The following is a 245,737-nucleotide window of genomic DNA, read 5'->3' on the forward strand; positions in this document are numbered from 1 at the left end:
TTAGCGCAAAGTTTTTCCACAGGGCTTAGTCCTTAACAGCTTGAATACATCATTATTCCTGTTTATCCAATGGGGGAAAAAGCAGCTGGGTGATTAAGATCAAGATGCGCCTTAAGAAAGAAGTGTTTTTTTTTGTTTTTTTCCTTAATCCAACTACCAGAATTCAAATGAGCTTTGCCCCTTTCAGAGCAAATACCTCAGAAGGCTGGCTATACCCCCACTCAAACAGTGCTACACCCACATTGCTCAAAACAATTCAGAATTCTTTTTTTTTTGAGAACTGCCTTTAGAGCCTATTGTACAACTTTTTTTTTTTTAAAGATTTTATTTATTTATTTGACAGAGAGACACAGCGAAAAAGGGAACACAAGCAGAGGGAGTGGGAGAGGGAGAAGCAGGCTTCCTGCAGAGCAGGGAGCCCGATGCGGGGCTCGATCCCAGGACCCTGGGATCATGACCTGAGCCGAAGGCAGACGCTTAACGACTGAGCCACTCAGGCGCCCCAAAGATTTTATTTGTCATTGGGGGGGGGGGAGAGAGAGAGAGCACAAGCAGAGGGAGAAGCAGATTCCCCACCAAGCAGGGAGCCCGATGCGGGGCTTGATCCCAGGATCCTGTGATCATGATCTGAGTTGAAGGCAGACACTTAACCTCTGAGCCACCCAGGCGTCCTACTGTACAACTTCTTAACGTTCTTATTAGTGGCAAATCTTTCCTTCTTTAGTGTGGACTTTGTTTTGTTTTACTTAATATTCAAAACTGACTCTGATTCAACTTAGTAAATAAGGCAAAAAAAATAATCTGAGCAATATTATTTTTCAATCACAAATGACCTGTGAATATAGGGACGCCTGGGTGGCACAGTCGGTTAAGTCTCTGGCTCTTGGTTTCAGCTCAAGTCGTGATCTCAGGGTGGTGAGACAGAGTCAGGCTCCACACTCTGCGAGAGTCTACTTAAGACTCCCTCTCCCTCTGCCTCTGTGTCTATAAAAATAAATAAATCTTAAAAAAAAAATGACATGTGAGGGATGCCTGGGTGGCTCAGTCAGTTAAGCATCTGCCTTCGGCTCAGGTCATGATCCCCAGGTCCTGCGATCAAGTCCAGCACTGGGCTCCCTGCTCAGAGGGGAGCCTGCTTCTCCCTCTGCCTGCTGCTCCCCCTGCTTGTGTGCTCTCTCTCTCTCTGACAAATAAATAAAATGTTTAAAAAATAAATAAAATTTAAAATGATGTGAAAATGAAGTATTACACTACTTTTGCCTGTGCCTCTGCCAACAATTTCAAAAGAAAAGTTTCAAATTATACGAAGGATATTGTTTTGAATAACAAAACTTTTTTTGTCTTATTACATATACCAGGTATGATTATAAGTAAACTTAAAAATCTTCTTTCAAGGATGCCTGGGTGGCTCAGTCAGTTAAGCATCTGCCTTTGGCTCAGGTCATGATCCCAGGGTCCTGGGATCAGGTCCCACATCAGCCTCCCTGCTCAGCAGGGAGTCTACTTCTCCCTCTGTCCCCCCCCACCCACTGCCACTTGTGATAGTTCTCTCTCTCACACAAAAATGAATAAATAAAATCTTTTAAAAAAATCTTCCATCAAAAACTAATGATGTACTACTATATGTTAGCTAACTGAGAATTAAAAAAAACAAAAACAAAAACTTATTTCTACAGGCACCTGGGTGGCTCAGTTAGGCATCTGACTTCAACCTGGGTTATGGCCTCAGGGTCCTGGGATTGAGCCCTGCTGTCTGGCTTCCCACTCAAGACAAGACGTCTGCTTCTCCCTCTTCCTCTCCCTCTGTCCCTCCCCCTGCTCATGCTCTCTCCCTCTCTTAAATAAATAAATGAAATCTTTAAAAAAAAAATCTTTCTTCTAAGTTAAATTATTGTTTCTACAGAAGATTATTACATATTGCCCCAAGTGCTATAACTTTGCCAGTTCTTAGTATTATCTTACAAATGGGACCACGGTTATCTTCAACAAGATAGTAATCGTTCAATACTTACAATCCGAATTACTATGTATGTTACTAGGTGAGCCACATAATCCAAATTATTTCATAGGATTTATCCCTCAAATTAAACATCAGCTGCCCATGCAGCAAATACAACAAAACAGATAAATATTGCATTATGAAATTTGGAAATCCAGACAAAGAATAGATTAAAACTATGGCACTGATCTAAAGATGCTATAATAGGGCGTCTGGGTGGCTCAGTTGGTTAAGCGACTGCCTTCGGCTCAGGTCATGATCCTGGAGTCCCGGGATCGAGTCCCGCATTGGGCTCCCTGCTCAGCAGGGAGTCTGCTTCTCCCTCTGACCCTCTTCCCTCTCGTGCTCTGTATCTCTCATTCTCTCTCTCTCAAATAAATAAAAATCTTTAAAAAAATAAAAATAAAAAATAAAGATGCTGTAATAGAGGCAAGGAATACCACTTAACAGACTCAGCTGAAAGAACAACAAAAAAGGTGTTAACTTTAAACTACTCAAGTTTCCTATGATGCTTAAATTTACTTGGAAAAATATTAAGGATTATTTTAAAAGCATAAACCAATATTGCATTAAGAAATTTATGCCCCCCCAAAAAAAGAAATTTATGCCCCCCCATCATCCTCCCATTGTCATTTCTTTTTTTTTTTTTTTAAAGATTTTATTTATTTATTTGATGGAGAGAGACACAGCGAGAGAGGGAACACGAGCAGGGGGAGTGGGAGAGGGAGAAGCAGGCTTTCCACTGAGCAGGGAGCCCGACAAGGGGCTCGATCCCAGGACGACCTGAGCTGAAGGCAGACACTTAACGACTGAGCCACCCAGGCGCACCCCATTGTCATTTCTATGAGATGTATTCATTTCTAATTCCAAAACTAGTTTTCTTAGACTTCTATTTCTCAACACTAGCACCAACCCACTCCCTGCTTGAAGTACTGAGAAAATGTGCTATTAAACCTATTTGCCAATTAAAAAAAAAAATCTTTCTGCAATAGGATTTATCATTCTCTAATTCAAGTAGTCCAAAAACAAACAAAAAATCCATTTTTCCAGTGAATTTAAGATATAAACTGAAGTCATCATAACAATCTCGACCCATAATTTGGAGGAATAGATAACTACCCTTGTGACCTTTAAACTTAAGTAAAATTTTATTTTTTTCAATTTTATTTGTCAGAGAGAGAGAGAGAGAGAGAGAGAGTGCATGAACAGGGGAGAGGGGCAGAGAGAGGGAGAAGCAGGCTCCCGCCTGAGCAGAGCCCAACATGGGCTCAATCCCAGGACCCTGGGATCATGACCTGAGCTGAAAGCAGACGCTTAACTGAGCCACCCAGGTGCCCCAAAAGTATTAGATCTTTTAAATATAACCTTTCAAGCAAGGTGTTCTGTAGTCCTAAGCCCTGAATTTCTAACTCTTCCTCACTATTATTTCCCCATAACTAGATTAGCAGAGGTGGCCCAATTTGTTAGATGGCCTCCTTTATTTCACTTGTCTCCAACAAGACAGGTTCTTCTGGAACCTTAAACTAGGATCAGTAATGCTAAGTTGCAAAGATGAAGTAGAAGGTTTAATCATGATAGGTCGTAGTTATGTTGACAAATGCTCAAACTTTAAAGCTTTGGGGCGTGCGCTCTAGCACGTTCGCGTGCTCTCTCTCTCTCTCTCTCTCTCTCTCAAATTGATAAAATCTTTAAAAAAAACTTTAAAGCTTTGATTTAAATTACCATTTACAACTGCGTACATAACATCTCACATTTCTGTAAAGTTTGCACAAAGATTTTAAAGAAGATCATTCATAAAAGCTCTATGGTTACCAATGTCCTATACTTTCCCTTATTATAGCTATTCTTCATACAGTGCTTTGCCTACAATGAGTACTCCATAAATACTACTAACACAAATCTCTGTAAAACAGGAATCAACATGCTACAAACAAAGTATTAGCTAGGGTTCAAATCTTTCATTCAAAAAGAAACTATTTTATCAAATTTAAGACACCGATGCTGGCATTCAAAAAAATTTCATTAGAAGATTTCAATGGAAGGTTCTCTCACAACTAGGTCTCAAGTGCCACCTGGTTGATGGCAATTTTAAAACATATCCCAGGGGCGCCTGGGTGGCTCAGTTGGTTGGGCGACTGCCTTCGGCTCAGGTCATGATCCTGGATCGAGTCCCACATCAGGCTCCCTGCTCGGCAGGGTCTGCTTCTCCCTCTGACCCTCCCCCCTCTCATGTGCGCGCTCTTTCTCTCTCTCTCTCTCTCTCTCTCTCATTCTGTCTCAAATAAATAAAATCTTAAAAAAAAAATCCCAATTTCCAACAAGTTAAAAACTTAAAAAAAAAAAGCATTTGGAATCAACTTAATAGGGTAAAAGAATATTCCATAGGGGCACCTGGGTGGCTCAGTCATTAAGCATCTGCCTTCAGCTCAGGTCATGATCTCAGGGTCCTGGGATCGAGCCCCCAACGGGCTCCCTGCTCTGCAGGGAGCCTGCTTCTCCCTCTCCCACTCCCCCTGCTTGTGTTCCCTCTCTCGCTGTCTTTCTCTGTCAAATAAAGTCTTAAAAAAAAAAAAAAGAATATTCTATAAAGACTGAGGTGCTATACTTTTGCCATGGGAGGGCGCAGTGGGGAACACGAAAACTGCATTTACAGTAGTGCCCCAAACCACTGGACATCAACTATGTTTCCATCAACTATGTTTCCATTTACATGTTCACTCAGCACTCAAGACAAGCTCAGCTTCCAGAAAAGGTTACAGCTAAAAGCTCTAAGAGGTATTCTCAAAGCGACTGAGGAAAAATTAAGAAATAAGATAGCTTTAATTGACAGAAAGAATCATTATATAATTGTTTAAAAAAAAGCACTACTTTCATAATTTTAAAGTTAAGTTGCCTATCCAAATCCTTTAAAACAGGAATTCTTTCTTTTTTTTAAAGATTTTATTTATTTATTTGAGAGAGAGAATGAGAGAGAGAGCACGAGAGGGAAGAGGGTCAGAGGGAGAAGCAGACTCCCCGCTGAGCAGGGAGCCTGATGTGGGACTCGATCCCGGGACTCCAGGATCATGACCTGTGCCAAAGGCAGTCGCTTAACCAACTGAGCCACCCAGGTGCCCTAAAACAGGAATTCTTAACCTGTCAGTTAACCCTCTGAAAATGTATACAAACTAGTTTATATGTGCCAATGTTTTCCCAAAGAAAATTGTTTCTCAAAAGGATCCATATAACAACAAGACTAAGAATCACTTTCTTAAAAACAATTGTTTCAACTATATCTTAAGAATCAGAGTCACAGGGGCACCTGGGTGGCTCAGTCATTAAGTGTCTGCCTTCAGCTCAGGTCATGGTCTCAGGGTCCTGGGATCGAGCCCCACATCGGGCTCCCTGCTCTGCGGGAGGCCTGCTTCTCCCTCTCCCACTCCCCTTGCTTGTGTTCCTGCTCTCGCTATCTCTCTCTCTCTGTCAAATAAATAAAATCTTTAAAAAAAAAAAAAAAAAAGAATCAGAGTCACAAAATGGAGTATGCTATTGCCAGGCCCAAAGGTTAAGTTTGGTAGGGTTTTGGTTGTTTTTGGGGGGTGGACCGGGGGGGGGGGCCAGAAAATAGATTCATTTATTCTAGAACAAATGAAAGTAATACATATTCATTATTTTTTAAAACTATTCAAGAGTTTCTATTTTTTTAAGAGTTTCTTTAATATAAATCAAACTGTTAAGTCTGATAAGCTTCAATTAAGGAAAACTTTTAGTATATAACAAATACTTTTCTAAATTAGAAGTCTGAAGTTTTCTAAAAATGGAAAAACCTTATTTCACTCTCACCAGATTACTGAATAAAATCAAAACTACGAAAAGTTACCTGTAATATTTTAAGTTTTCTGTATCATTTGAACTGTTATGTTATGAACATCATGCAACACTTTTTTTTTTTAAGTAATCTCTCCACCCCACATGGGCCTCGAACTCACAACCCAGAGATCAAGCGTCACATGCTCTACCAACTACTGTGACAGCCAGGCACCCCTAGACACACTTTCTGATCTCTAGACTCACTGTTACCATGCTTTCAGATAAATAATGCAGGTGCTCCAAGTAGTTCTATACCAAAGCACCATACTGAATTATGATCACTAGCAGGAGTTGTTTGAAAAGATACTGCTTTTTAAATGAATGGGGTGAACTTAAGTCATCATTAACTGCTCACTTGATCAACAATTTATTCATCCAATATCATAAAATTCCAACTTGCTCCACAGTAGCAAAATTAAGTTCAGAGGTGTTCTCTTTTCCAAGCCATCTCCTACTTTGTGTTTTGTAATGATTGCTCCCTAGAGGAAAAAGTAGAAGCAGCAAAGACGTTCACTCGCTAAGTCTAAGAGATCAAGAAACTGGACAAAAAGATGGTATAATATCCAGAAAAACAGGCACAAGAAACTACCTTTACCCATCATACATGCCACCCCGAAACCCGACAGCTAAGAAACACACAACTCAAGATATTTTTTTTGAGATATTTAAAAAACAAAAGATGAATCGAAAAAAATTTGTGAAATACAAGTCTCACCAGTCTCTACCACAACAGATGCCATAGTCAGACTGGAGCCAATTATTTCATGGTGAAAAAGATCAATAAAAAGCCTATTAATATGTAAAAGTAAAGGAGTCACACTATGAAAAATGTAAAGAATGATTGGCTGTCCCACTGCCTTCAGAAACTATTATGTAAAATAGAGAAAAGAATTTAACTTGAAAATAAATTATACTAAATGTTCAAGAACTATCATTTGATATGGGAGAATAGTGGTTGAAAAAGGTCTGTGCCAACTTTTAACTGCAGCTGTAGTGGAACACACTAAAAGCCTTGTTTTATGACAAAAGCAGTGAAATAAAAAACAATGGCTTTAGACTTATCACCAGTGTTAACTGCTCATGACCATAAATTTGCTTTTTTCCAACAAAAGACTTTTGGGATAAAAGGCCATATGATAAGGAATAAAACAAGACTGACAGAATTCTCAAATACTAAAACATAAAACCTAAGAATTTTCATACATTTTTAAATGTCATAATTAAAGGTAGAAATATTGGGGTGCCTGGGCGGCTTAGTTGGTTACGCATCTGCCTTTGGCTCGGGTCATGATCTCAGGGTCCTGGCATTGAGCCCTGCGTTGGTCTCCCTGCTCAGCAGGGCGTCTGCTTCTCCCTCTCTCTTCCCCTCCCCACCGCTCGTGCTCGTGCTCATGCGCTCTCTCTCAAATAAAATCTTTAAAAGATAAAATAAAGGTAAAAAGATTAAGAAATCTAACATATACAATGAAATTCAACCATTCTTTCTTAGTAGGACTGAAATTACAAAGCATTTAACTGAAATCAATGTTTGCCACTGTAGAGAATCCTCTTCCCATACTACCTGTTTCAAACTGAGAGGATTCTCCAGTCCTTTTCCTGCTACTTAAGCAAAAATACTACAATTTGCAACCCATTATTTCCTTTCACATAACTTTTTTTAAAACACTGAAGTGGAGATTATTCTAATTAGTACCCATTCACCTTGACTCTCAATTGTCCCAAACAATGACATTTTATGGAAATTAAACTTTAAGTCACTAAAGTTAGCTGGTAGACACAGCAATACTTTCTCCAATTTGTCACTAACAACTTGTACGTTAACATCTGCATCTAAAAGGTGCAGTGTATGGTGACCACGAGAGATTAAGCATATAGTTGGTAAGAGAACTGCTCTTACACAGTATTCTAAAAATGTGCTTTTATTAGGCATTCACTGACTATCACAGGAATAAATATTAAACATCCCCCGTCAATTCTTCACATTTTCTACAAAGTTGACCCAATTTCAAAGCTGACACTGACGGTTCTACCTTTAGAAAGATAGAAAAACAAAACTGGGTAGTCCTAAAAATGTACATCATAACTACATGACTAAGATACTCATTTAAAACTTATGCCAAGATAGCCCCTCCCTTCAAAACAAACTAAGATTGACTCACTGCTCTATTTTACTTACTTTTGGAAATAAAATTAAATGGATTCCCTAGCACTAATTTCCTGTCTCTGCCTCCACCATTTAAAACACTGCACCTTCAATCTATGATTCGTCCTTACAAAAATAGTAAAATAAAAACAAAAACAAACTCTCAATATCGCCAAGTTATCTTAAAATTTAAAAAAAGAAATGGAGTAAAAAAAAAAAAAGAAAACCACTGGATTCAAGAATGATAATAACCACTGTTCAAAACCCTCTCACCTCAGATGATACTTTTCATCTGTAAGACCACCCCATTTGCTAGAGCTAACCTGAGTAAAACGTTTCACTTCTGTCTCCCTGAAGTGGGAAACTATCAATCTCCCTAAATAACATGTTCCACTGTCTGCAGATATTTCTACATGTAGGGGGGGGAAAAGCCAGCAAAGTTGGTGGCAGGGTGAGGACAAAGGGCATTTTGAAATACCACTGAAGTAAACAGAGAATGAGAACAGAAAGGGGGCTAAATTAGCGTTCCCTCAAGTGGAGAAAGGCAAGGAAACGCAGGCACCCTTGTTTACCACTCCTAGGGTCCTATTCATTACCGCCCGCTGGAATGCGAAGTTGGAACCACCACCACGCAAGAAGCCCATCAAATCCTCAAAGTGTCAGGTCACTAGGCAGCCTCTGGAATGACAGGCTAATACCCTTCCCCCACCCTCAGCCCCCAAAAAAGAAAGATCCAATCCACTAAGTGCAGGTCACTCTGCCCTCTGGGGCAGTTCCAGCCGGCGCGGGGATGGTTCTGATGGGAAGATGAGAAAGGAAAGACCACCTTTCTTCCCACACACCCTCAGCTGGGGGAAACAAAACAAAGACAGCCCTCCTCCGCCGGTAGCCACTACCGTAGCCAGAGAGACTTTCCTATTTCCCGGTGCAGTCTGGCCTCCAGCCCCCGCCCCCATGACAAAGAAAAGGCACTTGGTGAGCAAGGCCTTCCTGCTTCCACGGATGGGGGGAGGGGGCTGCCGAGGTGAGGAGCCCCCTCTACACACTCGCGCTCACACTCTTGGCCCCGCAAGCGGCGGGGAGCGGAGGCCTCCGCCTGGGGAAGCCTGGTCTGGGAGGGGGTAGGGGTACCTTGAAGTAGCCGCCTTCGTAGAGGGTGTTGGGGGGTCCGAAGATGGCAACCTCCCAGTTGTAGAGGTCGGACTCATCCACCAGGGTGATCCGGAAGCCCTCCACCGGCTCCTCCTGCAGGGATTTCAGCTCGAGCATCAGGGCTTTCTGCGAGCTGGTCATCTGCTGCTGGGCCATCGCGGCGGCGGCGGCGGCGCCGGGCCGGAGCCCCAGTCCTCTCGCACCGGCCGGGCCGGACGAGGCCCCTCCCCTCCGCTCGCCCTCCGCCGGGCCGCACCGGGCCTCTGTCTTTACACACCCGGCGGGCCGGACCAGGCCCCAGACGGCCCGTGGGCCAGCCCGGGTCCTCCTTCACACACGACGCGGGCCGGGCCGGGCCCTTTTCCTCACACTCGGGCCAGGTGGGGGGAGGGGCTGAGGGAGTTAGGGGAATTCGCTCCCGGTCCCGGGCCTCCCCCCCCCGGAGGGGGCCTCAACTTGACGGGGGGGGGGGGGGGGGGGGGGGGGAGGGGGGGGGGGGGCCGAAGGGCGCGCGGGGGGGGGGGGGGGGGGGCGCGCGGCGCGCGGGGGTCTCGCGGCGGTGGCGGTGGCGGTGGCGGCGGCGGCGGCTGCGCGGGGGGAGGGGCGACGACGGAGGAGGAGGAGAAGAGCGAGAGCGCCTCGCGCCGCGGGAGCGACGGAGCCAAGAAGAAGAAGGGAGGGAGAGAGGGAGGAGGGGCGCGCGCCGGGAGGGAGGGCGGCTCTCGGAGGCGGGCGGCCAGACGCGCGTGCGCACGCCCCTCCCTCCCCCGCCCTCCTCTCCTTCCCCCGCCCTCCTCCTCTCACTTCCCCGCCTCCTTTCCGCCACCCGGCGCGGTGGCGGCGCTTTGTGACGCCGACGCGTGTCCCCCGCCCTTAAAGGGCCAAGCTGCTGTGGGGGCCGAGGGCAGCCACAGGGGGTGCCCTTGGCCCCAAAATGACGGTTGTGCGGCTGAACGTCGCGGTTGCTTGGGAGCTCCCGGGAAGGGACCGCTGGTCCTAGAGCTGTCAGCGCCTTCCCTTCCTCTCCCTATGTGTGGGTGTCCACAGGCTTCCACAGCCATCCTCCGTCGAACCCTGGTCCTCTGCAGACCCCTCCCCGTGACACAAAGTCCGCCGTCCCTGCACTCAGTAGGTGCTTGACAAGAATATGCTGAGTTTATGAGTCTTATCGTGGGAACAAGTGTCCCGACATTCCTCGTGCAGGGCCCTCAAGCCTGTGTGTTCTTGGCAGTGTGTCACCCACAGGGGTGGGGTGGGGTGGGGTGGGGGAGATGATTCCTATCCGAGAAATGGGGAAGGCAGATGGGCCATCTTCTACTTCTCTTCTTAACTACAAAGAGGAAGTTGTGGGAAATAAAGAGGGAAGTAGTAACGCAGACTAAACCTGGGTTCCTGGCCCTTCCCTGTGATTTGGGGCAAGTGCTCTGGCTATCCCTCAGTTATTTGTAAAATGAAGTACTATCGGGGCACCTGGCTGGCTCAGTCCGTGAGCATGCGACCCTTGATCTCGGGGTTGTGAGTTCAAGCCCTACCCTGTGTGTAGAGATTACTTAAAAATAAAATCTTAAAAAAAAAAAAAAATACTATGGTTGAACTTTGACCCCCTATAGATCCTTTCAGCTTGAAGGTCCGACCTGGAACTGAGGGACTTTTAAGATAATCATAACTGAAGTGAGATGCGGAGACAGTCTTTTTTTTTTTTTTTTTTAAGATTTTATTTATTTATTTGACAGAGAGAGACAGTGAGAGCAGGAACACAAGCAGGGGGAGTGGGAGAGGGAGAAGCAAGCTTCCCGCTGAGCGGGGAGCTCGATGTTGGGCTCGATCCCAGAACCCTGGGATCATGACCTGAGCCGAAGGCAGACGCTTAACGACTGAGCCACCCAGGCGCCCGCGGAGACAGTCTTAAATCCTCATGATTTAGAATAACCCATTCTCTTGGAAAGGCATGTCCTGTGGCAACTGCTGAAACGTTTCCTAGAAAAGTGAGGATACTATCAGAGTTCCACACATTTAGAATTTTGAGATCAAAAAGATCCTAAGTTCCAACCCTGGCTCCACCATTTACATTATCCATTCCTTATTCATCAGCTTCTGTAATAAAGGGTTAATTACACCTAACTTAAACTATTGTAAATATTAAATGAGATCATCTATATACAGCATTTGACACAATGACTAGCACATGGTAAATGATCCATAAATAGGAACTTTAAAGAAAAAAAATTGAAGGCATAGCTGTGTTCTGGCTACCACCCCCTCAACCATTCTGACTTCCCTTCCTCTACCATTCAATTTAGGGACAAGAAGATTGCTGACCTGGAAACGTGGGAGATGATGTTGACACCTTTAATAACAAGGATGTGAGTAGACAAATAGGCAGAAAGTTCATCTTCAAAGCATTTCACCCTCATTAACTCATCACAGTCCCACCCTGCCCCAGAAGATGGTAGATCCCTAGCCTAACCCACTGTAACATACACCTGACAACCAGACCAGAAGCTGCTCACTGAGTTTAAATAAACTCATAAAGTCATAGTAAATATCTGCAATGACCATGGCCCTAAGGTAGATGGCTAACAAACATATATCTGTCTAGAGGGCTCATAGCCTAATGTGATAATGAGGTGTGTACTAAGGTTCTCCATTCTCAGGTCAGAGGAAGTCTAGAATTTGTCTCATGCCTTTTTATCCTAGCAGGTAAGACATGGTTTATTAGCAGGTTGCAACTGTGTCTTATTCAGGCCTGGATCTGCAGCAACCAGCACATTGTTTGACACAAAGTAGACACTAAGTAATTATTCTCATGGGCTTACAGCCAAGAGCAGGAAAACAATCAGTAACAGCAACAAATTGAACCCCACCCTCCACCCCCATGTCTAATAGGACCTCTCAGACACACAGTAGGTGCTCAAGATTATAAATTCCATAAGGATGACAGGTCTTGTTTATACAAGCTTCTGGTTTATATACAAGCTACTACGATGTTTGGCACGTTGTAGGTACTCAAAATATACTTGTCAAAAGAATGAATGGCAGAAACGGCTTCCTACAGCTTTCCCATAGTGTGGGAAAGGTAAAATGACAGGTAAAATGACTTGACTGATTGGTGCCCTCTGGTGGTAAAGGGAACAGGCCACTTACCCTCAGTCTGTACCGCATCACCTGGTACTCTTCAACCAGGGCTCTTTTTTTTTTAAGATTTTTATTTGAGAGAGAGAGAGAGAGGGAGCACACAGCAGGGGGAGGGGCAGAGGGAGAGGGAGAAGCAGTCTCCCCTCTGAGCAAGGAAGCCCGACGTAGGGCTCGATCCCAAAACCCTGAAGCAGACGTTTAACCAACTGAGCCACCCAGGCGCCCCTCAACCAGGGCTCTTCTGAAGAATTGATTCTTTCTTCCAAAGAGAAAAGATATGGAAATCTTGAAAGATAAATGAGAGGGCGCCTGGGTGGCTCAGTCGTTAAGCGTCTGCCTTCGGCTCAGGTCGTGATCCCAGGGTCCTGGGATTGAGCCCCACATCGGGCTCCCTGCTCTGTGGGGAAGCCTGCTTCTCCCTCTCCTACTCCCCCTGCTCGTGTTCCCTCTCTCGCTATCTCTCTCTCTGTCAAATAAATAAAATCTTTTTGTTTTTTTAAAGAAAGATAAATGAGAAATAGGAGTGTTTGTTTTAGAGAGGTTAATTCTGACCTTCTAGAATGACTCCTTTTAGGGGACAAACTTTTTTTTTCATTCTGTGTATGTTAACACATGTAAGTCAACTAGTGCTCTTAAGGAGCCACAATCTTTCTTTAATAGTAATAGCTAACATTTGTTGTGCATCAGTATGTGACAGGCCCTTTACAAGCAGTATCCTGTTTAATTGTCAAAAAATGCATGACATCCATACTAGAGTATCTGTTTTCCTGAGTATAAGATTTATTTTTGTTTGTTTGTTTATTTATTTATTTGAGAGAGAAACAGCATGAGAGGGGAGGGGGTGAAAGGGAGAAGCAGGCTCCCCACTCAGCCAGGAGCCCAATGTGGGACTCGATCCCGGGACTCCCAGATCATGACCTGAGCCAAAGGCAGTAGCTTAACCAACTGAGCCACCCAGGCGCCCTGAGTACTATAAGATTTAGAAAGGTTAAGAAAGTTACCAAGGTGGGCGCCTGGGTGGCGCAGTCGTTAAGCGTCTGCCTTCGGCTCAGGTCGTGATCCCAGGGTCCTGGGATAGAGCCCCACATCGGGCTCCCTGCTCAGCGGGAAGCCTGCTTCTCCTACTCCCACTCCCCCTGCTTGTGTTCCTGCTCTCGCTGTCTCTCTCTGTCAAATAAATAAAAAAAAATCTTTTTTTTTTTTTAAAGATTTTATTTATTTATTTGAGAGAGGGAGAATGAGAGATAGAGAGCACGAGAGGGAAGAGGGTCAGAGGGAGAAGCAGACTCCCTGCCGAGCAGGGAGCCTGATGTGGGACTCGATCCCGGGACTCCAGGATCATGACCTGAGCCGAAGGCAGTCGCTTAACCAACTGAGCCACCCAGGTGCCCCTAAAAAAAAATCTTAAAAAAAAAAAAAAAGAAAGAAAGTTACCAAGGTCACCCAGTGGGTAAATGTTAGAACCTGGAGTTGAATCTTGGGCATCCCACTTAAGCATGACTGCTCTTAATCGAAGTACTGTAATATTCCTAATCTAACATGCCCATAGCAATCCATGCATATCATATCATCTCCAATGCTATACTGCAATTATTTGTTTACATCTTTCTCCCAGACTCTGAGGTACTCTTAAGAAAGAGCCATTCATTCATTCAACAAATATTTATTGAGTGCCTGCTATGTGACAGGCCCTATGCTAAATGCCAAGGATACAGTAGTGAATGAGATGGAAATGATTTAGTCATGCCCTCGTGGAGCTTACATTCTAGTGGCTGAGACTGAATCACACAAAAACAAGTAACTACTAGATAAATAATATCATTGCAAGTTTTGGTGAATACTAGGGGAGGTGATTAAAGTAGGGCCTAAAACTGAAAATGTTGGAGTGGATGCAATTTTTTTAAAAAGATTTTATTTTACTTATTTATTGGGGGGGCATAGGGAGACAGCAGGCTCCATGCCCAGCATGGAGCCCATCACAGGGCTCGATCTCACAACCCTGAGATCATGACCTGAGCCAAAATCAAGAGTTGGATATTTAACCAACTGAGCTACCCAGGTGTCCATTAAGATTTTATTTTTAGGGTGCCTGGATGGCTCAGTTGGTTAAGCGACTGCCTTCACCTCAGGTCACAATCCTGGAGTCCCGGGATCGAGTCCCACATCGAGTCCCACATCGGGCTCCCTGCTCAGCAGGGAGTCTGCTTCTCCCTCTGACCCTCCTCCCTCTCGTGCTCTCTATCTCTCATTCTCTCTCTCTCAAATAAATAAAATCTAAAAAAAAAAAAATTTTATTTTTAAGTAATCACTACAGCCAATGTCAGCTCAAACTCACAACCCCCAAGATCAAGAGTCCCCAGCTCTACCAACTGAGCAACCAGATGAGCCAGGGGTGAATGCAAATTTTAAATGGAGACAAGACAAAGGCAGAATAAACCTCTTTGAGGTTGCATTTAAAGAAATGGGGGGGGGAGCACCTGGGTGGCTCAGTCGTTAAGCGGCTGCCTTCGCCTCAGGTCATGATCCCAGGGTCCTGGGATTGAGCCCCACATTGGGCTCTCTGCTCAGTGGGAAGCCTGGTTCTCCCTCTCCCACTCCTCCTGCTTGTGTTCCCTCTCTCTCTGTCTCTCTGTCAAAATAAATAAATAAAATCTTTAAAAAAAAAAGAATGAATACAGGGGCCAATGGCCTCCATGTGCCCACCCTCTGCCCCAGATGGTGGATTATACAGAAATTATGCGGCTGTGGGGAGGGGGGCGCAGGGGGGTCCACGCTTCCCTTCCCCCAGGCCCACCTGTCATGGAGAACACGGAGTCCTAGTGTATTTTTCTTTGTGTGTTTGTTTAAGAAAAAGTCTCAAATCAATAGAGTGAGTTTGTTTGGTTGGTTTTGTATTTTTCTTTTTTTAAATGAATCAATAGCAACATCCAATTCTCCAAGGGCTCCCTCCTCTTGCACCTGAGGTGGTGGCAAGCAGGATCCTGGGGCTGAGACTGCAGCTCAGGGCAAAGCAGGGCCAGATATGGGTTTCCAGCCTTGCTTGGCCTCAGGGCCAGCAACCGGATCCTGGGGCAACCCATCTGGTCTCTTGAATAAAGGTCAAAGCTGGATTAAAAAAAAAAATTGAATAGAGGGACTAACCTGTAAAATGTGAAGGCAAGAACATAATTCCAGGTTTCTGGCTTGTGATCATCATGTCTTATTTATCTATCCTTGACACTGAACACAGTGCTTGCCATTTCTTAAGTGTCATCCAGTGTGGAACGAGTGGTTGACTTATCTCTCAGCTCTCTGATTTTCCTCAGTGCTTAATCAGACTTCAACAGAGCTGCTTCTTCTCAGTCAATGCAAACTCAAATTATGCTTCAAGACTTAGCACAGACCCATCTCTTTTACAGTGTGCCAGGAAACCTTCCTTAACAATCAAAACATTCTTGGGCGCCTGGGTGGCTCAGTTGGTTAAGCAACTGCCTTCGGCTCAGGTCATGATCCTGGAGTCCCGGGATCGAGTCCCACATCAGGCTCCCTGCTCGGCGAGGAGCCTGCTTCTCCCTCTGGCCCTCACCCCTCTCACGTACTCTCTCTCTCATTCTCACTCTCTCAAATAAATAAATAAATCTTTAAAAAAAAAAAAACAATCAAAACATTCTTTAGCCATAAAGAAGGAAATCCTGCCGTTTGTGACAACATTGATGAACACTGAGAGAATTATGCTAAGTGAAATAAGTCAGATAAAGACAAATGCTGTATGATCTCATTTATATGTGAAATCTAAAAAAGCCAAACTTGTAGAAACAGAGTAGACTGTGGCCGCCAGGAGCTAAAGGTAGGAGAAATGGGGAGATTTTGGTTACAGGATATAAACTTCCAGTTGTAAGAGGAATAAGTTCTGGGGATCCAATGTACAGCATGGTGACTATAGTTAACAATACTGTGTTGTGTACTTGAAAATTGCTAAAAGAATAGACCTTAAATGTTCTTACCATAACAACAACAACAAATAGTAATTATGTGAGGTGAAAGATGTGTTAAATGTTAACTAACCTGGGCAACCCTGTCGGGGACCCCTTTCATTCTTGAGAGCTTTTTCTGTATCTTCACTTTAAATAAACTTCTCGCTTACTCAAAAAAAAAAATGTGTTAACTAACCTTACTGTGGTAATCATTTTGCAACATATACATATAACAAATTATCACATTGTATACCTTAAAGTTAAGGTTATCCAACAATTATATCTCAATTAAGCTGGGAGGGGGTGGGGTGGGGTGGGGGGAATCAAAACACTGAGCAAAAAGAGCAGCAAGTTCAAAGGCCCAGAACAAAAAAGCAGGATAAGTAAGGGAACTCCAAGTAGTTCAATATGGCTGGGTCATAAAATTTGACAGAAACAATGGTAAGAGACAAGACTGGAAGGTTTGCAGTAGCTACATTCATTCATTCAGTAAACATTTATTGAGTATTTACAGTGTGCTAGGCATTGGCTATGTAGACCTGGTCCTTGTTCTCATGAATTTATAGTCAAGGACAAATAGACAATTGATAAACAATCAAAACCTATTTTAAAAAAAGAAAATAAATGGGATCATTGGATAAGGAAAAACATATTTCAGATTAGATGGTCAGGGAAAGCCTAACTAAATAGGCAATACTTATCCTGAGAACTGAAGGATGAAAAAGAGAAAAAGTCAAGGAAAAGCATTCCAAGGAGAGCAAACAGCTTGGCTCAAGTTTCTGAGATGGGAAAGAACTTGCTATAACCAGGGAATTGAGAGAAGGCTTATTTTGCTGAAGCTAAGTGAACAAGGTGTGGAGTATATCAAGAAAATGGATGGGGCGCCTGGGCGTCTCTGTCAGTTGAGGGTCTGACTCTTGATTTTTGCTCAGGTCATGATCTCAGGGTCCTGGGATCGAGCCCTGAGCCCCAATAGGGCTCCCTGCTCAAGATGGGAGTCTGCTTGTCTCCCTATCCCTCTGCCCCTCCCCCTGCTCTGTCTCTCTCTCTCAAATAAATAAATAAATCTTAAAAAGAAAAAGAAAAAGGATGTCATAGCCAGTAAAGGACCATACTGATTGAGGCTTTATAAAAACTCATATCTCATCCTAAGTATAATTGGGAGCCACTGCTGATGTTTTGTTTTGTTTTTTAAGATTTTATTTATTTATTTGACAGAGAGAGACAGCGAGAGAGAGAGAGCACAAGCAGGGGGAGTGGCAGGCAGAGGGAGAGGGAGAAGCAGGCCTCCTGCTGAGCAAGGAGCCTGATGCTGGGCTCTATCCCAGGACCCTGGGATCACGACCTGAGCTGAAGGCAGACGCTTAACAACTGAGCCACCCAGGTGCCCCCGTTTTTTGTTTTTTGTTTTTTGTTTTAAGCAGGCTCCATGCTGGGCATGGAGCCCAACACCAGTGATGAAGGATAGCTGGAAGGCAGGCAGGCGGGGACCTAAGAGGAAACCACCCATAAAAGGATTTTACACCCACTCTGGAAGGAGATCTCCAACCTTTCCCATAGGACAAAAACCTGATTGGATGACAGGCGCAGGGAGGGTTAATCAGATTAAAACAGCCCGCCAACAAGCCCATAAAAACCCCTAGACTTAGAAATTCCGGTGGCAACCTCTTGGGGTACCTTCCCTCCTTGGGAGCTTTGTACTGTCACTTTGCTATCACTCAATAAACCTTGCTCTGCTGCCCACCACTCTGTCTGGCTTATCTCTTCATTCTTCGAAGAGGCATGACCAAAAACCGAGGGCACCGGTGGAGAAAAAAATCCTGCAACATGAGGATTGAATTCAGGACCCTGAGATCAAGACCCAAGCTGAGACTGAGTCAGACTTTTAACCAACTGAAGCGACCCAGGTGCCGGGGGCACTGATGAATTTTTTAAAAGGAGAGTGACATGATAGAATGATAGTTTTGGAACACTCATTCTGGCAACCACATGGAAAGGGATTGAAGAAGACCACTGAAAAATTCCTTTACAAGCTATTGCATGAATTAATAAATTAATCTGTGCTATTAGAAGTCAGGATAGGAGTTACTGTTGGGACATAATGACTAGATGGCAGAATGAGGGGAAATTCTATATCTTTATTTATTTATTTATTTTTTAAAGATTTTATTTACTTACTCATGAGAGATAGAGAGAGAGGCAGAGGGAGAAGCAGGCTCCCAAGGAGCAGGGAGCCCGATGCAGGACTCCATCCCAGGATGCCGGGATCATGACCTGAGCCGAAGGCAGACGCTTAACCATCTGAGCCACCCAGGCACCCGAGGGGAAATTCTAAAGGTTCAGGAAATGTTGTTTCTTTTCTGGGAGCTGGTTACATGGGTATGTTTGGTATATGAATATTCAAGCCGTACCCTTATGTAATTTTCTATATGTATATATGTAATTATATTTATATGTAATCATATATTGTATAATTATATGCATAGATGTAATTCTATATGTATGTGTGTCTATGTAATTTTTACATATGTATATTGTATATACACTTGTAACTACATATATGCATATATACGCGTACTGTACGAAAAAGCTATTGAATGAAACTGTCCTATACTCTTCAAAAATGTCATGAGGAAAAAAAAATGTCATGAGGGGCTTCTGGGTGGTTCAGTCTTTAAGCGTCTGCCTTCGGCTCAGGTCATGATTCGGGATCGAGCCCCGCATCGGGCTCCCTGCTCGGCGGGAAGCCTGCTTCCCCCTCTCCCACTCCCCCTGCTTGTGTTCCTGCTCTCGCTATCTCTCTGTGAAATAAATCAATAAGATCTTTAAAAAAAAAAGTTGTCATGAAAGACCAAAAAAGGAGAGCTCACAAGTGTTCTTAGATTAAGAGAGAGAAGAGAAACATGACAACCAAACTGATGCATGATGTTGCATCAGGAAATAAAATGCTACTATGTAAAGGGTATTTTTCGGATAATCAGCAAAATTTGAATAGTATTTTTTTTAAAGATTTTATTTATTTATTTGAGAGAGAGAATGAGAGATAGAGAGCACGAGAGGGAAGAGGGTCAGAGGGAGAAGCAGACTCCCTGCTGAGCAGGGAGCCCGATGTGGGACTCGATCCCGGGACTCCAGGATCATGACCTGAGCCGAAGGCAGTCGCTTAACCAACTGAGCCACCCAGGCGTCCCAAAATTTGAATAGTATTGAATCAAGCTTAAATTTCCTGAATTTTATAATTGGACTATGATTCGTCCTTGTTCTTATTACATATATGCGAAAGTATTCAGGGATGTGTGCAACTAATTCTCCCGTGGTTTTGCAAAACAGTATGTAAATGCATAAAGACAGATTTGACAAAAGCAAACTTTTTTTTTAACTTAAGAATTTTATTTGAGAGAGAGAACGCGCGCAATGGAGAGCGCACAAGCAGTCGGAGGGGCAGAGGGAGAGGGAAAAGCAGACTCCCTGCCGAGCAGGGAACCCCATGTGGGACTTGATTCCAGGACACTGAGATCATGACCTGAGGGGAAGGCAGATGCTTAACCAACTGAGCCAGGCGCCCAAGACAAACACTAAGTTATGATGGATAGGTGAAGGCGTTCACTCTATTATTACTACAATATTTTAGTAGATTTGGAAAATTTTAATAAACTGGAACCAGTTATAATTTAGGCAGAAGATGATGTGACTTGGACTAAATTTGGCACTAAAGACAGAGAAGAATGAATAAATTTAAGACATATTTTGAAGGTAGAACTGACAGAACTGTTTATTTGATAAAACGTAGTAGATGAAAAAAAGGATAGGAATCACTGGTGTAAATAGTCTCCAGTGCCAAAACTAGCTCCGCCCTTCTCCTTTCGACGCAAGCTGCGGAAGTGAGGAAAAGAAAGCGCCCGCTAAGCTGCAGACAGGCTTCCGGTGTGGCGTCGCAAAGAGACCGTAAATGGGAGAACCCAGGTTGGCCCCTCCCCCATGATGGGCGGTCCTGGGGAGTGACAGATGCCAATGGCCAGCGATTCTTCGGGCACTCACCCAATGGTTCTGGAACTGGGCGGAGTCCTGCTGCACGAGGCTCGTCCCCACGCGGTGCGGGGAGTTTACCGCAAACCTTTGGCAGTTCTGTTGCCAGGCTTCGGTTATTCTGCGGAGGGCTTCAGCACTTCTGCCGACGTGGGAAGAAGTTGTGCCGAGTACTTGGGCTTTGAATCCGAAGTGCTGGAGCAAGAACTGGCCCCGAGTTATGGGGCCGGCGCCTGCGGGAGCAGAGAATCGCGGAGCTGCTGGGGAGCCAGAGGTGGGTGAGCTGTCTGGGAGGAAAGAGGGCTTTCCACGTGCGAGAGGTGGCAGAGACTGGCAGCTCGCCGGCGAGGGGCGCGAAGGCGGTCCCTTCGGGAAGAGCCTTATTCTACCACGTTTCCAGTCTAGGGCACTGAGACACTCAGGGGAGATGGAACCTGGCGTTATTTGGATAGAAGCAGTAAAGCTTATTGAGCTTACTCCTTCGAGAGCTGTGCACCTGGAAGTTGAGGAGACCTAACCAGGTCATTTTCCTAACCAGGTCTTCCTCGTTGTCATTGTGCGAGATCTAACTTCTTGTGCCCAGTTCTGTCCTCGCCGCTGTAACAGAGGGCACATGGTGGTGCTTCTGGAACCCCTCAGTAGGGCTCTCACCCTGTAGGACCGTGGAGTGGGGGCGGGGCCCAGGGCTGTAGGGGAGAAGGTTTGGGATCCTGCAGACCAGGGTGTGAAGCCTGCTTACAGAATAGGTATTTTAACTGTGGAATCTTGAGCTCAGAGGCTCCCTCCAAGTGTACATTTTCTGCCCAGATTACTGAGGATTGGATGATTTACTGAGTATATTTTACAGAGGCAGTAGTACATATGTATATTGAGGTCCTAGTTCTTTCCAACACTGACCACTTGTACTGATGTAGTCTATAGTCGGGGCTTCCTGACAGGGGTAGAGCCTGGCAGGATTAGGATAGGGCAAGAGTGGAGGTGGCATTTGCAGATTCCCAGGACTAACCCAGAAAAAGAGGAAGCTCCCTGGTGCATATACCGGAAATACAAGGAGCTCAAGCATTGCTTAGGTCAGGGCTCAGTGAACAACTAACCCTACCCCCAACTCCAGGCAGGGCTCCATGCTAGTGCTGTCACATAGACAAGGAGCCCTCAACTCAAGGAGTTTTCAGCCTAGAGCTCAGGAATGTTCTTCTAAGTAATGATAATCCTGAGTTTTACAGTCTGACTCCCATTCAAAAGAGTGAAAAGGAGCCTTGAAGCTTTTGCCCATATCCTATCATGGTGGCACTTCAGACAGTGGATGCTAGACATCTGTGACCTCACAGTGGCTGCTCTCCTCACTGGCCACAGGTGATGGAACCAGCTCTGGAAGGCACAGGCAAGGAGGGAAAGAAGGAGTCCTCAAAGAAGCATGCCTTGGCTGGGTCTCCAGTGGAGGGCCTCCTGCAGCCAGTGAAGCTTAGCCGGGCAGAACTGTATAAGGAGCCTACCAATGAGGAGCTGACTCGCCTTCGGGAGACTGAGAGTCTCTTCCACTCCAGCTTGCTTCGTTTACAGGTACTATTGGGTGGCTGGGGCTTCGGTTAGAGGGGTGGGCCCGGGACCCTGAGGCTGAAGGACTCTCCCCTGTCTTTTCTTTCAGGTAGAGGAACTACTAAAGGAAGTGAGGCTACCAGAGAAGAAGAAGGAGCGGATCGACACTTTCCTACGGGAGGTCAACCACCGGGTCCTGAAGGTGCCCTCAACTCCTAGGACAGAGGTAAGGCAGGTAGTGTGAAGAAATGGAAAGCCCCGGAGAGGTCCTCAGTTTGGGCATCTGAAACAGGGCCTGCTCTTCTCCAGAGGGGGTGGGGTGCTAAGGAGCTCATTTTCACTGCCAGGAGGCTCAACTGCAAGTATAGTCAACCATGTGTTCGTTTGTTCAGCAAACACTTATGTTCCTTGCAGTAGTTGTTGTATTCTTAGGATATGTCAGTGAACAAAGCAGTCTATTTTCTAGTGCTGGGCTTATGGATAGTAGAAAATAACCGTGGCAGGTAAACTGTGTGGCAGTGTCAGAAAGTGGTAAGCACTATGGGCAAAAGAGAAAGGGCAAGGCAAAGGGATTGTGGGGATATCAGAGGATGGGAGTGGTTTGCAATTTTAAATAGCGTGGTTGAGGTAGGCCTCATTGAAGTGACATTAGGGTGAAGATTTGAAGGACATGAGTCAGCCATATAGATATCTAAGGGAGGAAGAGCATGCCAGGAAGGGGAACTAGCCAGCACTAAAGGCTCAAAGGAATAAGTCTGGTATGTTCCTTGGATTGAATGAGGAGAAAATAGGAGATGCGTTCAGAAAGGCAAAAAGGCAATGGAGGAAGGAGGCATTCCATGCAGGGCCTTGTACAATGAAACAAGGACTTTGGCTGTTGCTCGGTATGAAATGAGAAACCACTGATGGGACATTTTTTGGTGAAGCAGTGATGTGATCTAACTTCATTTTAAAAACGTTCACTCAGGGGCGCCTGGGTGGCTCAGATGGTTAAGCATCTGCCTTCGGCTCAGGTCATGATCCCAGGGTCCTGGCATTGAGCCCCACATCGGTCTCCTGGCTTGGTGGGGAGCCTGCTTCTCCTTCTCCCTCTGCCTCTCTCCCTGCTCATGCTCTCTCTCTCTGTATCTCTGTGTCTCAAATGAATAAATAAAATCTTAAAAAAAACAAAACAAAACGTTCACTCAGCTCTAGCTGCCATCTTGCGTCCCCGCGTGTGTGCACCTAATCTCACCTGGTCCACCCGAGACCCCCTGAGCATCAGCCCTATTCCCCCTCTCGGTCCCATTTCCACTCCAACAAGATGAAAGAAACTATCATGAACCAGGAGAAACTCGCCAAGCTGCAAGCACAAGTGTGCATTGGTGGGAAAGGAACTGCTCGCCGAAAGAAGAAGGTGGTTCATAGAACGGCTACAGCAGATGATAAGAAACTTCAGTTCTCCTTAAAGAAGTTAGGGGTAAACAATATCTGTGGTATTGAAGAAGTGAATATGTTCACAAACCAAGGACCAGTGATCCACTTTAACAACCCCAAAGTTCAGGCATCACTGGCAGCAAACACTTCAGCCATTCCAGGCCACGCTGAGACAAAGCGGCTGACAGAAATGCCACCCAGTATCTTAAACCAACTTGGTGCCGACAGTCTGACTAGTTGAAGAAGACTGGCTGAAGCTCTGCCCAAACAATGTGTGGATGGAAAAGCACCACCTGCTACCGGAGAGGAGGAGGAGGATGAAGTTCCAGATCTTGTGGAGAATTCTGATGAAGCTTCCAAGAATGAAGCAAACTGAACTGAGTCAACTTCTGAAGAAGATAAAACTTGAAGAAGTTACTGGGAGCTGCTATTTTATATTATGACTGCTTTTTAAAATTTTGTTCATGGATCTGATAAAATCTGCATCTCTAATATTTTTAAGCCCAAGCCCCTCGGACACTGCGGCTCTTTTCAGTTTTTTCTTATACACAATTCATTCTTTGCAGCTAATTAAGCTGAAGAAGCCTGGGAATAAAGTTTGAAACGAAGGTCTCCGGTGGAGGGCTTTGCCTAGGGGGGAAAAAAACCCCAAAAAACAAAACGTTCACTCAGACTGTTGTGTTGAAAGTAGAATGGAGGGGCACCTGGGTGGCTCAGTTGGTGAAGCGTCTGCCTCCGGCTCAGTCATAATCCCAGGGTCCTGGGATCGAGCCCCGCATCGGGCTCCTTGTTCAGTGAGGAGCCTGCTTCTCTCTCTGCCTGCCACTCCCCCTGCTTGTGCTCATGCTCTCTCTCTGACAAATAAATAAATAAAATCTTCAAAAAAAAAAAAAAGAGTAGAATGGAGGGAGATAAAGGTAAAATCAGGGAGACTAGTTAGAAACCTATTATGTGGTGATCCTCTGGAAAGTGGTGGCATCTCAGACTAGGATGGAGAAGTAGAGAAGTGGTCAGTGTCTGGATGCTCTTGAAGGTGAAATGGGTGTTCTTAACGGAGATGAGTCGAGGTGATTTGAAGGTTTTGGGCTTGAGCAACTAGTATGAAGTTGCCTTAATGAGGAAGACATGTTTACAGAAAGAGCAGGAGTTTGTTTTCAAATGTGTTGATGTGTTTAATTTGAGACGTCTACTAGACATCAAGGAGGACACGTCAGGACGGCAATCAAATTACTGTGTATCACCGTCTCTGTCCCCACAGCTGACTGACCAGACCTGGCTCCCAGCTGGGGTTCGAGTACCCCTCCACCAAGTGCCCTATACCGTGAAGGGCTGTTTCCGCTTCCTGCCACCAGCCCAGGTCATTGTTGTGGGCAGCTACCTTCTGGGTACCTGCGTCCGGCCGGACATCAACGTGGACATGGCAGTGACCATGCCCAGGGTGAGGTCCAGTATTTGGGGGATGAGGGTCCTGTTCCTTCATCACCTACAAATTCCTGGGTCCCTCTTTCCTTCCCACCTGTCACTTGCCAGAGGGTTGAAATCTGAACTGGAAATCAAAAGAGCAGGGGCACCTGGGTGGCTCAGTTGGTGAAGCGTCTGCCTTCGGCTCAGTCATAATCCCAGGGTCTTGGGATCGAGCCCCACGTTGGGCTCCTGGCTTAGTGGGGAGCCTGCTTCTCCCTCTCCCCCCGTTTGTGCGCTCTCTCTCGCTCTCTCCAATAAATAAATAAATAAATAAATAAATAAAATCTTTAACAACAACAACAAACAAACAAAGAAACAAAATTTGCTCTTCTGCTGTCTTCTTGAGGGCAGCTTAAATGTGCCCTTGGGTCAGCTGCTGCCATTCGGAACTTTGCCTTCCTCATCTGAGAACTAAGTATATTGTTGCTAGTCCTGGTTCAGACACTCTGGCCAGTTGCAAAGATCCCTGAGGTTTCTAAACTGTGACGCACGTTGGCTTCATCCTGGCCACCAAGCTCTCTAACAAGCACTTATGTGCCTGGTCGTCTCTCCCTTCTGACCCTCACCAGGAGATCCTACAGGACAAGGATGGGTTGAACCAGCGCTACTTCCGCAAGCGTGCTCTCTACCTGGCCCACTTGGCTCACCACCTGGGCCAAGACCCCTTCTTCGGCAGTGTTCGTTTCTCTTACACCAGGGGCTGCCACCTGAAACCGTCACTGCTGCTTCGGCCACATGGTGAGAGGCACACACTGGGCTGAAGGCACAGTCTGGGGTGACAGATCTAGTGGGGGAGGTGTGGGGACCTTAAGTCCAAGGTGAGCGGTTTGGGCTTCAAGTTTGAGGGGGAAGGTGTAAGGACCTCAGATTCTAAGGTGGGAGGGCGTGGGCCCTCACGGAGGAGGAGAGTGGTCCAGGGGCCCACCTGGCAGAATCTTGGCACTCCCTGTCTCCCCCCAGGGAAGGATGAGCGCCTGGTCACCGTACGTCTGCATCCGTGCCCTCCACCTGACTTCTTCCGCCCGTGCCGCCTGTTGCCATCTAAGAACAACGTGCGCTCTGCCTGGTACCGAGGGCAGAGTCCCCCAGGGGATGGTAAGCATGCAGTGGTATCCAGGTAGAGCTGAAGGGAAGGATGTTGTGGGGATTTCTCCTCCCATGGCTTCCCCTCTCCCACAGGTAGCCCAGAGCCTCCCACCCCCCACTATAACACATGGGTCCTGCAGGACATGACCCTTGAGTCCCATGTGCAGCTGCTGTCCACTGTGCTGGGTTCAGCCTTGGGGCTGAAGGATGGTGTGGCACTTCTGAAGGTCTGGCTGCGGCAGCGGGAACTGGACAAGGTGAGCTGGGAGTGGCCCAGCTTCCCTGCCTCATTGAGTGGCGGGCTGGGCCTGAGCTTGGGCCTCTCTCTCCATCTCTTTTTCAGGGCCTGGGAGGGTTCAGTGGGTTCCTTGTCTCCATGCTGGTTGCTTTCCTTGTGTCTACACGCAAGATCCACACCACTATGAGCGGCTACCAGGTCCTGAGGAGTGTCTTGCAGTTTCTGGGTAAGGTGGCTAGACCCAGAAAGGCCAAGGGTTCCACTCTTCCTGTGAATCCTCTCATCCTATCAGGGATCATTCAGTTTCTTGCCATCAGACAATTGAGCAAACTGAATTCTAGAGGCAGGTAGTTGCAGCCACCTGACCAGAGGGAGAGTGTCATTAGGGCTGGGTCCCCTGGGACAGGATACCTTCTGACACACCCACCTTCTCTGGCTCACTTCAGCCACCACAGATTTGACAGTCAACGGGATCAGCTTATGTCTCAGCTCAGATCCCTCCTTGGTGAGTGGGGCAGGGCTGGGTCTGGGCAAGGAGGCTTGAAGGTAAGGCCCCAACCCTGACTGGCTTCTCTCTGTGCCTCCAAGCCGGCCCTGGCTGACTTCCACCAGGCCTTCCCTGTTGTCTTCCTGGACTCCTCAGGCTATCTCAACCTCTGTGCTGATGTTACTGCCTCTACTTACCACCAGGTACCAATTGTCCCCCACTCCTGGGTACCTCTGATGTCCCAGTCCAGATTCTGTCCCTTCTGCCAGTCCCAGAGCCCCAGCAACTCCTCTCCAAAGAGCTTAGGTCAGGCATGTCTCTTGGTCTGAGCCCTCAGGTCAATGAAGGGAGGGGTATAGTGGTCATAAGTCTCACATGTGAGTTCCCTGTTTATCTTGTGGCCGTAGGTACAGCATGAGGCACGGCTGTCTATGGCATTGCTGGACGGTAGAGCTGATGACGGATTCCAGCTTCTGTTGATGACTCCCAAACCCATGATCCGGGCTTTTGACCACGTCTTGCAGTAAGTTTAGGGCCGGCAGGCTATGTCAGTGGGTCCTTTTCCCTGGGGCTACAGTGATGGGGCAGAGGTGCTCAGGTCGGTGTTCAGATCTTCCTCATTTTGGGGTGGGGGGTGGGCTTTGGGTCAGCAGCACCTCGTTCTGTCTCTTTGTCCCTCTATGCCCCTCTAGTCTCCATCCACTGAGTCGCCTACAGGCAGCATGTCACCGGCTAAAGCTGTGGCCAGAGCTGCAGGATCTTGGTGGGGACTATGTTTCAGCTGCTTTGGGCCCCCTGACCTCCCTCTTGGAGCAGGGTCTGGGGTCCCGCCTGCACCTGCTGGCCCACTCTCGGCCCCCGGTGTCAGAGGTGAGGTGCTGTGGGGTGGGGAGTTTGTGGGCTTAAGGGGGACTAGATCCAGGGTCCCAGGGGATACAAAAGACACACCATTCCTCTAGTTAGATCTTTCTTTTTTAAAAATTTTTTTATAGGGCGCCTGGGTGGCTCAGTTGGTTGGGCGACTGCCTTCGGCTCGGGTCGTGGTCCTGGGGTCCTGGGATCGACTCCCGCATCGGGCTCCCGGCTCAGTGGGAAGCCTGCTTCTCCCTCTGACCTTCTCCCCTCTCATGCTGTTTCTCTCTCACTTGTTCTCTAATAAATAAATAAAATCTTTAAAAAAAAAGGTTTTTATAAAAAAAATTTTTTTTATAGAGATTTTATTCATTAGGGGCACCTGGGTGGCTCAGTCGTTAAGCATCTGCCTTCGGCTCAGGTCATGATCCCAGAGTCCTGGGATCGAGCCCTGCATTGGGCTCCCTGCTCCGCGGGAAGCCTGCTTCTCCCTCACCCACTTCCCCTGCTTGTGTTCCTGCTCTTGCCATCTCTGTCTCTGTCAAATAAATAAATAAAATCTTAAAAAGAAAAAAAAAAGATTTTACCCATTAGAGAGAGAGAGTGTGCGCGTGCGAGTAGCGGGAGGGGCAGAGGCAGAGGGAGAAGCAGGCTCCTCACTGAGCAAGGAGCCTGATGTGGGGCTCGATCCCAGGACCCCGGGATCACGACCCAAGCCAAAGGCAGACACTTAACCAACTGAGACACCCAGGTGCCCCTAGATCTTTCTACCTAGTTGGAAAGTGGGTTTCTAGACGAAGCTGGGGCATTCTTGGGTTGAGTTCAGCCTTTTTAAACCCTGTAGTGGGACATCAGCCAAGATCCACCGAAGCACAGAGACTCTGGGACCCTGACCCTGGGATTGCTCCTCCGGCCTGAGGGGCTGACCAGTGTCCTCGAGCTAGGTCCAGAGGCCAACCAGCCTGAGGTGAGGAGCCCTGGAGTCTGGGGGATGATTTGGCCCTGTCTTGGGAAGTCCAGGCTGTGTACTGGCAGAAGTGGTGTGGATTATCCTCATGCCACTTGGATTGGAGCCTGTGAGGGATTTTTGACAGAGCCTATCTTTGTTGATTTCTCCTACCACCCATTGCCTTTCTTTAGGCTGCTGACTTCCGCCAGTTCTGGGGATCTCGCTCAGAGCTTCGGCGTTTCCAGGATGGAGCCATTCGGGAAGCTGTGGTCTGGGAGGCAGCCTCCATGGCCCAGAAGCGTCTTATTCCCCACCAGGTGGTCACTCACCTTTTGGCACTGTGAGTGTTAGCATCTGGTTGCTAGGAAGCAGCCATGGACTTGGGGAGCCTTTTAGGAGGGTCTGGCCCGGGCTTTGGGCTGAGCAGCTAATGTCCAGTAGCTTACTCCAGTAGGCTCAATGCCCACGCTGACTCTGTGCTGTGCCCCTTTCCCAGCCATGCCAACATCCCAGATACCTGTGTCCACTATGTGGGGGGCCTTCTGGACGCTTTGATCCAAAGCCCAAAAGAGGTAAGGGTCGTGCGTTAAGGCTGGGGTCAAGGCCAGGGGTTGCAGAGTAGCCTGGGTGGTGGAATTAGGTAGCGGGTGGAGGGCACGTGCAACCTCAGCCAGACTGCACTTCCCATAGCGTCCAGCAGAGGGGGTGCTGGCTCCACGGCAGCCTGAGCTGCGGCAAAATCCCAGGCGGTGGTGGTGGTGGGGGGGGGGGGGGGGGGGGGGGGCGGGCGGGTTCTGTAGGGTCCTGGTCTCCTGACTGTGTTCTCCTTCTCAGACCTCCAGCACAGGTGAGGAGGCCTTGGCAGCAGCCGTGCGTTGCTATGATGACCTCAGCCGCCTGCTGTGGGGGCTGGAAGGTCTCCCCCTGACTGTCTCTGCCGTGCAGGGAGCTCACCCGGTGCTGCGCTACACTGAGGTGAGGTGCAAGGGGACAGGGAGCCCTTTCTGCTTGGTGACCCCTCGCCTCCTCCCCGCTCACCCAGTATTCCCCGTTCCAATTCCTGTGTTCACTCATCTCCCAGTCCGAGGCCCCTTCCTCAGCCCTGATTCTTCCATAGGTGTTCCCACCTACCCCAGTCCGGCCAGCCTACTCCTTCTACGAGCAGCTTCGAGAGCGGGCCTCGCTGTTACCGCGGCCCGACAAGCCTTGTCCAGCCTATGTGGAGCCCATGACCGGTGAGGAGCCTCTTTCTTGGGAGGGATGAGAGGAACCTTTCCCACTCCAGCCTACAGTCTTGAGACCTCTTACTTTTCTTCCTAGTGGTATGTCACCTGGAGGGCAGTGGTCAGTGGCCACAGGACGCTGAGGCCATACGGCGGGTCCGAGCTGCCTTTCAGCTGCGCCTGGCAGAGCTGCTGACACAACAGCATGGGCTGCAGTGTCGAGCCACGGCCACGCACACGGACGTCCTCAAGGTTAGGCTGGTGCAGGGTCGGGGTTCCCCAGGGAGGGAGGAGCCAGGGTGTGAGTGTGCTCCAGGCTGACCCGTATCTCCCACCTCACACCCTCTTTCAACAGGATGGGTTCGTGTTCCGGGTTTGTGTGGCCTGTCAGCGGGAGCCCCAGATCCTGAGGGAAATGCGGAGCCCCGAGGGGATGATCTCCTTGAGGGACACACCTGCCTCCCTCCACCTGGAGAGGGACACGAGGCACTTGCCCCTGCTCACCAGCGCCTTGCACGGGTATGGCCACCTGTCTCTCTGGGAGGCCAGATGGTGTAATAGGGATATGAGTTATGGAGTCAGACAAATTTTAGAACCCTCGCCCTGCCGCTTCACTGGCTATGTTCTGGGCAGGACCTTATTTCTCATCTGTAAAATGGGAATTTTATAGGACCAACCTGTTGGCATTAGTCAGGGGTATGTGAGATCGTGTATAGAATGTGTTAGCACAGAGGGTAACTTTGGGTAAAGACTGGGTCGATGGTGGTGGTTGAGCCGAAATACTGTTCTTGGGCCCTTAGGGCCTGAGGCTCATTACCACTACGCCCTTCCCCGTCCACAGGCTCCAGCAACAGCACCCGGCCTTCTCAGGTGTGGCACGGCTGGCCAAGCGATGGGTGCGTGCCCAGCTTCTGGGTGAGGGGTTCACCGATGAGAGCCTGGACCTGGTGGTTGCTGCTCTTTTCCTGCACCCTGAGCCCTTCACCCCTCCCAGGTGATTCCCTCCATCTTTTCCCTTCAGGGCCAGCTTTCATCCCTTAGGCTGTACCTTCAGTTCAAATGGGAGAGGGTAGCTGAAACAGGTGACGGAAGGGGTTCTGAGACAATCCCTGCCAAGGGGTCTAGGGTGTCTAGACCATGGGGTAAGCCCGGGGATGTGTGGTTGGGCCCAGACTCTTTGCTCACTCTTTCTTCTCAGCTCCCCACAGGTGGGCTTCCTTCGGTTCCTTTTTTTGGTGTCAACCTTTGATTGGAAGAACAACCCCCTTATTGTCAACCTCAACAACGAGCTCACTGGTAAGGGGGGTAGGACTGGGGTCCGACTCCCGCAGGAACGACTGTTTGTGGAGTGCAGAGTGGGGCACATGGGGTTTTCCCTGTCAGTCGCAAGGTGTTTGTGTGTGTGCACCTTCCCCGTCACAGATATTTGTGCCTGACCCTGACGGCCTTGGGGTGGGGAATTACTGGGAGGAAGGGGCCCAGCTGAAGGCTGAAGGGAGTTCTGAGGCTGTAGAGCTCTGGTTTGCTCACATGACGATCAGAAACAGGATGGACTAGGGGTGGTAAGCAGGCCACCTGGTGGGGGCTGTGAAGGGGAGAGGAGAATAGAAGGGGGACCCTGAACACCAGGTGAGAAGTCTTGTGGGGAGCAGGGAAGGGCCCAGATTAGAGTAGATGCCCAGACCTCTTGGGGAGTGGGGGTGATGATTTCCACTTGTAACGTGAGGAGCTCCTGGTCCCAGCAGAGAGGAGGGTGTCAGCTTCCTAATTCCCCAGGTGTGTGGGAGCATAGGGTGGGAGGGGGTCAGGGGCAGGCCTCAGCTTGTACAAGCCCGGAAACTAGACTGGGGTGCCAGGCAGTGGAAAATTCTGCCTCTGGCCTGAGCTTGGGAGTTTAGTGCCCCACCCAGTGGAGGCAAACAGGGTATCCTTTTCATTGCCTTTGTCTCTTGGGGGAGGGCCATCGGAAAAATCCCTGTGATGGGCCACCAGAAGACCTGGGGCAGTAGAGCATGTCCGGGGAAAGGAGCAGGCTGACCCAGGACCCCCTCTTGTTCACAGTGGAGGAGCAGGGGGAGATCCGCAGTGGCTTCCTGGCAACTCGGACACAACTCCCAATCATGGTCATCGTTACCCCCCAGGATCGTAAAAACTCTGTATGGACACAGGATGGACCCTCGCCCCAGGTGCAATCCCATCCCTAGCTCCAAATTTGTGTTTTTATTCCCCCAGGGAAAAAGTAGGCCCAGCCTGACCTAAGAGAGACCCATGGTTAGGTCTGATCTACTTGATGTGTGTGTACTCCTCTAGGTACTACAGCAGCTTGTGGTCCTGGCAGCTGAGGCCTTGCCTGTCCTAGAGAAGCAGCTGATGGATCCCCGGGGACCTGGGGACATCAGGGTAAGCCCCTGACCAAGAGTGGCTCTGGGGTTCTGGGGATTCCGCCTTTGAACACTGGAAGTCTGGAGCTGTCGGGGCTCTCACAGGACGCTCTGTCCCCTTGTTTGGCGAGTCTGAATCCAGAGAGGGCTTTGGAGCTGCCCATGGTGCCTGACAGTGGGGGAGCCTGCAGGAGAACCAGGGCCCTGGCTCTCTCCAGGCCTCACGCTCCTAGCCTGTGTTTCTCCTGATAGCGTGAAGCCGACCCCAGCTGGGGCTTGGTGTTCCCACTTTCAGATGAGCATTTGGGCCCCTAAGTGGGGCCGGGGGTGGGGGAGGTCAGACGAAAGGGAAGGAGGAAAGCGAGGTGGGCATGTAGAAGGCTTTGTGGTCCAGTCCCCAACTCCCAGTGGGCTCTGCTGACCCCGCCCTCACCCTTCCTCAGACAGTGTTCCGGCCGCCCTTGGATATGTATGATGTGCTGATCCGCCTGTCTCCCCGCCACATCCCCCGGCACCGCCAAGCTGTGGACTCCCCAGCTGCCTCCTTCTGCCGTGGCCTGCTCAGCGAGCCAGGGCCCTCTTCCCTGATGCCTGTGCTGGGCTATGACCCTCCTCAGCTCTATCTGGCACAGCTCAGGGTAGGCCCTAAAGGGCTGACTACACCTGGGGCAGGGACTTCCAGGTGAACCTGGGGCCATGGAGGTGACTCTCAGGTGTCTGCCTGTAGTCTTATCTGTGTCCTGCCCTTCCCTAGGAGGCCTTTGGGGACCTGGCCCTTTTCTTCTATGACCAGCATGGTGGAGAGGTGATCGGTGTTCTCTGGAAGCCCAGCAGCTTCCAGCCCCAGCCCTTTAAGGTGCGCTGGCTGGTGTGTTCAAGTGTGTACACGTGGTTCCATGTGGGCATGCCTGTCTGTACGTGGCGTGCTCCGTGAGTGACTGTGGGTCAGGTGTGAAGCATGTGTCCTGCGTATCTGTCTCCTCTGCTGCTGCTCCCTTCCACCCCCTGCATGTTGTCTCTGGTGTGCCTTTGTGACACCTCAATTCATGTTTCTCTGCTTCCCCTAGGCCTCCAACACAAAGGGGCGCATGGTGATGTCTCAAGGTGGGAAGCTGGTGATGGTGCCCAATGTGGAAGCGATCCTGGAGGACTTGGCCGTCCTGGGCGAAGGCCTGGTGCAGGCCGTGGAGGCCCGAAGTGAGAGGTGGACCGTGTGATCTCCGGCCCTAGGAGCAAGCTGTAGGTGACAGCAGGACTTCAGACCTCTGGAGTAAGATGTCAGTGGCATGACCTTCACCCTTGCTACGTACAGATCCTTCGTGGAGTAACTGCTGGCCTGAACACGCTGAAATGTTCCCCCAAAGAAGCCCTGCCCCAGTTTTCTGTCTGACACCTCAGCACTGGGGCGGGGGCCTGGTATCCTACAGAGTCCCCTGGGCCTGTCTGAACTCCCCGAAGAGGAGGGTGAGCCAGCTCAGAGAGGGAACTAAATGAACCCAGGAGATCCATCCACCTGACAGCCCTGGGCCGGGCTTCTTTTTGTCTTCCGAGGATGTTTCCGAAGCTTGGAGAGGAGGACAGGTGCCCAGGGCTGAGGCTCTGTCTCCTTTCCATTGCCAGGATACGTGCCTAGACCTTGGTATGCCCTTCAGTGCAGGGTCAGGCCTTTAAATAGGGGGCCCAGAGAAGGTGAGGTACTTGCTGAGGGTCCCAGAATTCCAGCCTTAAGCGGGGTGCTGTTGCTTTCCAGGGTGGGACGTGGAAAAGCACAGAGGACAGGAGGGCCTGGCTGGGTGAAGGGGCGAGGGGAACAGCAGCTCCTCTAGTCCAGGAGAGCTGCAGGGAGTACTGAGTGCTGCCCTGGCCGCTCAGTGTCTCAGTCCCTCCGGCTCCGTGCCCCTGCCCGTTCGTGTCACGAACTGCCCCCCTGCGTCCCTGCAGCAGGCGTGCAGAGGGGAGCAGGACCTCAGGCCCGCTCTCCAGGAGCTCTCTGTGCCAGGGCAGGGTGGGAGGGTGCTGCCTCCTTTCACCTGGTCCACACCCCACTTTGACAGCCTCTCCCTCCCCTGTCTCCCCTAATCTTGATGTTTTTCCAGACTCGGCTCAAACAGTGTCTCCTCCTCCAACCCTTCCCCCACCCCCAGCCTCAGGTGCTCTTTCTCGCTGAAGCATCGAGCGATTATTGTCTGTTGAGTTTACTTTGTAGTCGCATACAGTGGTGTGAACCCTTCTGTTGTCTGAAACTTGGATTTAAAATTAAATCACCTAATTTCCCCATGTTCTTGGCTTCTCTGCCTTTTCCACCTGGTGTTAACCACGTCTCCTACACGTAAGCTCTTTGGGGACAGGTGACATGTTTGAACATAGATTTCTTGGCGCCTCTGTGGCACCGAGGACAGTTCTGTGCTCACGGAGGCTACAGGTGTGTACAGCAGGGCCGATGGGAGAAGCAGGGCCACAGAAGACCTTAGGGAAAAGGGAGAGTCATGATTTGTACTCTGCCTAGACTGGGCGGGGTGGGGATGGTGAGAGCTGCAGGGGGCGTCCGTGGAGCGCTTGGTAAATGTGGGGCGCTCTCAGGCGTTTTCCGTGTCTTCTGTGCGGGAGCGTGCTCACACGGTAATACCAGCCCCGTGAAGGATGCACTTTGACTTCTCATCTTCTGAATGAGGGAGCAGGTTCAGCAGCAGGCAGGAGCTCGGCGGCCCGGCTGTCAGGCTTCCTCCTCAAGACGATAAGCCACATGTGGGGACCCTGATCTCCTCTTGTCCCAATTCTGTGAGTCTTTGTGAACCTGTGCCGGTCCCTACCTGTCACTGTCATGGGATTAGAAATGGGCATAGAGAATACACTGATGGGCTGCCTGAGCTGGGGGCTGCATCTCCCCGTGCCCTTGATTCACGGACTCCAAACGGAAGCCCGCAAGGCTTTATCGTCAGGGAAAGAAATGCAGTTCCAGCCCTCACGGACCTTGGGTCTGTGGTTGTCCCTGGCTGCTCCTCACTTACTTTCCTCCACAGCCCGTCCCTAGGCTCTGAGGAGGGATGGTGCTGGCCTGTTTCAGACTGTCCTGCTTCATCCATGGGTCAGCTTCAGTCCTTGGCTTCTGGCCTTTGCACAAAGCCAGTTCTAGGTGATCCCAGTATGGGAAGGAACAGAATCTGCCCCCAGGTAAAACTGCAGCAGGTGGCTCCGAGAGGGGCAGACAGTGGTCCCCACTCAGGAGATGAGCCCTGGCCCTGCTACGTCCCCATGCGTCCCCGGGCAGGTCACTTCCCCTCACTGGGCTCAGCCCTCCCACCTTGAAAATGGGCATGGTAATGGCTTTGTCAGGTGCACAATGTGGCAAGGGAGGAGGGCAGAGGACTCAGACCCAAGAAGCTGCGCCATCCTTTCTGCACTCCCTGCTTCGCTTAGGGGACGGGGTGTGGAGAGCGCTGGAAGCCCAGGCTCCCAGTCTCAATCCCTCACATTGCAGCTCCAATCTGTTTTCCTCAGATCTTCTCTGGGAAGTAGATGAGGAGGCTGGTGTGGTCCAAGATGACCTTGGAAGTAGGTGAGGAGGGTGGCCTGAGGAGCTGGACCTTCATTGGAAGGGAAGAAGAGAAAACTAGAAGGAACTGTGTGAGCAAGGGTGTAGGTTACACAGCCCGGTGGGTGTATCCGCCTTTGTGGGCTTCCGCATTTAACTTCGCAGGTGGATGTGGATGGGGTCGGAGTCTGTGTGTGATGTATGGAGTGACGTGTCTGCTCTGTGTTGGGGGGCGTGGACATGTCTGTATGCATTCGTCTGTGTGCACATTTCTGCCTCTAGTTCCGAGTTGCTGTAAAAGGGGAAATCTTTCTTTTTGAAGAGCAAGTCAGGAGAAGAAGCTCTCAGATAAAAGGCAAAAGCTCGATTTTTTTCCTGTGGATTTAAAGGCTTTAAACAAAGCCTTTTCCTTGGGGCTTTGGTTTCCCCAGTTCTGTCAGACCTTCTAAGCCTCTCTACATAGTTACATTTAGTGAATTCTCAAAGGGTCCTCTCTTCTGCCTGTGGCATCACCACCTCCTCTAAACCAGAATCCTTTTGGGGTGTTTGGGTGGCACAGTCAGTTGGTCATCCGACTTGGTTTCAGCTCAGGTCTTGATCTCAGGGTCGTGGGATCGAGCCCCGGGTCAGGCTTCACACTGAGCTCAGAGTCTGCTTGAGACTCTCCCTCTCCCTCTGCCCCTCCCACTCATGCTCTCTCTCCCTAAAATAAATAAATCTTTAAGTATAAAACCAGAATCCTTTTAGCTGAAGGCCCTATTTTCTTCGGCCCAGTACCTTACTTTGGAGAAGAAGAGCAAGACCTCAAAGCCTGGGGGTCCTTGCAGCAGGTTACATTTGGTGAGGTCCTGAGGGCTGCTCAGATTTGGGCTAGTCTGAGTGCCCCCACCCCAGTAAATAAACATGTAACCCCCCAACATCACAAAGTACTTGCTTTGTGAGTCATAGATTAATCCAGGTGAGAGATGAAGGGGAGGGGAAGCCTGGGGTACGTGAGTCACCCCTACCCTACTCAGCCTGCTTGCCCTTCCCTCTGCTGCAAAGAGAGAGGTGGGGTTGTGGTGGGGGAATGGGACTCTTAGACTGCCCGCGGCACTAATGGGGACCAGGGTGTTCCAAACCCAGAGGGAGACTCATTTCCCTTTCCCACTTCAGCTTTTGAGAGCAGGATGGGGAGGATAGTTTTTCTGGTTTGCACGAGGCCTAGAGAGGTGCAGGAACTTGTCCAGGGTCACACAGGGGGCTAGGGGTGGAGACCCAGAGAATCTGGGCATCCTGGCTCCAGGCCTTACTGCTGAGCCTGGGCTTTCCTGGAGCCAAGGGCTGGGGTGAGGAGGAATAAAGGAATGGAGAGCTGAGTTCCAGATCTGGGCAATGGGGCGGAGAGGAGTGCAAAGCCTGGCCCCGTCCCCCGCTCCGGGCCACCTGCCAGCCTTGCTGCTCTCTGCCCACCCAGGGTGCTTGAACGAAGCTGTTATCAGCAAGACCTAGAGGAGCAGAGCCAAGGATAGGGGAGGGGTGGGAGTGCGCACACTCTGGTCCACCTTAGCTCAAGCCTGAGTCTCCTCTGTCCCCCTAGCCAACAGAATCACCGAACTTGCCAAGAGACTAGAACTTAATTATTCCAACCACTTAAAAAAGGACAATTCTGTGATGGAGGTCTAATTACCGCTACAATGGCAATCATATTATACAGCACAGAGAGATACGGCATCTTGGCCTTTCTCTTATGTGCCCCCCCAGAATCCCCACCCCCGTCCCCCAATCCATGGGGTCTCCCTGGAGTCCGGTTCCCACTGACCCCAGGTCTACGATCCTCAGGAAGTCCTACCTGAAGTCTGACCGCAGGGCCTCCTGGTGTAGCCTGGCCTGTCCGGCGGACCCTTTCCCCCGCGACGCCTCTTCCCTGGGGCAGGCGGCTGGTGGCCGCCCCGTGATCGGCCCCCGGACTGAGCTGGGATGAGGGGAGAGAATACTGGGCCTCACACATGCCCGCGGCCTTTCTGGAACACCAGATGCAGAGCCTCCTTCCACCACCTGTCTCCCATCGGGCCCCTTTCAGACCGCAGGCCTCTCAGAGAGCAGTTGTCCCGGGCCCCATCTCAGGTTCGAGTTCCTGTCTTCCCAATTCTTGCCTCCAATTTTAGCTTCTTGCCAACCTGCCCTGTTCACTCTGGCCCCTAAATCCCCAATTCACACCCTCCTCGCTCCCTATAGGTATCGCCCTGCATCTGGCCTCTTTCCCTCCTCCGCGGCTTCCTTCCAGGCCTCCTGGCCTCAGCCTCTCCCCTCCAACACATCCTCCACTTCGCAGCTGGCGGGATCCTTCCAATGCCTTCCATTAAGTGACAAACGGAGACTGTACCACTTCCCTGCTTGAAACCCTCAGGTCTCCCATTAGCTTCTGTTCTTAGCAGTGGAACATTTGTCAATTATCGTCCTGTTTAGAATCCTGATATAACATGGTTAAGATACTGTGGTTGAAGCAGGAGGTGGGGCCAGGGCTCTGCCTCCTTGGCGTCCCTCTCCCCGTTTCCAGCTGCCGCAGTCGTTTCGAGAGCTTCCTCAGAGCCCTGGGGATTAAAGAAGCACGGCTTCAATATCTCTGGATCCTCGATAAGGTCCAGGCCCTTAGTATGGAAGCCAAGGCCCTTCCTGTGCCACCAGTGTCCCTCCCTGGCTTCACTACAGGTGCTCTCATCATGGCCTGGCCCAGCAGGCTCTCACCCGGAAGACCCTCCCTAAAATCCCAAGCAAATGTTTCCTCCTCCAGGAAGCCCTCTGGTTGCCTCAGCTCCCCAAGAGCTCCATGCTCCTTTCGTGGCTGCAGGAGCCAGGCAAATGCCAGGCCCTAATTCGGCACCCCCCCCGGAAGCCCGTGAGCTTTCCTTTCTCCTCAGCCTCTGGTCCTGAACCCCCAACCTCTGAGGCAATCACCCTGGTTCCAGAAGCTTTCCTGCTAGTGAAGAAGGAGATAGGAAAACAGAAAACCCAGGGTCTACAAGGATCTGATCCCTGAGGTGTGAACCTGAGCCTTCCAGGCACCCTAGGCCTGGTTGCAGGGATAGCCTGGTCTGTGTCAGCTCCATGTCACTAACTCCCCTCCCCCTAGGCTGGCACGGGGCAGGCCCAAACGGCCGGCCGGTTAGTCTCCAGCCTCCTGAACTGATCCTCATTCTCTATCTCTGGCTTTTGTAAACACTGGACCCAGACCCACAGCCAGGCCCAGGCAGGGACACACCCAGATATGCACACAGAACCCCTTGGACACACGAAGGCACACACAGGCCCTGATGGATACCCACATGCATGCATGGACCCCATGGTTGTCCACGTGTCCATGCAGACCTCCATGGATATACACACAGCCAAGAACACACATGGATGCGTGTGCATATTCACATAGGAGGACATGTGGCTCTGATTAAGGCGGCAGCTTCTAGAATGAGCCTTTCTTTCTATGTTGACTATGTAATATGGTTTTTAAAGCCTGAAGCACCCACAATTTTGTTTGGTTCTTACAGTGGCTCTGCACTGGGGGATGGGAGGACTTCATCTGAAACTTCCAGGTGACTGATGAAGAAACTGACACTGAGGGCTGGGAGAAGAGAGCTGTCTAGGTCACCTGACTGGTGAGTGGCCAAGCCAGACTTGGAGCTGAGATTCTGGGTCTCGGGGAGGCCTCTGCCCCATCAGCCTAGACTTTGTGACTCTGGGCCCTTCCTCAGCAAGGAGTGTAGGCCACTGCCTCATCCATTTGCCTCCTCTAGGACTCTCTGCTATACCCAAAGGGTGCCAAGGGCACCTCAGGGACACCAGAAGGTGAACCCAGAATCCCCAGGATATGGGTCTAAAGGTAGATTTTTCTCAGGGTCCAGCTGGACATCTGGCTGGAGGTGCCAAGGGGGTAGTTTGTGTTCATGGGCTCTCTGCCATCTTGTCTGGAGACAGGGGGTGACTGTTGGTGCAGTAGGAGGAGAGGCTCGTCCGCCCCCCAGTCTGGGGACGCTCATAATAGGATGATTCATCTCTGCTCTCCACTCCCAGTTCAAGTCCAGAGCCAGCCCCCAACTCTTGAGGCCTAGGAGCAGGAACAATGTCCAGCAGTGGCCTAAGAGTGAGACACATTCTAGAAAGGGAGCTCAGGTGTGGAGAGACTTAGTGGGTTCCTGTGCCCCGGCTCCCTGCTCCTCCTGTGCCTCGGACCTGAGGCTCCCTGGCCTCTCTGCCCTTCTCTACCTCTCCTCCTCATCCCCATGGGGCTTGAGCCTCCCAGCTCGATAGTGGCTGAGACCTTAGCAGGTGACTTCTTTCCAAACCTCAGTTTTGTCATCTAGGAAAGGGAGGCGATACAGTCACCTTTGGGGGTTGTTTTGCAAATAGGAGGAAGTTCTTTCTAAACTTGAAAATGTCTGTATGTCTGCTTTGGTCTGCCACTCCCCCCATCCCACTCCAGTGCTCTGGAGGAGATTAGGGGGGTTGAAGAAGCCGGGTGGACGGTAGCATGATTTGTTCTCTTATGTCTACACTCGTCTCTACCCCATTTGCTGACAGCAAGAACCATGTATCTTCTGATGGTTCAGGCTGCTCCTATTGAAGCAAAAAGAGTTTGGGGGTCAGACAATGAAGGATGTGCCACCACCTCTCTGCCCCCTTACAGGGCCCCAGCCAGCCCCTCTGGTCCAGCAGGCTGGGACCTGCATCTTTAGCCCTTCCCTTGCCTGGGAACCCACTCCCCCAGCTCTGACCCCAAGGAGTCACAGCCGCCCATGGGGTGGATGGGCTGTCAAGGCCCCTTCCTGGGCTCAGCCCTCCCGCCCAGGTGAGACATAAACCTTGCTCAAGATGCCCTGGGAGGAGGTGGTGCCTCCTCATCTGCATCCTCCCGGAGCTCCCAGGTGGGCTGGCTTCTAGCCTGCACTTGGTACTGGTTTTCCTTCCCAAAGCACAGGAGGGAGCCCAGAGGGCTATAGGTAAGCTATGTGACTCAGAGCCGGGCCCTACCAAGCTTCTCTGTGAAGCCATGCTTCTTCCTACCTTTTGCCCCAGAGGGCGCCATTGACATTGAACTACAATAAGAAAAGTTGTACGGTGAGGTCCTGCTTCAGACCCCAAACTCAGGCCAGCCTGGCACTTCTGGACAAAATCCCCAGGCCCTGACCCCTCTTAATCCCACATGAGGGCTGGCAGGAATAAGGGACCATTGGAAGGCATTGCATTCTTCTCCCTCTTCCAGACCCACTCAAAAGCACCAAGCCCTGACCCAAACCCATCCCAATGTGCATGTGTATGTACATGTATGAACATGTGTGTGCACACAAGTTATAGATAGGCATGAGTTTGGTGGGAGTATTTGGTGCAGCACATGTGAACACCTATAAGCTGAGTGCAAACGTGGGTGTTTAGGGGCCTTGTGTGTGTCTGCTGGTGGCAAAGCTGCTGCTGTCTTTCTCCTGTGCTCTGGTTTCCAGGCCAGGCCAGGCCAGGCCAGGATGGGCCTCGGTGAGGAGGGGGTGCTGTGGGCTGGGGTTCCTTACTTTCTTCCAGGGTTGAGGAGCCCCTTGCCAGTCCCTGTGCAGCCCCAGCTGAGGCATCCAAGGGCTAAGAAGCACATCATGTGACGGGGAGGAGAAAGGGCAGCACGGTAGAGGGTGTGTCCCCATTTCCACAGTCTGCGCTCTGGCATCAGGAGTCTAGGGTTGTGTCTTGAGTCACAGACTGGCAGTGGGGCTGTGGGTCGACACTTGGTGATGGCCCCCTGATTCACCATGGGCCTCCCAGCCCGTGGCGGCCCAGGGAGTGGGGGCGCTTCTCCCTGGGCAAAGAGCCATGGGAGATCTCTTGTGTGGGTTACATATATGTTTGAGCCCATGGCCAGGCTCTCATGTGAATGGGATCCCATGAGCATGTGAACAGAGCTCAGTGTTTATAGGTGAGTGTACCTGCCAATCTCGGGTGTGTGTGTGTGTGTGCGCGCGCGCATGTGCGAGTGCGTAAATTTACCCAAAACGTGTTGCTAAACCCCATCTCTCTGGGTATGAGTCATCTCTGGAGCCCTCATTTCTGCCAGCCACTCCTCAAGGGCTAAGCCCCCAGGGCCCTTAGACCACCTGGATGAAGTACCTCTGGAAAATGTGGTCTCCTCTGGCAGTGCTGCCATCTTGACTGGGGTGAGGTCAGATTTGCTCCCAGTCCTCTGGAATTAGGGCGCAGGCCACCACACCTTAGTTTCCCAATTATTAAATGCAATATGGGGAGCAACGTTGCCTCACACGCCCCCTCAGATGGGGCCGACAACCCTCACAGTTTAGCCAACTTAACCTCTTAAAGGGTCAAACTCTCCCCTGGCTGGGGATCAGTGAGAGTGGGGGAAGAGAGGGTTAAAAACAGCTGGGACTCACCCTGCTGGCAAGCATGTGGCATGTGGCATGTCCAGACAACTGCAGCTCGGCCTCTGGAGCCATGTGCAAAACACACGCAGGTACACGTGTGGCAAACTGAGTTAAGGCAGCCAGGTTCAACAGACATATGCACAGCCCCGAGAAATGTCCAAGTGCGATCTGGTACACAGGGCAGACGTCATGTGAGGACCCAGCTGTGGACAGAGCTGGTCAGGACATGCAACATGGGACATGTACTCAGCACAAGGAACACGGCCCATGAACGCTCAGCCTATGTTCTGTGAGCCCACCCAGGTCCGGACTATGAGAGGGTCTCTTCTCCCTCGGGGCCCACCGCCTCCTCCCTCCAGCCCCCTGACGGAGGACCTGCTGGGTCCAGCCATCCTGTAGAGCTGGGTGGGGCCCGTCCTTTCCTCTCTGACCTGCCTCTCTCACCCGCACCGTCGTGTGGACGACCGGGGAGGTCTCTGGTGGCGGCTTCATTCTCCCCAGCCACGGTCCCGCACCTGCCTGTACCCCACGCAATCCCCTCTCAGACCCGCGCGATCCCCTCGGCCCCCAACACGCCTCCTCCTCTAAGTGCCCTCCCGGAGCGAACGTCACCCCTAAAGCTCCTCACACACACATACCCGCCGCCCCCTCCCTTCCCACTCAGCTTCCCCCAGCCCAGCGTCCCCACCGGCCTCCCCAAGCAAAGCGGTGGGGGCGGCCGCCCACACGTCGGGCGGGGCGGCGGGGCGGGCGGGGCGCGTGCCTCCGGCTCCTATAAAGGGCGCCACCCGGCGTTCGGGGCCACCGCTGCCGCCCCGCCGCGCTCGCCGCCGCAGCCAGCCCACCTCGGACGCGCCGCCGCTCCCGCCATGGGTCGACAGAAGGAGCTGGTGTCCCGCTGCGGCGAGATGCTCCACATCCGCCACCGGCTGCTTCGCCAGGCTCTGGCTGAGTGCCTGGGGACCCTCATCCTCGTGGTGAGTGGAGGGACCCGGAGAAGCCCTTCTCTCTCCAGGCCCCCCGCGCTCCGCGGCCTCTCTGTTCACACTGGAGGGGCTCTTTTTCAAGGCTGGTGCGCCCCCTCTCCCTGCTCTGCTCCACACCTTGACCCTTTCCAGGGTGGTCTTTCCCCTAGCTCTAACCCCATCCCTGACAGCTCTGACTCTTGCCAGAATGGCAGCCCTTACTCCACTGACAGCTCTGATGGGTCACCCTCTCACCAGGGCCGCAGCCCACAGGCAGGGGGCAGTGGTCACCCCTGCGGTCTGAGACCTCCAGGGTCTTCTCCTGGCTCTCAGCTCCCCAGGTGCCCCGAGTCCCCGCTCTGGGAGGCAGTGGAGCCTTTGGCAAATGGGCCCCTATTAGATTATTTGGGTCCTGGATATCTGGCCCCTAATGAATAATTAAGCTTCAGAAAGTCCAAAAGTTCCCCTGACGTGAGGACAGTTTGCCACGGGTGGGGGCAGAGGGCGGAGGCCACACAGGTGCAAACAGCAAAGTTGGAAGAAAGGAAGATCCTGAGGAAAAGGAGGCTGTGGAAGGCAGCTGGGCCCCGGGGCACAGAGGACGTGGTGTCACTAAGTCCCTCCTCTTGTGCTGAGCGGCCCCCAGACCCTGTCAGTCACCCAGACAGACGCTATCATCCTCTGCCCAAGCCCTCTGAGTTACTCCCCAGCCTTTAACTCAACCTCTGAGTTAGTTTGTGGGTTCTCAGAGTAGGCCACTTTCACTACCTGGGTCACTCCCCAGTCCATTTACTCCCTGGTTGCGACAGTTTTGTCCCTAGGTTGTTTCTGGGTGACTTTGTTTGCATTTCTTGGGTTTGACAACCACTTTCAGTCTCCATTTCCTGTCCTACCTCTTCTCTAATTTTCAGCCCCTCATGTGGTCACAGCTGTTTTCTTCTGGGTTACTTCTGGGTTCAGTTGCTTCCTTGTGGTGAATGGGTTATTCCGTTCCTGCACCAGCCCTAACTGTAGGTAACGCAGACCAGCCAGGCCCCTGCGGACTAGGAAACTTAACTAGAGGCAAGGAGGTAGAGCTGGGGTGGCCCAAATGGGTGGTGGTGGTAGAGCAGGCTCCGTGGCGAGAGAAGGTCTTAGACTCACCTTTGGCTTCCAGGAACAGCAGCGGAGAAGCCAGATGGGGCACTTTATCCACAGCCCCTCGCAAGACTAGTGGCCCTACTCATCTTCCATGCCAAGAAGGGAAGAGGGGGGAAGAGAGGGGCAGGTGCTTTTCACCCTCCTGTCCCAGAGCCTTGCGTCCCTCACTCCCTATCTTGAGTGATGGTCCATGCCCCTGTCCGCGAGCAGCCAGAACAGGGGACGTTGTCTTCCACATTCATAGAAGGGCCTCCCTGGGGCGCCTGGGTGGCTCAGTCGTTAAGCGTCTGCCTTCGGCTCTGGTCATGATCTCAGGGTCCTGGGATCGAGCCCCACATGGGGCTCCCTGCTCAGCAGGAAGCCTGCTTCTCCCTCCCCCACTCTCCCTGCTTGTGTTCCCTCGCTCGCTGTCTCTCTCTCTGTCAAAAAAAAAAAAAAAAAAATCTTAAAAAAAAAACAAAACAGAAGGGCCTCCCTAACCCCTCTCCCATCTCAGTCAGCCTCTCCCACAAAGGAGCAGCCAGGCCTTGCACTGAGCCCCAGGATCATTTGGCTTATCCTCAACCACAAAAGGAGGGTGTTAACTTCTGTGAAGGCCTTCAGGCTCAGGTCAGCGTAAGGCCTCTGGTGTCAGTGAAAAGCAGACTCTCCAGGGCGGCCTGGAGAAGAGGGGCTAGGCCTGGAAGAGCCCCGAGTGGTGGGTGAAGGCTTGCCTGCATACCTCTGTGCCCTGGGGACCCAGAGCCTGTGGTGGCAGGATCACAGCTGGCCTTGGAGGGAGGGTGGCCCCTTTCTCTGGGGTGCCTAGCAAGGCGGGGAGTGGGGGAGAAGGGGGGGAAGGAAGAAGAAGATTAGCCCCAAGGTGGTGGAACTGGCTCTGACAGCTTCTCCCTCCAAGGTCTCCTGGGATGAAGCCAGGTTTGGGCCTCAGGTAGGAAAAGAGCTGGGGCCACGGCCTGCCAAGCCGGGCAGAGTGCCCCGGACCCCCATGGGCCCTCCCACCCCCCCACCCCCCGCATACTCACAGTCTCTGATCTTTGCTCTCACCTGCCTACACACCACCTTTGCCCTGCCATCACTGCCGCTGGCTTCCCCACTGTCTCTTAGTCCTTCTGAGGGATGATAATCAAAATGCGTAACGACCCAGTACAAGAGGACACTGACCCATCCAAATGGACAAGGGCCCTTAGCACCAGTTTTGGGAGCTGCCCGCTGCCTAGGCCTAACACTTTTAGTGATGGGGAGGTAGAAGAGGAAACCCAGGGCAGGGCCTGGAGTGAGCAGCTTTAGGGAACACTCCGGAGGCTCAGGGCAATAGTTCTTTGTGTAGGGTACAGAAGCATTTTTACATTTAAATAAGAGGAACGGGATTTCTATACTTGCAGCACATCAGGGACCTTAGTCTTCTTGAATCCCCCCCTCACCGGCAGAAACCTCAGAACCAGTCTCCCCACTTCCAGTGCCCTGCTGCGGTTAGTGAGAGGGGCCACTGACATCATTGTCTTTAGGACCTCCACATCTGAGTAGGGAACCTGGACCCCTGAGGGCCGGGAGGGCAGGGTGGATGGAGAGAGGAGGCTCTGGGACAGGAACAGGGGCAGGGGCAGGGGCTCTGACGTTCCAGATTCAGAAGTGGACTCCGCCTTACTTCTGACCTCCTCCCTGTTTCTCTGTGCCCTGCGCCACCCCCCCCCCCCACCCCACCCCCCTTCGCCAAAGCTCTTCTTTGGGACAAGGAAGGAGGCAAGTACGGGCGGGCGATGAGTGAGAGCCTTCCCACTTTGTGGGCCGGGACTGGAGGGCTGCTGGAGAAGGTGTGCTAGGGTGAAAGCTGCTCCCCTATACCGCACTCCTACTGAGATTCCGGAAAAATCAGAGAAGACGGTCCAGCCATCTTTTGGGCTGCCAGTTGTAGACTCTGCTTCCAGTCCCTTCCATAGGGCCCTGTTAAATTAAAGTTTGGGTGTTGTGGGTGAGAGGGCATGTCTGCTTATTCTGCGGGCTACAGTTGCCACAGGAGGGGTGTGGGTTGGATTTCCCTGGGAAGGGCTTCCCTGTCCTCCGGATGACGGCAAGTGGAGGTTGCTGGATTCACCCCTTCCCTCTGGAGTCACAGAGTTGCTGGGCCTCACTCTCCCTGCCTGGTTCTCTTTCTTGATACAGATGTTTGGCTGTGGCTCTGTGGCCCAGGTGGTGCTCAGCCGGGGCACCCACGGTGGTTTCCTCACCATCAACCTAGCCTTCGGCTTCGCTGTCACCCTGGGCATCCTTGTGGCTGGCCAGGTCTCTGGTAAGGCCTTGCTCTGCCCTCAGTCATTACCCTCAAATGGCATTCCCGCAAGGCGCGCGCCCAACTGATGGGGTGGCAGGGGACATTCCCAAGGGCAAGGCATAGCCGTGGCCTCAGCTTTTTTGAGCTTTGGAAGAGAAGAACGGAGAAGGAACTTGATACTTTGAACCTTTGACTCTCACCTTGGAATCCGATTATCAGAGGTGGCCTGTTACATAGTCCAACCCACCGTCTGGTACAAGAAAACCCTTCTCTGCACCCGTGCTTTCGAGGGCCAGAGAGGGGGAATATGGAGGTTAGGGATCCTGGCCTCCCCACTGTGGCAAGCTACAGTGACTAATAGGTCCCATCCCCCCTCTGCCCAGGGGCCCACCTGAACCCTGCTGTGACCTTTGCCATGTGTTTCTTGGCGCGCGAGCCCTGGATCAAGCTGCCCATCTACACCTTGGCGCAGACGCTGGGAGCCTTCTTGGGTGCTGGGATTGTTTTTGGGCTGTATTATGGTAAGCATTCCCCACCCTGCCATCCTCCACTACCTCCCTCCCTCTGCTTGGGACCTGTTGGCACCAGGCCTTTTGATGACAGACAGCTGGGGCCTGCCCAAGCCCCGGGCTCATGACTCACTCATTCACTCACGGGCCCAAGGTGGGCACAAGGGGAAAGAAACAAGTTGGGCAACAATAGAGTCTCAGGCTGTCCACCCCCCCGCCCCCCACCCCCGCCTGTCCACAGGCTCCTGAGGAGTACAGTGAGGTACTCACCTGTGATCCCCCAGGAGGGTGGGCCCAGCCTGAGACTGGAGAGCGGGTCGGCTTCTGCCCTCACCCCCTCTGGGTCTGATCTGTCACCAGATGCAATCTGGGACTTTGCCAAGAATGAGCTCATAGTCTCGGGCCCCAATGGCACAGCAGGCATCTTTGCCACCTACCCCTCTGGACACTTGGACATGGTCAATGGATTCTTCGACCAGGTACGGGCCAGGGAACCGTGAGGAGCACGGGGAGGAGGAGCAAGCTGCTCAGCTGCTTGTGGGTGGCTGGGGGACAGGGCTCCTTGTCTATAGCAGGGTTTCTCAGTGTGTGGGGACACCTACATCAGAATCATGGTGGCAGGCATCGGCATATTTAGCCAGGTCCCCAGGGGATCCTTTTGGCACGCTCACATTCTAGCACCACTGCTGGAAAGAGCTGGACTCCGGAAGCGGTAAGACTGTAGGAGCCCGAGGACAGAGGAGGGACCAGAGGCTGGGGTAGGAGCAGCTCCTCACCCTGGCCTCCGCACTCCCCAGTTCATTGGCACTGCCTCCCTCATCGTGTGTGTGCTGGCCATTGTTGACCCCTACAACAACCCCGTCCCCCGCGGCCTGGAGGCCTTCACCGTGGGCCTGGTGGTCCTGGTTATCGGCACCTCCATGGGTTTCAACTCTGGCTATGCTGTCAATCCCGCCCGGGACTTCGGTCCCCGCCTTTTCACCGCCGTTGCTGGCTGGGGCTCTGAAGTCTTCACGTGAGTGCAGCCCCCCTCTTCCCCCGGCCTGCCCTAGCCTGACACCCCTCTGCTGCCCACCTGCCCCCGACCGCCTGTCTGTCTGTCTGTCTGTCCCCAGGACCGGCCGCCACTGGTGGTGGGTGCCCATCGTGTCTCCACTCCTGGGCTCCATTGCGGGTGTCTTCGTGTACCAGCTCATGATCGGCTGCCACCTGGAGCAGCCTCCACCCTCCACTGAGCAGGAGAATGTGAAGCTGGCCCATGTGAAGCACAAGGAGCAGATCTGAGTGGGCAGGGGCTACCTCCCCGCCCCCTCCCTTGAGCATCCCCAGACTGTGCAGGGGCTGCTGCCTAGAAGCCTTCATGGGTCCCTCCCAGACTGAGAAGCTCCTTGTCAACTCCCACTCCAGTGGACAACCCCCTTGGGGATTCTCCCCAGGATGCTCACCAAATAGGCCCTTAGGACACTGTCTTTAAGCTGTGGTGGGATAGGGAGTAGGCCCAACATACCCTTTGTTTCCCAAAAGGAGAATGGGCAGTGGGCGTGTGAGCATGTGTGCATGTATGTGCGCGTGTGTGTGCTTTCCAAGATACTCAGGGCAAGGGACCAAGTGGAAAGGATTCTAGCTGTTGGGGGGAGACCAGAGGAAGGCAAAGATCCATCTGTGGTGTGTCCCATCTGTGAGTGAAGAAAGTGTGAAGAGTCTGCATGTTTCAGGGGGCTCCATACGGAGAAGGGTCCAGATATATGTGTTTCTGAGTATTCTAAGCAGGGAGCTTCTCTAGGCTTTGGGGGAGGTAGGGTGGGGACATGGGGGGGGGGCTGGGAGGAGGAGGCCACAGCCCAGGTATGGAGCTCTGGTTGTATATAAGTAAGAACAGGACGTAGTTCTGTGATAATGTAGGCATGAGGGGTGGTGGGGTGAAGTCCAGGTCATAAGTTTCATGCTTGCCTTTTTTTTTTTTTTTTTTTTTTTTTTTTTTAATACAGCAGATGTTACAGTTTTAGGGATGGGGGTTGGGAGACTCTTCTTAAAATAGGGTCTTCACTCCTTTAATACTCCACTCAAAAAATGTACTCTTTTGCCTTTTATAAAAAAACAATAATAATAATAATAATAAAATGTGTGCCTAAAACTGCCAGTTTGCTCTGCTGTTGTTCTGGGGCTAGCTAAGGAGCTTCATGGTGTCCAGCCACAAATACCAGCAAGGGTGCCCCGCTGCTGTCTCACCCGGCCCGGGTACCCTAGGGCTAGTAGTTGGGCGCTGCCGGCGGTGGGGGGGGGCGGGCAGAGGTCAGTCCCACAGACAGGTCAGAGAGCCTTTTCACCATCCTCTCAGCTTGAACTCAAGTGGCCCCACACTTTCCCCCAAGCTTCCATCCTCTTGCACAATGAATGGCATCTCCTTCCTGACCCCTGCACCTACCCATCATCCCAGGAAGGCGGGCTTGAACCTGGCCTAGGGAAAAACGTTTTCTCGGGCAGAGGTGGCCAAAAGGGAGGACTAGTATTCACGAAGCAGACCAATCAGACGAGGGGCCTGTATAGTCTTCTATAGCTTGCCGCTGTTTAGGGTCTATCACCTCCACCCAGACCTTGGCCACAGCCCCCTTAGCAGCCTCCCTGGCTCCGGGCTTACCCCAGCAGCAATCAGAGGGATCTTTCTGACACCACTGTTGAAAGTGGGCTTCTTTCCATGGCTCTACCCACTATCCAGACACAACCCCAAATCCTTTACACTCGGCGCCCCCAGGACCTGGCCCGTGATCCCTACCTACCCCTCACAATCGTCCATTGCCGCCCGCCTCCTCGGTGCCCTTGTTTCTTCCTCCCTTTGAACCTTTGCTAGCGCTCGCTCCCTGAAATCCGCCTGGTCTGCTCTACTGTCTCCTCCTCTAGAAAGTCATCCTTGCTCCAACCCCACCCTTCCACCATTTTCTAGTCAGTCGTCTGAACTCAGGGAGCATGGCTACGTTCATCCTCGCCTCCCCCTCTGCTCAGTTCTTCAGTCTGATGCCTCTGCTGCCCGCGGGGCTGGGGTGGGACCACTGACCCGACTGCCCCCAGGGAGGCGAGGGGCTCGGCGCCCCTGAGCCCAGGAAGCTCTGTCAGGAAATCATGGGCCCCTTCTCACCTTCTCCTTCCCTACCTCCTTACCAGATCCTCTTCAAGTTTCACTGGGAATAAAAGGGAAGGCGGGCCCCAAGCTTAGCCCTCCTGCAGAGTTAACCCCGTGGCAGCCAGAGGATCCCTGGGTCTGGAGGGAGAAATGTGGCTTGTAGAGATTAAGCTGGTGCTCCCCAGCCACTTCACAGATGAGGGGGCCTGGCTCAAAGAGGGTGGGTGGCAAATGCAGGGCCACACAGCCAGGACTCTGGTGGAGGTGGTGATGGGAGAAGGCCAGGTGAGAGACCATCTCAGGTCTCCAACCCCTCCTTGTCCCCAGCTCCCAAGAGGTGTGTCCGGAATGTTGGAGAGACCTGAGCCAGAGGGAGTGTCCCCTTCCCAGGCCCCGAGGGGAGGAAGGGCCACCCTTGGGAGGAGAATGTGGTTTCAGAATTTCATTCCAGCCACACCAGTCCTGCCTCTGGGGCCCGTACCCTGCCATGCTGCCCACCTCCCCAACTCACGTCCAGGCTCTGCCTCTCATTAGTAGTTCTAGCTGATAACAAGTTCTAGAAAGAAATGTCTTATCTCCTTTAGGAAAGTATCGTGGTCCACTTTCCAGGCTGGGCTTGGAGGGAGAACGGCCCTGTGCGAGGGTAGATAGATCCCACAGCTCGGCTCTGTCCTCCCCGTCGAGTCCTCTGCACAGGTCACTTTGGAGTCACACCGTGTTTCTTTAAAAGTTCTAACTTGTTTGGCTTGAAATCAGCCTCCCTGAAACCTGAGCTCAGTTCCTGTTTCCTGGTGTGCCTGCCTCTGTGTGTGCACACACGTGCAAGTGTACATTTCTCGGTGTTTCTGGTTGGGGCTGGCTTTTAGTAGGTCTTATTATGTCTCTGTGGCTCTGTGACTCTGGCCAACCACATCTCTGCCCCTTTCTGTGTTTCTGTCACTGCCTGGCTCTTTGTGTCTGGATCTTTCTCTGTGTGCCTCTAAGTTGACATCCGGTGTACCCTAGCCCATCTCTGCGTGTACCTAGGAGTGACTCTCCTGCCAGCCCAGTCCGGCTCGTCTTACCCCAGGGCATGCCTCCTCCTTAATTCCTGGTAATGAGCTCCCTCCTTCTTGCTAACTCTTTCCCCTTGATTTTGTTTGTCTGAAAAACTGGGTGGGGCTCCCCCTAGGCTTGGGGAAGCATGGGTGGGGTAGAGTTGGGTAGGGTGGGAAGGGGAGAGGAGGGACGACTCCACCCCAGAGACCCCAGAGGCCAGAGGTGCCCCTGATCTCCCAAGGAAGGGTCTGTGGGGGTGCTAGCCTAGGCAAGGCTCTGCAAAGCCTCACTGGGAGGAGGGAGCCTGTTCTGGGGTGGGTCCCCGAGTTGTGGGCCAGGGAATGCTGGCCGTGCAAAGGGAGGAGAGCTGAGGCACTGGGGCCCTCAGTGAGACTGAAGGGGGCTCACTGAAGAACACCTCTGAGTCCTAAGTGGGCAGCAGCTGGGGGTGGTCTCCTCAGGGACTCAGCGTCTCCCTGCCTGAGGCCTCAGCCTTTTGTGCCAGGTTTATCTGAGGTAAAGGAGAGAGGCAATGGGAACAGAGGCTCTTTCTGGTCTCTTGGCTCCTTGGCTGTCCCAGAGTGGCATGAAGGGGAAACTGAGACCCAGAGTCTCACTTGGGATCACAGAGCAGTGCAGCATAGCCTGCACTAGAATCCAGCCTCCTGTCCCCTACCTGGCTCCCCATACCCCTTTCCCAGACAGCACTTTGCAACAGCTCAGGGAGCAAGGCTCTGGGTCCAGATCATCAGCCCTTCTGAGCTGTGGGACCTTAGGCATGTGGAGGTCTCCATCTCCCCCAGATCCCATCTCTGGCCTGCTGTGTGCCTCAGGAGGCTAATATCTATGGGGTGCACCCCTGGGGCCCTCTTGCCCCTAGCTTACCTTTGGCTTTGGCAAGAAGGAGGCACAGGTAGGAAGCCAGAGGGCAGGGAGGGTGGAGTGGGGGTGTGGGGAAAGGTCAGGGCCTTCACGTCTTTTCCTGGGCTTTCACTGCATCCCAGTGCCACTGGTCTCTTTGGCTGCCTGCTCTTCGTCCTCAGGCCTGAGGACTACCCCTTGTTGGTTCCTGTGACCCTGACCCTGCCTCTGTACATCATCCCATTCACAAGCTCATGTCAGTGGAGCCCTCTGAGGACGTATTGTTCCTGCTGGATCCCTGATAGAGTCCACCCCTCTGCTCTTCATCTGTACAATGGGGCTAGTAACAGTACCTCACTGGGTTGCACAAGGTGAGGATTAGGTGAGTTAGTATATGTACACAATAATGCCAGATGCAGTAGTAAATGCTGCAGAATATAGAATAATAGTATTATTACTATTATTTTGTCACGCATCCTTGTGCAGAGAAGGAAAGCGTGACACCAAGCCAGGCTTGCAGTGAAATGCCTGACTCTCCAAGGCCATCTCTTCCAGCTCCAGGCTGTTTGCCGCTTCTGTGGGGCCTTAGTCAGCCAGCGGGTCTAGCCCCAGTCCCTCCAATTCACTTGGACCCAACTTGCCCTGAGAAGACTGGGGTGAGGGGAGATGGAAGCCAGAGCCCCCTTCCCACCCTGGCTCTTCTCCAGAAAACTCAGGCTCCTGAGAAAGGGAAAGGTGGCTTGGGTTCAGAGTGGTTGTAGCAATGAATTAAGGGTTCACAGGGTGGTATATTTGGGATCAGGGGAGAGAATAAATCCCAGGGAGGTTGAATCCCAGGGAGAAGCAAAATCCCAATCTGTGTTTCCTAGCCTTGTCTCACAGCCTTATCAGGAAGTCCTTCCTCAGGTCTCACTGCTGGCTTGCTTCAGCTCGTCAAGAATGAGGCAGACCAGGACAATTAGCATGATCCTGGGGGCCTTTTCTAGCTCTTACTAGCACACTGGGAGTTCCAGCAGCTTTTAGAGCAGGGAAAAGATCCTTGCATATGGTCAAAGCACATGAGGCCCAGGGGGTGAGGGCCGGGGGGCACTCATGGGGAGGGCACTGGCCAAGGTTGCTGGTGGGATGAGGTTATGAGCAGGCTGTAAAGTGACTCACCTGATCCCTCTTGGGGTCCCTTCCCTTGACCACCTTGGTCATGCCTTCAGGCCAGAGTGAGGTACGGTGTGGTGTAGAGAAGGGGTAAGGGTTACCTTTCCCATCCCTAGAGCTCTCTGGGGACAAAGCCTTAAACCAGATTTAATCACCTTGACCAGCTTCTCCAGTCTCTGGCTCTGGTGTATTCCCACCATCCTCTAGCCTCTGCGTTTTTCTGGAAGGCTGCAACTAGGGATGGGCCTTTGCCAAGCTTCCTCACTGCTCTCAGAGCCAAGTAGGCCTGGCTGGGAGAGGCTGGGTGAGGGGAGAGAGAACTCTGGGAGCCCCGATAATCATCTGGACACGGTCCACCTCTTGTCTCCATGGAGACGCCCCCCATAGCCAAGGAGGCGCCTGGAACGTCCTGCCCACCACCCTCATCCTTTGCCTCTCTGCTCAGGGTCACTGCCAGGGCCTGGCCGGAAATGGGCCGAGGGAGGGGAGGAGGTGGCCTGGCCAAAGCCAGGAGGCAGGCTGCTGGTCAGAGGGAGCTCTTTCCTGGTAGAGGTGGCCTTTAGCTGGAGGATCCTTAGTTCCACGTCAGGGGTGCGAAGGGGAGAGTGACCACCACCTGTGGATAAAATCTTCCCTTTATTGGGAGTAAGGGTTTAAGCCCAAGCCACTTTGGGCCCTTAGACATGCATATGTGCCCGCATACACATGAAGGTGCATCTGCTGTGACCAGGGAACATGGGGTGCGTGTGTTTATGCTCACACAAACACATTTACACCCTCACTCACTCTTGGACACCCCCCCCACTCCACGCTCAACCTGTCTATACCCATGCATGCACACTCATACTCTGATATTGATTCACACTCACCCATGCACTCAGATGCTCAGACACACTTAGAACCACTTATGGGCACTCATGTATGCACATAATCATATGGACACACACATTTATACTCCATGTCCTTACACTTACACACACTCATAGTCATGCATGCTCACTCACCCTTAAACACACACTTACCCAACACTCACACTCAAATACACTCCTACTCGTGGGTCCTCAAAAGCCACATATCTGTGGACGAGGGCAGGAAAGGCAAAGGGTGCATCTAGCAGGCTGGAAGTGTTGGAGGGGGGGCGGTGCAGAGACAGGGGATGAAGAGATGGGGGTCACAGGATGTGGGGTTGGTCTGGATGTGGAGTTCAGAAGCCTTTAGGTTTTGGGGTCACAACCCAGATTTTCAGAGCCAAGGGTCAGGAGGCAGGAGATTTAAAGAATGTGACTGAGAGTCCCAGTGTCTGGGCAGGGCGCACAGTAGCTGTTGACAAAAACACTTGCTGAATAAGAGAACAGCAGGATTGACCCAAACTCCCCATTTCTAACTAGTAGTGCTGCCTGTCTGTCTCACAGAAGTTTAGAATCCCAGGCAACCAGACTCCCAACCCCAGCATCAAGAGTCACATGCTCTACTGATTGAGCCGCCAGGCACCCCTTAAGGCATAGCTTCTAAACCCAGAGACACCTAACTGCAAAGAGAAACGACAGCCGACCCATCTGCCTGGGGATGAACAGAAAGTGACTAAGCTCTGGGCTGTCCCAGAGATTTGAGCCTATCCAGGAGAGAGGGGGCCCCGTAGGAGTCTCTGGAGTTATGCAGGATCAGGGAGACCAGGAGAAACTCTGCCGAAGGCTCCCAGAACCATCTCATGTGTAATGTACTATCTCTGGGCTTTCTGCCAGAGGTCTTGGGTTTAGTTCAATCATTTGTTTGGTTATTATTTCATCAAATAATCGTTGAGGATCTTTTTTGTGCCAGATTGTGGTAGGTAACAGGAGTACTATAATGAGCAAGATGCATATAATACCAGGTAGGAGGTGTCCGGATGCAAAAAAAAAAGTGGAATTCTGACTCAAAGTGGCTTAGGCAACGATGGTAATGCATTGGCTTACATAAACTGAAAAGTCAGAGGAACACTTCAGGTGAGGCTTAATCTAGCGCTCAGGTCCTTTCTCTTTCTTCCATGGTGTCAGCCTCATTGGAAGCCCTCCAGCAGGGAAGAGGGAACATCGGCATTGGCTTCTCCACGGCGGCACCTTTGTCCTGGCACCTCATCCTATTCAGCACCCTAGCCTCTGGCCACATCCCTGGCTTTCTTTCCCTTCTCATCTCCCCTCCTCGCTTTCTTCCCCTTGGTGTACTCTAAATTTTGTTTTGTTTTGCTCAAGTATTCAACTGAGGAAATGTCTAAAGGGTCACCAGCACAGGTCCTGAGATTTCTTTTAATGGGACCCACTCTCCCCAGGGTTTGAAAAGCAGTTTGCTGCCCCTTCCCCCCCCCCACCCCACCCCAGCACAAGGGAATAGCCCTCTCTCCATGATGACTGCCATTTCCATGTCTATTCCCCAGAGCAAGCATCATGGAGACAGGGAGCCTAGGGTCTGGTTGTAAAAGCTGGCCCCTGGTATGCGGCAGGGGGCTCAATAAATATTTGTGGGATGAATGCATGGGATTATTTAGACACCTCTGCCCCCCTTGAAGCCTACCTTCCTTTCTCTCTCTTTCCAGGGAATGGTTAGGACCAAGAATTAAAAGACCCAGAAACTTTTAATGGGGTCAGCTGTGGAAGATGCTGGTGGAGCACACACACAGAAGTTGTGTTCCCCAAGGAGAGGAAGGTTAGGAGTTCTCCGTGGACCTCAGATTGGTGTGGATGTGAACCCAGGAGGGTGGAGGCAGAGATGACTCGAAGGTTCCATCCCTGGGTCCTTTGATGGGCCTGGACATAGCCGGGAAGGGCACCCAGCCAGCCCCTCTGGCACTGGCTCTGCCTGCAGATCTTATCTGGGGCCAGGCTGCTGTGTGGTACTGAGTCATTGGACCTGCGGCCTAGGAAACAGTTCTGATGTTGACATGGGCCCAGAGGAGGGAGTGGAGTGGGTGTCTCTAGTTTGCCACCAGCATAGACATCATCACTACTCACCCTTCCTGTCATCCCTGGGTCACCTTCATGGTCCCCACTCATCTCTGACCTCGTCACTCACTTGTCACCCTCACTGTCATCCCTGCGTCACAGCCACTGGCCCTTCCTTAACCATGCTGCCACTTAACCCAGTTCCCACCACGGTGTTGCCTTCTTCAGCATGCCACCATCCCCGCCCCAACCCCGTCCGTGCTCAAGCCTGTTGCTGTCTGAACCAACCCAGTCTTCTTTATCAGTCGCCTCTACCCCAACCCCGTCACTGGCTAGTTCCACATTCATCTCACCTGTCACCTTGAGGTCACCACCTGTTCCTGTCATCCTTGTCACCACACTCCTCACCACCCGTCCCAGTGCGCATCACCTGTCAGGGCTCTGGACTGTCATCAGTCCCCCTTGTCCCCTCTGTGGGTTCCCCAGCACGGCCCATCTCTGCCTCCCCCCTGTCGCTATCATCAGCATCCTCCTTCTCTCTTTTAGGTCCCCAGAAGTGGTTCCCCTCTGGTGTAGACATCCTCAACGTGCGCGCCTCGGAGCCTTCGCCCCGGCCTTTCCGGCCTCCGGCCTCCTCCAGGCTTCCCGACCTGGGATTGCCACGCTGCTTCCCGCGTGCTGCGCCCTGGCACTCGGCTTTCACCCCGGGAGAGGCCGGACCCCGGGGTCTGGCACTTACTACCCCCAGGGGACTGGAAGAGTACTGTCAGAGGCTTGCCAGGCTTGCCAACCTATGCACTCTTCTCTCCCCGCACCCATGACATCTGGCTATGCTTCCACCCAGCCTGGACCTAAAATCTCCATTTATTAAATTGATTATTATTTCCCTTTTTAGAATTCCCCGATGCCCCCTCAGACTATTATCTATCCCCTTATGATACACTCTCATGGCCCCCCAGGACCTCGACACGTCACACTTATGATCAACTGCTTTTTTGTATAATCACGTGTGTAAGGCCATCTTGGCCACCAGACAGGACACGCTGGGAAGGCAGGGACGGGGTCTGTGTAGGCTGCTGCCAGTCCCCAGAGCCTGGCACAGTGCCTGGCTTCTCGTAGGGGCTCAGTGGATATCTGCTGAGTGAATAAATACTATTTATTGAGTACTTAACAGGGCCAGACACTGTGGTAAGAGCTGTACACATATTAACGTTCATTCTCTGTCATGTTTTGGTCTCCCTTTTCACTTTATTTACTTTTGGGCACTTCAAGGGCTTTTAGCTGATTTGGCACAAGCTCTTTTGACAAAGTTCAAGCAGAGAAGCACATTTCCAGTTACTCATCAGAAAGTGAGGACACTTAGAGAAAGTCAGTTACTCACAGAACAAGGAAAAAACACTTCCTTGTAATTAGGGCAAAGAGAATTGCAGCTTGTAATGTTGCCTCTCGATTTCATTTTTCTGCTCTCTGAGGGAGGTAGAAGCTGGGGGCTAAGGTGAGGGGGCCGGGGGGGACCTGAAGAAGATCCTTTCTCATCTCTGGAAAACAAGAACTAGATCCTCACCTTATACCATAAAACTGATGTGTGTGTGTGTTTTTTAAGATTTATTTATTTGAGAGAGAGAGAGAGAGAGAGAGAGAGAGAGAGCAGGGGAGGGGCAGAGGAAGAGTTAAGCAGACTCCGCCCTGGGCATGGAGCCCAACATGGGGCTCAGTCACAAGACCCTGAGACCATGACCTGAGCCGAAACCAAGAGTTGGTTGCTCAGCCAACTGCGCCAGCCAGGTGCCCCCAAACTGATGGTTTTAAGAGATAAATACTAAGGGGTTAAAACAAAGCTGGATGTTTCCTATATCCTTTGTCCCATATATTTCATCCCTGGGAAAATAATTGGAGATGGAGACAAAGCCTTTGCCCAAAGATCTTCATTGCAATCCTATTTATACCACTGAAACATTGAAATACTAACATATATTTATGAATGAAAAAGAAATACAAAATTTAAAAGTTGAAAAGACAGATGAAATAAAGTATGGTTTGACTCTTAGTTATTGAAATCATGGTCCTGAAGAGTTCACTGTTCTATAATCATGGCATTCAGTGAAAAGGGCATCATACGGACAGGCTTACGTGGAACTGTTTTCAATTATGTCAACAGAGTACTCAGAAAGATCAAAGCGTGAAAAGGAGCAAAAGCATTAATAGGTGTTGTGTGGTTTCTGAATTGTGAGCAATTTCTTTTTATTTCCTGTAGTTTTCACCTATCTTTGATGGTCATTATCACCTTGATAATACAACCTATGCACTTGTAAAAATAACAAGGGACGCCTGGATGGCTCAGTCGGTTGAGCGGCTGCCTTTGGCTCAGGTCATGATCCCAGGGTGCTGGGATTGAGCCCCACATCGGGCTCCCTGCTCGGCGGGGAGTCTGCTTCTCCCTGTCCCTCGGTTCCCCCCCCACCCCCGCACAGTGTGCGTGTGTGTGCACTCTCTCTCTCTCTCTCTCTGTTTCTCAAATAAATAAAATCTTTAAAAACAACAACAGCAAAGAGGCAAGAATAGTGTTTTATATGAAAGTGTCAGTACTTTATAGCCCTGTTTTACTTTTCGATCCTAGGGGTCCAGGCTTCTTGTCTATTTCTCAGTAGCAGGCCTGAATGAGTGAATGACTGGTAAAGTGTGATGGAGTTAATGAAATGTAATTTTTTTGGCCACATCTCTCACTAATTTCTTTTTTTTAAAGATTTCATTTTTAAGTAATCTCTACACCCACCATGAGGCTGGAACTCACAACCCCGAGATCAAGAGTGGCATGCTCCACCAAATGAGCCAGTCGGGGCCCGTTCACTAATTTTCATTTTAATTCTTCGGAGTAACCCCTTCTTACAGAAAGAGTGTTTGGGGGGCGGCCTTGATCTGCAGAACCAAAAACCCTCACTCACGTGAGGACACATTGAAGAAGCAATGTGAATTTGAGCAATTCTTATCAGAAATACGAAAACAAGACCTGATTATGCACTAAACCCGCTCCTCCCCCTCTGACTCCCACAGTCCTTCACTCCCCAGCATGCTTGCGGACAGCCCGAACCCTTTCCCATCCGCGATGCTACTCTCCTTGTGCCAGGCACGGCTTCCTGCCTTCATCAGGCAGCTGCCTCCTGACCAAGTTTCTCTGTTCCACTCTTGATCTTTCCACCCAAAGTCATGCCTTCTCAGCTACGGCACAACGAGCTTTCTAATACTCTGGTCTACCCTGCCATTCCCTGTTTACAGGCCTTCAGTGGCTCCCCATCACTCTCAGAAGCAAGTAAATACAAGACGGTTCACGATCTGGCTCAGGCCAACTGCTGTCCTCACCATGCTCCCGCCCTATCCGGCCACACAGAATTTCGCTGTTGGCATTACTCAGGCTCCTTCTGGGCCTTTGCATGAGTTGTCTCTTCTTCTGGGGAAAACGCTCCTTTCTGTGCCACACTTCCTTGCCTAGCTAACTCCTCACCTCTCAGCTGTTGAAGTAGATGTCCCTTCCTCCACGAAGCCTTCCCTGATGCCACCCTGAACTAGGTTCGGTCCTCCTCTCAGCTCCCACAGGCTTCTGTGCTTACTACCTCTGATATCTGCATTGTACCTTATTTTACTCACCATCTTGCCTACGTGCCTTGTAAGCCCTCCAGCTCTGGGACTGCGACGAGCTCTCCATTGCACATCAGGCACCTCACCCTTGGTGGGGCTTCCATGGCTGCTGTTGATGAAGGAATGAATAACAAATAAATCAAGTACTCTTGAAAGAATTGGTTAATATTTCTTTTTTTTTTAAAGATTTTATTTATTTATTCATGAGAGACAGAGGGGGAGAGAGAGAGAGAGAGAGAGAAGCAGAGGGAGAAGCAGGCTCCCAAGGAGCAGGGAGCCCGATGCGGGACTTGATCCCAGGACCCTGGGATCATGACCTGAGCCGAAGGCAGACGCTTAACCATCTTAGCCACCCAGGCGCCCAAGAATTTGTTAATATTTCTAATAGGCATAGAAGTAGACATCAGAAAAAGATGTCCTAAAAGGACCCATAAATTCTCCAAAGGAGGTGAAATTGTCTTGTGATCAAAGAAATAATGTGGATTTGATAGGCCAGAATTTGGGGGTGAATTTGTAGTTAGGAACAGTGGGAGGGGGGCAGTGGGAGTGGTTCCCCCCCATCTGGGAGAAATATTTTATTACTGACATAGTTTAGAACTACTATCGATGGTAATGAAAAGAAGCAGGATGACTTTTACTCAGTTTTACTGTTTTTAAATTCTCTGCTGCAACTACACCCTCTCTGCTTGTCCCCAGGTAGTGCTGCTTCCATCCCGTCCCCGTTTAGTACGCCCCTGGTAAGAGACCCTGATTACGGGGCGCCTGGGTGGCTCAGTCTTTAAGCATCTGCCTTCGGCTCAGGTCATGATCCCGGGGTCCTGTGATTGAGCACCGCATCGGGGTCCTGGGATCGAGCCCCGCATCGGGCTCCCTGCTCCGCGGGAAGCCTGCTTCTCCCTCTCCCACTCCCCCTGCTTATATTCCCTCTCTCGCTGTCTCTCTCTGTGTCAAATAAATAAAATCTTAAAAAAGAAAGAAAGAGGGATGCCTGGGTGGCTCAGTTGGTTAAGCGTCTGCCTTCAGCTCAGGTCATGATCCCAGGGTCCTGGGATCGAGTCCCACATCGGGCTCCTTGCTCAGCAGGGAGCCTGCTTCTCCCTCTGCCTGCTGCTTCCCCTGCTATGCTTTCTCTCTCTCTCTCTGACAAATAAATAAATTAAAAAAGAAAGAAAGAAAGAAAGAAAGAAAAGAAAGAAACCCTGATTACGGAGTGACCTGTTTTCCTCCCTTTAGCACAGAGCCTGGAGTGATTTCACAGGTGTCCAGCCTCTCAAAACTCTGCTGGGCAAGGTTGTCCTCGACCTGAGTTGGGACCCTTCTGTGACTCCTCTGCCACCTAGCTTCCTCAGAGGAACCCTGTGAGTCTGCGGCAAGGAGGCGAGGATGGGGGACTATGCATGGGGTCCAGCCCTGGATCGAGCCCTAGCTCTCTGCCACTAGCACCCCTGAGGCCTTGGGCTGGCTCTCAGGGCCCACCTCTCGGGTCCTTCCCACGGCTTCACTTTGCTCATAAAACTGGGGCGTTTAGTGACCTGGGCCCTGGGGTCCTTCATGGAGCTTCCTAAGCTGAGAAAGGGGTGTCAGCCATGGGCATGATGGGAAGTTGCTCCCTCAGGCTCCCTCTTTCTGTTCCTCTCTCTGACCTGAGTGAGACATTCTACCACTGGGGACTCACTGGTTTGGGTGTGTCAGCCAGCAGGACGGCGGGCGAGTCTGGACAGGTGGACAGTAGAGCCTGGGCTCCAGGATGGGGTGTGTGCATGTGTTGTGGAGAGGGGGGTAGATGAGGTGTATCCCAGGCCAAGGTCAAGGATGGGAGAGGTGGCTCCAGCAGGCCGGCTGCCCTTTCTTGGTGACGGCCTTCAGGAACTGCAGAGACAGCAGCTGGGTTGGGGTAGGCCCTGGCTCTACCATGGGGCTCCGGGGTGGAGAAGAGTCCTTTAGTGAGGTCACTTCTAGGGTGGGAGCCAAGGGCCCTTTCTGGGAAGGAAAGGTGATGTCATGAAAGCAGCAGGGATTCAGGTTAGACTGTAGGAGGGGCAGGTGATGGTGGATCAAGGAGCATGAGGTGCCTCTTTAATTAAGCTGCTTCCCAGAAGGGAAGGGAAGAGCTGTAGTACCTAGCCCCTCCATGGGAGAGAAGACTGTCTTGTTAGGAGGCAGGGGAGGGGGACGGGATGAGCAGGGTAACATAGCCTGTAGCCCTTAGGCAGGGTTTGGGGAATTCATAGCTGAAGAGGAAGCCCTGGGACGTCTAGGGCTTGGGTCAGACACCTGCCAGCCCTGGATCTCAGTTGTTCCTCAGTGAAACGGGGAGAGTTTTCTTGGGCCTTGCCTACCAGAGACACAGTGTCCCCTTACGTGGTCATCGAAGACCAGGGAGTCTCTGTCACAAGTTACTTCTAAAGTCCTGGGAGCTGAGAGAAAACTCAGCCGAAATTTGGGCTGAGTGGGGAAGAGATGGGGGAGCCTGGACGTTTTGGGGGCAGAGTAGTGCTTTTGCATGCAAGCAGCCTGATCAGGCATCCTCACCTGAAAGCTCCCACGACAACTGGGGAACATTCTGACCCTCCCTTCCCAGACATTCTGAGCCCCTGGATGAAGCCCCTCTCATCAGACCCCCACTTCCCTAATCCTGTCTCTTTCCCCCAGTGTCCCTCTGCAAGGCTCCTCAACCCCTCCTTGTTTCATCCCATGAATATTCATTAGTGCCTTCTATCTGCCAGGCATTTTCTAAGCCCTAGGGATTCAGAGGTGAACAGGAGTGTTGATCCTTGTGCTCATCCCCTCCTCCCCCACCCAGAGGGAAAACAAGCCAGAAAGTAAGTGAGGTAGCTTAGCCTTCACTGGCTATGAAAGAGAGAGGTACCCATGGCGATGGGAACCCAGAGGAAGCCCTACATCCAGCCCAGGAAAGGTCAGGGCAGAGGTAGGGGACCAAGTCTAGAAGGGCCAGTTGGCCTTTGCCGGGGAGGCTGTGGGGGATGGTAGAGGCAGAGGTTCTGGAGCCATCCCAATAGGCTCACAAGAGCCAACTGGTACGTTTTCAGGAATTTTCACAAACTGCTTACTAAACACAGCTATTATTAAAAAATTAAATTATAGAAATTATTTATTTTTAAGATTTTATTATTTTTTAAAGATATTTATTTGAGAGAGAGAGAGTGCATGAGCATGAGCAGGGAGTGGGCAGAGGGAGAGGGAGAGGGAGGATCTCAAGGAGACGCCCTGCTGAGCATGGAGCCCAACATGGAGGGGGGAGCTCGATACCAGGACCCTGGGATCATAACCTGTGCCAAAATCAAGAGTCAGATGCTTGGGGCGCCTGGGTGGCTCGGTCGTTAAGTGTCTGCCTTCGGCTCAGGTCATGGTCCCAGGGTCCTGGGATCGAGCCCCGCATCAGGCTCCCTGCTCTGCGGGAAGCCTGCTTCTCCCTCTCCTACTCCCCCTGCTTGTGTTCCCTCTCTCACTGTGTCTCTCTCTGTCAAATCAATAAATAAATCTTAAAAAAACAAAAAAGAGTCAGATGCTTAACCAACTGAGCCACCCAGGTGCCCCTTAAGATTTTATTTTTAAGTAATCTGTACACCCAATGTGGGGCTGGAACTCACAAGACGGAGATCAAGAGTTGCATGCTCTTATGACTGAGCCAGCCAGGAGCCCCTCATTATGTAATTACTTAAAACAAAGGTAATAAACACAACACTTTCTAATTGTTATTGCATTTTACTATTGTGTATGCTCTTGAAGTCACTTACAACAATTGTATCTTTTTAAAACTGTATTTACTTGTTTATTTAAAGGATTTTATTTATTTATTTGAGAGAGAGACAGAGAGAGCTCAAGCAGGGTGAGGGGCCGAGGGAGAGGGACAAGCAGACTCCAAGCTGAGCACAGAGCCCTTATGTGGGACTCGGTTCCAGGACTCTGAGATCGCGACCTGAGCCAAAGTCAGACACAACCAACTGAGCCACCCAGGCGCCCCTTTACCTATTTATTTTTAAGTAATCTTTACACTCAACGTGGGGCTCGAATTCATGACCCTGAGATCAAGAGTCAAATGTTCCACTGACTGAGGCAGTCAGACGCCCCTATTTACATGAATCGCATCTTTAAGGTGGAGAAACTGTATAACGGTGTTCTACTACTCACGTCTTCCCAGCTTCTTGTTCAGTGATGTCATGTAGGTAGATGAGGTACTGAGGCACAGAGAGACTAAATAACCAGCAAGCAGCAGAGCTGGGATTTGAACCCAGGAGTCTTCAGAGGCTATACCTCAACGATTAGAAATCACATTTTCAGACTAGGAAGATCATGAGACCTAGAGTGATGTTTTTTATCTTAATGCACACACAAAGTTGACCATATATTTATAGACATGCCTGGAATATAGTAGGAGCTTGAGGACAGTCTTCAGACCCAGCAGGACTTGAGTTGGTGGTAACAGATTATGAGGAGCCAGGGTAGTTGGGCTTTACCGGCTTCCTCCATTTGTTGGGGGATACATTCACCTGGGCTGCCCTGGCCTCCCAGTTCTCTGTTTGTGGACTGTGCCTCCATCCTCAGGGAGCTCACATTCTCAGGCACAGACCCCGGAGCAGGAATACATAGGTGGGGGGCGCCTGGGTGGCTCAGATGGTTAAGCATCCGCCTTCGGCTCAGGTCATGATCTCAGGGTCCTGGGATCGAGTGCCGCATCGGGCTCCCAGCTCAGCAAGGAGCCTGTTTCTCCCTCTCCCTCTGCCTCTCCCTCTTCCCCTCCCTCTGCTTGTGCTCTATCTCTCTCTCTCAAATAAATAAAATCTTAAAAAAAAAAAAAGGAATATACAGGTGGGAGAGGGCCATGAGACTGCCCAGGCCCAGACTGGGGCTCTTGGCTCAAGTGTATGCAAAGCTAAGAGGAGCGAGAGGTGTGAATGATCACTGACAGGGAGGGTTTCCATGGAGGGGCGTAGATAGAAGGCTTGGTTTGGACAGGGGAGAGGAGAGACAGTAGGTCCTGCTACCATCTTGGTTTTCCCCACAGGTCATCTGTATGGCAGAAGTTCGGTGGTAGCCTTTGAGGCACAGTGACAGACAGCTCAGCTGCAGATACATATATAAAAAATTATATATATTATCTGGATACATAAAATTGAAATTTGAAAGGAATAGAGGTGTCTTTCTGTGGAAGTGGAGGACTGGGGGTTGCTGGAGGCTGGTGGCAGGGCGGACCCCACGCAGGGTGTTGGTCCCCTGAGGCCACATCTGTCAGTTTGGGGCTTCCCATCCTGCTGGCTCAGCAGGTCCCACAGGTTGGCAGGTGACTCATCCCTCACCCTCACATGACCCAGGTCCAGGAAGGGGCAGGGGGTGTATAGAATGGAGCACCTGTGTGCTCATGTGTGTAGGGAATATGTTATGTGACATGCTTGAGTCGGAGATGTGCGCCCATGTCTGATTACATACACAGGCTGGTAAGTCCCTGGGCACACAGCCACGGGAGCTGGGCAAAGATGTGGGCCATAGGTGTGGAGGGTGGGCGCAGTATAAGGCAGGGGTGATGTGAGTCCACAGCTCTCCCCAGAACACATGTGCATGAGTGCAGGTGTCTCACTGAAAGACAAACGCAGCTTCAGAGCCTGGTGAGCCACCAAAGGAGGCCAGGGTGAGTGGCGGGTGAGAAGGTTCTCCGATGACAGCTGATCCTCGCCAAGGAGGGCTTGGCTGGACCAGCTGGCAGGGCTGGGCATTCTAAGCCCATGGTGACAGAAGTGGTTTTCCCTAAGCTTATCCCTTAAGCCCCTGGCTGCAGGCCAGGGTAGCTCCCCCATCCTAACCCCGAGAGGACATGCACACCCCACATGCCACACAGGTAGGTCAGGAGCAGCGAGTGTCTCCCATCCTCTCTGCAGGCAGGAAGGACAGAGGGTCTGAGTGGCGTCTGCTCTGTTGGGATATGAGGAAAGCATGTCAGCGCCGGGTTGCCCATGTCCCTGGTTTGGGTGGCACTGTGTGTGCTGGCATGCAGTGTGCATGCATATCCACGTCTGGGTGTGCTGGCCCCTGCCCTAGCGCCTGGGGCCTGGGGCCGCCTTCCCATCATGCTCCACGATCTGAGAGATGCTTCAAGTGGGACAAAGAGCCTGGGCTAGCCACTGGGAAGTCGGGGTTCTTCTCCAAGCTTTCTCGTAGTGCCTTTGGGGAGGTCCTTTTGCCCTCTCTGGGGCTCAACTTTCTCATCGTAAGGGCAGTAATCCCTGCAGGGCCACCCCTCGAGGCAGTTGGGTGACAGATTCTCACGGAGGGGTTGGAAAAGTTTGAAAGGTTTGGTCCTGGGGCTTCACAAGGGAAAGGGTGGCATTCCCTGTGTGGTTCAGCTATAGGACTAGGGGGTGAAGCCAGGTAACAACCTCTAGGGGACCTGCACTTTGCCCTACAAGGGGTGGTCAAACCTCCTGGGGAAGTGAGGTGTTTGGAGTTCTGGGGCTGAGCTTCAAAACCAATTAACGCTACAGGCTAGGACCTGCCCTTGGTGAGGCTGGGAAAGTCTATCTACCCATCCCTGCACCTCCCAGCCCTGCTTGCCTGCTGGAGGGGAACAGCAGTGCCCCTAGACCAGCTCACAGCTCACTCTCTCTTGTCGTCCAGCTCCTCTCACCCTCACCTTCGTCCCCACCCCCAGCTTGCTGTCTGTCAGGTTCACACTTCCCGGAGTTCAGAGTTTTCATCCTAGGGCTGTAGGCTTAGCCAGAGCAAACAGACACACTAAAGTCAACAACACAAGAAAGGGAGCTGCACAGGTGATGTGGGAAAGAAAACTTGGAGGGCACATGAAGGTGTGCAGGCTGGGCAGGACGGAGCGACGTGTCTCCATTCAGACAAGCACCCTGGGGCTAAGGCTGGTCCTGCCAATCTCTTGTGGGGTGTCTGAGGAGGGGTGCCTCCAGCGGATTCAGGTCAAAGAAGTGAGGTTAGGTCATCAGCAGGGGGTGCTCGTGCCCAGACTAATGAGGGCGTAAAAAGGATGTGGTGGCTAGGGACTGGGGGTGCTTTTCTGACCCCCACACCCCCCCCCCCCCCGCCCCGGACTCCACAGTTGCTGCTACTGATTCGCAAAGCAAGTGGGAGGCTACTTGGAGGCCAGGGTTGTGGATGGAAGCAGGCAGGGAGGGAGTAAACAGTCTGGAACAGGAGCAGGATTGGAGTTCGGGCTCTGTGCCATGCCCCAGCTGTTCACCTCAGGGCTCAGGATCTTGGAGACGTGAATTCCTGGGATTCCCAAAACATGCTCCCTTGCCCCACCCACAGGCATAGTCATCTTCTCTGACAACCTATTTCTCTCCACTCAGGGCGGGTGGAGCTCAGTTCTCTTAACATACGTTTGTTGTGCACCTGCTATGCACAATATGCTGTCCAGGCTGGGGCATCCCCAGCAGGCTGCCTGCCACGGGCCCTGTCATGCCTGGATCCCCCAGATGCCTGGTAAGCTGACTGCTTGTTGATGGAGGTAGTGATTACCGGGAGCCTGGGGCAGCCCCGCCCCCGCACCCGAGAGGGCAACCAGGGAGTCAAGTCCAGATTGCTGAGCCGCCAGGATGCAATGGGAAGGGCCGAGAGACCAGACACACCTGGCTGGAGCAGCCTGGAATCTGGGCGGAAGTCCATGGGCTGTGGTCTTGCTGTCTGTGGAAGGAGCATCGTATACTCTGCGCTCAGCCCTTCCCCCTTGGCCTTGGCGTCAGGCAAGAATTGGTCAGGGCCCACAGGTGGGGTGCAGGGTCCCTTACCTCAAACAGGCACCCTCTCCACCTCTCCACAGAGTGGTTATTCTCCACCAGGCACTTGCCACGCCGCTTACCAACTCAATGCATTCTCCCAACAATCCTCACCCTCCGAGGTGAGGATTAGTGTATCTCCATCCTACAGATGAAGACACCCAATTAAATATCTTGCTCAAAGTCAGCCAGCGCCAATTAAGAAACTGAACTGGTTTCAGGCTCAGGTCTGCCCGGCTATAAAGCCTGAGCCCTGAGCCATAGCTGGATGGGGGAGCCGTCCCCACCCCAATAGCCAAACCCCAAGCCAGCCCCAGACTCAGGCTCCAGGCCAGGAAGTCCCCGGGTTTTCCTCTGCTCCTTTCTGCCACCATCTGTCTTTCGCTCTTCTCAGAAAGCTTCCCTGACCCTGACTTCCCTCTTTGCTTTAATTAAGCTGGTCCCTGACACCCCACCATTATTAGACCCCCTTCTTTTCTACTGTGGAAGGATCTTGAAATTGATTTAGGCAGAAATCAGAGGATGAAACCAGAAGGGGAATGGCTGATGGGGAACTTGACAAGGGAGGGATCAGGCTGCCACCCTCTGGACCCACTGATTGGTCAGCATCACTAAAACAATTGGACATTATCACTGGATAGGACACAAAAGGAAGCACAAGCCCCGCCCTTGACCCTAAATAAAATCACACCATTAGTGCTAACTTCCTGTATATTCTACGAAATGCAGGGGATGGAGGAAAAGTTAAATGACACCACAAAGAAGCAGACAGACAAATCCCGAGCATGGACTTCCCACAGAACCACATTTACTCAACAAGTCAGTGACACGAACAAATCAGAGACAGACAGGGGAGCAGCTGTTTAAAAGAGCCCTTAACCCAATGTCATGTGTGACCTTGTTTGGATCCTGACTCTAACCAACCAACCAACACATTAATGCAAAGAGACACTTTGAAATAATTGTGGGGACTCAGTAATTCCACGGACTTGTTCATTTTGTTAGGTATAGCATCGTGATTACTGAAGAAAATTTGTTCATGTATTTTAGAGATGAATATTGAAGAATGTACAAGTGAAATGACATCATGGCTGGAGTTTGTTTTAAAATACTTCACAAAAGGGGCGCCTGGGTGGCTCAGTTGGTTAAACCGTTGCCTTCAGCTCAGGTCATGATCCCAGGGTCCTGGGATCGAACCCCACATCGGGGGCTCCCTGCTCATGCAGGAAGCCTGCTTCTCCCTCTGCCTGCCGCTCCCCCTGCTTGTGCTCTCTCCCTCTCTCTCTCTCTTGCTATCTCTCTCTGTGTGTCAAATAAATAAATAAAATCTTTAAAAAAAATAAAATACTTCACAAAAAAAGAGACTGATGAAACTAGAGTCGACAGACTTGGGAGAAGTTTCGACAAGGCTGGATTGAAGCAGGTGAAGGTAGATGTGTTCATTAGATGAACGCGAGCGAGAACAAGAGAAGGATGCTGGCTCACTTGTTCCGGAGCAGTGGGGTGACACGTAGGCAGGCGACAGGCCTGGGGAGACGGCAGCATTTGTGTGGTGGGAGCGGACACTGGGGACGCGCAGGGCTGACTTCTCCATTGGACGCGGAAGGTTGCTGTGCCTGCCAAGATGGTCTATTTAAGGGCCCACAAAAAGATGTTTTGTTTTAAAATTAAAACATGAACTTAGTTGAAGACAATGTTTTAATACACAACATTGATATATTTGTCTTTAGACCAACGTGCTTGTAAAATATAATTTTTATTTAATTTTTTTTTATGGGGAAAGGGGCCCGCAAAGGCAAAAGTGGCAACGGCCCTGAAGGTCAGAATGTGGCCACAGGGTGGGAAAGAGGCTGCCCGGAGATGGAGCCTGAGGGAGGCGAGAAGCCTCTAGGTCTGCACGGTGGGGAGAACTCACCATCCTGGGAGGTCCTCCTCTTCCTGGCCGTCGGCCTCCTCCCTCTCTGCTCTGTCCCCGCGTCTCCCGAACAGGTGCATCAGGGCATCCTCAACCTGGGCTAGGCACCAGGGCACCTGGGTTTGAATCACTCCGCACCCTGGGCTGTGCCCAGAGCAGAAGACACTGTCTCTGCCTGTCCAGCCCCGTCCGGCCCAGCCTGCACCCCAGGGACCAGGGTAGGCTTGGGAAGAACCTCCACCGACACCAGGAGACGCCTAGGAACCGGGCAAACCCCACCCTGCCTGTGGTCTCCGTGTTTCACTGAGCCTTCCTGGGTGAGGCTCAATGCCTATGGGGGCCTGTGCCCCAGGCCCTGCTCGCACAGACTTATGCACAGGCTCTTTGTGCCATCACTGTGTTCCTCGAAAGCTGTAAATCAAATCCCCCCTTCCAACAGGCTAGCACAGTCATTTTCAAAACTACTTTCCTGCTGGAGGGGGGGCACCCTGGGAGCATTTCCTTAGGGTCTCTAACCTTGTTTGTCCTCAGTGGGACGTCTGTGTGTGGAGAGGCCTCAGGATTTGGGTGAAGATGAGGGAGGCAGGAGGTTTCTCAGGGAGCAGCTGGCTTTACCCTTCTGGAGGCAGGCAGGGAGGCTGCCCCCCCTGGGGAGCTCCTAGTGTGATTTGGGAGACAGGGAAGTCATCTCACACTGGAGCTGCCTGGCCTCTGGGCCTGCCTCCTTTCTCAGGCAGAGCAGGAGAGTGGAGAGAGTGTAGCTTTCTCTGGGGGAGCTGAGATGGGCTCCCTGCCCACCCCGAGCCCCCTGTTCCAGGCCCACAGCCCCTGACCAGATCAGATAGGGCACGTTCCTGCAGTGAGCTGCCTGCTGACTGGGACCGGGCTGACGCAGGCAGGAAAATATTAACCCAGTGGAATGGGCACATGTAAATGTGTGCATGCCTCTGTGTGTGTTTGTCTGTGTGTGTACGTGTGCACCCACAAAGAGGTTTTCACATGCAAGACCAGACACAGATACGTAGGTGCACATACACACCTGCCCATTCACACATATACATGCTCACATACAGACATACACAAAGACACAAATGCTTCTCACACACGCAAATTCCCTCAGTATCATCTTCCAAATTCTGTCAATGAGATTGCCTCCTCTAAGAAGCCCTCCCTGATAGCTCTAGCTCATACCGGAAAGTGGCAGGCCTGCACTCTATGCCTGGTTTCCGATGCCCAATCAGGCAACATGACATAGGCTTTAGAGTGGAACAGGCTTGGTTTTGGATTCTGGTTCCTTAAATCACAGGATGTTTGTTTTTGGGCCAGTGGCGGTGCCTCCTGGCCCTGGCTTCCCTAGTCTCTGTCCTCTCTGTCCTGGACGCCCAGGTGGGCTCTGAGAAGGATGAGAGGCTGGGCTGTGGGAAGGTGAGTCTGGTCATTGGAGAAAGTCAAGGTTATACATTGTCCTGGGTCCTGCCTGTGCCCCTGCCCCTCCCCAGCCTAGCCCCCAGTTCTCCTAGGTGGGGGGCTCTGGCCTCCTGAGGCAGGGGACAGAGCCCCGATCTGGATGTTCTAGGTCTGGGTGATCTTGAGCAAGTTGTTACCTTGCTCTGAATCTCAGTTTCCCTATCTCAAGAGTTTGAAAGGTGACACTTACCTGGGTGAGACTTAAGGGTCCATTCTTTTTTGAGCAGGAGAATCTTTATGACTGCAGGTGATTTCAGAGAGACCAGGGTCCCTTGAAGAACCTGCATTGTGTTCCCACGCCCATCCCTGCCCCTTTAGCCAGAGCATTTCCTTTTTTACTGATTGATACATGGGCTCCTGAGTTACACACCGGATTCGGTGGCTCAAAAGAGTCTGAAAAACCCCAAGTATAAAACAATTTGATTGAAAGTAGTTTTGTGATAAGTTTATCAAATGGAATGTTGGTTGAAGCAAATAATTAGCTGAAATGATTAGTTTTTTACACATCAACACTTTGGGGCATATTTCGCGGGGGGAGTTCAGAGAAGTTTTAGCATTTCTTGGCAGTTTTCTTTCTTTATTCTGATTTTTAAAAATTTCTATTTGCATTTTCATTCCTAATTGGATTTCGGCCTCTTGTGTCTGCCTCATGCTGTTCCTAATAGAGAAGAATTGGAAACATTTAAAAGAGGAGACAGTTGTATGCTGTATAGTCACATACAAGTTGGGGATATAGACCTATTGGCATGGAAGGATATTCTCAATAATGTTTGAGGGAAAAAAGTACTTGACAAAATAAGTTTCATTCTACTTATTATTGACCAAGTAAGGAGGGGATGTGATATGTGTATACATAAAAAAAAGGATTAGAAGGAAATCTACCAAAATGTTAGTAACAGTTGTCACAGAGGGAAAATGGGTCTTTTAAGTTTCCTTTGGCTTGTTTGTATTTTAGGTCAAAACAGAATACAAGAAAAGGATCTGAGTTTTTTTAATTTGTTTTCTATTAAAAAATTTCCACTCCAATGATAGACAATTATATCTGCTTGACTTGCTTGGCTATGTGTTCATAAATATTTAAATTTTCAGTTAGGTTGAACATTAATGTCCCCAATTACCAATTCACATTGTAAGGTTTTTAGTGTTGTAAGAAATGGGAAGTGGAGAGGCACCTGGCTGGCTCAGTTGGTAGAGCACGAGACTCTTGATTCTAGGGTTGTAAGTTCGAGCCGCATGTTAGGCTTAGAGCTTACTTAAAAAAAAAAAGAAAGAAATAGAAGGTTGAGAGCACTGGGTTGTTTCCAAATTTTCACTAGCAAAAATAATGTATTTCAGGGGCGCCTGGGTGGCTCAGATGGTTGAGCCTCTGCCTTCGGCTCAGGTCGTGATCCCAGGGTCCTGGGATCGAGTCCCACATCCAGCTCCCTGCTCAGCGGAGAGCCTGCTTCTCCCTCTGCCTCTGCACCTCCCCCTGCTCATGCTCTCTCTCTCTCTGTATCTCTCTGTCTCAAATGAATAAAAAAAAAAATCTAAAAAAAATAATGTATTGCCGACAAAATTAGAATAAGAAAACGAAATTTCTGCAAGAGGGACTAAACGCTGAGAGATACATCAAAGTTTGCAAAACTTGCCCTATAGCACATTAATATTACCACTTTGTTTTCAACCAATTTCTCATTTTCCCAAAATTAGTTTTTGACTTACTGGGCCACTGTGCCTTCATACACCTTTTCGTGGGCCTCGTCTGGATGCCAAAAGTGGTTGGTTGGAAGGATCACATATTCTCAAACCCCATTTCACAAGTGAGGAAACAGAGGCCCAGGGGCAGGATGGAGCCCCTTCTCCAGCCTTCTGCAAGCCACTCCCAGAATGTGTTAGGTTTTCTCACAATCCCACTGGGCTTCCAATGCCTTCAAATAACCACCCCCTCCCCCACCCTCCCTCGCTCACTTTGGAGGACTCCTCTCTGTCATCTCTTCCAGATGATTCTTGCCCCCTCCAGGCTGGCTTAGCTGCTGCCTATATTCCATCCACCTTCTCTCGGCGTATCCTAAGTCACCTGCTGTTTATCCATCTCTCCCAAGAGACAGACAGGACTGTGTCTTCTCTACATCTGGGTCTCTAGCACCTCGCCCAGTAAATGAGCCCGGGGCTTGATCCCTGACTCTAGCCAACATGGATCCCAAATTCTTCCCTCACCAACTTGGTCCCAGCCCAATCCAAGTCTGCCCAAACTCTGACCTCCTCCAAGACCCCATCTTCACTTTTGACTCTTACATCACCCTGACCCTGACAGTACACACCGGAAAAGAATAAAGGCAGGTGTCTCCCATGTCCAGGGGTATATTTCTCCCTTCCTGAAAGAAGCACTAATTATCCTGAGCCCACCTGAATCTGCAGAGTGGAGTGAGGGGCAGAGCCTCAGCCACGGCGGGCAGCAGTGGAAGAGTTTGCCCCTTAAGGACAGCTTCTGAGCGGGAAGCCCTCTGATTGCAGCCTACCCCTGCCTCTCCCTGCTGAGTGACCTGCAGGGCAATTTGGGGTAGGGACCTGGACAATGCACGTTCAGACTTGGCTTGGTCTATTGGCACCCTCTAGAGGACAGTTCTATTAACAGGAGCTAGCTTCGGGCCACCAAATCCTATATGGTTTCCCGCCCAACCGAGGGGCTGCCTGGCCTCAGATGCTCCCAGGACTTACTGCCCACCGCCCACCACTCTGCATGGCAGGTCTCCTCATAGTCTGCAGACAGGCAACCACTCCCTGTGTCTCAGCACCGAGTCACCTGCTCAAACACCACATTGCCCCATCCTTGGAGGCTCAGTAACACCCTGGCTCCAGAAGTCCTCTCAGATGGCAGCTGATCCCTTAGCTCACTGCGGACCCCACCTTAGTCACTAAGTTTCTGCAGCCCTGGCCTGGTGCCCCACACTCTGCTCCAGCTTTGGCTCCTTCACAGAGGTCTTGCTTACTGTTCCCAAGGGAGGCATTTTCCTGATGATGGGGCATAGGTTTCCCCTTCCCCTGCTCAGATGGTAGCTCCCAGAGGAGGAGGCCCAGGCTTCTTCTCTCCACCATAGACTAGGGACTCCAGAGGACCAGGCTTGGACTTCTATCTCCCCTCTCAGACTGGGGTTTCCCTGCCAACATGGCTTATGTGTCCTCCTTCCCCCGAGACTGGGAGGGGCCTGAGTTTCCCTTTCCTCCTCCAGAGTGGGGGTTTCCTGAGGACTGAACCGGGGTCTTCTCCCCAACCCCTTCACTGGCTGTTGATCTCCAGATCTTTCCATCTCCAGTTCCCATTCTGCACAGCTCTTCCCACAGCCAGGGCCTCAGGAGCCCTCTGGGGCCCTGGGAGGGCTTCCTCTGGCTTTGGGCATACCTGGCCTGGAGGACAGGCCCTTCCTCTGGGACCCACCCTGAGCTCTACCTCTGACCTCACAAGGGCTGCCTCAGAACCTGGTCTCCGTGGCGCCACTGGTTGGAGAAGGGATGCTATTTTAGGCAGTGTGTCTGGACTTGGCCCAAGCGGCACGGGCCAAACCCCTGCCCCACTGACCTCTCCCCTGGAGGAGCAGAGCAAAGCAGCGTGTGGGGCCACCCCAAGGGGGGGTCGAGAGGCGGGCTTTAGACTGGGGGCACAGGGACAGTGGAGTCCCAGCCGGGGGTGCCACCAGAGCCCGGGACAGTCATGGAGGAACAAGATCAAGAGCTGCTATAACTGAGAAGCCCCCAAGGTGGACGCTGAGGAACATAAGGCACTTCAGTAGAGTGAGTTGGGCTCCAGGCAGGGCTGGGACAGGGGGCCTCCCCTGTGACCCAGGCCTCAGCGTGCTACTTCCTGGGGACCATATGGGGGCGTGGAGAGATGACGATGGGACTAGCTGGGGAAGGAACCCCGGATGGGAGCTGAAAGCCAGGATGTTTGTTCTGGTTTAGTCCTGAGTTGCTGTGTGACACAGGCATGTCCCACACTCTCTCTGGGCTTTAGTTCCCTCACCTGTAATTTGACTACTGGGAGGAAGAGCAGTGCCACCGAGGCTGGGAGAGTGTGTTGGGCTGGCCTGTCAGGAGAGTGCTGGCCAGGGGATGAGGAGAGCACGCAGACCAGACCCTGGACCAAAGCAGAAGGCACGCAGATCAGAGAGATGGGTTGATTGCTGGCTTAGCTGGAATGATTTCTCCCCTGGGAGTTCCCTCCTGAGAAGCTGGGGCTGGGGGCTGCAGGGTACCGCAGTCAGGGCTAGGGATGTGAACTTGTGCTGCAGCTACAGGGAATCTGGCTAAAGAACCAGGGGGACTTACAGGTTGGGGAAACTCAAGGGTTACCTCTGTGTGGTCATTTGTGTGGACAATGGGAATACGCTGGGGAATTTTCAGGAAAGGTAAGAGGGTAGACTTTGTTCTGAGGTGGAACTATGGACTAAATGAATTCTCAGGACCTCACTGTGTGTGTGTGTGTGTGTGTGTGTGTGTGTGTGTGTGCGCGCATGCATGCAAGGAAAAGGCCCTGGAAAATCAGAATTTAAGTCAGGAGCAAGAGGGCTTGAGGTTAGACTAAAGGCAGTAATACCCACATATGTGAGGGTGGAGCCACTGAGGGGAGGCTGTGGGCATCTCTACTGTCCAAAGCTGGGCTGCAACCTGGGGAAGTCAGGAGGACCTGTGAAGGGCCTGGTCCAGGGGTCCTGAGGCCAGCAACGGTAGAGGGGGTGGGTCGCCAGGGCCTTTCCCCATTGGCTGAAACACATCCACACCACTCCTTGCCAGCTTGGCTGGGTTGAGAGAACGCAACCGCAACCGGCAGGACCTGTCCCTGTGGCTTCTCCCCTGGGAGGCTGAGGTGTGATGAGAATGTGGGGCCAAGTTCTGTCCCCCCCAGCCCTAATGACCTCTCTTTGGCTCTGCAGCATCTAAAAATCTCAAAGACAGAACATGGTTCAATCAGATAAGAAGAGGCGGTAAGTACCCTACCCATTCTCTTCCAGCCTCCCATCCCCCACCCCTAGCATACCCCTGTGCCCTTCCTGCCCTACTCTCAGCCTCTCCCTCATGGCAGCTGACCCTCCCCAACCCCCCTCCTTCCCATCCCCCACTGGGTCAGGGAGGCCCAGAACAAGGGCCTCTCCTACCTGGGCCCTGCGCTGGGCCCTGGGGTGATGGGCGACTCAGACCTGGGTGAGGGCCAAGGGGTTGGTGAGTGGGTTCCAGCTGCCTTTATGTAGGTGGTCACGCTCAACTGAACTGAACTCACTGCCTCTCACCCTCATGGGCTCAGGTCTCTTTGGGGTACAATAAAAGCCAAAGTCCTTGCAACAGCCCAGGCCCTGCCTATCTGGTCCCGGTTTCCTCTCTGACCTTCCCCCATGCCATCCCTGCTCTCTCCCACTCCAGTCACACTGACCTCCTTTCCTTTCCCTCAGACACGCTCAGAATCCTTCAGTGATTTTCCCTCTGCCAGAAATGCTTTCCCCTCACCTCCTCATGTCTGTCACCTTCTCAATGAGGCTTACCCCAACTGCTTTACTTAAAATCATACCGCACACCCTTTTCCTTGCTCTGATTTTCCCCATAGGCCTGCCTTTCTTTCTTCCTTCCTTCCTTCCTTTCTTTCTTTCTTTTTTCTTTTTAAGATTTAAAAAAAATTTATTTATGAGAGAGAGAGACAGAGAGAGAGCGAGAGAGTGCGAGTGGGGTGGGGGCAGGGGCAGAGGGAGAGGGAGAGGCAGACTCCCAGCTGAGTGCGGAGACTGACGTAGGACTCCACCCCAGGACCCTGGGATCACAACCTGAGCCGAAGGCAGACGCTTAACCGACTGAGCCACCCAGGTGGCCCAGGCGCCACCCCCATAGTACCTTCTAACATGAAAATGTACTTGCTTATTGCATTTCTTCGCTGCCTGCCTGTGAGCTCCACGTGAGCAGAGATTTTTGTTCACTCCTGGATAGACAGAATGAATGGCTCCCCGTTGTGCTGGACTCTCCTGGGGCTTTAGACACTGTTTCCAAAGACCCACTGGTGTCCCACAAGCAACAAAGTTCCAGTTGAAAACAGCCTCCACACCCGAAGCCCGCTCTTCCTCCTGTGGCCTCAGCTCAGGTCAGGATCCCTTTCTCCATTGCTCAAGCCAGAAGCCGAGACTCTGTCCTTGACACTTCTGTCTTCCCGTGCCTCATATCTAGTCACATCTAAAATATCTAGACTGTGCTCACTCCCACCATTCTTTCCACCACAACTCTCCTCCCTCACAGGCACGTTAGGCCACCACCTGCCCACTCTTCAGAAGTCTCTGCAAGCCTCACCTCCCACCCCTGGCTTCTCACCTTCTGATGGCGCTGCCGTTATCCATCAGACCCACTAGATGGAGCGATCCAAGGGTGGAGATTTGGTTTGTACACTGTACCGCTGGAGCTTGGCTGGTTTACAGGTGGTTGGTTGATTAGATCATTAAATGAGCTGGTGAATAGGAGATTCCGTTAGTTGGCCAAGTTGCTAGATTATTAGTTAGTTGAAGGGTTGGTTGGTGAGTTGTTAGCTACATAGCTCCTTGGTTAGCAGATATTACTTAGATAATTATCTGGTTGGCCGTTAGCTTCTTGGCTTGTAGGCCAGTTTTCTCATTCTACACCCTTTCCTTGAGCTATCTCATCTCTGCCCAAGGATCAAATGACCACCTATGACCTCCAGATGTGTATCTCTAAACAAGACATGACCAGCTGCCTCCGGATTACTGGCCATCTCCACCTAGATGTCCAGGAGGCTCGTCAAACTCCACGCAGCCCGAGGGCCTCCTCATGCTCCTGCCTAAGCCTGCAGCTTCTCTCCTGTGCTCACTTGTCATTCTGCTGCTCTGCCCGAACCTGAGGTCATCACTGACCCTTCCCTCTCCATTTTCCTCTTCAATCAAACACTAAGTGTGTCATTTTCACTGTCTTCTAGCCATCTCCACAGCACCTTGTTGGGTCAGGCTGCCGTCACTGCTCAGGCTGTCTGTGGCAGAAGCTTCCTGATTGCTCGTCACACCCTCACTCCTGCTCCCTCATCCCAGCTTCCATAGAGGAGGCAGTGCCCCTGCTTAAATCCTCCACTGAACCCTGGCCCTCTAGGTCAAGTTCAGACTCTCTAACATGGGCCCTAAGGTCTTCTACCATCTGGCCCTGTGCCCCTCTCTGCCCACCTCATGCTACTTTCTCTCCTCTCTCTGGCCAGCCCATCCCTGGGGAGTTCGTCCTTACAAATCACATGCTGTCTTAGCGGCAAGCCTCTGCCATGCCATTCCAATGCCCTGAACTTTCCCCTGCCTCCCCTGATGCTCCTTCATCTGGCCAGCCTTCCATTCTCAACCTGTTTCCTCTCCTGTGGGAGACCCTCCCGCCCCCTCCTCTAGGTCGTTTGTTTCTTCTCTGCAATCTAGTGATGCCCACCTTTCACCTGTGGCAACACTCCTCACACTTTATAGCAATTACTTCATTGTTTTTCTGCCTGGGAGCAGGGATCATGACAGTGTTCTTTACTACAGTGCTTGATCATAGTGGGCATTTGATAAATCTCTGGGTCAGTGGCTGGTTGGTGGTTATTTGTTGCTTAATGTGTCTTGCTTGCTGTGTTGAGGAGGAAGACGCCACGGTTGGAAAGTTCTCTTGGTGTCATTGGCTTCCTGCTCTGTCCATCTCTCCACTACCTCTGTGGTACTTTCCCAGGACCCTCTTGGGTACCTGCCTGCCTCGGGCTACTCACAGGCACTTCTTCAGGGCTGAGAGACTGGTTATAGGGGCAAGGAGACACTCCCCCCTCCACAATGCTTCATGGGAGCCAGAGTTGGATGGAAGTCAACAAATTGTCCCGGCAACTCTATATCCCTCTCCAGATGCTCAGCCCTTGCTTTGTTTCCCTGGGGTAAGGACAGAGCAAGGACCAGGGTGGGTGAGATTAAACACAGGTCTCAGCCAGAAAAGTAGAAGATGTTTTATCCATGCCTGATTTACGTTTCTTACTCCCTCTACTTATTCTGTGCTGCTGTGAGGCCGGGGAAATTTCAGGAAGCCTCGGGGGGGTGGGGGGTGATATTGCTATCCCAGGCAGGATGAGGTAGTTGAGGGGCTGGGGTCAGCTTCAGGCATTCAGCAGGGGGAGGGTCACCAGTCTGAACAAGCACTAAGGCCACACTTAAAGGGCTCTGTAGCCTTCTTCCTCCTCTTTAGCCTCCAGACTCCATCTCCTTCCCCAAACCCGAGCTCTCTACCCTGCCCCCAACAGATGATGGGAACCCGTAACTCATTTTTTTGTCTATCTATCCATCCAAACATGCATTTATTAAACAGATATTTGTCCAGCATATACCATGTGCGAGGCCCTGTAAGAGGTTTTGGGGATCTAGTGGAGAGTATGACAGATGGAATTTTTTAATTCCCCAGTTTTCATTCAATGGACAAGATCTACTGCACACCTACTCTGTGTTTGGCCCTGTGCTGAGCACACAACAGAGGGGAAGATCCAGTCCCTCTTCTCCTCCCTCCTCTCTCTCATTTGTTCATTCATTCGTTCACCACAGAAGTCTGTGTCCACCTGGTTGCGAGCCCGCTGCACGTTGCAGATGCTTTCCCCTCTGGCAGAACGTGATGGAAGTTTCAGGCCTCAGTCTTGACAGAGCCCTGAGCAGACTCTGCCACACCCTGTGTTGTTTGCAGAGTGCCTCCTATTAACAAGTCGTGCCTGATGCCTGGCCTGTGTTCCTGAAGCTTGGGCTCCTACAGATAGGCAGGCAGGCAGGAAGGCAGGCAGATGGACAGCTGAGCTCTACTCTTCTGCCTGCTCTCTCCCATCTGCTTCTCCTCTGAGACTCAATGGCCCCACAGATGGCACTTTTCGGCTCCCCACAGCCTTCTCTGCAAAATGACCTCGTTAGTGCACGCTTCCCACTGGGCCAGTCCCCTCCAGGAAGAAGGGACCTAGCCTGGCCATCTAGCACCAGTCCCTCTCCACACCCCTGTGGCTCTCAGTCGTCTCAGATCCCAGCTGTACCAGCTGCCCTGGGCAAGAGGAGGTGTGTGTGGGTAACCTCTGAGTTACCCATTAACTGAGACATGAGTTAAAGGGCCGATGGCAGCAAGTACAGTCGAGTCTCTTTCCTGCCCACGGGCTCGGGTTGCTGCTCCAGGTCCACCCGCAGCTCCAAGATGGTCTCATCACCCGTGGTCATGACAAGGATGCAAGCAATCATGCAGAAGGAGATGGTGCGAGAGTTCCTGGCCGAGTTCATGAGCACGTACGTCATGATGGTGAGTGGGGAGGAGGCACAGGGTGGGTGGGCTCTGAGGGAGGGACAGGCACCCCAGGACCTCAGGAGGGTGGGGCTCAGTGAAGGCAATCCATGACCCCCTCCCCACCACTGACCCCTGGGTCACATTATCCATTCTCCAGCCTTGGAGTGGGAATCCTGAAGGAGAAGCATAAGAAAGTAAAGAGAGAGCTTTCTCTTTCTCATCATCTTTTAGGGAAAGAAAGAGATCATAATGTGTGGGGGCAGAACAAAACCATGGCCTGGGGCACAGGTGTCGGGGGCATGCCTGGAAGTGGGGAGAAGGGAAACTAAGGGTACAGGGATTAGAGAGAAGTGTCATTGAGCGTCATGCTTTGAGAATCCTGAGGGCCATGAGGAGACGCTGAAGGTTTTCAAGCTGGGGAGTGATGTGTTCAGATTTGGATTTTAGAAGGCGGTTTGGGGTGCAGTGTGAGCACCCCAGCAGAACTGGCAGAACTGGTGGGAGGGGAAGCAGTTAAGAGGCTGTTGACCTAGGATAGAGGGAGGGTGGTGACTGGTCCAGAGATGGGGAAGAAAGCACACATTTGAGGGACTTGTGGAGGAACCTAGACTTTGCAAGTAGTGGATGAGGGGTAAGTGCCGAGGAGGAGGCCATTCTGGAGCCCGGGGCCCACTTCCGGGTCAGAGGCTAGGTCAGTTTGGGTGTGCTCAGGTGAGGTGCCAGTGGAGACATCTGGGGGCTTGGATATAGGGGTCTGGAGCTCAAGAGAGGGACTTGGGCTGGAAGTAAGGAGTTAGAGCTCATCAGAATATGGATGGTGGTTATAAAATTGTCCCGTGAGAGTGTACAGAAAGAGAAAAAAAAAAAGTTGAGGACAGAACCCTGAAGAGAAGCATGCAAAGAAGCCTGAGGAGGAGAGGCCAGAAAGGTGGGAGGAGAGGGGGAGACCTGTTATAGAAGGGAGGGTCCACAAGGAGGGGCTGGTCAGCAGTGGGAAGCTGCAGACAGGCCAGAGAAAGTGACTCCTGGCAAGGGTCTGTAGGGATTGGCAACATGGAGGCCACTGGAGACCTCGACAAGGGCTCTTTTACTGGCTGTTGGGACAGAAACCATACTGCAGGTGGGATGTGAGGTTTCTTAGAAACTCCCCCTCTCTCCGCATGCAGGGCATATGTGCTGGTCTCTTGTCATGATAAGTGCTCTCCACTGCCCTCCCCTCCCTGCTTCCTGCCCCCTCCCCTTTCCCCATTACCTGCCCTCCTGTTTTGACTCCTGAGCTGTGAGGACAGCAACTGGATGATGTCCAGCCTTAACCCAGGGTGAAGTCATTCATTTATGACAAGACATTCCAGCCTCGTGAGGGCTGTTAAACCTTGGAACCACAGAGGTAGGAGGTGCCTCCTCAGAGAGCTCTTAGGAGAAGCTGGCACCACCCACATGCACTATGCCCTCCCATGTCCCTGTTTCTCTTCCTTTTATTGAGATTATTATTGAGCGCCTACTGCATGCCAGCCATGATGATGCCAAACCCCTTACGTATAGTATCTTCTCAAATGCTCTTCACAGATGGGCAACCTGAGCCTGCATGAGACTAAGTTACTTGTCCAAGGTCACATTTTAAGTTCAGATTAAATCCAGTCCAACCTAATATCATAGTCTTGACCCTTAGTCTCTATACTCTCTGTCCCTTCGCTTAGCTATGGCAGAATTTACAACACTCTGGCTTGTTAATTCTCCCCCAGCTGAGGTAAGGCCCTCACTTTCAGGCCTTTGGTAGTCTCTGGGCCTCAATTTCCCCAGAGGCAAGGAGACAGAGCTCTTCTACAGAGGAGCTCTTCTACAGAGGAGCTCTTCTACAGAGCTCCTCTTCTGTAGAAGAGGAGCAGAAATATTTGCCAGGCAGATATGCTGTGAGGATGGAAGGGAAATCACACTTATAAAAGAACTCTGTGAGGTTTAAGCTCATCTAGGACATTGTGTTGTTATTTTCAGTTTGGGGCCTGTGCCAAGAAGTGGGGGCTTTTTCAGTTATAGGAAGCTCAGTGAGTCATCGCGGCGAAGGTTTTGCCAGAAAAACTAGTGTGACCTTGGGCCCCATTTACTGCAGCCAGGATGAGGGAAGTGGACTGTTCTACTCTGCAGCCTCCCAGGGTGCTGTGCTCAGGACTGGCCTCATGCTTATGGGGACCCAAATGGGTTGGGCCACATTGACTGGGCATGGAGAGGAGGGGCTGGGCCCATAGGGGCCTGGAAAAGCAGCTGTCGACAGGAGCCATAAAGGGAGGAGTTGCAAACTTACATGCTATGGGGGCCAGAGAGTGGACTTAGAGTGGTGGGGACTGTGGCTAAGGGCAGAGTGCCGGCCTGTGCAAAGGCCCCTCTGTCACCACCCCAGTGGACGGCTGCCACGCAGGGCGGAATGCTGGCCAGCGTTGCCCAAGCTTCTGATTTTTTCCAGAGGCTGAAACTTCTGGTCGTCAAAACCAAGTTACCCAAACAAAACCTGTGTTCTGGAGAGACTGGCCCATGGGCTGCCAGTTGGCAACCTTGACACAGGAGATCACGTGGGGTTTAGTCACCCATTCATTATTTTTAGCAAATGGTTTTCAGCTCGTACTTGGAAATGTGAACCCTCGGTCTTCAGACCCTCCATGCGTGCTCCAGCCCCTGCACCTCCTGCCCCATCCCCACGCCTGTGAGCCTGTCCTGGCCTCACTCCCCACCCCCGTGTCCCCTCTGTTCCTGTCCTCTCCTGCCTCACCCTACCCTTGGCCCTAAGCCTGACGGTCTCTGGGCTCCCCTGCACCTGTCTTGGAGCTCTTGGGGGACTACATGGTCCTGCTCAGCTGTCCCTTCCCTCCCCTATCCAGGCGATTCCACTTGTGCTCAGACTTTCCCAAAGCTGCTCTGTACTCGGCTCCCCCTTCTTCTTCTTCTTTTTTTTTTTTTAAATCAGAATGGCTTGATTTCTAGCTTGACAGAGAAAACCATCGGGCGGGCTTCCCCTGTCTGGCTCCTCACCCACCTGGCCCTGCAGCCCCAGACTCCACTTACCTGTGCATCCATGTGCCCCCCTCCCTGCTAGGGCAGGGCCCCTCCTCCATGGAGGACCCTCCACTCCTGCACCAGTCCCACCCTCCAGTCTACTCAGGTACTTAGTTCCATCCTGAGGGAGAGCCTCTCCTTCTCCCAGTCTTACCACACTGAAGTCTCTCTACTTAAACTGGCACAACACAAAACATTCCTCCCTTCCCCCTGTGAGCCCCTTCAGTGATCACGCTCTCCCTCCCTCCCTTCTCAGATAGGTTCTCAAAGAGCTGTCTGCACTGGTGTCCTTTAACTCTTCCTCATCACCTACTTACCTCTCAATTTCTGGGACCTGGTTTCTGTCCCCATGGCCTGATGATGCAGTGCTCACCACATTACTAAAGACTGCTGGATTGTCACATCCAAAGGGATGCTTTTCAGGCCTTTATGCCCTTGACCTGGAGGCGGCACGTGACCGTGGGGACCACACTCTCCTGGGAAACTCTGCTGCTCTCTGGTGTCCAGGGCACATTCTCCCTTTGCTTCTCTCCCATTGCAACACCTGCTCCAGCCGGGAGTTCTAATGCCAGCCCACCCGGGGGCAGCCCGCAGCTGACTCCTCTCACTTTCATCCTCCCCAGCGGCTTCAGCTCTAGCTCCCATGTCCACCATTCTCCGGGCTTTCTTTTTCGAAAACACTAGAACAGAGCTGTATGAGGGAAATACAGTAGGAGCCACATTTGCAATTTTTAAAAAATTTTCTAGTAGCCACATTAAAGAGGTAAAAAGCAACAGGTGAAATTAATTTGAATAATTATTGCATCCACGTAGCCAAAATATTGCCAGTTCAACACATCATCAATATAAAATTATTAATATGATATTCTACATTCTCTTTCTCCTACTAAGTCTTTGAAATCTGGTATGTACTTGACACTTAGAGCACGTCTCAATTTGGACTGGCCACATTTCAAGTACTTAATAGCTGCATGTAGCTAGTGGCCATCATATTGGAGGATGAATCTAGACTTCCATTTCCAGCAGCCTCGATATCTATAGGTCCCTCGGAGACAGCGTATTAAAGCACATGGAATTTTCAAAGGAGGTGCCCTCTGAGTATGGTTTTAAAGTAGAGTATTGATTTTTCAGAATCTGGGATCGGGTACTCCGGACAGAGGGAACAGCACACGCAAAACCACAGAAACATTAGAAAACAAGGCAGGCAGGGAGCAGTGTGGCTGTTTGGTGCTGAGGCTGTTTGGCACAGCTGACTGCCTAGATTCAAATCCTGGCTCCCTCTGTGCAGGCTGTGTGCTTTGGACAAGCCGCTCAACTTCTCTAGGACCTGGTTAACAATCTGTCAAATGGGGAGAATAAGAGCACCTAACACAAAGGTTGGTGTGGCATAAGTGTTAAAGGAGGTGATAGATATAACTTGCTTACAAGTGCCTGACACACAATAAGTGATCAATAAGTGGTTATTATGGTTTAGTAGTAATACTATTGCTGAACATAGAGAACACTGAGTAGATATGAAACTGAGAGGCAGAAGGGATAAAATTATACAGGGTCTTAAATGGTGGCCTACTGAGTTTGGACTTTATCCTAGAAATGGAGGGGAGCCAGTAAATGTTTGAACAAGGGCAGACATGATCAAATTTTTCTGTCAGAAAGGTCACTCTGGCTGCAAGGAGGAGGCTGGGTGAGATTTGGATAGAGTGCAGGCAACGCTGACTGCGTGTGGGGGATGAGGGAGGGGAAGCTCTCACGTGTGACATCTAGGTTTCTGGCCTGGCCGGCTGGGGTGGAGAAAATAAGATGAGGATCACATTTTCTGAGAGATGGTGAGCTTTCAGCACAGAACCTCTGAAGAGCCCACAGATGCCTTTGAAAAACCTGGACTCCCAGTAGGTATTTGAAGATAGGGATTTTGCTCTTAGGTGGAGGTTTGGGGCATTTTAGTGCATCAGGCATATCTGAAGCCATAGATCTGGTGAGAAGGCCCAGGAGGAGTGCCTGGGGAGAGATGTGACAGGGGCAAAGATGGAGCCCTGGGGTCGTCCGTATTCATGAGGCAGATGAAGGGAGAATGTGGGAAGGAACTGTAGAGAGGGAGGCTGTGGAGGTAAGAGGAAACCAGGAGAGACAGAGATGTCATGGAGGCCAAAAAGGAGGGACTTTCCAGAAGCACAGAGTGGTTAAGAAGGTCAAATTTAGCAAAGTCAAGTAAGACAACGGCTAAAGGGATCTGGAGGAAATCAGGAGGCTGGAGCCCTCGGGGAGAGCTTTGGTGTCCGTGACACGTGGAAGCAGGAGCCAGACTGAAGAGGGAGAGCTAGGGAAGGGATCAAGGAGCCAGCCAGTGTGTTCTTTCCTAGAGCCTGGCCCACACAGGGAGGGGGTGTCCAGGGGTTCACAGCAGGAAGAAAGGGACCTGAGTCCGTGGGAGCTGTCAAGGGGAGGGTGGAAGATACAGGCAAGAGGGAAGTGTCTGCAGAGGGATGGAGAGGCTGGGCACGGGAGCCAGAGCTGAAGGGGAAGGCAGGTATGGATTCTGGTGGGAGCTGCAGGAGATTGAGTGAGGGCCTAGCTTCAGGCCTCTAATCTCCCTGTGAAGGGGGTCAGCGGGGGGTATCTTCTGAGGTGATCCAGCAGTTACGGATGGGCAAGAGCCAGAAGTTCAGAAATGACACCTGAGGGCAATGGAACCGTTGCTGAAGGCAAGCGGAGTAGAACCTCACTGGGCTTCCGGGGCCGCTGTGTGTGTAGGGGGTGGGGTTCTGACAGAGTCCAGGCCAGTTTGGAGATCCCTTGAAGAAACTTCCTGCAGGTTGGGTTGAAGTGTAAGATACTCTGAGGGGTTCAGTCCACATCAACCATGCCCTCCTTGAAGCCCTGCTCCCTTCCCTGAATGTCAGGTGGGCTTGGGGTCTGGGGGCCTGGATGTGTCCTTAAGAGCCCCTGACATTGCCACTTCCCTCCCAGCTCCTTGTACAGCCCCACCCAGCTCTCGCTGGTCACATCATAAAGGGAAGTCAGAGAGGAAAGTTTCTGGAGGAAGAGGGCATGGCAGAGGGTCTCCAATGGCAATGCACAGTGGGGCCTGGGGCATAGGGGCGAGGAGCCCAATCTGAGCCCGAGCCCTCCTGTGAGGTTGGGGCTTCTGTGCAGGTGGTCCCCTCAGAGGCCCTCCCTTGCAGGTGTTTGGCCTTGGCTCCGTGGCCCATATGGTTCTAGGAGGTAAATTTGGGAGCTTCCTCGGTGTCAACTTGGGTTTCGGCTTCGGAGTCACCATGGGAGTGCACATGGCTGGGAACATCTCTGGTGAGTGAGCCCGGGGCCCCATCTGATCAGCAAGGACAGGTGTCTCCTTGCGGGCTCTTCCTGCCTACCTCCAGCCAGCCCCTTCTCCAAGTCCACCTGAACCCGAACCTCACTGGCCATGGGGGGAGGGAGAACACCCTGCACCCCTTTCTTCAGACCCTCTCTGCCCAGAATCTTCCCAAGCCCCCCTGGACCCCCTCTTTTTACTAGCTGGGTCATCTTAGGCAAGTTATTTAACTTCTCTGTCTCTCACTTTCCTTAATGGTGAAATGGAGATGGTGGTCCTTGCCTCGTGGGGTCCTTGTGAGGATTAAATGAGTCCATTCCATAAATACTAGCTGTTATTTTTGCTCTATTATTATTTTTAAAGATTTTACTTATTTATTTGACAGAGAGAGACAGCGAGAGAGGGAACACAAGCAGGGGGAGTGGGAGAGGGAGAAGAAGGCTTCCCGCCGAGCAGGGAGCCCGATGCAGGGCTCGATCCCAGGACCCTGAGATCAGGACCTGAGCCGAAAGCAGATGCTTAACAACTGAGCCACCCAGGCGCCCCGCTCTCATATTGTTTGTTATTATTGTTTGTCTCTGCTCTCACACCTCTGACACTTCTGCCCCTCCCCGCAGGGGCCCACATGAATGCGGCCTTGACCTTCACCAACTGTGCACTAGGCCGCATGTCCTGGAAGAAGTTTCCCGTGTACATCCTGGGTCAGTTTCTGGGTTCCTTCCTGGCTGCTGCCACCATCTACTGCCTCTTCTACTGTGAGTGTCCTGCCCTGGGATGTCCATCTCTGGCCTCAGCCTTGTCCTCTGAAAAACGGGCAGATCCAAGCCCAGTGTTCTGGTCTGTGAAAGCATCTGGGAGAGAAAGCCTTGGAGGTGCTCCCCACCCATGGATCCTACAGCCTTAACCCTGGGACTCCAGTGGGGTTTAGCTGGTGGCAGCTTCACAATCAGTCTGTGTCTCCACAGCAGCCATTATTGAATTTTCGGGTGGACGTCTGACAGTGACTGGTCCCATAGCCACCGCTAGCATTTTTGCCACCTACCTTCCTGACCACTCAACGTTGTGGAGGGGCTTCCTGGATGAGGTCAGTGGTCCAGTGTGGGTTCCCCTCCTTGAGCCCTCCCCACCTAGCAGGCAGCCCTCCCATTAGAAAGGACAAGAACTCTGGATGGGGTCTCTGCTGGTGGGTTGGGGCTGGGGGCACTGCTGAAGCTCGGTGGTTTAGCTAGGGGCCCAGGGGGCTGCCACGGTGTCTGCTCCCCAGGTGCTAGTGACAGGAATGCTCCAGCTATGTCTCTTCGCCATCACGGACAAGGAGAACAACCCAGCACTGCAAGGGACACAGGCCCTGGTGATTGGCATCCTCGTTGTTGTCATTGGAGTGTCCCTGGGCATGAACACAGGATATGCCATGAACCCATCCCGGGACCTGCCTCCCCGCTTCTTCACTTACATTGCTGGCTGGGGTATACAGGTCTTCAGGTACTGCCCTGCCCAGCCCATTCCTGCAAGTTTTCTATGGTGCCCTGCATGCAGAGGGGCGGGGGGTGATGTGAGGAGCAGCACAGGAGAGTCCTGCCCAGCTCCCAGGTGGCCTGGGGAGACAGGTGTGGGACCCCCCCTTTGCCCCAGATCAGCACCGATGCAGATCCTGTTCTTGGAGTGAATGTCAATCCTGCCCCAGACCAGCCCTGTCCCTGAATCAGGCTGAAGCTGATCTGGCAGGCTCAGGGGCAACTCTTAGGCTAGAATGGGGGTCACTCCTCTACTCTCAGGCCCTACTCTCTGTCTCAGCCTGAGTGGATGCGGGTACTGTGCTGGGCATCAGCCCCATCAGCAGGCCTCTGCCTCTTGCCTGCAGGGCCCGGGACTGGTGGTGGGTGCCAGTGGTGGCGCCACTCCTAGGTGCCTACTTAGGTGGCATCATCTACTTGGTCTTCATTGGCTCCACCATCGCACGGAGGCCCCAGATATTGGAGGACTCCATGGTGTATGAAGACCGCAGAATACCCGTGTTGCCCAAGACCATGCCAAACCCACCCATGACCTCTCCCCTCACCCCTGTCTCTGTGTCTCCCATCAACAGACCTTCAGTCCGAACTGTCCCACCCTTAAGTGACCCCATCCACCTAGAGCGCTTCTAAGAAAGATTATTTGTGACCCTATCCCCCCACTCTAATAAAGAAAGCCTTGTCCAACACAGCGGCACCCCCACTTCCTGGGTGCCTCCTGTGGTTGGGCTTCCCTACTGAATTCTTCCAGGAACTCCAGGGTTATGCAGTAGCCCAAGGCTGGAGCACAGAGCTAAGAGGTCTCTGACTCCTTCCAGCCTTGGGAACTGGGGTGCCCCTGGGGAGAATGGAGGAAGAGCTGATCTACGGCCTCAGTAGGAACAGGAGATTAAAGGATGCCAGACACAGAATGGTGGACTTTCAGGCATAGGGTAGGGAAGGGATGGTTTTGGGGAAAGGACAGTAGCTAGCTGGGGGTAAGCTCTGGGGATACGTTGAGCTGCCCTGGGATGGGACTCTAGACTCTCCCTTAGTTCTGGCTACTCCTTGGACTGGACAAAGCAAGGCCCAAGCATGTAGATCAGAGTTTCTCAACCTTTTTTTTCATTATTGCTTCCCTCAGAAGCCTTTTAGACATTTTCTTTCTTAATCACATGGTATTTTAATACCACAGATGTACTATATGTCTGTTTCAGTATTGTGTATATAGATTTGTGCCTTATACAAAATAGAGTAAGATTTTTTCATCTTCCACTTCCATGAATCAGCGTTCTTACCTTTGGAGGCAAAATCACTCCTCCACCTTGAAAATGCCTGATGTAGACTGACAGTAGGTAAAGGGTTGGATTCCTCTTTCTTCTACTGGTGTCAGAGCTCTTCCACACTAAGGAATTCCAGAGTCAGAAGGAAGATGCAGAGAAGGAAATTCTTCCAAAAGGTACAGAGACAGGAAATGGCTTTATGGGGTTCAGGAGGACAGGCACAGAGGTTGGGTGGAGGTGGGGCAACCAGCATCCCCACCCACTCTGGGATCAAGCGGGAATTACCCTGCTTTCTGGGACTCAGAGGCAGCATCACCCATGGTTTCTGTCATTGTGCATTCAGCCTTTCAACAATTATTGAGAACCTCCTGTGTGCAGGCCCTGCCTGGGCACTGAAGATGTTGAAGTGGATGAGGCTGGGCCTCTGCCTTCGAGGAGCACAGTCTAATGAGGATGGATAGTCATGAGGAAGGAGCTAAGTGACCGAGAGGGGGCTGTGGGGCTCAGAGGGGGCTCACTGCCCAGCCGCAGGGCAGAGGACAGGGATGGCTTCCTCCCCAGAGGGAGGAGGCAGAGCAGAGTGCAGGACAAGGGTTGTCCTTTCTGGGGTTGGTTGCTGCACTTTGCAGTTTGAGGAGATTGAGGTGAGGAGGCTGGGCTTTCTTCTAGAGATGGGGACATGGTGAGATGAGATTTAGCAAAGGCCGCCTGATCTGCCGTGTGCAAGCTGCTGGGAAAGGGGGAGATTGGAGCCTGCGAGGGAGTATGGCGAGAGGCAATAATCCAGGAGGAGCAGCAGATGGGAGAAAGGGGATTCACTACATATGGAGGAGGTAAAGCCCACAGGACTTGGCTCAAATTGGGAGGAGTGGGTAAGGACGCGGCAGGGGTCCAGCTGATTTAAGTTTTTGGCTTGGACCTGGGGCATTGATGTGCCCCCTGAGAGTGTGCATGGGAGACAAACTGGTTTGGAGAGGAAGATAAGTTCTATCGTGGGCATGTTGAGTTTGAGTTGCCTATGGGACTTGGGGGCAAGAGATGTGTACCTTGAGCAAGTTATTCAACCTCTCTGGGCTTCCATTTTCTCATTTGTAAAATGGGTCTCATATTATCCACCATTTGTGTCGCTGTGAATATTCAATGAAATAAAACATGTACAATGCTGAGAATAGTGCTTGGCACAGAGTAAGGAAGTGCAGAATAAACAATTACGCCTTTTATATGGTCTGGAGATCAGAAGAGAGTTGAAGACAGAGATTGGGGAAGTCATGGTTGTGTGGATATCACGGGGGCTGTGGGATAGTGACAGGAGGGTCAGTGACCAGTGTTCTGGGCGCACGGCTGGGAGGCGGCTGGGAGGGGTGGAGTGGGCACCTGCTGAGGAGGGGTACAAGGGTGGGTGATCACGGGGCCCTGGAAACAAAGGCAAATGTCCACGAGGTGAGGAGCAGATAATTACCTTGCCCTACAGTCACAGACAACAGGACATGATACATGTCAGTGAAAACTGAGGCACAACAGCTTCCTGTAACAACATGGAAAACGTTTGGAGGCATAAAAAGCAATGCAGTAGCCTATTCAGTATGACACCAGTGGTGGTATTGAAAAACAAGCAAAAAGGAATATATTCTTTGGGCATACATATGTGATAAAACTATTTTTTTTGAAGATTTTATTTATTTTTGCAAGGGAGAGTGAGCACGAGTGAGGGGAGGGGCAGAGGGAGAAGCAGGCTCCCCGCTGAGCAGGGAGCCTGACATGGGGCTCCATCCCAGGACTCTGGGATCATGACCTGAGCTGAAGGCAGATACTTAACCGACTGATCCACCCAGGCGTCCCCAGATAAAACTACTTAAAAAAAAAAAGAAGGGATGGGGGTGCCTGGCTGGCTCAGTTGGTGGAGTCTGTGACTCTTCCTTCATCTTGGAGTTGTGAGTTTGAGCCCCTCATTGGGTTAAATAAAATCTTAAAAAATAAAATAAAAATAAAATAAAATCTTAAAAAAAAAAAAAGGAAAGACAAATAGGAAGCATGTGGGACTGTAAAGACCAAAGACCTCACTAAGAAGGTGACTTTGCACAAAGACTTGAAGGGGGAGAGGGAGTGAGCCATGTGGACACCAGATAGGAGCATGCCAGGCTGAGGGAAGCCACTGAAAGGCCCTCAGGTGGGAGTGTGGAGGGCGACTGCTGGAATGGAAAATGGGTAGGAAGAGTGGAAGAAGAAAAGGTCAGACAAGTAGGTTAAGGTGAACTGAGGCCAGGCCCAGGGAAGAGGTAAGCCCAAGGCCTGGGGCAGAGGTAAGGGAGGCCTCTGGAAGAGAGAGGCAGACGAGATCGGGCACGTTCAGGGTGGGATGGCTGTAGGTCTCATTGCAGGCAGGCAGGCAGGAAGGGAGGAAGGAAGGGAGGAAGGAATTAGGATGAGGTGGGGTGGGCGTCAGTGCCTTGTGGGTCCCTGGCTCTTAGCTCTGCTGTCACACACACACACACACACACACACACACACCTCTCCTGTAAACACACACACACACCTCTCCTGTAAAGACACACACACCTCTCCTGTACACACACACACACACACACACTCCTGTAAACACACACACACGCACCTCTCCTGTACACACACACACACACGCACCTCTCCTGTAAACACACACAATCTCTCCTGTAAACACACACACACACGCACGCACGCCCTGGCTCTTAGCTCTGCTGTCTCACACACACAACACACAACCTCTCCTGTAAACACACACACACAACCTCTCCTGTAAACACACACACACCTCTCCTGTAAACACACACACACACACACGCACGCCCTGGCTCTTAGCTCTGCTGTCTCTCACACACACACACACACACACACACACACACACACACACACACGCGCCCTGGCTGGATCCAGGAGACGCATCTGTTTAGCTCTGGGAGCCAGGCTGGGCTATGAGTCAAGGAAGTCCTGTTCTGCTCCCATTCTCCCAGGCCCTGGCCCAACACAGACTGGCTATGTGACCTGGACAGAACCCATCCCCTCTCTGAGTCTCATTTTCCCTATCTGTGCATTGAGGCTTGGATTTGTTGGTGTCTGGGGGGAGCCCCCCAGCTCTGACTTCTTCCAGTACTTTGCAGTCTCATGTCATGACCTCACTTCCCTTCCCCCACCCCAACTGAGGCTGTGGTTGAAACAGGGACAGGGTAGGGCAGGAACAACTCCCAGCCCCAGGCCAGGCCACTCCAGGACTTTGCAGATGAAGGTTTGGTCCTCAGCGTGGTGGTCCTGGCTTTGGGAGAGCCCCTCACTCCCTGTCCTTGCCCGTTCTCCCCACTCAGGGCTTCTGAGGACAAGGTACCCACAGGCAGCACGCCAGTCGGGCTAGCATGTCTCCTCCCTCAGATGGGGTCCTGCAGCCCAGAAAGAGAAGGGAGCAGCCATCTCGGGCCAGGCTGGGGTGCTGATGCCCCCAGTGGGAGGAGCCTGTGGCCCCTCAGAGCTGAGCAGCCTGACCCGTGGCTATGTACCTACCTCTGTGCTGACCCTGAAGTGGGAAGAGCTATGACCCAGCTCTCCTGGGTGCAGCAGGGCCAGACTGTGGCCCCTGAGAGCACAAAGAGGGCAGCCAGGCCGGATGCAAATCCTGGCTCTACCACTCACTAGCCGGCTGACTTTCGGTCAGACAGGATAATAATAGTCCCACCTGACCAGGCTGCTGGGATGAGAAAATGAGTCTGCCTGACATGTGGGCCGTGTGTTCTCTGTTGCCATGCTACACCCTCCTGTGGTCCTCACATCATCAGGCCCATCTTACATCCGAGGAAGCTGAGGCCTGGGGAGATTGGCTTGGTAAGGCGTAGACAGTAGGGATTCCAGTCCTTACCATACGGCCTTGCCTAGTTTTTTTGTTTGGTCTCTAAATTGTGAAACACATCCTATAAATATGCATATATAACATACAGGTACAGTTAAAATAATTACTCAAAAAACAAAGACCCCTAATGAACAAATAACCCCAAATCCTCAAGTGCCCTCCACTGAGCTTTGGCATGTTACTGAACCTCTCTGGGCCTCAACTTCCTCATCTGTAAAATGGGGATAATGAAGCTCAGAGGTGAGGTGCTTCAGGTTTCAATTTTGCCCCTGGCACTTTGCTGTGATGAAGCAGGGTGAGGAATAGTTTGCCAGATGTCATGGTCTCCCCTTACGTCTGTGCTCAGCGGTCAAGGGGGTGGGTGGGTGCTGGAGGGTGTGTGCAGGGGCTTCTGGAGCGGATGCTTATGCTCTTGGCCCAGTTGGGGGTCTTAATAAGGGCGGTTGGAGCTTCATAGGCTGGGTCAGGGGCAAAGAGAGAAGACACACAGCTCAGAACCAGGTACACCCAAGCACACAGATGAGGTCTTAAATCTAGGACTGATTCCTTGAGTCCTCCAGGGACCCAAAAAATCCCCATCGGCTGATAAGGAGGATTCCTCAGATGGGGGTCACAAAAGGCCCTTGGCACAGCCAGCCAGGTCCAGCAAGAATGTGCTGCTGTCCTCCCCACTGCCCCAGAACCCCCACTCTATTCTAGCCTCTTGCCCCAGGTCAAGGACATTAGGGAGAAGATGAACTTCTAAGGGAGAATCAGTGCTGGGGTAGGGGAGACTGGAAAGTAGTGTATATACCAGGAAGGAGTTTGGAGGTTGGACATTGCTGAACTGGAGGTGTTTGTGGGGCATCCAGGGATAAACACCAGCTGGGCTAGAGATAGAGCTTTTAAGTCCAGAGAGGCACATGAAGGCTTGCAGATGGATGAGGTGGCCCAGAGAGAGATGATGGAGTCCTGGGGAGTACCCATGTTTAAGAGATGGCTAAAGGGGAGGAGGCAGCCAAGGCCCATGATCTCCTCTGGCCCCAGGAACCCTGACTTGTACTATGGGGCCAGCCCCTTCTCTCAGAAGGTTCAGAATGGTCAGGCAAGCAAAAGAAGCCCAGACTCCTAGGCAACCAGGAGGAAAACTCCAGAGACCCCCACCACAAAGGACTTCCCTGTAGCACTGGGTCCTCCAACTTCAACCCCCAGCTCTGGCTCCAGAAATGTCTGACTCCTGCCCTGTCCTCAGCTCCCTGCCCTCTAGATGATGGGAGTGCCCAGAGTACAGTCCTCAGACCTCTTCTCTTTCAACCCCCTTCCCAACGTGACCTTACCAGCCTATAAATACCATTATATGCCAACAGCTCCCCAAATTAGATCTCCTGTCCAATCCTGTTTCCAGACTTTAGATTCCCATGTACAACCACCCACTGGACAGATTTTCATCCCTTAAACCTGCTCCTCCCACGCTCTTTCCTATCTCAGTAAATGGCAAATTCAGTCTTCCCATTGCTCAAGCCAAAATCTTTGAAGTCGTCCCTGACTCCATTCTCTCACACCCCACCCACATCCCAGCTGTTAGCAAACCCTATAGGTGTTACCTGCAAAATTATCTAGAAACCAACCACTTCTTATCACCCCGCCACCATCACCCAGGTTTGAGCCACTGTCACCTCTCTTGGATTACAGAAGTGGTCTTCAGATCATCTTCCAGCCTTTTTGCTCTGAGTCACCCCTATAGCCTAGTCTCAATACATCAGCTGGGGGCGCCTGGGTGGCTCAGTTGGTTGGGTGACTGCCTTCGGCTCAGGTCATGATCCTGGAGTCCCGGGATCGAGTCCCACATCGGGCTCCCTGCTCAGCGGGGAGTCTGCTTCTCCCTCTGACCCTCTTCCCTCTCGTGCTCTCTATCTCTTTCTCTCTCTCTCAAATAAATAAATAAAATCTTTAAAAAAAAAATACATCAGCTGGAATGTTCCTTTCAAAAAATAAGCCAAATCATATCCTTTACTCCTCTGCCCTAAGCCTTCCAATGGCCTCCAGGCCCCTCCTTCTTTCTACGTATTCATTCCCCTACAGCTGGATGGCTTTGCTGTTCCTTCAAGGTACATGGGACGTTTCCACCATTGAGCCTTTGCAATGGCTGTTCCCTCTGCCTGGGATATTCTTCCTTCAGATATCTGTTCTTCCCCCTGTGCTTACACTGTTTATGTCAACAAAGAGAAAACAGTATTTTAAAAAAATGGAGAGGTAATAATTTTTAAAGATACTGGTTATAAACTCTACTAAAAAACTTTAGGTAAGAGCTTTTTTTGAGGCAAAGTGGAAGTGCTACCCTACCCCTCCCCAGGCTCCCGGTTTGGGGAATACATACTGTCCCCTAGCGGCCATTCTAGGAAAAGTCCCGTTTTCTGGGGGTTGCTGGTGTTCCCTACATTAGGACACAGTATAAACTTCAATCCCACCTGTACTGACCTGCCAGATATTGCAGTCCCAGCGACTCCCAGGTAAACTGTGTGTGTAGTGGAGGACACAGGTTTTGGAATCCGGCCTTACAGAAATTTCAGATCCCCAATTATTCATTGAGTGATCTTGGGCAAGGGACCTAACTCCAACCTTTACCCATTGGTAAAATGGAGATAGTAATATATACTTCAGGGGCACCTGGGTGATGCCATTGGTTGAGCATCTAACTTTTGGTTTTGGCTTAGGTCATGATGTCGGTGTTGTGGGATCAAGCTCTGTGTTGGGCTCCATGCTCAGTGGGGAGTCTGCTTGAGATTCTCTCTCTCCCTTTCCCCCCACTTGCATGCACACTTTCTAAAATAAATAAGTGGATTTAAAAAAAATATATATAGGGATGCCTGGGTGGCTCAGTCGTTTAAGCGTCTGCCTTCGGCTCAGGTCATGATCCCAGGGTCCTGGCATCGTGTCCTGCAATGGGCTCCTTGCTCAGCGAGGAGGCTGCTTCTCCCTCTGCCTGCCACTCCCCCTGCTTGTGCTCTGACAAAGTCTTTTTAAAAAATAAAAATATATACTTTAAGGGTCTTTGAGAAGAAGAAATGAGCACAGTGCTTGATGCATATTAAGTGCTCAAAAGCTGTTACCTACTATTAGAAGAGATTCTTGGCAAATTTTGGGTGACTGAAAGCCCCAGCCCTTGCCAGAGCAGCTTCACAGTACTAAGATGCCATATGACACTGGGAGAGTCTCCCAGCCTCTCAGATCCTGTCTACCCACTGCCCTTCCAATGGCTTGGGATAGCACACGGCAGGAACTATTACTGACCTGAGAGATGGGGAAACCAATGCCCAGACACTGGAAGCAAACTGCCCAGGGTTCGCAGAGTGAGTTGAGGCAGCCAATCAGGCATCCTAGCAGTTTGGCTGGGTTATATGCAGTCAGGTCTCCCAGGAGGCTATGCCTTATGAAGAGTAACCACATAAAGCCTGAGGCTGAGGTGGCCTGGGCCACTGGGAAGGGCTCCAAGGGAATTCTGTTTGGGGAAGACAGTTGCCCTTTCCTTGAGGACTCAGACACCTCCTGACCTAGAGGCAGTTCTAGGCTGGGAAACCCAAGACCTGGATTTTAGTCTTGGCCTGGCTCTCACTGACAGTGGCCCCACGGAGCCTTGTCCCTTCTGGGCTAGGCCTTTGTAGACTGAGGGGTTGGGCTAGCTTAGAGATCTTTGGGGATTTGTGGGCTCTAAAAAGCCATAAGAGATCACCTGGGGTATCTGTGCTGAGGTCGTGTAGGGAGCTTGGGAAGAAGAAATTTCACAATGGGTATGGCTGGGCATATGAGAGGACTGATGAGGAAGGCAGGTCTGTGAAGGTGACCAGGCATTCACACCCCAATTTTAGAAGAGAAGGCACACTAGCAGGTTCTCCTTAGAGAACAAGGTCTCCAGGCTTTCAGGCATGAAGCAAGAAGGCTGACACCATGATGGAAGGATCCCCTCCCCCAAACCTAAATCACAGGACCCACTGTTTGAGACTTTGAACCTCTCCTACAAGACTGACATTTTTTCTTCCCCTCCTGTGGTCTGCTCTCTGGCCTGTCCAGGACAGGATCCAGAGCTGCTTCACACAGACCCCTGCAATCAGGAGGGCTGCTTTCATCTCCAAGCCTGAATACAACAACCTCCTCCTGAACCTCAGACTGGCACCACTGTTGAAAGGAGCCAGCCCTGCTGGACAAGCCAGACGGAATTCCAGAGATAAGAACTTGGGTCTCTGAAAAGCTCTGGCCCCATAAAGAACCTCTTGCTGAAGGAGAGGGTGGGCCTGGAAGGGGAAGGGATGCTATCACCTGATTCTCAGGGAGCAGTAATGTGGGGTCGTGTTGCCCACAGGATTCCTCCACGAATGGCTCCCTTTAGCCCACACATAAATTCTTGCCCAAGGCCACTGCTTGGTGGAGAATCTGCCAAACCCATGAGAAAGTAGCTTCCCCTTGCTGAGGGGGCCTAGGGCCCCTTTAGTGATCCGAGGGGTGTTAGCTCCCCAATGACACCAAGCATCCTATCCAATCTCCTGAATCTCTTCCCTTTGCAGCACTAACCTCCACCATCCTCATCTTTCACTTGGATCACTCCCTATAGCTCTTTGCTGGGTCTCTTGCCTCAAAGTTAATCCTCCAATCCCTTCTTTACACTCTGCTGGAGACACTGCTCTAGAACTGGGTGGGGAAACTAAGGTCCTTGGCCAAACCCAGCCTGCTGCCCGTTTTTGTACAACCCATGAGCTAAAAATGGTTCTTATATTTTTAAATAGCTGGGAAAAAAGGATATTGTGACATGAAAAATTGTATGAGATTCTAATTTCAGTGTCTATAAAATAAGGTATTGCTGGGACAGAGTCATGCTCATTTGCTTATGTATTGTCTGTGGCCACTTTCACATCACAATGGCAGAGTTGGGTAGCTGCAACAGAAACTCTTAAGACTCACAAAGCCTAAAATATTTCTTATTTGGACCTTTACAGAAAACATTTGCTGACTCCCACTCTGGATCAAAAATCCAGTCATGCCATTCTCTGCTTAGGACCCTCCAGTGGCTCCTTGTGGTTCTCCACAGCTGACCCGTTCCTACCTCTCCAGCCTCATCACCTGTCCTTCTAGTTGTCTGCCCACTCGGAACAAATAACTGTTCTTCAGCCCCACCACAAACCACATCCCTGGGCTTGTCTTATACTATTTACCTTTCCTTGGCATGCTTCTCTTCTTCTAATGGCAGACTACCATCTTAAGACTCAGCCCAAATGTTTCCTCCCATTTCCCTTCTCCCAACCATGAGAGCTAACCCACTCCTACCATGTCACAGGAAACTCCTCTTATGACTCTACTCAGCTTTTAATAACAGACTGATGACTTATTTGTAGACGATCAATTCCATTATAAATATTTGTTCAAGTATGTGTCCTCTGCTGGATTACTAACTGTGAAAGAACAGGCCACAGCCCTCGCACAAGGCTGCATGTGGTGGGCACATAAGCATTCTCCAGAAGAGGTCTGTTTAGCATTCTATACTTTTACTTGGTTAATAGTATGGAGGAAGAAGATGCTTATATATTTTCCAGATACTATCTTTTTTTTTTTTTTTAGAGAGAGAGGGAGGCAGAGAGAGGTGGGTGGGGGAGGGGCAGAGGGAGGACAGACAGAATCTTAGTATATGTGCTGCAGAAGCGAGCACAGACAGACAGAATCTTAAGCAGCCTCCACACCCAGTGCAGAGCTTGATCTCATAACCCTGAGATCATGACCTGGGCTGAAATCAAAAGCCAGAAGCTTAGTGGACTGAGCTACCCAGGTACCCCTCATTTTTTTTTTAAGTAAACTCTACACCCAACATGGGGGTTGAACTCATGACCCCAAGATTAGAGTCAGATGCTCTACCAGCTGAGCCAGTCAGGCACCCCCAAGTATCATTTATATAAACTTTCAGCATTCATGATAGATCAGGCACCTACATGTATCTGATCTCATTTAATCCTTACAATGACCCTGGCTAAGGCAGGTGATACCTCTATTCCTCCAAGTGGCGAGTTACGGGGCACAGCTGGCATCTAGAATCAGGTCTCCTGCCTCCTGAATTCTGAGATGTTCTCCATGAGGTCATCCATTGAAGCACTGCTTCAAAGATATAACAGATGCTCGTGGGCTTCCTGCTGTGTTTGGGGCCCCTGATCCTGTGCTAAATGAATCCAGAGAGAGGAGGTTTTATAGTTTTCCATCTCCTCCCTCCAGTTGCTTCTTCTTGCTCCTGTACCTGCTGCCTCTCAAGGCAGATTGTCTGGGTCAGGACCAAAGGGTGGTCCTGCTTTTCCTATGAAAACTAAGTGCAAGTTTTGGGACGTCACTTCTGAAATCTGTTGCTCTGGGGCTTGGGCTTGCTCTGGACAAAGAAGTTGTTGCAAGTCTGGCCTCCAAGCTGGAAGGGTGCCATGGCAGAGAGCCAAACTAATGTTAACTGTCAATGCACCTGCCTTAACAAAGACTCAAGAATGCCTCCAGAGGGCTGCTGGGATAAGCCCTGGACTGGCCACATACTTCCATGAATATTTAAACAGAAGTCCAGAGCTCAGAGACAAGGAGAGCCAATATAGCTGCTCCAGGCCTGGGAGAAAGCAACACAGGAAAGGTAAATCCACCTGAGACTCTTTCTCAACCAAAGAGGAGTTAGGGCTACACTGGTCAGTACACAGAGCCCACAGTGTGAACCTGGCAGGAGGAGGAGCTTGCTCTATGTCCTCTACCATCATAGCATATATAACTAAACTGCCACAGGACAGGCCCGATGATGTGGTATGAGCCACATCCCTGAACTCTAGAAAATGGAATTCTGTAAAGCACCCTGACCCCTTTCCTAGGTCTAGAACTGATGGCATTAAGAACCCCTAAGATAAATTCAGCCAGACAGACCTATGAGAGTTTTTGGCAAAAGACTCAGATAAGATAGCTAGGTTTAACACAGCACGTGTGATTCTGGATGTGTTTGGTATTTTGGACTGAGGAGTTCACTTGTGTCTTTCCAAAGATTGTGATCAGTTTGGATTAATCCAAAAAATGAGGTGCAGCTAATGTTGCAGGCATTTTTAAGAGGAGGATGGATAATTGGGACAACTGAGGCTTTGACTAAGTGCCACTTTCAGGCTAAAATTCTGGTTTGTTCAAATCAAACCCAATGCTCCCCTGGCTCTCTGAGCAATCAGTGATGGTGGAGCCTCTGCAAATACATGACTAAATCACTAGTGACCATCTAGTCAGAGATCTGGCTGTACTGAAACACTTTATACAGACAGAAGAGGGGACAAGGGGACTTCTGACACACTCATGCTTTGGACGTATCAGTACAAGACAGTATGTGAGACCTGTGTGTGAGTCCACCAGGCAGTTGGGAACAAGCATGATTTATCTGCTGGCAAACAAGTCTCCATCACACCTAATCATTCTTTTATCTAAGTGCATCTTGATCTTCTCAGTCCTGGACATCAAAGTAGTCAATTACTGGTTCCTTGGCTATTTTCTGTAAATTACTGCTTGCAGGATTCCTGAAAAGCAAACAAAGAATGATCAATCTTTTCTTGTTTGGGGGAAACAGACTGAAGTCTTCAAAAAGCTAAGGATCAGCCGATTTGCCATTTGCAAAGCTTTGATAAGATAGGAGGGCCCACATGAGCTGGGAACTGTTAAAATTTGGTGATGGGCACACAAGGATTCACTGTATTAACATACTGTCTCTACTCTAAAAGTTTTCCACAATAAAGTTTTATACAAAAATAAAGCAAACAAAGGGAAAAAAAGATAGCATGGCATAAACAGGCCAAAGATCCCACATGATTACGTTGAGGTAGTACTGGACACAGCTGTGGAATAACATGTGGAATACCTTCACATTTCCCAAACCACTGCCCACATGGATATGGAGCTGGGCTGACTAGAATCCAGGCCGTCTGCTCTCCAGGGATAAGCAGGGCTGGTCCTGAGGAACTACACTAATCTAGACAATCCTTGCCAAGGTTATGCCCAATGGGCAATACCTAGCTGTCCTGTCTAGTCTTCGGGAACACTGCTTGCTAAGGCCATCATGGTGACCCTGTAAACTGCCCTTCCCACCCTCCCAGAGGTTCTGTATAAGAGGTTCTGGTAGGGCTGTGTGGAAGGCCAGGACAGCATTAGGGACCCTGCTGGGTTTCAGAGCAACTTGCAGCAATGCTGCCTCAGTTACAATAAGGTAAAAAGGGATGGTGCTCCTTCCCTGCTCCTAAGACTTGCTGCTTGCCAATGTGGTTTTCTTTTCTCTTTAAATCATAAAAGTATGTTTTTGTTATAAAAATTATTCAAACCATAGAGAAGTAGACAGGTCAAAACACAAAAGTCTCTATCTTCACTGCAACCCCGCCCACTAGCTGACTTTCACCTCCAGAATAACTTTGTCAACCATGTGATGTTCCTAAATCCTCTGGTGTGAGACTGAATATACTTCCCAGTGTCACCACCTATACCATGGAAGTTATGTCCAGTGACTTTTCCCCAGAGGGGAAGTGGGCATTACAAACATCAAACTTGGGACCCCTCTGGCAGGAACAAATGTCTGACATCCCAGTCAAACCTTACTAATCTGAACAAAGCACCCCAAGGCCAGGCCTGAGAAGTTGCCAATGGCTGGTAGAGTCCCGGACAGTTCAGCCCCTGCTGGCTTCTCTGAATAGACAGGGCCTTTGGAAAGCAGCTGAAGGATCCTTACTTGTCTGTCTGATGTCTGTGATGAGGAATTGGTGGTGGAGGCCGTGACTGCATTTCCCTTTCAAGGACACATGTCAGCGTGCTAGGAGGACAAATGGACTTCCCTCTGATAAAAGTCAGAACACAAAGTATTGAAAAGAGAGAACTGTTTGTGGAGACAGGCAGACCGCTGGAAATCCAGTCATGACTTTCACTGCACTGCTGCTGAGTGCTCTGATGTGACCCATCCCCTCTCAGGCATGGTCACCTTCATTTAACCCTCGTCCTTCCACTCACCTCTGCCTGGGCCTGTTACCTGCTCCCTCTCATCCCATGCTCAAGTTTTCTTCATTGGTAAGGATCTACTCTGTCAGGTTCTGACAGTGATCCTAGATCCTCCCTGTCACTTCCCAGCTCACACTGCAGCCTGTTTCTTCTACTGGCAAACACTGTTTACGGGGGATGCCCTGAATCAGAGTCTAGCATTTTTTGCTTTCATCATGCCAGAGGACAAGGGAAAAAGGGACAGACAGATGGGATGGGCAGGCACTGAAGCCAGGCCCTCAGGGTCTGTTCCCGGGGCCTGAGGAAATGCTGCCTCCAGTGTTGCTCATGAATCGGGGCAGACAAGAGCCTTGCGTACCTTTAAGCATGTTTGTCCTGGGGACTGAAGCATGGGCTTTGCTCTCTGGTTCAGAGCTTTAGATCAGACCTTCTGATCATGTCAGAAAGGCTAGCCCAGAAGCAGATTTTCTATCTATTCTTCTAGGAGAGGAAGTAAGGCAAGCAAATGTTGGTAGAGCCTGCTTCCAAGGTTCAGCTTGCTGCAACGAGCAGTTCCTCCTGTGATGGCAAGATCAACCCACCTGACTGCAGTGACCACGACATTGCGCTTTGGTTCACTGTCATAGCTCACGCTCTCCAGGCCATACACTTGGGCTAGGTCGTGGATGATCCGGCGGTGGTCTCTGTTCATTGGAGGGAAACAGTGGCTCTTCTTACTGTTCTTTCCCTGTATTGAGGGAAAAGATGACTGATTGATAAAATCACCCTGCAAACAGAATATACTTACAAAGGTCCAAAACAGCTGGGTCAACAAAGAGGTGGCTGAGTTTTAGAGGCCCACACCATACAGTATTTTGCTGGCTGCTAGGCAAGCCAAGGGGTTTGGGAGGATGAGGTCTGAGGCACTTCCTTCATCTATTCTTTGAGCCACAACAGTAGCAGCTGGCCAGGGTTAGGGATCAAGAGTAAGTGAAAAGAAACTAGGTGGACAGTATAATGGTTCCTCCTAACGGGCTGGTAACTGGGGACTGGGCTGGTAACTGGGGACTAAGTGATATACCCAAGAAATGACTAAATAAATTGAAGACATAAGACAGTCTCATTTCTTATAAAAATATATTCTACACTAAAAATCATGAGTGTGTAGGTACAGACACACTAGCAGGGAAATACATTTGCACAGGTTTCCTAGTTAGGGAGGAACAATGATCCCATTTTCTCCTTCATGTTAGTATCCTGGGAAGTGGGAACAGAAGAAGGAAGGGAGGAAGAGCAGGGGCTAAGGGAGATGGTGGGAAGGAAATCCACCTTCATTAGATATGGAACTAATACAGGCATCTCATCCTCATTCACGGTCCCCAGGGAATAAAGAGGGAGCCACCCTGAGGTTGGCTGCTTCTGACTAAATTAAAGACTTTTTCCCTTAAAGCTATCTCCAGGACAAGGGTTCTAGTCATTCAACTTTTGATCCTTACCCAAGGGTGTCTACCCTGCTGGGGGGTAATAAAGAACCAGTGTGCCCTATCATACAACAGCCCCCCCAGAGATTATGTTTTCCTAAGTACCCGACAGTCATTCAGCTGTCACTACCGAATGCCTCTGGCTGTCCAGAGCTTCTTCACCCAATCTTAGCCACTGAGCTAAGATTTTTTATTTACGCTGAATTTGATGGAGCATATCTTTGCTGAACCAGGACAAGGCTTCCATGGATGTTATAATGGCTGGACTTTTGGGAAAGATAAGGATCGTCAAGAAGTTGTGACATTTTCCTAAAACTACTCTACACTGATGGTGTTTCTGGGACTTGATTTTTTTTTTTTTTTTTTTTTTATCAAGCTGGCCTTAGAGACATGTCCAGTTGGATGTTTTGACTTCAACCTTATTCACGGCCTCCACAAGGGCTTCCATTTCTTTTTCAATGTCACTGACAAACTTTATATCCTTCCTGAAATGAGAAATCACCACAGTTAATTTCATCTGTTCCTGCTCTTTGAGAATCCCTTCCACCCACGCTCTCTGCCCTAACCTGCAGACAATGAACAATGTGGGTGGAAAAATGGCAAAGATCAGGAATTGCCAGATAACAGTAGACTGTGAATAACAAAGGAAGAGAAAAAGAAAACAAGTATGAGAAAGGAGATGATGGGAAGGAGAAAGAGCTGTCTTGAGGGTCAGTAGACAGGAGGAAAATAACAGCTGTTACTGCCCAAGTGAGGGTCCATGTTGGCAGCCAGAGATCTCTCAGGTCAGGCTAGTCCAAGCCCCAAACTTCTACTACAGGGTCCACATACCCACACCCCATGCTCGATTCTTCAAGGGGACAATTGTGAGAAACCAAGAAAGGATTTTTATTAAGCATCATATAATCTCTTATAAACTTTAACTGGTTCAATCAGAGGAGTACATATTAATTACTACAACTTAAAAGACCAAACACTCTTGTAAGCCAAAATTAAGAAAGCTGGTAACAAGTTACATACATACCTGGCATCGTCTTTTAAACTGTCACTGAATTTTGACCCTGAAGAACGTACATTGAAAGGATCGGAATCCTCACTAATATGAAATGCCTCTGCTAACCGCCTGAAAATAAGAGAGAAGTAAATAAAAGGAAAGGAGAGGAAAACTTCTTATAGTAACACAGAGTACCCACCATGTCCTAAGTTCTTTATACATTAATGATGCCATTTTGGCAAACCCCCAATTATTAAGGAAGGAATAACAACAACTTGGGACAAGATATGAGTTTGTTTTCCTAGAATAAAATAAACAAGACAAATCTATGTGGGTCTGAGTGAACCAAATGGGCTGACACTGGCAGCTTGGGTTATCTGGCAAAGAGAAGGGGGGCAGGGAATGAGAGCACTGGGAGTGGTCAGTGGGGGATGGCAGTCTCCGAGGTTTTACCTAAACATCAAATACATAAAGTAGACACATAAACATTAAAATTAGAATCACCTTACAGAAAATCTGGAAAATAAAGGGAAGAATTCCATTAACAACCTAAGCACTATATTTTATTACTCTTCCTTTCAGATTTTTTTCCCTTTAAGTCATTGCAATTCGGGTATATAAAACTTGGCATCTGGGGCACCTGGCTGGCTCAATCAGTGAAGCCTGTGACTTGTGATCTCCAGGTTATAAGTTCGAGCCCCATGATGGGTGCAGAGATTACTTAAAAATAAAATCTTAGGGCGCCTGGGTGGCTCAGCCAATTGAGCATCTGCCTTCAGCTTGAGTTGTGATCCCAGGGTCCTGGGATCAAGTCTCATATCGGGCTCCTTGCTCGGTGGGGAGCCTGCTTCTCCCTCTGCCTCTGCTTGTGCTCTCTTTCTCGCTCTCTCAAATAAATAAATCTTAAAAAAAAAAAAACTTAAAGAAAAAAAAACAAAACTGAAAAACCCCAACTTGGCACTTTTTTCACCTATTATACAATTGGCATTTCTCATATTACTATTAGTTTTTCACATTTACTGTTTTCTTTTAAAGATTTTATTTATTTGAGAGAGAGACACAGTGAGAGAGGGAACACAAGCAGGGGGAGTGGGAGAGGGAGAAGCAGGCTTCCTGCCAAGCAGAGGGCTCGATGTGGGGCTTGATCCCAGGACCCTGGGACTACGACCTGAGCTGAAGGCAGACGCTTAATGACTGAGCCACCTAGGCACCCCACACATTTACTGTTTTAATAGCTACATAATCTTCTAATTATGTATATACCAGAATTTATTTAAACATTCCCTAGTTTCTGGGCGCCTGAGTGGCTCAGTTGGTTGAGCAACTGCCTTCGGCTCAGGTCATGATCCTGGAGTCCCTGGATCGAGTCCCGCATCGGGCTCCCTGCTCAGTGGGGAATCTGCTTCTCCTTCTGACCCTCCCCCATCTCATGTGCTCTCTCTCTCATTCTCTCTCTCATATAAATAAAAGCTTTAAAAAAAAATTCCCTAGTTTCTTTAACAGTTCCCCAGTTCCTAAATATTTTGAGTGACACAATATCACTGGATAAAAAACTTTTAAGGTTATTTCTCTGGAAAATATTTCTAGTTGTGGGATTACCGGGTAAGATGGTATGGATGTCAGACTCATGAGCAACATAGTCTGAGAGCTTTCCACAACTGCCCATTTGTGTTTTGACTGCCAGTGGACGAGTCTCATGGCACCTCATCAACACCCAGTTATGTCTTTCTTTTATAAAGAGAGATAGAATTCAGCTCAGCACTTAGTACAATTTTTGCTCACACTGAGAAAAGGGCCTCTTTCAAGTTTAATGCCCGTAAGAATCTGGCTTAAGCTTAATTTTGAAATTTTCGAGAGAAATTTTCGAGAGATTTTTTGATGTTTTGATTAGTTGGCCACGAATTCAAATTTAAACACTTTTTTTTAAGATTTTTTAAAAGATTTTATTTATTTATTTGAGAGAGAGATAATGAGAGATAGAGAGCACGAGAGGGAAGAGGGTCAGAGGGAGAAGCAGACTCCCCGCTGAGCAGGGAGCCTGATGTGGGACTCGATCCTGGGACTACAGGATCATGACCTGAGCTGAAGGCAGTCACTTAACCAACTGAGCCACCCAGGCGCCCCAAATTTAAACACTTATTAATAAAACATATCTGTGGGCTGAATTTGGCCTGCCAGTTTTTCATTTCTTGCAATAGAATACATGTTTGCAACTTGTCATTTTTTTTTTTTTTTAAGATTTTATTTATTTGTCAGAGACAGCGCACGCAAGCAGGGGGAGCGGCAGGCAGAGGAAGAAGCAGACTCCCTGCTGAGCAAGGAGCCTGATGTGGGACTCGATCCCAGGACCCTGGGATCATGACCTGAGCCGAAGGCAGACGCTTAACCAACTGAGCCACTCAGGCGTCCCTGTTTGCAACTTTTTTTTTTCATTGTTCATCTTTTATTATTATATACCTTAATAGTGGAATAAATGATTGTGGTCAGTAAATGTATGAAAATTATGAACACCGTGGTTTAGACTACTTTGCAAGATTTTGTTTTATATTCCCCCTTTTTTTCTTCAGAATGATTCTTAAGCATCCATCAATGTTTCGTGGTGCTTCTAGCAAGTCTTTTGCTTCATTTATTTTGGTTGCTAAGTAAGGAGATCCACCTTTATCTGGGTGATTCAAAATCATGATTCTCCTATGAGCTGTTCTAATCTTGGCCTTGCCAGCAGATGGGCTTATACCCAAAGTAAGACTAGCTTCTCGCCTACTCATTTTCTGTTCAAATCCTCCTTTATAGTAGGATGAAAGGCTAGGAGTGGAAATCTTCTTTGCAGTTTCCGTGATTACTTATTCTAGAGGCTTCCAGATTTGAAATGCACAGTGACCTGCAAATGCAAGAGCTGCAACACCCAGTCCTACAGCTATCAAACTTCTTGCCAGTCCCTGGTCCACGTCTGCGTCTGGCCATTTGGTTGCCGGAAGCGAGTACTCGGCGTAGTGCAGACCCTTGCCGGCAGCGGCAACGCCACCATGGGCAGCCATGGCAATGCAACGTGGGGAGACTTGGTGCACTGCAGCGTTGCCTGTTTGCAACTTTAGATGGTACTTTTTTAAGATTTAATTTTTTAATTTCTATTTTTTTAAAGGTTTTATTTATTTGACAGAGAGAGAGAGCACAAGCAGGGAGCGGCAGGCAGAGGGAAAGGGAGAAAAGCAAGCTCCCTGCTGAGCAAGGAGCCCGATGTGGGACTTGATCCCAGGACCCTGGGATCACAACCTAAGGGCAAAGACAGACGCTTAACTGACAGAGACACCTAGGCGTCCCTAAGATTTTTAATTTTTAAGAAATAATCTCTACACCTAACATGGGGCTCGAACGCACAACGCTGAGATCAAGAGTTGCATGCTCTACTGATTGAGTCAGTCGGGCACCTCATATTTTCTTTTTTAAATTGGCATTCTTTTCCCCCTAGGTCAGTGGGTATTTAAGAAAGAATCTCTATGGGGCGCCTGGGTGGCTCAGTTGGTTAAGTGACTGCCTTCGGCTCAGGTCATGCTCCTGGAGTCCTGGGATCGAGTCCCACATCTGGCTCCCTGCTCGGCAGGGAGTCTGCTTCTCCCTCTGACCCTCTTCCCTCTCGTGCTCTCTATCTCTCATTCTCTCTCTCTCAAATAAATAAATAAAATCTTTAAAAAAAAAAAAAAGAAAGACTCTCTATATTGTGAGGACCATCATAGGTTATCACTCTAAGATGGAGGAGAAATTCAAAAGGCCTTCAAAAACAGAGAACCAGTTAGTTCTTCCTCTTCTTCTTTTTTTTTTTTTTTAAGGTTTTATTTATTTGAGAGAGAGAGAGCACAAGTGGGGGATAGGGAGAGGCAGGCTCCCTGCCATGCAGGGCTCGATCCCAGGACCCTGGGATCATGACCTGAGCTGAAGGCAAAGGCTTAACAGACTGAGCCACCCAGGCGCCCCAAGAGAGCTAGTTCTAATCAATAACTAAATTTACTGAGGATAACTAATAACTAATTGAATCCTCACAACTGTGGGAGGTACATATTGTCACTGTTTCCACAGATTTTTTAAGAAAATTAAAGCTTTAAAAGAATACATGACTTGCCGAAGGTCACATAGCTAAGTGATTTGTGAAGGGAGGATTCAAATCCAGGCAAACTGACTCTAGTCTACTATATAATACTGTCTCTCAACTACACAAAGGTGCATTTCTATGCTTTAGAGGCCTTCTGTGTATTCACTACAGCATTTCTGAATACTCATAACTCAGTTCACATTTTGCAGCTGAGAACATTGTGACTGATGGTTCTTAAAGGTCAAGAGTTTTGAACAGCAGTTATTATAGAGTTATCATAGGGTCAAACCAAGGGAAATTTGGGCAGTGCTATTATTTATTATATACCTCCTACACATTTAGCCACTTAAAGAGGTACTGTTAACAATAGTGGAAAATCAAATTTCAAGATAAAATAGGACTATACTTTGTCTGCATTTGTCTAGCTATTTAACTTGAGAAATTTTCAAAGTGACAAAGTATCATTTTATAATGATAAAACCACTGTAAATTCAAAATACTGTAAGTAAAAAATGCATTTAATACATCTAACGTACCTTAAATGTGCTCAGAACACTTACCTTAGGTTACAGTTGGGTAAAAATCATCTGATATAAAGCCTATTTTATTTTTTACGGTTTTATTTATTTATTTTAGAGTGTGTGTGTGCATGCACGCAACATGCAAGAACGGGGGAAGGGGCAGAGGGAGAGGGAGAGAATCTCAAGAAGACTCCCCACTGAGTGCAGAGCCTGACATGGGGCTCGACCCCATGACCCTGAGATCATGACCTGAGCTGAAACCAAGAGTTGGACACTCAACCGACTGAACCACCCAGGCACTCCACAAAGTCTATTTTATAATTAAGTGTTGAACATCTCATGTAATTTACTGAGCAGTGTACTGAAAGTGAAAAACAGAATGGCTGTATGGGTACAGAATGGTTCTAAGTGTATGGGTTGTTTACCCTTGTGATTGCATGGCTGACTGGGAGCTGCAGTTTGCTGTCGATGCCCAGTATCATAAGAGATCATTATACTGAATATTGCTAGCCTGAGAAAAAGATCAAAATTTGAGGTATGGTTTCTACTAAATGTGTACTGCTTTTGTACCATTGTGAATTTGAAAAATTTGTAAGTCAAATCACTGTAAGTTGGGGACTGTCCGTATACACCAGTTCACCTAAATTCTCCAATTGTTAACATTTAGAGGGCTATACCTTTTTATCAATCTCTGTTAGAACCAGGAAGTCTGCTGGTCACTGAATAAATGCCCCTTAATCTAATAAAGAGTATCCTCAAATAACTAACAGAAAACATCATATTTAGTGGTGAGATATTCAAAGCTGTCTGATGTCAGGATGTCTATTATCACCACCTTCTATTCAACACTGTCCTGGAGGCTCTAGCCAGTGCAATAAGGCAAGAAAAAGAAAAAAGTTAAGAACTGCAAAGAAATAAAACTATTATTGGAAGAGGACATGAAATAGTAAGTGAATTTAGCAAGGCTGTGAATACAGGTCAACAAACATCGATTCTATTTCTATACACCAGCAACAGGCAATTAGAAAATTAATTTTTTTTAGAAAATTAAAATTTAAAAGTGATACAGGAAGGGAGAGAAGGGGTAGCTGAGCAAAAAGAAAAAAAAAGTGATACAAGAAAAATTACCATTTAAAGAAGTGTCAAAAAACACCAAAAGCAAGGAACAAGTCTACTGAGAGATGTGCAAAATCTGTACACAGAAAACTATAAAGTATTACTGAGAGAAATCAAAGAAGACAGGAATAAATGGAAGGATATACTTTGCTCATGGATTAAGAGACTTAATATAAAAATGTCAAATCTCCCCCAATTGATCTATAAATTAAATACCAATTCAGTAAAAATCTTAGTAGGTTTTTTGGCAGATATTGATAAGTTCACTCTATAAAGTTTAAATGGAAATGCAAATGCCCAAGAACAGCCAAGTTAATCTTGAAGAACCATGCTTGAAGAGATATACTATCAGATATTAGGACCTTTATTGTGGGGCACCTGGGTGGCTCAGCCGTTAAGTGTCTGCCTTCGGCCCAGGTCATGATCCTACGGTCCTGGGATCAAGCCACACATCGGGCTCCCTGCTCAGCGGGAAGCCTGCTTCTCCCTCTCTCACTCCCCCTGCTTGTGGTTCCCTCTCTCGCTGTCTCTCTCTCTGTCAAATAAATAAATAAAATCTTAAAAAAAAACCCACAAAAAACCTTTATTGTTATAAAGGTACCACAATTAAGAGAGTGTGACAGTAGTGTGATGGAAGAGAAGGAACTCAGCAATATATTCACACATAATATGAATACTTGATTTAAGACAAATGGCACTGGAAAGACTGGGAAAAGAACATCTTGGTAACAGTACTGGTCACATGGATATTCATATGGAAAAAAACTGAATTGTGCACTTTCCTTAAACTATGCTCAAAAAAATCAGTCCAGGGGAGCCTGGGTGGCTCAGTCAGTTAAGCATTTGCCTTTGGCTCAGGTCATGATCCCAGGGTCCTGGGATTGAGCCCCATGTTGGGCTCCTTGCTCAGCGGGTAGTCTGCTTCTCCCTCTCTCCCTCTGCCTGCTGCTCTACCTACTTGTGCTCTCTCTCTCTCTGTCAAATAAATAAATAAATCTTAAAAAAAAAAAAATCAGTCCAGTCAACTGTAGATCTAAACGTGGCAGGTAAAATGATACAGCTTCTAGACAGTAAGAGTATAATCATGACCTCAGGATAGACAAATACTCCTTAAACAGGACATAAAAAACATTAGGCACTAAGGAAAAGATTGATAAACTGGACTACATTAAAATTAGAAACTTCTGCTCATCAGAAGATACCATTAAGAGAGTGGAAACTGAAAGCATGAAGTACAGGAAAATACAATATATAAAACCAACAAAGGATTCATATCCAAAATATATAAAAAAAACTCCTACTAATCAATATAAAAAAGACAACACAATTACAAAATAAGCAAAAGAGATGAACAGGCACTTCACAAAAAGGGATATCCAAATTGCCAATAAACATATAAAAAAATATTCAACCTCACTAGTTATCAGGGAAATATAACTAAAAGTTCAATGACATCCAGGTATACATTCACAAGAATAGATTAAAATTTAAAAGACCAACAATTCTAAGAGCTAATATAAGTGTAGAGCAGTGGGAACTATTACCCTGCTGGTGGGAGTATAATATGACACAACCATTTTGGATACCATTGCGTAGAGCTGACTAAAGCTGAACATATGAATACCCTGTTAATCGGTAATTCTACTCCTAAGTTTGTAACTAACAGAAATGAGTATGTATATACAGCAAAGGGAATATACGGATGTTCTTAACAGAGCATTATTTGTAATAGCCCAATACTGATAACCACACATATACCTATTAATGGTAGAATGATAAATAAATTATAATATCTTAACACAATAAAATATCATGGAGGAATGCAAATGAACAAAGTATTGCTACATGCAAGAGGAATATCACAAATGTAATTAAAGAAGCCAGACAAAAATAATACCAACTATAAGATTTCATCATTTATATAAAGTTCAAAAACAGACAACACTAATCTAAAGTGTTAGAAGTCAGGATAGACATTTTATCTTTGTATGAAAGATACATTTTACCTGTGTATGAAAGTGTTCTGGAAATTTTCTATTTCTTGACCTGGGTGCTGATTACACCACTGTATTTACTTTGTGATGACCCACTGATCTGTACACTTCTGAACTTTCTATATGTATGTTACACTTCAACATAAAGGTCGTTAAAAAAATTTTAAGCTTCTTATCTCCATTGGAATCAGGAAGTCTGCCAGTCAGTAAATGCTGTGACACGTGATGTTATACCATGCCCCAAACCAACAAGCTCATGTTTCAGAAATATGCTGAAATCACCTAAGTGGTTTATCCTTAGACATTTCAATTCCTGATGATCGAATTTCTCTTGATCTCCAATAGCAGCAAAAGACTCAGAGCAGGTGCTGAATGAATGCTTGAAAGGTTGCTCCCTCCTATTAATTTCACAGAGCTCAAGAACAAGTAGATAAAAAGCAGCTGAAATGACTTACTTTTTCCTTTCCAAGGCTAAACACTCCTCATCACACTCCAGCCTTGACAAAACAAATGAAAAAGATAAAGTCAGGGCACAGATTTTTCACAGCTCCTACCCAGAAATAAGTTCTTTGTCAACCTGGAAACAGAGCAGACTCTGGCCAAAACATGGTTGCATGAGGTCCCTCTCAAGGACAGGTGGGTGGGCCTCCAGGTTATGGGAATCAAATCTAGGAGTCCTCAGAAGGGCCTCAAAGTGTCCCCAATGTCCCAATGTCCTAATGACCTTCTGACAGCCCCACCTCCCTCTCTTGACACAGCTGGTTCTCTGTGGGTTGGGCTGGACACATCTAGGTCTCTGCTTCCTCTGGCTACTGTTTGTAGAGAGGCCTGGAAAAATCTCCTCTGGTCATAGCTATATCCTGAGTAAGATTCGTGGGATTGGAGTGAGTGTAGTCTCTTAACATCAAATGTCTGTTGGAACATCTACTGTGTGTGCAAGGCTTCGCTCTGGGAGACTGAGACAAATGAACGGTTCCTGCCCTGTGGAAATTAATTCTAACAGAAGACATACATTTTAAAAATTACCTGGCTTGGTGAATTTCCTTCTTAGTAATTAATTTGCTGATTTCCACTGAATCTCCAAGCTGCATGTCTGTTATTTTAGAGGCCATGGAAATAGCAGCTATTCTGAAGTATAAAAAAGAAAGGGAAGAAAAGGCATTGAAGTTTCATAAGAATGTCCTAATACTAGGTATACAGAAGACTTCTTTCAAATTGAATCTACCACTGGACAATTGTGGGCCTCAGAAATCCACCTACTATGAACTACCCACACGTTTATGTCGTATCTCCTCAAATAGATTCTAAGCAGTTCCAGTAGAAGCAATGAGATAGTCTATTCAGTCCCCCCTGAATATCAAGGCCTATGCCTGGCATTCAGTAAATATTCAAACCCACTGATGTCAAAGCCACTCTGATGTCTTTGTACTCCAAAAATTCTATCTCCATGACATATCTCTGCATGTAATCAGAGACAAACACAACTATCCATCCCTAACAGCTTCTCCTTAGTGAGATCCCTTTCTGGCTACCCAGTCCCAGAATTTCAGGAGGCTGCAAAGACAATTCAGAGAACAGTCAGAAACCCCCACTACAGAGGAGGAGCATAGGACTTGGTCCTGGTTGTGTCATCACAAGTGGCAGGATGTTAAAGCAATTCATGCAACTTCAGGACATCATCCCTTCTGATCCCGTGGTGTAATAAGACCAGAAGGGAGAGAGAGAAAGAAAGAGGAGGAAAAATAGAAAGGTTATTTTACAAATCAAAGTTGGGGAAGGAAAGGGACACAAAGCAGTACTTTTTCTTTGAACCAGAAAAACTAGATTATGGAAAATTTATTTATTCATTTTTTGTTTTTTTTCTTTAGGAAATCTTATTTTAAAAAACTTTCCAGGGGGCACCTGGGTGGCTCAGTCGGTTAAGTCTGATTCTTGATTTTGGCTCAGGTCGCATGATCTCAGGGTCATGGGATGGAGCCCTGCGTCGGGCTCCACGCTCAGCGGGGGAGTATGCTTAAGATTTTCTCTCCCTCCACCCCTCCCACTACCCCCTCCACCCCTCCCACTACCCCCAGCTTGTGCACACTCTTTCTTTTCTTTTTTTAAAAATATCTATCTATTTATTTGAGAGAGCGAGAGAGAGAGCAAGCATACAAGTGGGAGGGAGAGGGAGAGAGAATCTGAAGCAGACTCCACAAAGAGTGCAGGGCCCGACTTGGGGCTCTATCCTGTGACCACGAAATCATGACCTGAGCTGAAACCAAGAGTCGGATGCTTAACCGACTGAGCTACCCAGGTGCCCCTGCAAAAGAAAAAAACTTTCCAAACTTGACAAAAGTTGTAAGGATTCGACAATAAACAAATGTATACACATGTGTACCTTCCGTAGACTGAGATCCACCACTGTTAACATTTTAGTAGCACTAACCTTTGATAAGTACTGGATGCTTCAGAGCAAATCATCATCTCTTTTCTTCGTCCACATTCACACTGCAGCTCTATCTGAAATAAGATTAATATGGAGCGACTTTTAGCACATGGAAACCATGTGAATAGGCAGGTTTCACTTTTAAAGCCTCTCTCAAATCCAACCATGGCAGAGGATACAAGCCAGTGAGTGGCTACCCTTCAGGATGGAGAAAGCTAACCATGCACACAAACTGACAATGTAGTAGTGGACACACTAGGAGAAAACTGTTCACTCTACAGTGACTCTTTCTGGGAACTACTCCTGTCCTTAACCCTACCCGAAGGGGCAGGCCTAAAATGAAGTTTTTACCACTGAACCTGGCCAGGACCATCCAAAGCCTAATCAAGTCCACCTCATCAGTCTGCTTTCATCTCCTCAGGGAGGCCTTGCTTAGATCCCTTGGACCAGGCTAAGTCGCCCACTCACATGCCCTCACAGCACCCTCTACAAGGGTTTAACTTCTTGTTCACCACAGTCATAATTCATTATCTGAGTATTATCATCCCATCTAATTGAAGGGACTTTGTGTCTCCTGTTCACTGGATATAGCCCCAGCACCTAGCAAAACATCTTGCACAAAACACATATATTTGTTGAATAAATGGAGCAGGCAATCGGAGTCTCTCTTGAGAATCTGCTCTAAGGGAGAGAGACAGAGACTGTGGTCAGGTGGCAGTGGGTACCTCCTGAACTAAAAGGCCATTTCAAGCTGGGCAGACAGAAATCTGTGTAATACTCCACCTTTCTCTTGCTAACTTAACTTGCAGTTCCTTGCAACCAATGACTTCTGATTAGAATGTGTGCCCAGGCGCTTCTGTAGGCAGTTCCAGACTCCTGAGCGCCCCAGAACCACAGTCAATGCCCTATGTGGAGCCAGGAATACGCACCTTGGCTTTACATGCAGTCATGGGGCAGGGTGAGCTGGGGTGGCAGGGGGCCATACATGGGTGGCCACAGTCAGCTCTAGGGGTGGTGCAGGGCTGCTTGCAGGCCTCATCCACAAGACACTCTCCTTTGTGACAGAGTCTCTGACACTTGTGCATCCCACATGGTAACGTGGCACTGCAGGGTAATCCGCAAGAGATATCAGCCAGGTGACAGGGGATGTTGCTCCGTAACTAGGAGAGACAGAAGTAGCTAGATTCTTATCTCCGTGTGGGATTTGGGATGAGTTTTAATTTCATATTTAAACATTTCTGAATTTTCAAAAAGTTACTCTTATCTGAAAAAAGTTAGGCTGATTTTTAAAGTCTGAAAGGTTAACTTGAAAATAAACAAATCTGAACCTTATTTAATAATACTTGTTATGACGCAAAAGAATTTGTGCTAGCAACCAAGCGTGTCTTAAGACCTACACTTCACAAGGGTGGGTAACAAGCACATGAAACCAGATAACTAGGGAGTATTTGAAAATGCTATGACCAACTGAGAGGATCAGATGATCTTCCCCCCCTGTGCAAACAGCTAGGGCACTGAGTTGACACATGAACCCTGAGGGTTGGGGACACCCTTGACCCATGGTTTCAAGACTGCTGGCAGGGCCGTTTTACAAAAATAATCAACTCTCCTCACATCTCCTGACTCATAGTCTTCATAGCTTTAAGCAGCTTTGTCATTTAAAATATTAAGGGGCAACAGGCCATGAAACCCCAAACTCATTTTTTAAATCATCTTCTTCCAAGATTCCTTACTCCAGGAAAAAGATGCTGGAATTTTACTTCTGTGAGTCCAAAGGTTACTCTTATGTATTCACTCAAATTCTTTCAAGAACCCTCAAAATGAGGAATATACTTTGACTCTAGTGACACATAACTTTTATTCTTGAAGAGGCTTCCAAAGTCTAAGATGTACATGCTTCTAATTGCTTTAGAATCGCTTTAGAACTATTTTGGTAGAATGTAGTTCCCAATCACTAAAAACTTACACTACTGCCAGAGTCCGGAGATAATTTTTGCACATGCTATATCTTCTGTTGTCCCCTCCCCTCATTACTTGCCCACCTTTTCATTATCCTTTAGGAGGTTACTTCCTCTACAAACACCTTCCCTGGGTGTGGGCTCCTTCGATCCTGCTCAGTACTTTGGACTTCCCCTGCCACTGCACTTATAATTGACTGTTTACATGCCAGTTTCCCACCCCAGAGTGAAGGCTCCACGAGGGAAGCAGTCACACCTGTCTTGTTCTCTTCTGAATCACTTGAACCAGGCCTGTTATACCTAGCACATAGTAGGTATGCAATCAGTATTTATCGCATGAAGTCCAAATAAGCCATCAACAAAAAGATAATACCTGGAATGGTTACTCTCAGAGGAAGTGAGATTTATAGAGATTTATAAGGACTATAAGATTTATAAGAACTATGACTTGAGAACCACTCACACGAAATAAGGGGAGAAAATATGTCAATCAAGATAAAGATACTGAAAGCATGGTTGTCATAGATGTCAAGAGTTTCCAAAAAATGTTGGCTAACATATTATGAAGTAAGAAGGTTACAAAATAGTATAAACTTTTTTTTTTTTAAGTAGGCTCCATGGTGGGCACAGGGCTTGAACTCACATCCCTGAGATCAAGACCTGAGCTGAGATCAGGAGCTGGATATTCAACCGACTGAGCCACCCAGGTGTCCCATAAAAATAGTATGATCTTAATAGAGTATGAGAAAGTGTGTATCACAACATGCCTGATAATCTATGCACAAGAATCTTAAGACTATTTCTTTCTGGATTGCAGAATTGTTTATTCTTAATTGTTTACAATGAATATGAATTTTTTAAATTAAGAATTTTTTAAAAGTGCTTCCAAGGGTCTATAGTCAATGGTGCCAAATAAGCTTACAAGTTGAGAATGAGGATGAAAGTCCTTCATAGTAGTGACACTGCGGAGGCGTAGATGAGCCTGGAGGAAGGTGTTTTGATCCAGTGGCCAGGACAGGAAGCTGCACAGGGCATAGAGGAAGGAACAGTGGCAGCTGGTGGAGAGACCACCTCCACTCTTGGGATGCTCTCACTGTAACACCTTTACCCAGGCTAGCAACCTCTCCCATGCTGGTTAACCTAAAAGTTGCCTCTGAACACAGTCCATGTTCTCAAGCCAACTGACTTTCACTTGATTGCAACCAGAGTAAAAATGATAGCAAAAGAGGCTCAAAATACTACCCATTGTATGATTTCATTTATGTGACATTCCGGAAAAGGCAAAACTACTGGGACAGACAATAGATCACTGGTTGCCAGAGCCAGGAGATAGGGGGCAAAATAACTATAGAGACATGAAGGAATATTTGGGGGTGAATGAACTATTCTACATCTTGACTGTGGTGGTGATTACATGACTGTATGAATGTTTTTGTCAAAATTCAAGGACCTGTACACTTAAAGGGGTAAATCTTATTTTATTTTTTTTTAGATTTTAGAGAGAGAGAGAGAGAGAGAGAGAGCACACGAGCGAGGGGAGGGGTAGTGGGAGAGAGACAGAGAGGGAGACTCCCTGCTGAGCGTGGGATTCTCATGACCTGAACTGAAATCAAGAGTCAGATGCTCAACTGACTGAGCCACCCAGGTGCCCTGGATTCTTCTATTTCTTCTACCAGTATTTAGCCACAGCGTGGTGGTGGGTAAATTTTATTTTATGCAAATTATATCTTAATTAAAAAGAGAAAGAAAGAAAAAAGTGGCAATAGCAAACCTCTGCTTCTTGGAGTATATTTTTACTTTCAGAAACAAAGAGACTAACAATTCTAAAAGTAATTCAATCATAAATCTCTAGCTGGAACAATAAACACGAGAGAGAGAAAACTTACCTCGTGTTTTCCCATGCACCATTTCTGAGTTAGGAAAGTACAGGGGGGACACTTCTCTTCACTATGACAAGAATGATACACTGTTAAAAGAGAGAGGAAATTAGGAATTATGTTTAAGAATAATGTTTAAATAAAGCCACATAAACTGGGGTGCCTGGGTGGCTCAGTCGGTTAAGCATCTGACCTTGGCTCAGGTCATGATCTCAGAGTCATGAGATCAAGCCCTACGTCAGGCTCCCTGCTCAGTGAGGAGTCTGCTCCTCCCCCTGCTCGTGCTCTCTCTCTCAAATAAATAAATAAATCTTTAAAAAAAATAATAAAGGCACATAAACTATTACACATAATGTTATAATGGTATATAACATGGAACTTTTTTTTTTTAAGATTTTGTTTATTTATCTGACAGACAGAGAGACGCAGCGAGAGAGAGAACACAAGCAGGGGGAGTGGGAGAGGGAGAAGCAGGCTCCCCGCTGAGCAGGGAGCCCGATGCAGGGCTTGATCCCAGGACCCTGGGATCATGACCCGAGCTGAAGGCAGATGCCCAATGACTGAGCCACCCAGGCGCCACCTAACATGGAACTTTTAAGTTTAAAAAAATATTTTTTTAAGATCTTATTTATTTATTTGAGAGAGAGAATGAGATAGAGAGAGCGCATGAGAGGGGAGAGGGTCAGAGGGAGACGCAGACTCCCTGCTGAGCAGGGAGCCCGATGTGGGACTCGATCCCGGGACTCCAGGATCATGACCTGAGCCGAAGGCAGTCGCTTAACCAACTGAGCCACCCAGGCACCCTGGAACTTTTAAGTTTAGAAGCTGGGAGTTCTTTATTTTTTTAAAGATTTTATTTATTTATTTGAGAGATAAGAGACAGCATGAGAGCAGAGGGGGAGGGGCGGAAGAAGCAGCAGGCTCCCTGCTAGCAGGGAGCCTCATGTGGGGCTCAATCCCAGGACCCTGGGATCATGACCTGAGCCGAAGGCAAACACTTAATCGACTAAACCTTATCCAGGTGACCCTGGGAGTAGTTTTTAAAATGGAAAATAGGAAAGTAAAAAGTAGGTGGCTTTATATTAAAGTGCTGAAGGATGAGCATGAGTGAGAAAAAGAAACCCCACTGAGGCAGGACAGACACATGCACAGAGAAGCAGAGAGGGAGGCAGTTTTTCCACTCATTTCCTATGGCACAGCCCCTGGTCTGTCCATTCTACTCAATCATTCCTTTGGCCCTACCTTACACGGCACCTGCTCATTTTTGCTTAGCTATCTTTGCTACTCATTCCATCTGACATGCTCCCGTGATTCAATTGCCTTGCTGCCTGTAAGAGACAGTACATCCGAACTCATCTCCTACAACAAAGCCTTCCTTGGCTGACCATACCCGACCTTCAGCTCTCTTACACTTCCTGATGTCTGAGGTCTTTTGCAGATGGTTTGCTACCACGTTATCTGGCCCATTTTCATGTAATGGCTGTGTCATGTGCACATAACTACCCTCTCCCTCTTGGGAAGAACATACGAATCTCTAGGTCATGGGCTACTTTTTTCTTCCTCTGAACCTCTGTGTCTGATACCATGCTGGATATACAACTAACACTCAAGACAAGTTAAATGAATGCTGAACAAAAGCATGCTAAAACACCTCATAAATGGTTAAGTTCTCACTATGGACTGAGCAAAGGTGAGTTTCTCTGGTTACAGGGACCAGAATATATGTCAGATTCTTAAAGGGGCCCAGGACTCAGCAGAATTTAAGACCAGCTGGTCTTGATTCCATTTTCATCTCTAAGACAGTTTCTCACTGTGGACATTCTCAATCTTGGCGAGGCTTTGATGTGGGTGGGATAGAGATAGATAGAAGGGGCCATTCATCTGTATCATCTGCAAGTGAGTATAAAGGAGGAAGTGGGTGAGTATTGGCTTGGGCACTTACTTCATGCTGGTGTGAACACTGAAGTAGGGGCTTGCAGACTAAGCTGGAAGGGCCATCCTAAGGTCCCCAGGAAAGGAGGGACCTTTTACTTCATTAGAAGTTTACTTAATTCTGTTTTACTCTATTAACTTAAAAATTTGAGAACTGGTTGTCTACTTGTCAGTCTGATTCATATAGCCAGATTAAATCTAAGTGCCAAATCTGGTGACCTGAGTTATTTCAGGTTTGCCTCTGGGACTTGGTAAAATGAAATGATGAGCCCAATATGGTCCCAGAGGAAAGCCAATAACAGAAAATAGGTGATGTTAAGTAGCTACTGGTCTGGTGTCTACAGTTTATGAGAGAAGAATTGGAAACAACTGTCCAGCAACATGAGACTAAGTTATGGCCCATCCATGTAACAGCACATCCACTAACTATTAAAAATCTATACTGGAGCAGGGCACCTGGGCACATTTGGTTGAGCATCAACTCTTGGTTTCAGCTCAGGTCGTGCTCTCAGGGTTGTGAGACCGAACTCTGCATCGGGCTCTGCACTTAGCAGGGAGTCTGCTTGAGATTCTCTCTCCCTCTCCCTCTGCCCTTCCTACTTATGTGCTCTCTCTCAAATAAATAAACATTTAAAAAAATCTATATTGTAGAAAAATATTCATTGATAAGGAGATTCAAAATACAATAGTAAGAGGAGAAAATAATTAAAATAAAATCAGTAGGATCCCACTTTTATTTTATGTGAAGGAAAAAAACACAAATATATATTTTTGCCCATAGGAAAAAAGCCCTGAAAAATACATACTAATGTGTAATTCCTACAAGGTGGCATAATAGATGATTTAATTCCAATCTTTTGACTTTACTGATTTTATCTCTCTTTTTACACAATAAACATACATTATTTCCATAACAACAGCAACCACAAAACAAGTGACTTTCAATTTTGCAAAGAGATGCTCAACCTTGAAATATACATCCAAATTGGAGGCAACAAGAAAAGAAGAAAAGTCCCTGAAAGATAAGACCAGCTGGAGGTTCTCCCAGCCTTTCAGGTGTGTGTGACATCCACAGAGTACAGAGATGGAGGGGACTGTGATTCCCAGCTGTGGCCCAGATCACAGACCCACCTTCACAGAAGCAGCCCCTGAGAACAGGGAACAAGGGGTGGCCATCACAACACGACCTCAGAACAGTGAAGACCATCATGCAACATCCAAAATGACACAGTGTAAGCAGGCTGTGAGGTGTGGAGGAAGGAGGTGGGACCCACCTGGATGGTCACATTCATGGACTCTGGCGCAGGTCTGGGTACATTCAGGGGGTCTTGTACCACAGGGAACTGGCGGGTAGATCACTGACGCACCACAGTGGCAGGTTAGTTCATCAAAACCTGATGGAGAGGCAGGTGAAATAAAACAATCTTTCTGGGTTTTGAATGTGCACACACATACTTACACAGATACAGACCACACACACTTTTTTTTGGCTTGCATTTTTTTTTTTTAGGGGACTGCTTTTTTCACAAAAGGTTTTTATTTTATTAAAGTTGAGCTGGTGGCAAAGGAGCAGACAAGTATGTTACCTGCAACAAACTCTAAGTCCATGAGCAACCCAGGACACTTTTACACGTATTTTATAGACAACAGATCTATAGACCATCTCTTTAGAGAGAAGAGGAGACTTCCACTAAAGATACAGCTTTTTTTCCAAACTCCTCTGGTTAGGAAAAAAGACAGATTATGAAAGCCACAGATAATTAACAAACATACTAAAAAATACATTTGAATATAAACCTCAGAGAGCCACTGAAAACATTCAAAAAAATTCTTTTTTTTAAGATTTTATTTATTATTTATTTATTTATTTTTAAGATTTTATTTATTTATTTGAGAGAGAGAGAATGAGAGAGACAGAAAGCACATGGGGGGGGGGGGGGGGTCAGAGGAAGAAGCAGACTCCCTGCCAAGCAGGGAGCCCGATGCGGGACTCGATCCAGGGACTCCAGGATCACAACCTGAGCTGAAGGCAGTCGCTTAACCAACTGAGCCACCCAGGCGCCCAAGATTTTATTTATTTGAGAGAGAGTGAGAGAGTGCGTGTGCACGAGCAGTGGGGAGGAGCAGAGGGAGAGGAAGAAGCAGGCTCCCTGCTAAGCAGGGAGGCTGACGTGGGGTTTGATCCCAGGACCACAAGATCATGACCTGAGCTGAAGGCAGAGGCTTAACTGACTGAGCCACCCAGGCGCCCCCCCCAAATTCTTACAGGTATAATCAACACCTATCACGCTAGAAATATGAAGTTGAAACGAAACACAGAGCTGCATCCAAGTTCATTACGCACAGTTCCCAAGCTAAATCAAAATGATGACTCACACTGGACAGCTCCAACTAGCAGCCCACCTCAAGGGCTCTCCTAACTCCTAAATCCCAAGGGGAAACAGTTCTCCAACTCTGAGTCTTGGTAGAGGCCAGGCCTTTGGCTGTTGATCTCAACCAAGTCACTAAGAATCAGGAAGCCCAGGGCTCTCAAGATTCTTCCACCCACTGCTCCTTTCCAGTCAGTACTCTTTCCACCAAACCCTTCAGAGGCTACACAATGTGGCAGAAAGAGCCCTATAAATACAGTCCGGAGACTCAGGCTTTGAGTCCTGGACCTACTACTTACTTGTTAAGTGATTATGGGCTGGTAACTTAACCCTTCTCAGCTTTCTATTGGTGAGGTGGGGATATCAAACTCTGGCCTATCCATTCAAAAAGTTTATGAGAAATAGCTAGGTAAAGGGAAAGGGGCTATGTAAGTTGTTTTCATGGAATCCATGTATGTGATTTATTTATTTATTTTTAAAAGATTATTTATTTGAGAGAGAGAATGAGCAGGGGGGAGGAGCAGAGGGAGAGGGAGAAGCAAGCAGATTCTCCACTGAGCAAGGAGTCCGAAATGGGGCTTGATCCCAGGACCCTGAGATCATGACCTGAGCCGAAGGTAGACGCTTAACCAACTGAGCCACCCAGGTGCCCCCCATGTGTGTGATTTATATCAAAGCATGGACTCAACTCTTTTTTTGAAATGAAGTAGGCCTAGCATTCTAGCAAAAGACATTTTGGGAAATCTTGATCTAAGCCAATCTTTTAATGCAGCAGTTCTCAAAGTGTGCTCTGTTGATGCCTAAGGGTCCCTGAGATCCTTTCAGGGAGTCCATAAGGCCAAAATTATTTTCATAAGATATTATTTCTGTTTTCACTATGTTGACATTTACACTGAGGTGCAAAAGCAATGGTCAGTAAAACTGCCAGGGCTTTAGCACAGATCAAGGCAGTAGTACCAAAATGTAATCATGGTATTTCTTACTGCCAAGCACTTAGAATAAATAAAAAATGCTAGTTTCACTTAAGAAAGTCCTTGATGAAGCAGTAAAGAAAAAAACAATTTAGTTCTTAAATACATGTCTTTTTCATAATCTGTGAAACAAAGTGGGAAATCTGCATAAAGCACTTTCGCTGCACACTAAAATATAATCTGGTTGTTTTAAAGAACTGCACTTGTTGGAGTTGTGAGCTAGAATACCATTTTTACTTGAAAGAATGACTGACAAGCTATGATTATTTAGACTTGGGTATCTGGCATGCATTTTATCAAAAACTACCAAAGTGAGCCTATCAATTCAGGAAAACCAACTTTCAAGTCTTCAAGTGAAAACAGAATTTTGGAAAATATGTATTTACCACTATGAGCTTGACAACTTCCTAATACTTTTCCCAAGACTTTTCTGATGAGATTGGTAGTTATATTAATGAATGTAAATTTTTAATATTATAACAAAATTTTTCACCATTTCAAAAATCTGCATAACACAGTGAATAATTCATTTCCAAATGATCAATGTGCGATGCTATAAAATCATGCATGGGTAAAAGATCCATTCAAAATACAAGAAAAACCAATGAATTTTAATGTGACAGAGAACAAAAACAAAACCCCGGACTCAAGTCTCTTCTGAAATGAGGCTGATTTTGGTATAATTTCAAAAAAAGAATATCCACCATGATTATACTCTCTTTTTCAACTATATATCCAAATAGGCCAGATTTTTTTCATTTCCTTCAACTCTATACTGCAACAGATTAATTTGGAAGCAGATGAGAACCTATCTACTCTTCTAGTTAAAAAAAATAGTTTTAAAAATATGTCATTTAAGGGCACCTGGGTGTCTCAGTTGGTTAAGCATCTGCCTTCAGCTCATGATCCCAGGGTCCTGGGACTGAGCCCCACGTTGGGCTCCCTACTCAGTGGCGAGTCTGCGTCTCCCTCTGCCCCTCCCCAACTCATGCTCTTTCTCTCTCAAATAAATAAAATCCTTTTTTTTTTTAAAGATTTTATTTATTTATTTGGGGCGCCTGGGTGGCTCAGTCATTAAGCATCTGCCTTCGGGGGGCGCCTGGGTGGCTCACTCGTTAAGCATCTGCCTTTGGCTCAGGTCATGCTCCCAGGGTCCTGGGATCGAGCCCCGCATGCTTGATGCTGGGGCTCGATCCCAGGAGACATGCTGTGTCTCCCTCTGTCAAATAAATAAATAAAATCATTAAAAAAAAAAAAAAGTGTCTGCCTTCCGTTCAGGTCATGATCCTGGGATCAAGCCCTGCATCGGGCTCCCTGCTCAGCGGGAAGCCTGCTTCTCCCTCTCCCACTCCCCCTGCTTGTGTTCCCTCTCTCACTGTGTCTCTGTCAAATAAATAAATAAGATCTTAAAAAAAAAAAGGGCTGAGCAGGGAGCCTGATGAGGAGCTTGATCATAGGACCCTGGGATCATAACCTGAGCTGAAGGCAGACGCTTAACAACTGAGCCACCCAGGCGCCCCTCAAATAAACAAAATCCTAAAAAAGAAGTCATTTATACTAATATGCAATGAGTATATTACCTTCTTAAAAGATTTTATTTATTTGAGAGGGAGAGAGAGAGAGAGTGGGGAAGGGGCATCAAGTGGGAGAGGGGCAGAAGGAGAGGGAGAAGCAGTATAAATAAAATCTTTAAAAAAATTTCTCAGTTTTAATTTCTACTATGGTAAACAGATATAAATCACATAAAAAGAGCTCTTTGCGGGTCCTTGATAATTTTTAAGAATGTAAATGCATCCTAAAACCAAGTTTCCAAACAGCTGCTAATAATATAGAGAAAGAAGACCATTGAGGGCAGAATCTGTTAATGATATTTAAGAGTAATCCAGTAATGAACCAGATCTCACCTTGGCATTCTTACTTACATCCCAGGTTTTATACATTCTGGGAAGACAATACAGCACTAGAATAACTTTTTTTTAACATCTCAACATATCTGAAATACTTAGGCTTAGTTCAGTCACCCATACCAAATTAAGTAAATCAATCCCTCAAAATATATTATGCCTGAACTTCTAGAAAACTCTTAAAATAAAGCATACAGTGAAGATACTCACTGGCTTGCCAGCAGGACTGGCAGTTCCCACGATGACAAGGTTCTTCACATCTATGAAGGCCACAACGGAGTTTCCTCCCACAAATCAAAGGACACTTGTGCTCCTTATCCTACGAAGAGATTCATATTTGTTTGTAAAATTATCTCCATTTATATTTTCCACAAACAACAAGAAAAGTAATAAAAGAGAAGCTCTTCACATTTATGGATGAAATGATGTCTGGAATTAGCTTCAAAATAATTAGACGAAGTAGGTGTGGACGTGGATGAAATAAGATTAGTCATGAACTGATCACTACTGAAGTTGGGTGTTGGGTATTTAAGACTCATACTAATCTCTCTGCTTTTGTATATGTTTGAAATTTTCAATAAGAGGAAGTCTTTAAGCTTTCGAATACTGATTTATAAGTCTTGGTATGTTGTCCAATTTTATCACTCTTTATCTTATCAATATGTAAACTTTAGAAATAACAATTATGTGTAATATACATATATAGGTGTGTGTATACATGCACTACTTTGGTATTGGCACTGTGTTATCTTGTTTATACACAAGACACACATGCACAACATGGTAACACAGTACTGCCAGGGAGTGCTTCCTTTATTTAGTTCCATATAAGTGAATTATTTGAGATAACTGAAAATTGCTCCTTTCAAAAATGCCCTGCTCATTTTGCCTACTGACCTGATCCACATTGTATGTGAAACCCAAAGCCTGAAGTGCTAAGACCAGCCCAGTCTGTGTGTCAGGACAGCACATAATCTCCTGCAGAGGACTATATGCTTATCTGGTGATCTTGGGCTCTGGAGCCTGAGGCTTCTTTCTTCTTTCTCTTCCCCCATATTGCCACAGGCTGACCTGGCTAGGGCCTAAAAAGGCCTGTCTCTCTGGGCAGCTCTCTCACTGCTGGTCAGGGGTCCCTCCCAGTGATTTCTAAATCTGGGCTACATTCCAGATGGCTGAGGCTTCTAGATGCCCAGCCCCTGGATGAATGCAGTCTGACTGTACCTAATGATAGGTCCACTTACCACACAGCATATCTCATTACATTTATGCCGTCCACACAACCGTTTCTTGTTACACCGCTTATCACACATAAATGTAGCATCTGCTGTGGCCAATTAAAAAGAAAAAAAAAGGGCAAAGGATATGAACATTCATTCAACAAATATTTGAGTGACTAAAAGCTGAAGAAATACAAATGTAGTAAGATAAATAAGTTAGTTATGGTGAAAATAAATATAAAAAGATATTTTTCATTTGTCAGATTGTCAAAAAAAGACAATGGGAGACTGATTAATATTTGGTATGGGTGAAGGTGTAGAGAGAACAAGGCACACTCAGTGGATAGGAGTATAAATTTTTGATGTACATATGTATCTATCAAAAATTTCAGTGGTAATTCTATCTTACAAAATCATTCCTGGGGTGCCTGGGTGGCTCAGTTGGTTAAGCGACTGCCTTCGGCTCAGGTCATGATCTCAGGGTCCTGGGATCGAGCCCCGCATCGGGCTCCCTGCTTGGTGGGAAGCCTGCTTCTTTCTCCCTTTCCCACTCCCCCTGCTTGTGTTCCCTCTCTCGCTGTCTCTCTCTCTTTTAAAGATAAATAAAATCTTTAAAAAAGAAAAGAAAAGAAAAGAAATCATTCCTACACATAGTTTTAAAAGTGGCTAAAAAAAAAAAAAGTGGCTAGGACACCAAAAGCACAATCAACAAAAGAAAGAACAGAAATTGGGCTTGATCTAAATTAAAAGATTTTGTGCACCAAGGACACCATTAAGAAAGTGAAAAGACTGCCTAAATAGTGGGTGAAAATATTTGCAAATCATTTATCTGTAAGGGTCTAGGACCCAAAATACATAAAGAACTCTTACAACTCAACAACAAGAAGAGAAACCACCCAATTAAAAGATTGGCAAAGGACTTAAAAAGACTCTTTTCCAAAGAAGATTACAAACGGCAAAGTACATTAAAAAATATTCAGCGTCACTAAGGAAATGCAAATCAAAACCATAATGACATATGACTTCATATATATTTAGATAGCTATAATAAAAAAAATACATAAAAACCAAAACCAAAACCAACACCAAACAAAAAATAAGTGTTGGAGAGAATGTGGAAAAACTGAAATCCTCATACATTGTTGATGGGAATGTAAAATGATGTAGCTGCTACAGAAAACTGCTGTGGCAGTTCTTCAAAAAATTACACAGAGAATTACCACATGATCCAGCAATTCCACTTGTAGGTATATATCCAAAAAAAATTTATTATTTTAAGATTTTATTTATTTATCCGACAGAGAGAGACACAGCAAGAGAGGGAACACAAGCAGGGGGAGTGGGAGAGGGAGAAGCAGGCTTCCCGCTGAACAGGAAGCCCGATGCGGGCCTCAATCTCAGAGCCGAAGGCAGATGCTTAATGGCTTGAGCCACCCAGGCACCCCTATCCAAAAAAATTTTAAACACGTATTTTAACAAAAACTTGTGTACAAATGTTCACAGTAGCACTAATCATAATAGCCAAAAGATTGAAACAATCCAAATGTCTGTTAACAGATGAATGGATAAATTCCAATATATCCATACAATGAAATATTATTCAGCCATAAAGAGGAACGAAGTACTGATATGTACTACAACATGGATGAATCTTGAAAACATGCTAAGTGAAAGAAGCCAGGCATAAAAGGTTACATACTATATGATTCCACTTATATGAAATACTCAGAACAGGTAAATCCGTAGAGACAGAAAGCAGATTAGTGGTTCCCAGGAGTTTAAGGGAGGAGTGAGTGGGGAATGAAAATTTGATGAATACAGGGTTTCCTCTTGGGGTGATGAAAATGTTTTGGAACTAGACAGAGGTGATGGCTGCACAACACTGTGAATTTACTACATGCCATTGAATTGTATACTTTAAAATGGCCCATTCTAGGTTATGTGAATTTTATCTCAATTTTTAAAAGTGGGATAGGTGCTAGGTGCTAGGTGGGTGAAATAATGCTTGAGATTTGTTTTAAAAGTACTCTAGTGAAAATAAAAAGTAGGGAAGGGAGGGATAGATGAAACAAGACAGGCAAAATGTTGATAACGGATGATGGGTGCTTAGGGGTTTATTATACTAATCTTTCTACTCTCACTTATGGTTGAAATATTTCATCATAAAGTTTTAAAATGTCAGACAAGATGGCTACTGCATTATTCGTAATGGGGAAAAACTGGAGACAACCTGAATGACCACCCAAAGGGCAATGGCGCACTATACTGTGGCATACCCACATACAGAATACTCTGTAAGAGGGAGAGCTATATGCACTGACATGGAAAAGTGTCTTTGATATGTTACTGAAGAAAAAAAAAAAGACCCAAGCTGCAAACAGCATGTTTAGTATAAACCTAAGTTTAGAAGAAAAAACAAAACTAATGGGCATGTGTATACACCTATATGAATACATAAGAAGATCTAAGACCCATACCCAACAAACTAATAACAGTTTCATCAGGGAAGTGGAACTAGGAGGGGAAAAATCAGGTTAGGGTATATTTTACTTTTTACTTTACACTGTTATTTTTTTACTTTATAAGTGTATTAATGTAATTTTTTCAAATTATGTTTTTCAATAACCAAAATTTTGACTGTGGGCTTAAGGCGGATATTTCCAGTTACCTCCCAAACAGCCACTCCCCACCTTCTTAAGGCTAACAGAGCCTTAATTTTGTTCAGAAATTGGGTGCCCATGTGCTACTCAGTTGGAAGTATGAATGCAGAATAATAATCCATCTAGCCTGTTCATTTCATTCCCCTTGTTAATGTCCGGTTTAGGCAGGAGCATGTGATACAAAGTGTATTGAGAACCTCTCAGAACTGATTTATTTCCTTGCTCTTTAAGAAGGAAGGGAACTTGGAGCATCTGGGTGGCTCAGTTAGTTAAGCATCAGACTCTCGATTTCGGCTCCAGCCATGATCTCAGGGTTGTGAGATCAAGCCCGAAGTCGGGCTCTGCGCTCAGTGGGGGGCTGGCTTAAGATTCTCTCTCCCTTTGCCCTTCCCCCACCCCACTTGCTCTCTGGTGCAGGGAGGGGGGGGGGATAAAAGAAGGGAAGCTTAAGAATCTCTTTCCTTTAGATGATGTTGGGTAAGATGTGTGGACTTGCTGTAGCTAACTTAAACCCATGAGGGAAAAACCAAAAAAAATCAGAGAAGCTGACCTGGTGTCCTGGAATCAGTGAGGCTGGAATTAACCAAGCCTGGACTTGTTCTGCCTCCACACTTCCTATTATGTGAGACAGTAAACTCCCTTATTGCTGATGTTACTTTTCCCTGGGTTTTCGATACCTGCAAACAAAAGCATCCTAACCCAATACAGTTTTCTTCCTGGCCAGAATAAGAGCTTTAATTTTGTACACATTTAACTTCTATTTAACTTTTATCACTTTTCCAAAAAGGTTTTAAGGTTAAACAAAAGACTGTGAGATGGTTAGCAAAGGACAGAATCATAATAGCATGGAATGTCAGGATCAAGGACAAAGGAAGAAAGAACACCATAGTCCTCAAGTTTAAGAAGGCTGCTGGCTGAGTATCTGTTCCAGGTATGCAACAGTCATAGCAAGCCTTATGGGGATCAAGCATCAGAGTCAGTGTGTAAAAAGTTTGCTGCATTAGGTATTATTCACCTTCACCCCCACTACCACCATTTTATTATGAAAATTTTCAAACATATAAAGAAGTTGAAACAACTTTACAGTGAATATCCATATGACCATTACTGAGATTCTACCATTACTTTTTCACATATCCACCTATTCTACCTACCAATTTGATGCATTTCAAAGTAAGCTGCAGATATGGGTACACTTACCCTAACTTTAGCATTTCATTAACTAGAATTCAATTTATGATTTTTACTTTTCTTTTCAGGTGGAAGAAGTTCCGTACAATGAAATACACAAATCTTAACTGAATTACCTTTACTGAATTATGACAAATACATAACCCAAGCCCCTATCAAGACAGAGAACAATTACTTTTACCCCAGAACATTCCCTCTTGCCCGTTCCCAGTCATACCTTCACTTTTGAGACTGGTACATGGAAGCTCCTATGGAAAAAGGAAAAAAAGACAACAGTAACTCCTTTAGGAATAAATGAAACAACTCAACTATAGTATAAAGCTAAATGTAACATGGATATCCTAAATATCCTGTACTTCTCTGGCAGCCACTTATTTACCAACTTTACTCCTCTAGGACTAGGTTAGCTCAGTCTCTGTATTAATATGCTTTATTCACAACAGGGCACCAGGTTTACTGACACTTCATGCAAATATAATTGTAACAATCTTTGTGGTCTGGTCTCCTAATTTAAAGTAGATTAGGAATTATAAAATCTGAGTGGAAAGAGGGGTGGCTAAAGGTATACAAAGCAAAGAAAAATAACTTCCAGGCACGGGTGGACAGAAAAACCCATAAAAAGCAGAAAATGTGATTGTTACAGATACGTAACAATCTGGTACCAGAGGCAAACAGTTCAACACACTTAAGAGCAGCCCTGACACTGCTGAAATGCAGCAAAGTAGAATATAGTAGTCCTCTGGCATTCAGGGTATTACTGTAGTAATTATGTAGGAACGACCCCAAGATCTACACATGTAACTTGCTGAGGCATGATCCTGAATAACAAGTGTGGACAGGCAGCTGTGCAGGAGTCAGTCAGTCACTTGGGAGGGAGGGAGCTTGGCTGCCCACCATCTACATCTGAATTTGTCTTTGATGTCATTCACAGGTTGCTATGTACTCAGAAACTAGCAAAATGATAAAAATACTCTATCTTAGTGAAAATGACCCTGAAAAAAGGGGCAGCTACTAGAGCTGAAAACAGAAGTAAAAAGGTCTAAGAAATGGACGATTCTGGCTAGAAAGATGTTTTAGATAAATTAGTTGGCTGGGTTGGATAAGAAAAAGTTCCCCATATGTTTTCTAGAAATTTCATGAGTAGCCTCATGAATATTTCTTGAGCGAATGTTCCAGTTAATGCAAACACTGGATTACAGAGTAGAAATGACATGCTAGAGTGTATCTACAACTGCAGGGAAAGGCAGAGCTCCTATAGATCCCTAAAATCAGTATGAATTACCAACAAACACTTAAATACAGTACTCTTTGTTAAGAGATAGTAAGATACAGCACACATTTTTCATCTTTTTTTTTAAAGATTTTTATTTATTTATTTAACAGAGATAGAGAAAGAGCGTAAGTAGGCAGAGCGGCAGACAGAGAGAGAGGGAGAAACAGGCTCTCCGCCGAGCAGGGAGCCCGATGCGGGGCTCGATCCCAGGACCCTGGGACCACGACCCGAGCCGAAGGCAGCCGCCCAACTGACTGAGCCACCCAGGCGCCCCTAGCACACATTTTTCAAAGATTCCCACCAAAGTGATTAAAAGAAAACCACCTCTGAAGCTTTAAGAAGTTTTATTTATCTAGAAAACTCACTCCAGGGGCGCCTGGGTGGCTCAGTCGGTTAAGCATCTGCCTTTGGCTCAGGTCATGATCCCGGGGGGTCCTGGGATCGAGCCCCCGAGTCAGGCTCCCTGCTCAGTGGGGATCCTGCTTTACCCTCTCCCTGTCCCTCCCCTACTCATGCCTTCTCTTGCTCTCTCTCTCAAATAAGTAAAATCTTAATTTAAAAAAAAAAAAAAGGAAAAAAGAAGACTTACTTCCAGTGGAAAAGCCCATTCCATTACAAAAGACATTTCATGAAAAATTTGGCTAAACAATGAGGTCATGATCAACAGTTTCAAAGAGATTTTTTACTTTGTTGAAGGTTTCAACAGAATTAATACTGATAGGGAGTGCTTCCAGCAATTTTAGAATAAAACTTATTTGAAAAAATTCTATTTACACACAGCTTATCATGAGTACACTCACTGCTATGGGGTCCAGTATTCAAGGGAGTGAGGAAGGACAGTGAATGAGAAGCAAAAAAGCACAGAGAATGGGACTGCTGGGGAGAAAGAAGCAAACTGACAGTAGCCATTTCTAGCTCACGCATCCGAACCTGCCTGCGCTTCTTGGTCACAAAGAGCACCTCTGGGCATTACTAAAATTGTGATCACTAAATCACAGTACTTCACAGTCTTCAAGGTCCTGTAGCTGACATTCAAAATATCTCTACTGCCCCATGTACTCTGCAGTTTCTTTCAGGAAAAACACACACACACACAACTTTTGCCACATATAAACTACTATATTTTTACATTTTTATTCTAAAGCTTACCTAATAAGCTAGCACCCAATTTATGGACTATATCCTCAGAACATTTGCAAGTCAGCGGCTACCCAGACCTTGGGCTTGGGAGCAGTGAAAGTGCACTGAAAGTGGGTCAAAGAGGACAGATCAATACTTGGTATGTTCTCCAAGTTGGATTACCCACAAGACTTCCACAGCAAGGCTCCTGCCTTTGGTTACAAGCATAGGAATGGTAAAAATGGTAAGATGTCCTTTTTTTTTTTTTTTTAAAGATTTTTTATTTATTTAAGAGAGAGAATGAGATAGAGAGTGTGAGAGGGGAGAGGGTCAGAGGGAGAAGCAGATTCCCTGCTGAGCAGGGAGCCCAATGTGGGACTCGATCCTGGGACTCCAGGATCATGACCTGAGCCGAAGGCAGTCACTTAACCAACTGAGCCACCCAGGCGCCCCAAGATGTCCTTTTTCTAACAAAAAGTCCAATCAAAACTGCCCCAGGCAGAAAGTAGAAATTGACAAAACAGTTGTACAGTTAAGAATTAACCTTTCTGAAAGGGCAGTCTGGCCTTTGCCATTGGCTTCTGGGAGGTTATCTCTAAGCCTTTGGAATATCATGCTCCATAGGAGAGTCACTGTTTGCCTGAGGCCTTGGGTCATCACACAGTGTAACATAATTTAGGGTACAGGCTGGCCATACTGAAAAGTCTTAAAGTGGGGACTGGCTACACCACCAAGACCAATGATGTACTTCAGTGTGGGGCTTTGGGTCACACGGTAACCGGAGACCTCTGGTGACACTGGAGATTGAGATCAGCTACATGGGCAGTCAACCATGTGTACACAATAGAGCCTCAGTAAAAACTGAATACCCAGGCTCGGGTGACCTTTCCTGGTTGGCAATACCCCATGCATATTATCACCAACTGATGTTGAGAAAGTAACACTGTTCCAACTCCATAGGGAGAGGACAATTAGAAGTTTCATATTTGGTATTTCTTGGACTCTGCCCTGTATGTTTCTTCCTTTGGGTGGTATTAATCTGTATCCTTGCCCCGCTGTAACCACGATTACAACAGCTTTCAATGAGTTCTGAGTCCTTTTAGTGAATTATCAAACCCTGAGGGTGGTCTTGGGGACACTGGACTTGCAGTTGGCATCAGAAGTTAGGGTCTTGTGGACTATTCTAATTCAGCAGTTGTCTAAACTCTTGCAGTGGGTGTCAGAAATGAAGGTGATCTTGTGGACTGTGTTCTCTCCAACTTCTTAGTTAGCTAACTCCTTGCAATAGTGCTTTTGTTCTATACTAGCATCTAGCATTATCACACTTGTATACTTGCCTTAGTCCCATTACTGGTCTCAGAGCCTGGAGTGATACTTTCCCCCACCCCCAATACCCACCCTACAACTGGTCTCTGGTTGCTGTCAGCATATACTGGCTGGACTGAATGAATCACACATACTATGAGAGGAATAAAACATTATCATGTTATTTTGATTCCTCCCATCCCATAATCACTAATTTAAAAGGTATGGGTGATAACAACTCTAACATTGTTTACAATTTACCTTTGTTCTGAAAGAACATCTGCAGGAAATAACTGATGTACGAGAGCATGGTCCACAGTCTCCTTCATGGCAGAGTTTTTCGCAGGTATGAATGAAATCTTTAATAAAAATGAAAAGAGCTAGGAATGAACACTGCAAGTATGTATTTTCAGACTCCCAAGTTCACTAGCCACACTGGTCTTCTACTTCTATGCCCTGCAACTCCAGAATCAGAGTTGAGGGAAGAAGGATGTAGTCAATGCCTCTTCCTCTATCCTCTCTTAATCTAGCAGGCTGGGCCTTTTCTGGCAAAGAAAGGGCCCAGAATTAGTCACTGGAATATCCTGTGGAGTGCATAATGCTTTGCCTAAGTCAAAAATCAGATCTTCTGACTTCTTTCTTCAGGGCTCAAGTCTCAAGGTTAGACTTGGATATCCTTAAAATTATAGCCATGGATGACTTTACTAAAGTACTCTTTTGACTCTGAAAATCTGGAGATCATAAACAATCAGAAACCATGATCCATAACCTCACTGACTCCAGCTCTGCAACTCTCTGGTGATAAGAGGTCTGCCATTCATCCTGCTAAACTAGATTTAGGACAAATCCTGTTTCAAGGACACCTCGGGGATCAGCCACAGTCTCTAATGGCTACTGTTTAAATGTGTTTTTTTCCATTCTTTTATTTTCAGCCTAATTTTAACTCTAAAGTATATTTTCTAAAGATACCACATAGTTGGATCATGTGCTTTATAAAAAAAATTGATTGGATAGCCTCTGCTTTTTAATAGTTTAATCCATTCACATTATTATTGATACAGTTGGATCATATCTGCCATTTATCTTTTACTTTTCTGTATCCCTCATGTCTTTTTTGTTAATGTAATCCTCTTTACTGCTTTCTTTGGCATTAAGTGAATATTTTCTAATTTAACATTTTTTTCCTTTAATGGTATTTTTCCCTATTTTTAGGGGGGGTATTTTCTTAATGGTTGTTCTAGGGCTTACCATACACATCTTATCAGAATCAACTTCAGATTTATACTAACCTAATTCCAACGAGATACAGAAACCTTAATCCTATGTAGTAGCTCTATTCTCTCTTCTCTTTTATGCTATTATTGTTATATGTTATGTCTACATGTTATAAACCCCATAATACATTAATTACTTCATATAATTTTTATTAAAGCTGAGAATAGTAGAGCAAGCATACATTCATAGTTTGTTGTGTTTATCATCTTATTTACCATTTCTGGTTTTCTTCATTTGTTCCTGCAGATCTGAGTTACCACTTGGTATATCACTTCCTTACTCCAGTACAACTTTGATCCCACCCACCCCCTTTGTGCTCTTATTGTCAGATATATTTCCACATGTTACAAGCCTAATACTATAATTACATATTATCTTACACAACTGTTAATTTTAAGTCAGTTGCAAAAAGAATATACATTTACACTATCATTTAAAATTATGTAAATACCATTACTCTTTGATTTTTCATATGGATTTGAATTTATATCTGGGTTTACTTGCTTTTATCTGAAGAACTTCCTTTAATATTTATTGTGAAGTAGATCTACTAGGAATGAATTCTCTGTTATTTTCATTTTTGAAAGATAGCTCTGCTGGATAGAAGCTTCTTCGTTGGCAGTTCCCCCCTCGCCCAGCATTTTGAATAGTTCATTCCAGTGTCTTCTTGTTGTGATGTAGTGTTCTCCATTGTTTCTGATGAGAAGTCTGCTGTTAATCTTATAGGGGTTCCCTTGTATGAGAGGAGTCATACTTCTCTTGCTACTTTCAAGATTTTGTCTTTGTCCTTGGTTTTCAGCTTTTTAATTGTGTCTAGGTGTGGATCTCTTTGAATTCATCCTATTGGATAAGCTGAGCTTCTTGGATCCATAGATTAATGGTTTTCAATAAACTTGAAAGGTTTTCAGCTATTCAAATATTTTTCTGCTTTCTACTATTGTGGCATTCCCATTACATATATGCTTGTGTGCTTAAAAGTGCCCCGCATTCGTTTAGAGATGCCGTTCACTTTTCTTTATTCTACTTTCTCTCTGCTGGGCATAAATTGCCCAGCAGTCTGATCCAATGAAATGTGGGTAGGGGTAGTCTTTGAGTAAAGTCTGTGAAGTTTGTTCTGACCTCAGAAGGGCTCCTCTTAGCTGTCTCTTTTCCTGGTTCTTTCTGCTGAACTAGCTGGCTTACAGTTTCGCTTATTGCCCTTAATTAAAAAGAAGTATTATTTTCTAAAGGGCCTTTATTCAGGTCTGAACTTCTCCAGTGTTACAAATTAAAGTCCATTCCTTTGGGGGAATACTTTGTAGCTCTCTTTTCTTATGGATTACCTTTCCCCCTGGGAAAAGTCTCAGTCAGTTACTCTTGGTGCTGAGTGGGACAGCAGCCTCTGGTTTTCTTGGCTTGTTTTTCCCAGTGTGGAACATCTGCTCTAAAAGTGAGCTGAGGTGAAGATGACTGGGGCCCCAGTAGTCTAGCCTGTTATGGATGGGGTAAAAACTCTGACTTATAGGTGGGCCTGTATGGAAGAGAGCCCCCAATCTCTCAGCTGTGCTTACCAGAAATTTAGCCTCTTCAACTTGGAGTTACAGGGGATGAAAAATGCTGGCAGTCTGCTCCTCCCAGGGAGATATGGTAACCCTTGACTGGGAGCTTAGGGGTAGAGGCAGCCTCATCTTCCTGGCACACCTATCCTGAATATAGCTTTTGTTAAGCTGAGCTTGGGGTGGAAGGAAGGGAGTGGACTGTGACTTAAACAACAACACAGACTTGCTGTTCTTACTGAATTTTAGATTTTCTTTAATAAAAAATACTTCTTCATCTGATGTATGCCCACAGGAACATTTCCAGAAACTTTAAATGATTGCTTCGTAATAATGTTCCCTAGCTTTGCCTGTTTTGCTGGGGAATGGGTCCATGTAGCTCATGTTTCCATCCTGAAAGCAGAACTCTCCCTAGTGTCTTGTACTAAAGCGATCTGTCTAGGATGGAAATTCCTATTCAGTGAGCTACTAAAAAACCTCAGCAAGCTTTCTACAGATAAGTCAGGTCTGAATAAACTTGACAGCCGTTGTTTTCACTAGTCATGGGCTTGTCTTTGAGTTTCTCAATCCAACTCAGCCTAATTCCTTACAAATTTTCCATGATTAAAAACTTGTTGAGGTAACAAGTGGTTACCCTCAAACCCCTTCATGTGGTCTTGTCCCACCCCCTGGGCCTGTTTATAAAGACAATTACTATCCTTTTCTTGCTCAAGTCCCCATGCACTTGCCCATTTCACATTTCCTCCTTCTCTCATTGTCACATATCTTAGCCCCACAGTGGGATTTCTGGTCATCGTATATGAAATTATTACAAAACTGACCCATGAGCTTTCTGAAAAGGGAAGACCTTTACCATCCTTCTTGATTTTGAAGTCATTTAAACTCCACTTTACAGAGCTTATCTGAAGATACATTTTTACAGTAGGCAAAGAGAACCAACAGACAACTGATTTTCCTAATGCACTAAAAATATGTATTAAAACATGAGAAAAGAGCATTCCTCCCCTATACAGAATTTTAAAGTCACACTGTAAAAAATAATTAGGTAGGGTGTACCTACCGGTTTCTGCTGGTATCTGGAAGAAATATGAAATCTCTCTTTTTGATAAACATGGAAACCAAACCTAAAGATTTTAGCTTTGCCAATTAGTTATAGGAACACCTCTCTTATATAGACTCAGTTGCCCATGTCCATTTTTCTAAATACACAGCCTTTGAACACTTACCCAGGAGAGAGGGTGCCAAGTCACTGCAAAACTATACAGGTATATTCCCCAAGGACTACCTCAGAACATTCCAGAACTCAAACTATTACTTTAAAGCTAATTCTAACAAACTTTTTCTGGTTTCTATATCCAAGTAATCAGAAGCCACAAGTCAGGAAAAAGGGAGAGTCACTAATGGTAGGCACACAGACATACTAAAAGCAATGACAGGAAATAAACTATCAAAAACTTTAACAAGTAGATAAAACAATTCAAACTGCATATTGGTGTAGGGAAATTGCCTGAGAAACCTTAGCAGGCCCTAAGGGCATCACTGTACCCAGCATAATACAATTAACTGAGGTTCAGGAAAATGATGACTCTGGGTCAATAAAGAGAAAAATTATCTCCAGTAACCTCTGTTTAAAGAAAGCAAATGTAAATTTTAGAAAACTGTCCTTCCAAAATGATGCTCAGGAGGTCTTTTCCCTCAACTAGATGGGAAACTTATCTATAGAGAAAGTATTTCCTGAGTACTCCAAATGGCTGGTTTTATTATACTTAGCATTTTAGTTAACATCTCACCCACAGTTATTTAACATGTTCCCATTATATGAAAATGCCTTTACCCTGGATTAGTAAAAGGATATATGGTTTTCATACTACTGCAGGCTACTAAGAGAAATTGAACCTCCCCCCCACCCCCTGGCACCAGCCCTGCATGGGACAGTATCTCACAACTGTCCTAAGTTGGCAATAAAATACCTGAAGCAGGAGAGATCACTTGGGCATATTTGAGTTTTCACAAGTATATTCTGAAGAGGAAAGAAAAAGTGCCCATACAAATTCGATCATTAGTATTTTCAAAAGCCTCTGATATCATAACTGAAATTGAACACTATTTTGCTTATATAGTCACTGTTGCCAAACATTTTCATTCATATGTTTAAAGACAACTTTATGCCTACTAGTTACCTAAGGAACCACATGACAGAGGCTTGCCGCACACTTTTCCACACGAAGGGACAGGATCCATGCATGTTTTCCGACCATTACTTCCAAGTTCTAGCAATTGGGTGAGAGGAGTCTGGCCACAAGGGCAACAGCGCACCAGCTGGGGAAGCCGTGGGCATGGCTGGCAGGGCTGAGGGTGGCACACTTGAGAACATGTATGGTTCCCACATTTCAAGTCCCTGTTAAGAAAAACAACAGACTGTTACATAATTGTTGCATAAAATATGGCTTTATTCTAACTGAGAAAAACATAAAACCTTACTTGCCACATATCTTTAAACAGCCAAAGTCGCCAAATCCATCAGACTTTCCTATATCTGTTCCACATAACACATCTCGGGAAGTGCTGCCACAGTAGCATACTTGAGGACACAATTTCAAAAACAAAGGTGAGTAAACTGTATGGGTTCTTAAAATATTCCAAACAATCTCTAAGAACCTAGCACAAAATGCTACTCATTAGTGTTGACCAGACCTGATGCAGAAATAAATGGGGCTTATATAGAAGCTCTAAGACCCACCTAAAAGGCTTTATCAGAGGAAGTAAAAAGGGCCTTGTAAGACTGTCGGTATCTCATGGTGCCTCTGCAGCCAATCCCCAAAAGAGCATTAAAGTGAAGCAACCCTCTAAATTAAGAGACTACTACCTGGCCCATAAGGCCATGGCTGAGAACCATTCACCCTAAGGCTCCCAGGGATCCTCTGGAGAAGTTACAGAAGATGGAAGCTAAGCTGGTGACAGTCATGGAAGAGCTGATTACTGAATCCCTGCCATCTTCTCTCCAATCAAAGCAGCAGAGATTTAATACTTTATATATTGAGGTTCACATAAAATGCTCACAAACACTTTCTATTGCTAAAAAGGAATAAAAAAAATCAGCGCAATATAAAATCCTTAATAATTTGTATTTTACTACTATTGAATTTGAAGTAATCATGTTTGAGTATTCACACTGAGTAGAAAGTTCAAACAACTCAAGACTTTTATTTGCTAGATAAAGAACCTGGTCCAACATCTACAGATCTTCCTGTGGGTTCAAGAAATAATGAGTTCCTTTACTTCTTGAGGTTAGCAATAAATATGTGTTATATTTAAGGAGTTATGTTTCTGATGTATTAAAAATGTAACAAGTCTGATAAGAATTAATTTTCATCAACTAATATAATTTTTCTAAGTGTCACTTCATGGGGCGCCTGAGTGGCTCAGTCGGTTGAGCGTCTGCCTTTGGCTCAGGTCCTGGTCCCAGAGTCCTGGGATTGAGTCCTGCATTGGGCTCCTTGCTCAGCGGGGAGTCTGCTTCTCCCTCTCCCAACCAGCTCTCACTCTCTATCTCAAATAAATGAATAAAATCTTAAAAAAAAAAAGTGTCACTTCACATTTTCAATTTATAATAAAAATTTATCCTGTTAAAATCAATCTGTGCAGGGCGCCTGGGTGGCTCAGTTGGTTGGGCAACTGCCTTCGGCTCAGGTTATGGTCCTGGAGTCCCAGGATCGAGTCCCGCATCGGGCTCCCTGCTCAGCGAGGGGCCTGCTTCTCTCTCTAACCATCCCCACTCTCATGTACTCTCTCTCTCTCATTCTCACTCTCTCAAAAATAAATAAAATCTTTAAAAAAAAATCAATCTGTGCAAATATACTTGGCTCTACATAATAAATGGAGACCAAAAGAGTAGAAACTGAATTGAAATCTTGCAGACCTAATGATGCTTTCCTTCTTTCTCAGTACAACTTAGATATCTACTTGCACAGAAAATCAACATCAAAATAAATGCAACATTATAAAAAACATCAAATCTTAAAATCACATATTTAGTAAAAAATAAAATAGAATACTTCTAACTTCAAACATTAGAAATAATGTTTATAAATAAAATGAACAGACCAAAAACTTTCAATGAGACACGAGAAGGGGGAAAGCCTCAAATCAATAAAAGCCCTAACCAAGACTTTTGATTTTTAAAATCTACATTCCATCTTCCAGTAAGTACATTTGCAGTTTCATCCCGTTCTAAAACTGATTCATTTATTCAATAAAGATTTATTGGACGAATACAGATGTAGGAAATACAACCAATATTTATGGAATCAATGAATTGGTAAATTAACCCTAGTAACTGGGAATTTCTGCAAGGAGGCTTTTCTTTGCTAAGTTTCTGCTCAGATAGAACACAGGCGTTTTTTTTATTTTTGGAGGTGTGAGCAGACAGCTGTGAACAAAAGAATCGAGGGTCAGAAATAAACCCACAACTATATGGTCAATTGGGGCGACTGGGTGGCTCAGTTGGTTAAGTGACTGACTTCGGCTCAGGTCATGATTCTGGAGTCCCGGGATCGAGTCTCACATCGGGCTCCCTGCTCAGCAGGGATTCTGCTTCTCCCTCTGACCCTCTTCCTTCTCGTGCTCTCTATCTCTCATTCTCTCTCTCTCATGTAAATAAATAAAATCTTTAAAAAACAAAACAAACAAAAAAACAACTATATGGTCAATTAATCTATGACAAAGGAGGCAAGAATATACAACGGGGAAGAGAGTCTTTTCAGTAAATGGTGCCAGAAAAATTTAACAGCTACATGCAAAGGCATGAAATTAGACCATTTTCTTACGCCATACACAAAAGTATCCTCAGAATGAATTAAAGACCTATATGAGAGACCTGAAACCATTAAACTCCTAAAAGTAAACATAGGCAGTAATCTCTTGGACACTGCCCTTAGCAACATATTTATGGATAGGTCTCCTCAGGCAAGGGAAATAAAAGCAAAAATAAGCCATTGGGACTATAACAAAATAAAAAGCTTTTACACAGCAAAGGAAACCATCAATAAAACAAAAAGGCAATCTAACGAATAGGAGAAGACATCTGAAAATGAGATGTTTAACGAGGGGTTAATAACCAAAATATGGGAAGCCTGCTTATCCCTCTCCCACTCCCCACTGCTTACGTTCCCTCTCTTGCTGTGTCTCTATCAACTCAATAAAAAAATCCAAAAAAAAAAAATTTATGTAACTCAACACCAAAAACACAAATAATCCAGTTAAAAATGGGCGGAGGACCCAAATACACACTTTTCCAAAGAAGACACACATTGCTGACAGATGCTCAACATCACTAATCATCAAAGAAACATAAATCAAAACCACAATATCACCTCACACCAGTCAGAATGCCTAGTATCAAAAAGATAAGGATGGGGCGCCTGGGTGGCTCAGTCTGTTGGGCATCTGCCTTTAGCTCAGGTCATGATCCTGGTACTGAGCCCCATGTTGGGCTCCCTGCTCACAAGGAGCCTGCTTCTCCCTCTCCTCCCTGCTGATGCTTTCTCTCTGGCTTTCTCTCTCTCTCAAATAAATAAATAAAATAAAATAAAACAAACAAAAAAAGAAGATAAGGACTAACAAGTGTTGGTGAGAATGTGGAGAAAAAGGAACCCTTGTACACTGCTGATGGAAATATAAATTGGTGCAACTACTGTGGAAAACTGTATGGAGGTTCCTCAAAAAATTAAAAACAGAAATACCATGATCCAGCAATTCCAAAACTAGGTATTTACCCAAAGAAAACAAAAACACTAATTCAGAAGATACATGTACCCTATGCTTGTTGCAGCATTATTTATAATAGCCAAGATATGGAAACAACCCAAGAGTCCAAATAGATGAATGGATAAAGAAGATGTGGTATGTATGTGTACACACACACACACACACACACACACACAATGGAATATTACTTAGCCATAAAAAGAATGAGACTTTGCGGGGTGCCTGGGTGGCTCAGAGGTTGGGTGACAGCCTTCGGCTCAGGTCATGATCCTGGAGTCCTGGGATAGAGTCCTGCATCGGGCTCCCTGCTCAGCGGGGAGTCCGCTTCTCCCTCTGACCCTCCCCCCCCCATGCTCTCTCTCTCTCTCATTCTTTCTCTCTCAAATAAATTAAATCTTAAAAGAAAAAAAAGAATGAGACTTTGCCATTTGCAACTACATGGATGGACCTAGAGGGTATTGTGCTAAGTGAGGTATGCCTGATAGAGAAGACAAATACCGTATGATTTCACTTTTATGTGGAATCTAAAGAACAAAACAAATGAATCAACAAGCAAGCAAAACACCAAATAGACTCTTAAATACAGAGAACAAACTTGTGGTTGCCACAGGGGAAGTGGGTAGCGGAATGGATGAACCAGGTGATGGGGATTAAAAGGTACAAACTTCTAGTTATAAAATAAGTCATGGAGATGAAAAGGACAGCATAGAGAATAGAGTCAATAATACTATAATAACAATATATGGTGACAGACAGTGACTACACTTATTGTGGTGAGCACTGAGTACAGCGTTGTCAAATCAATATGCTGTACACCTGAAACTAATAAAACATTCTATGTTAATTCAGTTCAATAAAAAACAAAAAAGAATAAAGGGTCAGAAAATTGTGACAATAAAAACAAAATGGAGCCCCGATCAATCAGGAAATAACCTGAGTACATTAAATAGCCCTGTTATATATGCATAGGCACAAGAGACACAGCAGTATGAGCTGGTGACAGAAGAGTTGGGTGGTCATTGCTGGCTGAAGATTATTAGGGAACCAAAGGCAGTCTGGAAGGTCTGCTGCCAGCTTTAGCCTATTCAGCATTTTTGTCAACACATGAATGAACCCCTGGGAGGAATGCTTATTAAATCTCTAGATCCTAGAGAGGCATCCTAGAAGAATTACAGATGAAGAGGGTAAATGAGCTATACTCATGACCGTAACAGTCTCCTATTTACTGCAGACAGACAAAAAGTTTTCATCTGGGTTTGAAAAATCAGCTACACAAAAACAGAAAGGCAGAGACTAGGATCCATATAGATTTGTACAAAAAAGACCTGGGTGAGTTAGCTGAGAAAAAGCACAATATGAATCAGAGTTAAATATGGTCCACAAGGGGACCCTCCCACACCACAGTCTATACTGCTAAGACCAAACTGCCAGGGTATACTTAACTCCTGCCTTATCTCAAATGGATTTGAGGTAGCATGTAAGGATATGTGAAATATAACAAAGGAACATAAATTTAAAGATGTGAAAAGTAGGACAATGGCAGAGATATAGAATAAATCATAGCTTAAAAAAGTACACTATAAAGACAAACATTAGGTCTGTTACCCAGGGTTCCTAAGATAAAAAGATCAATCATCTCTGAGGAAAACAACTTCTCTTGGAAATAAGGCCAGACAGGAATTTCTCCCAAGAGGACCCATGAAGAGAACAGTTGAGTAATATACAGCACAGTTCCTTACACGAAATCCTCATAGTACACAACATAAAACATTTCATTGGGCTGTTACATATTTTAAGTGCGAACATAGATCCATAGCATCACATCAAGGTAAGATCTAATGAAACAAAACTCTACAGGGCACCAATACATGACAGCCCAAGATCCCTGCAGATCAGGGGCTATTGTAAAAACAAAAGAATCACACAGTATGAGTTTCTTTGTGGCTGGCTTCTTTCACTTAGCATAATGTTTTGGAGGTTCATCCACTTCACAGCATCTATCAATATTACATTCCTTTTCATGGCTGAATAATAATCTGCTGTATGGTTACATTTGTTTATCCATTCATCAGGTGACAGACATTTGTTTTTGTTTTGTTTTAAAGATTTTATTTATTTATTTGAGAGAGAGTGACAGAGATAGCAAGAGAGAGCATGAGCAGGGAGGAGAGGGAGAAGCAGACTCCCTGCTGAGGAGGGAGCCCAATGTGGGATCATGACCTGAGCGAAGGCAAACACTTAACTGACTGAGCCACCCAGGCGCCTCAGGTGATAGACATTTGAATTGTTTCCACATTTTGACTATGATGAATAGTACTGCTATGCACATGCACTTACAAGTTTTGTGCAGACATATACATTTCCATCTCTTTTGGATATATGCCTAGGAGTAGAATTGCTGGGTCATATGGTAAAATTCTACATTTAACCTTTTAAGAAACTACCAGACTGTTTTCTAAAATGGTTATACTATATTACTCTCATTATGGTTTTAATTTACATTTCCTTCTAATTTAATTACATTTCCTTTACAGCACATTTCACATGTCTATTGGCTATTTATATGTTTTTTTGAAGATTTTATTTATTTGAGAGAGAGACAGAGAGCATGAGCTGGGGGAGGGGTACAGAGAGAGGGAGAAGCAGACTCCCTGCCGAGCAGGGAGCCCAACGCAGGGCTCGAACTCAGGACCCCAAGATCATGACCTGAGCCAAAGGCAGACACTTAACTGACTGAGCCACCCAGGTGCCCCTATGTTTTCTTTTGTGAAGCATCTGTTCAAGTCTTTTGCTCATTAAGTTGTTCCTCTTTTTTTTGTTGTTTTTGTAGGAATACTTCAAATATTCTGGATACAATCTGCAATTGATCTATTCATTTTCTTAATGGTATTTTTTGATGAACAGAAATTTTTAATTTTGATTAAAGTTCAATGTATCAAATTTTTTTTTATGGTTAGTATTTTTGTTGCTCTGTCCAAGAAATCTTTACCTAACCCCAAAGTTGTGAAAATATTCTCTTACAGTTTATTCTGGAAGCTTTATGTTTCTGGGTTTTACATTTAAGTCCGTGATCCACGTAGAATTAATTTTTGTGTAAAGAGTAAGACAGAGGTTGAGGTTTGTTTTTTCTTATATATACATCCAGTTGTTCTAGCAACATTTGTAAAAAGACTCGCCTTTTCCCACTGAATTAACTTAACATTGTGGTTGAAAATCAACTGAGTGTACATATGTGGGTCTGTTTCTGGACTTTGTTATCTTCCATTTATCTACTAGTCTACCTTTAACACCAAAAACTGCACTTGATTATGTGCAGTTATTGTAACTTTATAAGTCTTGAAATTAGATAGTTTAAGTCTTTCAACTTCATTCTTTCTCAAGATTTTTTTGGCCTTTTCAGATCCCCCCCCTTTTTTTTTTTTTAAAGTAGGCTCCAAAGGGCGCCTAGGTGGCTCAGTTGTTAAGCATCCGCCTTCAGCTCAGATCATGATCCCGGGGTCCTGGGATCGAGCCCCGCATCGGGCTCCCTGCTCCTCGGGAAGCCTGCTTCTCCCTCTCCCACTCCCCCTGCTTATGTTCCCTCTCTTGCTGTGTCTCTCTCTGTCAAATAAATAAATAAAATCTTTAAAAATAAATAAATAAATAAAGTAGGCTCCATGCCCAGTATGGAGCCCAACATGAGGCTTGAACTCACAACCCTGAGATCAAGACCTGAGCTGAACTCAAGAGTTGAACACTAAACCAAGTGAGCTACCCAGGCACCCCTCCTACAACCTTTTCAAGAAGTTACTTTTTTAAAACATTTCCCAAACACTTTTAAACAGCATTTTAAAATCTACTGTCCAAATTCTATAGTAGGACAATGACCTATACTGGTATTACGAAACCAAACACGGAAACTAAACACTAAAACTAAACACTGAAACCATCTAAGCATTAATGTATCTCCACTTCTCTCTACCCAAGGTACAGAGCTACTAGAGACCTTGTAACTATAGGCTTAAAACCAATCCATGTCATCAAGACAACTATAAGTAAGGTTCCAGTAAATACACAAGTATTGCTGACTGGTGTGCCCACCACTTACCCTGGTTCAGTATGATCCGACAAGGCTGGCATTGACCCCCATGGCACAGCTCAGCACAGTGGTGCTGACCACAGTTCAAAAGATTTTCACATGGATTGGAACAGTGGACTGAGACGGCCTGACCACAGCGAACTGTGTGCCTGGAAAGAAAACAGATGTATACACAGCATTAGTCTGATGCTGGACAGTAATTTCCTGTTGGATAGCTAAACTAAAAATGAAGCCCAAACTTTACCCCCAAAAACTATGAAACCTTTCTCTTGACCCCATTTCCGTCACTTTTCTGTTTACCTCCTCCAATCTTTATTTCCTTAATTACTCTCCTCCTCTCCACTTTTTCTTTTTTCCCCTGCTTTGCTTTCCTTATTTCCCATCCTGCTCTCTCTCCCTATATGCTGACCAGTGAAGAAATGAAGTTCCTCTCTGTAGATTTCTTCACTGAGTTCCCATGAAGTAGCATGCAGGAGGGGAAAGAGCTGGGAGCTCCCACAGTATCTTACAGATGGAGGCAGGAAAGTTTGGGCAGGGGGGCCAGGGCAGGGAGTGTCAGTTATAATGTATATACTAAGAATGGAAGTACAATGGCATTCTCATGGGATCTGGTACTCCGGCATTTTATGTAGTTATAATACTTAAGAACATACTGTATGTCACTTTGATTCAGGATGGGAAAATCATTCTGGCTTTGTTCCAATAAGCATCCTAATTTTGCTGACTTATTGCCTAGAGAAGGATATGAAGTTAGTCCTTTTAGACAACTATCTTCAGGTCTCTTTCCAGGGTGATGGTTTAGAGCTTGGAGTCTACTCTCCTGCAAGAAGAGTTTTATTCTATCCCCTACTTTCATCTTACCTACATATTTTGTTTTAAAAAGTCACTATTACATACACAGACGATCAATTTCCAGTGCTCAGCATCATGGCTAACATCAACCCCTGGGGGTGAACACTATTATTTCTATTTTATGATAAGAAAAATGAGGCTCAGTGTGACCAAGTAACTTGCCCAGATCAACAACTAATTAGTGGCAGAGCCCAGATCTGACCTGGTCTTTCTGACCCAGAGCCCTTACATGTGACTCTCCGGCCACACCACTGTCCTTGTAAGTTCAGACAAATATGATTCACTGAAAACTGGCTCAATCCCATTTTGTCCTGTGGTTCAAAAATCATCTGGGTCTTAATGAGCCTCAGAAACATTCCATAACTAACAGTGATCCTTGCCCTGATGACGGAGAACTTGTATTATAATGAAAAGAGAATGGGCTCTGGGGTCACTTATTTTTTCATTTAACAATATTCATTGAAAACCTCCTAGATGCCAGATATAATGCTAGGTATAGGCAAATGGTCCCTGTCTCCTGAACCTTAACAGGCCTGAGTTTAATCCTGATTCTTTCACCCACAGACAGGTTAAGAAAAAAGTCCCTATCATCTTGGCATTCAACTGAAATGGGTAATCTCACCATGCAAATAACTTCTTAATCACTTATAAGACTGCAAAACAGGATCAGGGTAGCAGAGTAAACTACTATTTAACAAAAAGTACTATTTAGGGGCACTGGGTGGCTCAGATGGTTGGGTGTCTGCCTTCGGCTCGGGTCGTGATCTCCAGGTCTTGGGATTGAGCCCCATTCGGGCTCCCAGCTCAGTGGAGAGTCTGCTTCTCCCTCTCTCTCTGCCTCTCCCCGTTTGTGCTTTCTTTCTCAAATGAATAAATAAAATCTTAAAAAAAAAAAATACTATTTATGCCTACCACTTATTTCTATCTACCCACTAATTCTTACTTTAGAAATTCACACATAAATCATTGAAGTGGACACTGAAGTCTTTAGAGAGCAGAGCAGTTCTAACTTTACCTGGTCCTTCCACATTCACATGTTTTAGTCATGAAGGCAGGGCAGGGTGGGCAAGGTCCAGGATGGCAGAGACTAAAAGAGAAAGGCTTAGATGAATAAATCATACTCATGTACCCAAACCTGAACAAAGTTGCCCCTACTGGGTCTTACTGTGAATATGCCAACAAATAAACCCACTATGAAATGTTTTAGTGTTTGCCTAATGTTGATTAAACTATTTAAACAAAAATACCAACAATGTTTTCATACAGTATTTATGGCATTATCACCTTAGAATACTTAACCAGAAAAGTAAAGCCCAAGTCAAAATACTGGTTTTCTTTGGTTCTGACAGTCAAAAATAACGTTTCCAAATATGGTCTTAGCCCACTTAGATGTTTTAGGGCCTCCTTTCCTTCAGACGTGGTGCTGACCACCTAATCTGCATCACTTTTGATGTTCTCTGGTAGTCATGACAGGGGGCCATTTCTGCTAAAGACTTCAGAAAGATAGTTCATGCAGAGGGTTAATTTATTATTAAATTTACTTAAAATGCCTACTGAGGGAAGGAACAGTTTAAACAGATGAGTCCCTGGGTTCTGAGGAAGGACCTATAGAAGCAGTAAAAGAAGGTTAGGGGCTGAATGCCCAGCAGGCAGTAGGCCATACTCTGTATCCCTATCTGGGCAGCTCTCCTACCACGGGCAATTCCCCAGCAGCAACCCACATCCTGACCCACAAGGCCTCAGGCCCAACATTTACCCCTGCTCCATGCAGCACAAGCACCAAGATAACACTTTGAAGTCTGTTTTACTTTTAGATTTGGGTAATAAAAACAAGTTACCATTACTTGACCATTTACCATATGCCAAACTCTGTACCAAGCCTCTTAGATGCATTAATTTAATAGTCACAGAACTCTATGAGATAAATATTAATGTCCATATCATTATTATTTTACAGATGCAGAAAGTGAGGCTTAGAGAAGTAACTTGCCCAAGGTCACACAACTGTTAAGTGACTTGGCCCCAGGAATTAAACATTTGTCTGAAGTCAAAGCTGTAGAAATTTGTTATTTGTTTTTTTTTTTTTATAACTAATCAACTGTTAGTATTGGGCATTCCTCTTATTTAGAAGCTGACTAGATACATTGTAAAGCTGGCTACTTACTGGACAGAGGGATTTGAATCCTAAAAACATGTGCAACAGGACCCTACCCAATTGCCTTTTCACAGACAGAAGTCTGTCCTAGTCACTCTTTTGGACCTGGATATCACTGGGGGATATTTCTTCTTAGAAGCTAGCAGTATAGTATCGTGGAAACCCCATCTCCACCATTTCCTAGCACTATGACTTTGGGCAAGATACTTGGCCTTTCGGAGCCTCATCAGTAAAATGGAGATGATAAATATCTATACATTCCTGGGCTGTTGTAAGCATTCAATGAGTTAACTCTTGCAGAGTGCCTGGCACAGGGTAAGTGTTCAGTAAATGGTACCATATTGCCCTTCACCCCATCCTGTTACATGCTAACCACCAGATATATGTACTCAGAGCCATGAGCGAAGTGTGTCTACCAGGAATCCCCAGGCGTCTAGTGTTCCAACTTACAGGTTACAGGAATGTGGGCAGTCCTGGCCAGGCTGTTTCTTTCTACAAACCTCACCACAACTATGTGGAATTTCATTTCTGCTCCATTCAGGATTCTTTACCTTGCCTAAAACATATCAGATCAGAGAGTCAATGGTATAAACTTCACCTGCATCTTAGACATTAATGAAACAGTATAATATAGCTAGATAGCATGAACTTCAGTGTGGTTTTCATTAGTTTGACAAACACATTATCCCACATCCTAAAATAAAAAGATGACTGTAATGCTACTCATCAAAAGCCTCACTGAGTATGATAAATCCTAAATTCTGGATTATCTGGAAAAGAGAAATAAGTCATTTTTACTTATGAAAATGCCATTTTGACTAACAGACATATTTAATTTAAATTAAAAAAAACCCTACAAGGTAAATCTTTTGTAAATGGACCCTTGAACAGATACGGGAATATCTGCCATAAGGATCAGAAAGAAGAAATAAGGGAAGAGAACAATGGGGTGGGAGATGGGGGAGCAGTAAGAGATGGAAAGGACATAAATGTCCTGTACAGTGGGAACTTGCCAAATCTAAAGCTTATGAAGTAGGCAGAAGAGGGCTATAATTTTATAATTAGTGTGTCTCTGCAAATCTTTAGTGACTATCTTCCATGAACTTAGCACAGAGGCAGGAAGTGTAAAATGAGGCACAGGACTCCTCCATGTCCTTGAGGTACTCATCTTTACCTGGGCAATTTACACCCTAAGTGATGGCCTGTCCCCAGTGTTTGGGCTCTGCTTTTCTATCTTGTTTCTTTCAGAAACCTTACTCATGTTGAGAGGTTCGTTATACCTGAAGGCCTGTGATTCCCAAATCTACATTTTCTTTTTTTTTTCCTTTTTTCCCCCCAAATCTACACTTTCTGCATTGCCCTGAACCCTCAGTTCTGGCCCTCTCTGTCCAACCATCTGCTGAACATCTCTGTGTGAGGTGTCATAGTCACCCCAAACTGTCTACATTTACAGCCAAAGTTAGTATCTTCTCTCTTTAACGCCTCCTTCAGTGTTTCCTATTTCTGTCAGCAACACCATCACTGCTGGGAGTCACAGACTCAAAAACTAGAGTCATCCCTGACTCCTCTTTTTCCTTCCGTAATCTACTTACTCACCAAATCTTCTCAATTTCCCTACAGAGTGTATCTCACCTCAACTCTCCTGCTACTTCTACTCTTCTCTATTTGCCAGAATCTCATCTCCAGACTATTAGAAAAACTTCCCCGCCTCTGTGCTCTCTTGCTTTAATACAGTGCCCTGGGTTCCCCCTACCATCTTTCAATGGCTCCACCTCTTTTCCCTGACTCTAAATGATGTTTTATTTTTCTTCTTTCTGCCAGGGCTCTGCATTAGACCCTTTTCACTCCTTGCCCTTCCATCCACTACTCTCAACTGCAACTATCATCTCTAAGTCCTGATCTCTCTTTAAATACTCCCAGCTCCCAGGTCACCTGATTGGCTCAGTCGGTTAAGTGTCTGCCTTTGGCTGGGGTCATGATCGCAGCCAGGGTCCTGGGATCGAGCCCCGCATCGGGCTCCCTGTTCGGCGGGGAGTCTGTCTCTCCTCCATCTGCCTCTCCCCCAGCTCATGCTCTCTCTCACTCTCTCTCAAATAATAATAACAAAAAAATATTTAAATATTCCTAACTCCTTGTTGGACACCTCTCACTGGATGCCTTGTTCACTCATCCTACTCAACGTTTCTAAAATGAACTCATTGTCCCTTTCAGTCCTGGTTCTCTTGACCTGCCTTTTTCTGCCCTTGGTATCATCATTTCCAAAAGCATGACACTTTGGAGCCACATTGGGTTCTTCCCTTTCCCACTGCTGTTAATTCCTGTTTACCTTTGAAATCTTGTACCCCCTTCCTTTCTCTCCCACTCTAACACCCATTATAGACTTTTATTATTCTTCACTTGAGTTCTTACAAAACCCCCAAATGTTTAGGCGCCCAAAAACTCTATTCACTGCCACCAGACTGATCTTTATAAAGAATCACGCTGACACCCTCAGAGGCTTCCCACAGCCTGCCAAATGAAGTTCCTATGTCTAAGCCTGGCTTCAAGAAGTCAGCCCTGGGGCGCCAGGGTGGCTTGGTTGGTTAATCACATCTGACTCTTGATTTCGGCTCAGGTCATAACCTCAGGGTTGTGAGATCGAGCCCCACAACAGACTCTGTGCTGGGCGTGGAGTCTGCTTAAGATTCTCTCCTTCTCCATCTGCCTCCCTTGTGTGCATGCACGTGCTCTCAAAAAAAAAAAAAAAAAAAAGTCAGTCCTGCCTTTCCAGTCATTTCCCATGCTTTCACCTTTACAAATCCTGGGCTCCATAACCAATGACTCTCCCTTCTCCTAAAAGATCCTAAGCCTTCTTATTTTTAAAACTTCTGCTTCTGCTATACTCCTCAATAAATCTTTTCTCCTACCAAGATGTTATCTAGTTTTCAGGCCCAGGTGAATTGTAACTCCTTTTTTAAGGATTCCCTAAATCATCTAGCCCAAAGTGATAATTCACCCCAAAGATCTTCCACAGTTCTTTGGACTTAAAGAACATCAAGTTAATTGTGTCTTAGCTCTTAAGACTGTAAGCTCTGGGAGGTCAATAAATAGTCTTATTCCCGTTTCTTCATGGTGTCTGCTACATTAGTAAGTTCTCAATAAAGTATATTACATTAATGGTCTCCTGAAAGAGCAAAGTGAGGCAAAGTCATTAGCAAATATAAGGCCATTATTTGCATTCCCAACCATTTTACCTTACTCAGATCATCTTGACCTTCACCCCACATTCTTCTACCTTCTTAGGGTCTCATATTTAATTTGTCAGTGAAGGCTTTAACAAGATTTTTAATTCCACTGTTTTATGTTTAAAAATCCTTTAAAATAAGGTAATTAAACTTTGGTATTGGTCCTATTTGTATAGTTTTACATGGATCTCTTGCTTCTAGTTTCATATTGCCTTTCCAATAGTACATTCCAAAATATTCATTCAACAAATACTATTTTAATATCTTTTAAGGCTCAGATTGTGGCAATAAAACATAAAAGACCAGCAGATTCCAAATAAAAGAGTGGCCAAAGTGGGAGAGGAGATAAGAAAGGAAGGCTTCCTTTGGAAAACAATGTTTGGTGTCTGATCTTGAATGGATGAGTCAGTGATGAAGATTTAAAGAAAAGATGGGAAAGAACATTCTAGATAGATGAGTTCACCAAGAGACTGATGAAGACTTGATGGTCAATGACTAACTCTTAGTGAAAGCTGCTAGTTAAGTAATGGGAAAGAAGAAATATGAGCAAATTAAAGCATACAGACATAAACAGGAAGAGCTAGTCATTTCAAGAAAGGAACGGCCAAAAGGTCCAAGGGCTACTGTGTTGCCAAAAAGGTTAAGAACTTCTCAATCAGCCCTGAATTTGGTCAGGTATGGGCCACTGATACCTTCTGAAAACAGATGCAGCAAGGTGACAAGGAAAGAAGCAAAAATGCAGTGGTTCAAGAAGGGAGACAGACGGTTAAACAAAATCTGAAAAATCAACAACTAGATGAAGGCTAGCTATTAAAAGGCAGGAAAGAAAAAAAATAATAAAAGACATGCAGAAAATAGACTAGCAGCAAGAATGAGCATCTGGATTGTAGAAAGTTCTTAACACATCGGTATTCAAAAACAGGAAGAAGTATTCCACAAAGAGGGAGAATAGAGTTTGTAATGCTGGTTTATAGAAAATCTTTCTTTACTATAAAGACCCCAGTGACTGATTTCCTGGGTTAAAATAAAGTACTTTTCAATACTTTACTCATACTGCTCAAATCTGGAATACAAAGCTGTTACAGTTAAGGGTGAGAAGAGCCCATGTCTATGCCTGCTTCCACCATCTGGTCAGGTAAGATCTCTGGTCTAAAAGTAAGATCACGGAGACCATGGGCGCCTGGGTGGCTCAGTTGTTAGGCATCTGCCTTTGGCTCAGGTCGTGATCCCAGGGTCCTGGGATCGAGCCCCACATCGGGCTCCCTGCTCAGCGGGAAGCCTGCTTCTCTCTCTCCCACTCCCCTGCTTGTGTTCCCTCTCTCGCTGCGTCTCTCTCTGTCAAATAGATAAAATCTTAAAAAAAAAAAAAAAGATCACGGAGACCAGCACCACAGCTCAGAAGTAGCATGAGCCTGGTGGGCATGATGAGAAGGCCCATGTCCGGAACAGCCTGCAAGGGGACAAAGGACTGTGACTCTGGCTGTGTGATGGACCACAGGCAGATGATGTCGGCAGACTCCAGGAACCTTGAAGTCTTATTAGGAACTTCTAAAATATGCCTGGTACATCACTTCTTCTGGGTTGGAAAATGAGTTACAATGCATGAAGTGGAAGAGACTCAAGTGAAAGCAAAAAAACTCACCACAGAAACAAGTGTAAGTATTAGGAACATGTGCAGAAACATTCTGACAGGCAGGGCACCTCCAACCACTCTGGCCATCTGTCAAGAAAAAGGAGAGGAAACCAAGACAATTTCCTGACAAAAGTACATGTAATTTTTTAAAAAATTTAAACCTAAAGGAAGCCTTAATATTATAGTAGCAGTAGTCATTTCATGTTAAAGATATCAGATATTAAGGATATCAGGATATTAAGAAACAAATTCACAGTACTCAATGCTCTGCTTAAATACTGCATTTGGACTTATATATAAGGACTTTAAATATAGTAATCAAACAGGTACCCAATTTTTTAATGTCAAGTGAGATATAATTGACATATAACACTAAGTTTAAGATATACAACATGTTAATTTGATACATTTATAAACTGTAATAGGATTATCACCGTCACAGTAGCTAACACCTCCATCGCTTCACATGATTATCAATTCATTATGTGGTTTTTTTTTTTTTTAAAGACTTTATTTAGGGGCGCCTGGGTGGCTCAGTCGTTAAGCGTCTGCCTTTGGCTCAGGTCATGATCCCAGAGTCCTGGGATCGAGCCCCGCATTGGGTTCCCTGCTCGGCGGGAAGCCTGCTTCTCCCTCTCCCACTCCCCCTGCTTGTGTTCCCTCTCTCGCTGTTTCTCTGTCAAATAAATAAATTAAATCTTAAAATAAATAAATAAAAATTTTATTTTATTTTTACTTTTTAAGTAAGCTCTATGCCCAATATGCATGCTCTACCAACCGAGATAGCCAGGCACCCCTTAGTTCTTTATTTAAGATCTACAGCTTCATACTAGTCATCTAAAACATGTGTTCAAGGCAACAGTGCAGATAAAATATTCAAGAGGAATTAGTTATTTTTAAACCTAAGTTTAAGGGGTGCCTAGATGGCTCAGTCGGTGGAGCATATGACTCTTGATCTCAGGGTTGTAAGCTGGAGCCCCATGTTGGGTATACTTAAAAATAAAATCTTAGAGACGCCTGGGTGGCTCAGTGGTTAAGCGTCTGCCTTTGGCTCAGGTCATGATCCAAGGTCCTGGGATCAAGTCCCACATCGGGCTCCCTGCTCAGTGGGAAGCCTGCTTCTCCCTCTGCCTGCCGCTTCCCCTGCTTCTGCGCGCACTCTCTGACAAATAAATAAAAATAAATAAAAAAATAAAATCTTAAAAAAAAAGCTAAGTTTAAAACCTGAATATATCAAATGAGTGAGAATAACTATTCAGAAGAGAGAAATGACTGACCTGCTTGAGATGCTGGAGACCGTGCCCATTTCTTTATGCAGTTCAAATGAAACACATGGTAACAGCTCTGACAACTCCACACTGGTGCTGTGACGCGAACCAATTCACAGCACACCATGCACTCATATTTTTCTGTAGTTAGCTGTTCAATTAGAGAACCTGTTTAAAAAACCAAATGAATTAATTCAAACACAGAAAAACATTCCTTACTTTAGTCAACCAAGGATCAGCAAGGCATTTGAAGGAAGAATCCAAACACAAAGGTTTTAAGTATGTCTGATTCTAAGTAAGGTGGCTGTTCAGTGTTTGGGGACAAGAAGGGACAGGAATATGCTGAGGAAGAAGACTTAGGAAGTGGACATTCAGGTGGAGATTCGCACAATTGAGGAATCATTCCCAGGAATTGACCAGAGTAGCCAAATGCCCCTTATAACATAGCTTAAGCATCCTCAGAAGCAACAACTGTAGCACCTTGCCCTGCCTCCTCTGAATCTGATCCAGATCCATGGATTCAGGAAGGGGCTCATGAAGCTGCAGTGGTCAGGTGAAAGAAACCTAGGCCTGGACAGGTTCCAACAACCCACGGTGGTAACATCTCTTCTAGTAATTGCCATGAAAGTCTTTAGTTGATCTACTCAACAAAGATATTCTTGGTATTTACCATAATCCCATGGTAGGGTTACTAGACTAAAGGAGACACAGACCCTGGCTCCAGAAGCCCAGCATCTGGTGAGGGAGATCAGTGTCATAAGAATCCTCTCAGATGGATTCCTTAATACCTTCACCCACTTCCAGACTTTTCCTCAAACACGATCTCAGCAAAGCCTTTCTAGATCTGAGGTAGAGTCAGGTGCTCTCAGAGGTGGGTGTGTATGTGTGAGAATTTCTTTTTTCAGTCCATACTTTTTTTTTTTTTCAAGATTTATTTGAGAGAGAGAGCATGAGCAGGGGGAAAGGGAGGGGCAGAGGGAGAAGCAGACTCCCTGCTGAGCAGAGAGCCTGACACGGGGCTCAATCCCAGGACCCAGAGATCATGACCTGAGCTAGAGGCAGATGCTTAACTGACTGAGCCACCCAGGCACCCCTTTCAGTCCATACTTTTACCCTTTGTTTCATAAAACTATTTCATTTGTTACTGGGTCCAAATAGGCTTTAAGAATAAAATAATTAACCGGGTTCCTGGGTGGCCCAGTCGTTAGGCGTCTGCCTTCGGCTCAGGTCATTATCCCCGCATCCTGGGATCGAGTCCCACATCGGGCTCCCTGCTTGGCGGGAAGCCCGCTTCTCCCTCGCCCACTCCCCCTGCTTGCGTTCCTGCTCTCGCTGTCTCTGTCTCTGTCAAATAAATAAATAAAATCTTTAAAAAAATAATTATTATAAAAAAAGAATAAAATAATTAACCTTAAATACATCATGTCAAGTGCTGTGCTAAAGCACTTTACACATATTTAATTCTCTTAACAAGGCTGTAATATAGGTACCATTTTATAGATGAAGAAACTGAGGCTCAGAATGGTTTTAATCACTTACCTAAGGTCACAAAGCTCACATTTTAATCATTTTATAATATTAGCTTTCCTGAGATTACTTTCTGTTTGCCCAATTTAATGGCAAAAGAAATACAGAACACAAGGCCTCTAAGGTCTGTAAGGCAGGGCCAGGGCATTGTTGCCTTGCTCACTGTTTTATTTCCAATGCCTGGCCATTAGCAGGTGCTCAGTCAGTATTTATTAAATGAATGGATGAAGAAATAAATGAGTATCATCTAGTCTGTTCTACAACCTCTCTCCCTTGAAAGTTTCAGGCTTCAGTAGTTTTTGAGATAGCTCTTTTGTTCTGACGAAAGCCTGGAATAAAGACTTTTGTGTGGCTGATAAAGGGAAATCTACTCACTTTAGATAACCGATAAACACATCAAAAACTGAATTATATTTAAAAAAAACTAAAGAACCAGACTTAGATTCTTTCTTAAAAGCAGGGATACCCTACTCTGCATCGGTTATCGTCTCTGAATAACAAAGTTAATTACATTTCCTACCATTTAGCATGCTACGTGTGGAAGATTCTGAAGGGGTAAGTAAGAGAGAGCTCAGTAAAGAGTGAGATTATGAGTGAGTCATATACATACAAGAGCCTGACTGTGGCAGAGGAATAGTTTGTGAGAGTTACACTTGGAATAAATTTTGTAGAAAATGCCTACTGACTATTCTAGGACAGAATTGAGAAGTAAAGGACACAAAAAAGGAAGTGAAGGTGGGAACATACATGAGAACCCTATGATCGACTGCTGTTTTGATTTCTGCCCTGAAGGTTGTCTTTTTATTTTATTGTTTCTCTTATTCATTAAGTTTATGGCTTGTTAATAAATAATTATTGTTTTATATGTGATGTTTCTAAATCCAGTCACAGTGAAACTGACCACTAGGATGCACATACATACAGCAATGTGGGAACAACCGCCAACTCTGAATAACCCACAAAGCTACACTAAGCCCTCTCCAAAGCCTGTTCCTCTCACATCCCATGCTGAATCTGACAGTAAATCCTGCTGGCACTACCTTCAGAATACATCTAGACTCCAAAGCCTGCTGCTATTACTCTAGCCCAAGCCACTATCTCTTCACCTGGGTTATTAAAATGGCCTCCTAACTAATCTTCCTACTCCTGCCTTTGCCCCACTTCAGTCTATTCTCACCACAGCAGCCAGGGGGAGCCTGTTAAAATGCAAATTAGATGACGCCACTTGGGCCAGAACTTGCCAGTCGTTCCTATATCACCTGTCTGGAAAAGCCAAAGTCCTTACAAGGGCCTTCTTCACTTCCGGTCCTCACCTGTTATTCCTCTTTCCCTAAGTCACTACTCTAAGAACACACTGACCTCCTTCCCGGCCCCAGACTGGCAGGCAGATTTCTGCCCGAGGGTCTTTACAACTTGGTGCTCCCTCTGCCTAATACTTTTCCCTAGACTTTGGCATAGCTCAGTCCCCTACCGCCTTCAGGTGTTTACTCAAAATGGGATCTTCTCAATGAGAAGACTGGCCTTGGCCATATTTTAAAAAATTGTAACCCACTCCCTCAACATTCCCTATTACTTTTCCATACTGTATTTTTCTCCACACCACTTGAATCTTATAGATCATTTATTTTCTCCACACCACTTATATATCATATATTTGCTTTTTTTATTTCCTAACTCTATATACAGAATGTACACTCCTTGATGGCTGAGGTTTTTACCTACAGGGCTGCCTGGGACATAGTGGGCACTCAAGGATACTTGTATGAATGAATGAAAAGAAATAAAAATATAGCAAAAGGTTCCAGAAAGACCTAGAAAGAGAAATAGTATAATCCTTTCACCAACAATGCTTCGGTTTTATCAAAACATGTGTAACACATGTAAAATATGGTACTGTCCGGAATTGCTCTCTGCTGGTAAACTGTAACATTTCAGGTCCAAGACTCTTGTCTGCTGGCTGCCAGCCCTGGCCTGACCACTGGCTCTTCTTCAGTCCTAAATCCTCTTCCACTAGGGTTTCCCCATAATTTCTCAGTCACAACCTCTGTCTACTCCATACTTGTACTTTGAAAGCATGTCAGTAAAGAGGGTGATGCACCCACTGAAATAATCGGAAAAGACCTGACTGAAGTGTTAACTGACTACAGACTTTTCAGATGCACCAATAAATAACTGTTAAAAAAAAAAACCCAAAGCAATACTGATTTGAAAAATCCAAGAGTACACTGTGATTAAAAAAAAAGCCATTAAAAAAACAGATGTACACTAAAAATAATGATACACTAAAAAACAGATGTACACTAAAAATAATCTGATATCTGGAACTTATCTTAAAATATATCAGCAGAAATAAAAGATAGATAAAAATGGGAGATTGTTTAAATATTAATGCTTATCTATTTTATTGCACATTATATATTTAGAATACAATGCAAAGATTTCTTAATGAGTGGAAAATATCACATTATAATAAGCAAAAAGATGAACACTGTTTATATTATATGATTTAAACAATGTAAAACTGAGCATTGGAAAATTCTATAAGAAAATAGAACAAAAGGTTAAAGCTGGTTATTATGTAGATGCTGGGACTAAAGGTGAATTATCTACTAAAGCGACTTTATTAAGTTACCTCATGAAATGTGAGGCAGCTGTTTTTAAAAAGCTAATACACGGGCTCCACGCTCAGTGAGGAGTTTGCTTGAGATTCCTTCTCCCTCTGCCCCTTCTGCCCGTGCTCTCTCTCACTCTCTCTAAAGAAAATAAATAAATCTTTAAAAAAAAAAAGCTAATACAATATAAACATGGTCAACATGTTCAAGATGGTTTTGCTGAGGGATGCCTGGGTGGCTCAGTCGGTTAAGCGTCTGCCTTCGGCTCAGGTCATGATCCCAGGGTCTTGGGATGGAGCCCCGCATCGGGCTCCTTGCTCTGCGGGGAGCCTGCTTCTCCCCCTGCCTGCCGCTCCCCCTGCTTGTGCTCTCTGACAAATAAACAAATAAAATCTTAAAAAAAAAAAAGATGGTTTTGCTGAGTCTGAAGCATATGTCAGACACCACATTTATTTATGTGAGTCTGAAGCTTGTGGCAGAGCTTAGGGACTGGAGGTAAAAGTTCAGAAGTCAGCACAGCAGAGCCAGTGGCTGAAAGATACGGAACCAGTTGTAATCTTCCAATGAGACCCTATCAAGTAAGAAGAACAGAGGGCTAAGATAAAGCCCTGGGAAACACCAACATTTAAGAAAGAGGTGGAGGAAGAGAAACTTGAAGGACACAAGTTGGAACAGCCAAGGAGAACAAGGAATGTATGGTATCAAGGAAGTAACATTTCAACAAAGACTCCTTTACATCAGACTCAAAGGGAAGCCCAGTACAGAGACTGAAATACATCAGTCTGCGGGTGGCAACAGGAAGGCATTAATGACCTATCAGTAGCTGGGAGGCAAGTGGTGATGATGGCAGAGGACCGAGAAGTGAATCAAAACAGGGAAAAGGAAACAAGAGTGGTGACTCTTGATTAAACTGGAATGGAAGGAAAGGAAACACTGGGGGGGGGGGCAGCGAGGGGGACACACGACAAGGGCAGTTTTTCCTTTCGAGTGTGTGACAGACTTGGGAAGAGAGCATCAGGCTGAGAACTTGGAATGGTAGACGTGAAAAGGCTGACGGAAGAAAACAAAGGAGATTTCAGAATGAATGAACAAAAAGGAGGTTAGGCACAGATGTCTCTGAGTTCGCATTAAAGGGAGCAAAAAGCTGAGCAAATTAGGCCTGATGATCTCCCCTTTCTCTGTGAAGGAGGAGGCAAGGAGGTCCACTGAGTTTGAGGGAGCCGTATGGCAGGAAGGTCTGAATAAGACTGGAAAAGATTTGGAGTAGTCTTAGATGAAAATGAGAAGGACAGCTGACCAAGGTCATATAAGGGGAAATGGGCAGTACTGAAAGTCAACTGAAGTTGGAGAATCACTAATCAAAAATATTTACTGAGAACCTACTGTGTGCCAGGCATTGTTTAAACACTAAGAATATACAGTCAACAAACCAGACAAAAATCTACTGCCTGTAGGGAGTTATTATCTAGTAGGGAAAGGTAAACAATAAACAAATAATGAAAAATTATTGAAATTATATAAAAAAATAGTGATATCAAATAGTGATAAGTGCCACGGAGAAAAACAAACCAGTAAAGGATAGGGAATGCTGGTGACAGGGGAAATACTAGAGTTCTAAACAGGGTGATCAGGAAGACTTCCCTCAGAGGGTGAGTGAATCTGCAGCAGCACCAAATCTGTACTATCAAATGATTTCCTGGAACAGCATTCTGTTAGTCAGATGGAGCAGAAAAGGTAGACTGCAGCATCAACCCCGGGTGGGGATTCTGCCAAATGGCTTGGCAGAAGGATAATACTTTAAAAATTACATTAAGGCCCAGCCTGAAAAGGGAATAAAGGATAGACAGCTGACGATACAGTTAGTGGGTGGGACAGACTGAGAGTGCCAGAAGGACAGGAGGTAATGGTCAGAAAATAGTAGGGGGTGTGGAGGGATAATGAAGGTGAAAGTCACTGTGGTTGAGATGATCAAAGAATGTGAGGATGGTATAATCCATATGATCACTAAAGTCTCGCAGAATAATAGCAGGATTTATGGTAAATCAGCAGTTCTCAAATCAATAACTTGGAGGCTTGTTAAAAAATAAGATTGCTGGGCCCTACTCCCAGAATTTCTGTTTGTTAAGTCTGAGGTGAGGCCCAAGAATAAGCTTTTCTAGTAAGTTCCCCAGTGTTGCTGATGGCTGCTGGTCTGGAACTACACTTTGAGAACCACTGTAGAAGAAGAAAGATATAGGCGAGAGGCTTTAATAAATGATGCTAGGGCTGGGAGATTTGGAGGCTAATACATGGCAAAGATAAAGAGACATGGAAGGTGATGTAGCCAAAAAGTGATATAGCATTAGGTTCAAAGGAGCAGGGATTCTGATACAAGATAGAAGTGTAATGGTTCAGAAAGGACACTGGGAGAGGAGCATGCTCTTCCCGTCCTCCAGAAACTAAGGCAAGCAGGATAAAGGAAAAGAGCATGCTCTGAACAGGCTGTAAGGAAAGGGGTGAACTTAGAGAAGGCCACAGATTAATTAAGAGCAGGAGCAGAGGGGCGCCTGGGTGGCTCAGCCATTAAGCATTTGCCTTCAGCTCAGGTCATGATCCCAGGGTCCTGGCATTGAGCCCCGCATCAGGCTCCCTGCTCTGCGGGAAGCCTGCTTCTTTCTCTCTCACTCCCCCTGCTTGTGTTCCCTCTGTCAAATAAATAAACATCTTCAAAAAAAAAGGGGTGCCTGGGTGGCTCAGTTGGTTAAGCGACTGCCTTCGGCTCAGGTCATGATCCTGGAGTCCCGGGATCGAGTCCCACATCGGGCTCCCTGCTCGGCAGGGAGTCTGCTTCTCCCTCTGACCCTCTTCCCTCTCGTGCTCTCTATCTCTCATTCTCTCTCTCTCTCAAATAAATAAAATCTTTAAAAAAATTTTAAAAAAATCTTCAAAAAAAAAAAAAGAGCAGGAGCAGAGCAGGAACTGACTAAGGATACAGAGGATCCTGTTACCAGAGAATGAGGGATGCAGACAGCTTGGGAGAACAGGAGCAGTGCTAGTTTCAGTACAGAACAAGAGTAAGCAAAGACTACTCTCCAGCAGCCATGGAGACTTATATTTGGGGTGATCGTCTTTCCATTCTAATCAAGCTTTCATCTCCACCACTCCACCAAAACTGCTCTTATCAAGACCAATAACCTTCACACCACCAAATCCAACAATCGATATGCAGTTGTCCTCTTACTGGACCCTTCAGTAGCATGTGGCACAACTGATCACTCCCTTCTCCTTGAGTTCTTTTTTTAGTTTGGTGTTTAAAACATGGTTCACTCACTTCGGGGCACCTGGGTGGCTCAGTCATTAAGTGGCTGCCTTCGGCTCAGGTCATGGTCCCAGGGTCCTGGGATTGAGCCCAGCATTGGGCACCCTGCTCGGCGGGAAGCCTGCTTCTCCCTCTCCCACTCCCCCTGCTTGTGTTCCCTCTCTTGCTATGTCTCTCTCTATCAAATAAATAAATAAAATCTTAAAAAAAAACATGGTTCACTTCCAGGGTGCCTGGGTGGCTCAGTCGGTTAAGTGTATGCCTTCAGCTCTGGTCATGAACCCAGGATCCTGGGGTCAAGCCCTGCATTGGGATCCCTTTTCAGAGGGCAGCCTACTTCTCCCCCTCCCTCTGTCCTTTCCCCTGCTTATGCCTAGTCATTCATACATACACACCTAAATTCTTTAAGCAAAAACACGGTTTGCTTCCTAGTTCAATTCCTACTCATTCTCCATTTCTTTTGCTGGGTCCCTACCTTCCCGCCTTGAAACGCTGAGGTATAGGAAGGCTCTACCCTCAAACTTTTCTTCTCTGACTACACTCACACCTTAGGTGACCTCTAGTCTGTTAAGAGGACTCCTTGTTGAAAGTTCCCAAATTTAAATCTCCAGTCCAGATCTCTGCCTGAATTTTTAACTCCCTACCTAACCAAAATTCTTTAAATTTGGTTTAAGAGACAAAGGAGTAGACAAAACAAAACATATCCAAAAACACCTTTTCCAACAAGGAAGTCTAAGAAAACTTTTCCAACAAGAAGACTAAGAAAGACTGGGAGGAGACTAAGGAGACATGATGACTAATTGCAACGTGGTATCCTGGACTGGATCCTGGAACAAAAAAAGGATGGCAGTGGAAAAAATGGCGAAATCCAAATAAAGTCTACAGTTTAGTTTATACCAGTGTTAATTTCTTGGTTTTGACCAAGGACCAGAGTTAGTTATGTAAGATATTAACATTAGACAAAGCTGGGTGAAGAATACATGGGAATTCCCTGTACTATCTTTGTAACTTTTCTATAAATCCAAAATTATCTCAAACTAGAAAGTTTTCAAAACAAACAACACCTTTTCCTCTCCCAGGTTTTACCATTTCAGTACCTGGCAATTCTACTTTTTTTTTTTTTTTAAAGATTTTATTTTTTAAATAGTCTCTATAGCTAATGTGGGGCTCGAACCTACACCCCAGAGATCAAGAGTTGCATGCTCCACTGACTGACCCAGCCAGGCACCCCAGCAATTCTAATTTTACATTAGTCAGACACAAAAGCCTTGGCTTGGTCCTCGAACCCTCTCATTCTCTTGCAGCCAACATCTAGTCTCTCTCCAAATCCTGACAGTTTTATCTTCCAAATACACCCAAAGTCTAACACTCTTACCTCTTCCAACACTACTATCCTAGGCCAAGTCTCCATCATCAACTATGTGAATTACTGCAACAGCCTCCTAACTTGTCCCCTTGCTTACTTAGAGCCAATTCTCCACACAGCAGGCTGAGTGATCGTTTTAGAATGCTAGTAAGATTATGTCATCCCTTTTCCCCAAACCCTCCAGCTGCTTCTCATCATCTTAATCAGAACCAAATCCAAGGGACTCACATGATCCAGCCCCTGTGATTTCTCTGAGATCCTTTACTGCCTGCCTCTTCCGTTGCTCACAATGTCCCCCTCCCACCCGAATCTAAACTTGCTTCTCCTTCTGCTTGGAATACTCTTCAAGAGAGCCACATGGTGCACTTCTGCATTTCCTCTGGTCTCTATTCAAGTGTCTGATCAAACAGACCAACCTAGCTAAACAAGTGCCCCTATTCCTCTGTCCTTTTAACCTGCTTTATATTTCTCTTTAGTCCTTACTCACCACCTAACATATTAAATATTGGTTTAAGGGCTTTCTGCCTGCCTTCCCTACCAGAATGTGAATCTCCCCAATACTGTACTCCCAGTACTGAGAACAGTGCTTATACGTAGTACTTATTCAATAAATATGAATAAAATGTTCTCAAAAATATGTGGGTATGTGAGGCCAAGAGAGATCTGTTAGGTAGAATTCTAAGATGGCCTCTAAAATTCCCACATGCATACAGGTGTGCATGCCCTGTATAATCTCCTTCCCTTGAGTATGGGTGGGGCTGATCTAATCAGGCGAACCCTTTAAAAAGAGTTTAGGGATCAAAGAAGTCAGAGAGATCTAAACAATCTGTAGCACATATTTTCCTATAGACCTTGAAAAAGAAAAGTACCATGTTGTGTAGAGGACCATGTGGTAGGGTATTGCAGGTAACCTCTAAGAGCTGCGAGTGCTCCCCAGCCAATAGCCAGCACGAATATGGAGGACCTCATTCTACACCCATAAGGAACTAAATCCTACCAAAAACCAGTGAGCATGGAAGAGAATCCTATGTCTCAGATGATATTGCCTCCCTGGTCAAATTCTAGTCCTTTGAAGCTCTTGAGTAGAGAACTTGGCTAACCCACAACCAGACTCCTGACCCAAAGAAACTGTGATATAATAAACTTGTGCATTCTAAGCCACTACATTTGTGGTAATTTGTTATGAAGCAAAAGGAAACTATTAACAAGCCTTAAGAATTCAAGAACAACCCTAGTATAACATTACCTTGGTTCACATACAAGCTGAGGTCCCAAGAGGAAGAACTGCCTAGGTAAGCAACTGAGAACTAGAAGAACTATAAGCCAGTGTAAAAACAGGCCTGGGCAGGAGGTGACTTCATGTGTTAGGCTGGGCTATGTACATTAAACCGAAAGGAGACCAGATGGTGAAGGTCCATGAGGAAGAGTTACTGGAAGGAAGCTGTTCAGCCTAGATGAAATATATACCCAGGGCAAAATGAGAAGTGTCTTCAAAGGCCGCAATAAAGTTGATCTGCAATGAGGGGGAGGGAAACTGTGAGGAGAGAGACTGGTTGCTGTGTTGCTTTAGAGGGCAGAACCTGAACCAGGGTATAGAAAGTATTTATTGGAAAGAACTTTTCAGTTCAATGGATGGAAGAACTTTCCAACAGAGCTAAGTACCTATTATGTTCTAAGAGCTATAATAAGCAATAGGGATATGAAAATGAAGAAAGAGGGGTGCTTAAGTGCTCGGCTGGTTAAGTGTGGGACTCTTGATTTTGATTCATGTCATGATCTTGGGGTCATGAGATCGAGCCCCACATTGGACTCTGTGCTCAGCAGGGAGTCTGCTTGAGATTCTCTCTCTACATCTCTCTGCCCCTCCCCACCACTTGTGCGCACATGCACGCTCTCTCTCTCCTCTCCCAAATGAATAAATTAAACCTTTACAAAAAATGAAAAAAGATAGTTTCTGCTTCCGAGGAGCTTACAGACTAGTGGAGGGCACTGACACATAAATGATGATGGCTTCCAGTGGTAACTGCTCTAACCGAAGCATGTGTATGTAAGGGAAGACGTATCATAAGGCAAGAAAAGATTAATGTCATCTGTAATGGTGAGAACAGGTGTCCTGGACATGTCGCTAAACTAGCTATTGAAAAATGAGTAAGAATTCATTAGTGAATGCAGTGGTAGACATTCTAAACTTTTTTTTTTTTTTAAGATTTTATTTATTTATTTGAGAGAGAGAATGAGAGACAGAGAGCATGAGAGGGAGGAGGGTCAGAGGGAGAAGCAGACTCCCTGCTGAGCAGGGAGCCCGATTCGGGACTCGATCCTGGAACTCCAGGATCATGACCTGAGCTGAAGGCAGTCGCTTAACCAACTGAGCCACCCAGGCGCCCCAGTGGTAGACATTGTAGACAAAGAGAGCCACATACGCAACAGCAGGGAAAGATGAAACGGCAACAGAGTATAGGGAATAAAATGTGGTGAGGGACTGAGGCAGCATAAGGTGGAGTGGCCGGGTAAGGAAGAACCCAGAATCTGTATGTGGTGAGAAATAAACAGGGGAGGGGCGCCTGGGTGGCTCAGTCGTTAAGTGTCTGCCTTCGGCTCAGGTCATGATCCCAGGGTCCTGGGATTGAGCCCCGCATTGGGCTCCCTGCTCCTCAGGAAGCCTGCTTCTCCCTCTCCCACTCCCCCTGCTTGTGTTCCCTCTCTCACTGTCTCTCTGTCAAAAAAAAGAAAGAAAGAAGAAATAAACAGGGGAGCTACACAGTTCAATGTGTGTTTTAGAAAGATCACTCTCTGATGCTAGTGTGACAGCTGGACTGAGAGAGAGAAACTGAAGACGGCAAGAGTGGTCAGTACCTCTTGCAGATAAGCAGACAAGAGATGATGCAGGCTGGAACGAAGAGAGGTAGTGGAGATGTTACCATCCCCTACTTGTGCTTTCAAGATTAAAAAAAAAAAGTCTTGTAACCAAACATCTGTAAGACCCATATTTGCATTTTAAAAAACCCTTACTAAATTTCTTGTTTGTTAAGAAAAAAAGTTCCCTATTTGTATTTGCTTATGATATATAAAAACTAAGTAAATGGCTATCTACTGGAGAGGGAAGCAAGTGGTGGCAGGACCCAGGCAGATGATGAATAAGGACAGAGCGAGATGTTTCACTGTGTACCTTTTTATACTTTCTGGTTCCTGAACTCTGTATATTATCTATTAAAAAACAAAACAAAACATTTCCACCCTCAAGGTAGATTTACCTGTGTGTGTTTCCACATTCTTTAGCACATGGTTCTGTTTGCCTCGGGGGAAAGATGTTACTAGAGGATCCTGCCTCCTTACAGCACATTTCTCTGGGTCAACCCTTCTGGAAGACTTGTTGACGACTGACAAGTTCCCATTGTCACAGGCAGATTTTGCTGGTCTTTCATTAGGATTATCCTTTGGAATGGGGACCATGTTGTTTCTGGGTCCAGCATTTGTAGGTCGTTGGCCCTCTTGTTTTGGTGGATTCCTGCCTGGTCGTGGCCTGGCCCCTTCCACTTCCCAGGGAGGCCTTTTCTGTGGGTATCTTCTTTGCTCATTGCGTCTGGCCGCATACCCATCTAATACTCCTTTCTTAAAGGATGTATCCGAAGAGTCAGGATGGATAACCCCCACAGGTTTGGTATTTTCAGGTCCAGCATCCTCGGATTTTGGAGTCATTCTGTTACCCCACTCACATTTGAGTTTTCCTTTGACTTTTGGTCCTCTACCATAGCTGTAAACAAACTGGGCTGCTTTTTTGGGTTTTGCTCCCCTGGGATCTGCACCAACAATTTCCTTCTCATTCTCAGAAGGGCTATGTTCTCTGGGGTTTGGCCCACTCTCTGACCTAGCCATACTTTCTAAGCCAGCTGCATCTGAGGTCTGGTCAGTGAGATTCTGTACTTTCTTGACTTTGATATGCTGCTTTTCACTCCTCAATTTCTGCCAAGGTTGATTCTGAAGGCCATGGCTCTTGAGTGATTTGTTAGAAGCAGAGGACTGAAAAGAAATCTGTTGACTTTTAGGTTTGCTTCCCAAAGGATAACTCTGCTGATGAACAGCAGAGATGTCATCATAAGGGACTTGCCGAGAAAGGTGACAGGGAGGTGGTGAACTATAATTTCTTCTATCAATCCTATTAGAATCTAGTCTCCTTTGACTCCCACAATTTAGACCAGAATTTTTTCTCTCCTGAGGAATAAACTCAGCAGCATCCGTATTGAATTTAAAAGTACCTAGGACATAAGAAAATAGACATGCCAGTGAAGAAATTAATCATCACTCATGAAGCCTAGAAGACTCTAAGCCATTATCTAAACATTATTTTCCTAAGGACCTGTATAAAACAGGCTCTTAGTGAGGCCTATGTTTCCTGTGAATGTGATGGGTTCAAGGTGCTTGTGGAACACTGACCATTCCATGTCCAGTAACCTCACCAATAGCCACTGCTAAGAACTACTAAGTAAAACTGCTCACCTGGGTGATTAAGTATTATTATTATTATTATTATTTATTTTTTTAAATATAAGCTCCACGCTCTATATAGGGCTTGAAATCACAACCCCAAGATTGAGTCACGTGCTGTGCCTATTGAGCCAGCCAGGCATCCTAATCAGGCATTATTTATACATGCACTTATTTTATCAAAAAATTTCAGGTCAACAAACAATTCTGGGGTGAGAATCAATCAGCAGGTTCCATGTGGTCTTTCAAAACTCTTAAGGTAGCACTGTGTAACATCAAGTAAACAGGTTTTGGAGTCAGCCAAAATCAGTTTGAAGTCTGGCCCTCCAATTTATGATATGAGCCTAGGGATATCATTTGATTGCTTTTAGCCTTCGTTCTCTCATCCATGACAAAAGATGATACTATTTCAAAGGGCTACTGTGACATTTAATTAAGATTTCATATGGATAGTACTTAACATAATGAGTACATTAGTTCCCATCTCTTCCCCCCACCCAGGAATATACTTTACATTTTCCATATATAACCTTTATAATATAGTCCAGAATCTGAGTCTCAAAAATTAAGTATATGCCTCTTCAACCCACTCATTTTTCCCCCCAATGTGCTTCTTTGTTCCTGAAGCCCAAAGACTAAATGATTTGCCTAAGGATACAAAACTAGTTAGTAGGAAAGTCAGAATTATGTGTAGCATATGGATTATACAGTTGACCTTTAAACAACACAAGTTTTAAACTACACAAGTCCACTGATAGGTGAATTTTTTACAGTACAGTACTGCAAACATATTTTCTTTTCCTCATGATTTTCCTGATAACATTTTCTTTACTCTAGCTTACTTTATTTTTAAGAGTACAGTATATAATACATATATCATGCAAAATATGTATTAATCGACTGTTTGTTACTGGTAAGGCTTCTGGTCAACAATAGACTGTTAGTAGTTAAGTTTCTGGGGAATCGTAAGTTATATGTGGATTTTCCACTGTGAGGGGGACTGGCATCCTTAACCACATGATGTTTAAGGGTCAACTGTACTATGAATCAATAGGGCTTGGAAGACATGGGTTTATGTCCCTGCCCATCACTTGTGTCTTTATGCAAATGACTTAACCCCAATTTCCTTATAAGGAATGGAGAAAGTAACAATCCCTACACCAAAGAGTTGCTATGAAAAATAAAGCAAGTTAGTAACATACATAAAGTGGTAAAAATGGTGTTATTTTTGCTGTTAGGACTACAGACTATCTAAAACACACAGACCTGACCTCAGATGGGTGCAGTGCAGGGCCTGTGGGTTTCAGGTTTAATAATAAACGCTAACATTTATTAGGTAATTAGCGTGTGCCAGGCACTATTCTAAACACTTTGCATCTGTTAACTCATTTAATCCTTACATTCCTGATGAGAAAGCTGAGACACTGAGAAAGTTACTTGCCAAAGGCCACAGAGGTGTTCCAAAGCAGACTCAGGATTCCACCCCAGGCTATATGGCCCTAAAAACCACACTCTTAGGGCGCCTGGGTGGCTCAGTTGGTTAAGCGACTGCCTTCGGCTCAGGTCATGATCCTGGAGCCCCGGGATCGAGTCCCGCATCGGGCTCCCCGCTCAGTGGGGAGTCTGCTTCTCCCTCTGACCCTCTTCCCTCTCGTGCTCTCTATCTCTCATTCTCTCTCTCTCTCTCTCAAATAAATAAATAAAATCTTTAAAAAAAAAAAAGCACACTCTTACACTGCACTGTCAGAGGCTGGGCAGTGGGTACCATAGAAACATATACTCAAGAACTGAATGAGATCATAAAGGTCATAGGGTAACCTCTCACTCAATCCCGGATCTTTCCTGAAAGTTTTCACACAGGCAATTCTGGGGATGGGGTGGAAAGCCTTACAAAACAAGAGGATTAGACAGATTCAGAAGGTGTCAAAGGAGATGTTCCAGAAACATAAGAGAGAACATAAAGGTGGGAATGGATACATTAGACCGAGCGGGTATTGTAAAGTCCTCTCCTTCTTGAAGAAACAAAGTTGGAGAGGGGCAGAAGAAAAGTCAGTAAAGTTGTCCAGAATAGCCTGGTAAAGGATGGGAAGAAGGTGTTCCATGTTCAGCAAGCAGTAAGGAGTTGATCAACTAGAGAGTCTAGAGAGGGCCTCACTTATTCATATACAGTATGGTTCGATTAGACATGAGGTAGTAGGTAATGCCCTCAGAAAGACCCTTGAGAGGTAGGAGGAAGGGAAAAAGGGTACACGAATCAGGAATCTGCATCTGAGACACAAAGATCTGAGACACCACCCCCTTTTCTCTTTAGTATTTTAAGTAGCTAGAAGTTACTCAGTAAATAGGATACAAGTGATAGATTGAAGAGAACATAGAAGCATAGTAAGTGTCCAACAGGTGAGTGGAAAAGAATAAGGGGAAATCCAAGAGATTATGAAGTCTAAAAATAAAGCTGGCATTGGAGAGTCTGCCCATGGGCAGGAAGATATCCCTGAACCTGTCTGCTATTGAGGACAGGTGTGGGCAAGAGAACTAAACCCTGAGTGGAGATGGAGGTGTGGGCTAAAGATGATGCTGAAATAAGAGCACGGAATGGGAACCAAGGCAAAAACAAACTAAGGAACAGGAGAGGGTCTGGAGAGGTCCCTGGACTAGGCAACTCTGCCGGAATAGATGGGGAGGAGGTTGGAACCTGGGGAACAAAGGAGGCCAAAACTATAACTCACAACTGGCCTCACCCAATCCTGCCTCAAACATTGAAGGGTGTAGAAATGGGCCAGAAGTGAGCCTGAGGATGGGAAGATCAATGCATCCAGTTTAAAGGATCTGGGGAAAAAAATGGGTGGGAGAATAACAAAACATCACACTAACCTAAAAAGGTTCCCATCCCACAAGATTTAAAACCTAAATCAGGACTAGGGTTTGGAAAATGCAACTTTTTTGACCAAGACCCACAGTAACAAGTACATTTTAGCTGCCACCCAGTACACAAACACACATACACTCTTCTTGGTGCCCCAACACTGGTAAGTGGCAGAACTAAGACTCAAATCAATGACTGTTTACAAACCACATGCTGCAAACTGCTGTCCTATTTTTCAGAAAGAGTGGGTCCTGAAATCAGATCAACATAATGGGTTGTGACAAGTATTTTTTCAAAGAAAACAGAAAATAAGAGTGTACTGCAATTAGTAAGGAAAAGCACTACGTCCTAAAACTTTTGGTTCTTTTTTATATTTACACACGTGTGCACTGAGTCAGATGTAAAATGTTTCTTTTTGGTCTCTGCCCAAAAAGTTTGGAGAACAAAGACCTAAAGTACCCCCTGAAGGAAATGGAAATGGATGCCACATTAACAGCCAAATGAAGCTGTTCTACACATAGAACCAACTCCAAGAGAAGTGGGCTAACAATTATGGAACAGGTACGGTACAGGGTGAGAGCTTTCACAGGAATTAACTTAATTGCCCCCAACCGATGGATGAGGAAACAGACTCTGTCACATTGCGAGGTCGTGGCAGTCTGAGAATGGAAACCACTGATGTCCGGCTCGCGCTCGCTCCGCTGCCCCAGGACGCGCCAACCCGCCACGCATCGAGAGCCCGTCACCGTCACGGGCGGTGACTCGGCCGACGCCCGCCTGCTGGAGATCAGTGCGGCCTCTGCCTTAGTAGGGCCGGGCTGAAGGCGTGACGTACCGCAGCAGGCGAGACGCCCACATCGATTCACTGGGCGCCGGGACAAACCCGCTCTCCCTGGAAACCCAGCTGCGGGGTTTCACAACTCAGTGGAGGACGGTCCAGGTCTCGGTACCCACGACACGCGTGGCTTGGCCCTTCCGAGCCACTATCCCGAGCCCTAGTACGCGCCGCTCTCGCGATATGAATGGCCGGAGCCCTAGGACTCGCCACTGACCCAATTTCCGCTCCCCGAGAGGGGCCCAGTCCCGCACCGGCCGGGAGAGTACCTGAGACAGGAGGCGCCTCCGCCATCCCGTGCCAACACCTAAAACGAGCCCGGCAACCTAGAGAGTGCTGTCACCCGGTCACGTGCCTTTGACTTCCGGCGCCGCAAGAATACTCGCATCTGCGCGCCGGGTGGACCGCCACGGAGGTTGCGCGGCCTAAGTGAACTGTGCGGTGCGTCCGTGACGTCAGACACAAGCGCCAGGCGCCGGCCTGGAGGAGGAGACTAGAGGCAGGCTGTAGGTGGCCAGGATCACGTTTGTGCGCTGGTTGGAATGTGCGTAGTCATTGTTTTTCGTTTTGAGATTCACGATGTTCTCTTGCCACTATGCCCTTTTGCCCGGGCACCCAACCAACTTCACCTGGCCTTCCGCAGTTAACTCAGACGTCACCTTCTACCTAGTTTGGCTTTTGGGTTAAAAGGCAACGAAAAAAACGCTAAGTAGTCAAAAGGGAACCTGAGGCAAAATACGCGTTTAAAAAAAAAAAGATAAAGGGCTAATACACCGAGAACGCTTACAAATCAAAAAACGGTAAGCCAAAACCAAACCAAAATAAAACCCCCTCCACACACACACACAAAACCCGATTAACCATAGAACTGGTAAAGGGGCGCCTGGGTGGCTCAGGTCATGATCCTGGAGTCCCGGAATCGAGTCCTACATCGGGCTCCCTGCTCGGCAGGGAGTCTCCTTCTCCCTCTGACCCTCCTCCTCCTCATGCTCTGTCTCTCATTCTCTCTCTCTCAAATAAAATCTTAAAAAAAAAAGAAAGAAATGGTAAAGGACTTGACTGGGCAGATGACAATAAGATACTACAGATGGATACTGAACGGAAGGGAGAAAGTTTGGAAGCACCAGTAATTTTTAAAGTAACAATTTTAGGGACGCCTGGGTAGCTCAGTCAAAGCGCCCGTGACGGTGGCGGGCTCTCCATGCGTGGCGGGTTGGCGCGTCCTGGGTCAGCGGAGCGAGGACGAGCCGAACATCAGTGGTTTCCATTGTCAGACTGCCTGGAATCGCAATGTGACAGAGTCTGTTTCCTCATCCATCGGTTGGGGGTAAATAAGTTAATTCCTTTAGTTCAGGTCATGATCCCAGGGTGCTGCGTGTGGCTCCCTGCTCAGCGGGGAGTCTGCTTCTCCCTCTCCCTCTGCTCCTCCCTCCTGCTCGTGTTCTCTCTCTCTTAAATAATAAAATCTTAAAAAAATAAAGTAACAAAATTTTAAATGAATGTATGGAGTTTGTTTTGTTATTGCATTACTAAATAGAACACATTTAAGCCTGAAGCATGTGCATTTGTAACCTAATTCACTGGTCCAGCCTTCCCCCCAAACACGAAATAGATTCATTTATTCACATGCGTTTTAATGCATACTCTTAGGCATTGCTTTAAGTGCTGGAAGTAAATGGTGAAAAAGACAAACATAGTCCCCACCCTCATGAATTGCATTGTCTAGTAGAGGAGATTAAAAACTTATATTTACAAATTAATAATTTTTAATTTCAAATTATGTTAGCATTATGAAAGAAATAAGCAGGGTAACAGTGATACTTAATAGGATTTGCTCCAGAGAAGATGGCCAGGCTTCCTTGAGTAGAAGGAAAGATGAGAAAAAGCTAACTATATGAAGATTCAGAGAGAAGGAATAGTAATGTGCAAAGGCTATGAGTAAGGAAAAAAGGAAAAACCTTGAAGTATTCAAGGTGTTGAAATATCTGCTGGACAATAGTGAGAAAGGAGAATGGCATAATATGAAATTGAAGAGGTAGGTAAGGAGATCACACAAATCACCTGCAGGCCATGATAATGGATTTTATTCCAAGAGTAGTAGGAAGAGATTGAAGGGTTCTAAGCAAACAAGTGGTAGGTATCTGACCTACATGTAAAAGATTTCTCCTTTGCCCAAAGGAAGAGTGAATTGTGGGGGAGCAAGAATAGAAGTGGGCAGAGCAGTTACATTTTTGTATTAGGCTAATGCAGATGATGGTGGCCTTGGACTAGAGTGACAGCAAATGAGATGGAGAGAAGAGGATATGAGGTATATTTGAGATATAACCAGTGGCCAGCTTCTAAACTTTTTTCATGCCAACAGGTGTGATGTGATATCTCATCACACAACAGGTGTGATGTTGTTTTAACTAATTTTCATTCCTCTGATTACTAATGAGTTTGAACATTTATTTTTTTAAAGATTTTATTATTGGGGCGCCTGGGTGGCTCAGTTCGTTGGGTGGCTGCCTTTGGCTCAGGTCATGATCCTGGAGTCCCTGGATTGAGTCCCACATCGGGCTCCCTGCTCAGCAGGGAGTCTGCGTCTCCCTCTGACCCTCCCCCTGTCATGTGCTCTCTCTCATTCTCTCTCAAATAAATAAATAAAATCTTAAAAAAAGATTTTATTGTTTATTTATTTTTTAAAGATTTCATTTATTTACCCAACAGACAGACACAACGAGAGAGGGAACACAAGCAGGCGGAATGGGGGAAGGAGAGGCAGGCCTCCTGCTGAGCAGGGAGCCCGATGCGGGGCTCGATCCCAGGTCCCTGGGATCATGACCGGAGCTGAAGGCAGATGCCCAATGACTGAGCCACCCAGGCCCCCCTATTATTTCTTTTAAAGTAATCTCTACACCCAACACAGAGCTTGAACTCATAACCCCAAGATCAAGAGTTGCACACTCTACCAACTGAGCCAACTAGGCACTACAAGTCTGAACATTTCTTAATGACCTTTTGAGTTTCTTCTTTTTTAACTGCTTATTCACACCCATTGCCTATTTTTTTCTATTGGGGTTGCTCTATTTTTCTTGCTTATGGTTTCTTGTATATTACAGATATCAATTCCTTGTCAGCTTTATACATTTCACTTGTCTTCTTTTCTTCCATTGTCTATTTTGTCCTTTACTGAACATAAATCCTTAATTTTGACAGGTCTGTTCATCAAACCAACCAACCATACAGTCACCTTTAGAAATTACCAGATATATCAGTCTCAATCAGGAGAGAGGAACCACACAGTCATTTGAACAGAGATTTTATTTATTTAAAGACTTATTAACTATAACAGAGCATTGGAGTAATAAGGGGATTGACTAATAAAGAAGTAAAAAGAACTCTAAAATAAAATAGGATTAGCAATATAAGGAACAGCCACTACCTCTAGGGTTGAGATAAACTGTCTAATGAAGATCACCCCAGAGCTAACGTGCAGACCTTGTCAGACAGGATGTGCCCTATGGCTCACTAGATGGCAGGGAAGTGGCTCTGGTGCTGCAATAGCAGATGCTGCCAGAAATCTACCTTGTAGGGTACTGGGGAAAGTCATTTATGGGGAGGTGTCTCAGAAAAGGCACTCTACTACAAACCACCTGAGGGGTTGCCAAGAGAAGTTTCTGGCTGTTAGCCACCATAAACTGAAAAGGCCACGTGCTGAAGAAGCCCTGTACTTTGCTGAAGCCAAACACTGGAGAAGCCCCCCACAGCACAAAAGCCTGACTAACTGAAACACTAAACCAGGAAACAAGGGCGCCTGGGTGGCTCAGTTGGTTGGGCAAATGCCTTCAGCTCAGGCCATGATCCTGGAGTCCCGGGATCGAGTCCTGCATCGGGCTCCCTGCTGAGCAGGGAGTCTGCTTCTTCCTCTGACTCTCCCCCCCCATGCTCTCTCTCTGTCTCATTCTCTCTCTCAAATAAATAAACAATAAAAAAAACACAAAAAACGGGAAACAAAACCTTTTCCTCCTGCAATATCTCTCTGGTGCCCTCTACTGACAAATCTTAGTATCTGCCAGCTGGTGAAGGAGAATATTTAAAAGGGTGCAAATCATTTCACAGAGCAGGCAAAAAGGATAAATTTGGAACTGAATGGCATACTAGGGACTTATAAAAAATGTCAGTAAGCAAACATCTATCTGGCCTTTCCTATACAAACAGTACTTTATACAACATACTAAAACTTACGACATACTTGCATTAAAAAAGAAGTGCCGGGGCTCCCCGGCGCCGGAATTTCCGGCTGGCGCCACCATTTTGGCTTTCCGACCTTGGGCTACTACTGCTGGTCACTGTCTGCAGCTTCTCCGTGCGGTCATGTCTGTGCCTACACCGCAGCTGCTGAGGGGCCTCACAGGCTTCACCCCGCGGCTCCCGGTGCAGCGTGCCCAGATCCATTCCAAGCCGCCGCGGGAGGAGCTCGGGACATGGATGACGCCATTGGGCTCACCTCCTGCTTCCTGTTTCCTCCTGCCATCAGGCTGGGTCCTGTCACATCTGGAGTGGTACAAGAAACGGGAGTGAAGGGGGCTGTCCTGTCCCTCACCCTGTGACCTGACCACCCCTGGCCTCTCCTGATCATGTCTGCTGCATTCCTGAACGGCCTTCCCAGGATCATGTCCTTCAATTACCTCTTCTGCAATCATGACCCCTCGATTTCTCCTTGGTGACATCCTCAGACCACATATATTGGTGTATAAGGCCCTACTTGGTAAGGCCCTCCTTATAACAAAGTCTATTTAAACCTTAAAAAAAAAAAAAAAAGTCCAGAGGTGCCTGGGTGGCTCAGTCGCTTAAGTGGCCAGCTCTTGATTTCGGCTCAGGTCATGATCTCAGGGTTGTGAGACTGAGCCGGGCATCCGGTTCCACGCTCAGCAGGAAGTCTGCTTAAGATTCCCTCTCCCTCTCCCTCGCCCCCTCCATAATAAATAAATAGGTCTTTAAGAAAATAAAAATAAATAAAAAGTCCAGACACTGTAATATTCGCTACTAAGAAGAAATGAGCTGTCAAGCCATGAATAACACATGGAGGAAACATAAATGCATATTACTAAATGAAAGAAACCAACCTGAAAAGGCTATATTATATATGATTCCAACTATATGACATTTGGAAAAGGCAAAACTATGGAGACAGTAAAAAGATCAGTGGTAGCCAGGGCTCGGGGAAGGGAAGGATGAATGGGCAGAGCACAGAGATTTCTAGGGCAGTAAACTATTCTTTATGATACACTGGTGGTTACATTGTCTAAATCCATAGAAAGTACACCAAAAGTAAACTCTATGTAAACTGTGGACTTTGGGTGATAATAAGGTGTCAGTGTAGGCTCATGGATTGTAACAAATGCACCACTGTGGTGTGGGATGTCTATAATGGGGGAGGTTGCACATGTGTGGGGACAGGGCATACATGAGAATTCTCTGTACTTTCTGCTCAAATCTGTTGTGATTCAAAACTGCTCTGAAAAATAAAGTTTATTAATTAAAAAAAAAGATCTCAAATCAACAGCTTAACCTTCTACCTTAAGAAACTAGAAAAAGAAGAGCAAACTAAACTAAAACAAGTAGAAGGAAGGAAACAATAAAGGTTAGAACAGAAATAAAAATAGAAAACAACAAAACAAAGTAGTTCACTGAATAAAAAGAACAAAATTGACTAACTTTTAGCTAGACAAGAAAAAAAAAGAAAAAAACTCAAATTATTAAAATTAGGAATAAAAGAGGGGACCTTATTATTGACCTTAAAGAAATAAGAATTATAAGGGAATCCTATGGACAACTTTATGCTAACAAATTAGATCACCTAGATGACATGGACAAATTCCTAGAAACACACAAACTACCAAAACGGACTCAAGAAAAATAGAAAAATCTAAGTAGACTTACAGGAAGTAAAGAGATTTAATTAGTAATAAAAAAGCTTCCCACAAAGCCCAGGCCCAGATGGCTTCACCGGTAAAGTCTACCATATATTCAAAGAATTGACACCAGGGACGCCTGGGTGGCTCAGTTGTTAAGCGTCTGCCTTTGGCTCAGGTCATGATCCCGGGGTCCTGGGATCGAGTTCCACATCGGGCTCCTTGCTCAGTGAGGAGCCTGCTTCTCCCTCTCCCTCTACTGCTCCCCCTGCTTGTGCTCTCTCTCTCTGACAAATAAATAAAAATCTTTAAAAAAAAACAAAAACAAAGAATTGACACCAATCCTTCACAAACTCTCCCTAAAAATAGAAGAGGAGGGAATATGTCCCAACTCATTCTCTGGATGAAAACTGCCTTAGGGCAATCAGTGCCTAGCTCTCCATTTGTAGAAATTGATGGCAACAGTCCAGACTGCTTGTCCATGAAAATGGAGTCAGACTGATCAGGCATCCTAGGGCAGTGGTTCTTAATTCTGGCTACATATAAAAACTACCTGGGGAGCTTTTAAAAATCCAAGTGCTCACACCATATTCAGATCTATTATATTAGAATCTATGGGGGTAGGAAAATATAAAAGGAAAGCTATGGGAGATGAATAGAGGTTGAAGTGCCAAACTTTTACTCTCTTACTGGATCCAATCTCCTCCACCTTTGCTAAACTGCTGGAGCTGACAGATTACAACTCAAGGAGACCACCTGCACTGAACTCTGCTTCGGAGATGCTGACCGGTGGCAGCTACAGGAGTGATCATCAGAGACTATGCTGTGCCTGGGACTGACTCTATCACAGGACTCATCTTCTCCACTTTCCTTAAATTCACTAAGATTGACACAGACCAAAGCCTGGCCTTTGGTCTTTTCTGAGTACAGCAAGAATTAGCAGAATGATAAAGGTGTTAAGGAATCTCCAGGGAAAGGTATGGTCAGAGGCAGGGAATCATGACTTTATGGTGGAAATGGGGAAACTGGAAGTAATCATTGCAGCCTAACAATGAAAAGTGGGATATGGCACAGAGAGAGGCTACAGAGAAATTTTGGGGACTTTTATTGCCAAGTGACAAGAACCCAACTCCAACTAGTTTAAGCAGAAAAGGGGGTCTGCTGGCAGAATTCTGAGAGTTCACAGAATTGAAGAGTTGCAGAGACTTGGAGCCCTCTTGGGGTCTCAAGGATCGGAAGTCAGGCCTCAGTGCCATGAGGATTCTTTCATTCCGCCTCTCGTCTCATCTCTCTGGCCTCCCATATCTCAAGCTTCTCATACTGACAAAGACTTTGGGAGGGTAGGGGAAGAAAGTATTTCCCCTAAGTTTCCATTTAGAAAATTCAAAGGAAGAACTTCCAACAGGCACAGCCTAGTCACAAGCCCACGTTCATAGCTTGGAAGAATAAGGATAGGGCTACTCTAATTGGTATTTTTGCAATAATCATATGGTTATATGGGGGGAGGCAGTTCTGTAAAAGAAAATGTTGGAGCACCTGGCTGGCTCAGTGAGAAGAGTCTTGGAGTGCAACTCCTGATCTCAGGGTCGAGTTTGAGCCCCCCCACTGGGTGTAGAGACTCCTTAAATGAATAAATAAAAACTTAAAAAGAAAATTTCTCCATCTTAAGAAAAAAAAGCAAAGTTTTTTTTTTTTTTTTAAGATTTATTCGTGAGACAGAGAGAGAATGAATGCGGGGCGGTGGCAGAGGGAGAGAACATCCAAGTAGACTCCCACTGAGCATAGCGCCCGATGTGGGGCTCAATCCCGAGACCCTGAGATCATGAACTGAGCTGAAACCAAGAGTTGGATGCCCAACTAACTGAGCCACCCAGGTGCCCCCCCCTTTTTAAAAGATTTTATTTTTTAAGTAATCTCTACACCAAACATAGGCTCAAACTTACAACCCCAAGATCAAGGGTCACATGCTTTACTGACTGAGCCAGCCAGGCACCCCAGAGAATGTTGTTCTGAAAAGACTAAGCAATAAAGCATTACAGAGAGGTAGGGGCCAAGTCACAGGCAGCTTTGTATGTCTTACTGGAGGTGTCAGGGAACCATAAAAGACTTTAAGTAGTGATTAGGTCAGATTTGTATTTTAGAAAGATAAATATAGCTGTATGTGATGAATGGACTCAAGGAAGTGAAACTATGCATGAAGAGAAAGCAAGTCATTAATTCCAAAAGACACTTAGGGTTAAAAGCAGGGTTTGATGATTAATTGAATGTGTAGGGAGAGGCAAAATGTAGGCATCAAGGCTAACTCAAGAACTTTCTGTTTTGAATGATGGAGGATAACGGTTCCATTAGCTGAGACAGGGAAAACAAGAGGAGACTCAGGTCTGAGGGAAAGATAATGGTTGTCTTGGCCATTTGAATATTAAGTGTTTGCTGGCTTTGGGAACATCCAAATAATTGCTAGGCAAACAGCTGCATGTGAATAGGATTCTGAAACTCAGGGGCAAGATCTGGGATAGAAGTATAGATTTAGAGGTCAGCAGTTAAAGCCATGAGAATAGTTGAACTCAGTAAATATAAGTGATCAGAGAAAGAAGTATGGTGGATAAAGGTTAGAATCCTGAGGAACACCAACATTAGAGTTGGAGAGATGAGGATTTCAGAACGGAGTCTTAGAGAAAATAGGAACAGGAAAACCAAGGCAGAAATTTTGTTAGAATGATTGCTCACTGGTATCCAATGCACTGAAGAGGTCTAGTTGGAGGACTAAGTATCACCCATTAAAACTGGCAATATATGGGACACTGGTAACATTGGCAAGATAAAAAACAGAGCAGGAATGTTTGCCAAGAGTGAATCCCAAGATCATAAGCTTAATTTGGATGTCAGATTTTAGGTAATGGTGGGACATTTAATTAAGAATGCCCAGGACTGGGTGCCTGGGTGGTTCAGTCGTTAAGCATCTGCCTTCGGCTCAGGTCATGATCCCAGGGTCCTGGGATCGAGTCCCATATCGGGCTCCCTGCTCGGCAGGAAGCCTGCTTCTCCCACTTCTACTCCCCCTGCTTGTGTTCCTGCTCTTGGGGTTTCTGTCAAAGAAAAAAATAAAAACTTTAAAAAAAAAAAAAAAAAGAATGCCCAGGACTGAAAATAAGAATGAAGAAAGAGGTCTAGGCTAGTGACAGTTATTTTGAGTCCTTAGTGCACAGGTAATACTTAAAATCTTGGGTGTGATACATTTCAAGGATATATCTTTTGATATATCTCAAATCCAAGATTGAAACTGTAGTGGAAGAAATATTTAAAGAGCTGAGTGAGAAATTATAGAGAAGCCAAGGAAGGCTTCAAGAAGGTAACGATGAATAGCACAATGTTCGATCCCACTGGAAGGTTTCTTGAGAAGGCGAGATTAGTCCCCACTAATGGATCATTAAAGACTCTGAAATTGGGCAGGAGTTTGGACTGGCTGTAGCACTTCTGGCACCTTCCAAGAAAAGAACTGAAGCCCCTATTTTTTTGTTGTTGTTGTTAATAGCCCACATATGAGAATAGCAAGTTGCAAAGTATAGTTAACACTTGAACAATGTGGGGTATAGGGCACAACTGAAAATCTGCATCTAACTTTTAACTCCCCCCAAACTATACCAATAGCCTACTGTTGACCAAAAGCCTTACCAATAACATAAGCAACTAACACATACTTTGTATGTTATATGTATTATATACTGTATTTTTACAATAAAGTAAGCTACGGAAAAGAAAATATTATTAAGAAAATCACAAAGAAAATACATTTACAATCTTGTACTGTAAAAAATCCATGTAGAAGTGGATTGTGTTCAAACCTGTGTTATTTAAGGGTCAACTATACTCACTGACCATTACTTCAAGTATTCCTCGCAAAAGCCTTGTGAGGTAAGCATGATTGTACTAATAAGGAAACAGAAGTTTAACAAAGTTGAGTAGGCTGCTTAGAAGTTATTAGACAGTAGACCAGGGCCCAGGCCTGGACTGTTCTTTGTTCTTTCCTCTGATGCTAGCACTTAAATTTGATTTCTGTAGTGGAGTTTTTAGATGAATCAACATTAAAATTATATTAAGTTTTTTTCTGTACTAGAGGTTTTAGGCTGAAGTGACATTATTAAAATTATATCCTTTTGAAAAATATTTATTGAGTATAAATAAATGTCCTATACATTAAATATCAAGAAATAGTCATTATTGGTTATAAGTCAGGCTGTAATACTGAGGGAAGCACAAATCAAAATATCCACTCATGATACAGTAGTGATAATTCATTCCAGTATCCGACATAGTAATGATTTACTCACAGGACACAACAAAACCCATCAAAAAAGGCTATCACTTTAACCAACCTATAATACCACAATAGAAAATGGTTTTGAATCATAGAATGAACGGTCCCAATAATCTCATCTTTGTCTTATCAATTTGTCAGGTCAATTTCAGATTATGGAGTTATACGATCTTAGAATTTCAAGATTCCATTTCCTTGGTTTTATTTCAAATTATTATTAATAAATGAAAACAAGTCATACATAGTCACTGATACTTGTAAGTAAGTTAGTCTTTCATAGGAGAAAGGAAATAAAAATTTAGTATGAAGAAAGCATCCTCCAAACAATGAATCTCTTTACAGAAAAAAATGAAAGAGCAATATAATTAAACTTTCCTTTGAAGAAAGGAAAGAAACCTAAATCTGTTATGGTAAATTTGGAAAGATAAATATTTCCTAGTCCCACAATATGTGTTTATTTTACATGATGTACTTGAATGACGCAAGTCTATGAAGCAGGGATCTGTGGCAATCCAAATTCATCCACCAGGACTCCATCCTGTGAAAAGAAAGCAATGTTCAGTGCCACTGTTTTTCAACTGATAAAACAAATGATTACAAATATTTAGTAGTCAAAACTCATTTCCGAGTGTTTAACCAATGAACATCAAAATCCCCGAGAAGATGAGAAGCATTTTCATGAAAGGTAAAGGGGGACATGATAAACCAAGAAAAGATTGGAAAAGCTCAAAATGGGTGCTTGTTTGCAGGGTAGAAGAAAAGTGAGAGAAACAGACACTTAAGAGTAAACCTGGGGGGTGGTGCCTGGGTGGCTCAATTGGTTGAGCAGCTGCCTTTGGCTCAGGTCATGATCCCAGGGTCCCGGGATCAGGTCTTGCACTGGGCTCCCTGCTCAGCGGGAGCCTGCTTCTCCCTCTCCCTCTGTCACTCCCCCTGCTTGTGCTCTCTCTCAAATAAATAAAATCTTAAAAAAAAAAAAAAAAAAAAGTAAACCTAGGAGGGGGAAGCAGGAACTGGGAACGTCTGGGAGGAAAGGCTGAGGAGTTAGTCCCTGCCTCCAGATTCCCATTTTCACTCTGATTCCTAAAGTGAACCACTACCTATTGCAGTTTCCCAATCCTTAAAGGAAGAGTACCCTAGGACAGGCAGTACTTCCACATTGTACTTTACTACAAACTTATAGGCAGTGATACCACTATCAATTAAGAAACTATACCTCAACAGCACATTTAACTCAGGAATCTGTGACAAATAGAAGATGGAAACATAGATGCTACAGGATATTGACAAGGTGAGTTGTGGTAGGTAGCATTAATAAAAATTATTTCAGGTAGGGGTGCCTGGGTGGCTCAGTCGTTGAGCACGTCTGCCTTCAGCTCAGGTCCTGATCCCAGAGTCCTGGGAATGAGCCCCGCATCAGCTTCCCTGCTCCGCGGGAGGCCTGCTTCTCCTTCTCCCACTCCCCCTACTTGTGTTCCCTCTCTCGCTGTCTGTCAAATAAATAAAATCTTTAAAAAAAAATTATTTCAGGTATGTTCAAAAAAACCACCCTGTGCCTGGAACCTTGAAATGGTCAGAGGCGGGGGTGGTGGGGTGGGGTAGAATGGGCAGTAGAGAAAGGTAAGATTGCCCTAGACTCAAGGAGCAAGGGAGGGTACAGAAAGGGCAGGTGCACGTTCGTAGAAATTAGCTCGAAGGGACCTGAGAAACTACCTACTCCTCACCTTTCGCTCCCCCCATTTCATACGTGGAAAAAACTGATAAGGTTCAGACAGAAAACAAGAATTTCTAATTTGCTCCAAGTTGGGGTGCCTGGTTGGCTCAGCTGCATGCTGAGCATCTGACTCTTGGTTATGGCTCAGGTCATTATCTCAGGGTTGCCCAACTCTGCACTGAGGGGGAGTCAGCTCTGGGATGCTCTCTCTCTGCACCCCCACCCCGCTCTCTCTCTCTCTCTCTCTCTCAAATAAATACGTCTTTTTTTTTTGCTCCAAGTCATACAGTGAATAAAGGCAGAGCTGAGGAGACTGGCTCTCACTCAAGGATTCTGCACATTCAATGTGCACATTGGGAGATAATGCAAACACAGGATAAATGGCAATAGAAAAAAAATGACATTTACACGAGGAACTAAGATAGAGTGAACAGGATTTCATAAGTAACAAAATTTTATCTGTTTATAATAATGACAACCATGTGGCTTTGGATAGGGCTTTCAGTTCGCCATACAAGATCTAACTTGGTCTACACAACAATTATGTGAGATAATTATAATTATCTGCATGTTAAAGATACAAGGAACAGAAAAGTTCAAAACAGTTAAGTGATTTGCCAAGTCTCACAGTCAGTTAGTGGTGGGGCTGAGACTTAAACCCAGGTATCCTGATTCTTTACCTTGTTAAATGAGAATCTTTCTTTTTTTTTTTTTTAAGATTTTATTTATTTATTTGAGAGAGAATGAGAGAGAGCATGAGAGGGAAGAGGGTCAGAGGGAGAAGCAGACTCCCTACTGAGCGGGGAGCCCGACGCGGGACTCGATCCCGGGACTCCAGGATCATGACCTGAGCCGAAGGCAGTTTCTTAACCAACTGAGCCACCCAGGCGCCCTAAATGAGAATCTTTCTATATTAAGTTTTATACTTAAATTATTAATCTTTATTAAAAAAATCCACCCTACAATTAAGCAGTGTGTATGGAGGGCAGAACTTTCTTTCATGCTGCTGCCTAGCATGGTTTATGCATGTGTTAGTGATATTTTTCCAGGAAATGCTATCTAAAACGTATAAACGGAACCTACTACAAGTTCGTAATTAAATTATACAAATTGTTAATGTAGAAAAACACTCCTGGGCCTCAGTGACACAACGTACACAGCCTGTCCACAGTTTAATATTAGCAAGGGGTCCCAAAATAATGACTGAGACAATCTTTCCTTGTTCTAACTTAAGACTACCTGGTAGATTCCCAAATTGGTAATCAAGCATAAAACCTTTACCATTTTGCATAGCTAACAGAAAAAGCATTCACCTTATTCTTTGTGTCAGTGGGAACACCTTCGGGAATTGCAGGTGCAGATGCTGCTTCATCCAAGTAAGAGCTGTCTTCGTCGGCCAGAAGCTCATCACCCAGTGCGTCCAACTCTGTTATTGGAAAAGTCAACATTTCACTAAAATTTACACAAGAAAATTGGCAGCTAATGTTAAGGAAGTTAGACAAATTATTTGTTATAAGACAAAAATTTTAAAACAAAGGGAAAAGGATTATTAATTTCTATTTTCAAAATAAAAGATGACCATTATAAGAAACTTTCAAGGGAACAGATGTGGTAACATCTATGAAAAACAAAAACCAAACTAAAACTAACAAAACAACCATTCCCCACAGGTTTACAAGGCCCTAGTCTTCATGGGAAGAGTCTAGAGCTATTGCTTGGCCAATTCAAATTAGAAAATTTGAACAATAACAAATATACAAAATTTTCTCTCATTTATTGATGAACTTGAAAGAAGGCAGTGAAAGTAAGCTAGAGATTGTTATATACTGATGATCATCACATGAAATCAGGCTTTAAAAACAAGTCTACGGTAAAGTTGAGCTGGAAATGACCAAGAGAAATGACAAGGGCAGGTAGAGATTCATCAGGGGAAACTCTGGATAGGAAATAAAGAAATTAATGTTTTAAGTGTACAATATAGTGATTCAACAATTCTGTAATTACCCAGTGCTCATCACAGGTAAGTGTGCTCTTAATCCCCTTCACCTACTTCTTCCATGCCCTCCCCACCCCTCTAGCACTTTGTTCTCTAGAGTTAAGAGTCTGTTTTTTTCATCTTTTTCTTTGTTTCTTAAATTCCACATATAAGTGAAATCATCATGGTATTTGTCTTTCTCTGTCGGACTTATTTCACTTAGGATTATATCCTCTAGATCCAACCATGTTGTTGCAAATGGCAGGATTTCATTCTTTTTTATGGCTAAGTAATATTCCACTGTGTATATATACCACATCTTCTTTACCAATTCATCTATGGATGGACATCTTGGGCTGCTTCCATATCTTGGCTATTAAAAACAATGCTGCAATAGACTAGGGGTGTATGTATTTTTTCAAAATAGTGTTTTCGTTTTCTTCGGGTAAAGATTCCTCTCTCTGAGACCACTCAACAACCCCTTCCATTTTTTTCCTGCTAACCCCTACTCATCCTTCAGGACCCATGCCTGTCTCCACTCCCAAGTAGGTTACATTCCCCAGCTATGCGCTCCACAGTACCCCATACTTCTCCTTCCCAACAGTTTGTGTTCTTGCTATTAATTATTTGAAACAAGCAATTTCTTACTCCTGGCTAGAGAAGCTTCATGAATGCAGGGACCGTATCTGCTTTCTTCAATGTTAAACCCTCAGCATCTAACACAGTACCTGGCATATGGTAGATGCACACTAAGTACTTGCCAGTGATTATTTCTTGATCTGCTTTGCTGTTCTGAGGGAGAGACTCCAATAATAGGGAGAACAAAATCCAAAGAAAAATGGCAGGGAAAGGCAATAATTAGATACCAAGTACCAGGTCAGCAGAGACCTTTGCCCTGACTTTCCTCTGTAGCTTGTCCTTCCCAGAGTTGTTGGTGGAGGATGCAAATCTGACATGCCTGCCTCACAAGCTCTTTGCCCAGAGACTGTACCATAAACTAACTTTCACAGAACCCTCGCAGGGATTTTCTCTAGCATTTGGGAAAAGGTCCCAGGAAATCACCCTTTCAGACTCTAAAACTTTTTCTTTCCTAATTGCTTTTCCCACAACATACCTGCTTCCAGGTCATCTTCATCTAATTCTGGGGTACCATAACTACGGCTCAGCGCTTCTTGGATTTCATTGGCATCTTCCATCATATCTTCTAGCTGGTCTTGTAAGTCCTTACAGAAATATATATGACAGCTTTCATTAATTTCTTACTATTTTCCTCTAACCACAACCCACCCTATTCTCTCCTCTGAATCTTAGAAACAAACAATTTTTAAAAAGATAATGTACATAAAATGCCGAGTACATACCAGTTCTCAACAATTTTTTTTTAAAAGATTTTATTTATTTATTCATGAGAGACAGAAGGGGGAGGGGAGGGAGAGAGAGAGAGAGAGAGAGAGAGAGAGAGAGAAGCAGAGGGAGAAGCAGGCTCCCAAGGAGCAGGGAGCCCGATGCGGGACTCGATCCCAGGACCTCGGGATCATGACCTGAGCCGAAGGCAGATGCTTAACCATCTGAGCCACCCAGGCGCCCCAGTTCTCAACAATTGTTAGTTTCCTTCCCTTACCCCAGTCCTTGCCTAGTGATTGTTTTTAGTCAACAACTGAGCAGGTGCTCCTCTAAAGGATGGGTCTGAATAACTCCTGAATGCCCCTTCCAATCAAAAGTATAAGAGAGTCTTAGAGGGGAGGGGGGTGGAGGGATGAGTTAGCCTGGTGATGGGTATTAAAGAGGGCATGTTCTGCATGGAGCACTGGGTGTTATACGCAAACAATGAATCATGGAACACTACCTCAAAAACTAATGATGTAATGTATAGTGATTAACATAATAATAAAAATAATAAAGCCAAAAAAAAAGTATAAGAGAGCTTAATGAACTATCTAAAAATCACAAAACTGAAGATTCCCCTAACAGTAACTGTGAATGCCAATGACTCACATAATCCTCCTTCTGGTAATAAAATATAAACTCAAAAATAAAGAAGAATTAAATTGGGGGACCTGGCTGGCTCAAAGAGCATGCGACTCTTGATCTTGGGGTCATGGGTTTGAAGACCACCCTAGGTATAGAGATTACTACAAAAAATAGAAATAAACTTAAAAAAAAAAAAAGAATTAAATTGGTGACCTTGCATTTGAATTTAAGGTGCCTCTTGGAAATCCAAAGTCCTATTGCAAGAACAGATGCCCATCAGCTCTCTGTCATCACAGAAAGTTTACCTAAAACATTAAGTCCAGGAACATCTACACTATCAACATTTTCCTAGTTTATGGAGAAAAGCAGGTAATAGAGACAAGCAAATTAGTCTTTTTAAAAATTATTTATTTATTTATTTATTTATTTCTTAAAAGATTTTATTTATTTGAGAGAGAGAATGAGAGAGAGAGAGAGCATGAGAGGGGGGAGGGTCAGAGGGAGACGCAGACTCCCTGCTGAGCAGGGAGCCTGATGTGGGACAAAAATATGGAACGCTTCACGAATTTGCATGTCATCCTTGTGCAGGGGCCATGCTAATCTTCTCTGTATTGTTCCAATTTTAGTATATGTGCTGCTGAAGTGAGCACACAAATTAGTCTTCTTAAGTCAGCTAAAGACTGACTATACTGTGTAGGGAAAAAAAACAGTAGTGGAAACAACTGTTCTACTAGGCCAACCCCGGATGGAGAAACAGAAATAGAATCAGGACAGGCTTTGATATCCGAAACCAGGCTGGCGAAAATAATTGACTGAGAGCAAAAGTCATCTGTGAATGATCTACCCATGATTAACTGGAAGACTACAAGGCCAGAAATAATGTAAAACCAATCTGAGAAGTGCTACAGCATAATATAGGGCAGCTAGTATAATGGTTAGGAGCACAGACTCTGGAATCAGACATATAAAAGCTCGAATTTTGCCTTACTTAATGAGAAAGTCCCTAAGCCATAATTTTCTCATCTGTAAAATGAGATTATTAATGGCCATACCTCAGAGGGTTTTGTAAGGCTTTATTGCAATAATACATGTAAAACACTAAAGCACTTAATACTACATATCTTCCACTGTGTTAAGGATATGCAGAGAGGGGCCGCTGGGTGGCTCAGTCGGTGAAGCATCTGCTTTCGGCTCAGGTCATGATCCCGAAGTCCTGGGATCGAGCCCCGCATCGGGCTCCCTGCTCAGTGGGCAGTCTGCTTCTCCCTCTCCCTCTACAGTTCCCCCTCTGCTTATGCTCTCTCTCTCAAATAAATAAATAAAATCTTACAAAAAAAAAAGAGGATATGCAGAGTAACAATGTGCTCGTCATAGACTTAAATTTCCACAGAAAGGGAACAGACTATTGTTGATAACGCAGAAAGTCCAAATTGGGACCATTTATCCTTCAGAATATTTAGAACAATGCAAAACATTTGAGAACTCCTCCGGGCCCCCAAAGTGGAGGTTTGTTTTTCCATTTAAAGGTGAAGAAGACAACACAGAGAGTAAAATGAAAAACACTTAAAAAAAAAGAAAACACTAAGATTTTCTGTATTTTCAGTGCCCAAATACCACACTGTATGTATGTGACATTCCACTGTACAGAGAAGCACTGGCTGAAACAAAAACTAAAAGAGAGTGAAAACACAGAGTAAGCTAATCAAGTCAAGTTTCTGCTGTGCTATCATATATCAAGACAAGTCTCCCCAAATCATTTATGGATAGGATTCCTTGAAATAGACTCTATGAAAGACACACACACACACACACACACACACACACACACACACACACACAATCATCACACAAAGAATTAACAGGTTCAATATTGGATAAACAACACAAAAGTAATATAAACAAATACAAGTACTAGACCCGATGTGCAGAAACTGAAAAATAGGAAGGCTAGGAACAGAGAATATAGGCAAAATACAAAAAAAATGAGTTATAAAACAATGAAAATGTTTTATAAAGTATTTTAGGAAAACAAATGAAATTCAAAATAGCCCAACTGACAGCAGACACAGACAGACACACAGGCCAAAAGGGAGAGAAAGAAGCTCTCCACCTGCCATATGGGCAAATCTAGGAGGAGACACGAAAAGGATAATTAGATAGGGAACCAGACAGACAACTGCAGATAAAAGATGGAGAGATGTACAAAACCCCCAGAAAGACCACAATTTCTGTTTTGTTGAGATTAAATAGCTCTAATTAAAACATAAGGAACCCTATAAACAGAAAACAAAATTCAGTTTCATTATATTACCAAATAGTATTGTACAAATAAGAAAAATTTACTTGGAACATTTTCTCAGTCACTGTCCCAGAAGATGTCACTGAGCTTAACTCCCTGTGAGCAGAGACTGGTGCAGGATTAGAGAGACAGCCATGGGCAGTCCAAGGAGGGGTGCTCGAGAAAAGTTAAGATGGGAGGAATGCCCTCACTTGTACTAAAGATCCACACTCCTGGAGAATACTCTTCAGAGGCAGTAAAATGCCAGGAAGATAGTAAATAACCAACAAATACGGCTTGAATCGGGCAGGACTGCTTTAGCTCCTTTAATAGTCTCTTGTTCATTTGTTCATCATCCATCAAAAACTTTCTGAACACCAACTATGGCCAGGCATTGTTCAAGGCCTAACAGTGAATAAAATCAAGTCCTTGCCCTCAAAGAAAGAGACATTCTACTGGGGGTTGGGGGGAGGGTGGAGTGGCGTGATAAAGTCAAAAATATCACCATACCAGCAGAAAGGCCTCTTTCCTCTGACCAGTCACCGCTCACTCCCTCTGCTATTTCTGCTTGCCATCTGGGCTGTTCACCTGGCAGAGGTGAGAGGAGCCAAGTGCTTAGGGCTCACCTCCCAACTAAAGCATGATCTCAAAAGACATGTTAATTTTAAGAATCTAATAACATTATTATTAAATATATAAAGAGAATTACTAGAAAAGGGAACCAGCTCTACTGCAGGAACTGTGTCAAACACCTGACATATACATCCTCATTTAACACTCGTGACTATCCTGGGAGATGGGTCGCAACATCACTACTTTGCAATTCAGGAAACAGACTCAAAATCATTTAGTGAGTTAGAAGTAATGGGAAACTGGCAGCTTCTTTACTGAGTGTCTATTATGTGCCAGGTATTGTGTGCATAGACACACCAGCTCATTTATTTCATCCTCACCATAACCATATATGGCATTAGGATCCTTGTGTTAACAAGGAATCAAGAGTCATTTGGTATCCTTTCCCAAAGTTACGCTATTAGTTAATGGCAAGCTCAAGATTGAATCAATCTTCTGTGTTCTTTCCAAAACTAGTGTACATTCTTGCAGAAACCAGTACACATCTCACCTCAATCTGGTCGATTTTCACTTGCTTGTATGCTTTCTTCATTTCCTTTACTCCCAGTTTCATAGCATCAACCTAAAAAAAGATAAGAGAGAACACAATGTCTTAAGAAGCCATGTTGGTGAAATTGTCTTTTAAATACTATGGGAAAAGATCAAAAGAGTAAAAAAATAAAATAAAATCATGGGAAAAGGTGCTATGGAAATACCGTGGTCTTGGTGTCCTTCAATGACTGGATGGTGTAATTGGCTTGTTCCATGTTAAATGACTGTTGGGCAAGATTGTCCCGCTGCTGCTCATACCTTTTTAGAATCAATTAAGAATGGTAAATGTGAGCCAGACAGAAATCCTTAGGAAGAAAGTATCTCCAACATTAAATAGGAATTTTTTTTTAAAGATTTTATTTATTTATTTATTTGAGAGAGAGAGAATGAGAGATAGAAAGCACGAGAGGGAAGAGGGTCAGAGGGAGAAGCAGACTCCCTGCTGAGCAGGAAGCCCAATGTGGGACTCGATCCCGGGACTCCAGGATCATGACCTGAGCCGAAGGCAGTCGCTTAACCAACTGAGCCACCCAGGCGCCCCAAATAGGAATTTTCTTTAAAAAATTAAATACACAGAAAAACTGGCAAAAGCAGTATAATCCCTCTAATACAAATATCATCTGATGTACTCCTCCAGTCTTTTGTCTTTGTATCTTAGTTATGAGACTATTTTCCACTTAAGATTATAGCCTTTGCTGTTTTCTATGTTACTACATACTCTTAATATGTCTTTATGATGTTTCAAATGATTTCCTATGATAAATCCCCAAAAACAGAATTCTTGGGGCAAAGGGTAGGATGATTTTTAAGGCTCTTCATACATATAACTAAACTGGTTTTCCAGTAGACTGAACTTCTTGAGGATAGGTATTATTTTTTATTAATCTTATATCCATAATTAAGTAATTCACCTGGCCTGATGTAATACCTGGTGCTCAAAATTTTTTTTTAAAGATTTTATTTATTTATTTGACAGAGAGAGAGACAGTGAGAGAGGGAACACAAGCAGGGGGAGTGGGAGAGGGAGAGGCAGGCTTCCCGCTGAGCAGGGAGCCCAATGCGGGGCTCGATCCCAGGACCCTGAGATCATGACCTGAGCCGAAGGCAGACGCTTAGCGACTGAGCCACCCAGGTGCCCTCCAAAATGTTTTTTTAAATAAAGTTTTATATCAAAGTATAATACTACCTCAAAGACTTATGTCCCTATGGTCTTTATACAATATTTGGAAACCATCTAACTATCCAACCAGAAGAAAATTGGTCAATTGATGGTGTAGGCAAATGGTGGTAGAATTATCACCACCCCATTAAAGTTTCCAAAGAATGTATAAAAGGAAAAAAATGTATAAAAGGAGAGAAAATGCTCATGATATAATGTGAAGTGGAAAGGGACAACCTGTATTTACACAATACAATTTTTCTTCTAAAAAGCTATATGCACAGATTCCATGCATGCACAACCAGAGAAAAGAAACTAAGAAATCAGCATTCTAAAAATGGTTATTTCTGGTAGTAGGAATCTAGGTAAATGTTCTTTTCTTCTGTTCAAGTTTATGTATTTTCCTAGCGTCTATGATGAATATACATTCCTTTTGTTAAAAAAAAATTACTTAAAAACTGCAGTGCTACCTACTAATAAGGAACAGTTTTACCATGCTCTCACCATTATCATTTTTTTCCAATTTTGTCTAATTTAAAAGGAGGAAGGTGGTATCTGATACAAAGACATTTTATTTTTTAAATTTTTTAGTTATGTTAATCACCATACATCGTTTTTTTTTTTAAAGATTTTATTTATTTATTCATGAGAGACAGAGAGAGAGAGAGAGAGAGAGAGAGAGAGAGAAGCAGAGGGAGAAGCAGGCTCCCCGCTGAGCAGGGAGCCTGATGCGGGGCTCGATCCCAGGACCCTGGGATCATGACCTGAGCCGAAGGCAGACGCCCAACCATCTGAGCCACCCAGGCGCCCCGTACATCATTAGTTTTTGATGTAGTGTTCCATGACTCGTTGTTTATGTTGATAAAAAGACACTTCAAAAATAAAAATAGAGATATCAACAACATTTCTGGTTCCTTATAAGCTGCTTACATCTGACCTCTACAACCCTGCAGAAGGTCTCATCAGCTGGACAGCCCACAGGGGTAAGCACCAAAGATGCTATTTGGCTTCTGCTCAAACACTGAGACATAGTCACCTAAAATAAATTAAGGACCCTTAAATCTATTCTGGCTGGGAGGGAACAGGTATTCAGGATTCTCAATTTTACAAACAAAAAGGCATACTCTAATCAAATAAATAATGGGAGAACCTATAGATCTGGGCAGTCCAATACAGAAGCCACTAGCCACATATGGCTACTTAATTGTTAAAAATTAAACACTTTTCAAGTGCTCAAGAGCCACACGTGGCTAAGAGCTACTGTACTGAACAACATAGATATAGAACATCTTTATCATAGCAAAAAGTTCTGTTTAGATGGACAGTGCTGCAACAGATAGTGCTGAACATGCAGGGGGAGAAAAACCCAGCTCACCGGATATGTAAATGAAATTTGCAACTAAATCAAGAATGCTTATAAAATAGTATGAAAAACTGAAGAATGTAAGACCATTTCCCTTTCAGTTAAACCTGCTGGAGGAAAGGAGGTTACACTTATAACTTACATCCGCTTTTGCTTTAAAACCCTCAAGGCTTTCTGTTTGACCATATTCTAGAGAAAAAAACAGATTTTAATTAAAAGAAGTAGAAAACACACATATAGTAAAAGAAATCTCCTGTATCTCAGACTTACATATCTATTTTCTTCTTCAAAGTCATAGACAGAGTGGCTCCTGGACTCTTTTTCACCTCCTAAGCATAGTCTTTAAGCCTCAGCTCGTCTCTGTCTTTGCACCCCACATCTCAGGGTACTGAACTGCATTCTCTTTAGTGCATTGTCTCTCCATGGCCACCCACAATAGTGCCTATTTGTACATCCAGTTGCCTTAGGGAGATTCCCAACTTGGACTTCTTGCTATCCACTCAAACTCAACAGGCCCAAAATCTCACCAATATTATTAACAATGGTCCCACCAATCTCTCACTTGGTTAAGAACCTTTATATCAACCTTACATTTCCTTTTTGTCTCTTCATGCAGTCATCTCGTTACTGATTTTCAGAACTCACTTGCAAACTGATTTTCCTGTCATTTTCCTGACTGCCACCATGGTTTAGGCTTTCATCTCAAGTCTAGATGAGCTTTCCTGCCTCTGGTCATTCTTCATTCCATGCCATCCAACTAAGATGGCTGAGAAAAAGCCTCTTGTCACTGCCCTTTCCATACTGTTCCATAAATCATTATTTGTCTCCTCCAATGAAGAAGGAAAAGCAGATATTACTCACAGATGATAATATCTAACATTTATTATTTATGAATGTTTCTATGTACCAGACACAGTGCTAGGGAGGTCACATGAATTACCTCATTTAATCCTCATACTATAAAGTAGGTGTTATCCCCATTTTACAGATAGGGAAACTGAGGTTCAGTGGTGCTAAGTAACTTAGTTCAAATAGTTAATAAGTTACAGAGATGGGGAAAAAAGAAGGTAGTTCTATATCCACAGTTCATGCACTTAAATATGGTAATCTCTGTTTCTACCTAATAGAAGAGGAAAATAAGGTATTAAGTGACTTTATGACAGTCACGGCTAGTAGGTAGTGATGATGTTATTAATAGAATGCTGGTCTCTAGATGCTGTTCTGAGACTGCCACCTTCTCAGTAGAATGTATTAATTCCCCTGTACATGCTTCTGGACCAGTCGTCAGCATCTTCTCTCCACCAGACTAAACCCCAGCCTTCCTCTCATATCAAGCTGCAAATCCTCCTCCCTGAAGGATACACCCTCACATGTTTTCTCCTTACCAGACTACTACTGGGCCCTACTTCCATAGGTGCTCAAATTAGGCTGTCGCAGCATGTTCTGCAGCTGCTGCCTACCTTACCTTGGCAGGACCCTCTCTCATCTTCTTGATCTGATCCTTATACTTCACGAGCTCAGCATCCAGTCGAGAAATCTTCTTGTCAATGGATTCTGCCCTGCTGTCCACCTTGAGAAAACAGACATAGTTAGGACAATACACTTACAAGAGAAGGGGCAGGAGAGGAAAGAAGGGTGGGAAAGTGGTTCCCAACCAGGGGGAGATTACTAGTCAGAAACACTGGGAGGCTTTTATAAACTATACTCCACCCCTCAGATTCTCATATTCTAGGGCCCCTTTCAAGTGTGCTTGAGCAGAAAAGAATTTGGGAAATGGGCTGAGTTGACATTCTCCTACAATCAGAGACTAGTCAGACTGGGGGGCTCAACCAGGTGTGTGAAATGGGCTAGGGCTGTAAATCTAATGCTATTCGTTTAGATAGGGGGTGATGCCTTAATGTGAGGGGCCAGAGTTCTGAATTTCCTGTTACTTAGATCCAGGATTGGGGTACGTATATGTTGACCTAGGATATCAAGTTGAGGATCCTGATGTGGGAGAGGGATGAAGAATAAAAGAGAGGAAAAGGGTCGGGCTGGACCGAAATGGAAAGGATGTGGGCCTATGGCCGGTTGGGGCAGGAGACGGAAAGAGCGAGTAAACACGGCAGCAGGCCTCAGAAGGGGTTGGGTGCAAGTAGTGTTAGCGGGTCCCTGGTTTGTGGCGTCAGGAATGACCTGGGTAACAGGAACGAAGATGAGGTGGAGAAGGCCGAGGTGTCCGGAACCGAGAATGGAATGGAGGAGTAGGAGCCTGGAGCCGAGGTGGGCGGGGTCGGGAGTGTCAGAGTCCCTGAGTCTAGTTATGCGTGGTCAAGTGCCCACCGTGCCAATGCAGTCAGTCAGGCTGGGCGGCGGAGCCTTGGGTTTCGCTTTCCCGAAGAATCGGTTCATCTTGGGCGGCCACGAAGAAAACCCAAACACTGGAGCAGGACTAGAAACGGAAGCAGAGCCACCTCCGCCTCCTCCTTCACTTCCGGCCCCCCCGCGCAAGCGCAATGTGCCTATTGGAGTTTCCCGACCCTTTTTCCGGATTTTCAGCGCGACCTTCCGGGGAAGGAGAGCTCCGGGAGGTTGGAGGCGGCGGACCGTCAGCAGGGGCGTGGCCTCGGTGAAGGGCGTGGGGCGGGGTTCCAGTGAGTGGGGCGGGGCCTCGGTTGAGTGGGTGGGGCCGGGGCGGCTTCGGCGGAATACAGCGGGGCCAGAGCCAGGCCTGCTCTGAGGGGCGGGGCCGGGTGGGCGGGGCGGCCGGGGTGGGCCGGGGCCGGGAGGGGCGGGGAGGGGCGGGGAAGTAGCCTGGCTGGGCTGCAAAGCGCGGAGCGCAGCGCCCACCGCTGGGTGGTCAGCAAGCGCGGGTCTGGCGGAGCGCGGTGGCGCGCGGAGACCGCGAGGCGACCGGGGGCGGCTGGGTCCCCGGCGGCGCGGCCCTCGGCCGGGCCGGGAGACGCGCCAGTCGGTGCCCCAGGCCGAGCGCGGCCCGCCTCCCTCTCAGCGATCATCCGTCAGGAGTGCGGCCAGCGGGCATGCCAGATCCACCAGGGGCGCCGCCGCCGGCGCTCGCAGGCCGCGGGTAAAGAAAGTGCAGCCTCGCTCGGCCCGGAGCGAAGAGGTGGCCCGGAACGAAGAGGTGGCTCGGAGCGAAGAGGTGGCCCAGAGCGAAGAGGTGGCCCGGAGCGAAGAGGTGGCTCGGAGCGAAGAGGTGGCTCGGAGCGAAGAGGTGGTCCAGAGCGAGGAAATGGCGGCAGCCGGGCTCATCGTGACCGTCACCCACAGTGAGCTCGGACAACCGGGTGGGCTCGGACCGGGTGGGCGCGGTGAGGGGGCTACCAGAGTCCCAGCGGGGGTCTGTGGGTTTGGCCACGTGTCCTCCAAAAGCAGGTGTTATTGTGTTGGTCCTGGACGTCCGGAAGTGTAGGGTCTTGTTTGTGTTTGGGACCGGCTTTTGTTCGGATCTTGTATCAGCACACCTTTCCAGTGGCCAGTGTATTTTGACTCAGGCCATTTGTTTTATCCTCGATGTCCGTGCTTCATGTCGTCGTCCTGGTTGTATGTGTTAGTGTGTGTCTGCGTAGTTATTGTGGGTCTTTGTATCAGGATGGTATTTGGCTGTGTCGCCTATGACTGCTGTGTGTCTGGACACCTATGTGTGTGCCGAGCCTAAACTCATGTCCGTTGTTTGAGTGGGCTGTGGCTCCAAGCATACGCTCTGGGCACCCTTTGGGTCTGTCTACTGTTGGAGTTGACATCAATCTAAACAAAGTCAGTCCTCTCAAGAGCTGAGCCTATAAAGTCTCTTCAGGACTAGGGGAGACCCCAGGGCCTCAGAATCTCAAGACCAGTATTCTAGATCCTTCAGTTTTGAGTAACCTTGGGATGTCTCCTTTCTAGGCTTCTGGTTTCATCCCTGTGAAGTAGAGTTGGTAGCACCTGTCCCACTAACTTCATGTGGCTCTTGTGCAGGCTCAAGGCTTGGCATAAGCACTGGGCATGGGCTATCTCCTTACTGTCCACATACCTGTTAAAGAATTGACACTTCGGGTTCAAAAAGAAGTTTTTTGCTGTGTGAGTTTACTCACTCGTTGTCTATTTACTGAGCACCAACCATGTATGTGCCCAGGCGTGCCCAGTGGGACAGACTTGGAGGAAAAAATAATCCCTTACTCATGACAGCAAAGGAGACAAGAACATTACAGAGTACAGGGCAGTTAGGCCACAGGAAGCAGATGGCTTCTGATGAAAAGCATGGTCTTAGGAATCAGAGCTGAAGTCAAGTTCTGACTCCTCAGTTGAGTCTCCATAGGCAGGTCATAACTGGACTGAACGTAGTTTGCTCATCTGTGAAACGGGGATTAATATAGGTAGTACCTACTTCCTGGGGTTGTTCTGAGCCTCAGCAGTCCTTTATGCAGATTAAGTGCTTAAAATGCTAGCTGATATCACTAATGTTAGTTATTATTATAGAGGAAACAAAAATCCTCCAACAGGTCACCAGACAAAGCTGGGAAGATGGGGGGGACAGGCTGTTCGGAGTAAGTGACAAATGAACTGGGCCTTGAAGGCTGGGTAAATAAATATAATAAAGTGTCAGCCTGTATTAGTTTATGTGAAAGAATTTTCTTCATTGAACACTCTTCTCTCTCCCCAGGCAATGAGAAGCATGATCTTCATGTTACCCCGCAGCAGGGCTATAGTGAGCCAGTTGTCCAAGACCTGGCCCAGGTTGTTGAAGAGGCCACAGGAGTCCCACTGCCTTTTCAGAAACTTATATTTAAGGGTAGGCATTTCTCTTCCAGCTTTGAGTCCTTATGGCTAAAGAGACTGTTTAAAACTACTTAACCTTACCTAATGATAACTCTTAGTTTTTGAACTGGGATAATTTTTATTTGCTTGTTTATTCATCCATTCCTTCAGTACATTTTATTGAGAACCTACTACGTACAGAACACTTTTTTTTTGAAGATTTTATTTATTTATTTGACAGAGAGAGACACAGCAAGAGAGGGAACACAAGCATGGTGAGTGGGAGAGGGAGAAGCAGGCTTCCCGCCAAGCAGGGAGCCCAATGCGGGGCTCGATCCCAGCACCCTGGGATCATGACCCAAGCCGAAGGCAGACGCTTAATGACTGAGCCACCCAGGCGCCCCTATAGGACACTTTCAAACACTTGGACAGGTATTAGAGTCCAAGTCCCGTGAGGATGGCAGCAGTCTTACCATTTGTGGTGAAAACACATGGGTAGTCTTCCCTGGCAAAGTTAGTTTAGATCCTCTTCCCATCATATGTACAGATCGCACTCCCTAACACTTCTGCATAACTTGTATTGAAATTACTATTAAATAATTGTTTTCATAGTTGCTGAACTTCTGATTTCTCTGTTAGAATAACTAACTCTTTGAGGGAAGATACTGCTGTGTCTAATGCTCAGCATAGTGCTGACACAGAGATGTTGAACAAACTTACCAGGGGCCTGGTTGTGGCAAGCCCAGTGGATGATGCTGATTTCTGCTAGGACCCACCGCCTTTCTATCCCCATTCTTTCTTCCCATTCCCATGGGAACTCATTATCGTGGTATCTGATGGGGCCAAATTTATCCCATTTGATGCCAGTCATAAAGGATTTAGTGAAGGGGGGGCGCCTGGGTGGCTCAGTCGGTTAAGCGTCTGCCTTCGGCTCACATCATGGCCCCAGGGTGCTGGGATTGAGCCCTGTGTCTGGGCTCCCTGCTCAGTGGGGAGCCTGCTTCTCCCTCTCCCTCTGCCCCTCTTTCTCTATCCCTCTGCCCCTCATGCTCTATCCCTCTCAAATAAATAAAATCTTAAAAAAAAAAAGAATTTAGTGATGGGAAGCATTTTTTATTTATACGTCATAGAGCAACTCCTTGTGTTTTCTTTTTAAAACTATTTTATTATGGGGGCGCCTGGGTGGCTCAGTCGTTAAGCGTCTGCCTTCGGGTTAGGTTATGATCCCAGGATCCTGGGATCCAGCCCCGCATCGGGCTCCCTGCTCCGAAGGAAGCCTGCTTCTCCCTCTCCCGCTCCCCCTGCTTGTGTTCCCTCTCTTGCTGTGTCTCTCTCTGTCAAATAGGTAAATAAAATCCTTAAAAAAAAAAAAAACTATTTTATTATGGAATTATAAAAGGCAGTAGAAGTCCATGTTTCAAAATAGAGGAAAGCACAAAGAAGAAAATGTTCTCCTGGATAAAATCCCTCGTTACATTTCAGCATATTTCTATCCATCTGTATAGGCATCCTGAAGTGGGTTTTTATTTGTGTGTGTGTGTGTGTGTGTGTGTGTGTGTGTGTGTGTGTGTGTTTAGTTGATGAAACTGAGATTATATTGACTATACAGTTTTTATAACATTTTTCTTATAAAACTGAGCCCTCAGCATTTATTGTGGCATTGAAATTTCCTGAAAAAATTAGCTTTAATGCCTACGAAATCTTCTATTGTACTGATGTATAGTTAATTAGACCCCTGTTCCTAAATGTTTGTCTCTTTCTAGTTTCTCACTATTATGATTAAGGTTGCATTGAAGATTATTTTATAACACTTACTGTGCAGGCATATATCCAGTTGTTTGTTTGGGATAAAATCCAAAATGAAATTACTGGATCAAGACACCTTTGGAAAAGGTTATGCCAATTTATCCTCTTCTCATTAGTGAACACGCTTGTCTATTTCCTGTAACCTTGCTGAAATCTATTTTCAGTGTTGTACAGTTGTTACCACTTGGCATAACTTCTCTTTTCAGGAAAATCTCTGAAGGAAATGGAGAAGCCATTGTCAGCACTCGGAATACAGAATGGTTGCCGAGTCATGTTAATTGGGAAAAAGGTAAATTGCTTTTTCTACCGGAATACCCCAGAATCAAATGACTAAGGTCTTCTATATATATTTCCATTTAGAAGGCCAAATTGGGAACCTAGATTCTACATTAGTGAAATAGCTCTCTCCAAACAGATGTAGTTCCATTTATTTGATGGGCTTGCCAGGTTTGTTATTCTCATGCCCTCCAGCTCCTGTGGGTTATGACTTTTGCTCTGGGAATTATGAACAGTTATGCTACTTCAATAATGTAGCTCTTGTGTTGGTGGTGGATCTCAATCTGGTTAAAATGGTGCCTGAGTCAGGCCTTACTCACTTGGAGGGGATTTGCAAGAGAAACTTTTGTTAAAATAAGTCTGTAGATTTTTAAAATAAGTCCTCTGCAAATTTCATGAGTCTGTCTCCCTTTAAACACCTTTTCCACTAAAATCTTCCACAAGGGAAAGCCCTCTTTGGCTCAAAAGAAAGGTTCAGACTAAAGAACCAAGGGAGGAAGGGGGCCCCGGAGGCTCAGTTGGTTAAGTGTCTGCCTTCGGCTTGGGTCACGATCCCAGGGTCCTGGGATCAAGCCCCGCATCAGGCTCCCTGCTCGGTAGGAAGCCTGCTTCTCCTCTCCCACTCCCCCTGCTTGTGTTCCCTCTCTCTTGCTGTCTCTCTCTTTGTCAAATAAATAAATAAAATCTTAAAAAAAAAAAGAACCGAGGGAGGAAAAGAGCCAGTTGGTGAGGACAGTAGCCCCTGGGGTGATGAGAGAGGGTTATGGCCAGCCCTGCATTGTGACACAGTGAAATTGTTGGTTATAGGAAGTTTCCTTATTTTGGGTGAGGTGGCTTATTCAGAGTGGAGAGAGGGCAAAGATGAGCAACGTGGAGGCAAAGAAGATCTAGTCCAGCCGCAGAACAACCGGGAGTCAGGCAATCAGGATTTGGCCACAAAGAAGTGTGTGAACAATTTTGGGTAGTATAAAGGCAGGAAACTGCTGGCCCTGACTACCTGTTGTTTAGATGAGAGAAGGGGAAATATTCTAAATTTCTTTCTTAAGGTTCAGGGAGAATAGTTCTGGGCAATGGGCAGAACCTAAGGGTTGAGTTTGAAGAAATTATAGAACCCCTTATTGGAGCTGCCCTGGGATGTGTGAAGCCAAGTCTGATTCAAGTCTCCGTTCCACCTCTTTTAGGCTGTGTGACCTTAGGTTACTTTACATTAAACCTCAATTTCATCATCTAGAACACTACCTTCCTCACTGGGTTGTAGTAAGGCTTAAAATAATAGTCCAGATAAAGTGGGTTTAGTGTAGTGGAGAGAATGCTCAACAAAAGTATTCATCATTGTCATCATCTTAATAAATGGGAGAGCTCAGTTGTGGGTGACACTTAGGAATTCATTTAAGAGAATGGTAGAATTCCACCTGTCTCACCATTCTGGACTCCTTGCGGGTGTTTACCGTCATCTGTTCCCCCTGGAGGCTTCAGTCTGGAGTCAGCCCCAGGCTCAGGTTGACTCTGCACTTAGATTGGCTCCCAAGCTGTCTGGGTCCTTGCAGAATGTTTACTTAGTATCTTCTCTCTAGTCTAGAGTCTTTGTAGGTAGAAAACCATGTGTAACCCTCCAGCTTGCTTTCCAAGAAGCAGCAGAGTTAAGGCTGTTTTTTCTAGGTGAGTGGTTTAGCCCAGTTGTGGTCAGATTTTTTTTCTTTCCAGTCAGAAGCTACTGTTCTTGGTGATTATTGACTTCATTTCATTCTTAAACATTTTAGAACAGTCCAGAGGAAGAGGTTGAACTAAAGAAGTTGAAAGATTTGGAGAAATCTGTGGAGAAGATAGCTGATCAACTGGAAGAGTTGAATAAAGAGCTTACTGGAATCCAACAGGTCACTCTCTTTGGGGAGATACAAATGTGTGGTTGTGAGGGCAGGCTCTCTAGTCCGATTCCCTGGTCACATCTTGGCTTTACCCTTTCTATTACTGTGGGCAAGTTTGCCTTGTCTCAAGTTCCTCATCTGTAAAAAGGGAAAAATGATGGTACTTCCTCTTAGGGTTGGTGTGAGGATTAAATGATGCAGTTTGAGGGGCACCTGGGTGGCTCAGTCGGTAGAGCACGTGACTCTTGATCTCAGAGTCGTGAGTTCAAGCCTCACATTGGGCATAGAGCTTACTTAAAAAAAACAAACTAAAAACAAATGATGTAGTTTGAATCTGATGCATATTAAGTGCTTTATAAGTGTTATCGTCATTGCCATTTTCAAACCCCAGCCAGCATCCGTTTGTGCTCCTAGGAGAGCACCTGCCATGCCAGGGTCATGTATTGTCTGAAATAGAACAGGTAGTTTCTCTCAGGCCCAGCTGTTATAATGTGTTTAGCAAGACAAAGAACATTTTGTTGATGCATAAAAGGTCCAAGTTAAGCTTGATCTTAGCAGAGGGTCATCCTAGTCAATTCCTTGTATTAGAGAAGGAGTACTAAAACTAGGTAAGAGGGCGCCTGGGTGGCTCAGTCCATTGAGTGGCTGCCTTCAGCTCGGGTCATGATCCTGGGGTCCTAGGCTCGAGCCCCATATCGGGCTCCTTGCTAAGTCGGGAGCCTTCTTCTCTCTTTCCCTGCCTGCCCCTCCTCCTGCTTGTGCTCTCTCTCTCTCTCTCTCTGCAAATGTATAGATGAAATCTTTAAAAAAACAAAAACAAAAAAATGCTGAGGATTGTGAACTAGCCCCAAACCACCTATTTTTTTCCCTTCTCAGTTTATAACGTTAATAGATGTAGGTTTCTGTTTTTTTTTATGATTTTATTTATTGATTTGACAGAGAGAGAGCACAAGTAGGCAGAGAGGCAGGCAGAGGGAGAGGGAGAAGCAGGCTCCCCGCCGAGCAGGAAGCCCGCTGTGGGGCTCGATCCCAGGACCCGGGATCATGACCCAAGCCAAAGGCGGCCCCTTAACCGACTGAGCCACCCAGGCGCCCCAGGTTTCTGTTTTAATTACAAAAGTAATACATGCCAATTGTATAAATTTTAGGTAAACATATGGGCACTAACACCTATAAGGCCCTGACTCAAAAGCTAACCAATACTAAAGACTGGAATATGTTTTTGCATCTTAAAAAAGATACAGTGTTGTGTACACTTTGTAAATTGTCCTTTTATAGGATAATCAAACTGAACATTTTCCTATGTCATTAAAAATGATCATACTTGGGGCACTTGTGTGGCTCAGTTGGTTAAATGTCTGCCTTTGGCTCAGGTCATGACCCAGGGGTCCCCTGCATCAGGCTCCCTGTTCAATGGGGAGTGTGCTTCTCCCTCTGCCCCTTCCCCTGCTCATGCTCACTCACTCTCTCTGTCAAATAAATAAAATATATTTTTTAAGATTTTCTTTATTTATTTGACAGAGAGAGACACAGTGAGAGAGGGAACACAAGCAGGGGGAGTGGGAGAGGGAGAAGCAGGCTTCCCTCGGAGCAGGGAGCCCGATGTGGGGCTCAGTCCCAGGACCCTGGGATCACGACCTGAGCCAAAGGCAGACGCCTAATGACTGAGCCACCCAGGCGCCCCAAATAAATAAAATCTTTTAAAAAAATGATCATAATTTTCAAAACTTACATAGTATTATGGTTTATGTAACTAATTTTCTATTATTTATCATCTAATGATATTTTACCATTATGCATTAATGCTTCTCTGAACATCCTTGGATATAAATCTTTTTTGACCATTTCTGATCATTTTTTTGGGGTAGAATAAATTCTTTGACTTGGAATTGCTGGCTAATGTTTAAAGCTTTTACTACATGTGGTCAAATCTACATCTTTGATAAACATCCTCAGAGATCCCAGCTGTCCACCCATTGTCACCAGCTAACTGGTCTCTAGGCCAAGCAATGTGAATAAACAACAAGACAATTTAATAAAAACAGTGTAAATGCTGCCATTTGTTAGCGCATGTCTGTGTCAGGAATTATATTAAGAGTCTACTTATGTTCTTCTTTATCCTCATAGTAACCCTCTGGGGTGTGGGTATCATAATCTCCGTTTTAAAAATGAGGACATTAAGGTTCAGATAAATTAAGTAACTTGCTTAAGATCACAAGCCAGTAAATGGCAGTCAGAATTCAAGCTTGGGCCTATTGGACTCTACACCCTGCGTTCTTAACGTATGCTTCTTGTGTGTGGGTATACTCTGGTGACTGGAGGCTTCACCAGAGCCAGGCCCCAGGAGGCATTAGCAGCCCCAGTGGGCCATGTGAGCTAGAGAGGCCTGCAGCCTATTACAGTGCATGGGGTGGCTCTCTTTTCTCCAAGAGATGAAGTTGTGGGTCTGAGGTCTGGCCCAACCTATTGGGGGAATGTGGGCTTAGGGTGTGGCTGCTTCATCAGTGCCTCAGCCTGGAGTTTTCTGTCAGCCTTAAGGAACCCTTGCAATAATGCATTATTCCTGCACAGGGTTTCCTGGCCAAGGATTTGCAAGCTGAAGCTCTCTGTAAACTCGATAGGAGGGTAAAAGCCACAATTGAGCAATTTATGAAGATCTTGGAAGAGATTGACACACTGGTAAGTAAATATTCAGCCGAGAAGAACTAGTTTTCTTTGACTATGTTTCAGTCAGTTTCACTCTTTCAGTAATGCACTCTTATTGTCTGAGCATATTGAGTGCCTGCTGTGTGCCAGACAGTGCTCGGTCCTTGGTGGATACACGGAAAGACAAGATAGTTCTGGATTTTTAGGCACTCACATCATACCAACATAGGGCTTTTGTCATTTTTATTTATGTATGCTAAAAGCATCTAATCCTCACAAAGTTGGGACCCAAATGGACCGTGATTTTATGGTTAGAGAAACACAGGGCTTCATGATACTCATGTGACTGATTATCTGATTATTACTGGGCTCATTACCTGTACAGAAGTCAGTCAGACCCAGCTCTTGTGAGACTGTTGAGAATCTCGACTTCCACGTTCTCTTTTACAGAATGACAGTAATGATATTTCTAGCTGGCTGCCTCATTTTTTTTTTTAAGATTTTATTTATTGATTTTTGAGAGAGAGGGAACACGAGCAGGGGTGGGGGGAGAAGCAGACTCCCTGCTGAGCAGGGAGCCCCATGTGGGACTCCATCCCAGGACCCTGGGGTCACGACCTGAGCCAAAGGCAGGTGCTTAATGACTGAACCACTCAGGTGCCCTGATGCCTCATTTTTTTTTTTTTAAGATTTTATTTATTCATTTGACAGAGAGAGACACAGTGAGAGAGGGAATACAAGCAGGGGGAGTGGGAGAGGGAGAAGCAGGCTTTCTGCTGAGCAGGGAGCCCGACATGGGGCTCGATCCCAGGACCGTGGCATCATGACCTGAGCCGAAGGCAGACGCTTAACAACTGAGCCACCCAGGCGCCCCAATGCCTCATTTTTGAGGGTGAATTACTCTGCCTGGGATTCGGGGGGAGTGAGGGTAGTTGTAAAGAAGCACAGTGAGCTCATGGCATGGCCAGGATATAGTATCTGTACATAGGAAATAGAGAAAGGACAGAGTCCATGTTACAGATCAGTTTCCATGGTGCAGACACTGAGAACAAAGGGAGCTTTTGTAGGGGTGAGAGCCCTGGGAAGGGCCACGTAGGATACAGATCAAGGATACATTCCTGAACATGCACGTCTCATTCACTTTGGTGTACTATGGGTATTTTGTCGTGTTGTTATGTCACTTTTATTGAGATTATTTGTCAACTTATTCTTCCACAGATTCTGCCAGAAAATTTCAAAGACAGTAGACTGAAAAGGAAGGGTTTGGTGAAAAGGGTTCAGGTGAGTTGTGTGGTGAAGCATTCCAAAGTTTAATGTGTTGGTGCGTGTGTTTATGTGTGCAGGGTAGGGTAGGCTAGAGGTGTGATGTGTGATGTGGACTTTCTTTTGGTTGTTATTTCCTGAACCCAGAACATAAGAGAAGAGCTCCTTTCATGCCCCTGTAATTATATTTGAATGTAAGCTCATTGAGGAGGAAGACCACTAGAGAACAGTTATGATGGCCATATTACACAATTCCAGGAGGCACTACTCCTGTGAACACTGTTCCCTGAACTTGTGCAGTACAGTGGCAAGGCTTCCTGTTCTCACCACGCTTCTGGGGTCTTGTTGTCAGAAAGCCTGGTCCTACGCTGCCCTCTGCCTCCCTCCCCTTTACCTGGGAGCCCAGGCTGGCTCCATCCCTCCACAGCCCGTTTTGAGTTGGTCACCCGTGGGTTCCCCATAATGGCTGAGCAAAGAGCCTTGCATGGGCAGGGAGTGGCTGGCCCCAGATGGTCCCTCACTGCCCTGCATTCCTGTTTTAGGCATTCCTAGCTGAGTGTGACACGGTGGAGCAGAACATCTGCCAGGAGACAGAGCGGCTACAGTCCACGAACTTGGCCCTGGCCGAGTGAGGTGAGGCGGAGAGAGGCGGGGCTGCCCTGAAGAACAGCGCCCCCAAGTTCTGTCCTCTCTGGGACTGAAGTGACCTGATTCCTCCAGGGCTGCTGGGGACAATTGGCCACTTGCCAGTTTTCCTGCGCTCCCCCTGTTCTCCGTGAACAAGTGTTGTCTGCAGTCCGCAGTGGAACTCCTGTCTGTTTTCTCATTCTGTCTCCGTGCGGCTCTGCCGTCCAGCAGCCCACCCTGTCTGGAGAGGGCCTCCCCTGCCCATCTTCCCAGCTCTTTCGACCTTGGGGTACTTTCCCTGGGCTGGTGAGACCTCTCATTAGTGTTGGAGTAATTCTGGGTTTGTAGGCCACCCCTGTCTTCAGATTCATGAGGCCTTTTTGCCCTTGTGATTCTATAGCCTGTCAGTGTAACCCAGAAGCACCAAGAGGTTACAGCTAGTCAGGAATGTCGGGAGTGGCTCAGAACAGGTGTTTGGCACACAGGGTAGTCCACGTATCCCTTGTTGTAACTGAATTCTGGAACAGGTGTCTGGGTGATTGGTTCACAGACCCTGACCTCACCTCCCAGTGACCCTGCCCAGCCACAGGCCATGAGATCTCAGAGGCCCATTCCTGGGGTGGGGCTCGTATTGATGCATGGACTTCGTTGTCCTCAAGTAAATCTTTAGAAGGTTACAACCTAGTGATGACTGAATCTCTGCTTGAAACCAGGTCACAAGTACAGCGTGGGGGGACAGAGAGAGGAACCACGGGGAGGTGGGTGGTAAAGGCAACCATAAACTTCTAAGGCGTTCCTCAAAGGCATTTCTGTTCATTGTACCCTTCTGAGGTCAGTGTTTCCTTCAAGGCTGTTCCTATTTGTTTTGTGGCCCCTTCCACTGTTATTTTTTTAAAAAAGTTTATGTATACGTCCACAAGCAAAAGAATGTTTAAACTTTTTTTGATGAAATATGAGAAGCAAAAGCCTTCCGTGGTTCTAGCTGTAATTTGTGTTGAATACAATCAAGAGTGGCCCTGTATGCTAGAACTCATAACCGGGTCAACTGCTGTCACCCCATTTTTTCACACAGTGCCCAGGAGACAGGCTTCCAATAGGCCACTCTGAGGCCGACCGTATTTGGCAGAGAGAGTCACTGAAGCCCCAGGAATTGAGGCCCGTGTGGATGTGACCTAGGACAGGGGTGGACACATGGATGAGGCTCAGCCTAGCCTGGCCCACTTCCCACTTGAATCAGCAGTTCAGTATTTATATGATAGTTTTTGTATGGTAGCTGTGTGGTGTTGTGCCAAAACATGTAATGAGAAGTCCCTGTGTGCTGGGTACTGTTCTGAGTTCTTCAGGTGTATTAGTCATTTAATCCTCAGACATTCTAGGAGACAGACAGATACTGTCCCCATGTTAGAGGTGAGGAAGCAGAGAGCTTGGGTAATTTCTCAAGGTCCTAAGTGGCAAAGCCAGGATACAAAGCTAGGTGGTTTGATTCAGAGCCCCCACTCTTCACTTACTGCCTCCCCACAGCATGGGCTCGCTTGCTCTCATCCGTCTCCCTCCCCCTTGTTGGTCTCCACTTCCCATCTGGCCTTCTGCAGAGCAGTTTCTCTACAGAGCAGGTGGGGTGGTCATAAAGTGCAGGTCTTAGCATGTCAGTCGCCTGAGCATAAAGGCCAGAGTCCTTTCCTTCAGTGCTCTCCCTTTCATCCCGGCTACTGGCCTGTTTGCTGTGTGCTGTTCCACACGCTGGGATTCCAGATGCTCTGTGCCTTCTCCTGCTTCGGGTCTCTGCATATGCTATTCCTCTGTTTGGACAGCTCCTCACCATCTCTCCCCGACCCCTACCCCACCCCTTTCCTAGGTAGTAACTCCTGTTCATCCCTTGAACCTAACTCAAATGTCTCTTCATGGAGAAACCTTATCTACTGTCAGAGAACACATCAACCCCCCGCCGCCAGGTGATATCCTTTCACAATTTGCCATAACTTTTCTTTATGATAAATAGCATGATCAGCCATGAGTGATTTGTGGGATTATTTGATTAATATTTACCTCTAACCCTAGACTCTAAATTTCTTGGGTTAAGGGGCTTCTTTGTCTTGTAACAGCATATTTCAAGCACATTGTCTATTTATAATAGGTGCTCAATAAATATTTGGAGAATGAATGAATGTCGATCGCACACATCTACAATGAAATTCCGACAGCTGCACTCCGTCAGCACTGGAATTTACAGCGTCAACAACCATTGTTTGATTTGAGGGTGGAGAAGAGAGGCCCTACAGCGCGGACAACTGGGCATGTGTGCACAGCCCCCCTTTCCCCCCCCCCCAGATCTGCACATCCACGGGGTGTCCCTGCCTGTGAACAGGTAGAGAACACTCCTCGCTGCCCACTTTCCTGGGACATGGCCAGTCCTGCTATAAGGGGAGCCGATGGGGCTCTGTGATCCTGTAAACATCCTTCAGCCTCACAGGGCTGGAAGAATTCTCCCACACATTGTTTAGTCAACGATTTCTACTTATCCTTTAAGACTCAGCATTAAGGTTATCTTCTCTGAGATGCCCTTCTTCCTTTGGTAGTCAGAGCTGTTTTAACTGAAATCACCAGAAACCGAATTCCAAAGAGATTGTTGAAATAGAAAATTTATTGGGGTGCCTGGGTGGCTCAGTCAGTGAAGCATCCAACTCTTGGTTTTGGCTCAGGTCATGATCTCGGGTCGTGAGATTGAGTCCTGCATGAGACTCCGTACTCATCAGGGAGTCTGCTTGAGATTCTCTCTCCCTCTGCCCCTCCCCCCACTTGCACACTCTCTAAAATAAATAAATCTTTTTTTAAAAAAAGGAAAGAAAGAAAGAAAATTTATTGGCAGGATGTCAAGTTATCCCATGTAGCCTTGGGATGTTCGAGGGCAGCTGGGCTTCAGGAATTCAAACACAACCTTGAATCGCTCTCTGTATCTCTTTCTTTGTATGCTGGCATCATTCTCTCAATCCTGCTTCTTCCACAAAGTAGGAAACATGGCTGTCAGCCCCCACTTCACACATCTTGCAGCTTCACTACCAGAGAGGAACTGCTTGTTTCCTTGTTTGCAATTCAGAAAATCCTGGGGAGAATTTTTTGGCCGATCAGTAATGGCCAGGGCAGCAGGGTCATGTGCCATAGATAGGACCTTTAGGGGCCCACGGTTATGTTTCCGAGACAGGGCCAAGTTTCCACATCTGTAACGTGGGGAATTAAGTATTTCTTACAGTGGTGCCTGGCACCTGGCACATTGTTCAGGTGTAATCTTTGGGATTCCTCATCATGGGTGGAAGCCTGGGAGGGGAGTGTCACCGACAGGAAGCTTGGCTGAAGCTATGCCACCTGTGTGTAAGAGGGGCTCCCCACTTCGGACAGAGGCTTAGAGATCACCAGTATTCACTCTTTTCCTATAAGTGAACTAATTTTCAGCTTAACACATGGCCAACCAGATAACAATTTTCCCAGTCTCCTTGTGCTAGCATGGTCAAGAGACTACATTTTAGGCAATGGGATGTAAACAGAGTATGTACATCTTATAGGAAGCATCTTCAGAGGCAAAGTCGAGTGCCCTTCTTTACCTCTCTGTGGACTGGAATGTAGACATGATGGCTGGAGTTAGAGCAGCTGTCTTGTACATTGAAGGGGAAACTGATGAGGACAGCAGGGTTACAATATAAAAAGAGCATGAAGTTAGCGTGCTGCATAGGTCTCTGTGTGGGAGAAAGAACTGTTTCAGCCATTGTTATTTTGGCATTTGGGTTTCTCACCACCAAACAATACTGCATCATTCCCATGCAGGAGAGGAGTAAAAGTTTCTGTTACCAGTAGCAGTAAGTAGTAGGGCCCATAGATGACCTTCCACCTGGAGATCTATCAGCAACAATTCCCGCCCACATCCACGGTTCAGTTGTCTGGGGAATGCTGGTTCCTGCCTTCCCCGCCCTATCTTTCTTCCCAGTGTGTTTTCCCACAGTACATTTCCTGCTCTGTCTGCCCACCCTGAAGCGGGAATCTGAGTTCATGTGGCTCTGCTTCTCCTGGCCAGGCCCCTCTCCACACTCCTTTCCTCTGCCACCATTATCAAGTGGCTCCTTCTATTTGCTTTGGCCAAAAGAGGGTTATTTGACATGGACCATAGGCTAGGGCCTCTGTGGTGGGATTTCTAGATGCTGTGTGTTTTTGTGCGCCATTGTATAGGCACATGTGTGCTGTGTATGCCTGGGGTTGTGGCCAATGCCAACATTAACAGTCCGAATGGATGGTGACTAGAAGAACAGAGCAGGGTCTGGACGTCATCCTGCTGTGGGTGGCCAAGGTGCAGGGGGACACTCAAAGGCTTGGGGCAGCTGTTTTTAACTGTTACAGACCTAGGTCAGTATTTTAACAAATAGTTCAGATACACTGTGTACACTACCTAAATATTAGCTACAGTAGTATCAGTGTGTGTGCGTGTGTAAGACTTGGGGCGCTGGTACAACCCAGGGAGAAGGCCATGAGGGGTGTAGGACTCTCCCAAAGGCTGGGTCCTGCTCTCTGACAATGGCAGAGGGTACAGAGGTCACCTAGGTTCTTGACAAACAGGCTGGGGCAGACAAGTGTTCTGGGGACAGGGGCTGACCTCTTCAAGAAGCAGAAGAGACCTAGGACCTCTAGGGGAGCATGTGACAGGATTGAGGAGCACTGGAGCGATGGACAAGACATCAGATTCAAAGTAGGGAGGTCAGGACAAAATCCCCACCACATCCACCCACCACCACCCACCTCACCAGAGTCCCCAAAGACATGGCTCACTTGGCTGAATTGGGCTGGATCTTTTATTCATGTCACATCCTCCACTTCCAAAACTGTTCTCTAGCCTGAAGTTTCATGACTTAAGAGGCTGCTATGGGGGTCAGCATTTGCCATCCTTCAGGATCTGGATGTCCTTTTTGGTTTTCCTAGGATCACAGGAGACAAAGATGAGGCCCATCTTATCAGGGACTGGAACAAACCCTTCAGGGACCCTGCCTGGCCCAGTCTATTCCAGACACCCTGCTGAGCTCTCCCCACCTCCCCCACCCACTATAGATACAGGGCAAGTTCTGGGGGTCCCTGGGCACACCTTCTATAGCTTTTCCCTCTTGCACACCCTCCCCTGGGTGATCTGAGCTTCCCGGGTTGTCTGATATTGTCTGATGGCTGCTGAAACCGTCTCCAGCCCTGACTCTGTCTTGAACTCTAGCCACACCTCCACCAGACATCATTGCCTCACAAACCACCTAGACCCCCACTGCCTCCCAGCTAAGTTAGGAAAGTGTCCGGTTGCTCTCCTGCCTCTCTGTCCAGAGTGCTGTAGCTTCTGAAGACTGTCTTCTCTTCCATGATCTCATTTAGCTCTGGCCCAGCCCAAGGGTTTTATTAATGAAGAAAGGAGATCAAATAGGTGATCAGACATACCAAGGTCACGTTCTGGCCCTTCTCACCTCTCAAGACTCGTTTCTTGCCTCTCCCCACTCAGTCTTTAAACTTTATACTCCAGTGTATCCAATTTCTTATATTTTCTCAAATACAAACATTTCTTTCCCTTTTAGACCTTTCCAAACTGATTTCACTACTTGGAATTACCTTTCCTTCCTTTTTTTTTCCAAGCTAATTTCAACTTATCTTTCAGAGCTGAGCTGGAAAGTCTTCCCTGCCCTTGTCCTTGCCCTGCACTCACAGAACCCTGGGTGCCCCCATCTGAGCCTTGAGCATTCTATGCTACAGTTGGTGGACCATTAGCTTGGCTTCCTCCTTAAACTACCATATGCCCCCAGAAGGCCAGGGATGCTGTCTAGCTTATGCCCTGTTGTTTCCCAGTGCCTAACATATAGTAGATGCTCAATAAATAATTGCTGGCAGGAGGAATAAATAAACAAATGAAGTCACCTAGTCGGTCAGGGGCAGAACGAGGGAAAGAACCCAGGGTTTCTGCACCCTCCCCAACCCCCTACTAGTTGTGGCTTTGTACTTGGAACCATGTGCCTTCTTTGAAATATACTTGTGCTCATTCTGTTAGGGCCAATGCTGGAGGACTCTTCTCAGTCCAAGGTGTGTGAAGGAAGCGGCAGGTCAAGTCTTGCTCCTTTCACACTTGAACGTACCAGAGGTGGGGCCCACCCAAGCAAGCTGAGGGGTAGGAGTGGGGTGGACTTACAGCCGGATCAAGCAGATCTGACATTCACTGTTATACGTAACACCATCAGTGCCACAGACCAGGTTGGATGTCTGGGAACAGACAGGAGACTCCTCCATGTGCTCACAGATGGGCTGTGAAAGAGAGGAAGGGGGGAGGGCACTCAGATTCAGAGGCAGCGAGGAGGGACCCAGGGACTTTGCTTGGAGTCAAGGGCCCCAGGGAAGAGCCAGATTCTAGAAGGTCTCAGTGTTAGTCCATTGGGCATGAAACTAACTACTCAGGGCCCTTTGGTATGTTTGTGGCTGTGTACACAAGTGTGTATCTGTCTGCTGAACCCAAGTCTGCGGGCATCCAAGTATACGTCTGTGTCTATGTGTGTCGGGTGAGTTTATGCCCTCAAGCTCCTAGGATGGGTTCACACACTTTTCAGAGGGTCTAACAAGAACCTCTGCTGCTGGTACCCATGAGGACCCCAGGAGACAGAACCACCAGCATTCCCAGGGGCCCCTCCTCACTGAGGGCTCCTCCACTCACGCTGGCTGACATGACCCATCAGACCCCTGGTACGGGAAGGCTGGAGAAATGGAACAAGGTTTGGGTCTTAAATGAGGCTAGTCTGAAAGAGTTTTCAGGGCAGGCCTGAGGACAGTGTGGAAGCTGGGTCAGGGCTGGGATCGGAACGTGGAGCAGGATGGGGTGAAAGAGGCAGCCTGGGGCGGCGGTCACAAGACCGAGAGCCCGACTTCTGCACTGACGAGCTGTGTGAAGTTGTGAGAGCCGTCTCCACTCTTGGAGCCTCAGATTCCTCCTCGGCAAACACTGTAAATGAATAATAGTATTCTTCCCACGTAGGGTTAATTGAAATCATGTATGTAGAAGTACTTGGCTCTTTGGCACAATAATAGGCTGACAGTGAAGATGCTAGGCTGCTAGACGGGAAGGTGGCTTTGAGCCTCCTTGCGCACCTCGGTGAAGGCTGGGTTGAGGGTCTCAGGAAGGCCAGCACCACTGCCTTGGGATCCCTGGGGACATCAGACCCAGGGCCAAGGTGGAACCAGGGTTCATGGACAACTTGGTGTCTGTCCTCCAGAGTGAAGGGATAGATGAACGATGGGGTGTGGTTGGGGAAGTCTGGCACACACCAGGGGGGCCAGGGTGCCTCTGGCCCGAACCCAGTGGCCTGTCCATCTTTACTACACAAAGCAGAGAGTGCGCTCAGTCCTGCTGAGCCTGGGCAGGGGATTTCACCGGAGACCAGGTTGGGGCAGATCTCTCGAGGTCCTGGAAGCCAAGTTTGAGACCTTGGCAAAGGGGCTGGGCCAACTCAGCCTGGAAGGGCTAACCTGGGGAGCATGCAGGCTCACAAGGCCACCCTAGCCACGTTGGAGCCATCAGTTATTTGAGCGGGAGTATACAGAAGACAAATGCTGGTTTCCTAGCATGGATGCAGAAGGAAGGCCAGGACAGCACCTTGGGGCCCAAACTGGAAGCAGCTGCCTTACCATCCTTGGGGAGATGAGTTTTGCCGCCGACACTGGCACTTCTGAAAGGCAAAAACGCAAGAGTTAGGTGATGGCGGCTCTAGGCGCAGGTGTGGCATCTGAGGGCTGTTTCAGGAGACCTGTTCCAGCTACTGCCCCGTCTGGAATTCTGAGAGGTATTGAGGTATTGAATCACCAGACCGTGGGGAATCTCAGAAAGCTGATGTGACTTTGGGTTGCTAGAACAGAGACACAAAATCTAGAGTTAGGGAGGTGACAGTGCAGCCTGATCTTATTAGATCACACTGGGATTGTTATATCCCATATAATAAGATAATTCAGTTAGTATGTACCAGGCATTGAGAACACATGAGCTTACCTCCCCTTCACAGCTCTATCACTGTCGTGTGATGGGGAAGGAAGGAGGCAGTGGTGGATGCCACAGGCTGCTCCCCACATCCCACCCGCAGGCAGGACTGGGGTGCTCATTTCCTCAGCGGCTGGGAGTTATTGGCCACTCACAGTGACTCCCTTCCTAGAAATTAACTCTCAGAGAACAGAGTGCCTTACCTGGTCGCATCCCCTACCCAGGAACATACTACATGGAAGGGGTGTCTTGGGCCAAGGTCAAGGGCAGCCTGGGATAAACACAGCTTTCTGTGTGACATTCTAGAACAGGCCAAACTAATTTATGGTGGGGGGGAAAAAAAGCAGTGGTTTCCTCGAGAGTGGGGTAAGGGAGGGGATTGACCAGCATGAGGGAAGTTTCTGGGGTGTTGGAAACGTTTTTGTTTTGGTTTGGTTTTTAATTTTTAAGTAGGCTCCACACCCAACATGGGGCTTGAACTCACAATCCTGAGATCAAAGTTGCATGTTCTACTGACAGCCAGCCAGGTGCCCCAGAAAGGTTTTGTTTTGTTTTGTTTTGTTTGAAGATTTTATTTATTTATTTGTCAGAGAGAGAGAGAGAGAGAGAGCACGAGGAGGGGCAGAGGGAGAGGGAGAAGCAAACTCCCGGCTGAGCAGGGAGCCCGATGTGGGGCTCAATCCCAGGACCCTGGGACCATGACCTGAGCCGAAGGCAGATGCTTAACCGACAGAGTGCCCCAGGTATCCCAGTGTTTCGTATCTTGATAGAGGTTTGGGTTACACAGGTACATGCGTTGTCAAAATTCATTGAGCGATAAGATTTGTTTATTTCATGGTACATAACTGTTGGGGACAAAAAAAACATTAGAAAAATATAAAGGCCTTCCATGGCTCCTTGTAATTGCTAAGCTCCTTTATCTTACGTTTAGGGCCCTGCATGAGCTGATTGAAAACCTCCTCCTGGACTCACTTCCTAGGACACCTCCCCATGTTCCCGTGCCTCTGCTCTTCCTGCCTGCTCATTCTTCAGGGCCGGCTCTGCTTCGGCTTATCGCATTGCCGTCTATCTGAAACGTCCTCATCTCCCTTCTGCTGATTAGATCTTCATTTCAAGGCTCAGATGCTACTTCCCAGTGAAGCCTTCCCTGATGTCCCCCAGGGTTTCCCGAGCAGACCTGGATTTAGGCTCCAGTTTTTGTCCACTTGGGCTGCTAGAACAAAAGACCATAAACTGGGTGTCTTAGAAACAACAAACCTTGATTTCTCACAGTTCCGGAGGCTGGGAAGTCTAAGGTCATGGTGCTGGCAGATTTGGTGTCTGGTGAGGGCCCTCTCCCTGCTTCAGAGCTGGTGCCTACTTACTATGTCCTCACATGGTCGAAGGGGCAATGGAGCTTTGTGGGGTCTCTTTTATAAGGGCACTCATCCTGTTCATGAGGGCTGTACCCTTATGACCTAGTCACCTCCCAAAGGTCCCACCTCCCGATACCATGACCTTGGGGATTAGGATTTCAGCATATGAATTTTGGGGCCACAAGCATTCAGGCCACAAACATAGGAGCTTCTTTCATACCGCCACAGGCTGTCCCCACTCACTGGGTCACTCCTGCCTCTCATGGACCTAAGTTCCTTGGGGCTCCTATGCTTCTGCCCCCATGTGGCAATGCCCCCCACATAGTGGGTGTTCAGGAATTGACGACTAAAGTGCATTGTGGGGAGGCGGAGTGCAGAACCCTGTGGTATCAGAGCTTCTTCCTGGAGGATGTGGGAAAAGGTTGCATTTACTCTCAGCCTGCTCTTGAACCCCGTCCTCACTCAGCCCAGGCGGGAATCTGAAATGGGCACAAGGACTGTCTTCCGGACAGGCCTCCTCAGTGTTCCCAATGGGACAACTGCTCAGGGAATGGATGCCAAGCTGGGAGTAAGCAGGTTAGCTGGGCCAGAGCCCCCAGACCCATTCTCTGTTGCCCCAGCCCTTAGGACTATGTCCTCAGCTAGGGAAATGGGAGTGGGACCCGCCATGAGGTTAGTGGCCTTCTAGAAGGGTCCTAAGTAGTCTTCCTGCTTCTCCCTTTAGTCTGTTCTCAACACAGCAACTAGAGTGATCCTTTTAACACACAACTGCTCAAAATTCCTTTTTTTTAAAAGATTTTATTTTTTATTTATTTGACAGAGAGAGACACAGTGAGAGAGGGAACACAAACGGGGAGTGGGAGAGGGAGAAGCAGGCCTCCCGCAGAGCAGGGAGCCCGATGCGGGGCTTGATCCCAGGACTCCGGGATCATGACCTGAGCCGAAGGCAGATGCTTAACCGGCTGAGCCACCCAGGCGCCCCTGCTCAAAATTCTTTAGGGTCTCCCATTTCGCTCAGAGGGAAAGCCAAGTTCTCATATTGGCCTTCAAGGCCTTACCCAGTATAGTTCCCACTTGCCTCTGTCATCCCCTGTCCCATTGCTCTGCACCCTGCCTCTCATTCCCATCCAGCCACACTGGCCTCACCGCACCTCTAACACTCCAGCCATGCTCCTGCCTCAGGGTCTTTGCCAGTCCCCTCTGTCTGGAACCCTCTTCTCCCAGATATCCACACGGCTCACTCCCTTGCCCCCTTCAAGCCTTGCTCTAGGAGAGAACCCCTGATTTAACGTGGCAGCCCTCTGTTCACCCTGCCCAATATATTTTTCTTTAGCCTTTGTCACCTTCTAACATTGCACCTATCTTGTTGTCTATTCCCTTCCATCCTACCCCATTGGATTTAAGCTCCATCAGGGTAGTTCTCTTTCTATTTGCTCACTGATATGTCTTAAGGGCCCAGAACAATGCCTGATATATGGTCAGTGTGAGGCCACAGAGGTGTTCCAGGCCTTGAGAAGGAAGCATAGGAAGTCCTAGTTCAAAGCTGCTCTAAGCAACTTCTCGGCGAGAGATGTGGGAAGCAGCAGGGAGCAGGCCTAGCATGTGTCCGGCCCGGGACAAGGGCTACCCTTGGCTCACACAGCTGCTGTCAGTCCCGTAAGCATCGCCTGTCACAGCAGACAGGAGCTCAGAGGACCCAGGTCAGGCTTCCTTCAGCACCCACCACCTGGCAGCCAGAAGACTTACCTGTCTCTCCAGAGATAGACCTGCTCCCTGCTGCTTCCCACATCTCTCGCCGAGAAGTTGCTTAGAGCAGCTTTGAACTAGGACTTCCTATGCTACGGCTGGAGAAACAGAGGCCCCAAGAGAGGAGGGGCTTTTGCAATTTGGGGCCAGAGTCGGGATTTGAACCCAGGTTTCTTTTCTCCTAGCCCAGGGCTTTTCCCACCACAGTGGAGAGGTACAGAAAGAAGGTATAGGCAGAAAACCAAGGCCTCACAGGATGCTCCAGGCCCTGTCTCTGCCCTCACCACAGGCCCATCTACCAACACCAAGCCACAGAGAATCCAGGCTCTGTCCACTCACCTCTGTCCACAATGAGGAGGGCGGCCAGGGCGACCACCCACAGGCAGACGGCCATGCTGATCCTGGGCTGATGTGGTCTGAGCCAGCTGGGACCTGGGCCCGGGGAACGACTGGGGCCTGTTTATAAGGCTGGTCCCCACCCTTATCTTATCTAGGGTCAGATGGGGAGACTGGGAGCGGCATCCACAGTTAGCATCTGCACCATGGCACCAGAGATACTGAGCTTGTGGAGGCCTGGGGCTGTGCCTGTGGAGCTGGCAGGTTTCCAGAGTGAGGCAAAGCTTGGACAGCCTGCAAAGCTGCTGCCAGTCAGGGCTGGAGCACGAGGGAAAGGGAAACTGAAGGAGAAAAACAGAGACACCAAGTCAGAGAGACAGAAAGAGGAGAGAAAGGCAGATCAGAAGGAAAGAGAAAAAGAAAAGTGGCCACTGGAAGGGAGTGAGGCAGAGAAGAGGGGCTGGAGCCATGGGCTCCTTTGTTGTTGCCACCAAGCAACTGCGACGGCCCCAAAGACGCTTTCCTTCCTGAGGCCCGTTTACCCCTGCACCACGTGGAGGTCCTGATCAGCCCCTCCTTCCTGGGGCTGCTGGGAAGTGACAGTGGGGACAGCAGACGGGAGAGCATTTTGCAGAGGATGAAGTGAGGTGGAAATATAAATGTAAATGGTTCTTTTCATTCTTTTCCCACCATGAAAGGGCACAATTGATACAGAGGGGCGGGGAGCAAAATAAAACATAAAGATGCCCTCAGGGCAGCTGGGTGGCTCAGTTGGTTAGGCATCTGACTCTTGGTTTCGGCTCAGGTCATGGTCTCAGGGTCGTGAGATTGAGCCCCATGTTGGTCTCCACGCTGGGCATGGAGCCTGCTTGAGATTGTCTCTCTCTCCCTCTCCCTCTGACCGCCCCCCCCCACCCCTCATACTCTCTGTCTTTCTAAAATAAAAACAAGATGCCCTCATGTTTTGCATGTATTATATTCCATTTGCATTTTAATGGGTTAAATACAGGCAAGATTCTTTTCAAGAAAAATCAATATATAAAACTCCCCCAGGGGTACCTGGATGGCTCAGTCGGTTAAGTGTCTGCCTTTGGCTCAGGTCATGATCCCAGGGTCCTGGGATCAAGTCCCATATCAGGCTCCTTGCTCAGCGGGAGTCTGCTTCTCCTTCTCCTCCCTGCTTGTGCTATCTCTTGCTCTCTCTCAAATAAATAAATAATATTTAAAAAAATAAAAAATTAAATTAAAATTAAAAAAAATAAAAAATAAAACTCCCCATACTGATACAATATGTATGAACGAGATATTTGGTTATCTGCTTTCAAAGAATTTCTGATTTATAAATAGAATAATAAAATTTGAATTATATATGCATTTCTCCAATTAATTTAGATTAGTGATTTTTAGCTCCATCTACAGATTTAATTTCCCTGGGGAGAATTTATTACTACAGACGCTGAGCCTCTTTCCAAAATACATGAATCAAAGTTTCAATGTTTTTTAAAATTCTTTTTATTTTGAAAGATTTCAAGCCTACAGGCAAGTTGTAAGTTAAATGACTCAATGAGAAGGATTCTTATTCAAGAATAGCCCCTTTGGGGGCTCTAGGCAGCAGCCAGACAGTCACCCCTACAAACTGATAGAGGCCCCGGATCTGCAGCCAAGCCCAGCCTCAGGTCTATGACTCAGCTTCAAGATCCTCCTGCCCCTCCTCAGGAAACTCACAGGCCTGCCTCTGAGGCAGGTAGCAGCTACCCTTCCATTGCTTAGTCAGGCAGAGCAAATATTTAACGATGATTTCCTGCCCTAAAGCAAAAACATCTCATAAAGTGTGGGGAGTTAACTTTAAAGGTCATCTAGGTCCTGTCTACCATCTTTCTCTCAAACCTTCCTACAGCAGCCCCACCACGAAGTCATTCAACCTTTAGGGATGAGTAGCTCACTACCTACCAGTTTCATTGTTAAATGGCTTTGAACTGAGTCCTTCCTCATAAAAGAGGTCCATTTCCCCGAGACTCCTTGCCGGTTGAGGGGCGGGGAGTGGGGGGGTTCTTCCCAGCTCTGTCTCTCACCTCCTGTACCTGTATTGAACCCTAGGTGAGCACCTCCAGGCTAAGCAGGTCCAGCCCTTTGCCTGCCCCCACCCTTCCGCCTGAGGAAGCTCTTGGGCCTCTCTGCATTTCTCATCTGGTTCCCAGGTCTGCCTGTGAACCAGGTTAGAGTGAGAAGGGGACAGGGGAAACAAAGGAGTTTGTCACCTCCCTTGTTTTTGGACCTTAGACCTTTATCAATGTGGCAGGAATGTCTGCTGATGGTTCTGGCTGCTTCAAGGGATCAAGAAGCTTGAATTCCGCATTCTTTGAAGTTCAGAGTAAAATCAAGGGCAGCCTGTGGGGCGCCAAGGCCACCTACTATCCTCCCTACCCAAAGTCTCTTTCCTCGCACAAGCACCTCCTAGATTCACTCATAATGACAAACTTCAAATCTGTCCTCCCACCAAAATATGAGCCTGACTCCTATATCCAACTGCTATTGGACAGCACCCCTATGAACGTCAGTGTATCCGAATAAACCTCATTCATTAGTCCAGAATCCATTCATTCACTCAACAGGAGATTAATATGCAGCTAAGCTCCATGTGTTTGGGCATAGCAGAGAATAAGTCAGACAAATTCCTGCCCTCAAGCAGCTTGTCATTAAGTGGGAGACTGCTACCAAATGAGCAGCAGAACTGTTACCATCACCACTGGATTAAGTCCCACAAATGAGACACACTTGGTGCTTTGGGAGGATCGGAGAATGATCTATCCATCTGAGAAGTCAGAGAAGGCCAAGGGGTGAGTGCGTGGGGCAGGCTGTAGCAGAATGGAACAGTGTTGCAGACAGAGGAAACAGAATGTGTGAGGGCCCTGAGGCAGGAAGAAGCTTGGCACATCCAGGAAAACAGAGGCCAGTGCAGCTAAAGTGAGGTCAGCGAGTGGAGAGGGGCAGGTGGTGAGTCTGGAACGGTCAGGGAGATCAGATCACTGCTTCCTGCTCCACATCCCACCTTCCAGCGGTGCAATCCAGAAGCTCTCTGTGACCCTGTTTGCCTTCCCACTGAGTATGCAGGTTCTGCTTCCTAAGCAGCTGTTGAATCATGCAAGCAAGAAGGAGTGAGCCCTGCGGAGATCTGGGGAAAGGGTCTGTCAAAAGGAGAAACTGCAGGGCCAAGGCCCTGGGACAGAAGCAAGCTTGATATGCTCAGGAAGCAAATACCAAGGAGTTCATTGTGGTTAGAAGAGAATGAACATGGAAGTGAGTGGCGGGAGGAGAGGGCCAGCTCATACTCAGGTCCCAGCCCAGACCAACTGGTTGGGTCAACTTGAGTGCATCCTTTCCTCCCTTTGGGCTTGTGCATGTTCTCCCATCTGGGAAATGGGTCTGCTGACATGTACATCACCAGCCTGACTCCTAGGGCAGCCGTGAGGACCCTGAAGAGGAGAGTGTGGGGTGAGATATGTGCAGACGCTGTGATGCCAATGAAGCAGCTTGAGCTTGGATTCCTGGACGCAGAGCAGAGGCCAAGCACTAAAAGCCCTAAGCACCTACACAAGGGCTGGGATCAATATGATAAAGACAGAGATGCCCTAAAACTGGGCTCTGGCAGCAGAGCTGGTCTTGCCCCAGGTCAGAGTGAGGGCTGGGACATGCACGCTAACACTTCGCAGCCTCGCCCAGCAGCCTTCACTCTTCCTGCTAAGTCTTGCATTGATGCCCATGGAATACAGCCCCTCCTTGATGACGACAATGCAGGATCTATTAGCTGAATCACCAATCCTGCTGATGGGTGGAGGAAACAATGGCCTTGTGTGGTTTAAGGTGGATGAACTGACTTCAAGCAGGTCTTGGGCCTGCCAGATGGCATGGCCAACATGGCCAGCTTGCCCCTGGACCATCTTTCCTGGCCCCTCAGCCCACATCCTGCTCCACCTTCCTCCAACCTCAAGTGTCCCCACCTGCCCATCGACCTGCGATGAGCAGCCCAGGTATGGGCACCCACTCCCAGGAGGCCTGGTCTGGACAAAGCCAGCTCCACAGCCCGTCCTGTCCTGGGCTTCTCAGCCACCCGACTCCATGTCCCAGGTCTGGCCGCTTCCCATTCTGCCTGGTACAAACTGCAGGGCCCCCACACAATGGCAGTGAAAGGAAAGGGCACCGCTTTACTCCTTTACAGGTAGATTTCATCTACTTGTTTGGGATCTGACTCCAAGGAGGACTCAGTGATGGCAACAGCCTGAAGTCATTCCTCTGTGGGGGCACCCGCCCTACCATTCAATGGACTCTTATTAAGCACCTATTGTTGGGCAGCAGTCATTGTGCCAGGTCCTGGGACCACAGAGATGAGGGGTAAATGGATCCCTATGCTCAAGAAACTTGCAGTTCACAAGTAGTGGGGAGATGGAATGGGCACACGGACCCTGAGCATTTATAAATTTATGAAGGTACTTACAAAATGCTGTGGTCAGGACAGTAAAGGAAATGGTGATAGAGATAGCCCATGCACCCCTCACTCAATATGTCCAAAAGTCAATTTGCCATCTCCTCTCCACCCAGAGATGACCTACGTCCCCGTGCATCCATCCGGGTGGACAGCGCCACTATCATCCAGGTGCCCTTGGCGGACCTGGGCATCCCCCTGAACTTGCCCTTAATTCTTCATTCTTTCTGATTTCACCTCTTCCCCTCCTCACATCTATCACCTCCTCTACATTTCCTCTAACTCATCCTCCATATTTCTTCCAGGGCAATCTTTCTGATATGCAAAAATGACCACCTGATCCACTGCTTAATATTATTCAATTATTATTAGTCCACTCAATTAATATCATTCAATCCCCTATTGACTCAAGGATGAAAACCAAATTCATCAGCATACACGTTCTTCCATGACTGGGCCTTTGCTGGCCTCTCTATCTTCATCTCTGGCCACTTAACCCTGAACTCCATCAGACAGAACCACCTACCAGGTTCTTATTCCTCCAAGCCTTTGCTCAGGCGGCACCTCTGCCTGGCATATGCTCCTCTACCACCTCCCTTGGGCTCTCTTCCTGGATGCTCAGCCTCCCCAGTTTGGGCCCCTCATCTGTACAGACATCTATCCCAGCAGCACGTATAATGTCCCATGGTCCTTTCTTGCTTATGTGACTATGTCCTCTATTTCCTTACAGAGAGGATCAGGAGGACGTCCAGTGTACCCCATATCCCCACTGCTCTGTGCAGGGTCTGGCACCTGTGTGCTGACTATATGAATACATCCAGAACTGGATGCAACTTCAGGACAGCAAGGAGCCCAGTTCCAGGTTCTGTCAGCTGGGCTCAAGGGCTTCAGAGAGCTCTGAGGACCAGGCTGGGCTCCAGTTGGCCCAGGGGGTCCAGCCACTGACCACTCTATGCTGTGTCCATATGGGAACAGAGGTGGCACTCTATTCCAAGGACCACAGTTTTTAATTCTTGGCCCACCTGTCAGGATCCCCAAGAAATCAGCAAAATCAGCATCTCCTCCAAGACCTAAATGTGGTGATGCTTCAGTCCAAAAGCTGTCCCAAGCCCATGTGCAGGACTCACAGATAGCGACTCAATACCTGCCTTCTCTCTCAGTGTATGGAATCCTGGCTTGATGATCATCAACCAGGAAGAATTTTTAGGTCAGTCCTCACTCTAGAAGTGGCCTGGGGTCACAAGAGACCTGGTGTTCTCTGGTCATGTGCCATCCAAGGAGTTCCATTCACACAGGCATAGCTCAGAACTCAAGTTTTCTGAGCTTACATATGAAAGGCAAAGGCTCATGAGACCCTCTTCTTCCCATTTCAAAGCTCTGATGGTCTTTAGAAAAAAGACTATCATGCTGAGTGAAATAAGCCAGTCAGAGAAAGACAAATACCATATGATTTCACTCATATGTGGAATTTAAGAAACAAAACAGATAAACATAGGGGAAGGGAAGGAAAAAAATAAAATAAGATGAAAACAGAGGGAGAGGAAAATCATAAGAGACTCTTAACTCTAGGGCACAAACAGGGTTGCTGGAGGGGAGGTGGGTGGGGGGATGGGGTATCTAGGTGATGGGCATTACGGAGGGCACTTGATGTAATGAGCACTGGGCATTATATGCAACTGATGAATCACTAAATTCTACCTCTGAGACTAATAATACACTATATGTCAACTAAATTGAATTAAAAAATTTTTTTTAAGATTTTACTTATTTATTTGACCGAGAGCATGAGAGAGAGCACAAGCAGATGGGGTGGCAGGCAGAGGGAGAAGGAGAAGCAGGCTCCCGGCTGAGCAGGGAGCCCGATGCAGGGCTTGATCCCAGGACCCTGGGATCATGAACTGAGCCCAAGGCAGGCGCTAAGCCACCAGGCACCCCACTAAATTGAACTTAAATTTAAAAAATTTTTTTAAAAAGACTATAGGTTCTTATGGCCAAGTGCAATATCACATCCCCCCAAGACCACTGTTAATTCTGATAGGATCCATGACTTGCAGGCAACAGAGACAGATTAATGCCAACTTATGCAGAAAATGGGAATTTTCCAGAAGAGGATGTAGTTAACTTAATGAGTTGGACTCACTCAGGAGCAGACCCTGAGATATTAAATTCCAAGCAGTTTTCCAGGAGGTGATACCGGCAAGCACCGGCGGAGGAGTCAGGATAGTGAGGCGGGAGAGAAGAGAAACAATAGTGTGCATCACTGAGGTTATCACCAGGAAACCGGGCCTCAGTCCTACCAGGGATGGACGGGACACTGTGTGGAACTCCTTTCAGTTATCCCCACTGAGGGGTGAGGGAGCTGGGCTGTATAGCCACCAACTCCCATTGGTCACCAATTGAGAACGCGAGAGTGAGGTCCTTAACTCCCTGGCACTACGGGCTGCCTCTCTCCTGTCTCCGAGCATCCAGAGAAAGCCCGCAGCCAAAGGATCACAGGGGTTGCGGATGGAAATGCGGGTATGCACAGGAATGGTGAGCGCCAAGGAGATGTGGGTGGAGCACTGTATAATTCCATGGACACCAAGTTCTACAACAGGCAAAGCTTATTTATAGTGACAGAAAGAGATCAGTGGTTGCTTTTAGGGTAAGGTGTAGGAAAGGGTAGAGGGAACTTTCTGGAGGGATGGAAATGTTCTCTATATTGTTTAGAGTGATAATGACACTGATGTATACAATTGCCAAAGTTAAGGAATTAAACATTTAATATCTGTGCATCTCATAGGAAATAAATTATATCTTAAAAAAAAAAAAACTTAACTGTGGGGCGCCTGGGTGGCTCTGTTGGTTAAGCGTCTGCCTTCCACTCGGGTCATGATCTCAGGGTCCTGGGATCGAGTCCTGCGTCGGGCTCCCTGCTCAGCAGGGAGCCTGCTTCTCCCTCTCCCTTGGCTGCTCCCCCTGCTTTTGCTCGCTCTCTCTCTCTCTCTCTGTCAAATGAATAAATAAAGTCTTTAAAAAAAAATAAAAAACCTTAACTGAAACAGACCCATAAGTACAGAGAACAAACTGATGGTTACCAGGGGGAAGAGGGATGAGGAGATGGACAATATGGGTGAAGTGGACTGGGAGATACAGCCTTTCAGTTATGGAATGAATAAATCATATGGACAAAAGGTGTAGCATAGAGGGGCACCTGGCTGGCTCAGTCGGTAGAGCACATGACTCTTGACCTTGGGGTTATGAGTTTGAGCCTCACTTTGGGCGTAGAGTTTACTTAAAAAAAAAAAAAAACTTTTAAAAAAGGTACAGCATAGGGAATATAGTCAATAATGTAATAGGGTTGTATGGTGACAGATGGTAGCTATACTTGTGAGCATAGTATGATGTATAGAGTTGTTTAATCACTAATTTGCACTCCTGAAAATAATGTAACACTGTGCGTCAACTACAATAAAAATATTTTTAAAAGATTTTATTTATTTGACAGAGGGAGTGAGAGCACAAGCAGGGGGAGCAGCAGAGGGAGAGGGAGAAGCAGGCTCCCCGCTGAACAGGGAGCCCAAAGCGGGGCTCGATCCCAGGACGCTGGGATCATGACCTGAGCCGAAGACAGATGCTTAACCAACTGAGCCACCCAGGCGCCCCTATACTTCAATAAAAAAAATAAAAATGAAAAAAAGCTATGTTGTGATATCACTACACACTCGCCAAGGGCTAAAACAAAAAAGACAGTCAATATCAAGCATTGGCAAAGATTTAGAGCAAGTGGAATCCTTAAAAAAACAAAAAAACAAAAACAAAACCTAAAAAAACCAACCTGAATTATGCCTCAATTTTGAATTGCTACCACCAGGTGGCAGTGGTGCCTAATTCCTGAGTCCACCCGTAAAGTTTGTGTAGTGTCCAAGGTTTGGGAATCATTCTATTTGTGAGTGTTCTTGAAAGCATGAGGCATTGTTTTGTGGGCATGTATTTTTAATTCCAATCAATAGTATCCTGTTGGAGGTCTCTTTCTGTTCCTTACTCTCCCTTCCCACCTCCCCCCCATTCAGCACTGTGTTTTAAAGATCTACCTTATGTTGTGTGTGTATCTGGCTCATTGCTCCTTACTGTGGTAGAATATTCCAGAGATGGATGCCTCACTGCATCCAGCACCCCAACAATCACAAATAACTTCATGATAAAATATCCTCTTACATGTCTCTTCATGAACCTGTGTAAGAATTTCTCTAATTGCATAGCCAGGAGTGGGATCCTTCTCATCTCTACTCTTAATATTTATTTGTATCTCTTTATCTCCTTCTACTTAGTAAATTCCCTCCAATTCTTTGAGTTAAAACAGGTTAATCTGAGCAAGATCCTAAACTTTTAAACTATGGGAAATATTTGTTATGGGTCATTTTATTTCTATAGCTCCTTGCAAAACATATCCTCTTGTTTGTGATACGATTTAAGCTTACAAAATAGTATTGTTGACTAAGATTTGGACCATCACATTGATGATCATGAATTTTCTTTTACCGAATAAACTTTCCCCAATTCTTTGCTGTAAAACAGCTGAATTTAAGCAACATCCTAAATTTTCAATTAAAGGTGACATTTCAGAACCGCATTTAAAGCAAGGCTTCTCAACGGTAGAACTATGACATTTTGGCCTTCTGATTCTTTGTTATAAGGAGCTGTCCTGTGCATCAGAGGATGTTTAGCACCATCCCTGGTCACTACTACACTAGATGCACTTCTCCCCAGTTGTGATGACCAAAAACATCTCCAGACATTGTCAAATGTCCAATGATGGGGACAAAGTTGCATCTAGTTGAGAACCACTATTTTAAGGTAAATGAATTCTGGGATTCACTTGGGGCCTTTTTCTAGGATCTTCCTTTCTTTCTTTCCAGTTTATTTCAACCCTAATCTCAGCCACAGACTTGCTGTATGGGATCTCTTTTAAAACCTGCCCCCTTGCGTCTTGGCTGCAGTAAAGCTCTTCCTGGAGATACTTACTGGAGCCCTTCGCCTTTTAGGGGACTGAGCTCCAAGCAGTCATCCAGGTTCTCTTTTCTCTAGGTTTCCTGGCCTCCCTCTCAGCCACTCTGGTTCATCAAGGAAGAAGAGGGAGTTCCCTCCCTGGGAATCCGGAAGAGGAAGGACAGTCCCACAGTGGCTGATAAGACCTTAGAAGTTCGATGACTTAGTCTCTCTTTTTGGCCCTCATATCCTCTCTTCTCAGGAGGAACTATTCTCTCTCTAGCCCTCCCGTGTAATTTTTTATCTACAATCCTTAGATGAACACCCAGAGTGACGATTGTCACGAGGATATTCCTCAGCACACTAGCCCTATAAGATGCTTCTGAGGAAAGTTTTCTGAGGTCAAATAAGTAATGGTAATGCTACCTACTGGATCCCTCTCTTGGACACTGGCAATGGCCATCAGTATATTAAAGGTTTTGAGAAGCTCTTCAGATGTCTATTTTATTTTTTTAAAAGATTTTATTTATTTATTTATTTATTTATTTATTTATTTATTTAGTTGACAGAGAGACAGCGAGAGAGGGAACACAAGCAGGGGGAGTGGGAGAGGGAGAAGCAGGCTTCCCGCGGAGCAGGGAGCCCAACGTGGGGCTCGATCCCAGGATCCTGGGATCATGACCTGAGCAGAAGGCAGTCGCTTAACCAACTGAGCCACCCAGGCACCCCGTCTATTTTTTTTAAAGATTTTTTTTTTTAGGGGCGCCTGGGTGGCTCAGTCAGTTGAGCATCCGACTCTTGATTTTGGCTCAGGTCATGACCTCAGGGTCGTGAGATTGAGCCCCACATGGGACTCCATGCTCAGCATGGGGTCTGCTCAAAATTCTCTCTCTGCCCCTCCTCCTGCTCACTTGCTATAAATAAACAAATAAATAAATAAAATCTTTAAAAAAATTTTATTTTTATTTTTAAAAAAATGTGGAGCCCTAACTCACAACCCTGAGATCAAGAGTTGAATGCTCTACTGACTAGCCAGGCACCCCCAGATGTCTATTTTTAATCCAGCATTTCCCAGTTTCAGTGATTACAGAACCTTCCTACCACACCTACCACATCTTTTAATACCCCCACAGAACTAGTATCTCAAGAAACACGGCTTAGGAAATGTCCTAGCTATTAATGACCTCCATTTTTTATAAGTTGCCTTCAAAAGCCACTAATGTGTTCCTTCATTTATTCAAAAAACTGTTGGGTACCCACCATGCTAGATAATAGGGCTACAGAGATTACTTGTCCCAGTGACCCATAGGCTAGCAGGGGGACAGATGAGTCAAGTCAGACTGTCAGTCAGAAGATAATGTCAAGGTCTGAGCCAGATGTTGGGGGAAACAATGGAGCTCAGTGATTAATTCTGACACTGGAGTTCTGATAATCTTCACAGACCAAGCAATACCTCACTAAGCCTAGAATATGAGACTGGGCCCCTTACATCCTTGCAGTATCAGGAGCTTGTTGGAAAGACAGAATCTTCGGCTCCACCTTAAAGCTACCAAGCCAGACTTCGCGCTTTAACAAGATCCCCAGATACTTGACTTTTACTGTTTGAGAAGTGCTGCCTTAAAATGAGCACACTTTTGGATAAGAATGTCAACAGAGCCAAAATGTATTTCTGAGTGGCACCCTGGCCAAAGGCTGACCTAGTGGTTTCCAGGCCTGGCCAGACAGACTGACTAGGAAGGGAAGACTGGGATGGGCCGCGAGTGTCTTCTCTTCTTTCCTTGCCACCACCTAGCAATGACGGCCTCACCAGGTGAAGCGGCAGGATGTCATTAGGGAGCAAGAACAGATAATGAGGCCATACCTCATTATATATATATATGCCTAGAGGTCTGCCACAACTGGGTAGATATAATGGCAGAGACCGGGAGGAAGGGAATGAGCAGGGTTCAGACAGGGAAGGGATATTTCCCATTCTCCTCCCAGAGAAACCAGCTCTGGACCAGGCAGATGGCCAGCCACACAGCCTAGTGTTCAGGCCCTCTATGAAGAACTCTTAGCTTCTCTCAATCCCCAACACTGGTAGAGGGAGGAGGTACAGTGAGGATTGATGGCAGGCAGCCTGACCCATCAGGAAGCAAAGATGTTCAGGGCAAGTGCACCCAGAGGCTGAACCAGTCCAGTTTTAGATTCTCTTCCCCCCTTAACAGGTCATGCCCTTGTCTGGGCCTGGCCCTGGGCACTGCTGGCATGAGCTCTGCAGGCCACAGGAAGAATGCAGGCAGGCTGGGCCTCGGCCAGAGGCCTTGGTGAGGACCTGGGGGAACACTCTTCCCACAGACTTGGCTTTCGATGGGTGGGGGGTGCCTAGCCTAGGTGGGGGGTAACTAAGGGGAGGGAAACTGAAAACCACAGCATCAGTAACCCCAACAAAGGGTGGCAGAACAGGCCATCCCGAAACATGCCGCTTTGGTATTTGATTATGCTGACTTGTAGGCACATGAAAAACAGCAAATGTAGAGAGAAACTTTCTCTAAATTCTTATCTGCCTCAACATGGATCCTCCAAAAGGAACTCATTTATCATAGATCCCTCCCCTGAGGTATCATTCACCAGGGAAAACTGTCTCGTAACAGGAGAGGGGACTAGAAGTCAATACCACGCCCAGAAGACAGACTTTTGTCTCAAACTCTTATACCTCCCATCTATTCTGACGGCCCATTCATCTTTCCTAAAAATCATTTTCTCTCCTATCAGAGGCCTACATTCCCCCTTCCCTTTCCGTATTAAGAGTGTATTTAATCCTGAATTCTAAACCACCTCAGGGACTTACTGGTATCTCCCTAGCTGGGTAACTCGCACGTACACATGAAGTATACATGTTAATAAACTTGGTTTTTTCCCTTGTTAATCTGTCATTTATTACAGGGGTCTCAGCTAAAAACTCAGAAGGGTAGAGAGAACATTTTTTTTTCTCCTCTACAACAGCAAAACAAAACAAAGTATCGAAATACCAGCATAGCCTTTCAGCATACTTTCCGGCCCTACTCCAGAAGGTCTCATGTGTGCCGCATCCTCCAGCAGGGGGCGCCTGTCTGGACCCTTCAGAGGATCAGCACAGAGCAGCCAAGGCCTGGATCCACCAGGATGAAGTCTTGCTATTCTACCTAGATACTCAAAGGTAAGTCCGCAGGAATCTGGTAGACAGAGATGGGATTTTTAGAAGAACGAAAGGCCCACGCGAAGGCCCAAAGGCAGGACCACATTCACCTGGGTGGGAAAAGGGACATCAACTTACAAGTCTCTACCTAGTCCTGAGTAAGCTGGCCTGGCTATGTTTTCCACGCTCCAAGGACAACATTCATGGCCTGTGCATGTCACTGGGTGTAGAGTCCCGTGTTTGTTCCTCAAGGACAGGGCTAGTTCTGGTTCAGCTTATTTCTCAGCAGCCCACAGAGTTGGGCCAACTGGACCCTGACTGGAAGACTAAGAACTTCCCATACCTCCACAGCAAGTGCTCAGGACAATTGGATCCATTATAGCAACCCCATTCCTACAGTTAGACCTCATCAGAACGGTCCCTGCCTCACTACCTCCTACTCTTTTCTGAAGAAAGAGTTAACTCAGAGAGTTGTTTGCTGAGCTTGCTGACACTAATCAGGCCAAGGCATATCTGGAGGGAAATTCCTTGGCTGGCACTTGCCAGGGTCAGTCTGATTTGTTTCTAATAGTGTGAGTAGAACGTGATGTATGTGTTCTCTTAAAAAACCAAATACAATTCTAGCTACAGTTTTTGGCTTTTGGCTCAGAGGAGGCCAGGTAACTGTCTTCAGTCATCGGACACCAGCCACCTCCACCAGGCCGCCTAAGTTCGACCCCAGTGAGATCAAAGTCGTGTACCTGAGGTGCACTGGTGTCGAAGTCGGTGCCACATCTGCCCTGGCCCCGAAGATCAGCCCCCTGGGCCTGTCTCCAAAAAAGGATGGTGATGACATCGCTAAGGCGACCAGGGATTCGAAGGGTCTGAGGATGACAGTGAAATGGACCATTCAGAACAGACAGGTACAGATTGAAGTGGGTTCCTTCTGCCTCTGCCCTGATTATCAAAGCCCTTAAGGAACCGCCAGGAGACAGAAAGAAGCAGAAAAACATTAAGCACAGTGGAAATATCATTTTTGATGAGATTGTCAATATTGCCCGACAGATGTGACACTGATCTTTAGCCAGACAACTCTCTGGAAGCATTAAAGAGATCCTGGGGACTGCCCAGTCTGTGGGCTGCAATGTTGATGGCCACTACCCTCATGACATCATAGATGACATCAATAGTGGTGCGGTGGAATGCCCAGCTACTTAAAAACTACAAAGGAAAATATTTCAATAGTGGATCATTTGACGACCAGAAAAAAAAAAAAAATTCTGGCAACGAAAGTAATTCATGCTCATTGCAGAAAAATTAGAAAATAAAGAGAAATATAAAGGAAAAAAATAAATACCAACCCTAATCCCACTATCTAAAGGCAACCTCTTTACATTTTGGTGAAATCCTTACAAGTTTTTTTTTCTGATTTGTTTTTTGATTTGATTTGTTTTTTTTCTGATTATTTTTTTCTATGCATATATGTGTACATATTTAACATAGTTGAGATCAAAAATACTATAAGTTTCATGCCTTTTTCACTTGGCAGTACACTATAAGCTCTTACTCATCAAAATTTGCTGTAATCATTAATATTCCATCCTATCCATCTATCATTTAGTTAATCAGGTCCCTGTAGTGGTGACAGATTTATATCACACTTCAACTGGGAATGTGCAGAAAAACTGTGATTTCTATATTCTTTAGCTGATCTAGCCTCCTGTACAACTTGCACCCACTTAATAGGGAAAATTAACCGTGGGTCTAACTAAAAAATATTCTAAAAGAAATAACTTTTTTTTTCCTGAGAGAAATAAGGGGGGGGAGGGGCAGAGGGAGAGAAAGAGAATCTTAAGCAATCTCACGATCCTGGGATCATGACCTCAGCCAAAATCAAGAGTTGGATGCCTAACCCACTGAGCCACTCAGGCACCCCTAAGAAATAACATAAATAGCCTGCCTTTAAGGCTTTTCTCTTACTACATGATTCTGTTTTGCAGGGCTGAAATCTCAGTCTTTCTCTTTGCAAGCCTTCTGTAATAAATTCTAATCCCTGGTCTCTTCTCCTTCTCATGGATACTGAATTCCCCAAGGTCTCAGCAGAAAACATGGTTCATTTGATGTGTCACTGAAGAGTTTAATGGAGGGACCATTTACAAAGGTGCCAGCAAGGCTAAGGTAACAAACAAGAAACCACAAAGCACTCAGGGGACTAGAGATGTGGGAGGGCATTGCCACCCCTAGTCCTGAAGGAGAAACAGCAAAAGCTCTACCCGCAGGAGAGAGACTGTCCAACGGGAATTTCAGTGAAGGATCACAGCCATTGGCTCCCTGTGGTCTGGCTGAAAGGGAACCAGGGGAGTGATCACTCTGACATCTCTCCACCTGCCCTCAGATCTCTTCCCCTGCCTCCCATTAGCTGAACAGAACTGGAAGGCAGAGGAATAAATAGCCCACAGGGGTCAGCCTCCCAGCACACAGAGCAGGTTGGAAACGGTGGACCGCGGATTTGAAGGGGCAGATGGAGATAACCACCCCACCTGCTTTGTGCAGAAGAGGGGAAAGGTGAAAGAAACAAGCACATTAAAATTTTCAAAATGTATCTACTATTGGACTTTTAAGTTTTCATTTTCACTTTTATAAGTAATGTTTCAGAAGGGGACATCTCTCAAACTCGAAATGTTCTAATGAAATTAATATATCATGAGAGGAGGTGCAATGTCTCTCAGAATCAGATTGTTCTAGTTAAGTCTCTTTGGAGCTGAGACAGAGTGTCGAGGGCAAGGCTTCCCTCCCCCCACTCCCAGGGCCCGGATCTAAAACCTTATCAGAGAGGGTGTGGCTGTGGGTCGGTGGTCAGTAGAGACCGCACAGTGGCGCTACACCGGCAGAACCTGCTTGGGATGTGTTCACTGGAGTTGCTGCTCTACAAAAGGGAGTGGAGAAGAGTGCCAGGGAAAGCTGTGGGCCTTTGGAGGATGCTGGCCACCATGCACTGCAGGAACTGCTGCTGAAGACACCATCAGTCCTGCAGGAACTTGATGCTAGAGAAGTCACTTGCCCTGCAGGACCTGGATACTGGAGAAGCTGTCCACGCTGTCCGAGTCAGGTGCCCCGGGGTCACGGGGCTTGCTGAACAGAACACACCTCAATCAGGAAAGAAAATTCCTCTTACAATATCTCTCTGGGGACTTCTACTGGCAAAGCTTTACATTTGTCAGCTAGCAAAGAAAAAATGTTGAGATGTTCTACTCTATTTTTGTAGAGTAGACAATGAAGGCTAAATGTGGAGCCTAGGGGCAACAGATTAATAACTAGCACAATCCCAAGTCTCTATGCCCAGAGAAGGGAGGATGATTGGTCGAGATGGTGTCACCCTGGATTGGTCAGTCACTTCTGCTGAGAATGGAACTGCATTCATAGAAAGAGAAGCAGTGAGCGTGGAAAGGCAGGTGCAAGAAAGCAAACTGGTCACCGAGCAGCCCCTGCTATCCCAGGAAGAGAAACTAGTGTTTCAGTCACTAGAGAAATTGTCTGTCCTATAGATCAGAGACACTTCATCAAGCTTCACCTTGGCTTGAAAAATATTCCTCAAGACTGCCCATTTCCTTTTATTCAGACATGCAGCTCACCAAGTAATCTGATTTTTCTTACCATCCACCCGACTATCAGCTGAGGGACACATCTTGGCAGTGGATACACATATTCTGCTGTTTGGAAAGGGATGTCATCCACTGTGATCTAATAGATCGGCCTTTGATGGCTATATAAGCCTTGGGTGGTATTAGTGAAAGTCTGTCACCAAGACTCTGCTCCTAGCTGGTGCACTAAGAAAGCCAGATTCTGATCCTGAGAAGCTGAGAACCAGGTTTTGGACTTGGGGGACCAATCAGGGTGCTCTCCTAAAGAACCTGCAGCCTGCGCCCCAGACAATTATTGCTGCCAGCGCATTCCCCAAGGAAGAACTCTGCAGCATACGTAATTGGGCGTGGATAACTAACATTCTATAAAGGTCTAACCAACAACCATTCTGTAGTTGCTGGATTTACAGGCATTTTTCAGTCTTTCACTATTATATATAACATAAGGATGAATATCTTTGTGATTAGTATTTGTGATCAGTGTTTTTTTTTTGCTGTTGTTTTGTTTGTTTTTGTATTTCAAATGATCCCTTTAGGATAGATGATCAGAATTGGAAATAAATTGATGTCAAATCACGCCTTCCTTTGAGGGTGTGTGTGTGTGTGGAGGGGAAGCATGAATGTTTTATTAGCTCTTAAGACCTATTGCCCAATGATTTCAGAAATGTACCAATTACAGTTCCACTTGAGACCATTTCAGGACATCCTGATTCATACAGGGTATTATGGTTTAATGTGTGTGTGTGCACGCGCATTACCCACATACATATGAAATCTTGCTTTCTTTACGTTTTTTAGTTAATATTCATGTTAGATATTCATGCTGACAGGAGATATTCAATCCTCTTGCCCTCTTCTGAGAGTCATCTGTTCAGGTCCTTCACAATTGAGACGAATTTTATTTCAATCTTTGGGGAGTTTCATGTCCCAGATTCTTAATTCTGTCCTCTTTTAGATGGAGGGGAGCTCTTCTCCCACCTCTAACTCCTTTGGAAATTCCTTTCTGAATTCAAGTGTCTTTGGTATAGGAGGACTGGGCTTGGTGGCTGTGAGCCTTGATGAGAAGGGACACAAATATATGGCAGTCTGAAGCCTGCAAAGAAGGTCGAGTTTCATCCCTGGGTGGAGAGTCTTCAGAGGGAAGGAATTGGTCTGTATATAGTTTTCTCTCCACTCTCCATTTTTAAATACCCCAGAGGGACCCTGGGTGTTTTTCTTCTCCTTATTTGACTCAAATTGAGTCTTTAAATAAACTATGCTCCTCGTAGGAGCTTAAGACACATATTTAGAGGAAATGTGTCATTGAAAGTGCTATTTTGAAGTCATGCGGTAAATTATCAGAGCAGGAATCTCCTCACCCCCTCTGAGTTCTGTGCCTTCTTTGGCTCCGGGGCTTAGAGAAAAACTTTCTTTTCTTTCCTCTCCCATCCCCTTTGCCTTCTAAGACTGACACAGAGAACATGGCTTGCCCTGAGAAACTTGCAGGTGGCGAGCAGATGGCAAGTACGAGGCAGTTGTGTGTGTTGAAGTAAGCGTGGGATGTGTGGGAATGCAAGAGGTGATAGTAACTCATTCATGTGGGGAGTGGGGCTCAGCAATGGTAATCAAGGGAGCTTTGGGGACGAGGGGACATTGGTGGTCACCTTAAATGATAGACAAGTTTTGGAAATTTAGCAAAGGAGTCAGCTAAGTTTCTATTAGTTTCCACTCTGTCTCACTGGTACCAGCAGGAATCCTGGTTCTCCATGTTGCTGCTAGAGACAGTCATCCATCCATCCATCCATCCATCCATCCATCCATCCATCCATCAATGCATACATACAACATACATACATCTGACAGTTTATTTAATCACTTATTCATCCTTCCAATGATCCTTCCATCTTCCCATCTATTTTACACTATCTGCGAAGGCCCTACTCTCTGCAGCATACTGAAGGCACAAATATTAATAACACAAGATTCTAGCTTTCAGGGTGCACATAGTCTAGTGGTTAGCTGAATAACTTAAAAATAGATAACAATACAGTGCAATAAGTGTTTAGGGTATGCCTGTATAAAAGTCTCTTTTACCCAAAAGGCCTTACCTGATCACCCCGTCTGAAATAGGCTCTAGTTATTATTCTTTTTCTTTTCTTTTTATTTTTTTTAAAGATTTTGTTTATTTATTTGACAGAGAGATAGAGAGAGAGCACAAGTAGGCAGAGAGGCAGGCAGAGGGAGAGGGAGAAGCAGACTCCCCGCTGAGCAGGGAGCCCTACGTGGGACTCAATCCAGGGACTGCTGGATCATGACTTGAGCCGAAGGCAGCTGCTTAACCAACTGAGCCACCCAGGTGCCCTGTTATTATTCTTTTTCATCATATTCTTCTTATTTTCCTTTACAGCATTTATCACAATTTGTTATTATATACTTAATAGTATGTTTATTTGCTTCCTGTCTTCCCCCATTAACTGGAAGCTCCATGGGGGTAAGTTCTATGTCTGCTTTGCTTATTCCTGAATACTCAACACGTAGTCTATGTGTGGCATCCTGCAGGCCTGTAGGAAACATTCACCAAATGAATTAATAAATAAGCACTGATCACACCCAGGAATGATCATTTCTTGCACTAAACCAGTGGTTCTCAAAGTGTGATCCTGGGACCAGCAACATCACTTACTAAAAATGAAAATTCTTGACCTCACCTGTTGGTTCACAAACTGGCGCCGTACACAGAAGGCAGAGAGAGAGACCAAAGAAAGAGGCAGGCCACTCCAGATTGGTAAGTGGCAGGTTAATAAGCAAGGGAACTTACTTACAAGACTTGGCTTTTGTGGCCACAAGAGAAGTACATCTCTGCACCCAACCACCTAATCTTAAAAGTTTATATAGAAGCCTTAACTGGGTTCAGCCATGTCTTCAGTCCCAGGTGGTCTCAACAACACTTTACTCTCTCAAAGCTACATCCTTGGAATGCTCCCACTGTGGGGACAGTAGGCAGAATACACATCCCAAGGACAGGGGAGGGGGTGAGGAGCGTCCCATTGCCCAGGTCCTGCTTGAGGGTCAGCCAGCAGTCATGTCCTCAGTTACCTCCTCCCACACCACCCTACACCAGAATTAGAATCAGAAACTTAGAAATCAGCAATCCACATTTTAAAAGCCTCGTGGGTGATTCTGATGCATGCTAAAGTCTGGGAACACTGCACTAAATTAATAAATGGTAATTCTAGTCTATTTTCGACATCTCTAGATTTCAGTGCAGAGACAAGAGTAATTGTGTCTGGACTGGGGAATACTTCATGGAGAAAGTGATATTTTTAAGGAAGCCTTGAGCTAGATGAGCCAGAGAAAGGCAATTCAGGCAGAAAACTGTATGACGGAAAGTGTGGATTAGCCTGGCCTTTGGAAGAATCTATAAGTAGTCTGCATGGCAGGGAATGGCATGAGATGAGGATGGAGATGTAAGCAGGGGTCTTGAATGCCAGGTTTCAAGCGAGGAGGTATCATGTACTCCATTTCCCCTCCCTGTGGCTGTCCAGACGGGCCTGAGTCAGATTTCCCCAGGCTCACTTCCCACCCCTTCCTTCCTTTCTCCTCCCTCCTTCCCCTCCTCCCTCTTCTCTCAGCTCCTCCCTCCCCCTGGGGGTGAGACAGCTAGGCTCCCAGGCCAGCCCCACCCTGCCCTCCCTGGCCAGCCAGCCCACTGATGTCAGCTTGGTGGGGCTGTCTGGTTTGAGCTTTGGAGCCAGGCCTAGTCACCTCCCTCACAACTCCCTGCTTTGTGGGAAAGCCCAGGATGCTGATACGCTCAAGTAGCTCATTGAGGGCTTCCAGGGCTCAAGAGAAAGAATCTCCTCCTCTGGAGACATCTTGCTCTGGGGGAGGGAACCTTGGTGTCAGAGCCAGGGTTTCTCAGGACCCAGGCTTACGTCATACCACCTCCAGGGGACTGGCTCCAGGCCCTCTCCTTGCCTAGTGACTCACAGCAGGCCCCATTCTCTAGGGTCCTCAATCCAATTGTGCTTGGAGGTGATGAAGCTGATCATAGCCTTAATGCCGCCAATAGGTACTATGTATCCAGCACTTAGTGTGTTGGCACTATGAGTCACCTACACCTTGTAGCTCTCAACTTTATGCAACCCCAATAATATTTTTCAATGCCAATTTTACTTTATTTTTTTTGAGATTTTATTTGTTTATTTGAGAGAGAGCAAGGAGAGAGCGAGAGAGCACAAGCAGGGGGAGGGGCAGAGGCAGAGGGAGAGGGAGAAGCAGGCTCCCTGCTAAGCAGGGAGCCCAGTGATGATGTGGGGCTCTATCCCAGGACCACGACCTGAGCTGAAGGCAGACACTTAACTGACTGAGCCACCCAGGTGGTGCCCCTTCAATGCCACTTTTAGCATTCATAGATAATATAACCAACCTGTATCACAGTTTCATAATATTAACAAAACAAAACAAAATGCCACAATTAACTTAAAGGAGGAAATAAAAGGTATTTAAAATACAAGAATATATATTCGGTGCTTGTGTGGGCAGCACATATACTAAAACTGGAATGATATAGACAAGATTAGCATGGCCCCTGTGCAAGGACAACATGCAGATCTGTGAGGCGTTCAGGACGGAAACGCTTGTAACAGACGATGACTTGCGGGTATAAGGAAGTAGTCATTCCCTGTGAATGGGCAACAACTCTGAACACATCCCGATACAGATATGTGACATGATCGGCTCTGATGCCAATCAATTCCGATTTCTGCAGTGGCCACCTCTCCCGCTGAAGTTCCAAATAAAATAGAGTCCGGTCTCCCTTGATTGACATGGTGCCCTGCCGTCTTTTGTTTGTCCCTCCAGATCCATTCTCCCCCACTTCTCTTCCCTGCTCTTGGCCCCGGGAGCCACACTCATGCCCTCTGATTTCCTGCTGGGTTTGGCCAATGAAAGTCCTGACAGGAGATGGGGTGAGGGAAGGAAGGGAGATTGGGGTTTTTATCTTTCTGCCTATCTTCCTGTCTACACCCCTCATCCTAAGGCCGCTGCTATTCTCAAGGTGGCTATTATGGGTTGAATGAAAGCCCCCCAAAGCTGTGTCTGTGGAGCAACCTGATATGGTGGAGGCGGGCACAGGCAGGGAAAGAATTCACTCCAGGCCAAACAAAGGAGATAGAAGTTTAGTGACTACACTGCAACGGCAGCAGAGGAGAGACTGTCTGCCAGGAGGCGGTGGTGCGGGGCTGTCGTTAAGGGGGGGAAGGTGAGGAGGTATGGGGTATATGGCATTTTCCTTTTTTGGTACCTGTGCCCAGTTGTAAGCAGGCCATTGGTCAGCTAGGGCTTGTGGATATTTGGAGGTGGGTCGCCTGCTGGGCCTGTTTGCATTCAGCCCAGGGGTCACTGTGGGCCCTTTTACCTTACTCAGGTTTCCATTGCTCAAGCGTGCTGCCTAAAACAGTCCTCTACAATGTCCATATTCTAACTTCTGGAACCTGTGGACGTAGCCTTATTTGGAGAGAGGATCTTTGCCGATGTAATTAAGGCTCTCAAGATGTGATCACCCTAAATTCAATAACAAGTGTCTTTAGAAGAGACAGAAGAGAAGACAGAAGAGGAGATGGCCATGTAAAGACAGAAGCAGAGGGGCGCCTCGGTGGCTCAGTTGGTGAAGCGTCTGCCTTCAGCTCAGGTCATGATCCTAGCGTCCTGGGATATTTGCCCCGTTTGGGGTGGGGAGGGGGGGTCCCTGCTCCCCGGTCCCTGCTCAGCGGGGAGCCTGCTTCTCCCTCTCCCTCTGCCACTCCCCCTGCTCGTGCTCTCTCCGTCAGGTAAATAAATAAAATCTTAAAAAAAAAAAGGCAGAAGCAGAGACTGGAGTGATGCAACGGACCAAGGAAGGCTGGGAGCCGCCCACAGCTGGAAGAGGCCAGGAGGGATTCTCCCCTAGGGCCTTTGGAGGCACTGTGACCCTGCCGCTGCCTTGATTTTGGACTTTTGGCCTTGAGAATTGTGAGAACAGATTTCCGTTGCTTTAAGCCACCAAGGTTGTGGTGATTAGTCGCGGCAGCCTGGGGGATCTAATACTCTCAGCAACACTTCTCCCCTCTCAGGTTCTGGTGATCTCGCCTCTGCTCACACCTCGGATATAGTGGTGGTGACAGCTGGTGTCTGCCCTATCCTGTCTGGCTTCCCCACACCTGTCCACACCTTTGTAATTAGTCATTTTGCAAATCAACCCCTCCCTGACTTATTTTAACTGAATGCGCTGATTTCCTGTCAGGGCCCTGACAGTTACACAGGGCAAATACACTCCAGGAACATTCATGCCAAAATATGTCGTGATTCTTTGTAAAACAGAGTTTATTGTCTAGGCTCACGTAATTCTAACGTCAGATAGGTGAATGTCCCGTGGACCATATGAAAGCTGTGGGGGAGGGGCAACAGCTTGTCATTGTGTAGGAGTGTCCTAAGCATCACAGGACACCTAGCATCTCTAGTTAAAGGGGTTCCACAACCATGACCTTACCATTTCTGTGACATCATTCTATTGAGAACCACTGATTATGTAATATCTTATTTAAACCCTACAATGGCACGTTGGGTACTTTCTCCATTTTACACATGTGGAAATAGGCTCAAAGAAACAAACCTGCTTGGGTCTGTTGGGGGGGTGGGATCTGGGGTTCAGACTCAGATATGACTGGATTTAAAGCCTGAGTTCCTGATCACAAAGCTGTACTGCCCCTTTGTAGTTTGGGTCTTTGTCAGGGTCAAAGGGCAGAGACAGTGCTGGAGGAGATCAAGTCTAACTCATCACTGGGGCACCTGGGCGGTGCAGTCAGTTAAGCATCTGGCTCTTGGTTTCAGCTCAGGCCCTGAGATTGAGTCCCGAGTGGAGTCTGCTTAAGACTCTCTCTCCCTCTGCCTCTGCCCCTCCCCCCCATATGTGCTCTCCCTTTCTCAAATAAATGAATAAATCTTAAAATAAAAAAAAGTCTAACTCATCACAGAGAAGAGGGGCTCCATCAAAGATGGGAATGGGATGCTATATATAATAAAATATAACTTTAAAATCTCAATGGCTTCACACAGTAAAGATTTACTTCTTGTTCCAGCAAAGTCCAATGTGGATCTTGGTGACTCCCGGGCAGCTCTCCTCCAAGCAGTGAAATCAGAGATTTGGTCTTCCTCCATTAGGAGGCTTTGCCATCTCAGAACCTTTTGTTTCCAGACTCATGCAGATGGAGGAGAGAGGGTGTGGAAGATAACCTGGGATATTTTACGGGCAAATGTGGAAGTGGCAGGCTTTTCTTCTACTTTCTTCCTATTGGCTGAACTCAGTCATATGGTCCATACTTAGATGCAAGCGGGCCTGGGAAATGTAGCCTATATCTAGTGAACATAGCATTGTCTCTGCAGAGGAGTTGTCAAGCTCTTCCAGTCCCTCTATCAAAAGCATAAGGAAGAGAGACTTAAGTTCAAGTGTTGTCTTGACACTAAATGACCACCCTAATATCCTGTCCCTTTTTCGGGCCTCAGTTTCCTCATTTGCCAGATGGTTTTGGAAGCTCATCCCTCATAGCTACATGACGGCCAGATGTAAGAGGAGAAGTAGAGTGCTGGTTGGAAGAAATCCTGGAGAAAGCTGCACCCACCTGAGGTCTGACTATGCCCAACTTAATTTTCCATCTTCTGCAGCCAGGACAGCTCAGCAGATTCTCCTGGTTGTTGAGAAGGCCCTCCCTGTGAAGCTCAAGTGCCTGTGGTATCTTTGAATGCTGGTATTGTTGGGGAAGAGGGATTTTCAGGGAATGAAAGAAGAGTTGGAAGCTAGATATGAGAATCTACCAGAGAACTCTGGCAATGGCCCTGAAGACTCAGTGGAGGCCCTAGAGATACAGGCATTAATCCAAGGAGATGCTGGACTTGTGGCTGAGGAGCCGGGATTGTGTGTGTTGGGGAGCTGATGCTCGCTCCAGTGGACATCCACTGTTTGGTCTGCCCCAGACCACTCTTCCAGGAATCAACTCTCCCATCCCCAAACTACAAGGTTGCAGTGGGAACGGCTATGTTTCTACAATATGACCCTGGTCCCTGGTCACTTGACTGGTCCAGGTCAGGCACTTGACCCATATTGGAACAATTATTTTTCTGCTTGGAATTTTGAAGAGATAGAGATGAGAGAGGAAGAGTTATGTTAACTTCTCTCCAGCTGATTGGTCCAATAACATATAACTCTGAGGTTTTCTTGACAGCCGTATTTTCCTCGCTGTGTAGAAGTAACAAGCAGGAGTAACTGGTCTGATGAGAGAGAACAAAAGATGAGGAGACTCCCAAGGGCATCTGAGTTTCTGGTTCTGCTCCATTCCTGAGACCAGGCTGTAATCTTGTCCCTTGTCTATGTGACATGCCTCCGTATCATTATCATTAACTTTCTCCTTGATAGTGCAGGTGGATGTTTGTTATTTACAATCCAAAAAAGCTAAGGAATAATAAGAACTTTCTTATCAGAGACGTTTATTTATTCAAGTGCATTCTTCTGGTGCAACTACTATGTTCGGGTACCACGCAAGGTGCTGGAAATCCAATGATGAATAGGAGAGCCATAGAATCTACCCTAAGGGACCTTATACTTGGAGGCGGGATAAAAGGCCAGGGCAGGGTAAACCTGGAACAAGTACTATCCAGGTAAAATCCAGGTTTATGAGAACATATAACAAGATTTTGAGAACATACAAGCAGAAAACTGAAGGAATGAGCAGGAATTGAGTGGAAGGAATTGGGCATTAGGATGTAAAGAAGGGAGAACATCCCAGTCCAGAAGAAGAGCGTGAATGATAACTCTATCATGAGGTCGGCATCCTCTGGAGAGACAGCAACTCTTCAGTTAAAGGTCCTGGTTTCTCACCTACCCCTACTTTGGGCCCCCAGCTAATACACTGGTAAGAAGACTCTTTCCTTTTGCCTGAAAGCAGCCCAGCAGGGACCACTCCCTCTTGTCCAGACTCTTCCATTCCTTGTTGAGATATTGCAAGGGGAGAAATACAAAATGCTCTCTTTCCTTCATTCCCCTTTTGGTAGAGAATTGCTAGATTTCACCCTATAGCTATTATCCTCACCTTCCTTACTCCTATGTTGAGGGCAGCAATGTGGCTGGCTAATAAAACCACATTTCCCAACCTTCCTTGCAGAGGGGGATGGCTACTGAGAAGTCAGTGGAAGTGACTGGGTAGGGTTTTTAGAAAGCTGTTTAAAGGGGTTCACTAGCTAGCAAGCACCCCTTTGTCCTTTCCCCCTGTTCTTGCTTATTTGTCCCTGGGACATGAACTTGAGGGGTAGGTGAGAACCTACCCTCTCCCTATGCCCCTCCCCCAGTTCGTCCAGCAGTCATTTTCATCTGTGAGTTGAAGTCATGTGCTAAGGATGGCAGAGCAGAAGATAGGATTCCAGCTTCTGAGACTTGTAGAGTCCCCATACCAGCCTGGCCCACCTGAAGACGGTTTATCATGTGAGAGGAAAATAAGCCTCTATCTTATTTAGGCCACTGTTGTTTTGGATCTCTCTTACTAAGGGCTGAACAAAAGTCCTCATTGGTGTAACCCTAAAAGCCCTCTCATAACTCAGTTTCTCTTCACTAAATAGTCCCCAAGTCATTCATTCAATCATTTATTCATTCACTCACTCAAACACTCTCTGATTGAAGATAACTATCCCATATTCTGAAATCAGATGAGATTATGTGAGTATAAAATTGTGTGTTGTAAATAGCAAAGCATTAAGCACATACTAAATTGTTATTTTATTATAATTTATTATAATAATATATAAAATATTATTTTATTACTATTATGATTTATTGTTATTCAAGTGTCCAATTAAGAGGTTTTAGTATATAGGGGCGCCTGGGTGGCTCAGATGGTTAAGCGTCCGCCTTCGGCTCAGATCATGATCCCAGGATCCTGGGATCGAGCCCCACATCCAGCTCCTGGCTCAGCAGGGAGCCTGCTTCTCCCTCTCCCTCTGCCTCTCCGCCTGCTCATGCTCTCTCTCTCTCTCT

At 46.6% G+C, this 245,737-nt stretch overlaps 8 protein-coding genes, 1 long non-coding RNA gene, 2 other non-coding genes and 2 pseudogenes across 24 annotated transcripts in view; 6 read left to right on the top strand and 7 right to left on the bottom strand.

Annotated features, from left to right (window-relative positions):
* UBE2R2 (ubiquitin conjugating enzyme E2 R2) overlaps positions 1–9,628 on the bottom strand; it is a 113,604-nt gene extending 103,976 nt beyond the window's left edge. Inside the window, exon 1 of one of the 2 annotated variants that reach the window (XM_025852877.2) lies at positions 9,123–9,628. In XM_025852877.2, coding sequence (XP_025708662.1) covers positions 9,123–9,299 — 177 coding nt within the window. In that variant the 5' untranslated portion in view covers positions 9,300–9,628. The remainder of the gene's footprint in view (positions 1–9,122) is intronic. The other variant, XM_025852876.2, reaches the window with a different exon arrangement.
* A 10,579-nt stretch (positions 9,629–20,207) lies between these two features.
* On the top strand, positions 20,208–34,168 carry NOL6 (nucleolar protein 6). Its single transcript, XM_025852870.2, has 26 exons — positions 20,208–20,531; positions 21,611–21,817; positions 21,903–22,019; positions 24,468–24,647; positions 25,243–25,411; positions 25,634–25,768; positions 25,853–26,016; positions 26,103–26,223; positions 26,444–26,502; positions 26,586–26,687; positions 26,892–27,007; positions 27,177–27,354; positions 28,181–28,303; positions 28,477–28,625; positions 28,782–28,857; positions 29,120–29,260; positions 29,403–29,520; positions 29,606–29,760; positions 29,864–30,027; positions 30,350–30,502; positions 30,707–30,804; positions 31,570–31,694; positions 31,819–31,908; positions 32,333–32,527; positions 32,644–32,745; positions 32,957–34,168. Exons 1-26 carry the CDS (start codon positions 20,478–20,480, stop codon positions 33,104–33,106), a joined length of 3,441 nt encoding a protein of 1,146 aa, XP_025708655.1. The 5' UTR covers positions 20,208–20,477; the 3' UTR covers positions 33,107–34,168.
* LOC112809552 (transcription factor BTF3 pseudogene) lies at positions 23,095–23,716 on the top strand (annotated as a pseudogene).
* Positions 34,169–42,606: 8,438 nt separating the features above from the next.
* Positions 42,607–48,833, top strand: AQP3 (aquaporin 3 (Gill blood group)). Its single transcript, XM_025853001.2, has 6 exons — positions 42,607–42,790; positions 46,082–46,208; positions 46,574–46,711; positions 47,060–47,178; positions 47,497–47,714; positions 47,815–48,833. Exons 1-6 carry the CDS (start codon positions 42,683–42,685, stop codon positions 47,981–47,983), a joined length of 879 nt encoding a protein of 292 aa, XP_025708786.1. The 5' UTR covers positions 42,607–42,682; the 3' UTR covers positions 47,984–48,833.
* A 4,519-nt stretch (positions 48,834–53,352) lies between these two features.
* On the bottom strand, positions 53,353–70,942 carry LOC141370660 (uncharacterized). Its single transcript, XR_012374909.1, has 5 exons — positions 70,746–70,942; positions 69,089–69,188; positions 68,659–68,802; positions 59,426–59,525; positions 53,353–53,484 (listed from the first exon to the last, which is right to left on the bottom strand). It is a non-coding gene; the product is annotated as an uncharacterized lncRNA (long non-coding RNA).
* Positions 70,943–74,049: 3,107 nt separating this feature from the next.
* On the top strand, positions 74,050–106,643 carry AQP7 (aquaporin 7). 6 transcript variants are annotated; one of them, XM_073881458.1, is made up of 8 exons: positions 74,050–74,326; positions 75,466–75,516; positions 79,714–79,834; positions 86,047–86,170; positions 86,795–86,932; positions 87,143–87,261; positions 87,442–87,659; positions 106,505–106,643. In XM_073881458.1, exons 2-8 carry the CDS (start codon positions 75,491–75,493, stop codon positions 106,626–106,628), a joined length of 870 nt encoding a protein of 289 aa, XP_073737559.1. In that variant the 5' UTR covers positions 74,050–74,326; positions 75,466–75,490; the 3' UTR covers positions 106,629–106,643. The 6 variants fall into 6 exon arrangements, with proteins under 6 accessions (XP_073737559.1, XP_073737560.1, XP_073737557.1 ...); XM_073881459.1 differs by lacking the exon at positions 106,505–106,643 and adding an exon at positions 96,869–97,005 and having other exon boundaries at positions 74,051–74,326; XM_073881456.1 differs by lacking the exon at positions 106,505–106,643 and adding an exon at positions 88,039–88,430 and having other exon boundaries at positions 74,051–74,326; positions 87,146–87,261.
* NFX1 (nuclear transcription factor, X-box binding 1) lies at positions 99,212–173,416 on the bottom strand. Of its 4 annotated transcripts, none has more exons than XM_025852842.2 (24): positions 173,227–173,400; positions 168,029–169,030; positions 155,981–156,139; positions 154,713–154,790; positions 150,297–150,402; positions 148,707–148,778; positions 146,849–146,988; positions 139,477–139,576; positions 139,176–139,393; positions 134,447–134,544; positions 130,706–130,736; positions 126,662–126,744; positions 125,631–125,739; positions 121,451–121,570; positions 118,254–118,333; positions 115,339–115,569; positions 114,410–114,483; positions 113,008–113,109; positions 112,437–112,478; positions 104,297–104,395; positions 103,691–103,757; positions 102,394–102,539; positions 101,550–101,654; positions 99,212–100,353 (listed from the first exon to the last, which is right to left on the bottom strand). In XM_025852842.2, exons 1-24 carry the CDS (start codon positions 173,249–173,251, stop codon positions 100,281–100,283), a joined length of 3,360 nt encoding a protein of 1,119 aa, XP_025708627.1. In that variant the 5' UTR covers positions 173,252–173,400; the 3' UTR covers positions 99,212–100,280. The 4 variants fall into 4 exon arrangements, with proteins under 4 accessions (XP_025708627.1, XP_025708628.1, XP_025708630.1 ...); XM_025852843.2 differs by having other exon boundaries at positions 126,662–126,741; positions 173,227–173,399; XM_025852845.2 differs by lacking the exons at positions 99,212–100,353; positions 101,550–101,654 and having other exon boundaries at positions 102,406–102,539; positions 103,654–103,757; positions 173,227–173,416.
* On the bottom strand, positions 106,583–112,421 carry LOC141370680 (dnaJ homolog subfamily C member 15 pseudogene; annotated as a pseudogene).
* A 9,582-nt stretch (positions 173,417–182,998) lies between the features above and the next one.
* CHMP5 (charged multivesicular body protein 5) lies at positions 182,999–197,391 on the bottom strand. The gene is made up of 8 exons (XM_025852975.2): positions 197,116–197,391; positions 196,259–196,363; positions 194,936–194,982; positions 192,436–192,529; positions 192,231–192,302; positions 187,973–188,081; positions 186,197–186,309; positions 182,999–183,707 (listed from the first exon to the last, which is right to left on the bottom strand). Exons 1-8 carry the CDS (start codon positions 197,182–197,184, stop codon positions 183,657–183,659), a joined length of 660 nt encoding a protein of 219 aa, XP_025708760.1. The 5' UTR covers positions 197,185–197,391; the 3' UTR covers positions 182,999–183,656.
* LOC112809682 (U6 spliceosomal RNA) lies at positions 189,373–189,479 on the bottom strand. Its single transcript, XR_003204639.1, has one exon. It is a non-coding gene; the product is annotated as a U6 spliceosomal RNA (small nuclear RNA).
* A 474-nt stretch (positions 197,392–197,865) lies between the features above and the next one.
* Positions 197,866–229,394, top strand: BAG1 (BAG cochaperone 1). 5 transcript variants are annotated; one of them, XM_025852833.2, is made up of 8 exons: positions 197,866–198,062; positions 199,436–199,564; positions 201,543–201,625; positions 203,373–203,486; positions 206,049–206,156; positions 207,342–207,404; positions 207,929–208,019; positions 229,021–229,394. In XM_025852833.2, the coding sequence occupies exons 1-7, from the start codon at positions 198,026–198,028 to the stop codon at positions 208,016–208,018; spliced, it is 624 nt and encodes a 207-aa protein (XP_025708618.1). In that variant the 5' UTR covers positions 197,866–198,025; the 3' UTR covers position 208,019; positions 229,021–229,394. The 5 variants fall into 5 exon arrangements, with proteins under 5 accessions (XP_025708618.1, XP_073737569.1, XP_025708617.1 ...); XM_073881468.1 differs by lacking the exon at positions 229,021–229,394 and adding an exon at positions 216,968–218,174; XM_025852832.2 differs by lacking the exon at positions 229,021–229,394 and adding an exon at positions 210,148–210,178.
* SPINK4 (serine peptidase inhibitor Kazal type 4) lies at positions 212,828–219,624 on the bottom strand. Its single transcript, XM_025852836.2, has 4 exons — positions 219,477–219,624; positions 215,691–215,731; positions 214,207–214,319; positions 212,828–212,968 (listed from the first exon to the last, which is right to left on the bottom strand). The coding sequence occupies exons 1-4, from the start codon at positions 219,529–219,531 to the stop codon at positions 212,923–212,925; spliced, it is 255 nt and encodes an 84-aa protein (XP_025708621.1). The 5' UTR covers positions 219,532–219,624; the 3' UTR covers positions 212,828–212,922.
* A 10,812-nt stretch (positions 229,395–240,206) lies between the features above and the next one.
* On the top strand, positions 240,207–240,313 carry LOC112809676 (U6 spliceosomal RNA). Its single transcript, XR_003204636.1, has one exon. It is a non-coding gene; the product is annotated as a U6 spliceosomal RNA (small nuclear RNA).
* Positions 240,314–245,737: the final 5,424 nt, after the last annotated feature.

Source organism: Callorhinus ursinus, unplaced genomic scaffold (genome assembly GCF_003265705.2).
Source record: "Callorhinus ursinus isolate GAN/ISIS: 27379988/994484 unplaced genomic scaffold, GSC_fseal_2.0 scaffold42, whole genome shotgun sequence".
NCBI lineage: Eukaryota > Metazoa > Chordata > Mammalia > Carnivora > Otariidae > Callorhinus > Callorhinus ursinus.

Coding starts and splice junctions, on each gene's coding strand:
- NOL6 (XM_025852870.2), top strand. CDS start 20,478: ATGGGGCCGGCGCCTGCGGGAGCAGAGAATCGCGGAGCTGCTGGGGAG. Junction 26,017..26,102: donor GGCAGCGGGAACTGGACAAG/GTGAGCTGGGAG, acceptor TCTCTTTTTCAG/GGCCTGGGAGGGTTCAGTGG. Junction 28,626..28,781: donor GTCACTCACCTTTTGGCACT/GTGAGTGTTAGC, acceptor CCCCTTTCCCAG/CCATGCCAACATCCCAGATA.
- AQP3 (XM_025853001.2), top strand. CDS start 42,683: ATGGGTCGACAGAAGGAGCTGGTGTCCCGCTGCGGCGAGATGCTCCAC. Junction 42,791..46,081: donor TGGGGACCCTCATCCTCGTG/GTGAGTGGAGGG, acceptor TTCTTGATACAG/ATGTTTGGCTGTGGCTCTGT. Junction 47,179..47,496: donor TCAATGGATTCTTCGACCAG/GTACGGGCCAGG, acceptor CGCACTCCCCAG/TTCATTGGCACTGCCTCCCT.
- AQP7 (XM_025852847.2), top strand. CDS start 75,491: ATGGTTCAATCAGATAAGAAGAGGCG. Junction 79,835..86,046: donor TGAGCACGTACGTCATGATG/GTGAGTGGGGAG, acceptor CCTCCCTTGCAG/GTGTTTGGCCTTGGCTCCGT. Junction 87,262..87,441: donor GGAGGGGCTTCCTGGATGAG/GTCAGTGGTCCA, acceptor TCTGCTCCCCAG/GTGCTAGTGACAGGAATGCT.
- NFX1 (XM_025852842.2), bottom strand. CDS start 173,251: ATGGCGGAGGCGCCTCCTGTCTCAG. Junction 169,031..173,226: donor GGAGGCGCCTCCTGTCTCAG/GTACTCTCCCGG, acceptor CTTATGTCCTAG/GTACTTTTAAATTCAATACG. Junction 154,791..155,980: donor GTCTCCAGCATCTCAAGCAG/GTCAGTCATTTC, acceptor TTTTCTTGACAG/ATGGCCAGAGTGGTTGGAGG.
- CHMP5 (XM_025852975.2), bottom strand. CDS start 197,184: ATGAACCGATTCTTCGGGAAAGCGAAACCCAAGGCTCCGCCGCCCAGC. Junction 192,530..194,935: donor GTTTTAAAGCAAAAGCGGAT/GTAAGTTATAAG, acceptor GATTCTAAAAAG/GTATGAGCAGCAGCGGGACA. Junction 192,303..192,435: donor TGAAGGACACCAAGACCACG/GTATTTCCATAG, acceptor ATCTTTTTTTAG/GTTGATGCTATGAAACTGGG.
- BAG1 (XM_025852833.2), top strand. CDS start 198,026: ATGGCGGCAGCCGGGCTCATCGTGACCGTCACCCACA. Junction 199,565..201,542: donor TCAGAAACTTATATTTAAGG/GTAGGCATTTCT, acceptor TTCTCTTTTCAG/GAAAATCTCTGAAGGAAATG. Junction 206,157..207,341: donor TGGAAGAGATTGACACACTG/GTAAGTAAATAT, acceptor ATTCTTCCACAG/ATTCTGCCAGAAAATTTCAA.
- SPINK4 (XM_025852836.2), bottom strand. CDS start 219,531: ATGGCCGTCTGCCTGTGGGTGGTCGCCCTGGCCGCCCTCCTCATTGTG. Junction 214,320..215,690: donor AACTCATCTCCCCAAGGATG/GTAAGGCAGCTG, acceptor TCTCTTTCACAG/CCCATCTGTGAGCACATGGA. Junction 212,969..214,206: donor CAGATCTGCTTGATCCGGCT/GTAAGTCCACCC, acceptor CTGTGATCCTAG/GAAAACCAAAAAGGACATCC.